This window comes from Colossoma macropomum, unplaced genomic scaffold (genome assembly GCF_904425465.1).
Source record: "Colossoma macropomum unplaced genomic scaffold, Colossoma_macropomum, whole genome shotgun sequence".
Classification (NCBI taxonomy): domain Eukaryota; kingdom Metazoa; phylum Chordata; class Actinopteri; order Characiformes; family Serrasalmidae; genus Colossoma; species Colossoma macropomum.
The window spans coordinates 29,557,684-29,846,041 of NW_023494803.1; the positions used below are offsets into that span (position 1 = coordinate 29,557,684).

The 288,358-nt window shown below is 38.5% G+C and overlaps 7 protein-coding genes across 11 annotated transcripts; 4 read left to right on the top strand and 3 right to left on the bottom strand.

The window, feature by feature from the left end:
* Positions 1–78,765: 78,765 nt before the first annotated feature.
* LOC118823834 (kelch-like protein 29) lies at positions 78,766–204,765 on the bottom strand. 2 transcript variants are annotated; one of them, XM_036593675.1, is made up of 14 exons: positions 203,512–204,765; positions 197,641–197,707; positions 175,275–175,612; positions 161,337–161,484; positions 159,733–160,263; positions 149,007–149,145; positions 139,832–140,028; positions 132,992–133,251; positions 118,545–118,743; positions 113,146–113,328; positions 107,706–107,886; positions 93,177–93,370; positions 82,946–83,090; positions 78,766–81,235 (listed from the first exon to the last, which is right to left on the bottom strand). In XM_036593675.1, the coding sequence occupies exons 3-14, from the start codon at positions 175,554–175,556 to the stop codon at positions 81,052–81,054; spliced, it is 2,643 nt and encodes an 880-aa protein (XP_036449568.1). In that variant the 5' UTR covers positions 175,557–175,612; positions 197,641–197,707; positions 203,512–204,765; the 3' UTR covers positions 78,766–81,051. The 2 variants fall into 2 exon arrangements, with proteins under 2 accessions (XP_036449568.1, XP_036449567.1); XM_036593674.1 differs by having other exon boundaries at positions 197,641–197,710.
* A 1,296-nt stretch (positions 204,766–206,061) lies between these two features.
* On the bottom strand, positions 206,062–207,725 carry LOC118823879 (tribbles homolog 2-like). Its single transcript, XM_036593723.1, has 3 exons — positions 207,588–207,725; positions 206,684–206,979; positions 206,062–206,503 (listed from the first exon to the last, which is right to left on the bottom strand). The coding sequence occupies exons 1-3, from the start codon at positions 207,723–207,725 to the stop codon at positions 206,062–206,064; spliced, it is 876 nt and encodes a 291-aa protein (XP_036449616.1).
* Positions 207,726–208,009: 284 nt separating this feature from the next.
* Positions 208,010–213,857, bottom strand: napba (N-ethylmaleimide-sensitive factor attachment protein, beta a). The gene is made up of 11 exons (XM_036593646.1): positions 213,622–213,857; positions 213,151–213,230; positions 212,943–213,059; positions 212,453–212,499; positions 212,260–212,337; positions 211,093–211,148; positions 210,195–210,279; positions 210,003–210,107; positions 209,723–209,791; positions 209,353–209,403; positions 208,010–209,210 (listed from the first exon to the last, which is right to left on the bottom strand). Exons 1-11 carry the CDS (start codon positions 213,717–213,719, stop codon positions 209,109–209,111), a joined length of 888 nt encoding a protein of 295 aa, XP_036449539.1. The 5' UTR covers positions 213,720–213,857; the 3' UTR covers positions 208,010–209,108.
* mcm8 (minichromosome maintenance 8 homologous recombination repair factor) lies at positions 209,160–224,906 on the top strand. 4 transcript variants are annotated; one of them, XM_036593644.1, is made up of 19 exons: positions 209,160–209,273; positions 217,006–217,228; positions 217,477–217,548; positions 217,721–217,803; positions 217,881–218,030; positions 218,118–218,221; positions 218,736–218,934; positions 219,331–219,416; positions 220,465–220,613; positions 221,109–221,307; positions 221,465–221,495; positions 221,584–221,724; positions 221,867–222,008; positions 222,087–222,282; positions 222,431–222,650; positions 223,324–223,533; positions 223,638–223,714; positions 224,032–224,221; positions 224,307–224,906. In XM_036593644.1, exons 2-19 carry the CDS (start codon positions 217,033–217,035, stop codon positions 224,397–224,399), a joined length of 2,538 nt encoding a protein of 845 aa, XP_036449537.1. In that variant the 5' UTR covers positions 209,160–209,273; positions 217,006–217,032; the 3' UTR covers positions 224,400–224,906. The 4 variants fall into 4 exon arrangements, with proteins under 4 accessions (XP_036449537.1, XP_036449535.1, XP_036449536.1 ...); XM_036593642.1 differs by lacking the exon at positions 209,160–209,273 and adding an exon at positions 215,993–216,152; XM_036593643.1 differs by lacking the exon at positions 209,160–209,273 and adding an exon at positions 215,993–216,143.
* A 1,579-nt stretch (positions 224,907–226,485) lies between these two features.
* On the top strand, positions 226,486–233,166 carry crls1 (cardiolipin synthase 1). The gene is made up of 7 exons (XM_036593906.1): positions 226,486–227,396; positions 227,495–227,632; positions 227,752–227,881; positions 232,088–232,173; positions 232,315–232,383; positions 232,618–232,709; positions 232,819–233,166. Exons 1-7 carry the CDS (start codon positions 226,863–226,865, stop codon positions 232,907–232,909), a joined length of 1,140 nt encoding a protein of 379 aa, XP_036449799.1. The 5' UTR covers positions 226,486–226,862; the 3' UTR covers positions 232,910–233,166.
* A 22,977-nt stretch (positions 233,167–256,143) lies between these two features.
* On the top strand, positions 256,144–258,201 carry gdf3 (growth differentiation factor 3). The gene is made up of 2 exons (XM_036593622.1): positions 256,144–256,413; positions 257,381–258,201. Exons 1-2 carry the CDS (start codon positions 256,146–256,148, stop codon positions 258,199–258,201), a joined length of 1,089 nt encoding a protein of 362 aa, XP_036449515.1. The 5' UTR covers positions 256,144–256,145.
* A 1,413-nt stretch (positions 258,202–259,614) lies between these two features.
* On the top strand, positions 259,615–262,801 carry bmp2a (bone morphogenetic protein 2a). Its single transcript, XM_036593881.1, has 2 exons — positions 259,615–259,963; positions 260,667–262,801. Exons 1-2 carry the CDS (start codon positions 259,615–259,617, stop codon positions 261,521–261,523), a joined length of 1,206 nt encoding a protein of 401 aa, XP_036449774.1. The 3' UTR covers positions 261,524–262,801.
* The last annotated feature ends 25,557 nt before the right edge of the window (positions 262,802–288,358 follow it).

A 288,358-nucleotide genomic window follows, 5' to 3' on the forward strand; every position in this document is an offset into this window, starting at 1 on the left:
GCAATTTCAGCAGAATTGCAAAGAAGGGAAATTGCCTTTCACATTCAGAGGCACCTTCCATCAGCATAACCCTCCAGGTAATGATGTGCACAGTGGAATATTTAATTTCAGATGTGCAGATCAGATTACTATTCTACTATTACAACAGAATGGAGACGCTGTGTGTTAGTACATCTGCAAGCCCATTTGCGGCTATAGCTAACATGGTAATTGGTTTTCAATAAACGCAGTCAGGAAAAAAACAGGATGCAATTTCACAATTATTCTACAGTGCTGTAAACATAACACAAGATTGGCAATAATCATCAGATAGTTATTCAAAGAATGAGTCTGTGTAAATGATTATTTTGCTATTTGGCTTTTAATAGACACAGCAGGCTGAGATATTCGATGATGAGAAAAAGCCTGTTCTACTGTGCAGTAGGAAGCTTCTTCTGCAGGCTCTTTAGGAACTGCAGCAACCAGGGGCTTTACAACTGGGGGAATAGTGGAACTGACTACCCAGGGCTCTTAAGTGAAGGATCCTGGACCGAAGAGTTTGCAGTTGTGTACAATGTAAAGTACTATGTAATAAGTAGCCTAACAAAATGACCACTGCTAATAAACAGGTTGAGACAGGTTGAGAGTTTTCCATGTGTGTGTGAGTGTGAGTGTGTGTGTGTGTGTGTGTGTGTGTGTGAGTGTGTGTGTATGTATGTATGTGCCAGGATGTTTGCAGTGAAAGTCAGCTATTGTAGTGCAGTAATTTGGTAACTATATGAAACTACCACAATTTAGAATGAGGAGCTGGACTGTGAATCTACAGCTGTACGCAAAAATTTTAAAACCCCTGGACAAAGTACATGTGTTGTTGATTTTCTAAGTAAAAAAAAAGTAAAATTTTCAAAGTAATATATATATATATATATATATATATATGTATGTATATATATATATATATATATATATATATATGTATATATATATATATATATATATATATATATATATATGTATATATATATATACAGAGAACAACCTTAAATCTGGCATTTTCCTGCAAATTTTGTTGCACAGTTTCTGTATTTTTGCTGAGTTTAACATATCAGAAAAAAAACATAAAATACAAAATGTGCCATAACTTTTGCACAGGCTACATTTTAAGTTTTATTTTTTTCACAATATGTTAAATTCAGCAAATAATCAGTACTTGTTCATTAAAACGTATAGGAGTGTGTTCTCTGAAGAGGATGTGTTCACTTATTTTCACTTAGAAAATCAACAAAATGGAATTTGACAAGGGTGCATATACTTTTGAATACAACTTAACATAGAGGCCTTTGACAGTGAAAGAGGTTATTGTTTGACAATAACATTATAAAACTTTAAATTCATTCATCACAGTGTTTCCCACACGCTGTGCTTGGGTGGCCCCACCAAGTATATTAATGGCTGTCAAAAAGTATATTTTGTTCCATTTTAACAAATTCAAAACAAAATCTTTTCCGTTTGCTTATTGGATGCCTTAGTCGAATACCTGATTAAGTAATCTAATGCTAGGCTAAGCTATGAGCTTGGTCTCTCCATATTTTAAAAGCTTCCCTGTTTTAGACCTGTGGAAAACAATGCATTGTATCTGTAAAGTAATTGTAAACACCTTTAATTGAATAGTTTGTGTGTGTGTGTGTGTGTGTGTATATGTGTGTGTGTGTGTGTGTGTGTGTGTGTGTGTGTGTGTGTGATTATCGAACGCAGTCTTTCTCACCTGCGCTGCAGTTTTGTTTTTTCCTGCAACGGAATCCCATCATTAGCTAATGATTAAGCCCTTCTGGAGCTAAATCAGATAATCAGATGTGTTAGAGCAGAAAAACCACCAAACTGTGTAGCACAGGTGGACTGAAGGAAGGAGTTTGGGAAACACTGGGCTAGGATATCTAAAAATACTGTATAATGCACTGCTATTTACAAAAGATATGCTTTAACTTAGATCCATTTTGATGTGTGGGACCGAACAGCGTGGGTAGCCGGGATGGGAGATTAAATAGGGAAGATGGGATTTAGAGGTTTAGGACATAATCAGCTTATAGTCATATTGTGACATTGTGTTTCCCTGGCTGAAACAGGTTTAACCCATTAAACCCGATCAGCTTTACAAGCTCAATGAGAAACATAACGACCTAAGAGGACAAATAAATCCACAGCATGGGGCATAATCAAATTTACACGCCAAGAGCAAAGTCATATTAAACATCATTCAATTTATCACCATTTCAAGTCTTCCAGCATCAGAAGGCATTAGATATGAGAAACAAATCAATCTTCATATAGCCACTGTTGGTGAATTTATGCAAGCATGCAGCTTCAACAAGACAGACAAGAAAAGAGCAAAGTTATTTTGATCCCCATTAGCTACTGTAACAAGAAAAGACGTGCTTGTTTTACTTATTGATTGATGTGTCCAAGGTCCTCTGCAGATCACTCTGGGTGAAGATTGTGATGGATTTACAGCTTTAACTTTCAACTATGTGACTCAGCTCACAACTGGAAATGGCAAACTGGAACTAGATCTCACATCTTCAGATGCTTCAGTGATGCCTTTTCCTGTCTGTTAGCAGAAGATACTTTAAGCCCACACTGTAATAATAAATATTAACATTTTAAGGCAGAAGCTTATTTCTTTCTCTAGAGGCTTAATGGTGACTTAATTCAATCTCTAAATGATGTCAGAGCATTTACTTATTTTAACCTTTTTTGGAGGTCCTTCAGTTTTTGCACTATGCATTTTATTTTTCTTCGAAGTATTGATGGAGTATATTTTGATTGAAATTAGATGACTGGATATTTATCATTATTAACATTTACAAAACTGCTGTTTATTTATTGTGGCAGCACATAATTATTTGAAATCAAGAATGTCCCAGTTAATCTGATTACAGAGTTACAGGGAAAATATTTTATTTTGTTAATTGAAAATATCAATTTCCATTTTGCTAGTGGATTGGTCTCTAGGGGGCCTGCAGAGAGAGGCTACATAACAAAGCTGAAAATTAGTTTTTGCCTTGAACTGTAGGCTTTTGGGACTTAAGCTTAAGTTTTAATGCCACATCCAAATGATTTTTAATCTTAGGTTTACTAAAACAATGCGCTGTCGTTTACCAATATTGTCACCAAATTGACACCTCAGCACCTGCAGTGTACATCAGGCCTCTTCACCGAGACCCCCTACCCTAAACATAAAGGCAGTGAAGAGAGATATTACGTAGACATGGACATACATGCTTTTTTTCACGAAAGCAGATTAAAAGGAGGCTGGAGTTGTAGAAGATCCTTTACATATTTCACAGTAGAGAAGGACAAGCCAGAACTGTCACTATAATTTATTGGTGAAATATTCAACTGTTAGCCAGCTAGGTAGCATTTATTTGCTAGTTAAAGTACTTTAATGTTAAGCTTAATCTTAGATATTCCTCCTTATTTCACCCTTAGTGGTACTAACCATTAGCTGCTTACTGATAGCCATAGCTAGTTAGCTGCTTATGCCTACCAATGAACCATTCCTGTCTCCTCATCCCCATACCCCTACTAATTAACCAGCCCTGTCTCCCCATCCTCATAACCCTACCAATGAACCAGTCCTGTCTCCTCATCCCCATACCCCTACTAATGAACCAGCCCTGTCTCCCCATCCTCATAACCCTACCAATGAACCAGTCCTGTCTCCTCATCCCCATACCCCTACCAATGAACCAGCCCTGTCTCCCAGCTGAAGAAGGAAGTGAGCAGCATTATGTTGAATGACAGGTCAGTTGGCATAATTGCAGGGGGTCAGTGGGAACATCTTTTTTAAACTGTAGAAGATGGCCCTTAGTACATTCTTATACAGGGTATCAGTCTTGCATCAAACAATAAATTCCACTGTGTGCAGGATGTTGCATGCTTGTCAGCACAGTGTTATATTTTCAGGGTTGGAGAGACCTGTGGTAGTGGGGTTTTGGGGCCCAATATGATATCTTTTCATGGGGCCCAAAATCCCTGGCCTCTCCCTTGTACTGAGTACTTCAGTCTAGGCCCATCACAATGACAGAGTTTTAATTTATGATTGACAACAATTATCTATTTAATTGTCTGTTTTGTTCATTGTATCCAACTACTAAGGTACAAACCTAGAGTGGCTAAACTGGCTGATTAGCTATGTTGCTCCCTAGCTAGTAGCTCTCAACCTTTTTGTTTTTGAAAGAAACCTGATTTTTCTAAATAAATGCTGTATTTTATTTATAACCATTTGTTGTGATTGAACAACTGTTTACAAAAAAGAAGTTCTTAATGATTTGATTTTCCATCTGAAAGTAGGCCTGTGCTTTTTCAAAGCCTGCCGCATTGCATATAACAGCAGCGGCAGGCTGCATTGTGGATACACTCTCTGACAGTGTTATTATTGCTTTCTTTTGACATATTTGATGCATTACTTTGACCAATGTGAATCCCTGTATGATATGAGTGATAGAGTTTATGGTTAAAATGTTAAAGGCTTTCTGTTCAAACATAGACGCTGGAGTCTATGCCAATAGATGGCCTACATGAAGCAACCTCATAAATAATGTTCTAGATTTGTGCTCTATCAATGCATTTCATTGAGAGGTTGTTTTTTTTCAGCTGATTTTTTTATAGAATAACAACAGCATTCATCTACAACTATTATTCTATATGTGTTTATTTGTGTCTGGGAATGGGAGCATGAAGCATAAAGCCCATGCTCTTGTGTCTCACACTTTTCTTTGCTCTCAGCCTAGTTTTACATTGTTACAGGCTGGTTCAATAGTCTATGCCTGGGTGTTGATTAAAAGCGGAGGATAAAAAAACTCTCTACACAGCATGTAACAAAAGAAATGTAATAGGCATGTGGAGCTATCAGCATGTGACTGCAGACAGGGAGTGGGATCAATAGTTTCTCAGCTCGAGCTGGGTCTTCTCTGCTCGCCTTGAGGTCAATTGGCTGGAGGCAGGCTCATTGATCAGAGAGGAAACAAACCTGAGCGGCCCTGGCAACCTCCAATCCCTCACACGGGTGCCCTCTCATTGGCATACACATAGACGTGGTGTCCAGTGGGACTGATATACTGCTGGATTTGTGTTCTTTGCGATACACAAATGTATTGATTCTGGTCCTGTGTGATGTCTACATCTTACACGTTTCTACATGAAACGCTGTGAATGAAAATGGAACCGTAGGTCAACTGTACAAATCATTCAGACTTGGAATAGATCAGATGGACAAGGCATTCAGATATAGGTGTGACGTTTGGTCTATTTTACCTAAAATCTGTAAGACAGGATCTGGGTGTTGTACTGTGCAAATGTCAGAGAACACCTTTCAATTTATTTAATGTTCAGACAAAATAGCCATTAAGTGCAAGTTGTTCAATTTTCAGTGTCAAGAAAAAAGTAGGAAACATATTTAAAAGCAAATTATTCAGTATTATTGTTGTTTTCTTTTGACATACTTGATGCATTACTTTAACCAATGTGAAGCCCTTTATGTCATAAGAGTGATACAGTGCATCGCAATAGATGGCCTGCATGAAGCAGCTACATAAATAATGTTTGAGATTTGTGCTCTATCTATACATTTCATAGAGAGCTTGTTTTTTTCTGATTTTTTAATAAAATAAGAACAGCATTCATCCACAACTTTATTCTATATGTGTTTGTGTCTGAGAATGGGAGCCAGAAGCATAAAGCCCACGTTCTTGTCAATAACTTAATATAGTATCAGATTTTCCAGTACTTAGTGTGTCCACTCTTTGCCTATATTACATCTTCTATTCTTTTTGGGAGACTCACTCTCAGTTTTTCAAAGAAATCTGCAGGGAAAGTTTTCTACACCTCCAAAGTTCAGTCTTAGAAGTTGGTTACATTTTCCGCTTCTCATAATCCGAGCAATACTAATTACAAATTTAGACTTATTAATCTATAATAATATCATCAAGCTATAAGACTCATAGCTTGATGATATTGAAAGGTGCTCACTGCTCAGTCTCTGATGAAGTGAAACTACAAAGTTGGAGTCAGAATTCTTCATTCTGTTATTCTTCTCAAGTGCACACACTTCCTCATTATTTTCTCTGAGTATGAATACTTACCATAACAGTGCACTTGAGACAGAGAGAGGCAGACAGAGAGAGAGACGAAGTAAGAGAGAGACATACCAGATTGTCACATTCAGCCTAGGTAGTCATGGTAACCCTCGGTCCAGCGTGGACCTCCTACCAGGCTGATTGATTCATTAGGATAGGAAAGACTGCCTCGGCTCTTTCCCAGTCAAGGAGCAGTTTAAGAACAATTCCACAGAAACACTGCGGTGACAGTTAAGATGAGAAATAAATCTATCAAATCGGCCCTTGCATTTAAATTTGTGCTATGTCATTATACAGCCTTGAACACTTTCACAGCTCAGAAGGGCCCACAGGGCCGCAGTTCAATCAACAAGACAGCTGCAATCAAAAGACACTGCCAATTAAAAACAGAATGAAGGCAAATTGAAACTGCTCATTCACTTTCATTTTCTGTTTTTATCAGAAGGAGCAGCATTAAGAATTCAGTTTTAATATGAATCAACATATAATAGCTTGAGATGTACTAAAATGAACTGAAGAGATGGTAATATATATTCAGAGGCATGAAACATTTATATATATATATATATATATACTTTTTTAGGAGACTTGCTTGCAGGGATATATTTTTCACACTCCAACGCTCAGTTCTTAGAAGTTGGTAGTATTTTCTCACAATACAGTAATCCCAAACACATTCAGTAATGTTGAGTTCTGGACTCTGGGGTGTCCAGTCCAATGTTCTAAGAGCAATAGCAGCTTCTCTTTTTGTACATTTCCTTTTCTCAGTCATAGCTTTTCGACAGCTACGCATCTTTTCAGACTCATAGTGTTGAGTTGTCATCTCACAGTGGAAGGATGGACAGAAACACCTGTGGATTTTTTCAGATCTGAAGCAAGAGTGGAGCTCCAGTTTCTCCTTTCTCTCAAAGATGAAAGTTTGAAGTACTGTTTATCTGATGGTGACAGTTTCATGGTCTACCAGGTCTTTCGTGGTTGTCAGGAGCTCCATTTTTTTCTGTGTTTTAATGATTTTTTTGAAGTACAGTTTTGGAAACTCCTGTTTTTTTCACTCACTTTGGAATTTCTCCTTCCTCATGCAAGTAGATTATCGTACATATCAACCTCAGAAATATCTCCAGAAAAATGAATAACTTGTGCTTTTGACTGGAAATACACAAAAATTAACTTTGATCTCTGACTTTTGTACAGTAATGTACATGCTTGAAAAATATTGGATATTGGCATCAGCTCACAATTCCCATTTTGTGCATTCCTAATTTTGGGGTAATTTTCCTAATTAGAGTGACCTTTAAGTAATGTCTAACAAACACAACTACTTCAGAGCGTAACCATAAATTTCTATAAAATTAAAAAGTGAATATTGGATAGTTTACATTCTTGTAGATTTCCTCTCATTTGTACTTCACATTTTCTTTTCAGAGTGTGATTTTATTTACTTTATTTTTCAATATCCAATCAAGGTCAGATTTGAATGCGCCCTTTGAGCATTTACACCCGTCCATCAACATCTGATTATGCCCAAAATCCCATCTGGGATGCATTTTATTAGCAGACTGTCAGGTAGAGAAAAAGCTAGTTTACAGTTTTGGTGCAGTCCATTCCCCAAACTGAAGTTTGCTGTCAGAAGCACTATTTATGAAATTATAATGTCCAAAAAGAAGTCAGTGGAAACGTTTCATTTCAGGGAAAAAAAAAAAAAAGAAAATCCAAGGTGCTCTCTCTCTCACTCTCTCTGTGTCTCTGAAAAGTGATGCCATTATTTCTTCATTCTCAACCAAATGCAATGCATTAGGCAAAGATGTAAAGGCTTTTTACCTTTCTAAGAGAGAGTGCCTTTGGACTTTTTTTTTTCTGAATTTAAATAGCTACATTTATTTTCGCATATTACATTTCAATAGCCCAACCTCTGATAATCTCCACTCTCTGGAAACCAACGAAGCACCACCTTTGTGTCTCAATTTATAAAATTATAATGCAGCACTTTTTACATAATGTCTTTCCACAGGGCAAGTTCATTTGGAAAAAGTTTGGACTTGACAAACACCATGGTCTTCTTTATTCAGAACTCTTTGTTCTGTTCCCAAGAGTGCCACTTATTTGCATGCCTGACGCTCAGAGGTGGATAGAGTGGCTTAAGCCCATCAAATAAAAAGGTAGCATGTTAAAACGCTACTCCAGCACTGAGTTCCCTGTGGAAGTGCAGTGAAACCTCTTAGTACATTCAGCATTTTTCAGCGTATGAACTGAAGTATGTTTTATGATATGAATTAAGTAAGTATGGAGCTATTCTTCTCTCTTTGATGTAGTCCTGGTCTAAAATGATAAAGATCAAAAATCAGAGAAGTAACCAATCACAAATAGTACAGATGCTGTCGCTAATGTGATGAAATTAAATGCAAAAGGGAATTAGTAACTAAATGTTAATGAAATGTAAAATTTAACTAAAAAGTATATTCCTTACCTCACAAAACTTAGGTATGAGATGATTTTTCCTTATAAGAGTACTTTTTTGAATAGAAATAAATCATAGTGAAACTTTTTTATGTAAAGTACATAAGATTTTTTTATTAAAACTGAAAGATGTACCATTACTGATATAGGAGGGAAAAATACACTGCTGCAAGTCTCCTGAAAGCCTGAAATAATTATTTAATAGGCAGAGGTGTCAGGTCAGATTTCGAGGAAGTTTTTCAGAGCACGCAATACGTGTTAATGACAAATGCGTAGACTCAAAAAGAAGGTCCAGCTCAATGTTTTGGTCTCAAATGCAAAATCAACATTACACTGTTGAAGAAATGATGACAATAGTAGATAATTCACTCACATCCTTAGAAGACACAACGAGTTTTCTTTGAATGCTCTTTCAACATGCTTGCAATCATCACATTCACCCGCTTGGGGACCAAAGTATAACTGACTTTACAAAATGTTCTTCAACACGGTGCATTCAATCACACATTTCCATCAGAGGTCCAATTCCCCAAATTTCCAAAATTTACAAAACTTACATTGCTTTAAAGTACTTTTAACTGTTGCTGTACAAATAAATATGCATTTCAGCTTATAAACCAGTTAGAAGAAAACCAGTCAAATTGAAGAAATTCAGTTTTTAAAGCCAATCAAATCAAAGCAGCACCCAGCTCCAAAAACAATACAGTTCAGCCCTGATCTGTTCACGGCCACTTCAGTGGAGACAGAGAGAGGATAATGTTAACATCACACACAACAAACGTACTTTGTTCAATGTATTAAGCAGATTAAAGAAAACGGCTTTTTTTTAGATGGCTCTACACACAGTTATCTAACTGGCTTATTGTCTCTAAACAGGTGCTGTCTTCTTTTGTTTAGAGATAACAAGTATGACAGGTATGACTGTTTATGAAACTAAAAGCTGCGTATATGTTTTATCACAAGCTCCTGTTAGCTGGCTACTTCAGCTAATGGTCTAGGTGAACTAATGATCTGTCACTATTATTAATTGAGTAATCTACCTATTATCAAGTTGTTTGACTTGGTGTTTTAAAGGCCAACACAAAAATATATATGTATATATATACATACACACACACACACACACACACACACATATATATATATATATATACATTTTAACTACATAAAATATCCATATTCCAGTTTGTGTCCTCCTCTTCCTTACTCTTTCCACCTCTAGTTACTGTTTACCTCTGCTGCTGCTTTAGTGCCCCCGACTCTAACTAAGTAATAGGTGTGTATGGAGGGCAGCTTAGCACATGAAAGCCTGTGTGTGATGTGGTCATCCTGTAGAGATGGTGAGGAGAAACCTCTGGGCTTCATGAAGATGTGCCACGCTCGGCAGAGCACTGACAGTTCCCTCCATGGAGACGCAGCCTCAGGCACACATACATACACACACGTACACACACACCCATCAGACTCAGGGGGACAGCTGCCAGTCAGCCTGAATCATTCCAGCGTTTACCACGATCACAGCCCCACAAGTCTCTGCTACCTGGCTCCGGCAGAGAGGACTTACGGGGGATTGGAGCCTCTGTGCTCTGGGGGTAGCACACTCGCAATGTTAAACACACACCGGCAGTCTGCAGGCTGACAGCAGTTTGGCGAAGCTGTTTATTCTTTTTCAGCCTTCAGGCGAACTGTTGTCAGATTGCAGTGGGTGATACGGAGGAGGGGGGAGGTGGGACAACGGGGGGAGGGGGAAGCACAAAGTTTAAACACTGCTGAAAAACTTCCAACAAACTTAAAACCATCTCTGCAGCAGGACTGAACATATATCTGTGGTCCAGTTTCTACAACCTGATACATAGAACGTGGCCCCCACTGACCTGTGTGGGTCAATCCAAAACATACTTTTGTATTTCTATAGGTTATGTACAAATGCTCAAATTGTTATCAAACCGTCTGGTGAAGCTCAGTTGATTATCTGCCATGCCACTGATTGGAATTAGGTTCAGAACCATGATTACGACACTTTTTGGCTCCCTCCATTAACATTGAAGTGATACGTTGTGTTGTTACTGCAGACAGTCTGTAGGAGAGTGGAGGAAATGACGAACTATTCTGCTGTGCAGCCTTTCAAAAGATCTAATCCTCTGAAAGAAATGGCTGAAGTTTGATTTATTCTGACATTGCCCAGGATTTCAGTCTGAACTTAACAGTATGTTCTGGAATGTAGAATGTAGCAGCCTATTTAATAGATACTCTATTGAATATAATTCAAAGACATGCATTTACAGTGAATCATCTCAGTAAGATGTTACTGCTTTTTTCCGATCACACAGACACTTTGCTTCACGACAGAGCTTTGTGTTCTGAACTTGACATCAGACTGACATAACCAGTGGCCGCACTGTTTTCCTGCCCAGCGATCTGTTCATGTGATGAAAATAAATCCGTGATTGCATTCGAGTGTCATGTCGAATCCATGTCAAAGCAGCTGCGCTGTTGCACTAACCAGAACATATCCTGAAGCACATTTAGAATAAAAGTATTTATCAGATGTTTCTATTCAAGGACTTCAGAAAGTTGAAGTTCTTGGCCTTGTGATGCTGTAGAGTAGTTGCTTTGAGCTATTGAGGATCACTGATCTGCTAATCTTGCTGTGTTAGGAACAGGACTTCCCTCAGATCCTGATGAACAGTGGCATGAGTCCAGATATCCGTGATCACTGGGGCACATTGATTCTTTCATTACAGTGTTGTAGGCAAGAGAGTGGGAGACTGTATGATTTAAAACAGGCTGACAAAATCACGTCACGCGGCGCTGAACTGTTTACGGGTCTGGCGAAGGCCCGGGTCAGGGCGTCAGGTAGCGATGGCACTGTCACTCAACGGGACGGACAGGCTGAATGGAAAGCCGGAGGCAGAGCTCAATCATGTGAAAACATCACAGCCTCCTTTACAAAGCTAACACACAATCAGGAGTGGAGGGCACACTGCAGCAAGGCCTTTTGCAATATCTGAAATCTTCGGGCTTCAGAATGTGATTCGCTATGACATCTACATGCACATCAAAGGTTTGATATAACTATGCTACTATTTAGAAAGGGTTAGTTTTACGTGTGGAAGTGGTGTTATGTAATGTTATCACAGGATGTCTGTTTATGACTGATCTGCACAGGACAAGAAATATGTGTATAAAAAGAGAATTGTCAGCCTGCTAAATGTGAGTGGGTGAGTGAGTCACTTCATAAGTGAATTACAAGTTCCATGAGCTTCTTAAGGTCTTAAAAAAATCGATTTACAATTCGTTTGGCTGCTCACAAGTAGAAAACATGTACAAACATTTAATTTTATTATAATTGAATGTACCTTAACCATCTATCTGGGTATCCTTACAGCCAACGGTCCACATAGCTGCATTAAATTGAACTTTGTTGTCATACAGAGCCACAGAGAATGCAAGTAAATGCTTTTATGAGTGCCTCCATTCTTAAGAAAAATGCCAAAACTCCTTTTCCACAGGGTATGATGGAATATTTACTGACATGCTGATTCGCACAGGATTAATATAATCTGGTGTTATTTTTACAGCTCATTTTATAGATAGTAAATCTATAAATTATTTTTACTGGTGTGGGAGTGCTGCTTGTATACAGGCTATGGTGGATTCAGAGGGGAACTGAAATTAATGAGAAATAATGGTAATAATGACATTATTATTAATAGTGATTATGTCTACTAGTCTAACATATCGCTGCTGTCAGAGTAAAACCTTGTATGTCCATTTTTATCATTTTTCAGTTTTTGTCATAATTTGAAAATGCCTGTTGTTCTTTATATTTTGTGTAAATTTCATGATGAATGGACCAATAAAAATGCACCAACACTTTTAATTGATTTACATTAAAAGTAAAAAAGTTTTTGCCCTCTCCTGTAAAGTTACTATTTTAGAGATACATGTTTTTCATTGGACAGCGACGATATGATCATGTAAACGGCATGGTTCAGTTGTCATGATCTAAGGTCATATGTGGTCAAGGTTGAGATTGGCTGGCTTGTGTTGGCTATTCAAGATAGATTTGGACATGTAAATGCTTAGATCAGTGGACTGACTTTCATGAAGAGTTTTTACAAAATTTCCTGTAATACTCAATGTGTGATGACAGCTTTATGACAACAAAACAAACACGAGTGATGAAAGGAGAAAGAATTGCACTTTTGATACGTTCCTTTAAACATTTTGTCAACAATAGAATCACTAGATTTTCTCAAATGTGGAATTCCACTGATTTTTCACAATTTCTGCAGAATTCAATGACTAAGATGTAAACAAAGTCAGAGTGGTTTGATTTGAAAAGGTGCATTGTAGAGAAACTTACCAACTCAAATTTCTTCACAATGGCGGTGATAGGAACCAGGGGTCATGATGACTACAATGGGAATATAGCTATTTTGTGTAATGTGTAAAATAGTGGGGAATTTGAAAAACTAAGTTTTCTTTGGGAACTGTACTGCCTTACAACAACCTGCATGCACCTCTTTGTCATGAATGGCTATTAAAATAAAAAATGTTTTAGGTCAAAATGTTATCAAAAAACAATATGTCAAACATCAATCAATGTACTTGTAACCATTTTGCATAATAGTTTTATATGAGGGAGCTCTTCAAATGTCTGGTTCCTCCCAGCACCACTGTGAACATTTCTGACTCATAAGTTTCTCTAGACCATAAAATGGTTACAGATATATTGACCGATGTCTAACACATTGTTTTTGCAATACCTTTGATATAAGGTTTTAGCCTAAAACATATTTTTAATAGCCACACTTCGCACAGAAGTTCATGCACGGCATTTCATGAAGGGCATGTAAATGGGATTATAAAAGAACTAGTCTTTTATGCAATTCATATAAACATCTTGGTACCATTCCAGCTTCTTAGACTACCTACAAAATCAATTGGGGTATTGTGTGCATGTAAACATTGAGAACGGACACAACATAATATTTTCTGTGACCTCATAGGCTACACCACATCAAAACAACACAAAATTTAGCAATACCTGAAATCTTCAGACTCCAGAATTTGATTCGTTGTTAACAATGGACACGACACAATGCATTTTCTTCAATAGGCCGGAACATTTCACAGAAAGGTTACTAGAATCATTTCACCAATTTCATCATTTCTTGCCAAGCTCAGAATGGAATGGACTCATTCTGTCTCATGCGAAAAGTGTTCTTGAAAGAAAAATCAAGCCCAATAAAAAGTTTATGGACGTCTGTCGGTAAATGAATAATGCACCGTGTGTCATATTTCATGTTTCTACATTGGGTTGCTGACTCATTCCCCACTCTGTCCTCCATGTGAACCCTGCTATCACACCACCGGCTGAGCACAGTCTCACTGGACGCCCATCGATTCGAGGAGAAAAAACCTTATGAAAGATCAAAGCTGAATATGAGACTCTGTCACTTTAGCTCATTGTACCTTAGATTCTTCACTCTCTCTCTCACTATCTCTCTTAATCTCTCACCTCTTCTTATCTAGCTCTGTCTTATTGTAAGTGCGATGTCTTCATTGTTTTAATTCACCACTTTTGTCTTTTGCTCTTTCAGGGTGAAAAGCCTTGCATCTACTTTCCACAGCCATCAGTTTCCATAACACTCCAGCCTTCATTTCCTCCCAGCTGGCCTTTCGGCTGTCAGAGTGGATATCCCAGGACTGCAGTCCCTTTGCTGGTAAGACTGAGCCCTGCGTGATTGATAGGGACACTGGAGCTGATTGGGAGTGGTGGAGAGTTTGCTGTGGCGAGCACATGAACCTACCAGTCTACCAGGCTTGACAAGGCTGAAGTCAAGGCAAAAAAAAAAACAGAACCAACATGATAGAATGGCAGAATTTTTTACTAGGATCCTGGAGAGATAATTAGAAGCTGTGCACTTGCAGGTGAGCAGGAAAAAAATATAGTTTCATGACTTTTTAGGAAAGAGTAAGAACTTGGTGAGATCAGCCAGTTAGCTAGAGCTGTTAGTTTCCACACTCATAATTGCAATCTGCTGTGACCTTGCAATGCTGTTTGGTCTTCCGCAATACATGTTTGGTTCAGAGACTTTGCCCTGGCTTACTCATCTCCTGGAGGGCACTGTCTAATTATGATGTGCTGAACAGCCAGTGGGTGATCATCACTCTTTTCTTTTTCTCGTGTGAAACACGTTGAGCTCTCAGCTGGATCGTTCCCCTCATCCTGCGGACGTGTTCTGTTCTCGGAAACTTTTAAAAGATTATCTCTGGCTAATGTGCTCTTAATGGATTCCGCCTATTACCCAACCGCTGGCCTGCACGACTGCGTTGAAAAATGAAGTGATAAACTGTCACATCCAATAGGATATTAAACTCTTTTTCACATAAATACAGTTACATAGAAACCATTCTGATCACCATTAAATGGCGGTTCGTCGGTCGTTATGGCAGAATAATGACTATGTATTACTGAGATGATGGCTGGATGTCTCACAGGCGGGGTAGGGAAGTCTTCCAAGAAAGATCAGAAATCTGATGCATTTTCTTGAGCTGCTTTAATGAATGCTGGCCACTTATTTAGCTTTCCTCTGTGGAATATACTGGCTCTGTCAATTTTCACTACCTTACATTAGAGCACATTGAAGTACAGAGGTAAATGATCTCCCCTGCCTGGATTTGATCCGCTTCGCACAGTTCTTTGAATCCAGTGACTTCTGAGTGTATTAACTAACTGTGCAGGCTGTAATCATGGTGAACATCATTGCAAAGAGGGGTCCAAGCACTTGTATTAGCCAAAGTGGTTGTTCATACTGGTCAGATTTCATGTCCAGCTGGGGATTTTCGAAGTATGAAGCTGTAAGGATGTTCAGGAGCTTGCTGTATATTATACATTGGGCCAAAGCGTAGAACATCAAAAATGCTGCTGTTTGATTTGTGCTCTGCGGAACCGATGGAATTACCGTTGAGCCGTTGCAGTGAAAACACAAGCATTCCACCCAACTTTTTGCACTTTTTTTCCTGGATAAACATGTTTGCCAGTGCTTGCAGTATTGATGTATGTCTGTGCCCTTGCTAGTGTATCTCTTTGCTCACGCGTGTGTTTGTGTGCCTCTGTGTACACACTCCCGTGGCTTTGCAAACGGAGCAGCTTATCTTCCATGGGCAGGCCAGCAGGCACCTCCTCTCCAAAGCCACAGCATGCTGGCACACAGCTCTAAGCACAGGTGTGTATGTGTGCGTGGAAAGTTATGCTTTCCACACAAACACACACACCTGGGAAGATGGACGATCAATGTAGAAAAACTTTCATATCTGATGTCGTATTTAATGAGAGTCTTACATATGGTAGTTACAGATGGGTGACAAATTAAAAAAATGGAATAAATGAGTGAGAAAACATAACGAGCGCAGATGCTTTCAGACAGGTGTACTGCATGATACATTTAAGCTATTATCCAACCGTGCTGTGTGGCATGTCTAAAAATTTTGAGCAGGCCCAGCTGACCTTGTCTGTGGGTCAAGATGGCAAGAGGAAAAGATCTAAGTGACATTGAAAGTGGATTCGTTATTGAGGCATGAATAGCAGGAGCTTTAGTCATAAAGACAAAGACTTTAGTCACTGTTCCTATTGAACATTCTACTGAAAGTGACATCTGCATTTAGATCTACTGAAAAGACATCAGTAAATAGTTGTAAATTATGGTTCAAAGCTCACATTCAGTGAGTGTAATGCTTGTGTATTACTGCGATATGTAAGGAAAAACAGAACTGACTGTTCCTCAGGTGCCTGAGAATGTTAGAATGTAGGATGTGCAGAGTACACAAAAAGAACAGTACAGCCTGAATGTATGATCCCCACAAAGTGAAGGGCTCTGGTGGCTCCCTTATGCTATGAGGAGCTTTTGCTGGTATGGTTTAAGTCTACTTGTCCCCTTAGAGGGAAGAGACAACACAAATCAATATAAAATTACTCTGTTTATCCTACTCTGTTATTCTATGATTAAACATTTCTATCCTAGTGGGAATGGTCTTTTCCAGAATGCCAGTGCTTCCATTCACAGTGCAAGGCCATTGATCACCACCTTCAAAACACCAAGTAATGGAATATCTTTTGGAAAAATGAAGTTTCCACCCTATCAAGATATTTTTATCCCCAAAATGTACAGAACAAATGCGCGCACACACCACACACACACACACACACTCACTCTCACTATAAGGTATTAGACTGATTATGCTCTTTTTTTCTTTAAAGGTTAGGGGGATCTATTTGTACTAATGGGATATAGTATACAAAACCATGTTTTCATAAGTGTATAATCACCTGTAACTATGAATCAGAGTGTATGAATCTATGAATCTACCAACACAGTCTATGAATCTACCAACAGAGGCCACCATGTTGTGCTGCCATGTTTCTACAGTGGACAAACCAAACAGTGGGTCTAGACAGCGCCTTTCGCATTAATATTTTGAAGGCGTTGCCAGTGCCGGCTAACCATTTTGTGTTCTGAGAAGTTTGAGAACCCCAAATTTGGCAAATGTATAATGTATCATACTTATTATTTAGCACAAGAAAAAGCAAGGAAGGGGAATCTTCATCATCAAAGAAGCAAAACATAAAGATGCAAAATGAACAAAGACAGGTGACGGTAGAAAACCTGACAGCCACTGTAGGTTCCATAACACACTTAGGAGGATTCAGTTGGTTGCAATCTGCCACCTCACTGCTATAATCTGCAACTAAATCTTACACACTCCACTTTTAACAGGAGGAAAGAGCTGAAGTAAAATGAGAGGCCAGAGATGGGCTCCTTCATTTCCTTAACTAAAACTGGCCTAACTAGGAAATGTGTGCAAGCTAAAAATAAAACAATAAAAATGAAACAATGAAAGACGTAAGCTTTCTGCTTAATTTGAACTTTTGGTTAAGTTATATCCTACATCACTTCCTTCCTCCACTCTCATAAAGTATGAGTATTTAGAAGAGTGGAAGTTAATGAACTAATGGGCTCTGCTGCACTGGAGGTTTCCAGAACACTAATGAATCTGTGCCTGGAGGAGCATTAACTCACCTCTCTTTCTCTCTCTCTGTCTCTCTCTCTCTCTTTCCTCTCTCTCTGTCTCTTATCTTCCCTCTCTCTCCCCTGTGCTCTGGCCTCAGTGCTGCGTTACCTGAGGAATCTGTAAATAAAGTCTTAGTTCTGTTTCACTGAGCCCAGCAGTGCCCATTAACCACAGCAAGAGTGCCCTCTGTGTAACTGCAAAAGAGACTCAACTGACCAAACACTGGCTGCACTGGACCAAAGCGCACATGCTCAGGAAGGAAGTAATGTAGGATATAACTGCTCATTCCCCTTCCCCTTCACAGTAATCAAGCCAAAAGTCTAACAGTTTTAGTTAATGGTGATTTCCTGTAATATGGTTGTTTTAGCTGAGTAAAACATGTCCAAGAGGACAACTGGTTGACTGCAAAATTCTGACAAGCCCCACCTCCTTTAGTTCCTGTTGCTATGGTAACACCAGAGCTAAGAAAACTGATTGTAACATTGTACTGTAATGTTATTAATTGTTAGACATGATATTAATATTAGTGCCAATTAGCAAAAGCATTAACCTAAATTAACTTACTTTAAAGCTGTTAATAGATTTGACATTGAACTGTAAATGTCTTCCAAAACATTTTCAACATCTCTTAGTCTAATAATTCATATTAATTTAGTGCAACCGCTGTTCTCACTGCAGGTTTGTTCTGAGGAGATTTGTCAGTTTTTCTTTCACTCGATGGTGGAAGTGACACTTAGAGACTGGCTGAGAGGCGTGTCAGTCATTACTTTGTAAGCAGTCAATTTCATCAAGAACATAACATTTGTGTGCTGCCAGTGTTATTTTGTTAATCATGCTGCAGAGAGTTACCCTTACCATGAAAATACTTAGTGGCTAGTTTTACAATGCTGTATATATTTCAAACATTTTACACTGCCACAAGGTGGCGTCTCATCTTCATGGTGCACATATTCATGGTGTCCCTCTCTTTCTTTCTCTGTCTCCCTCTCTCTCTCTCTCTCTCTCTCTCTCTCTCTCTCTCTCTCTCTCTCTCTCTCTTTCTCTTTCTCTGTGTGTGAGTAAGCGCTCATGCAAATGTATGTGTGTGTGTGTGTGTGTGCTATGTGAGCTAAATGAATAGGCCTGATGAGAGATTGTGTTGCTCATGTTGAAAAGCTTAAGCGGAGCTAGCCGGTGGAGAGATTAAACTTATCCTTTGGGCTCTTAAGGAGAAAGTCAGGTGTACTTAAGCTGTTTAAATCAAACAGGATCAAGCATTGATTCAGATAACGCTTGGCTGGCAGGGATCCTCTGCCTCCCTTTAAAGCTTAAGAACTTTACAGAAACGGAGTTTTTGTGCGGCCATTTGATCACTAACCTGTTAATAATTTGAAATATATGAGAAGGCTGCAGTCAGAGCTAAGGTTTTAAAAATACAGAAACTTTTTTTTAGGTTCATTATCTCCCATTTCCTTACTGTGTCTAGGCTATTTCCTAGGGCAGTAGGCCTCACTCCATCATAATAAGCCACTGCCAGTGTCAGGAAACAAACACCAACATGTGCATATTGTAAGTGTAGCCTACTTCACTCTCATGGAAATTACTACTAGTCTACATACTGCACAACATTGTAATCATCATAATCTACAACAACAGCAATGGGAATGTATGCAAAACATAACCAATCAAATGTATGACTAGTAAATCTTTTAGATTCTACATTTCAGCTGGCTAAATACTTCTTGGTATGCAATTTCAGGGTGCAAAATTCTTGCAAAATCACTGCTGGAAATAATCAATTCAAACAAGGAATAATGGATATAAATAGACTCTGTTTCTTGGATTACAAGAATATTAATTCACTTTACTCATGCATTAAAATGTTAATTCACTAGGTGTGGAGAAAATGGAAGTGCAAAACCTGGTAGACTATCAAAATTTCACTATTAGATAAACAGAACTGAAAGCTTCCACTTAGACTGAACTTTGAAGGTGTGGGAAAATCTCCCTGCAGATTTCTTTGAAAAACTGAAAGCAAGTCTCCTGGAAAGAATGGAATATATAATAAAGGCAAAAGTTAGCCATACTAAATACTGAAATATTTTATATTTATTGTTGAGGCTTCTGTTTAATTGTAAACTGTTAAACTGATTTTCTGCTTCTTATCCAGTTTTGACCGGAAAATAACTGAAAGGTGGACTTTTGCACAGTACTGTATACTTCTACATATTCTAACTGTACTTTTACACAAGCATTCCAAGTGAATCAATTAAACCCAAAAGATCGGCTTATATGAACGGCTCATTGTGATTGGCTTCAAATCAGTACTTCGTGGGCATGAATGAAATGTTGAGCTGCTTGCTGTAATGGCTAGGAGACTGTGGATCAGCGGCCCTCTGACTGAGGACAGATTTAATGTAATAGTTGTGGCCTGCAGTCTGGCTCCAGCACCCTCCATCGGACATAAATCCCATTCCACTCCACTGCTTGTTCTTCTTTCTTCTGCCTCTAATAAAATCCCCTTAAAGCCTGAACAGGAAATGATTGTTTCACCCTCCAGCCAATCAGTTCCCAGACAGATTAGTACATGTTTTCAGACCATAAGTGCCCTCTGGAGTATCGGTCACCAAATGTGGCACAACAACAACAGCAGCAGCAGCAGTGACTGGCAGTGACGCTGTTGAATAAAATGTCTTAAATGATGGCTCCTCTATCTCCCTGTAATGAGAAACAGTAGCATAATCAAGGTTGGTGCCCCCATTGAGTTCTGCACTGTAATTATGATTTATTAATGTTCATTTGAAAGCATGACCTTCCCTGTGATCGGAGCTATTCTTAGACTATTGGGTGTGCTAAAGTTGACCAAGTTCTTCCAGGAAGTGTGTTTAAATCCCAAATGGTGCCTTAATAGATGGTTTGCATTGTTCTTAAAAAGATAACCAAAGCTCTTGCGAATACACGTGTGATTAACATCAGTTCAGATGCACTACTTTAAGGTTGTACTCCATCCTATGGCCAGCATTGAACCTAGAGGTGGACAACACAATGAGATGTTATCATTATTGTGCAAATCGAGTCTGAAGAATCTTTTTAAAATTTAAAGAACTTCTGCATAACATAAAGTTTCTTTACTGATTAAAGAAGAAAAACTTCTCCATAATTACATTGTTAACATGTAAACAAAGTCATTCAGAGTGATTGGTGTGAATGCTCCGTTTAAGAGACAGTCAGAATTGTTCACAGTGGTGATGATAGGAACCAGACGTTCAAAGTGCTTAATGCTTCTCAAAGCTACAACAGAAAGTTAATACATAAAATGAGTACAAATACATTGCCTGATGGCTGAGGCATTGTTTTATGACAGTTCTGAGATAAGCTTTTGGCCTAAATATATTCAAGCTGCAAAAGAAAATGAGGGCACTTTAGAGCAACACAGAACCCATTTTTTTTAGATTTTTCTGTTATCAACATTACATTTAATAACTCAAAAGACATGTGTAGGTTCACTGATCATTTTGGAAAGCAAATAAAATATATTTGTGTTGTAGAAAGTGCACCCCCTGGTTCCTATCACCACCACTGTAAAGAAATCTGAGCTCTCTAGTTTCTCTACAGTGCACCATTTCACATCAAAGCATTTTGAATGAGTTTGTTTATATTTTAATTGAACAATGTAGAAATGTTGAAAAAATCAGTAGATTTTCCCTTTTAGAAAATCAAGGTGGACACATTGATATATTGAAGGCAATTGCTATAATGTGGAGAAAGACAACACAGCTACGGCAACTGCTATTAGTATTAAACAAAGCATGACTACATCAACCACAAGCATGTAGATCAGTAAGTTTCTGTACAATGAAGCATTTCACATCAAAATATTCTGAATTGTTTACATCTCAGCAATTTGATTAGACAGACATTTTGAAAAGCTGGTGGCATTTCCCTTTAAAGGCATCTCATATGTCCACATCAAGTTCTATTTAGGAAACTTTGTTTTTAATGGAATTGTAAAAATACATTTGTTGACTAATATTAGCGATCAGTTGCCCTCTGACTGAGGACAGGCTACATAGTAACAAGTAGCTGATATTAGCCTGTTTTCTCATTACATTATAACCGTATATTATAATTAACTTACTTTTTTCAAATAAATTCTGCAATTTTTTTTCTCATATTTATTCTGAAACTGCATTTTTGTAAAAACCCTCATTGTATCTATAGTTTTTATAGCCTTTTTTAAACATAGCTCTTCTGTTTTGCTGGTGCATTTTGTCTGTTCCAGGTTATTCCTGAACCTCAGAAAAACTAAATATTGTGAGGTATCATGAAAATGTCTTTATGTGTCATGAACGAATATTTTTAGCTCATTGTCCACCCTTAGCTGAGCCAAGAATTTAGCTCTAAATCTGTAGCTGATGTTTCTTTGGGTGATTACATACTGCCTTAAACCAAGAGTGTGACATGCACTAAATGTGTGACATACACTGAGAGCGTGTCCCACGAGCTCGACATTTGTGCCACAGAATGTCCCGGCCCTCAGCGGTCCTGCACGCCAGGAGTCACTTTAACATTGATAATTGGAAATTGGAGCCTGAGATGGGACATAGTTGGTGACAAGCAGTGCAGATTGGAGCCCACAGCAGGAGACGTGGTGATAAAAATAGACAATCCGAAACGCACGATGAACGCACGGGACAGCTATGTTTGGCTGGAGGTGCTGACGGGCAGCACTTGCTCTTCTCCAGCCTGGGATCACTTGCCTCAGTGGATTGCTTTGATTAGCAGCACAGCAGCAGATGAGCTCAAATTTCTCCTCCATATTATGACCACTGTGACCACACTGACCACTCCAGGCCAAGACATTAAAACACAAGAAGACTGTGCATACTAAATAACCTTCAATCAACAGATCTGTCTGACATGAGCTTTACTACTACTGCCAGTGCTACTGCTACTACTGCTACTACTAATAATGAAATGAATAGTACACTTTTATGACATTCATCTCTAATAGCTTCACATGAAAATTAAAAAAATAAATTAATAAAAGAAGCAAACAAAAGTGTAAAACAACAGAAATGAAAGCAAATCTCCAGAGAAAGAAGAAAGAGTAAAGACTCAGAATTTCTTAAATCAATATCTTGATATATATATATATATATATATATATATATATATATATATCAAATATCAATATTTTTTCTCCTGAGATCTGGTTATTATGTTTGTGTGAGTTTATGTACCAAAAAGACTCAAAATGTATTCCTTAATTAAATATCTGAAAACATAATTTTCCTTGCTTCTTTGAAATAAGAGTATAAAGTAGAATATTGAAAAAGTGGTTCTTCAAGGGTTCTTTAGTAAAGAAAATGATTCTATATAGAACCATGAACACTTAAAGAACCCTTTGCATGATTATGGGATTCTTTGCATTATGGAAGGGTTATTCAGATTGATAGAGAATGTGTTTCATATGGTTCTATAGAGAGCCTTTTTGAAAAGGGGTTTTATACAACACCAAAAAGGGTTCCTCTATTGTTACAGACTTGATATCGATACAATAGAAGAACACTTTTTGGTGCTATGTAGAAATTATATATGCTCCTGCTCCCCCCGTGACTCAGAGGGATTAGCGGCTTAGAAGAATAATAAAGGCAATAAAGGACAGCCAGATCATTTACAATATCACTCTGACAGGTGCAGTAACAAAAAACAGCCTATTTCTATGTGAAGAAAGGTCGGAATATAGTAGAAAATCATGTAGAAATTATTCATGATTTTGGTTTATAGACCCATACAAATGTCATTAGTGGGCTCTTTAAAGATGTTGTTTGAGCTGCTCTTTTAAGGCTGATACATGAAAATGACCTCTGTTCTGACTTCAGACTGGCTATCCTGTATTGTATCTTTTTCAAAAATAAGTCCTCATGAAACTGGGCTGAAACTTTAACAGACTAAACTGCTGTAGGCTGAATTGCAGATATATGCAAATATGTTGGTTTTCTATATTGAAACTTTAACAAACATTCTATATTAAATTCTTTTATTTCAAAATTTTCGGGTTACAACACTTGGTTTTCCATGGTGTGGACCCTTTAATCATGTTCACCATAATCGTGGACCCAGAAGACACAGAAAGCACAACCACCCTTAGAACACATAGAATGTCAGAGCCTAATGTGCAGAACTGCCAATAAATGTGATTGCAGACCTAAGTAAAAATGTATCATGTTTGAAGAATTAGGATTTTATGAGATACTGAGATTAGCACTGTGATTTTTTTTCTGTTTTTCCTATTAGAATGAAAAATCTTCAGCCGTCTGAGCTCATTTTTTCTAATCTAAGCTTATAATTAAAGTTTAAATAGTAATTTAAGAGTTCTGACAGATAATAATGAATGAATGCTGCATTCACAGCATTTCAACTGAATCTTTAGATAATTAAAATGAGCTCAAAGAGACAGCTAATGCACTAACAAGCATGATTTGTAATGGAAAGTGAAATTTAAATGCACAGGCAAATAGAAGACTTAGAGATCATCACAATGTAGAGTCATGAGTAAATATTTTAGAGTTGCTGCATGTTATACCTGGATATATCTGCGTGAACTAAAAGAGCTTGTTTCGATTAACTAATTAACATATCTGCTTGATATTTCAAGCAAAAGAGAGGTGATTTTAAACTGACATTCAGGCCACTGTCCAAATTCAGAGATTGAGCAAGAAGTGAAGATGTTGTGTGGTATAATGACAGTCTATCAAACAGATGATAAGTCATTATGGCTAAGAAAATGGCTTTCATGTGCTGTGTAATATTGTTCTCTAGGCAGCAAAAGAAGCACTTAACTGAGAGTAATGACTTCCCTCTTATCGACCATTTTACTCAGCTCTGTCCTTACTCATATCTCCAACAAATGACTGTTTATGTGGCAACGAGCAGATGCTTCATTTCATAACCATTTATAGAGCGCAAGAACATTTTAATATGAGACAGTTTGGCTGTATCATTTCTCTATAAGGCCTGCATATGGATAGTTCAGATGCAGGCCATGTGTTTCCTGTAAATACGACAAATGTTACAGCAAAGCCCACCAGAACTCACGTCTGCCACTGTGTCTGCTGTAAGCGTGCCCGCCATCGCTGGATGTACTGACCCAAGGATTAAACAAATCAAGCCCGCTTCATCTGTTCAACGGACGCCTCTGTAAGTGCATTGCCCATTGATTTCTCTCTGAGCACATCTTGCCTTCATCAATACTATTGGTCTTCTGAAAAAGAGAGCACTTGCGTTTTTGCCTTTCAACTTCCAAAGCAGTGAGGCCATAAGCAGACGCACATGTTTAATCTCAACTCAAACCATGAGCAGACCATAACTACTTATGTTTACTCAGTCACATGTATGTCCAAGGGCCCATATGATGGAAAAACAAAATATCCTTGGTTATTTTTTATGAAGTTGATGTAGTATGTAAATATTGTTAAAGTTTAAAAATGTACCATTCTCATCATTCTCTTAAGTACACCGATCAGGCATAACATTATGACCTCCTTGTTTCTACGCTCATTGTCCTTTTTTTTCAGCTCCACTTACTATATAGGTGCACTTTGTAGTTCTACAATTACAGACTGTAGTCCATCTGTTTCTCTGCATACTTTGTTCGCCCTCTTTTACCCTGTTCTTCTGTGGTCAGGGCCCCCATGGACCCTCACAGAGCAGGTACTATTTGGGTGGTGGATCATTCTCAGCACTACAGTAACACTGACGTGGTGGTGGTGTGTTAGTGTGTGTTGTGCTGGTACGAGTGGATCAGACACAGCAGTGCTGCTGGAGTTTGGGCTCAGCAGTTCTGTTAATGCTACAGCATACAAAGACATTTTAGACAATTATATGCTTCTAACTGGGTGGCAACAGTTTAGAGAAGACCCTTTCCTGTTCCAGCATGGCTGTGCCCCTGTACACAAAGCAAGGTCCAGAAAGACATGGTTTGGTAAGTTTGGTGTAGAGGAACTCCAGTGACCTACACAGAGCCCTGACCTCAACTTCATTGAACAACTTTGGGAGGAATTGGATAATCGATTGTGCTCCAGGCCTTCTCGGTGCCTGACCTTAATGGATACTAATTTTCTCAGACACACTCCAAAATCTTGTCAAAAGCCTCAACCAGACAGGTGGAGGCTGTTCAACTCCATATTAATGCCCATGGTTTTGTGATAGGACATCCAACAAGCTTGTATAGGTGTGTGATGGTCAAGTGTCCACATACTTTTGGCCATATAGTGTGTCTCGGATGTAACAAAATTGTACAGTGTGCTACTGTACCCACCTTCCAAGACCATGACAAACAATCTTATCTGTGTCTTCCAAATTTCCAGCCGACATCTCAGTCTCTCCTGTAGCCATCATTGTCATGCATTTCTCAGTGAGTGGTGGACAAGGAAAAAAGTGCCTGTCTTCCACATGGGCAGGTAATAATGTAGAGTTTCCCCCAAGTCGTTTTCCTCTTGGACTAGACATGCATGGAGCATCTGCTTCTTGCCGAGTGACACATGTTGACACAAAGCTGCGGTCGTCCACTCATGATCAAGGTTCAGCAGAGCGAAATAGACAGCAGTGTGAGGGGATTTTATACAACGACAGACATGTCTGCCCAATTCACTGAGCAAAATTTGACACAGTGAAATCAATCATGTATCTGCTTTATTGGCATGACATTTTTTATTTATCTTTTGACTCTCTTTTTTCCCCCTCAGTCTGACATTAGATGTGATTTTTATCATGTAAATCCACCCAGGACTGTAATCACTACAGCTAAATGTTTGTAGACAAAATCAGAAGAAGTTTATAAATAAGCAATGTAGGCTGTACAAATGTGAAAAAAACGATCCCTCTGGCTTTCCTCCCCAAGCCTTTTCTGAGAAGCTCAAAGCTTTGATTCTGTTTATTCATCCAGTGGGTTTTTAAAGAGGATGGCCTGCAAAGTTTCAGACAGTCTGCTCTTCTGTCTAGTTTGCTTTTTGTGGCTGGCCCATATGCACAACATAATTATATGAGAAGGGACAGAATTAATGTGCTGAATTTCTGCTTTGAACCATAACAGACACTGCGGTCAGCAGGGATTCAGTACATTGTTCATGTTCCTCTTTTTAAAGCTGACCTTCCACATGAGACGACCGAGATTTCAAGAGTGTTCTGTTGCTCACGAAAATGCCTCCAAGCAAAGTTAACTCAGATGTGTTATTTAGCCTCCGACAACAAAAGAGGAAGGTCCTTTGATTTCTTTAATTAATGGACTCTTTCTGCTCCTATAATTAGCCTAAATAGGTAATTAGATAATGGTTCTGTTGCATGTTGCTGCACTGAATGAATGCAAAATGTTTTGTTGTCAGGAAGCTGTACTTTATGGTCATGGTTGGACATTTTTACCAAATTTATTAGAATTATTTAAAGCATCTACCTTGTACTTCAATTTTATGAGGGTGACCTAGCTTGTTGGTCTACTGTGCAGCATTGTACAAAAGTCAGAGACCACTCTACCCATCTATTTAATTTCAATTATTTAAATACACAGGGGCATCAACAACTAAATTAACAACAACAACAACAACAACAGTATTTATTGTGTCCACCTTTTACCTTTATAACAGCTTCCATTCTTTTTGGGAGACTCTCTTTTTCACACCTCCTAACTTAAGTGTTCACACGATCCAAGTAATCCGAAATCCATTCAATGACATTGAGGCAAGAGCTCTGGGGTGACTGGTCTATTGTTCTGAGAACACCAGCAGCCTCTTGACAGCTCCTTTCATTCTCATAGTGTTGAGTTGTCTTCTCACAGTGGAAGGATGGACAGAAACACGTGTAGATTTTTTCAGTTCTGAAGCAAGAGTGGAGCTTTCTCCTATCTCTTAAAGATAAAAGCTTTAAGTACTGTTTGGTGACATTTCAGTGGTCTACCATATCTTGCATGGTTGTCAGTAGTCCCATTTTTATTTTTCAACCCCTTATCAAGCCACAGGCCTGCTGGTGGGCCCAAAGTTTTATTACACACTTTTATAACCTAAGAAAAGGTTAACTGATTTGCACTGAAGTCTCTGTAGTTAATAAATAATAGGCCTTAGTATGTAATATGCCTGCAATGTAAAGGGGTTAAACTCCAGTTTTAGAAAATCTTGTTTTTTTTCTGTTTATTTTCTTCTTATAATCTCAGAAATATCTCCAGAAAAATTGTAATCTCCTGAACTTGTAACTTATATTTAATGTCAAATATGACTTAAATTTAAAATGAAATAAATGAAGGTTGACTGCTGCTGCTGAAGAGATGCTGTTTATGTGATGGACCTTACTTAACACATCAGTGACACTGGTAGTGTGTGTGGTGCTGGCATGAGTGTATCAGGTGCTACTTGGATTTTTTAACGTTGTCACTGCATTGTTGACAGTGGTCCACCACCCAAAAATATCCAACTAAGAGTAGTTCTGTAATCAGTGGATGAGCTACAGCCTCTAAATATAAACCAGCAAGGTGATAGACGTTTCTAATAAAGTGGTGATAGCTGATGATGATCTGATCAACTAAAACTATGAAGTGGCTGCAAACATGTAAGCTGTGGTAGGCTTCTTCAATTGTTTGTTTGTGTACGGCTTCTGAACTCTACATCAGAACATCAGCCACCTCCAGGGATGAAAGCCAAAGTCTCACAATCTTTTATCATAGATTATCAGTGGCTGGGAGCGAAGGCAGCAACTAACCCTTCCATCAAGGACTGCAGATGTTATCCGGTCTGGGCTAAACTAGACCAGCTGGGTGGGACAGAGTACACTCTGAAAAAAGGGCATTTTACACTTTAGGGACAGGGCAGACCAGGCAGGACCACAGGACCACTCTTAAGCCCTATTGGAGTTGGATTCATTGTACCTAGGGAGACACTGTAATTTGAGTGATTGCTGCTGAAATCTGTGATTTTTTACAAATCTGACGGTAATAATGACGGAGTGAAAGGTCTTCTGTAATTGACTGCCCCTGGAGCTTTGTCCATATTAAAGGCATACACTGACCAAAATGAAAAACTTTAACCATCGCTACATCTGCGCACATCCTTCAGTGGTGCCACAGAAATTCCCCTCTAATGATGTGTCTTGACAGTATGAGGAGCTTTAAAAAAAACTACATTATTTTTTTTTTCTTGTTTTTTTTTTTGTTGTTGTTAGCTGGTAAATGCAGAAGGAAGGAACTTTACTCTTAGGAAGGTCAATGTCTAATTCTAACCATATAATTATAGCATCTTTAAATCATCAGGTCCTTAAATCATCATTATAATGGAGAGAATAGATTACCTAAACAGCCAAAAATACTCATTAGATGAGAACGACAACAAGCTAAAGTCTAAAGTTAACTGGCTATCTAGACACCTTGCCTCAGTTTGACTTCTTTTCTGTGGATGAATGGGTAAAAAAATGATGACCTTTATGATTTAGCTGTGCAGCATGACGTTATTGTTATTGAGTGTTCCACCCGTCACTTAACCCCTAGAAATCCCAGGCTAATTACATACAAAGGCTTATTATTCAGTAACTACAGCGTCTTCATTGCAAACAGGTTGAGCTATTCTTAGGTTATAGAAGTGTAAAGTGTAATAAAAGTGTAATAAAATTTTGGGCCCGCCGGCAGGCCTGGCCATGTCAGATGTTAATGCTCACTATGACATTTTAAACTTGGTTGTCTGAATGAATTTGCAGAGTACACAGATACCTCACTATAAAAAATAATATCTTGGCAAATAAATATAAATGTCTATATAATACTTCATATTATGAAAATAAAAAAAAATATACATTTCAAATATTATGTTAAGAAGAAATTATCTGCCAATTTAAGATCATTTTTCCAGATAAAATAACAAATAAACTGTTTAGAAATATGTTGAATAATCTTGTAACATTCTTACAATAATCTCATAATGGGGAAATATTAGATATGTGAGTTATTGCTTACATTTAAGATGTTCTCCTTTACCTAGACTTTTTTCCTTTTTTTCTTTTTTACAGTGATATAAATCAGCCTGTCAAATATCTTACAAATGACATTACAGAAGTTCCTCTGGTAAAAGTAATGCAGCTCCCACCATGCTTTACACTGTGCTGTGATTTGGGCCGTCTGTGCCTTCTGTATTTTCAAGTTCTTTTTTGCGGCCTGCTGAGAGGAGGTGGATGGAGCAGGAGTGTGGAGAGAGGACTTCCGTGGCCGTCAGCTTGCGCTGCCAAGCTCTGTGGGCTTTGAGCTGCAGCGTTCCGTCTGCCTGCTTTGATTAGCGGCTTGGCTCGCTCTCTCCTGTCGGTCTTCCACACTGGGAGCTTGGCAGCGGCGGTCTCTGCGGTTTTCATTCCAAGTGGGCCTGCCTATAACACACACACACACACACACACTCTCTCACTCTGTCTCACACTCTCTCTCACTCTCCCTCTCGTCACGCTGTGCTGCCCCATCACGCTAGCAAACATTCTGTCCTCCATTGCTTGCTTCCTGCTCCAGTGGCCTCCTCCTGGTTCAGGCCACTGGGACGGCCCTGACTGGCTGTGTACACTACTCTGGGCTGCAATCATTTCGAGGACTGTCAGCCTCTCTGAAGCCAGTCCACAGGCTGAACTTGCTTTAAGGAGAATTCAGTGGAAGTGTAATATCTTTTCAGTGAGGGAGGGCGCCTTCAAGCAGCGCTGAGTGATATGACATGGAAGGAGACTTGCTGTTATTGATCTGCAAGATTCATTAAGTGCCACCACGCTCTTCGCCCTTTTTCTTCTTTTAATAGAAAGCAATGTGTCAACCTAGCGCTCCCACCGGGTACTGACCCAGAGGTATACTTCGCAAATAACAAAGTGCTGTTTGGGGGCGAGGCAGCCCAGCATAACTCCCCTCTGAGCATTCCCTGTTCTCTATTCAGCCGTCTTCCTGCCATTACATTTGTTTGGAATGAAATGGCAATGATTTCCAAAGGCAGCATTTTGAATGTGATTTCTCCAAATAGACTTTTAAACCTCACTCTGTCAGAGGAACATCTGTTCAAGGCCATGATGACACAGCCTGCCAAAGCGTGCCATAAAAACGTGAGGTCAAGCTACAGGACAGAATCTAATAAGGGGATTTCTGAGATATTTTCATTGTAATTTAGATTTAAAATGTATTTAAAATTAGAAAGTGTTTCTTTCAAACAGTCTTATACAATGTTAGGCATCCAAGAAAATCTTAACAAAATGCCTGTGTTTGAATGTGTGGCTTATAACACAAATGGCTTATAACACAGGTTTGGTTCTCTACTGCTCCTCCATGCACTGCAGCCATTGCGTGGATTTATTGACCAGCACTTGATTGAGCTTATGAATCACTGATTAGCGTGACAATACTGGGCTTCCGCGAGGAGAGGTTTGGAGAAGTTAACACACAGACATATGTAAAATGAAAATGTATTGCATTAATGTTTATTACCATATATTCTAGAGACACCCAGAAGAAAAATGTTTTTGCTCAAATGTTGCTCTTTCATAGCTCAGGGGGCTTAATGTTGATTCTCCAAAAATTCCCTAGGAGGAACAGCACCATACAAAAGGAGACCGGAGACACAGGAGAGATAAAGGAGAGACGAGAGTTCAGTTGAAGATAAAGATGAGTGTTATCTTGGCAAGTCTCTGCACAATGTGTGACCTATGGGCACTTACTGCCAGACAAATAACTTTAAAGCTGATTTATTAAAGCTTTTTCATACTAGGGTATGTAATTACAATTGTTCGCTAAGGCAAATTACATGTTTTGTTGATTTTCTAAGTGAAAATAAGTTAACACAACCTCTGCAGACAGTTTTTTCTATAAAATATAAAATGTTTCATGACTTTTTTCACAGGCCACACACACACACACACACACACACACACACACATATATATATATATATATATATATATATATATATATATATATATTATTTATTTTATAAATTTAACATTATATATATATATATATATATATATATATATATATATATATATAATGTTAAATTTATAAAATAAATAATGCACTAAAATGTGCTGAAGTGTGTTCTCTGTAGAGGATGTGTTAACTTATTTTCACTCAGAAAATCAACAAAAAGTAATTTGACTGTAATGTAAATCGATGATTTATTCACGATTAAAAGCATTTGGTAACAATGAGAAGTTATGACATGGTAAAAATTCACAGCTTTCTCAATTATTATAAAATCATCCACAGCATCGGTTCTTCATTGAAAATGTCCTAAGTTCCATCAAATTATTTGAAAGATATTAGCATCAAGAGCATCAACCTAGAATCCTCTTATACTTGTATATGCAAAAAAATCAGCTTTATACTATTGAAACCAGTGATTCTAAAGCATAAAATGTGGCCCATGCAAAGTTTACAGCACATTTTATGTTTTATGTTACATTTTTTTCTACTATGTAAAAATCTGCAAAAATAGAAATGACGCAAAAACATGTGCAGAAAAATTTAAGTTTGTTTAAGGATTTGTCAACTTATTTTCTCTTCAAACAAACAACATATCATATCATACTTATCATATCAACATATGATCGTATCATTTGACCAGAGCTGTGCAAACTTTTGCATAAGACATGATGCATGTACATGACCAATGAATAACTTTCCAGTGTACAACAGATGACCAACATATTTCTCCCCTTTCATTGTGAACTGGGCTGTCTTAATTTTAGATAGTGCTGACATAAGCATTACTTTCACCAATCACAAGGTTGATGTGGCTACATCTGACATTATTACACTAGTAAATATTATAGTTATAGCCTCAGTGCATCAACTGATTTTAATGATTAAGATGCCCTAGATTTCGCTCTATTCCTGAGGACATTTGCACTGAAGAAAATGCTGTGAGTATTTATAGTATTTTTCTGCTCATTGAGTACCAATAAAAAGGGTCATGATCACTAAAGGTGGTTTCATTTTCCTAAGACTAGGCCGTATCTGCCTGCTGGCAAAGTGCCTGGACTCCACACACGGCTGGACCCGACCCAGGCAGGTTCTGGCCGGCAGCGGTGATTCTCCGTGAGCAGAGGAAAGCTGTCACTAATGTGGTAGCCTGATCAGCGCATGAGTGAGATTACTGAAGGTGTCAGAAGCGCAAACACTGTTTAGGGATGCCAGAGCTCCACATCTGTCAGAGAGTGCAGACAACAGGCTGCATTTGTCACACTAACAATGACACAGTCTTATCAACAAGATTGCATTATTAAACCCTCGGTACAGGTGCACCGTACTGCTCTGAGACTTCACATCAAAGGCACCGTGGTCAATCAATACATCATTAATGCTCCACACACTCGGAGCATGGAAGCGATCTTGTCAATGCCGATGCATCCTCACTTTTTTGGAGGAGCTACATAGTGCTCTGAAATATTGCCGCTCGACGAGGAGAGTGCTGCCGCGTAAAGATAAAGCAGTTGAGTAATGCATTGCCAAAGGATTGACTTCTCAGTGCATCTGCACAAAGGTGTCGCAGAATGAAAATGGACTGGAACTTGCGATAAATAATTCCACGCACTCAGCCAGGCCGGCCACTGCTCTCTATCAAGCTAATGTGATCTACTGAGGGGGGCAGTTTGTCTTGTGCTGTCATGTGCTCTGAGCATGAACACCTCTCCAGCACTGGTGTAGTGTGTTGATACTGTGACTAGCTATTAGCAAGACTAGCTAGCACCTAGCCAAATGAGTAAAATGATGAATATCCATCACCCATAAGTTACATTCATGTGTAGTTTGTCTTCAAATACAATTCTGAAAGGTTTTCATTTAGTCTCTAGTCTGTAATGCTAAGTACTTTTACTCCATTTCTTATAAAGTTCATTGAAATAATGTTACAACCTACAGGGCAAATTAAAATAGCTACTGGTAACTAAGATTGACGTTGACTCCAAAGGGCCATGCAGATTTACATGTCTCTGCATTGTTTAAAAGAGAGCACTTTTCTGTCAAACCTTTGCATTTCAATTAACATCAAGATTCTGAAGGGTTGTTATCACCTCTTGATGTCCCAAAGAACCAGGCTGACATCAACAAAACTTTATTTTTCTGACTTTCAATAAATGTAGGCTGAATGGTTGAAATATAATGTATAGTAGTATTGTTAGCTACAGTATTGCAACTTGTATTAAGCATCAAAATAATTTTGACAAAAAATGTGGTAACACTTTATTTTGAGGGGTCCTTTTTAAATGAAATAGACTCTCTGTAACATCAGAATTAGGTTAAGATTAGGGAGGGTGAGGGTTAGGATTGGATTCTGGTTTGAGGTGTAAGGTCAGGGTTAGGATTAGGGCCAGGATTAGGGTTAGGTTTTAGGTTGATGTTAAGGTCAGGGTTAGGATATTACTAAGTCCACTTCCTGTAACATATCAATAATACATCTACTTAATGTAAGTAATGTATCAACAGTACATCTTCAAGATTTTTACCTCAATGTATTCAGATGCTTCACTACTGGTACTTCACCTATATGTTGTGGATGTGTTACTACAGAGGACCACCCAAAATGAATTGTTATCAAAAAGTAATTTGAAATTAAATGTAGATGAGAAACAGAAACTAACAAAAGCTCAAGGAATGCTGGAAAGCTCCACCCATTTCAATACAATATTCAGTGACAGGCTGCTCAGCACTGCACAAACTACTGGACATTTTCCCAATAATCTTTGCAAATAACAGCTAATAACTATACAATCCGACATTTTAACTTCTTTAACAAGGAGTTGGACTTGCATCTTCCAGAATGCATCATTCTTTAGAGGAATCTGCTGCATTTAAGGAATACAGCGGATTACTGCAGGATTTCCCATGTAAATTTACAACAGCTTCTTACAGTGTAGCAGTAGTTTATTATAGTGTCTGGTTTCTTGCCACTGTAGGTTTGTCAGTTGTTCTGCCAGCCTGATGAGGAGTGAAGGAGAGCTCTACTGAATGGCTGTTCACAATTGTGCTTCAGTAATTCAGTACTTGTTCTTCTTATGTCAATAGCTCACATACCACGATAGCAGGCATAGCACCTATATATGTATCATTGTGCATTTTTAAGTAGGAATAATAGTTGTTTCAGAATGTGTGTAAGGAGTATATTGGATATCACATAGACTGCACCTTCTCTTTCCAGAAATTCCTCACACGTCTGAAGCAAAACATTTCTGACCTGCTGCTGTCCCTTAATGATGTGGGTGTCTCTCCCAAAGCTCACCGGCTTCTCGCCGTTCGGAGGCCGAGGCTCAGCCGGTGCCCCTGTCCACACCATTAACTGACAGGTGTATGTGTAAGATCCCATGCTGGAAGCGCATGGCCCTGGCTGACATTGCCTGGCCTTGGGAGGGTGTGTGCGCGGATAAAAGTGGGGCCCTTGATTGCCAGCTTGGCGAAGAAATGGGATGTGGCCGGCCGTGTGACATGACTCGCGTGGCCTACTTTAATCCCTGTCTTTATTCTTTCATCTCCCACAAGCCTCGGAGGCATTAGGGGGGATCAATGCGGAGCAAGCAGTCATTTAGGAAGCCTTGGTACACAGGGCCTTTCTCCTTAAAGCTGCTCCTAATTCAACACTTAAGAGCCTCACACAGCAAACCCCAGAGTCATTTACCCAGGTACTGCGAGGGAGTAATAACTCAGACTTGCTCTGAGCGGATCGATGGAGTCATAATTGGCTGTGATGCCCTGTTTTTGTTCTCTCCAATCTCCTTTTTAGAGGATTGTCCTAACGGTTTTGCGTTTTAGTGTGTCTTTTGTCTCATGCCGTCCTTGCTTTTCATAAGGCTAAACTGAAAATTAATTATAAGATCACTGATGTCAATGATAAGGAGGTTAATTTCCAGACCCAGATTAGTTCTGTCCTCCCTGAGCTACAGTAAATCTGCTGTATTATTAATGAGAGGGATATGACAACTCATTTCCCCTGCACTCTATCTCACCTCCCCCCCAAGCCGCCCCTCCTCCGAATAGCAGCACAGTCATGATTAAATTTAATCCTCAGAGTAATTCTTAATGCGCTCGTGCTAACTAGCCACACTTTGACCATGAACCATCCAACCATCAGAGAGAAAAAAAGATAGCCGATATCTAACTGGTTGGTTCCCTGCATGCAAGTGCATTTGTACAGTACTATAGTGGAACTGATACATGAAGTGTACTCAGTTCTGCACTTTTAAAAATAAAGGAGACAAAAAGGGTTCAACCTCTTTTGGTTTCCTAAAGAAATTTTCAATGGTAGAACCCATTTGTAAATGAGATGTTTTTTAAAGTTTAAAGAACCTCTACATAATGTAAAGGTTCAAGGCCAGTGGTTTTAAGAGAGCCATACATCTAAGCCAAGAACCATTTAGGAACCTCTCTTTTGAAGAGTGCAGCAGAGAGCTTATTTTTGTAATAATCATGTGTTGTTGCATGTTATATTAAATGTTCAATGACAAGAGACAATCCATCCAAAAGCCCTCAGTGATAATCAGCACGCATTTTTCCATTTGTTTCCCATCCGTTTGCCACAATAGCAGTTTGTCCTTTTCCCATACCGCATATAAACAGTTCAAAGTAATAATTAATCGCTCTGGTTTCGGCCAATTCCAACAGCGGCCGAGGATAAAAGATTCTTTCACTCAGTCTGAGTGTAATGTAATGTATCTCGAAAGCAGTAGAAAGGTTACTGTAACAATTGGAACACCACTTGCAATGAACAGTAATGAATAATTAGCAGTTTTTTCAAGGTGACATTTAAAAATGAATCTCAAAGGGACACAGTGCATGCAGGCAGTCAATAAAAAGGTAGGCTAAGGGACCGAGGGAAAGTAGGCTAACACTGTAGCTTCAGTTCTGTCCCTCAAAAAACAACACAAAGAAAATAGTAGAGAAACAAGGGCCCCTAAAAGTTGACATACACCCAACCGAGGTACACAATCATTTTTGTGTAATTTTGATAACTCTAGTTTGTGAAATGGATGTGTTTATAAAACACTGACTGTGTACAAACACATATTCTATGTCTTCGTCCATTGTCTAAATACAGTCCCTTAAACATATGTGTGCCATAGGGAGGAAATTAACTTAAATATATGATATCAAAATTGTACTGCATACTTTGGTTATTATTTTGGACTAGACATTGTTTTCTGATCTTAACAACAATTTTTTGGATTACACACTTCACATATACACAGCCCTTAATTCCTTTCAGAACCACCCTGCACTGACCCAGAAAAATACTATAGGAGTCTACTGTTTGAAATGTTTAGATTAATACAAATCCAAACAAATATCATTTAAAGATTTAGAAAAAAACAGTAAAACAATAGTTCTTAATTATGTAATTTATTCTGCAATAAATAAAAATAGTAAAAAATAAAGAACAATAAAATACAAGAATACAGAATATGACAGGCCAACAAGAAAGTCATTTTTCACTTCAGCATCAAACATCGGCAAACAAAGTTGTTTTTGTAGTTCTTATATATCTCTTGATTAACTTTATAAACGTATAAAGATTTTAAACATTATTTCATTTTTGGTCCATTGATGGTTTTGGATGGTTTGGTAGGAGCACCTGATAAATGGCCAAATGTATGTGGACATGCCTTCTAATTAGTGGGATTGGCTATTTAAGCCACACCTGTTACAGAATCAAGCACATATCCATGCAGTCTCCATAGACAAACATTCTAAGTAGAATGAGAGAGACAGGACTGAATTCTATTTCAAAACAGAATACAATAAAACATTTCAGCACTTTTTCAATGATTGATACTGTGTCAGTTATTTCCAAAACAGGAGGGCAAGACAAACAATTTAATTTTTATGGTTGCATTAAAGTGAAAAATTATTAGCAAACTCTCTGTTGAAACTCATTTGATTCTCATCTGTGTTAAGGTTAGAATTTTGAATTAGGGTTAAGTTTAGGACCAGTTTGAGGTTTAGGATTAGGTTTTGGGTTGAGGTTAGTTCTGATTAGTTTTTGGAAAAGTGAAGGGGAATTTATTAGTATAAAATATTGGTCATTGGTATAAAACGTTTACATTATGTGGAGGTTCTTTCAACTTCCAGAGGATTCTTCACCTTGGTTATCTTATTTACAATGTTCTTTACAGTACACTCCAGCCAAAATGAAAAATGTAACCATTGCTTCATCCATTGTAAATATGCTTATTTGCAGTGCTGCAGTCTCTAGAAAGAGATTTTCCAGCTTAAAGACAACCCTCCCTTTGGATGATAGTGGGAGGACCTTTTGAAAAGCTACAACTTCTTTGGGGTGAATTTTCAGGGTAAGGATGTTCTGAACTGTTTTTTGTTATATAATCATTACATTGGCGAGAACATTACTCAAATTACTCATCAAATCAGGAGGACAACAAGCTAAAAACTATAGTTAGCAAGGTAGCTGGTTCTCTAAATACGTTACCTCAAATTGGCTTCTTTTCTCTGCATGAAAGGGTAAACAACTTGTCTCAGGCATCCATTTTGTACTGAATAAAGGTATAATTGCTGCTTTCTTCATGATTTGAGAGAAGAGTTACACTAATCCTAGCTTTATGTTTTCATTTATAAGCATATTAATCGGTGGCTAGACTAGCAGTCAGAATTGGTTGGCACCGCAGGGAGTCTTAAAGATTGTATGGTGTATCTGTGTAATGCATACTGGGTACTGTGGTGAAGGAACGTTGATGAATGAATACATGAAAAGGATATATAATTATAGGATATATAATTCTCAGTAGTCTCAATCTAGTTTTAACCCAAAATGTGCCTTAAAGGACATTTACATGTATGGCATTTGGCAGACACTCTGATCCAGAGTGACTTGCAATTCAAGAAGTAGGTGAATGTAGTGTTAGAACTCTTGCCCAAATATTCTTATTGGCACAGCACAGGGTGTTTGCCCAGTCACAATTGGTGACTTGCCTTTTTCCAAACCTTGAAAATAGGGTTTTATCAATAATAAACCCATATGAGATAAGTTATTGCTGATCAAACACAAATATTGACAGATTTCCTGATGCTGCCAGCATAATAAGAATTAGTTCTGGTTCTGTGTGCACTTTAATTATTTAGAAGCATTTCAGAACAAAAGATTTGATGTTTATGACAAAGTGCATAAGTACAGGGAAGAGTGGCCTCAAAGGAGCGACAGTCATCACATAGAGGTGATGCATCTCAATATAATTACAACCAGAAAATCTTGCTAAAGAAAGTGATGTGCAGACTGAGAAGTAGATGAGAACAGTCTGAACCCTAACATGCTGATCTTCACATGACCTTTCCAACATCGCATGCAGCAGTGAAACAGAATCCTGGGAATCATTTAGTATTTGCAGCGGAGGAGGGCAATCTATTTACACAGCCTGCATGACATTAAACAGCACAGATATTCTGAACTGCAACAGCATGAAAGCGAAGCGCAGTTCATTATTAAAACCCTGCTTTTAAACAAGCTATACATCAATGGGGTCTAGCAAAGTGTGCTGCTACATACAGATGAATTGGCCAAAGAGATAACAGCATCCAGGAAGGTCCAGAGCAATCAGTTTAAAATGTCACACTTGAGTTGTTCTGAACGTAAATCCTTCAGTCAACTGTGGCAAATTCACATTTGCATTCATGAGAACTCCAGGCTGGAGACCAAGGCCAATATTGAAAGTCTACCCCAGGTGAATACACAGATTAAGGTTTAACTTGCTTGGTCTACATTATTAATTAAGTACTTTCGAGTTTCATGGTGTTCAATACAATTTGGTGAAGCACTGTGTAATGTAGCTTAATTCATTCAGTAAATTTCTTTTTCTTTTTTTTGTTTTTTTCCGGTCATGGTCACACTTGTGCAGAAGTTTCTGTGTGCAATACATGACATTCCAGTTTGCACTGCTTTCCGAGGCATCCCCTCTGTTGTTCTAATGCTTATGGTAGTTATAGTCCATCAAGTAGACTGCCTTCTTTGATTCAGATGCTAAGGCACTGCCCACTGTGCTTACTGCCTTTAACTTCAGTCTATATCCCTTTTCAGAATTATCTGATTGAGTTAAAAAGCACATCTGAAATAACACTGAGCCTTACCTTTGTTGTTGGGAATAGGAATTATTGTGGTGAATATTAATTCACAAAGAGAAAATGCTGCTTTTGTCTTTTTATTCACAATTGGGCATCCCTACTTTAGGGGCCAGTGGGGCTTGACCCCAAAAAAATGTCTCTGTGGAGCAGTGCACAACATTAATAATTCAGTATAACAATTAATATATATTTTTTCTTCGTAACTAACATTGTTGTGCCTTTATTACATATGACAATGGTAGGGCTGTCCGATACATTCCAAATATCTTCCTGTATCTGCTGTGTAAATGCCAGTAGGCCTCCTGTTTTTCCTAGCAGTCTTCGTTTGGTGAGTGTGGGGCAAAAACTGCTCCTTCAGTCCAGAGTGGCTCAAGAGAAAAACATGGTTAACTGCGAGTATAGCTACAAACACTCTTCTGCTTTCCTTACCTGCTCTTTTCATGCACTTGCTATGCTATGAATTGAAAAAGAATTCATTCATGGATTGGTGGACTTTGAGAGAAAAGTTTTTTGACAAGTTTGCCCAGATGAAAGATCATTGTGCATGTTTTCGAGCAGTGACTGTCGCTGGTGAGTCATTTTGCATTATTACAAGGCATGTTATTCCTAATGCGTGGAAAGCATGTGTTTCTCTGCTCTGATATGCTGCTTTGGATATGTAGTTGCAGACCACAGTGATAAGTCTGGATTTGTAATGTGATGCTGTGTAACCAGGTTTTGTGAGATCTAATGTCGTTATATCACTTATATTCCTGTCTCCACTTCCACTAACTCCTGCACCATGTTACGTTAATCTGTGAATTTGTGATTTTATTGATGGAGTGGGTTTGTGTTTGGATCAGGTTTGTGTGTAGTTTCACTGAGGAGTTGGCGGCTGCCCTTACAGTTTTGTGCCCTTTGCCAGAGATGCCACTGTTCACAACTAAAGTGACAGTCGCTCCACTAATTGGGATTAATACTTTTTAGAAATATTATTTATTCTGCAGTTTTTCTTTCAGTACTACACTACTTTTCTAGCACCAGTGCTACCTGCTCACACTTTTTACGTCCTGGCCTGCACATTATGTATGTGCATGTGACCCTTTCTCACACGTTCCCCCAGTTAAGGTAAAGATTAAATAAACAGATCAGGAAGTGCCCCTTCTACCCCAAAAAAATGCTCTTTGTGAAAAGGCCAGTGTGCAAGCTCAGCAAAAGTGCTTCACTGAAATGTTATCATTTGACCATTCTACTTTCCTTTGTACTTTTTTTCATATTGCTCTTGTGCCGGTATGCTTTCTCTGCTGAGTTTTCTGCATGTCATGAAAGCACCCTGGGGGACATCTCGCCTGCCTCATCTGCACTGCCTGCCTTTTGATTATGTATGGAGGGCACTCAGTGCAATGCAATCAATTTCTTGGGGGGAGGAAGTGAAAAGATTGAAATGGAGATGTGTTGATTGGTGGGCCACAGTGCAGTGGCTTTAATTGTACACCTGACAATTGAAGGGTCAATGTGGTTGACGTGGTAGCAGAAGTCCATGAACCAACAGGAGGTCTGTAAACACACAAGCAAACAAACAAATGTATATGCGAATAGGAAATGCACGTTACCATGGCTCGTGGTGCATATCTGCCGTGTCCTTTAAATTTCAGTGCAGAACAAATGGTCCATGCTGAAAAACTGCATTGCATTTTTCATCCACAGACTTACCCCAGGATGGCTGCCCATTTATTTTTCTGTTGTCATGAATGAATTTTCCCATTTTTCACTCCTGTTGGAGATACAGTGAGGATTTGAGAGGGGTTGGCGATGGTGAATGTAATTAGATGGTTTAATGTGACAGTGGAAATATTTGCAGAGGGTTGGACTGATGGCTGCTGTGACAGCATCTCAGTAAGAGGCATTAATCTCCGTCTTCTTCTACAGAGGTCTCAAACAGATGGCTACAGCATACACTACGTACAGTATGGAGAGACATGAGTCAAATGTACAAGCAAAAAAAATGGCCAGGATCCACCAGCAGATCAGGCTTCTGTTTTATTTTTTCAAGTTTATTTTTTTTCAATGTGGTGACTGAGTAATAAGCCTTAGAATAACCTCAGGAATGCAATTTGGGAATAATATTTGTGAGATATTTGGTGTAAACTGGATTTTTATTCATGAAATTTACTAAAACATGTCATCTTAATGTGGAAAAAGTATCTGCTTCTAAATAGCATGAAGCCTTTCCCCAAGAAGTTAAAGTGGAGTTTTTATCCACAGCAATGATAGTATGTTCATACTATGTAAAAAAGTTTTAAAAGCTGCATTGGCACATATCACACATACAATCCAGTATTATAAGACTCCTGTCATCCTGGTAGAAAGAGGGGTCACTAAGTACTAAATGCAGGCGCCAATAATTTTGACTAGACACATGCTGGTATTCAGGAATTTGGAATACCATGATAGTAATGTAATCATGAACAGTTTGAAATACATTTTGATCAAACAAGTTGCAGTTTCACTGGAGATTTCCTAAACAACATCTGTTTTCCCAATCTGCTCTCATGCTCTGGTCGTGAGATATTGTCCCTGTTCTGAGTGGAGATTATAAAAAGCTTTAACCAATGCAGTGCCACTGCACAGCAAGAGGAAGAGTGGACAGAAAACTTTTTATCCCTTAAAAAAGTGAACTAATGCCTCACTCAGCTTAAAGAAGGAAAAAATGCTCAGTCTAAGAAAATATGTGTGTTTGCAGTCACACACTGCCTGTGTATGGAATAAAAGTCACAAGGTCAAAAAGACTTACCCTCTTCAAGAAAGAGTTAGGCTTTAAGTTGAAACATTTCCTGGATCATTCACTGTATGTCTGGAACATATTTAATAATATAAAAAAATCCCATATGTCTGTTACAAGCTTTGTTTGTCTGAAGTCCACAGACCATGTGTGGACTCAAGCTGTGTAGTATTGAACCCAGTTTGGGAAAAAAGTCCACTATTGCCAGCTTGAACTCACATATTCCCACTAGTAGAAATTCTCATCCTGGGTATTTTTTGATAAAGAGAGGTTATTAATAAAGTAAAGGTTTGAGTATATGATATTTTTATGGTGGTACAGAATAGGTCACAAGTATCAGGCTATAGTCCTTGTGCCCTCCATAGCAGTAGTTCCCATCCCTGCTCCTGGAAGATCCGCTCCCCTGCACATTCTACCATTTGCCCTGCTCCCTACACACCTGATCCAACTAATCCACTAATTAACAAGCCCTTGCTGAGTTGAAGTGGATGTGCTTTGACAGGAAACCACAAAAATGTGCAGGGCAGAGGATCCTCCAGCTCCATGGTTGGGAACCACTGCTCAGGATTCTCAACTTCAGTACTGACAGCAGATAGTCCTGTATGGCAGTGATACATAGTGATCATTATTATATGGATGCTTTTTTGAATTATTATTTTATTGTAAATACTGCATATGAACACAACTGTTTTTTAATGACATTCACGTCTTTCGGGTACGCCTTTATGAAATTCAAAATATATTTTTTATGATTTTATAATAACTCCAACACATTTTTAAGAAAGATGTCAATTTCTTTTGTCTTATTTTGTTTGTTTGAATAATATTGTCTTACTGCAAGATTAGATATCTCTCATATTTTCAGTGTAAACCCAAACTGATAAACAACAAAGACATTTCTTCATAGTTGTTTTTACTCATCATTACTAAGGGTGCCTCTAACACTGTAATAGTAATGTATTACTATAACATTTTCATCAAAATGTCCTCAAATTTTCTGCACTGAACTACTTTCTGTAGTTTTTCCTTGAGGCCCATTTATGATATTTATGTGGGTTTACGTAACAAAAACACTCCAGTTTTCCAATTTCTCTTCATCCTTCAGGATTAAACAGGCTATTTTTGTTAAAACTGATATATGTAACTGATCTTTGAACTGAATGACTGGCGTGCATTGTTTTTCATTTAAAAAGCAGCACAGGCTTCTTATAGCACACTTCTTATAACTTCAATGTGCTAAAGTGCTGTAGGCTTAATATATATGTAAACATGTTGGAATTTGTGACATCACAAAAACAATTCATTTAAAACAGGCTGGTTTTGCATCATATATGGGCTGAAGATTGAAAAACATGTAAACAAGGTTTTACATGATATGAGGACTTTAAGTAACAAGAACATAATATTAATATTTCATTTGTTACATGCTGCTTTTCTCCATTTTTTTCCATGTTTTTTTTTTTTTTAATTCTAAATAAAATATGAGCTTCTGCGCTTAAAACAGATTTTTGACTGAAATTAAGGCTCAAACATGCTACTCTTTACCTCCAAGCTAGTTCAGCAGTGAGTGTGATATCTGAGTGTCTATTTGTATGTAGAAGGCAAACAGGTTTGTACATTTTTTTTTTTTGCCTCCCTTCTTCATACTTCTTTATTCTCTCATTTCTCTTCTTCTTTCTCAACCGCCTCTTGCTTTGAAACCAGCCCATTAATTTAGCAGTGAGTGCAGTAACATCTGTGACAAGCCCATAGGCATCACTCCGGAGTGATTTATGACTGCGTGGCCCAAATCATAAAGCGGCCAGCTGAACACATGCGCAGCACTGGCTGTTGATTTCCCTCTTCCAATTTACGCTGCATTGGTAAATCATAGGCAGCCATGCACTGTAAACTGACTTTGTCTGCCACCTCTCCACTCACCCCCATGAATCACATTATGGTAACGGAGGCGATGGCGCAGACCTGTTTGTTTTAACCCGAGGTGCTGGAGGATTTCCGCCCATGATTGATGTGCCATTCTGCATAGGGTGATAACAGTTGATTGTGGTGTCAAACAGAAAGGCGCAAGGTAATTCATAAAAATTGGCCACAAGTGCCCGTCTCAGTGCTCCGAGCTTTAGAAGTGGAATAGGGAAACTTGTGTAACGGCCCGACTGGCTTTGATTAACTTTTCCCAAACTACAAGGCACAACAGTGAAGATGCTGCTAAATGGTTTGTGCCTTTGCTTGTTCTTAGAAAAAGAGATCTATACAGTTTATACAACACTAAATACAAACATGATATCACAAAATATACAAACTGAGAAAAGGTCAGGGCATTGCTTAAATAAGTCTAAAGCAATATTTAGTGAGATTATCAAATTATCATAGATTAGATTTACTCAAAAACAGATAAAAACTAGATTTATTCATACTTTATATGCCCTTTCTTCGAATCTCAAGGCTAAGTGGTGGTAAAAAAGGAACTCATAACTGTCTGCTCATCCAGACACAAGCTTATTATTAAATCATCATCAGTATGAAATATCGTTGCAGTATTCTTGAAACATTAATGGTCAGTTTAAGCAATTATCTACTGATACTGATACAGTAAGGCACTACAATTATTGTCCATCATTAATTAAGTACATTTGAGAATAGAAAAAAGGTGCACTGCTTTTATAAGCCATAAATTGTAGATAGAACAACCAAAGTCTGGCAAACATGGACATGAAAGTAAAGAAACATATTAAAAACAATGCTATTCAGCTGCAGGACTGCATTAAAGGAAAGGACCGATAATTTCAAATCAAATCTCTTATTATCACATCAGTAATCTGAGCCTTTTGTCCTACAGTGTGCTAATAATTTGGCCTATATTTAGGCATTTTATTCCAGCAGACTCTACTTTGTTTCCTGGACAACCTTGAACAACAGTTTACTGCACCTTTCGTTGCAGCGTTTAAATGAACACATTTGGGATTTTAAGGGAAAAGGGGGTAAGTTGACCCACAGAGCTCTGCTGTGGCCTTCGGGGAGGGACTCACGATTGCAGTAAATTACTCAATATAGACCCAATCCTGGGAAGAATTCTCTGGGACAAACAACAGCACACCATTGATGTTATTAATCCTAAACTCAGGCTTTAATAAGAACGACCGCTCGCTAAATTGTCCCTCAGGCTTGCTGTGTATTGATGGAGCCTGTTTTATAGATAAATTAGATGTCTAGACGCTTGCAAAGGTCAGTAGAAATGACACCAGGACGCAATCGGGTGGGTTTAGATCTGTGGGCTTTAAGCTTTAAAGCTGCTATATTCATGCTGAACACCAGTGTGAGAGCAAACAATGCAGCACTAACACACTGAAAGGCAAAAATTGCTCTGTTGGCCCCTTTGCAGCTTACTGTGGAATCCTTTGCGGCAATCCCCAGTGTCTTAAAGAAGAGGGATGTAGTAGTGCATCTTACTGCTTCTGCACATTAATATTCAGTGAGGCTGGTTACTGGAACCATGCTGAGAATTGAGTGTGGGAGGCCTGGGAGTGTGTGGGCTTGACACACCCAACGCAATTTGTCAGCCTGTTCCAAACCACTCAGTAGCCCGACGGGAAAAGATCTCATAGACCGTGCAAAGTTTACCAAAACTTTCAAATGTAAAACAGCTCCTTTTGCTGTCTTGGCACGTAGAATCGTCTTATGTCTAGTCAATGTATCTAATGTTTCTCATATGGAGATTGTGGTAATAAGATGCTAAGATTATTTAGCCTATTTGAGGTGTGGCGGTGCTGTGTCCCTTCACTCTGATCTCCTCCTACATGGCCTGCTGTTAGTGTGTGTGTGTGTCTGTGTGTGTCTGTGTGTGTATTTGTTTGTATTTGTGTGTGTGTGTGTGTGTGTGTGTGTGTGTGTGTGAGGGTGGACAACATGGACAGGATGCTGACTGGCTACAGCTGCTAAAGGAGAACCCTACGCTGGCCACTTGTGATATTTTAAACATCTGATATTTTTACATAAATTGTTATGGCTGTATTGATTTAAAACAACAATAATGCAGTGGGTCCACCAGACCACTGAGTAACAAAAACATGAACACCTCACAAGGGCTAAAATAATAGTAGACGTCGGGTTGGATTTTGTGGGAATTTTTTCAGACCACATCGTATGTCTTTACATATTAACATCACACACACAGAGTCAAAAAGGTCTGGCTTGATGTTTAGGTCCCAAATGTAAAATCAACATTATACTGATGAGGATATGATGACAATAGTAGATCATTCACTTACATCCTCAGAAGACACGTCCTTCATCAAGTATTCATTGAGTTCTCTTCAAATACTCTTTCAACACACTCACAATCATTAGATTCATCAGCTTGTAGGGATCTGAAACACAACTTATGTCACAAAATATTCTTCCACTCATTGTATGTAATTACACATTTCCACCAGAGATTCTCCAAATCCCCAAAACTTACACAGTGTAGCTTTAAAATTAGTAAATAAATAATAGGTTTGCACTGATATGGGAATTGTGGGCTGATATTTTCAATAATCTCATGTACATATCCACTAATACACACCAATACATAAACATTTATGTAGAAAATTTAGAAACTGGATTAGCACTAAGACATTAAATTAATAAAATGCTGAAATTTTAGTACAGTAGCCCAGAGTCACCTGAACATTCTGCTCTTCTAGAGTACAGTGAATGCATCATTAAATATCGGTTATTTATATATATATATATATATATATATATATATATATATATATATATATATATATATATACTATCTGTTGGTACAGATATGACTCCGATATCATCATGCATCCCTAAGAAATAGGTAGAGTATTCTAGTACTCTTAGTATATGTCCTGACTAGATTCAATATGACTTCACTTGTCAAGATATATTTTTCTGCTGTACATGCTGAAAGCTGTTTTTCTCCCTCCCTAAACCACATATGTTGTTTATATGACCTTCTTGCCTTTTTCGCCAAACAGCAAAATCAGCTTCCTTATGAAGTAATGGACTTTCCCACAGAGTGGAATGAAAACTGGTTTCATCTGATAATGGTACATTGACCCGGCTCTGCTACCACAGGTCAGGGTGAGTTAGTTTTGCCTCACAGGAATTCATTAACCCATCATGGTCATCTCAGTGGGTCGAAGATTACAGGACCTTTAACAGGTCAGACTAAAGGTTGTCAAGCCTGTAAACACAGTAATTGGTCATAGCCTTCTACCAAACAATTTAAAGGAATGCCCAAAGTGATTTCAGAGAAAAAAGGAAATTACTCATGAAATGTTGGGTTTTGAAAATATCATAAAAGATCCAGAGTGGTCATGCTTTCCTAGCCAAGGCCCTGCGGTCAGAAAGCAACCACACAACTGAATACAACTTATCTATCTCATCAGCTCTTTTTGCTTGGAAGGCTGCAGAGAACTGCAGATGAATTTAAAACACAGTTTTCTAGTTTTTGATGGATTGAAAGTGACTTATATTGCAAGAGAAAACTTTAGAGCCCTGCACTGAAGTAAGATGCTACTTTATTGTTAGTGTTTGATAAATTCGGAAGCGTAATCTGTTAGAACTGTCTTTCTTTGACAATTATTAATATTTCCAGTCAGATTTGCCTGTTTTTGAGTCAGTGAGTAAACCGCTTGCCATATGTGCTCTTTGTTTTTAGTATCCAGTTTTCAGTTGAACATCTTCTGAGTAAACCTGCAGGCTGTAGACTATTCCAAACTCATCAAACACTCCACATCTCCTGATGCTTTCAGATTGCTAATTGAGGCACATCAGCGTGTTATGAAGCAATGCCAGCTCAGTTTTTGTCACTGGCTGTAAGTGTCAGCTGTCAGGATCTTTTTTCTGACTTACGAAGGGATTCATAATTGGAAAATGAGCTGGATGCTGGATCACAGAATTGTGCAATGGGCAGGAAAAAAGAGAAAAAAAAGCATTTTTTTTTTTTATTTGGGTCCTTTGGTGAGAGATCCTGCACAAACGGATGATGTTTGTTAACTGTATTTAATTTCCAATGGTTGAAATGAACATTCAAAAATAGTAATTAAGTACAAGTTATTCATTTTTCAGGAGATACTTTTGAGAAGGTTAGATATAAAACAAACCACTTGCATGATAAAGGGGAAAGTCAATGGAAAATAAGTGAAAAAACAGGAATTTCCAAAACTGGAGTTCTAAAAATGATTAAATGATACAGAGAAAATGGGTCTACTAAGACGTGCAAGAGCTGGTAGACCACCAACACTGTCACCAGAGATAAACAGCACTTAAAGCTTTTATCTTTGAGAGAGAAGAGAAAATCAAGCTCCACTCTTGCTTCAGATCTGAAACAATACACGGGTGTTTCTGTCCATCTTTCCACTGTGAGAAGACAACTCAACACTATGGGTCTGAAAGGATGTGTAGCTGTCAAGAAGCTGTTACTAAGACCAGGAAATAGACAAAAAAGAAGAATGTTTGCAAATCAGTCCGAGAAGTCCAAACCTCAACATCACTGAATTATTCTAAGACTGAACTTTGGAGGAGTGAAAAAATATCCCTAAAGATTTCTTTGCAAAAACTGAAAGCGAGTCTCTTGAAAAGATTGGAAACTGCAATAAAGGTAAAGAGTGGACACATTAAATACTTAAAATGTTGATATAATATTTAGTTGTTGAGGCTTTTGTGTAATTTTCTGTTAAATATGTTTCCTGCTTTTGTCCTGATACTGAAAAATAAATAATTTTCTTTTTGGCTGGACATTAAATGAACAAAGGGTGGTCTCTGACTTGTGCACAGCACTGTACATATACACTGCATATATTAATGCTAAGTTAAAAAACTGAATGTAAAGGCAGCTGAAATTAGTAAAGCTCAAGACAGGCTTCATCTTCAGTATCACATTTGGAAAATCCTCACATGCACATTTGCCATAAATATGCATTTGTATTGCAGGGCTAAATGGTTTGTCAGGGTAAAAGAATCCTTGCATCATCTGCAGTAAATGCTCACTCAAGCTAATAGGAAAAAGGGTGAGTTTGACATCACTGCTGCAATGAGGAGGCAGAGTTGTGCATGCTGCAACTCTGGACACATAAGTAAAAATATTCAATAATCATCAGCAATGAAATAAACATCTGTGTGAAAGAGGTTCAGTTCTATGAGGCAATACAAGCCTTTCAGATGTATTAAGTGTATTTAGTCAACCAAGTTCAAATTGACCTTTTTACCTTGTTAGTTCATGTATCTGGCCATATTAAGCAGGATTTACCATACCATATTATTTAAAGGACAAAAAAATGTTTTCTAATAATGTTTCATTGAAGTGTAGTGACTTTTGTTTGCCTCTAAAATGTCTTCTTTTGATTACATCATCGTGCACAGCGGGTGGAAAATAACATTAACTAGTAACATCATGTTACACCACTTCCACCTATCTCCCAGCGAAATACTTAGCTGGCTCAGAGACCCTCCCTGACACCATTTACACTTGAATATATATGTGACGGTACAGAAGAAAAATGCTTTATTATTACCTGTTCACATTGACTTATTATTGAAGACATTAATATTCACAGAAACATAAGAATACAAGGTGCTGTGCTAAAGTTGTAACCCTAACCCTGTTTATCTGTTCAGGAGGCATTTATCTAAAAATAAACAAGCAAAAACCCTCACAAATATTAGTATGAATAGAAATAAACAAATCCTTGTGTTTTCTGTGTGTGTGTGACCTTAACCATTTCCAGATTTCCAATCAATCCTTCATTAACTAGAGTGCCGCGAGAAGCCAGGAACTCAAACTGTGTTCTTCTAAATGAATTCATCTTGTTAATAACACTGTTTAAAATAATAAAAAATCTTTTTTACATTTTACTGTATTTTTGTTTATTTTATACTATAAACAAAAATACAGTAAAAAGTAAAATATATATATTATGCATGTTATACATAATGCATGATATATATATATATATATATATATATATATATATATATACACACACATATATATATATATATATATATATATAAAAACATGTATTAGTCAAAGATTTTATAATGTGGCACCACTTTAAAATAAGACTCATTAGTTAGTAATGATTTAGTAGCATTAGTAATGCTCATTAGTTAAAGTTAAAAATCATTTATAAGTAGTTATTAATAATAAGTAGTTTTAATAAGTACTTACCTTAATAAAAAGGGCAAAAGTGAGCTGTTATATCTGATGAATATGAATATGTGATGAAACTGATGGGTTTAATGGTGATTGATGAAGAACACAAAGTAAGATCAGTCAACATCAAAATAAATAAATTCACCACTTGGTTCACCATTAGGCAAACGACAGTTTTTATTTAAGCGTTTTAACTGCTTATTAATGATTTTAAGCTTTTTATGGCCTACTTAATAAGCATTAATGAACTCATTTTAAACCATTCACGAATGCTTTATAAGGGTAGTCTTATTTAAAAGTGGTACCCACCTTTCATCCCTGTTTTTTGCACAGACCTGTATAAAACATAAGCATGTAACATAAAAATTAGCAATGTTATTAAACAAGAATGCCAGAGAAGCTCTCTGTGTTTGCATTGAAACAATGCAACAATACAATCAGGTTGCACTGTGCTCTCTCTCTCTCTCTCTCTCTCTCTCTCTCTCTCTCTCTCTCTCTCTCGTTCTCTCTCTCATGTGAAAGAATGGTTTAAACAAACTTTTTGCAAAACAGCTTTGAGGATTTGTTTCTCACTCTAAAATGCAGTAAAATTAGAGATTCAGATATTTTTCTACAGGCTGTTTTTGAAGTAGACACAAGTCTCTGAGAGACAAATTACCAGCCGCCAGTTAAAAACAGGACACTTTGTGAAATGCCCACCAACTGTTCTCTCTCTCTCTCGCTCTCTCTCTCTCTCTCTCTCTCGCTCTCTCTCGCTCTGTCCATTTTCTCTTTTTCACAGGCACAAAAGTGTGCACACACAAGTACATCATACCATGTATTTCTTCACACTCAGTCAGTTTATTCGCACCTGATGAATACACATGCGTCCTTGCAGTTCTATAAAATGTCTGTGTGTAGGCATCTTGACTCATGCCTGAAACGTCTGAACTGAGTCTTGACAATGTTCTGCAGTAATTAAGCCATCTTACAACAAAAGTCTTTATCGCACTTGTGTATTCTGCCCATGTGTATTGGATAAAATGCATGTAGCAGTCTGTCATTGTTCTTTGACCATGACTGGACAATACAATGTTAGGGACAGTATATTGATCCCATTGGCCACAAGCTGCCCAGACAGTACAAGACCTTAGACATAAAATCTGTCAACTAACATTACCTCTGCAGAGCAAGAAGCCCTCGTATGGCTTTAGGCGTCTGTGTCATGAATGAGTATGAATGAGGCTGATTTTAAAGGAGGATTAATCAGCAGGACTGATGTGATCTGATGTGATCGTTTTTCGTAAGTCACTCTGAATAAGAGTGTGTGCCAGATAACTAAATGTAAATGTAAATCTGCAGTGACCTGTGGGTGTGGAGATGGTACTGGTCAGGCCTGAATTATGAAGGCTAGGTCGGAGAGATTCATTCTCATCAGTAATTAAGTGGCTTCAGTTTCAATCTGGCAAGCTATACTCTGATTTAAACACTGCAAAAAATCTTCTTTATTATCTTTAACCTAATCATTGATGTTCAAAGACTATATATACCCAGATTTAGGGGGGTGAAGGGACCATGTCTTTACTGCAACACACTGAGGTAGATACATTTTTCTAATGCTCCAAAATGATAACAAGGATGTGTAAAAGCAAGGTAAATGGAGTCGGTACCAGTCACAATGTAAGACACTGCCAGATTGTTGCCTACTGCAAGCTTCAAGACTGATAGCTACCTTGCTGTTTAGTAGATGTAGCAGATTTCTTATCTAACATATGTTCATTTTCATTCTAAATGTGTACTTCTGTGTATGCATGACACCCATGTATTTCACGCTACATTAACTGTTGCTGTAGAGCGGTGTTAGCTCAGAGACCTGTGTGTGTAAATGGCCTTTTTTTTAGCATCAAAGTCAAAGTGTCAGTGTGAGGAGGTGTTTTAACATGCAGAAAATCAGCCTGATACTTCATTGTTCTTGGTTAACCAACTCAGCGCTTTCATAGATCCCAATTTATTTAATTATATAGATCTGAAGGACCTATGCATATGCTGTGCAAAATAATCTACTGTATGGTCTATATATATATATATATAATCAATTCAACCCCATTTCCAAAAAAAGTTGGGATGCTGTGCAAAATGTAAATAAAAACAAAATGCAATGATATGCAAATGATTTAAACCCTATATTTTACTGAAAATACTACAAAGACAACAAATCAAATTTTGAAACTGAGAACTTTTGACTTTTGCTGTTTTTTTGAAAAATATATGCCTATTTTGAATTTGATGCTAACAACCTTTTCAAAAATGTTCCAATGTGCTTCATCATCTCTTCTTTTAACAACACTCTGTAAGCTCTTGGGAACTGAGGAGACCAACTGCTATAGTTTTGAAAGTGAAATGTTTCCCATTCTGGCTTAACATAGGATTTCAGTTGCTCAAGACTTCAGCATCTCCTTTGTTGTATTTTTCATTTCATAATGCACCAAATGTTATCAGTGGTGACAGGTCTGGACTGCAGGCAGGCCAGTTTAGCACCTGGAATCCTTAATACGGTACAATGCTGTTGTAATACATGCAGAATGTGGTTTTACATTGTCTTGCTGAAATAATCAAGGCCTTCCCTGAAAAAGATGTTGTCTGGATGGCAGCAAATGTTGGCAAAACATCCATATATAGTGTTTCGGAGATTTCCACTACAGAATCATGTCTGTTTTTAATGCAGTGCTGTCTGAGGGCCCATAGGTCACGACCAGCAAATACTGGTTTTCGGCCTTGTCCCTTACATACAGAGATTTCTCCAGATTCTCTGGAGAATATTTTAATGATATTATGTACTGTAGGTGATGAAAAACAAAAAATTCTTTACTATTTTATGTTGAGAAAAATTATTCTTGAATTGTTGCACTATTTGCCCACACAGTCTTTCACAAAGTGGTGATCCCCTCCTCATCTTTACTTCTGAAAGGCTCAGCCTCTCTGGGAAGCTCTTTTAATTCCCAATCATGTTACTGACCTGTTGCCAATTCACCATTTTTTTTAGTATTACACAACTTTACCAGCCTTTTTTTGCCCCCGTCCCAACTTTTTTGGAACGTGTTGTTGGCATCAATTTCAAAATGGGCATATATTTTTCAAAAAGCAATTACATTTCTCAGTTTCACTATTTGATTTGCTGTCTTTATACTATTTTCATTGAAATATAGGGTTTAAATGATTTGCACATCATTGCAAAATTTCAACTTTTATATATATACATATATATTAGGGGTGCGGGAAAAAATCAATTCTTAGATGCATAGCGATGCGGACGTGAACAATTCTGAATCGATTCTCAAATGTCAAAAATCGATTTTCTAAATATTTAATTTATAACGTAATGTTGACGGAACGCAAAAGGCGGAACTTCGAAGTGCGGAAGTGCAGCGCCCGGACAGTCTGTGGCAGCACATAACAAAAACACAACTGGATGAGCGAGAAATCCGACCGGCTCCCTCTGCATTAAAAGCCAGGTTAGGTCAGGCGTCACAACATAAATGATAACATTTTGTCCTTTCAACAAAAATCAAACCACCTTGGGAGCCGCAACATTTAATGTCCAGTATGTCTCAGTATGTGATAATGTCCTAGTATAGGCTAAACAATATAAACGAAAACGCAGATTTATTTTGCTGTGCTTTAAACTTTAGCTTTAGCCGCTTTCCTCCCATCTCTGCCAGAAAACGTTTCCTCAGAAGTAGATCAGTTAAATGTCTCTCAACGTTCGACTGTTTTACGAGGCTGAAGTCGCTTCTTGTTCTCCAGCTTCTTGTTCGAATTTACTCGTTCCACCTTAAATTCTGACTGAGGCGCCGATTGTAAATGCGGCACCATTTAAGGTGGAACAGGAGAATTCAAAAGAGAAGCTGACTTCAGCCTCGCCACTTTTTAGTGTTTGACAGTCTCTCGTTGCAGATTTAACGTACCAGGAAACCAACTGCGCTGCTTATAAATGCGAATAACGCATCGTTGCTATGTGACCTGCAGTCTGCATGCCGGTTCTCAGTCGTTGCGAAACAGGGCTTTCGCGCTATGTTGCACACGTCCCGCCTCAAAGATACTTTACTGACACAGCGATCCCCCCGTCTCTACAACGAGACCAAAACCGAAGTTATAACATCACTAAAGAAAACGGGTAGAATAGCTGTAATGTGCTGTGTGGACATCCATTACCACTGGATCTTATTTCACCGTAGCAGCGCATTTTATCGCAGATGAGTAGCAGCAGCTTCTCGTGCTCCAAACCAGAGCACTGAATGAGAGCCATTTAGTTCACTTGCCTCATCACTTCCATTTGATTTATTAAAAAAGATATTGGTAAGTAAGTTCATTATGGATCATTACAAATACTTTGCTTTAAAAGTACCAAGTCACTTTAAATAACAATAACACCGAGTTACTTAGTCACTTTAAAATGTATATTGTCTCTATATTCTGAGTATATTTAATATATTTCAGTTGGTTTTTCTTGTATTTTTATTTTTACTTATTTACTTTCTGTAGAGTGATTAGCTGAGCCTCACCACAAGCATTTCAATGCATAAATGTCCTGATATGTTGTGCAAATGACAAATAAACTTGAAACTTGAACTCGAAACTTGAGCTCACACAGTGAGAAAATATAAATGCTATATAGAAAAAAAAGGATGCATCGAGATGCATCGATAATCGTTTTATAATCACATCGCAGCCCTCTGAATCATAATCGAATCGATTCGTGAGGTGCCTAGAGATTCCCACCCCTAATATATATAATATATATATAGGGAGAGAGACAGAGAGAGAGAGAGAGAGAAATGTTGATCAGTAATATCTTTCATTCATGAATGGAAAAGGCAAAAAGGGGAAAAAGCTTGTTGGATAAAAGTACATTGTACTAAATGAATACAAGCCTTAATTATCAGTACAAAGCATTATGATAATGAAGTGCCTGTAATGATATGTAAGTTTCCATGCTGAGGTTGGTGAACACTTTTATGTAAAGCTAATGTTATTGAAGTTAATAGTTACAGCACTGTTATGATTCTGCATTATAATTGTAAATATTCCTGGTGAGAAGGATTTAATTCAGCATGTCTGTCTCTTATATTATTATAGTATTTGAATTATACTATTTTGAATTGTAGTATTTGAAATTCATCAGCACATTCCTAATGTAACATGCCTTTAACATGAATAATTAGCATGTGATGGTTTGGGTGGTATGAGCAATAAAAATTAAGTTCTTGAAAAGAATAACAGCTGGTGTATAATAGAAAAAACTGATTTCTCTAACCAAGGTGATATTAATCATAATTCCACTGATGTTTCTTGTCCCAACTATGTATATCATGAAAGTTGGTCTATAAACCCACAACATGTCCTCAAAATGAATGTTTTAAATACATATATTACATTAGTTTGTTACAGGAAAAAGTAATTACATTACTGTGACTTGCTTTGTCCCGCGTGACCCCCAACACTGCCAAACAGTGTGATTAGATTGAGTTATGTTTCTCAGAACCCCTGAGTCCAGGCCACAGTACAGACCGGGCAGCCCAGAAAAAGGCCGAGAACAATAGGGTTTCTGGCAGAGGTTCAGTGTGCTGCATGCTCTAATACACGGTAATTGTTTGCCAGCATCTCTTGGAGGGGACATTCTGTTCTGCCTGTAATTACTGACTGAAGGACATTTACTTTTCTCTCTTCCTTTCAATCAGCAGACAGAAGCATGCATCTTTAGAGAGCAATGAGCTCCTGCCAAGGGCAGCTCTTCAACAGCCAGATTTGTTGCCGTCTTCATTTGTGAAAAAGGCAAGGCCAAATATTAGCTGAGGCTCTGAGCCTCCGGGGAGCTCTGTTAGTAAGTTCATCTCTTGCTAGACGTGGCAGTCACACCGCCTTAGCACGAAACAAGATGAGAAACACAGAGCGAATAAAAAAGGCCAATATTCCAGCTTCATGATTCTGACCCTGTTTATTGTCAGTGCTGCATGGTGTGCTGTGTGGAAAGTGTCCTGGCCTTTCTCTGCGCTAATGGCTGAGTCATACTGATGAGACCACCTGCCAGGAGCTTTTACAAAATGAATATCCAGGAAGCGTGAATAATAAATGACACGCATGCACTGTATAAAGGAGCTGTTTGCTTTAGAAACCAATGGATATACCTATCGAAGAAACAATGGATATGAATGGAGGGACATATGGACAGATGTAAGAAATTTCACTTCATTTGTGCATTTAAATACCTAGCATTCACTTTGTTTCTCACTTTTGAAGCTCTAAAGGTCCCACATCATGGATTTTTTAAAAATATATATATATATTTAAGTAGTGTGTAAACATAGTCCCCACAGTCCATATTGTCCTTAACCACAAAATAGTTTTTTGTTTTTTTTGTACATGATTTGAGCACAGCAGCTGTATTTTACATTAGCTGGTTTTCATTCGAATATTTTGCAAATGTTTTGCACATTTACAAAACACAGCTGTGGTTTGTGAATGCATAAACATTTTTATATAGAAGAATTCATTCATTTCCTGAACATAAAACAACATAAAACATTTTAACACTGTTGTTATTTTACTGAGCTCTTTTGAACTCCAGTTATAGGACTTCATAACGGCGCCTCATGTACGTGTTTGTCAGTGAGTGTGAACCACTTCACTCAGCCAATGAGCTACTCCACTCGCCAACCAATCAGCACTCAGTAGCAGTGATGCCAGTGTCCTACTGCCCAAAACCTGTTTGCTGTAGAATAAAGGAACACAGGTTCACTTTTTAGTGAAATATATCCTTCTACTTTCTAAAATTAAACGAAGGTCCTTGACATATGGTTAGAAATGGGTGGGCTCCATTCACTCCATTCATTAAGGGCTCACTACTCAGGACTTGTGCTCCCCTTAAACCAGCTGTGGTTTGGCTTTGTTTGCATCACATGATAACAGGAAAATCTGGGATTCTGAGTGCGTTTTGTAGCTGAAACTCTTTGGGCCTCATTCACCAACCGTTCCTAAGAAGAAATTTCTTCTTACAATCCACTTATGAAGTTTTACAAAGATTTTGCCATTCACCAATGTTTTCTCACTGGGGACTTGTTCTTAGGTAAGAACAGAATCTACACACACTAATTCTGCAGTTTAAGAACACGTCATGAATCTGACGCAAACCTTTTCTGAAGACCTTTCTCAATAACTAAATTAAGAAAAAGCTTGGGGAGATGTTGGTGAATGAGGCCCAATATTTCTGTAGTATGCAGGTCCTCACAACAAAATAGCAAGAAGTTCTGTTAAAGACAGACGTTGTAGTGTGCAATGCTTTCTGTTTCTGAAATCTGTTAGGATTTAAAAGTTGTGTAGGGCACGCTCAGCTTAATCAAAACACAGCTCATTTCTTATTTGCATATATCAGTCTTAAAGGCACAGTAACAAACAGCCTGTTTAATTCTAAGGCATACATTCAGGTTGCAGAATGGTTTTGAAGAAACAAATTACAACAGTTTTGGGTACATAAAACCACTAACATCATAAGTGGAAAAACTAAAGCAAGATACAAGAAGCAGCACTGAAATTCATTGCCATGTTGTTAATGAACAATAAAAAGGACCTTATTATCTCCCCAATTTAGTCGTCGCCAATTCCACCCTCTAGTTAGGACTCCCCCAGTCAAACGATACCATCAACGCTAGGAGGGTGAAGGCTAACACAGGCTTCCTCCGAGACCTGTGAAACCAGCCACTGCTTCTTTTCGAACTGCCGCTCACGCAACGTCATTGGACAGCTGAACGCGCTCGGAGGAAAGCGCCAACCGCCAGATCCGTTACCTCAGCTAAAAGACGCCTGCGCTGACTAGCATCGCGTTGAGTGATGGGGGAGAAGGAGGGGCCATCCTACCCACCCAGAGAGAGCGAGGCTAGTTGTGCTCTCTTGGACTCCCGGCTACGGACGGCTGTAGCATGGTGATGGTGAGGGATCGAACTCGTGATCTCCTGATGATAGAGCCAACAGTTAGACGGTTGCGCCACTCGGGAGCAATAGAAAAAACCCGTTGTGAAGTTCGACCAAACCTCTGACCAAAATCAAGAACATGAACAAGCATAGTTACATCTACAGTTGCTTTTGTATTGTCACACAGGTTGAACACTATTTAATTCTATTGCTTTATATGTAATCATACTTTCATTAAGGTTTAGAAAGCGTGGTAGTATAGCAGTTACAGCAGCTGAACCAGTTGTGGGTTTAACAATGACACAGACGAACACCTTCCTTTGGCCCTCAGCCTCAGCAACCTGATTAGTCTTCCTGGTTAACTTCACCCCCTTACACCCTTCAGTTTGATCTGAAAGAGTGAGTTTCATGCTCCACAAGTTTCTTCATCTTCATTTCCCACCACTTATTATTTCCCAAACCGGTACTTTCACTGCTCTCCCTCTCGAACTGTATTTTCACTCTCCGACTCTCGTCCTGTCTGGGGATTTCAACATGCATTGTTCAAATGGACAGATGGATAATTCCATGCCTTCCATTTTTTTCTTCGGTCTCGTTCTCTGTTTTTCTGTGAGGCATTTCTCTCTATGTGATCACGTTTTATCAGGTTTTCTGCTTTTTTTCTCTCTTTCACTTCTCTTATCCTCTCTCCAATAAAATCACTCCCCATACCACACCAATCTTCGCTACTGCCGTCATCTCTTGCCAATCATTTTTCATGGTTCTAAGCTTTTGCTTTTACTTTGTGCTCACTCGCTCGCTTTTTTTACAGCTCCAGCACAACTGTGAATGTTCCTGTTAACTCTCCAGCAGACAAGCGATAAGACTTTTTTTTTCCAATTCCCCAAAGGTGGGAAATAATACAAAGATTAAAAAAGAGAACTGTTCCATTTCTCATCTGCTGGATAAATACTGATAATGATCACTACTTTAATTCTCCATTGGAAGCATTTAACTAGGAGAGGTCCATAAGATTATTACAAGTGTGGAAGCTTTTATTGTCTGTTACTGCTTGTACGCCTTCTGTTCATTAGTGAAGTGATCAATATTTGTTACTCTGTCCATTTGTATTTTCAGTTCATGCGAAAACTGAGTTATTTATGAGCGTTCGAGGATCAAAGGTCATTTTGACATAAGGTTTTATTGGACTGTAACATGTGCAGGTTTCTGACTGTTTAATGGTCTGATTCATGTAGCGCTCAAACTCAAATCTGAATAATGCAATATCATTTATAATGCATATTCAAGTTTCAAGTAGTTATCCCATGCTTTTAAAAAGATGTAGAAACACATTTTAAACTTTTTTGCTACTTTTTTCCTGAACTTCTCTAGTTTAGAAAACTTTTAGTTCATGATCTGCAGAAGCGTTCACTTGATTGACTGTAAAGGCTGATCACCAGCTCTTTACAACTGAACTTAGCTCTGAAGCTCTGTCTGGGAGAGCCTGATCACCAACTCCATAGTGGAGCTTACTCTGACACTCTGACTGAAGAGTGTGATCTAACTCTTTATAGTGCAGCTCACTCTGACTGTAAAACATGATCTTCAGCTCGTTACAGCTCACCCTGAACTGGAGAGTCCAATAACAAGCTTCTTATAGTGGAGTTCACTCTGAAGCCCTGATGTTTGAAATATAGGACGTTTCAAAACACGGACTTCCTCCGTTTTTACTAGAGAGCGTTCTGTACTCTGTTCTCGGCTTGGATGTATGACTGTCAGAAGAGCCTTTAACTGGTATAGAACCTTTTACATTATGCAAAAAGCAATTTTCATCATTTGAATATCTATCAAAAATATGCTGCTGGAGAGTTTCATTATATTACGAGAAATTGCTGAAATATGTGTGTTGCCTACAAGCAACATTGTGTGAAATGGATACAGTCACTTAAGAAAAACCTGCAGTTATTGTTTAGTTTGTTATTTGGAATGATTTTGTTTAGAATTGTTTTTGTGTTTTTTTTTCTTAGGAATTCTAACTTTAGTTTCAATATTAGTGGCTAGAAACACTTTCAAGTCAAATCTGCCATACAGTAGTCACCATACTGTATGTTTTATTAGTTTTGTTTTGAAAAATTTGATTACTTGAAAATGACTTCTTTTTATGTTTTAGCATGGTTTTAACTGTTATTTGCAGTTTTCAATGATTTTCTAATGTACATGAAATCAAAATGTGATAATTTTGCACCATGGTAACCTGTTTTCTTTGGTAATGAAAATAAACATAAATTCTGTAAAGCATTTTCAGTATATTAAGATCAACAAATTGCTTGGTTAATCATTTCTTTTTAAATTTCCAATTAAAAATCCCTGTTTTATAAGGCACTGTCATTTCTTTGAATTTTTGCACAGTGTTGCCTCAAAGCAACATACTCAAAAAAGGATGCCTGCATGCATTATTTTTGAAAAATCATTTTTGATAATCAGGTCCACTTTATGCAAGAAAAGTGAGTCAATCATGTTTTAAACATCATGTGTTTAAAATGTATTCAGCAGTCCGCAGTAGAAGGGAATGCATTCATGAAGTAAGTGCTGGCTTTCCAGACTTAATCAGAGGCTTGACTTGACATTTTAACATCTTCTGTCTATAAGTAGAAACTCTGCCCTTTGCCTGCTATAAATTCACTATGCAACTTGCATAGTATCAAACTCTGTTTGGAGCAGCTGTTCCCCCCTGACCGCAGTATGAGTGGCATTTGCAAAACTAATTTCCTGTTTTGAGCCCCTACAAGATGGAGCAAAATGAAAGGGGCTGTTACACTGATGTCTGTAGAAGATATTGGGGGAGTAGAGAAAATTTGTCTGTAGGGAAAGGCCTCAGTGGCAGGAGCAACAACAAAAAACAGGCAGAACAAGAGAGATGTACAGGGACTTGTTAGAGTGGGAAGAAAGAGACAGCTGTTAGGGCTGTTAGGGCTGTTGTGCGACATCCCGGCCTTGCGTGTGTTTGTGCATGTGTGTGTGCGCAGTGAGACAGTGTTGGATTTCTCTGTTCAGCGAGGGGGCTTTGTGCCTGAATAGTGCCAGATCCTTTTGGGCATGGAATTCTGCAAAGAGCCCAATCAGCTGGTGCACGTGTTCCAGCATAGACAAGCCCACAACTCCACCACTCTCTGTCCAGCACTGCGCCACTCTATCTACTGCTCACTGGGCTGGCTGAGACATGCTGGCATGGAACTTTACAAGACATTTCTGCAAGATTGGAATGATAACGAGTCTGGAAAACGTAGTGGTGGTGATGAAATTATAGCAGCTTGTTATTGCTCTAAATGTGCTCATGAATTTAGACTTGATAATATAGACATTGTGATGCAATTTGAGCATCAAGATTGCGATTGCATTAAATGTGTTTATGATTTTTTTCCTCACAGTTTAAACTGGATACAAATACTAATTTAGTGAATCTATTGTAACTTGTTACTGCTTTAAATGCACTTTCTGTCATAATTTAGACCACAGGAAATACAGATGTGGCTACGATGTTATTGTACCCAGTTATTGCTTTGAAAACACAATTTAAATGAAAAATATAGCTATGGTGATGCTGCTGTTGTTAACCTTAAATGTTCTTAACAATTAATACTTTAGACTGGAAAATATAGATGTATAAATGTGATAACAGCCTGTCATTGCTTGAATTAACACTTAACACTTAACTCCTTACAAGTTAGGCTCGGAAATATACATAGATGTGGTGTGGATCCTTAGGCTGGCTTTATATGATGAAACTTTCATGCAATTAGTTGCATGTTGTAAGTTGCATGTAAGAATTTAAGAGAAAATTGACCTGAAGCATACAAAAGTAAAGTTACATACGTCTCTCAACTACTTAGCCGAAATGAGCATTATTGTTTGATTCATCATATCGTTCTTGCTATATAAAGTCATCTGCAATACTTCATATATATTTGCAAATTTGTAGCACTTTGATCGTAGTTATGCCAAGCCTTTGACAACTAATGTTTCATTAGCTTTTGGTGTTCTTAAACACCAGTGTATGCTACATTTTTCATGCTTTTCACTTACAACATTTGTGTGGGTTTATGTATCAAAATCATTTGAAATTCATTTCAACATGACCATTTTCAAACCACTTTTCATCCCTTAGGATTAAACGGGCTCTTTTGGTTACCTTTAAGACAAGTACATGTTCTGTTTCATTCTGATTGGCTGTTATGAATTGTGCCACATTCAAAAAGCAGTCCCAGCTGAAACATCTCTTATAACTTCAGCATAAATGGGCTAATGTGGCTAATCTATTGAATCTATTGTATACTGAATAAGTGGATATTCAAAGCAGGCTGTTTGGCAGCTTAATCTCCACATATGGACTGCATGGACTGGAGAGTGAATGGTATATTTAAGAAACTTTAAAAGTGTTATATGAAGCTCTTTTCACTGAAAAAAAGGGAGCAAAATTCAGTTTTCTATGATATGGGCTATAAAAAGCCTTATTCAGCCTGTCCCAGAAGCACTACAAGTTCATCTCTGCCTACTTTTCTGTAATATCTTTATCCTTTGGATATCAAAGGAATCTGAGGTCAGTGTGAAATTAGGGGGCGTCGAGAGAGGAGAAAATGTATAATTTAACTATGTAGATCATGATAATAGCAGGTTAACAAAGAAGAATAAACAGTGGTACAAGCAGCTGTTCAAACAGCTGTTAGTCTTAGTTTTCTGCTTAAGCCAGTTATTTACAAACTCAAAAACTACCAAGTTTTGTGAAGTTAATCAGGAGAATCTTCTTTTCAAACATTAAAAAATATTGTCTTTTGTTTTATCCTGTCTATTGATCTGGTGAACACGATTGTTTTTTAGTGACATGATCAGGGTTGGGTAGTGACAGAAAACGAGTAACGGCGTTTCGTAATCAGGATACAAAAAACATAACCGTATTCCGTTAAAGTCAATGATATATGTCCACTGAACTGTGTAGATTTGAGGAGTTTTTCAGTTAGGGAAGGAGGGGGTGTGGGAGGTTGGGGACAGGAAGGGTCCTGCTGCCAAGTGATGTCTCTGAAGAATCCCTCTTCCCAACAACAGTTCATAGTCTTTTATTTTAGCCAGTCAACAGAACTTTAAATAAGCATTTTATTTTTATTGTCAGAACTGAGATCTACAGCACTTTTCTGAAGATCTTCAAATCAGTCTTTTAACTCTGCTTTTACACATCGCCTGATACTACATCAGCAAACTAAACTGATCTGGAAGTGAACTATTTTATTCTCTTTTGTTGCTCTGTGAAATTCTACAGTTTGACTGGTTATAAATTCAGCTTTTGTGAATGTTAACCTGCCAGATTTTAATGCTGAAGTGAACTAATATTAACAAACAGCTCTGAACTGTGAAAAGAAAGTGCAGTCGTGTGAGTGGCAAAGTTAGTTTCATTTTTGCATAACGATTTCTTTCTCCAATAGTTTTTGAATGATGAGTGCAAAATGTTAATACGTAAATGACCATTATCTGTAACAAAGACAATCAGCTTCCACTTAGTGTTCATGTGAAATTGGTGCCCTTTTTAAACTCGTAGGTTGCGTTGATCTCTTTGAACTGAACCTCTGACAGCTCCGAGCTCGACACACCTACATGAAACCTCATGAGCCAGTACAGCCTTTAAGCAATTAGAACACAGTAAGCGTTTGAGCTCTATTTATGACCATTGCTGATGAGGGGTCTCAAAAGAAGATTTCTCTTTGGTTAATCTTTTGACTTTATGGTAAGCAACAGATTTTTAACAAATAAGGCAAAATCCCAGGAGAACTATACTGCATTTGCATGTTGAACTCAATGAACAGGATCATTCTTCAGCAATTACGTATTTCCCTGAGTTCCTTGTTTATCTTCCTTCATTTCCCCTTCTTTTTTTTCCTGGGGAGCTCTACCTCAATTTCTGAACTTGAACGAGTGTATGTGTACAAATTTATCATCTTTATGTTTGAAATATTTCCATAGATTTGGCTGTTTCGCTAAATAAGAGATCAGTGACCATTCATGTGAAAGTACAGCTTTTGTGTTTGCATTATGTTAAGTTAAATTCTTGGTGAAAAAGCCTTGTTGAAATTATTATTTGATTTTTCTGCTGCCTTTATTTACCTATACAAGTTTAAAAAGTAATGAAAAGTCTTCAGATTATATTAATTTAATATAGTAATCCTTTAGATTAGCTTACAATTGAATTGATTTCGCTGTTCCATAAAACTTGTTACACAAAGTTAAGATGATTGCAACTGTTGCGACTGAGTTTCAAATGTGTTGCAGGGTGCCTTGAATTATGCAACTCACATGATATTTAGTTTCATGCAAGTTTCAAGCAAATAAAGTTGAATGAAAGTTTTATCATGTAAATCCAGCCTAAGGTTATTGTTGTTGTTATTGCTGTTAATGTGCTCATGAAGGAGTACTTTTCCTCACAGTGTAGCAATAACAACTTTGTAACCCAGTCGATTAACACTACACTCTGCCCTACAGTACTGTGTCCTGTGTAAAGAAGCTAGCACTCTGCTTCATAATGCTGTCATATGCCTCAGTGCCAGAAGTGTACTAAGCCTGACTTTGGCAAGGAATGGAATGGACACTCCTATCACGAATGCACAACTATGAACAGCACATAACACTGCTATGATGTGAACCTGACACTAAGTAGCAAGCCTTCCTCATTACTGGAAGCTGCTGTGCTTTAACCAAACAAACCACTCATTTTTCATTTTTCAGTGGATTAAAAATCATTTGCTGTTGCAGTTCATCAAAAAATGCTTTAGGCTCAATTTATTTTCATTGACAATGTCTTATTAGATGTCCTTAATTCTAATTTCCCTGCACTTACTGAGGAGAAATAAAGACGTATCCCATTAAAACAGTTCTGGAATGCGAAATGTGACATGAATCCTCAGGAGTGACCAAAATGACCAAGAGTCAAGAGAAGTCGGGTGTGAGTGGTGGCATATAATGAATAATTCTGAAGCCTATAAACTGGCCTGTTGACAGCAGGGGTGTGAGGGAGGTACTTACCACACTTGAAATTCAAAAGGGGTACATGCGGAATGGCACTTGGAACGGGAGTAGTGTTATGCATACATCAATACAGATGATCCTCAGAGGAGTGGGCTGAAGAGCTGTCACCATCTGGACTGTGGCCTGCTTCGTTCCAGAAGCTGGTGCCCAAAGAAACACTTGTCCAGAAGAGAATGGGAATGCTTCCGTCAGCACAGCTACACTTGCTAAATCACACCAGGCCCAGGAGAATCTAGGTGTGCTGTCTGATTTATAATGAACTTATTCAAACTCTACCAAAGCGTCTAGAGATTTAGAGTCTTAGATAAAGCAATCTGCATAAAGTCATACAATCTGGAGGACGTCGCTTGCATTGTGGCTGTTGTGTGGCTGTAGGAAGTGTTGTTGAGACGGTTCACATGGAACTTTAGGTACATCTACTTTGTATCCATATTCATTGGCCATTTTATCAGAGATTTATCAGAAATACCCACTATATATGCACACTTTCTAGGTTTAAAGTTACTGACTCTAGTCCATCTGTTGCTGCCCAGTTTATCTGCCCACTTTTACACAGTTTATAATTGGAAAAGGTCCACCATAAGACCACCACTGACCAGACATTATTTGGTTGGGGACGTCATTCTCAGCACAGCAGTGACATAGTACTCTGTGTTGAGCTGGTATAAGTGTACCAGGCACAGCATTATTGCCAGGGGTCTTTAAACACCTCAATGTCACTGCTGGGTTGAGAATAGTTTGCCAAATGAAAATATCCAGCCAACAGTGGTCCTGTGGTCAGAAACTGATCACTGATGAAAGGTGACCAACAAAATGTGATTGTGATCGTCTGTACTACTGTATGGCCATCATGTGCAAGTTTTTTTCCAGGAGATATTTCTAAAGAGATTAGATATAAGATAATCCATGTGCATAAAAAAGGGGAAAGTCAAAGGACACCAGGTGAAAAAACAGGAGTTACCATAAAAGATAAAAACAACTCCTAACAACTGTGAAGGCCTGGTAGACCACCAAAACTGTCACCATCAGATAAACATTACTTAAAAGCTCTTATCCTTAAGAGTGAGGAGAAAATCAAGCTCCATTCTTACTTCAGATCAGAAAAATCCACAGGTGTTTCTGTTCCTCCTTCCACTGTGAGCAGACAACTCAACACTATGAGTCTGAAAGGATATGTAGCTGTCAAGAAGCCGTTACTAAGAAACAGAAATTTGCAGATCAAGCAAGAAAGCTGCTGATGTTCTCAGAACAATGGACTGACCCCCCTCAGAGTCCAGACCTCAGCATCACTGAATGTGTTTTGGATCACTTGAATCGTGAGAAGCAGAAAATGCAACCAACTTCTAAGACTGAACTTTGAAAGCGTGAAAATATCCCTGCAGATTTCTTTGAAAAGAAAGCAAATCTCCTGAAAAGAATGGACACTGTAATAAAGGCAAACAGGGGATACACTAATTACTGTTGTTGATGCATACATGTCATTTTTGTTAAATAGATGTTTTCTGCTTTTTTCTGATGCTGTAAAAATAAATAAATAAATAAAGGACGCTTGCTCAGTGCTGTTTAGTATTTACCTTCACACTTGCAAGGTGTACCAACTATGCAGGTGCATCTAATAAAGTCGGCAGTGAATGTGCACAAAATCTAACGTACCAGCATAAAACACTACCATGCCAGTACCATTCATGCTGAGAAACACCACCGACATAATATCTATTCACTGACAGTGCTATGGTGGTCCCTTCCCCTCGATGTATGGGATAGAGAGGGGCTGATAAATTGCCTAGCAACAGATGGGCTACAGTCAGTACAAAGTGCACCTATATGGCCAAAGCAGCCTTTGCATGTAACTAATAAACTGAGTAATTAACACAATCTGCTGGGCTAAAAGCTGTTCCACTAATGAGCTCATTAAGGAAATGTTGCAACAGTAATTGTTAGTAACATTGTCTGTTTCACAGTATGGAGGATATCTCAGTGGTGCTCAGTGGCTGGACCAGCATGTATCTGTATGTGTGTGATTGGCAGCCAGCAAATGACACAGCCACTCTCATGGTCTTCACCTGCCACTGCTGCCCACTACTGTGTCTTCAGCAGGAGAGGGAGATGTGTATAAGGGACAGCCACTTACTCTCCTGGAGTTGTGTGTTCATAGCCCTGGCAGTTAAGTGAAGAGTAGCTAGGCAAAGGTCACAGAATGACCGCAAACGTTATCTGCCACATTCAGGAGATACTACCTGAAGACACAGGCACACTATCTCAGCTTTCTCAACTTTTACTTTTACCTCTTTGTTTGCGTATTTGTTGTCCCTCCAGTTCTCTCTTACACTCTACTTAACTTCCCAACCTCTCTCTTTCCATCTCACGTCTTCTACCCCTCAAACTGATGCATATTTTATTATGATTCTCTCTCACCAGTGTATAACCTATATGGTCAGACTTAGTGTACAGGGACCACCTGCACCATAAAGTTGCTGTTTTTCCTGCTCTAACACACCTGATTCAGCTCATATTGTTATACTACAACCCAGATATTCACTGTCAAACAGAATTTCCACACATTGCATCTTGCATTGTCTTGTTGAAATATCCAGTCATTTGTTTGATTTTTCTTCTTTAAATCAAAGGGGAATTCCATCGATTATATATACTTCTAAATAATTCAGTTGTTGAGATGTAAGCAAAGTCATTCAGAGTGGTTTGATGTGAAATATGCTGTTATAGAGAAACTTACAGAGTGAGAATTGTTCACAGTGGTGGTGATAGGAACCAGACATCCGAAGCATTTAATGCTCCTTAAAGCTACCTCACAGAAAGCTATGAACATGAACTTATTTCTGCACTGCCTGATGCCTGAGACATTTAGATACAGTCCTAAGATTAGGTTTTGGCCTGAAACATACTTTTTAAAACTCACTCATAGCAGAGAGGTTTAACCACTAATTTACACAGAAGATACATGCATGTTCTGGTCATTTTGCATAGTAAAATGGTAATATTTGCACTGTAGATGTTGCAGCCCTGATCACCACCGCTGGAAAGAAATCTGAATTAATGCATTTTTTAATAATGCTTTACATCAAACCTCTCTGGATGACTTTGTTTACCTCTCAATAATTGAATTTTGCTGAAAGTTTTCAGAAATCTGTTGAATTTCTGTTGAAGTAATAGATCCCATCAAACAGATTGAAAACAGTTGTTAAATATTAGTGTCTAGCATACGTACATCTGAGCAGCTCTTTTGACTACCAATGTATAATGTATTATATTATGTTCTAATATTCACCATGTAAATATAAATAGTAATGAAACCATAAATTGAGAATGACAAAACCATGCTTTCAAACAAGCAAGCCAGAGCTCAGTTACCAAAACAGTTCAGGATCAGTGACTTGCTGTGCTGTCTTATTAATTAGTGGTGGCTTATTCCATAGAATGTCCCTTCACTTTTAATAAGAACCTTATTTAACAACCAAAGTAACTTTTTAATATTTTTATTGTACAAAAATAGTAAAAACAGAACTGAACAATATAGTTAAATCTGTGCCACATATGCCTATGCATGCAGCAGCTGGTTGCTGTTGCTGTTGTTTCACATTCAAATTCCTCAAGTCACTTGTTTCAAACATGTATCCCATACATTCATGTTTCTGTCATCCACCATCAGCCACTGCTGGTAAGTATTACAAGTCATTTCTACTATCAGTAACAGATTGGACCACAGTCCCATCTGATGCAGCTGACGGAGGGAGGCAGTGCAAGACGAAACAGAAGCATTGCAAGCAGTCTGGTGTCTGTGACTAGGCTAAAGGCGAACCCCAAGAGACCAGCTGTTCCTTCCATATATACCTCAGACTGCAAATGACTATACAGCAGGAGAAGAGGGAATGCTCCATTCCTCCATTTATCTGAACAGGATTACCATACTCTATTTGCACTGTTTGTTCATTGCATTAGCTGTGCTTATTTGTGGCATAGTGGTATAAATGTTATAATAAAACTACTTCTGAAGAAGAATTTCAACTGGTATATGGATCATTCATAGACTTTTGACTAAAATCCGTTTGCTTTGAATGACCCAATAACTCAGTCATGCTCATTTTGTTCAAATAAATGATTGAACAGTCCAAAAACAATCATAACACTACTGAAACGTTACCAAATGTTCTGGTAGTGACTGTTTCAGTAGTGCCAATTTTAGCTAATTTTGAGCATAACTCAAAAACTCTTGGCAGTACATGACTAGAAAAACAGGGTAACACTTTCTATGAATGTCACCTTTGTAAGCATCTATAAACACATTTATAACATGTTATAATGTATTCATAAGACATAAACATGGTTATAAATATTTATAAAAAAGAATTACACTGAATTACACTTTATAGCCATGTTTATTATGCATTATGAATTGTTAATATAATGCATTATAAATAGTGTTAATAACATGTTATAATGTCAGTGCCAAAGAAGTCAGTTCCATCTTGGAGAGCGTAAAGACAAATACCAAGCTAATGGTGGTGTACATTACCTTTCCCACATTGTGTAAAACCCTGATGGCAGCACTAGTTTAAACTCTGACATTTGAAGCCTGTAATGTGCTTTACTGTGTATTCAGTAAATCCTTCAGTAAATACTTCAACTTGAAGCCTCACTCTGAACACTGGAGGAGGCTTTAGTACAGTACGCTTCACTTTACTTAGAGCGGACAAATACGACTTATGAGCTCTTATAATTTGTTATGATCAGTACTAATAATGTATTATATTAACAATCCATAATGCATAATAAACATGGCTATAACGTATAATGCATTTTTATAAATATTTATGGCTATGTCTATAATCTTTATTTTTTTAGTTTATAGTCTTATGAATGCATTATAACATGTTATGAATATGTTTATAGATGCTTACAAAGGTGACATTCATAGAAAGTGTTACCAAAAACAGCTTTAAACAGTTGTACACACATAAAATCATAATATTTTTCATTAAAACACAAAAATTGAAATCAAAAAAGTTTACGTCATTGTAGAAAATGTGTTTGCATGCTGATTTTCACACTTGACTTCAAAACAAATGGATCTAACTGCTCCCCATGGGGCCCACTCATGGTCTAAAATGCAGGGGGGTGGCTGAAATAAGTCTCCGCCTATGGACTAAACTTCTGTGTTTCAGTATTTTTTATTGTAAAATTGAATTCATGATAGATCTGAATCTTTGAACATTACTTTAAAAGAAATGAAAAATATCTTTTAAAAACAACATTGAAAAACAGTAAATATTAAGTTGAAATTTAGTGGTCAGGGTTTAGGGCAGCCACCTCCCTATAGAAAAAACCTTGTAAATGATGATTTTATGTATACTGAGCTTATTACTACCTTAATTAATAATAAATTAGTTATAAACATGTAAGAGCTGAGTACTTAACATTTTTTTCCTTTTTTACTGAGGGACCACAGTGCGACCTAAGCCAGTAGAATGGTACATACTGAACGACCTGTATACCACCCACTACTAGGTTGTGCCATCTCATATACAAACTGTGCCATGTCAGACACTTATAAGGCCATTTCAGGTTCTCTTCATGCCTGTTGACACAGCTACTACTTTCATGCCTTCCTCACCAACATCTGTTTACTTTCAGACAGACTGTCTGTTGTAAATGCACTCTCACTGTGACTTGTCAATATCATCATGGCTTTCTATGATTTGTTATATGGATGAAAATGATGTGACATTAGTCCTGAGCAAACAGCACTGATCTTTCAGCATGGCTCAAAGCTAGGGCAAGGTAAATATAATATGAAAGGAGCGGATGTTCGCTGTGCTCATAATGATGCCAGACCATTAAGGCCAGGAGACCCTCTCTCTGTGCTTTGCTGGGCTTATTTACACAAAGGACAAAAGCACAGAGTGGGCATGTACCAGCTTGTGGTCATGAGCTGTTAATAGCCTTTGTTAGGGACAAAACAATGTCAGCTTTTACAAGTCACTGTTTTTTTCTCTCTTTATATAGTACACATTTTATAGATCTAGGTTGAGTTTAATGGAAATATCATAAATTTAAGTGCATCGTAAACAACATTTTAGGATTATTAATGTATGAGCATTTTACAAAACTCTTCATGTCTAATGTCTCTCATTCTCATTGGCATTAACCTACAAAAATAGATTATGGTATGCAAAATAGCTGTATTGAAAAATACGTATTTAGTTGTATGCAAAAGTTTGAACTCCCCTGGTCAAATTGCAGTTTGTTGATATTCTAAGTGATAACAAGTTAAAACATCATTTACAAGGATTAAACTTAAATATGGCATTTTTCCAATTCCAATTTTTCCATACTTATTTATTTGAGGTTAACATATTGGAAAAACATAAAAAATGTAGTGTGACTTGTGCCATAACATTTGCACAGACACACACACAACCACGAGAAATTTTACTTATACTGTGATATACATTTTTGGCCAGCGTCATGACTAGCTTGTTATATCTGTAGATGATCTGTCGGTGGCTTCAAGGCTCTTCACAGTTTGAATTCCAGAAAAATATGTTACATTACTGAGAATACCGAGATACAATATTACAAGGTCTTATGATGCTCACAGATAAATGGGCTGTATAGACAAGCTTATGGCTTGAATTCATTGGGTACTCAAGATACCCAAGCTAACATAGCAGGGCTCTTCACTCAGGAACGGTCTTGTTCATTGACCATGGGTATTACATGTGTTCAGATGTATCCATGCCCGCCCTTCTGTCTCCTTTGATGTTACACTGACTGAGCTCAGCTGGTTGGGTTGCTACCTCACACACAAGCTCAGTTTTATTATTACTTTTATGTTACTTTTATTACCATTTAACATTTATTAACTTTTCTTTTTCGTTCCATTTTAAGTCAGTGATTCACAACATACTGCATGTCTTTGAGCACTGGCAGGCAGGGGGAAATGAATAACTGAAATAAACAGGCTTTGGTGTTGCTCAGGGGAGCCAAAAGATATTAGCTGGCTCGTGTACTTTTAAAATGATGTTTCCATTTTTGAGCAAGCGCAAGTGAATTAATGTATTTTTTGTTTTGTTTTTGTTTGGTTAAAAATGTTATTCTTTTTAGATGAACACTTTCATCCTGTGAGCTGAACCTTTATTCCCAAAGCCATCAATGTTGTCAGAATAATTTTAAAGAGAAGTCATTTTTTTAAAAAGTAAGAGGAGTAGGCTATTCTCCTCACACACTCACCATTGAAAGCCACAGTTCTTCAGCAGAAGTTGGCATCTACCAATCACTTCTGCTCAGCAGTCTCTGAGCTGCGGAAGGCCGAGCAGAGTGAGGTGCTGCCCTTGGAGCGCTCCCAGGAGGACTCAGCTGTCTGTGCCTGCAGTTGAGCCCCCCGGTGAGCTCTGTTTTTATGAGGCAATCCCCAAAGTATAAGACAGGAAGCAATAAACATGAGCACATGGACTTCCATTGTTCTGCACCATGTCTCCTTTTGGAAGGACCAGAAAGAAGAACAAAAAACAAAGCCTCCACTGGCTTGCTGTGTTTGACAGGTGCAAGCTCAGGTTCTATCTCCTTGCAGCCACCATCTGTGTTCAGCCATTGTCACAAAGGCTAATCCAGAAAGCGCTGTGTGGTATTTTGAGGAGACAGCTACTTTTGGGGGGGCTACTTGGGTCCATTCAGCCAATCAAGGATGCCTAAAGGCTTAATTAAAGTAGCTTAAGCAAATTACATGGAGACACTGATGTACCATGTCTTATCAAAACTGATTTCACTGTCTTATCAAAATCTCATTCCATTTTTTGTTTTTTATTACACCATCTGAAAATACCTGCCCTTTACATTGTGTGAATGGATCCATGCAATGGCCCAAAACTTGTAATATTAACTTAAATATCTAAATATGTGTCTTTGTTGCAGTAGATAGAAGACTTTACACTAGATTTTGTGACATTCTGGTGAGCATTTGATTGCGTTCAGGCGTAAAAGCATACGTGAGGTCAGGTACTGATGTTGAATGATTACTCCAACTCAAAGGTAACAGATGGAGCTCCATCACTTCAGAGAACACAGTTCCTCTGCTCCACAGCCCAATGCTGGAGGCCTTTATACGCTTACAGTTGACACTTGAAATGAGGGCCTACAATCAACATTTTTTCATGTATCTCTTTATTTTTTCCCCGGAGGACGACTTACAATGTTTGTCTCATTTTATGTACCAAAAACAGTCCTGATTACTTTTTATATGACCGTTTTCCAACCTCTCCTTTTCCTTTAGCATTGAAGACTGTTTTTATTACTGTGGCTTTAAGACTGATACATGTAAATCACCTGTTGTGATTGGCTGCCCTGTATTGTGTCTCATTCAAGATTCAGTCCAGGCTGAAACACTCCTTACAACTTCAGTTTGGGTGGGTGGGGCTAACCTGCTGTAGGTTGAATAAGCAGATACATGTAAATGTCTTGGTTTCTGTGACATCAGTAAAACAGTGAATTTAAAGCAAGCTGATTTTGCTGCTTAGTTTCTGTAGCTGTGTCCCAAATCAAGGACATGGTCTATGAAGGCGTGTCATTTGAAGGCTGTGTAGACCCGCGAAGACTGAATTGAAATGAGATGGTCTGCTCTACAGTGGACTTCCTGTTTGCGTCACAGCCCCACTGTTCTCACCCCTACAGCTGCATCACAAAACGCTGCTCCTGTCAAGTTCTTTAAAGTTCTTTAAAGATGGAGTCAGAAACTTAGAGCTGGAGATGCTAACTAAAACAAAACAAAACCTCAGCATAAGTTCTGCTTCAGACCACATTGGCTTTTTTAACATTTGTATTTAGCTATTTGACTCAGTTTAAACCCAATACTTATATTTAAAAGTGTCTTCTCAGCCACCCTTTACTCCTCTGTTGACACCGTGTTCTTGCATCTTGCGGCATGCAATGACGGGTGGATTCTTCATTGTCATGGAAAAGAAGGACACATTTCTCGGCCGCATATGAAGGAGCCTTCGAAATGGGACAGAGTAGTCATGCCGCTGTGACACAATCGGCCTCTGAATTGGGATGCAGCTTATCTGTTGACTGTATGGACTGGGGAGTGAATGGCATGTTTTAAACAATGTTAACATACTAAATCAGACTCGTCTTATAAATTCAAGGAAAACTTGATTTTTTTTAAGATATAGACCCCATAAATAAGCCTTGGAAAACATGTATGAGAAGGCTGCCAAATGCCCAGCAAAGCTTGCAAAAACCTAGACTAAACCTAGCTAAAGAAAAAAAAAAAAAGAATACAAGCAAATTGAATAGGGAAATAATTACCCAGCTTCTCTGCCATCACATTTCCATTATCGAACAACTCTGCTTTTCAGCTGAAGGTCATAGACCCACTCCTCAAGTGTCCTTGTCTTACAGTACACTAAAGAGCCAATGACACATCAAACAGTAGCATTCTTATTTACCCCTTAATTACTGCTAAGCTGCTCGCCCAAATGGAGATCAAATGAAAGGATGTCGTCCAGATGGAAAAAACACAAAAGAAAAACATAATTTTCAAGCATGAAAAGGCTGACACCGAAGTGCCTTCTTTTCAAAAACCCATTGACAACCAAATCCAGTGAGGGGTAATTTGCTCCACCTAAAGGGCCGAGCTGGACCACTTTTGCCTCAGCCCGATTGTCTAGATGAGGAGCAGCAATTCGGCCTTTTTCCGAGGCATCATTGCGTATGTGGAGAGCAGGGTATGAAGAGAGATGCTTATTTAGAGAATGACATTAGAGGATTAGCAGTCAGTTTGAGCACCACTGCTGTTTGGAGAAACACACATTCCGTTTATCAGAAGGCGAAAGCTGCATCCGCGTGACGCTTGCTGTCTTTCATCTTAAACAAACATCCACGGTGTGCCGTTTCAGCACGAGGCAGATGTTTTCTCATTCAGGCAGGAAAGGGGTTTTAATGAGGAACGTTAATGTGAGAATATCGCAAATGAGATAATGTGTGTTTGCTTTATCACCAGCCTGGATCAGTGGCAAAGATACATCTAAATGTTTTTACAGAGCAAATATGACATTCAGCAGTGTAATTCTTTTGAGCAGGTAAACAAGCCTGAGACATTATTCAAATTAGCGCAGGGTGGAAGTGATGAAATTCAATATCACAATGTTTTCAAAATATACAGTACTGGTCAAAAGTCAGAGACCATGTTTCCAGTCTAAACAGCCATTAAGCACAAGTTAGTCATTTTTCAGTGTCAGAATAAAAAGCAGAAAACACATCTGACAGAAAATTTGAGGAAGCCTCAACAACTAAATATAATATTCTGCACCGACACTACAGCATTTAGTGTGTCCACTCTTTGCCTTTACAGATCACAGCTTCTAACCTTTTCAGGAGGCCTACTTTTTTTTTTTTTGCTTTGATTGGACTGTTCCTATTTCTACAATTACACCAAAGAGAATCTCCCACAGTACATTTCCAGAATGAAAACGTACTTTTTATTTAGCTTATATGCATTTTAAACAATCTGAAGCATCCAGAAAATGACAGACAACTAACAAAGTTTTTGTTGTCAATATCATTCAAACTAAAAACTTGTGTGCACCACTGATACCAATATACCGCTATAGACAATATCTTGCCCAGCTCTAATTAAACTAAAACAACATTGAATTAGAATCAATGCATGTAAGCAGAACTTGCTGTAGATTTGGTTTGAGAGATTCATAATGTCAGTAATTCAGCATTGCAAGGGCTGGAGCTGTAAGAGAACTCTGTAACTGTGTGTAATGACAGTGCTGAGGCCTGAGACAACACAGCCAAACCTCAAAGCTCACACTAAGGTATTGTTTAATAAATGACAAACATTTGGCACAGATTCACTAAGTGAATAATGCTATCTTCAAAGCACCTGTTACCAAAAACAATTTCACAATCATCTCACTTTTGGTAGAATAAAGATCAGTTGCCAGGCAGCCACACTGAAAATACAATGAATTGACTTGATTCAAATCACTTCCACATGAACAAACTGTACATCAACATAATTATACCATAAGTGAGTAAACTGAAAACCAAAAGTTAATGTAATGTACTTTATTTATGTACATATTTGAATCAGGTCAATTCAATGCATCACATTTTCAGCCCAGACCCCTTGACATTCAAGCATAATGATGGAATTTCACATGACGTATCCCCGACTTCAACTGCAACTTTGACATTTAAGGCCACAATGAAAAAAGAGAAGGTTATTCATGTTGTCGTTGCTTTTCCATTTGTCCATGTGACAGTGCTATTATATGTAGCCGTGCTAGGAAAACATTTTCACTTTGCCACATTGAGCATAAACTGCAAAAAAATGAAAAAATGCAGCAAGACCAATCTCAAAAAATGCAGCTATTGACGTACACTAGAGAATTGTCAGCTGTTTTAAAGGAGATGTGACTAAAGCCATGGTACACCAGCTTCCTTTAGTAGGGAACACAAAAAGAAAGCTAAGAGAAAAAAGAAAGCGCCAAACAATTACTTGACAACACAAGTGTCCCTCCACAGTCTGACATCATCTGCGGAAAACACAATGAGCCATAACGAGCAGCCAGCGTTGTTGGCAGAGGAGAGAAGACGAGAAAACAGAAGCAAATCTTCTAGATAAAGAGCCACACAAATGGGGTTTGCCATCAAAGCAGCCCAGCGAGCACACCCATAAGACACCAGATCCAGGAGCGCTGGCCTAGTTTATTTAAATGCCAGCGGGGGTTTGATAGCTGATCCCTTTTTGATTGATGGTGGGGTGATACTGTAGCTGAGGGAGAAGCTGCCGGCAGAAGGTTGGAGATGGAGGCTGACAGGTGCAGGAGCTGCTCTCGGGCCCTGCCAGGCTTGTGTCACATGGCTCAGGCCTTTTAAATGGCACTTTACACACCCAGGCTGTGGCGTCGGCCAGGACCAGCAGGTTATAAACAGGGAGAGGCTGATAAAACAGCAGAGAGGAAATGAACTGTTCCACATCACAAAATATTGCTGGGGGCTTGATGTGGGGGTGTTTGGAGAATGCAGCAAAGCTGGACTGTGCAACCTGGCGGAAGGCCAACAGTAGATCTCTGCGTGATCCTTCATTCAGCTCGAAGCAGAAAGGGGATAAGGCAGCATGAAATATCGGCAGTGACTGCAAGATGAAACTGCGTTATGGTACCAAGCAAAATCTCCAACATCGCTTCATAAATATGATCTTAACTACAGCGCAGTTCTATGGAGAAATTTGGCTTTCTTAAAAACGCATCGGTGACTTGTACCTTTGTACTTATTGTGCATCCACTTATACAGGTCTATTCTTTGTTTACTTACCTTAACTCCTTAAACTCTATGGCCCATAGGTGAGCCCAGTCCTCACCCTCACCCTCATAACTGCATAACATGCAGATTGTGGCTGTCATAATGCAAACACTTGTATCTCCAAAACAATAACTTTACAGGAGAGGCGGAAGAAACACTGTTAATTTGTTAACTTAGCTTAAACAAAAGGCCATGTACTCCATTTGTTCTTGTAATTTTTACAACTCATGATGTTTGTGTGAATTTATGTATCAAAAACAGTCATAATTCATTTTACTTTACCATTTTCCAGCCACTGTTTATTCAGCATGTTTTTGTCACTGTGCCTTTAAGCCTGTAAATGACCTCCGTTTCAATTAGCTGTATGACATCACAAAAAAATAATTAAAAATATGGCATTTGGCAGCTCGGATTCCCTGTAACGACTGGGTGGACTGCGGAGTAAATGGTATATTTTATTATGTTTTATATAACGTTAAGAATGTTTATATATTGCATCGAACTCCTTCATTCAGAAAAGGCTAGGAAAATTTGGTTTTGATATTTCGATGATACAGGCCCTTTAAAGGTGGACCATTTCTATAAGTCCAATCGTCATGAAGTGTTCCTATAACAAAGTGTCAAAGCTTGTCTTTTCAAAAGATGAAAAGAAATAATATATTTTCATGTTATTTGCTGAATTAGTCACCGTAGTTACTGAGTAATAAGACCTAACGGCTGCATAATAAGCCTCAAAAAATGACAACAGATTCAAAACATTAAAGAGAAAACACTGAAACTGTTCATAGGAATCAACATTGTATTTTGCATACTCATTATTGTTCTAATTAATGATGAGTTACTCTCATTAATTTAAACAATAACAGCTATATGGCAATGATCAATTGCTCATTTTTGGTACATAACATTTCTTTAACATACTATACATTTTCTCTAGAAACAACTGTCGTCACTTTGAGTTCCTAAAATAAACAATATTTGTTTTGCCTTAAATTACAGATAATCCTGTCTTATTCCAATATTGTCCAGCCCGCCGTCAGTGAGTGGGCTTGGCGAACAAGAAACAAAGGCAAAACTACCATATTCTCACTCTGAGCCTCAAATCATTTGTGCTTTGGCAGAGTGCAAGAGAAATGTGCAATAGTCCAGTGTGAAACTCCAACGTCCAGACCAGCCCAGTTTGGAGTTCAGTTCAGTAATCTGAGGCCCTGCTCCTTCCAGTCCAGCTACTGGCATCTGAAGTCATTAAGATGGATAGAGTCAGTGAGATCAGCGCATATCTCCAGCAGTAGTAGTATTGTTCCAGGTTCAACTCCTGGAAAAGGAATGCTTTTTCACATTTGACACAAATACACTCCTTTTGTTATATCTAACTGTCACTATGGTAAAAGTAAAAGCTATCAAAAAACGCTCCTGCAATCCAAGTTTCAGAGCTGAGCAAATCAACTCTTTGCTCCTCATTATCAAAATGCATGTTTGTGTTAAATTCATGTTGGAGCTGAGCTGATTCCATCTTCACAAACAACAAAAAGTAAACTGTTACACTGATGATTAACCTGACTGCGTTTCTACAAGAAAGCATTTATGAACAGTAGAAAAATGAGTTGTCAATGAAAAGTGAAGTGCAATAATATATATCTTACATATGTCTTATATATCATATATCTTGACATATATAAGACATAATAGTTATCTTAGCAAGTGAAAGCTTCATAAACAAAGCTAATATATCTTTTATTTCTCATTATCAGATTGTAGCGAGAATATTACAAGACTAGGCCCCAGTATGAGGCCACTAACTGCTAAATAACTGGCTGTTCAGTACTACTTTATTAAGCATTTTCCAGAACACTTTTACTGGTGTATTATACATCATAATCTTCTAGCTGTCTTTAATTATGCCTTTAATAGACCGTATCCAGCTTAATAAAGGCATAATATAAAGCTTAAATTGGTTACTATCTTATTAAGCCAGCAGTAATTACCTGGCTACTCATTATTATGTTATTAACAATAACTAGGGTGAACTGAACATTTCCCAAAGCTTTTATTCATGTATTATACATCACATTATTGGTTTGCTTAAAATGCTTAATTCACCCTAATCGTTGCACAATAAAGTAGTAATGAACAGCCAGATAATTAGAAGCTACTGGCTTGATAAGGCTTAAAAAGAACAATACAAAGGCATTAACATGTTCCCCTGTACTGAAGTGTTACAGATTATCCAACCTATTCCTTGACTTACTTAAGTAATTTTATTAAGTGAAATGATCTTACTGCACCAGCAGATCATCTTGGGTGTTTCAAGAAATAACGTGTGACCAATTATAAATAAGTAATATAAGTAAAAATGTCTAGAAATAGGTGGAATATTATCATAATTCTACATAATCTAGAATTTTGATGTACAAACTGCAGTTTCATAATGATTTTTTTTCACTGCACCCGCAGATTTGTATTTCTCAAGCACATTTACTACCAGTGCAGTAATATCACTCCAACTGAAACAACTAAAAATAAAGACAGAAATAATTGAATATTGAATAATCAGTATGTATTAGCTACATTCAAGATGCTTTCACTTGATAAGATCGAATTTTTTTACAGCATGACCCACACAAAGTACTGAAATGCAACCAGATTGAAAAAAGAGAGAGAGAGAGAGAGAGAGAGAGAGAGCAGATGTGTGTTAGAATTGAAGCGATGATGGAGCGTTAAGGCTAGTGCCACTCCAAACCTCCAGTGGCAGCAGCGTTGGGGGGATATGTTACACAAAGGCGCCTTGCTAAGGCACTGAGCCCGTTTGCGCCAAACGGCAAAGATTAGCTTCTACATTCCATATGGGTGAGGGCAAGAGGGAAAGAAGGAGGTGATGGAATAACAGAATGAGAGAGAGAGAGAGAGAGAGAGAGAGAGACAGATGAGAGATTTCACAAAAGGCTTCAGTGTCAGCACTGGTAATCTAGGGGCAGCGAGGGCCAGTGAGTGAGCATGTGTGTGCAGATGGGTGGAGTGTGTGAAGGAGGCAGCAGTGTCCTTTTGGCCGTGTGTGTGTTCTCCAGTGTCAGCCGCTTTGAATATACTTCTTGATGACCACGCAGCCGTGTCTGAAAAGTGGGCAGGGCATGCTCTGCTGCAGCGTCCAAGCATTGGCGCAAGGGTCAAAGGCCTCCATGTTCCCCAGTGCTGGACCCTCACTGCTGACGATACCTCCAGTAGCATAGATCTTCCCATCTAACACCACCGCACTGCATGGAGCACGTACAAAAAAAGGACATCAAGTTAGATAGATATATAGATAGATTCTTCGTTTAATCTGCAATAGATCAGATGCACATTTTAGAAAAATACTTGATAATATAATAGTGATGGGTAAAAAGAAAGGACAATAAATGAATATAATGGCATAAGTGAATTAATGATTATAGTACAGTAGTAGATAAATATTGCAAACAATTTAATGTATAAAGACAGGAAAGTGGGTAATTACAGAATTAAATTCATTCCAAAGTTTTAATACACACTTCTGTAATCTAGGAATAGCTTAGCAAGTTTGCACTTAAGTCCCTGTAGTTACTGAATAATAAGCCTTAGTATGAAATATGCCTGTCAAACAATTGTGATCAGCCTAAATAATTGTGATTAGGCTATTATGTAATAATTATGACAGGGCTATGCAAGACGTTAGCATTATGATAAGTTAATTGTACATCTTGTACCTGACAAATAAAATTCTGGCTCTGAAATCACCAAACTTTGCTGAGCCCTCCAGGTCAAAAACAGAATCCTGCTGTAGAATGATCCTATAAGATCAGCAGCACTTCAAATCCTATTTCTCTTTATATTAGCTTTCCCTTGAAAAGGTGCTTCATAGATCCACCGCTGCAGGAAGAATAAAACATTTCATTTCTTAATCTCCTGCTTTTGCAGTGTTAATTTCACACCCTCAGCATGTTTCAAAATGCTAATGCAGAAACTCTTAGCGGTGTGACTGGAACTGACGTACCGTTTCTGGGAAACATACAGTAGTTGTATCGCAAAGACACAGCAGTAGAGCTGTGGCTTTCTTACAAATGCACACAGGCTTACACACACATACACACAGAGACACACGCGCACAGACAGCAATGTTTTGAAGACGTGGTGCACAAGCAATTGTTCTGAGGCTCATCCACGCTTCATCTGCCACTGAGCTAATTACTCTCTCTGCTGTGAATACCAATCAGCAGAGGAGACAGATGCAGCCCAAAGCTTAACCCAGGGGACTAGAAATGAATTCTTATGAGTGCAAAGCTTTTCCCTTCTCCTTTTTTCATTTAACTAAAGCAACTTATCGCATTATCGCTGAGTTTCTCCCAGCTTTTTCTGGTCTTTCTCTATTTCTGGATGTCATTCCTTACATTTCGAGCACAAAAATATAGTTAAAGCAAAACAAAGACAGGAGAAAACAGCAATTTTTGTTGTGCAGGAGAACAAACTTGGAGCTGAAATGTTTTAAAGCTCTCTTGCCTTCCCAATGGTCTTCCACACAATCGACAGAGAAAGCCTTTGTTTGAAACTATCCACCAAAGTTGTCAGACGGAGTGAAAGAAAGTCACGGGCAAAGAAAAGGCTGTGCAGCTTTTAGCTCTATTTTTGATACAGTATGCTGCTTTCCAGTTTTAGAGACCATTGGCACTGATGGATCTGCTCGAGTCCTTAGCTTTCCACAGTAAAACACAATGACCCAGAGATGTAGACAGCCGTCAAACTAAATGTATTACACTTATGAGATGTATTACATTTTCAGCAGCAGTGGTTTAATATGGGCTGAGAGAACAAATGGACGCTGAGGCCCGGCTCTGGCTGTGTCCACTCTTTCTCTGGAGCGGTGCGGACATTACAGACATTAATGCGTAAAAATAGAAGCGAATCGCAGGCTGGTGATATTGGCTCTCGGTCAGCCTGAATCCTCTTACCTGCAGAACTGCCTGGAGTGGTTCATGTTGGGTCCGGCTTTGATGTTGCCTTTCTCCGGGTCATAGATGGTGGTGGCTCTAGCGTACGCTCCCCCCAGGATGAAGATAAAGCCATTAAGTGTCACGGCAGGAGCATACTTGTTGTCTGTATAGAGCACACACACACAGAGTAATAGAATTACATAGAATTCTTCCTTACAGAAGACGTCTTACAAGCCCTTGGGTCCAAATCAATGAGTTCTACATTAAAAAAAAGCCATTACGGAAAGCACTACTCAGTCAGTTTATTCCCAGGATTAGCACTGTCACAATGAAAGCTCAATTTAATGAGCGCAGACTGAAATGGCAGGGCCTCCAAGTTTCGCCGGCACATTCATCATAAGTAAGTCGTCTCCTGTTTTGTCCACCTCCTCATTATGTTCATTACATGAATGGAAAAGCAAGTAACTGTGTCACAGGAAAAAAGCTGGAGGTCAACAAGCTGCCCCTTGTATTGATCATCGATATCATGGCTCCCTCCAAATTATGCAGGTTTGAGTGCAATTCACTTCTTCTTTTGGTTTGAGTAAATAAGCAGGAGAGAACACATGAATAATTGATGAGGCTGGGAAAAAAATAATTGAATTCAATCACGCTCTCCACAACAGCTGCGATTTCAACCTCATCCGCTGAAGTAAAACTTGCGTATAGTTAATTAAATTTCGTGCCCTCTCACGTTCTGGAGTGGGGGGCTCCTGGGGAGAAGTGATATTATGGATAATGTAAAAAAAAAGTCTGCAAACAGAAAAGCAGGATTCCACTGTTCACTTTCAAAAGAGTGGCAACACAAAGACAAAGCATTTCCCCTGGAATGAACTCACACAATGCTTAATTGATATGAGACATAAAAGATATGTTTTGTTATTTATATGTCTCTAATGTAAGTTATATAAGATATAAAGTAATCTCACTTTGATTTGATTCTTTCATTGAATCAATTATTGTTTTGCGGCACTTGACTCTTTTATTTCTTAGCAGTCACTCAGTCTACATTGCTATGAAGATGACACACACACAGCATGCTTAATCTGCCCCCAAATCCTATGGCAGTCCTCCACTGCTTGCAGAGAGGGGCCTGGTTGGTCAAATTCAAATGGACGTATAACAAAACCAGTGGGGGACCAGAGAAAGCGGAATGATTTCTTTGAAATAGAAAAAAAAAATCTGTCTAAAATTTTTAGGAATCAGTTACATTCATTAAATGAACATTCAATAAACTGTAATTTTTTACAGGACTTTTTTCTCTTTGGTATCTGAGTACCAGAGCCAAGCTGTGTATAGTAATCGTGGTGTGTCCAAAAGTGTGGACACCCTACTATGGTCAGTAAAACCCACTTTGGCAGATGTCACAGCTTGCAACTATGATTTGTAACCAAGAGTCTTTTTATTCTAGACATGTTCACCCTCTCTTCCTTGCAGTATACCTTCAGTTCTGCAATATTCTTTGGACTGTCTTGCATGCACAGCATGGTTAAGATCTACCCTCAGATTTTCAATGATGTTCGAGTCAGCTGTGAGGGCCACTTTGATAGCTTCAGCTTGCGTTTCTTAATGTAGTTTATGGAGGATTTTGAAGTATGTTTTGGGTCATTATCCTGTAGAATCAAGTCTCTTTTCAGCATTAGTTTCTCAAGTGTCTGTGTCAGATTTCCCTTCCACAATTTGCTGCCTGCATAATAACGCTTAACAACTGGCAAGGTGTTCTTTTCATCAAATGCTACTTCTTTTCTCTTCAAACATACCTTTGGTGACTGAGGCCAAAAAGTTCCATTGTTACTTCCACAGCACTTGTGTCCAAAATGCTTCTGGCGTATGTAGATATTGTTTTGCATACTTCAGATGTTGACTTTTGTGATGAGGTCACAGGTCAACTTTCCTTCTGATGACTCTTCTATGTAGATCATATTTGTGGAGACAAATCTGCACATCAGAATGGCAGATCACCCCTCCTGTGTTAGCTAAACGTTCCTGTAGGTCCTTTGCTGTTTTTGCTCTATCTTTCTGGCCAGCATACAAGCATTTCTGAGAGTTTTCTTGGTCTTCCAGATCTTGCTTTGACTTTCACAGTTCTACGTAACTACCATTAATGACATTTAATGACATTTTGGACAGTGCAAATTGCAATCTCAAAGTGCTCTGATGTCTTTTCAAAACCTTCCCCTGCTTTGTAGGGATTGATTAGCTTCATTTTCAGATAGTCAGGCAGCTGTTTAGTGGATGTTGGGTGTTGAGTGTTTGAAGAGAAGTTATGATGCTCTGGAATTGTCATCATCTAAACTTTTGCACACGCAATTTGATTAATGTTGTCTAAACTTTTGCATACAAATGTCTGAGCGGTATATGTGAATAAAGTGGGGCCATGGCCTGGGTGGCCCACTCTCCTGCGGCCCATGCAACAACAAAGTGGTGAGCTCTAAACAGCGTAAATACAGGCTCTGGCTCTGTTTCTGAAATGTGTGCAGTGTTCCAGCCCACCACAATTCAACATTAGGAGCATGTTTGGCATGGGGCCCAGGAGTAGTTGTGCCTAAGCCTCTTGATTTAATCTCCCTTTGACACATAGCTCTCTGCTTGACCACACATATTTGGGGAGTCTGTCATCAAGAAATGGTTTCAAAGAACTACATGACTGTGTGTGTATGAGTGTGCGAAGCATGCTCTGCACCCCCTGCTGTGCACTGAAGTGTCAATCTGCCATCCTCAGCAGGGGAGTGCAACTGGTAAAAGGGGCTCCTATAGGAGTTTCCATCTCTCTCTCTCTCTTCATCTGTCTCTCTCTCTCTCTCCCCAACACACCCAGCCTATAAACTGATAAAGCTCATCCTCTCATCTGCACACTGTGACTCTGTCTTTTACGGTTAAACAAAGTTTTTTCGACACCCACAAAGCCCGCTGTGAGCTGGTGTCATTTCTCCGCTCTCTGATGCACAAGCTATCCCGGAGGCCACTCGCTCCACAGCGGGTTTATTTACATGTTAAACACATAACATTAGGCCACGCTGCGTGATCGTCTCCCACAGCGACTTCCTGCCTGTCCGACACAATGAGCTGACTGGTGGGGGTGCAGCTGGTCATTCTGTGGTGGTGGCTGTGGCAGAGCCATTCCCCAGTGACAGGAGCGACAGAGAAGACTGAGAGCACACTCAACATTAAACACATCACTAACTCCCCGGCCTTCAGTGAGATCCGCCAGCCATGAGACAAGCTGCTGCAGAGCCAAAGGAGAGTTCAGAGCACGAGCTGTCTTTATCATTTATAACTGCTTTTGAATTTGGTATCACTTTACTCTAGGGCTTAAGGCTACATGACATTGGCATAAACCTACATAAGCATTTATTAAGGCTTATACCAAAGGCTGCTTTAATGTTGATGACACAATACTTATATCAGGTGACATCAATTTTTTCTAACATTGGGCTGTGTCATGACTTTTTTGGGTAAAATGACATAGGATGTTGTAACAGCTGACTCTGTAGCTTAGGTTATATCACAGTGACATAATACTGACGATGTGACTTAGCTTGAATCCTATAAATAGTAAAATAAGAGGCAGGTTGCTTACACAGGGACTTCACAAACAAATGCAAAAGCACTGAATATGTATTTGTAAAGCAACATTTGAATATTTATGCATAGCTTATGCCAGTAATCGCATTACGACATAAGATATTTTATGAAGTAAATGACATTGCTCTGACATAAGGGGCCTAAAACTATAGTAACAGACATTTGTTCCATTTATAAAACTGTTATGAAGCATCATTTCCAAGTAATACAACTTATAAGGCTGGTAAGAAGCAATGGAATTGATAAGCCTGGTTAAGAACACTGTGTATCAATTCTATATATTTCTTCTTGAGTTAAAGTACAAAACTACATTTTCTATTAAGGAGACCTGTGTGGCTGCAATAATGAACAGCAAATAAGTGTTTCATCTCTGTATTACAGTGCACTTTCGAGTACATTTAACAACAAATATGTTTGTACTTTGGTACTCAAGTAGAAATATAAAGGGGACATTAACTTTCACTCAAGTATTTACCTTTACCCAATACAGGATATTTGTACAGGGATACGTAATATGTATATTCATACATATGGCAAAATATGTATGAAAAATCATGAATTTAACCCTCGTACCAAGCCAAATTTTATTACACACTTCTATAACCCAATAAAAGCTCCATTAGTTTGCATTTAAGTCCCTTTAGTTACTGAATAATAACTCATATGTAATAAACCTGGAATATTAAGGGGTTAAGTTTGAGGGCATCTTCCATAGAACTGATATATGGGACTCTTAAATAAGCTTCTGCCTTTAAGTTCAAATACTTTAATAATATTTCCTAACAGTCTTACAAATGGAACAAATATCAGTCACTTTAGTTTGAGGCTCATTATGTCGATGTAATAATATTTACTTCATAAAACATCTTACGTCAATTTTCAATTACTGGCATAAGCTGCTTATAAATATAAGTACTGCTTCACAAATATATTATTCAATGCTTATGCATTTGTCATTAAGTCCCTATGTGAGAAGCTTTCTAATAAGGTGTTACCAGTGAAACTTGCTACACAAAATGCTCACTTTTGTTCAACCAGCTTTAGCCATATTCTCAGTATTGTCACTATTGTCACTGTGACATACGCTGAGCTACACTGCCGCTCTACTGGAACCTGTCATCTGCCAGGTGTAACACCAGAACACACACTGTGAGCTTAGTCACCTGTCGTTTAGTGACCTTCTTGTTTAGGAAAACGTACAAGAAGGTGATGGTTACTGTGGCGAAAATTTGAAGATAATTTGATTATACTGACCACACAATGTGATTACTTTTTTTTGTATCATGCTAAGTAACAATACCTTCACTTGTGCCTGTGATCAAATCACAGCCATGATATTTTTGTGATAACATGACTTTCTCCTCAGAAACTGTCACAACTAACTTCAGACAATGTCAGCTGACACAGACCTTCCATCAGCTTGAGCTCAAAGTATGACAAATGACACTTACCGGAGAAAATTGTTTAGAAATGTTTCATGTAGGTGTATTTTATTATGGTGGTTATCATGAAAGGTTTATGTAGGTGTCATGTAGTCTTAAGAACACTGGCCTACAGTAGTGTTACCATAAATACTACCTGCAATGTCACTTCTTTTGAGATATGATAGACTCAGCTCACTGAAACAGGTAGAGAAAATCATACCATGCTTATGTTTTTAATAAGACAAGATGTTTAGACATTGTATTTAATTATAATTTAAATTTGATGAAATGTGTTAAGCACACATTCTTTACATTTTTGCCATGTGTTTCTCATTTCTTCATCTAAATAAATGGAAAAAAAAACTTGTAAGAGCAGATGCAAAACTGTCAATACAGAATGCAAATCAAATGTAAATGTAATTCAGTGCATAACTCACTACATAATTGAATATGACTCTTGACTCTCAATTCTAGGGTTAATCAGTGCTGGTGATGATATCTCTTCAAATTCACTGGAGAAGCAGATCTGCACTCCATAATGTAAAAGGCCCACATCCTATTTTGTTGCTTTCCTTTAGGTCCGCTTATGAAGTTTGTGTGGGTTTTATATGCCAAAACAGCTGTAATTCATTTTTACATGAGTAAATTTCCAAATTCTCGTTATCCCTTAGAATTAAACAGGCTGTTTTAGTCACTGTGCCTTTAAGACTTCATACATGTAAAAGACCTCTGTGCTGTTGGGTATTATGCCTCAGAAAGCAGTCAATGCTAAAACACTCCTTGTAACTTTAGTGTCAAAGGGTGGGTCTAAACTGCTGTAGACTGAATAGGTGGATGTATATACATTTTTTTTTTTAAGTTTAAGACATCAAAAGTGAAGTCAAAACTGGTTAGTTTCCACATGTGGAATTGGGAGTCAACAGTACGTTTTGAGACTTTAGCAGTGTTTACATACTATATCGAAAGGAAATCCAGTTTTCCATGACATGGATCCTTTATTGACTGTGTCAAACCTCTTTAATTGCAGGCTGATCTTTCAATAAATAATCTTAAGACTTATTACTCAGTAACTACTATAATTGATTTGGTAACAACTAAAAGACTGTGGAACTGATGTGTTGGCCCATATACAGGCCCTTACAACTTAGGAGGCTAAATATGTTAAAATGACTAAGCATTAACAGCTAACTAGATCTGCTATACAGCCTTTATTTTTGACAACAATAAAGTTTTCTTAACAGTGCTTGGCTGCTTCTGTGCCGGGCTCAATTCAACAGAAAAGAACGCAGAGAAAGGTTTTATGAAAGGTTTGTATCAGTTCTTTGTGACTCACTGCTATATTTCTGGATCAAAGCCCCAGGCTGCTTTTAAGCAAGGAAATGCCATGGATGACATGGCTGAAACTCCACACTGAACCTTCAGGCCAAAACTGCCTGTAGCCCCAAAAATATGTCTAAATAAATGCACTCAGGTCCAAAAGCAGGCATGCATAAGAGTAAATGGGATGATGTAGAGGCATTTCTAACACACACACACCCTGCCACGGGGCCTCAGACACTTCATTATTTGTCTGCTCAAGCATACCTGCACCACTTGACATTACTAGAGCCCTTTGCGGATGAACGAGCGCTTTAGCAGTAATCAGCAGAGCATGTCTGCTCTTCCACATCGCCGCTCTATTGGAACCTGTCACCCGCCAGGTGTAACACCAGAGCACACGCTCTGAACTCAAAGTCACCTGTCCTTTAGTGACCTTTTAGTGTTCCTGTTTAGGAAAAACGTACAAGAAGGTCTTGGTTACTGTGGCAAAAATTTGATTATAATTTGATTATACTGACCATGCTGTGTGATTACTTTTTACCATTCCTGTATCACACCAAGTAACAACACCTCACTTGTGCCTGTGACCAAATCACAGCAATAATATTATTTACAGTAACACACTTTCTATCATATTCTATTGATTACTTATACAGTCTCCACTTTAGAGTGATCTGATCTCCCCTTTCACTGAAACAGACAAAATGAATTAAATAAATGAAAATACCTTCATTCTGTGCATATAATACCCTTTATAAGACCACCCTTTATTTATTTAATTTCCAGTCAAAACGTCCATTAAAGGGGAATTCCACCAATTTCTCAAATTTTCGGCATTAAATAATCATTGAGATGTAAACAAAGTCATTGAGATTGGTTTTAATGTGAAATGGTTCATTGTAGAAAAACTTACCAACTCGGATATCTTTACAGTGGTGGTGAGGTGATGGGAACCAGGGGTTGCAACTGCTTCAACACAAATATATCCATTTTATTTACTATTCAAAATGATCAGCGATCAAGTTTTATGACAAAAGTCTTACTGTAAAATTATTGTAAAACGTCTCGTGTTATAACTTTCTGTGTGGTAGTTTTAAGAGGTTTTCCCATCTTGTTCCCATCACCACCACTGTGAACAATTCTGACTTACTATGTTTTACAAAAAAAGAGCTTTTAATATTAAAGCACTCTGAATGACTTCATTTACATCTCAACAACTGAACTGTACAGAGAATTAGAAAAATCTAATTATTCAACTATACAAGACCTGGTAGACCACCAACACTGTCCCCAGATAAACAGTACTTAAAGCTTTCATCTTTGAGAAAGAGGAGAAAATCAAGCTCCACTCTTGTTTCACATCTGAAAAAATCCACAGATGTTTCAGCCCCTCCTTCCACTGTGAGAAGACAACTCAACACTATGAGTCTGAGAGGATGTGTAGCTGCCAAGAAGCCCTTACTGAGAAAAGGAAAGAAAATTTGCAAATCAAATGAAGAAGCACTCCAGAGTCCAGACCTCAACATCACTGAATGTGTTTGTGATTACTCGGATTGTGAGAAACAGAAAATGCAACCAACTTCTAAGACTGAACTGAGGTGCGAAAAAACATGAGATTACCTTGAATAACTGAACAAGCTTCCTGAAAAGAACGTAAGCTGTAATAAAGAGAAGGAGTGGTCCCACTGAATACTGAACAAACTGGTATTATATTCAGTAACTGAGGCTTCTCTGTAATTAAATATATTATTTAATACATTTTCAGCTTTTTTCCTGACACTGAAAAATTAATAACTTGTTCTTAATGTTCATTTTGACTGGAAATAAATGAGAGTACTCCCTGACTTTTGCACAGTACTATGAAAAATGTGTTTGGTCAGTGGTTTCTGTTTTCTATTCCTAACCAAAAGCTGTAGTTTAGCTTTGTAGCTACATATAGTTACATAGTGTGAGTGTGTGTGAGCTCTTTGCATTTACTCTGTATGTCGAGCTACTATCATGTATCTGTGTCTCTGGCTGTGAGCTGTGCTGCTGTGCGCGTGCTTCTTAAAAGGATGTAACCTGATTCCGCCAAGTGTCAACACTCCGTGTGTTCTAACCTTTTACAGAGACCTCACTTGACCTGCCAGAATGTGCCGTGTTATTTACAAACCATTAGTCACACAAACCTTTTTAATCAGCTCATTACTTGGTTCCAGTGCGCAAATGCTGGCATGGCGAAACTCTCCTTTTGAAATCCAATCCAGGTGTATGAAGCAATATTACATTAGTATTAGTTACCTACTTCTGCTTCATCAGTCAGACTCCACGTCTTAGGTATATATAGGGCTGCCCTGTAAACTTTGTTGGATGGCTCGCTGCATGAGTTATTAAATTCTGTGTTAATTTACTGGATTCGTTCATCTTAAGCAGTTGAATCCTTTTGATGTTATATAAGCCTAACATATTCTCTCCTACAAGAAATAAAGGATTTAAAGTAGAAGAACTGCATGGTGTTAATGCATCTGATACAGTTCAGAGTAGAAACAACATTTTCACATCTATAAATGGAAACAGCTTCTTTTCCATAAGCTGAATTATGTAATTCCACGGTGTGAATCAGTGCGAAGGGGGCAGAAAATGTGCTACAAAGTGCAAAAATCTGTATGTTCTTCTAGCCTGAATTATTTACTCACTCCCACAGTGTATCAGAGGAGCCCCTTAACTGCAAACTCATGCAATAAGAGGACAAAAGAAAGAAGCTGAGAGCTAAACTACTGTATCCATTCACTGAAAACTTGTAAAGAAGTTCGGTGCCAAACATTAGTTAGCCTCGATTTGGCCTCCATCAACTAGTTTTGTAGCAGTGTGCTCGCTCGCGGGTATATTCATGATTTTATGAGAGTTGGTGTCGAGTCTGCCTGTGTTCGCGTCACGGTTATTCTTGCGAACACTTCAGACCAAGTGTTCTTTGTGAAACACACTTTATCTCTATAAAACAGCCAGACAGAAAAAAGGAAAGATTAAATATTTCACTTCTATATAAGCTTATAAGGATGGTTTAAGGGTGTCTTGAGTTTTGCTGGCTGTTCTGTTTTTTTTTCCTCCACAGTTATTTTTCTCCCTAATCGGCAAATGGTAACCTTTCTTTTTTCACCTCCTAAGGGCTGCACCTGGTAACCTGTCTCTAAAGGCTGAATTTGCCACGAGTTACAGACTGAAGACAGCACTTTTCCCAGAGCTTTACTCCAGTCTAGATCAGCGCACACCCACCTCTTGCACTCACACAGCGCTTTTAACACTTGACTGTCTATTTATTATTGAGTATAGAGAGAATTGACAGAAATTTCTGAAAGAATTGCAACCCAACAGACTACAGAGCTTGAACTCAACCTACCTAAGTAATACACAATTCATATATTCACCCAGTTGCATTGTCATTTAATCTCGTTTTCACCTTTTATTTCAAGTGCCATTAAATCTTTCCATCTGCTTTACTAAGGTTTATGATTAATCTGTGCTTAAATGACATGGAACACACTATTAAATAGTTTTTATTAAAGGAAGTGTTTTTCAACCACATTATCTGCCACATCTGTAGCATGTGGTCAAAAACATATTAACAATCATAACATGTTTCCCTGCACTTTGAAAACCCATTGACTTGAAAGGCATAATAGAACACAGTGGGCAGTTACTTTCGCACTCGGGCCAACAGGTTTTCTGTTATTTTCTAAGTACAAGGAGACACATTGAAATGATTGTCCTTAGTGACAGATGTGACACACAGCGACTGGACTAAAAAATGCTGGTGTGCTCCTTTAAGCACAACGTTAACAGAGCACGTCATTTAGAAGTTCAGATCCAGACAGAAGACAAAGTGGTAAAATGGTCAGACTTACCAATCATTGGGGATTCTATGAAGCTCCAGGCGTTGGTCTGAGGCACATATGACTGCAGTACTCCAGCCGAACGGCCAGCCTCATTCACCCCTCCAAACACATAGATCTTCCCTCCACAGACCGTGGCTGCTGCCGAGTGCACAGGCTTGGGCAAGGGGGATACCGTCTCCCACTGATTAGTTATAGTGTCATACCTAGAACAACCAGGAATATTTCATTAATAATGTCCCTGCTTATTTTAGGTTTAGGCAAAGCATATTTATGAAAAACAAATTTATCATATTTAACACAGTATAAAAAGAATGAGATTATAAAGAAAGTAAGTACATTCAGTACACAGTACTGTGCAAAAGTCAGACACCAGCATACATTTATTTAATTTCATTTCAACAGCCATTAAGTACAAACCCAGTTCCAAAAAAGTTGGGGCAATATGTGGAATGCAAATAAAAACAGAAATCAGTGATTTATAAATCTACTTTGATCTGTATTTGAATAAAAACAGGGCAAAGACAAGATATGTAATGATTTAGCTTATCAACTTGATTGTTTTTTGTAAATATATGCTTTTTCTGAAGTTGGGACAGGGAATTTAAGACAAGGAACATTGTGAAATGTTCACAAAACAACTTAAACATATGATGTAATTATGGTTGGTTATAAAAGGAGCATCCAGGAAAGACCTACTCCTTTATGAGCAAGGTCGAGTTGAGGCTCGCCACTTCGCCAAAAATGCATCAAATCTATGTGCATAAAGGAAAAGGCCAAAACCCATAGCTGAACGCTTGTGGCCTTTGATCCCTCAGACAGCACTGCATTAAAAACCAACATGCTTCTGTGATGGATATCACCATATGGGCTTGGGAATACTTTGAACGCCGTTGTCAATAAACACTGTTCCACAAATGCAAGTTAAGACTGTACACTGCACAGTGGAAGTCATATGTCAACAACATCCAGAAACGCTGCCAGTTTCTCTGGGCTGGAGCTCATCTGACATAGACAGATGCACAGTGGAAATGACAATTGTGGTCTGACAACTCAACCTTTCAGATTGTTATGGAAATAATGGATGTTGTGTTCTCCGGTGGAGAATAGGACCATCCAGATTGTTTCTAGGGTGAAGTTGAAAGGCCAGCGTCTGTCATGGTATGGGGTGTATAAATGGGTAACTTGCACATCTGTGAATGCATCATTAACGCCAAACACATTTTGGAGCAACATATGCTGCCTTTTGGGCATCATCTTTTTCAGATGCCACATTCTTCACCTGTTACATGGCTGTGTAATCAATCAGAGAGTGCGGGTGCTAGATTGACTTGCCTGCAGTCTAGATCTGTCTCCCCTTGAAAATGTGTGTCTTATTAAGCTCATATGATAACAAAGCCCCCATATGATTGCACAGCTGAAGACCTGTATAACAAAAGAATGGAAAAAATACTGCTCATCTCAAAGCTGGATCAGTTTGTATCTTCTTCTTGTGCATTTTCTGCTTCTCATCATCCAAGTTCTTCCAAAGTGGAACGATGGACAGAAGTGCTGGTGGATTTTCCAGATCTGAAGCAAGAGCGGAGCTTGATTTTATCCTATTTCTCAAAAATGAAAGCTTCAAGTTCTGTTTATATGATGGTGACAGTATGTGTACAAATTCAGGACTTGATGTTCCACAAGATGTACATTACACAACCTCAGAAGTGGTGCTGTACATGTAAATTTCAGTATTTTTTATTTGTATTTCCTTGTCAGAACTGCCATCATATCATGCATGGATATTTTCCTCCACCAGCTTCATGGGTCAGTGCACTTACACTGTGCAGTGTTGCCATTATTTGCATGTAAACAGCAAGGAAATGCTTTAAATGCAAGCAAATTTCTGACAATCAAATGACTCGTATTTAACGCAATACGAAAGAGAATTTGATAATCAAGAAGGCAAATGCATTTAATATGCATCTACTGCCAGCTGAAGACTCGATGTTTCACCCTTGCACAACCGTAGGAGTGGTAATGTATATGTATTTTTCCTTTTTTTTAACCATTATTTTTTCCCTGTCAGATCGAACTAGCTTCATACCATGCGCGGATATTTTCCTCCACCAGCTTCACGGGTCAATACGCACATGCTATGCAATGCTTCCATCATTTGCTTTCATTATTTGCATGTAAACAGCTAAGGAAATGCATTAAGGATGATGTCTGAGCCTGGCAATCAGACTCGAATCAATTCTCTGTCCCCATGGGATTTAGATACACCCTTGCTGGCTGTAGGCGAAAGTGAATGCACCTGCAACCATTTTTAAGGTCATTTAAATGCCAAAAATACATGGATAGACACTGCTGGTGTCTGAGACTGCAAGGTAACATCATTAAATTTCACTCTGGATCCCTCCTTATCTAATCAAATGGCACAAACCCACAGGTCAGAGCGGATGTTATGTGTGGACCGTGCAATCCGATACATGGCATGGCTCTGATTGAAGGGCTGTGCAACCCAGATTCCAAACCAAGATCCTGCACTCAATCCTGGAGGAGGGCCTATGGGGAGTATCAGGAGGAGATTGCCTGTTAGAAGGGTGAAAATTGAGCAGGGAGCGCGACTGAGCCGGGCTCACTCACTCAGACCATTATCGGTCTTAATAGGTGCGCAGAAAGCCCAGTTTTGAGCTGGAAAAGTCTGCAGATGAGCCCACCATATCTATGGCACATTTAGAAAGATATATAAGGGTTCTGCAGGTTAGAGAAGTGCTGATCTCTGCCGTCCTGGAGAAATAGAGCGCTTGTGAACCCGCAGATTAAACCCCAGCTGTACGGCGACTCGAATTAATTAAGTGATCCAAAATGACAAAAAGTCATGCATTGGAACAGAAAACGCTGGCTGCAAACAGTGAATCCCCTACATATGACAAACAGAGCGAACACTGAAATGGAAGCAGATGGCTCACAGACGCAATGTTTCAGCCTCCCCCTTGGTGCTCATTCTGAACGGCGCGGCTTCATTGTCAGCTCAGCGGCTCATGGCTGAGGCCATTAATTACACAGAGGGAGTGTGTTATCAGTTGACTTCTGCTGCCTTTTTTTTTTTTAAATGAGACTTTTACAGTGCCATGCAGGAAGGAACTAATTATGTGAAGTAAGGGCCAGGAGGTGTTTTTTTTGGACATAATAAGCAATTACAAATCAAGACAGTTTCTACAGAACAGTAGATAACTGATTGTGGTTCTAATTTCTTGTCTGTACTTTCAAACGAATTACAAAAATCAATCATGTTCTCTTATTGAGCTTCTGAGGTATACATTCCTGACCCAGCAATATGGCTGATACTGCTGAAGCCAAATTTTAATTGCTGAGAGGACTTTTTATCCCCAAGCATAATCAGATCGTGGATGAGACGTTAGAGAAAAAAACGATTTTTGACCGACGAGCATTTTTGCTTCTTTTATCAAGTGCATGATATAAAACCATAGCCAATCATGCTTTAGGAGGGACGTGGTTAGAGGGGGTACTGAGACGGTCATAGCATTCCCAGATTTTAGGATTTTTTTTGCACTGCAACTGCTAAAAATACTAAATAAAAAATAGAACTTTAATTTGAACGTAGTGGAGACCTGTGTGAGCTTGGTTTTAAGGTGGAGTTTTATTTTTATTTATTTGTTTTATAGTTATATACTGTTTAAGATAGCATAGCCTTTTTATTACAACAAGCCAAATCCCTTCCTTTAAAAACTGTTGGCTATTTTCCCCGAGAAGATGAATCTGATGATTGCAAGGGTAGTGAAAGAATATTCAAAGAGGACTTGGTACAGGATGTGTCCTCTGAGGATATAAGTGAACTGTTCACTACTGACATCATATCTTTATCACTATAATGTTGATTCTGCATTTGGTACATAAACATAAACAACAAACTGGACCTTCTTTTTGAGCCTGTGAGTGTGAGGTAAATACGTAAAGACGTATGACATGGTCTGATAATCTCCAGTGAAATTTGACCCAACACCTCTGACTTTTAAAATATTATTTCAGGCTTTACAAGGTGACTCGTAGCAGCACACACACCATATTTTAGCAATCTTCACTCTACTTACTCAGTAATGCTACTTATTTCAATTAAAAAAAAAAATGTACATAGTGCTGCTTTAACTTTCAGTGGAAGTGAACAGAACTAGATGTTTTTCCATGTAATTTTAGAGATACAAGGTTTTATGCCAAAGGCGAATGATATGCTGCTTAAAATTTCAGCACCCACAACTTAAAACACCTTCACGAATCCCTGTGCTTGTATACTGTAGACAGCAGTATTAAGTGAAGCATGTGTGCAACGCACTGGAAGGCTTTATGAGGAGTGTGTGACATGGCACAGTGTTCGCAACGCTGCAAAGCTTAGTGTGAATATTCGGGAGTGACACCTGTCCTGACTCTGCCTACTGTTTCCTCGTCCCGGGGGAAACACGCGCTCCTGCATCTCCTTTACAGGCCAGCATGAGACATCAAACAAGCAGTTAAAGAAGCTTACAAATGCCTGCCAGCCAAAGACAGCTGGGAAGGTTGGGGGGAGGTGGGGCAGCAGAGGGGCTAGGGCAACTTTGGAAGGGTCAGATACTGCATAAAATATCTGGTGAGCTGGCAACTCTGCAGCGGGCTGACTGGCACGTCGGCCTGTCATCTCATCAACACTCCTCGCGGTTCAGGTTGGCCAAACCCGTGACACCCACCACGGCATATCTTTATCTAAGGTTTCTTGACCCTCTATTTCGTGCCAGAGGTTTTAATAATATCTCAGTGTCCATAAAAGCCTCTTAAGCCATCCATCCATGCCGGCCCCCCTGGAGAAATTACCCAGAGAGGAGAAGAAGTCGGAGACACAGAGAGTATCTCTTCTAATTTACATGGAGTTTTAATTACAAAATGGGACAGTCTAATAGTACTCTGAATGAATTCAATCTCTTCCCATTCCCTGAGACAAAAGCAAACATTCTTACACACTCAATATACACAAATGGCAAACAAACAGCTTTTGCTTTAGTCAACAGGAGTAAATTGCTTGTGCGCTGCCAGAAGCTCCCGCCCCGAACAGCATGGATGAGTGTAGAGTGCAGCGCTACAGGACGAGCTTCTCACAGTGAGTGACCACACTGCAGCTAAACAAACAAAGGTCAAGTGCGCTGCAGCTGTCAACTATCAAAAGGACAATCTGAAACACAAGTACATTAAAGCATGACCTGTGTAATGAGTAATGTTCGGTTTTCACTGTTACTTTTCAATAAAACAAGAAAAAATATCTGCCAAGTAGGCCTGCCACAATGTAACATGGTAAAAAATAGTGAACTATCTGTTTATTGCAAATTCTTGACATAAAATAATTATGAACAGCGAGATTTGATTACCACTTTTGGAATATGAGGCATTCTGGATATTAATTGTACTGTAAGTTTCCTAATGTTATACAGCTTTCTCAGTGAAATGGAATAATTTACAGCTCCATTCATCTTTGAAATTGTACTCATTTTCACAGCTTTTCACAAATTATTTGAAACCTATAAAACATTAACCTAGAATAATTTTATATTTGTGTCTGCAACTGCAAATTTGGTTGTGTTATTCAAAACAGATTCTAAACTTTTGAACAGTAATACTAAACAACAGTGTAAATAACTGCTATTAACTATTAAATTCCAGTTTTTTTCTTTTTAACTGTATGGAACTATTAAAGGACAAGACTAAAGTGGCCACACCAGCTGATTAGCTATTTGCTTCCTTACTGTCCACATTCCCAACTGAAGACAGACACAACTTGGGCTCAAATAAATAAACAATAACTGTGACAGGCCTACTACCAAAGTTGAGTCAACATAAAACAGATATTTTTAATGCTCTGTGTATATTTTGCGAGACTCAGCTTCATGTTTAACAAAGTTTCTTCTTGGGTATGAAGAGAAGGTTCTATCCAAACAATGAGCTGACAGTTTTCTTTTCCAACTATTGTTTAAAACTCATATTGAAACTCTTTTTCACTGGAGCCATAAAATGCAATTTTCAATTTAGTCATTTTTCACATCAGCCATAAAATGCAATTTCCAACTGTGTTAAAGGTCCCTCAGTTGAACTCTGCATTTTTTTCATCAGTAATGGTGATGGCATATACTTTGATGGAAATGTGCATGATTTACAAATCAGAAGTGAACTGGTGAGCAAGGAAGGCAACGTTTATAAGTGTTTTTATAGTGTTTTTATACTGCTTACATGGTATTTTTTAATTGTAGCATTTATATTACATCATTATATGAATAAAGCTGCAGTTGTGCTGTCTTTTCTTCCCAGCTATCTTTGTGGAACGATGTCAAGTGTTTCCCAGCATGAGGTTCTCATCACTCATTTTTGACCCCTCGTTGCTCACTAGCAGCTCAACACAGAATCACAACATTTCACACACATAGAGAGCCAACAGCGTCCTAGTAATCTGATAGCTATCTGATAACAGAGTTACGAGGAAAATATTTCATTTAATTAATTTAATGGCAGAATGGGCACTGGAGGGCCCGCAGTAAGAGGTTGAACACCTGGTAGATTTTAGTGGACTTTTACAACAGTTGGTCACGCTGTCACAAATATGTACACTTGTAATACTGTTTTCCTCAAAATCAATGAACAGAACATTTGTATTAAAATCAATTTAGATGTCTCCATACTTTTTACATGCTCTACATATGCAGCCTTTAGCATATCTACTTTGCAACATGGCCATCGGCAATGTCAGAAAGGATAGGTTAAAAAAATAATAATTCCAGCAGGAAGAGACAGGTGGAGAGAAGGCAGCGATACAGCTCATTGAGTAATCATGTCCAAGCGTAGCACTGGCACTCATGTTATTAGTCATCTACTCAAACTGACCACTTTCACATTAACAGCAGCGCATGCTGTAGTGCAAACTAGGCCAAGGTTGCTACACAAAATCTCCAATAAACAAACTCACTTCACGAACAGCAATGCTCGTGTGGAGAGAGAGAGAAAGGGAGGAAGAGAAAGAAAGAGAGAGAGAGAGAGAGAGAAAGAGAGACTGTCTAGGAGAAAGGAGGGCACCTTGAGAACCAGACAGGCATGGGAGAACAGGAGGAAGAAGAGGAAGAGGAAGATGGCTGACCTGCACAAATCATCGTAAATAACATCCCGGGATTAATTAGATTTGCATATTATCTTATAATGTGGTGATATTTGTGGTTTCCTGTGCAGTGGGTTAGTGGACAGTGTGGCCTGCTGACCCATGGTGCCTTTGGCATCAGCACTGGGGCACAGGTCTGCCCATCCATCAGGAGGAGAACGGATTATGGGGTCACGCAGGCCCTGCATGCAGAGCAATACCACATACACACACATGCACACACACACACACACACACACACACACACACACACACAAAGACACACACATGCACACGTATACAGCCAGACACCCTTAACCCAGTCTATAAATATGGCAGCCCTGACTGCACACTGGCACACTACTTCCTGCCTCAAGGTTACGTCCATTCTCTCAGCGATCGGCCATCTCCTCTCCGCTACAGCCCATCCATCTGCCCGTGGGAACGGCTGATCAATAGCTTCCCATCCGAATCCATTATATTTTTCCTCCAAATACATTCAAGACAGTCATTTAATCAGTCTCCTTCATCTGATACACGCTCTAGCTGTGAGTTTGGACACCTCCCAAAGCACCTGAGAACCATTGATCCGCTTTCGTCTAGTGAGATTGCTATGATACACATTTCTCTCTCCAAAGATCACCTCAGGCTAATAATGAAGGCTGCATGCTATATTTAAACTGCATGCAACTGACACAGCATATTATCTGAAAATGTGCAATACTGTGCAAAAGACAGAAACCACCCTTCATTTATTTCATACCCAGCCTAATATAAATGATCCATCTGTAGCATCCGGAAAATAAGAAGCAACATATATTCAGAAGAAAACGACACAAAAGCCTCAACAACTAAAAATCAAGTATGTCAGTATTTAGTGTCCACTCTGAACCTTTATTACAGCTTCTATTTATTTCAGGAGACTCACTTTCAGTTTTACAAAGAAATCTGGAGGGATAATTTTTCACGCCACCAAAGTTCAGTCTTAGAAGTTGGTTGTATTTCCTGCTTCTCATGATCAAAGTAATCCCTAACATATTCAGTGGTGAGGTTTGGACTGGGGTGGTCAGTCAATTTTTCTAAGAACATCAGCAGATTCATTGTTTGATTTGTAATTTTTCTTCTTTTTTTTGTCTGTTTTCTTTTCTCAGTAAGGGTTTCTTGACAGCCGCGCATCCTTTCAGACTCATAGTGTTAAGTTGTCTTCTTACAGTGGAAGGATGGAGAGCAGCACCTGCAGATTTTCCCAGAGTGGATCTTGATTTTCTCTCAAAGATGAAAGCTTTAAGCACTGTTTATCTGACAGTTTTGGTGGTGTTCCAGGTCTTGCAGGTAGGGTTTCCAGATTGCAGGTGTTGCAAAACTGAACTGTGTGTGTGTGTGTGTGTGTGTGTGTGTGTAGGTGGGGTGGTGTTTACTGAGTGTCAGGCAAGCATGCAATATGTCCTTTACTATGTTTCTACTCCCATTCAGTTTTTTTCTAACAGTTCACTGATTGTCTTTGATTTGTTTGTTTTGGTTTAATAGTATGTTCAATATAGCAATGGCACCATTTGTGGTTGTACTCATTTGATATGATATTTAGTATAGTATATGTGGTTTGAGCTGCAGAATGCGCTCACCCTGCAACTGAAAACCCATGCGCATGCACCTCCATGTGTGTGCAAGAGAAAAGAGAGAGAGAGAGAGAGAGAGAGAGAGAGAGAATGAGAGAAAAGAGAGAGGGGCAGAATAACCTGGCACTTTGTCTACTTCATCAAATGGAATGCTTTTAGAGTGAGACTTGACCGGACATAAAAATGTTAAAAATGTTAAAATAGAAAATTAGTCAAAGCGTTAAACTGCTGCAGGGCAGTATTAAAACAGCCAGGTTCAAACAGTCTTTTGTTCCTGCTGCTATAAATCCTTTTACCAGTCAAACAGAACATGTTTTGGAATATTAGATACTTGGCTACACTTTTGTGGTCAAAGATGTTTTGTAATTTTTTTTGGTATACTTTGTGTGCTGGGGGTTAGTTTGTGTAGTGGTATTGTTTTAATTCAGTATAGTTGTGTGAATATGAGTATACATTTTTGCACCACTGATATACAGAATTTCCTACATGGACAATAAAGTTGACTTGACCTGAAAATGTACCGACCGGACACAGGACAATGGAGCTGAAAACTGACTCAAAACCGGACACCTGACATAGCTGTCCCATTTTCTCTGTATCATTAATAATGTTGTTGAACTCAAGTTTAAGAAACCTCTGTTTTGTCCTTATTTTCCTTTGACTTTCCTCTTCTATATGACATTCTCCTTTTTTTAGCTAATCTTCTCAGAAATCTCTCCTGAAAATGATTAACTTTTACTTAATGTAAATTAAATAAACAAAGGGTGGTATCTGACTTCTGCACAGTACTCTATGTAACTAGACAGGACTTTTATTTTGAATTCTGCTAATTTGATATGATATATTTAATGCTTATAGATCACTTTTTAAAGAAAACAACCCAAAACACTTCTGATTTCGATTCAGCTCAAGCACAGATGGGCAGTTCCCTAAAAGGTCAAGAGTATCATCCACTGACATTTAGCTGAAGGTATTGAGGAAAGGCAGTCAAGAACATTTGCATTATGGAAAATCAACAGGGCATTATAATAAATTTGAAGGGGACAGACTTAATCCACAGTGCCCTCCATGGAGGACACAAAGGCAACCACATCCTCTGACAAAGTCTAAGCAGATAAAAGCAGAGAAGAAATTCAACGGCCCAGTTCTCTATGCTTATGGTCAATCATTTTCATGACTAAATTATTCCAAGAGATTGCAATGTATAAGTTCTACAGATATATGCTATACCTTTTAAATCTATTCAGGCCAGACAGAAAATTGCGAAGCAGTCTGTGTTTTTCCTTTATGGTATTCACTTCACTTCTGTATTTGAGTGTTCTTGTGCTTTTAATGGAGAGCTGTTACACACTGTGCACTCTGGCTCTTTGTGTGCTGATTCCAAAGGCTTTACAGCTATCAGAGTATCCATATAACTCTCTCACCTGAGATTTCTGTTGGAGCACAATCATCAAAGCCAGAGAATTTTCTTAAATAGGTACAATGTTTTCAGAGGTCCTTTTTTTTCGGACCTAGCGGCAGCAGCTTATTGAAGCTGGGTGAAGCAGATGCCCTGCAGAGCTGAAGGCAGTGTGAGCCACTATTAAACGCCAGCTGTGCTCTGACCAACACACCAGAGTCCACTGAGAGGAGAGATACTGGTGGAAACCAGAGAAGCTCATTTGAACAGCGAGTGCGGAAAGAGACTTTCAATTAAGAAAACTGTCAAAAAATGTTTGGGGCTGCCTTTGCCGCTTGGGTTCGACGTAGCGGCCCAAAAGCAAAAGCTCCAGCAAACGTCTGAAAGGCGCTGCTGGGAGCCGGGTGGAGAGCTGTGAGAGAGAAAGAGAGAGAGAGAGAGAGAGAGAGAGAGAGAAAGAGAGAGAGAGAGAGAGATGAAGGCGCAGGAGGAAGGAAAATTATCAGCGCCTTTAATCCCATGGTGTGTCGAGCTAGCGCGGTCGGGTGCTCTATCTCAGTGTGCCACAATGAGCGCTGGCTTTGGCTACCTCCAGGAGCCGAAATCCAAGAGCCGTGCTTAATGATTCATTTGTGGGGCAGCTTGGGAACAACCAGCACTCCCTCTTCGCTTTACTTCTTCAGGAAACGAACACAAGGGAGTTTCTGGATTCAAAAACAACCTCAAAGCCTTGAACTGAGTATTATGGAGAACTCAATAAGCCTCAAAGTAAAAAATTCAGCGTGAAACAGTGTAAAGATGTGACATTTTCTCACATTCATATATTACATTAATATCATCTTATGGGGAGAATTTAAGTAGATAGTTACAAAGAAAGCTTATCTTATATTGGAGAATTGATAAAATCAAAATAAGCAATTCTCTGATGTTTCTTCGATCACCTTCCTATTTAGTTGACATTTCTATGCTCCACTCACAAACAGGCTCTTCTATAGCAACTGTTACCAGGTTGCACAAGCTTTACAGAATGTTTGACAAAAATCCTCACTGCCCTGCAAAGCCAATACACTCGCAGCTCTTAAAAAGAATGAAAGGGGTTGTTCTGACTGGCTTGTCTAACCTCTTAACAGTTGCCACGAAAGAACGCATTTGTGAAAGGTCAACTGCACTGTGACCTTACGGAGTGGTACAGAATGCTGAGATGAATGTGTTCATGTAATGGAATAAATTCGGAGAGAATTAACTCTCTCAGCCAGAGATGGCTTCCTTTCTGAGCTTGCGAGGCTGCATGGCGCTGGGTACGGGGAGAGAGTGTGGCTTTGTGACCAGAATCCATCATCAAAGACCAATTAAATTGTAAGTGCTGGTAATAACACTTGAGTAGGGAACATCCTTGGCATAATCACAATGCTCCCCCCTCCCACTGCAAGGCCTGCCTCTAGGGGTGTGGTATTTCAAAATGGTAAAAGGTTAGAAGCCTTGCAGCTGACACATGCTCAGCCACTGTGATGAGCGCAACACTGGAGGGATGCAAACTATGCCTTCTGATGAGGTTTTTCTTCCTCTGGAGCACATTTCACGTTACTCTGGAGTGTTTTTACCTTACATGCGTCTATCGGAAATAGAAAACCATGTGTGCCATGTACAGATGTATTAATATGGGCAATTTGCTGTAGTGGAAAAACAGAATCATTATGCAATTAGAGTGGGGCAGAGGGAGAGAGAGTGAGTGAGAGAGAGAGAGAGAGAGATACAGAGAGTGCTGAGAGCACATGGCCCTGTGATTGATTAGAAATAGAGCCCCTCCTATGAGTGGCCCAATAGCGGCCTTGAGAAAGAGACTGATTGAGGACATAATTCTGAACGGAGGAGATTTCATGGTTAGAAGCATGAAACTGAAGGCAAGATGGATGGCAAGCCACAAATTAGGAGTCAGTCAGAGAGGCCAGGCTTTTTTTTTCCTAGCAGCTTCGAATAGCAAGCCAACCACTGCTCTGTAAACAATGATTCCCCCAATGCTCCGTCAATTAAGTAGTGACTCATGCAAATCCACAGGAGGCAAGACACTCACTGGAGTGGGCAATATACGAGCCTGGGTAGTACTATAGACAAGGCTAGTCAATTTTAGCTACTTTTTTATGGCAAGAGTAAAGAATAAGTGCGAGATGCAAATAGAATGCCAAGGCCTGAAGCATCAACACAGCGTTTTTCATTAAATGAAATGAGTGATGCTGCTTTTAGGGAAATACAGTTATTTTTATCTTGTCTATCCCTTCAACAGGAAAATAAGCAAGAATGGAAAGAAGTGCAAAACACTTTTTGGACAAGTATACCCACAAGCATGAAAGCAAATGTGAAAACATATCAGTTTTCCCTCTATTATTTCAAAAGACCACTATCATATACATGGAGCTTTCATGTACACATACTGTCTGTGTGGTAACACTTTACATAACCTACATAAGCCCTAAAAATGGACACAGACTTACATAAAATTTGTAAAGATCTGTTTTTTCTGACATTGAGTTGTGTCATAGATGAAGTGACATTACTTGTTATAACAACTGACTCTGTAGCTTAGTGTATAGAGACCATTCTACTGAATTAATTCAAACTGTGATTCCACAGTAAAAAATCTATTAAAAAAGGTCTGTTATATCTCTCTATATATAGAGTTTATATATATAAACTCTATATATATCATATATATATATATATATATATATATATATATATATATATATATATATAACAGACCTTAGAGGATTATGTTACAATCTATTTAAACCCACTGAATTAATAGACTTTTTCAGTTTTTGTCATAATTTTAAAATACCTGTTGTCCTTTACTTTGTGTGTAAATTTCATGATGAATGGACCAACAGAAATGACCCAAAATTACTTGGAAAAAACTGGTTTCATTGACTTACATTAAAAGTAGAGTATGTTTTTTCCTTCTCCTGTAAAGTTCTTATTTTGGAGACACAAGGTTTTGTTCCGACAACAGTGATATATGTATATTCAAAATAATCATTTGATAGGTACTTTTTAGGAGGTGGCTTAGTGAAAATACTATTTTTTTGGCTATTTTTTCAATGATGTTTTTGAAAGATCTTTTTGATAAAGTGAAGCTGAAAGATTTAGATTTACTATGAGTTTCATTAAACAAAAAAAAATTCAAAAACTGCTGTCTCATGTTTTCATGTCATTACCGAAAAACAAAGAGTTTTAGTCTACAGCTGGAGCTTTATTTAAGCCTCAGCCCTGCATTTTAGAGCAGGAAGTAAGACTGCATCCCTGTCCCTCATGGTCAAAGGGTGAGCAGTTAGATAGCATTGTTTTGAAGTAAAGGTGTCCCAAAGCCTGAAAATCAGCATGTAACATTAATAATTTTCATTACCAAAACACACATTTTCTATAACTTTTTTTAAGTTTTTTAAGTTTAAAAAGTAAACTTTTTTGTGTTTTAATGAATAATATTGGGTTTTTATGTATGTACAACTGTTTTAAGTGTTTGCTAGTCATTTTCTGGCTAGCCTTTTTTTAAGTTCTGATCATAATTAGCTAAAATTGTCACTACTGAAACACCAAACATGATAAAGGTTTAGGGTCACTCAAAGCAAAATAATTTTAGTCTAATGTTCAAGCCTGTTAAAGGTCTGAAATGTGTTTTCAACTCTGAATTTGAATCAAATTGGTTGAATGATCCATCTACCGATCACAGCAACATAATGTTGATGATGTGACATAAATATAAACGGTAATGCAATTCATTTTACGCAAGTACCTGACTTGGCAAGCCATGTTGTATCACCGTTATGTTACTGTTACACTGAGCTACAAAGTCTAAAAGTAAAGTGTCACAACACAATGTAACATCAGAAAAAATCTTGTTAACTGACAGCAAAGTTGGCAAATGCAACCTTTATGACAACTGCTGCCTGTTAGAATAATCGTTTATGAATGTTTATGTACGTCTATGTCAGTTGTCATGAAGGGCTTATATAGGTGTTGTGTCATGTAGCCTTATGAACACTAATACTGCTCTACAGTAAAGTATCACCATCTGTTTTACCTTCAAAACCGCAGTCTTAATTAAAGCAACTGGCCAGATTGTGAAAAGCTACTACAGTTCATTATAGCCACAGTCTGAGCAGCAGTATTCATAATGAAACCTGATCTGATCTCTGCAATGCATTTGCACCATAGTCACCTGCCACAGAAATACTCCCACAATGCCCCAGCAGAGATCTAATTATCAGATTGGCTTCCAGCACAGAAAGAGCTGACCACACTCTTATCTTGAATGCATAATGGCTCCTGATGAAATGTTTAATTTAGATTCAAGCACGGTGTGCATGTGTATGTGTATGTCGTACCTTTCGACATTATCCAGGTTCCCTGCCACCCCAAGTCCTCCAATGGTGTACAGCTTGCCGTCATACACCACGCTGTTGTGCCGGCAGCGGGGGACTGTCATTCGAGACACCAGGTTCCAATTATCCAGCAGGGACATGTAGCACCACACGTCTGCCAGCATGACTCCTGACTCCATTCCACCTGAAGAAGGTGCAAAGCCCAAACACAAATGACTGCTCAAGTCTCCATTTACACCCTCCTCCCAGGCCCACCGCTCTGAAAACAGCCTGTCTGCCCCCCACACACCTGCTCCAATACAACTCTACTGAAGGGACAGAGGCACCAAAATAGCACCCTTCAGAAATCGCTCAGACTTCAACAAGAACATTTTACAGGTAAAGTACGCATATTTATGGTGTTTTTTTAATTATTTTTTTTTATTTTACAGTGTTTTTCAATAGTTTCAACACTCAAATTCATATATAGATAAATTTATATATACATAGTATTTTCTACTATTCAGACTATAACTATCACGATATCAAAAAAAGTGAAACATTATAATATTTGCTATTATTATTATTATAATTATTATTATTATTATTATTATTATTATAGCAGCAACTAAAAAGTATTCTTCATTGTGTAAGTACTACAACACACTCTAGCTTTTTCATTGTGGAACCAGTTTTTAGTGGTTCTCTCCTGCAGCCTCTCCTCATGTTTGTTTTTATCTCTTCACTCATTCTCAATTTCATTTTGCTCTATATGTGGCATCTAAAATTATATTTCACTCTTTGCTATATCTAACAGAGATAGCTCACTATTCCAGACTTATTGTGTTTATCACAGTAAGTTTACTCTGCGCCCATTCGATGGGTTTTACCAGCTGATTCATTCTTCTTCGCCGCGCTTAACAGTTTCCTGGTCCACCAGGCTTGAAACAATTGCCCAATCACGTGTCAGAATGCTGTTTAGGGTAAACAAATGTACAGTGCTCTTTTTAAAATTATATTTTTAATGAGCAAAGTGACAGACTTTTGTTTATTTGTTTGGTAGAATTATATCTGTAAAAGCTTTACCGCTGTGCTCAGCAGTAATTTTTGCCTGCACTGCACTACAGAACTAGCCGGATTTGCCGGGAAACCACAAATCTGGCAACCCTGAGTGATGCGAAAAAACTTTTTTGTCCAACAGAGTGAAACAAAAGAGTTAAAATGGAAAGCCTTGCAAAGTAAAGATACGCACAGCGTGACTGAATGTGAACCGAACCGAATGTGTTCATGTTCTTCAAGAACATGGCATGTGGCGAACATTACACTTGGGCTTATCAGGTTATCCACAGTATGGCAAAATTCACATTATGAGACAACATCATACTGGTATTCACTTTCATACCAGCATACCAACCACCCCTATGCTGGAGCTGATTTTTGTGAATACTAAGTAAAGGTGTCTTCTATTGGGTCAGAGATGCCCAGTAAGCCTTGGAGATCAAAATGGATGACAAAATGTTCATTGCATACTTACATGCAGAACTGACCAGCCAACAGTCATAAACTGTCAAACTTACATATTACATAAGCCGCAGCGATCTATTATTGGCATAATGTACAAATAAAAAGATTGTTAGCAGAGAATCTTGAGAAATTAGGTACTATATATAAATTATTTTGTAAATTCTTTTTGCATCTCCAATAGAGAATGATGGAGGCAAATGACTCCACACTGTGTATGCTGATAAGGCAGCAGATGTGGCTGAAACACCGTAGATGACTGTGGATGAGTCAAGCAAGCATCGGAAAACATGACAATATGTGCTGCCATGCCTGAGAATGGTGTTATTACCTACAGCCCATCAATATGCTCATTGTGTAAATCCTTACATACAAAATAGACCAGCCAAGAGTCCTAAACATACATACAGTACTGTGAAAAAGTATTTGCCCCCAACCGATTTCGTCTATTTTTGCCTATTTGTCACATTTAAATGTTTCAGATCATCCATCTAATTTAATATAAGATAAAGACTACACAAGTAAACACAAAATGCAGCTTTTAAATGGTCAAAGATAAAGATTTATTCAAAACCTGCATCATCCATGTGAAAAAGTAATTGCCCCCTAAACCTAATAACTGGTTGTGCCACCCTTAACCTGGTAACAACTGCAATCAAACGTTTGCGATAACTTGCAATGAGGCTTTGACTCGGCCACTCCAAAACCTTAATTTTGTTTCCTTTGAGCCATTCAGATGTGGACTTGTGTGCTTCAAACCACTGTCCTGGTGCCTAACCCTACTGCGCTTGAGCTTTAGCTCACAAACTGTTGTGCAGACATTTTCTGATTTTCTGACAGAGAGCAGGATTCATGGTTCCATTAATTATGACAAGTCATCCAGGTCCTGTAAAGGCAAAGCAGCTCCCGACTATCACACTACCACCACCATGTTTGACCCTTGGTATGATGTTCTTATGGTGGAATGTGGTGTTAGCTTTACGCCAAATGTAATGGGACCCCTGTCTTCCAAAAAAGGTGCACGTTTGACTAATAACTCCACAGATTATTATCCCAAAGGTCTTCAAGTTCATCTAGATGTTTCTGGCTAATGCGAGACGAGCTTTTGTGTTTGTTTTTGGTCAGCAACTCTCCCATGGATGCTGTTTTTGCCCAGTGTCTTTCTTGTTGTGGAATTGTACACATTGACCTTAAATGAGGCAAGTGAGGCCTGCAGTTCTTTAGATGTTCATCTGGGTTCTTCCTGGAAGAGTCAATGATGCGCTTTGGGTGAAATTTTGGTAGGATGGCCATTCCTGGGAAGGTTCACCACTGTTCCAAGTTTTCTCCATTTGTGGATAATGCCTCTCACTGTGGTTCCGTGGAGTCCCAGAGCCTTAGCAATGGCTTTGCAACTCTTTCCAGCCTAGCAGATTTCAACAACTTTGTTATGCATCTGTATTTCAGTCTCTTTAGAACATGGCATCATGTGCTTCTTTTTGAGACCTTCTAGTCTGTTTCACATTGCCAGACAGGTTCTATTTAAGTGATGTTTGGATTCAACAGGTCTGACAGTATTCATGCCTGGGTGTGGCTGGCGAAACTGAACCCAATAGTCAATTGAATTTGGTTAACTGGTTGATTTAGTAGCTAAAGGGGTCAATTTCTTTTTCACATAGGGCCAGGTATGGCTGTACAGCATTTTTCCTTCAATAAATGAAATCATCATTTAAAAACAGCATTTTGTGTTTACTTAGGGTTATCTTTGTCCAATATAAACAGTAGTCTGATGATCTGAAACAATCAAGCATGAAAAATATGTAAAACTGGAAGAATTTGGGAAGGGGGCAAATACTTTTTCACACCACTGTATCTCTTAGAGTTTTCTAAATGATGTACTAGTTTGGGAAAATCTTTGCTTCCACAGTACAGGCCTACTCAGAGATCGATTTTTTGATAGAGTTCCACACATTCTACTTATCATTCCTTAGTCCAGTTAAGGAGTTTTTAGAACATGGAGATGGAATTCAACCTGACTGTACAGGGGGCCACTGTCTCAATGAGAAATGAGGTAAAGAAACACTTTTAAGGGTAGCCTATCATATTAACACTTTTCTTTAGCATTTTAACACTTTTTTTTAAGCAATAATAAAGGGTCGTTTTATTATGGTAGCGTTGATTGTACTCATTGTTGGATTTATTAAATATGAGCTAATTAAAATACAGTAGTATTTTACTTTAGTATAATACATCTCCCTAATATGACTCCAGTAAGAAATGCACAAAGCTACTTTCTCCTGTGTGCTTTTGATGCACCAGCTTTGCGGTACTGCAGAGCTGCTCAATGTATTCAGGAAACCCCAAGCACCAAACTCTAAGCACCTGTCTGATGGCTGGCACACCTCTGAAGAACAGAAGAGAGAGAGAACCCTGCTGTCCTTCCTTTCCAATGAAACTGTGGCCAGCGTGTTCCAGCTACAGACACATGGCACAGCTCAAATTCCAGCTGGACTCTGAATGGCAGGAAACTGGAAGTGATGTTTGTTCCCGGAAAGCCACTCGGGGGTTAGGTTTAGCATTATGATACTGATTCTGCTGAAAGAACTGATAATCATGACCAAGTATTACGATGTCTGTCAATGTCCAGTTCAAATTTCAGATTTTGTCAACAGAAGGGCAACTGGAAAATGTCCTTAACCTCTAGAGGTCTAGACCCTGGAGTTATTATTGTCATTTTACTGTAAACTGCCTAATTATTTATATACTTGCATAACAAATTACATTTACGTTCAATTCACTTTCTGTACAGACAGGTTTATATTCATGTCTGTAACTGTGGCTTTTTCTGTTTGTTTTAATGGCTGTGTATATATGCAAAGATTGTTGCTAATCTGATTGAATACATTCTGATTATAGATCATGACTGAGGTGTTTATATGCTCACTCTACTCAACACTCTGATAGAAATCTCTGTTTACATGCACACTACAAGTAATCTGATTCACAATTACACGCATACGTAGAGCACCATTTATTGTAGATGTTACCATGACAGTGACCATCACATAAGTCCAGGCAGTGTGAGACAAGCAGCAGAGAATTACCTGAGTTTTCAGCTGGTGCATTTGTGTTTTTAATTGTTTTAAAATGATGTCAGACTCAGGAAATCGTACTTCACATGAACTTATTAAAGAAGGGCAAGAGGAAGTGTTCTGAGACACTTAAGCTGCCCGTTGCCACCTTTTAAAGTTCAAAGCATCAACTTCGTCTCCTCTGCAGACCAGTTTCTGCTCCCGCCATGTTGAACGTTATAAACTTTCGCTATAACATGCGCAGAATGTACTTTAAACTTTCCGATTGGGAATGTAATCAGATACAGGCGTTTACATGGTTATTATTCTTCTATTTAACAAATTTTTTACAGGACTTCCCACCTCGTTTAATCAGATAGAAACTGTATTCCGAACGGCCTTAATGGGACTAGTCTACTCCGGTTGAGGTGTATACATGGACATATTGAGCTATTAGTTGGTTCATTAGTAGATTATCAGGCTGCATGTAAATGTGGCTACTGTCAACAAATAAGAAAAGCATACAGTGAAAAACAGGATATCTTGAAAAGTGAATTAATCTTGTCTTAATTAATGTAGCCCATATATCCAACACTTCTTATTATAATATTGTTGTAAGAATATTCTAAAATTATTTAATTTAATTTCTAGATATTTTTTTAATTGATTGATTGTTGAAGATTGAATGACAACAGCTGCTTTCATCAGAAAACTCATTAAGTAAAATGAAGGTACAGATGTCTCCCAGTGACACATAACTCTGCCAGGAAAATCGAAAAAGCAGAAGTGGAAACACTGCCTCTACGACATCTTGCCAACCTGTGCTAAATATAAAAGCCCACACCTGTGGGAGGCTTCCAAACCTGCAAGTGACACACAGACGGTTTGATTACCTGACAGGTAGATATTATCTCCCGCTGAAATGACAGAGAAGAACTCGCGGTCGTAAAAAGGCAGGCTGGCCAGGGGGTACCACTTGTTGTTCTGGGGGTTGAAGCACGTGACGGCTGTCAGCGAGCGCTGGTTCATCCCAATGACCTGCCGCCCCCCCACCAGCACTATCACCTCGGCAACCCCTGCAGGGACAGGCACAGCAAAAAAATACAAAAATAAATAAATAATTTTAAAAAACACAGCTTGACATTTTGAGTGGACGGAGAGGCGTAGATCCAGCTTAGAAAAAAAAAATATATATTTTACAGCATTTAAAAGGACAATCTAAATGACATTTCTAGAAATGCTGTCCTTTTTTGATGAATTATTAATACATTATAACATTTTTCGAGAGAGGGCATGGACCCTCCATGCCAGTTGGTTCTTTTGCTTTCACAACAGCTTGAGCCTTTTATCTCTCATTTGTTGGCGGTCGGGAGAACAAACAACAAAAAGGAAAGCAAACAACAAGCACAATCAAAGAAATGTCTCATAAAACTCATGAGGGAAAAGGTTGTATAATCGCAGAAATTAATAAAGAAATGGAAGTCACAGAGTCTAGAAAAGCAGAAAGTTCCCAAGCCTGAGATTCAGAACTAAGTTTAGAGAAAATGCAGCACTGTCTGACATGAAGATGTGCTGAACTATTCCCCTGGCTTGTGCAGACAAAGCTTTCCCAACAAATATATTTATTTAGGGAATGATAAAGTAGGAGATTCACTTTTGTAGGGGGGAAAAGAGATTCTTGTCTGTGGGCTTCAGGCTCAGTCAGTTTGTTTGACTGGCCAACAAGATTTTTATCTCCAAGCGTTTGGATTAAAATTCATGACATACATTCCTCCTCCAAAAGCAGAAGGCTGGGGCAGAGAAGATCAGCCGTGTGCAGTGGGAGAAAATGAAACGTCAATGTTCACTACTTACAGTTCAAAAAAAAAATCGAGGAATATGAGAATATAGCCCAGTTTTGCAAAATCATTTTCCCTTGGAGGACCCTAAGTACTGTTGCATTTCTCTTGCCATCATTAATTTTTCAATAAAAAAGTACATTTGAGTCATTCTATTTCTAAAGGTTTATGTATTACAAGATGTTGGATTTCTGCATAGGTGGAGAACAGCAGGCCCTTACAGTGATGCAAACAACTTGCGTGACCGGCATGGCCATCTGCTCACACAGTGCCTCTGTCTCCAAATGCTTGGCATAGATCGGCTCAGCTATTGTGTGTACTGTTTGACCCGGCTGCTTATGGACCCCCTCCGGCCTAGAGAGGCACGCTGCCTCGGGGGCAGAGAAACTCTGGCCCCACATCTACAAGTGCAGTCCATTCCTGACACCTCAGTACCACAGGGAAACCGCCACCCCATCAATCACACTCTGTGAGACAGCTTTGCCAGCGAGCTAAGCTTGTTCAGCTACACTGGAAAAAAGTAATGCATTGATTTTACCCATTTTAAACGCATACATCATTTCCACATAAACAAAGTTTATTAATTGCCAAAAGTAACTAAACAGAAAGACAAACATGTGTGAAGGTAATATATTTCATGTGGACAGGATGTAAACATTTTAACCAAATTGCATTTCAACTATTTACTGTTTTTCTGTTTTCTCAGTTACATAGTATTGTGCAAAGGTCAGAGACCACCTTTCAGTTATTTCATTTCCAATGTCAACAGCCATTGGGCGCAAGTTATTAATTTCTTGCTGTTGGGTAAATATTCAGATTTATTCAGATCGGAAGCAAGAGTGGAGGTAAATTTTTTCCTGTTTTTAAAGATGAAAGCTTTAAGTATTGTTTATCTGATGGTGACAGTTTTGGTGGTCATTCAGGTCTTCCTTAAGTTGATAGAGCCCCATTTCTCTCCATGTTTATCTCTCTCTATCTTTGAATCATTTCTTGAACACCCATTTTTTTGTTTTTTCACTCATTCTCCTTTGATTTTCTCCATCCTTGTGCAAGTGGATTACTTTATATCTTTATATTACTTTATATCTCCCCTGAAAAAGAAATATAGTGTAGTAAATACCTGTTTTTTGTTTTTTTTTTGATTTTTCCCCAGTTTTCTCCCCAATTTAGTCGTATCCAAGTCCACCCACTAGTTAGAACTCCCCCGATCACACAACACCGCCAGCGCTAGGATGGTGAAGGCCAGCACAGGTTTCCTCTGAGACCTGTAAAGCACGACCACATCTTTTCGAACTGTCGCTCACGCAACATCACTGGATAGCTGAACGTGCTCGGAGGAAAGCGCCAACCGGCAGATGTTATGTCAGCTAACAGACGCCTGCGTTGACTTGCATCGCGCTGAGTGATGGGGGGAGGGGGGCCATCCTACCCAAACAGAGAGCAAGGCCAATTGTGCTCTCTTGGACTCCCGGCCATGGATGGCTGTAGTATCTTAATGGCTGTTTTGACTAGAAATTAAATAAACAAAGGTGGTCTCTGACTTTTACACAATACTGTACTTGAAGAAAAAATCTGATTTCTTTTTTACTCAGTTCCATTTTAAACCATTCACATTAAGTTACTAACTCGCATTTTGTGTTTAATTTCATTCTGTTCTGCTTTGCTCTCACTTCCTCACTTTTAGCATACAAAATATAGATAAAAGCATATAAATGTATTAAAATTAATTCCTTAATAAAAGTATATTTTAGCATTTAAAAGTTACGCCAGATGAACCCAAAAAAGAGGAGAATATCACACGACAAAATAACACTTCTGTTTCTATGCTGAGAGATGGCGAACGTAATAAGAAGTTCCACTGCAGTTTTATTGGGAAGCTGTTTTTAGCCAGGCTACTTTTACTTCACTCATTATTTAATTGAAATAAGCATGTCTACCCTCCTCTGCTTGCAGCAGCTCACTGTAGCAGCTATAAACCCAGATCCTCTGAGCTTACAGCGTATGGAGAAGAACGTAGTGCTAATCTGGACCAACACTCATTCGAAGCTTGCTAATCCAGTAATGCTGGGATAACGGGGCTGGGATTCATGCCCTTCCTTCAGGTTCCTGAGCCCCTGCTGTGTGAAGAATCATGCTGTGTCTGGGTCTCTCCTGCTGACAGACGCAACGAGACAGGTATTAGAGGCAGGCAGCAGGGGGCTCGGCCCAGCCGCCGCTCCTTTGCTGATTGGAGTGGATTAAGCAGTTATGAAAAGAGTGTGTGGAGTCAGCACTGAGCCTATATGTATGTTCTGATAACTGCACGTTGGAAGGGAACGTTCCTCTTCAGTCACCGCTAGACCGCACATAAAGCGATAGTAAAAAATAAACCAAAATTTTACCCCCTTACTGCCAATGTACTCCACCAGCCAATGTTTTGTGTCTAATGTTTGCCTCTTTAGTTTTGAACAGGAGATATGGGGCTAATGTAGTTAATGTCAATTAGACTTACAGTCAAATAAACGTGGTCATCATAGAGAGAGACAGAGGAAGGCCTAATATGCTGTCTTGGACTCTCGGCCATGGATGGCTGTGGCATTCCAATGCCTAACTTGCAATCTCTTGATGATAGGGGCAATGTTTAATTAGGTTGTGACACTCGGGGGCCCTATTTGTCTGTACTTCCATCTACTCTTATGTATGTCACACAGTGCTGTCGCCTCGCAGCAAGAAGGGCCTGGATTTGATTCCCCAGCCGGGTGACCAGAGTCCTTTCTGTGTGGAGTTTACGTGTTCTCTCCGTGTCTGTGTTGGTTTCCTTCAGGTACTTCAGTTTCCTCCCACAGTCCAAAGACATGCAGCCAGGCTAAGTGAAGACATTATATTGTCCCTAGGTGTGAATGTGTATGTCTGTGTGACTGCCCTATGATGGACTGGTTACCTGTCCAGGGTGTTGTCTGCCTTCTGCCCAATGAGTGCTGGGATAGGCTCCACCAACCCCATGACCCAGGAGGATAAGTGGCTTAAAAAGTGTGTGTGTGTGTAAAATTCTGACGTGTGATTTCAATGATGTGAATTGGTGGGGTATAAGCTACAGTGCTAAACTCCACTGATCTTTGTTTTATTCTAAATTTTCAATCACTGAGATATAAACAAGTCACTGAGAGTGTTTTGGTGTGAAAACACTAGCGTTTAAGACTGAGAGTGGTTTGGTGTTTTGTTTTTTTCACAGTGGTGTTGGTGAGAAAAAGGGATCACAAAGTCTAAAATGTCATATATAGCCCTTTTATTTACTATCCAAAATGACCAGTGAACCTACATGCATCTTCTGTGTTTTGTAATGTTAATAGTAGTAGTAAATTAGAAAAAACATGTTTTCTTTGGATACTATTTTGCCTTACAACACCCTGCATGTACCCCTCCATCGGGACTGGATTTTAAAAAATATTATTATTATTATGCCAAAACCTTGTCACATTACGATCGCTAATCAGTTTTTCAGGCACCAGGCAGTGTTTATATAATAATTTTCTGTTAGGGAGCTTTTAAAGTCATTTATCTCTTCCAGTGTCTGGTTTCTATCACCACCACTATGGACAATTCAGTTTGCGGACAAGAGTGTATCACATCAATCGATTCTGAATTACTTTGTTAACATCTTAACCACTTAATTTAGCAGAAATTGAGAAAAATCGGTAGAACTCCCCTTTAAGGCAGAGTCTCTGATTAGGGAAGTGGAAATGCTTAGGAGGAGTAATAGGTACCAGTACCAGCGGGTGAACAGGTTTAGCGTTCTTGCACTTAGAACCACATGTGTTATACATCCATCACCAAACACATTCAGATTCCACAAGTTTTGACTGGGTTAAGGTAAACACTCGGCATTCTACTGCAGAAACAATGAAAGGTGGTCTAAAAGGAATAACAGTAAATTTACCTTTAAATAATGGAAAGATTATAGCTCCACTCGCAGCTGTGGACTGGGACATTCAAAATGGAAATCCTTGAACGGTTTCACAGAGCAGAGCTTTTCTTAGGTACACATCAGTGAAATTTGCAGAGTGGCTAAAGCTCAGTAATAAGCGGCGCAGGTGCTGTGACACCCACTGTTGACACTCTCTTTGGCAAAAATGTGACACTGCTGTGGCTGGACTCCAGGCAGCATGTTTAACTGCATTAGCATGGAGGTGCTGTTAGAGGAGATGAAGGGGACCCTTCTGCTTTGCAGATCTACATGGCTATTGGGATATCAGCAGAAGCAGACTGAAGCAACCAGGTTGAGGTTTTAAAAAAGCCATAATGTCTATACACCATGAATAGATCATCCAAGAGGGAATCACATTATATTCTATGTAAACCAAACAGGGATAACTAGAAGAGTGACAAAAGATCATGACAGATGGTGTCTAGTGTAATTACACACTTCACACATTGATGGCGCGTGATGTTATTGTTAGATGAGCTGAAGCGTCTACCTGCAGAGAGTCGCGGGCGAGTTCGGGGCGTCTGCATCTCTTGTCGGGCATGGGGCAACATGTGGTATCGCTTGGCCTCATTAACCAGGTCTCTGCAAGGCTCTGAGGACTTGATGAGCTCCTCGTTGTCCACCACATTCAGCAGATAGCTGGGGTGGATGAAGGGAAGGCGAACCACAGCCAGCAGCTCTGACACATGCTGCAAAAGAAAGAGCAAATCAGCCAGGAACTTGATGACAATCACAGTCAGACAGACAGACAGACAGACTCATAGATAGACAGATAGATGTACTTAAAAAAGTCCTGAGGGACATTTTGGTGCTAAAGCAAATAACACTAAGCATTAGGTACACATAATAAACAGACACAATTACACACACACACAATAATGGTTAATGGGTGTTGTTAAGAATGAAACAAAACTTATTTACATATAAATACAAATAACTATAATATAGAATGTAAATATTTTTGAACATGTTTTGTCATATATACATTTATATTTATTATTAATAATATCCCTACTATTTCTTCTGCCAAGCAATGTAGTTTGTTAACAGTAGGCTATTGTTGCCAGGCAACATAGCATAATGCCAAGCAAAGATTATTTTATTAAGAACACTATAATTTTTAATAACTTAGTTAAGTCTGACCCAAATAATTAGAATGCTCAAGCATTTGTTTGTTTCCTTATTTAGTATTCGGAAGCTTTGTCTTCTGTTAACCCTTTAGACCCTACAAGGTTCTGCAACTTCTGGATTCCAGTTGATTTTCAGAGTTAGACCCTTATTAACACTGTGTTAAACAAACCATCTTATCATAACATCTTACTTCTGTATCATCACTGCTACACAAAATAAGCAAAAATCTAGCCAGACTCATCTTTCTCCTTATCTGACAAAATAATAAGCACATCTGTCTCCTGCATCTTTGGGAGTCCATCGCAAAGAGGGAGCTATAAATATGTAACTGTTTATTACAAAAACTGAAACAAACAGACTTTTATTAATTATGGTTAATTATAAAATGTAAACATTAATGCTTTTAAGGGTAGTATTGAGAACGACTATTTGAGTATTTGTTCAGAAACGCCAATCAGTATTCAAAGCCTGTAAAATGCTGTCTGGGACAGCTGTAAACGGCACAAGAAAACAGAATTCAGTTGATGTGTGCTATCATATAGTATATGTGATGGACACTACTAATCAAAATCTAGCTGATAAGATGTAAATTCTTGTATTTATTTTAATGCTATATGGTGTTTTACTTTCATAAAAAAATGAAAATTCCTGAATGTGGTCTATAAGATGTTTTGCAAAGAAACCCTTTATATTAAGTATTTTATAGATAGATAGATAGATAGATAGATAGACAGACAGACACATAATTGCACACATTACATACATTTACATAAACACCCAATACAATGACTGATCATCTGTTACACAGCATTTTATAATAGGAAACAACAAAAACCAAAAAACATGTACTAACAAGAGCCAAAGAAGTTTGGTTCGCACCTGACTATGCATCTAAATCTCTGTAAATAGATTACATCTTCAAAACCAATCTCTCACAGTGACAGGACAATGGATAAAGAGTCCACAGTGGGTCTGGGCTTGCCGTTAAACTCACATAATAAACTTCAGCACCAATTACCCAGTAATCAAAAATGCCATTGCGGCCTGGCAGCCTTTTATGGCAGCAGCCGGGTGATAATAAGCAGGCAGAACAGCTTGGCGTACAGGTGAGCGTTTCTAAAAGCCCCTTTTACTGCTCTGTGGGATGGGAGGGGGGAAGTTGCCATGGTGAACAATCCTGTCTCTGAATGGCTCCTTGTTCCACTATATTTCCATTGAGGCCTTTGTCCACATCAGGGGAAACTTGTAAACACAATGCGACATGACCAACAGCTGGTGTGGCTTTTTAATGTTTTTTTTCTCTTCTTTTTTTCTTTCTTCCTCCCACTCTCACCGGTGACAGATTTCAAAAGCAAATGCAGCGAGCACATTATAAGACACAATATAGGCCCACAAGAGGCGTAGCACAGAAATAACTCTGACATAGAAATTGCTCTTCAACACATATTCTCATTCAGATGTGCCTGAGTCTGGTCTAATTCAGGAACTATAAAGGTCAGAGTCGTGGGTGTGCTGGTGGCATTTCCGTGTAGTCTCAGGTGAGAGACTATCTGGGAAGATTTGCACCATCATATTCAGATAGTTTATCTATCTGGCATTTCAAGAAGGGAGGTCTAACACCAGTATTCACTGGCCTTAGTGTGAGTGTGGGATCTTACAGCTGGGAAAAAAATGTATTAAAAAATGTATTTTTAACAAAATCTGCAGGCGGCTGCACCTGCAGAGAAATCCCTCTGGATTACAACCATTCTTGCCTCGGCTGAAGCAATCAAGGCTTATCGACTGTATGATCTACGAATCAGAATTCAGCTCCGCTTCTGCTTTGGTCGAACTTATCTGCAATAATGTCATGGCAGGAGGGAGCTGGACTACAGTGTTGTATATGCGATAGAGATACGGAGGTTCCATGCTGCAAATAAAAGCCCCCAGCTTTATTCACTGTCAAGAGCTGAATGTGGGCTGCGATTCCCCCTAACTGCTTTCACTGTCTGAAGACTGTCTGAACTGAGCTTAATGAAGTTCAAGCATAAGTAACAAGGTCGATCGCATTGATACTCTAAGTCGAAGAGCGATTTCTCGCTTATGTGAAAAATAAGAAGAAGTCTGTAGGAGACGTTCTGTAATTACCAGAAGGCAATGCAAATAGCTTGGAGATGTGCTGAACACTGAAAGCCCTTTTAAAGCTGTTTAGAATAAGATTTCAACAGCAAACTCTCAGTCATTCAACACGCAGTATATCTCTGTAATAAAACGCACTGGTAACACACTTCACAGGCATTCTGCACTTCAGAATGGCAATGGAAATGGCAATATGTCTCCTTAAAGAGCGGAGTCAATTTTAGCCATTTGTTTTAGTGCTCAACAACCTACAACCTCTAATATCTAATTCTGTGTACGGTTCTACAGCATGATTTTAAGCCACACTGTAAGTTATATTTTGTGAGTTTACTTGCCAGATTCTCTTTTATTCATTGAATGAACTTCATTTCTATCTCTGCGGTTGAATAAGTGGGACAAATTGGATCCAATCTGCCAGCAAAGCAGCTTTGCCAGCTATTCTGCAAAGGTGTAATCATATTGTTTTTTGTTTCTGTATATTTGTGGACTTATAAAAAGGGCACTTTTTCTCTAGTAAATTCAAGGCATGCCAGCAGAGATTTTGAAAATACTATGCCATAAAGCAAATTCACTGAGGGAGAATGAATAGATTTATTAAGAACAGTTTAATCCAGGGCTGTTCAAAAGTCGGCCTGTGAGTATGACTGACTTGGTGAAAACAGTGAAAATAATAACAAACCCTCTTCAAGCAAACTTAAATATGACCTTTTCTTAACTTCTATTTATTTTTTAACATTTTGGGAAAAAAATTAAACCTAAAAGTTTTGCATAAATCACATTGTATGTTTTATTTTTTTTCACCCAATACGTTAAATTCAGAAAATAAACAGTAAATGTGCATTAAAATATGCAGAAGAGTGTTTTTTGTAGAAGATGTGTTAACTTATTTTCATTAAGAAAATCAGCTGAACAATTTGACCACACCGCAACCCAGAAGGATAAGTGGTTTAGATGATGGATGGATGGATGTAATTTGACCAGGGGCGCATAAACATTTGCTTATGACTGTACATATTACTTATGAAATTCTGTATTTTTAGCGCTTCATTAATAAAATATAGGTTAAGAACATAACATTCAAATGTATCATGTAACTCCATTGAAACCTCCCAGCTTTATTTGTATACTGTTTCACATTTTTAGCTCTCAGCCCACATCAAACATTGCACTTTAGCCCCCCCCCGGATAAAATGTTTGAGCAACCCAGGTGTGAATGACCAAACAAATAATGCATTTACATTAAGCAATAAAATACTGTCTAACTGATTTAATATTTTACTGCTCACTTGACATTAAAAGAGAAATTTAAAGGGAAGGTTGCCTCGGACTGACTCACTGTGTGCCTCAAGAATATCAGTGAAAGGCCAATTATTTCAGTTAGCTGAAGAACCATGAACCAGCTCTTTAATGAGAAGCTCATGTGTTTTCTTTTAGAGACGCTCTCCTGACAGTCCAATAATCTGCTCTAATATTTTATTTCATGGCCAGACATGCTCACTGTGTACCCATTATTATCTTCAAGTCAAATAACAAATTTTAATCCCCAGGGCAAGACACAACAAGCCAGAATCAAATTTGTGATGTTTATTCCACAGCTTGTAGATATAAAATTTATCTACCTAAGCCATAAATCATGAGGCCGGCGTTGCTTGCTAAACAAATCTGTGTGAAGTGAAAGTAATGGAAAGTGAAAAATCACTGAGCTCTCCTTATATGTGCTTTCTTCTGCCTCAGGGCAGGGTTACGAGAACGGAAGAAGAAAAAAAGACTGTAGTGCACACACACACACACACACACGCACACACACACACACACACACACACACACACACGCACACACACACACACACAACATACACACAACATACAGCACTGTGCAAAAGTCAGAGACACCACTCATTTATTTAATTTCCAATCTAAACCGTCATTAAGTCAATTATTTTCAGATGTTTCTGAGGAGATTAGATATGTGATAATGCCCTTGCATAAGGAAGAGGAAAGTGAGTTTCCAAAACTGGAGATACAGAGAAAATGGGACTTCTAACAACCTTGCAAAACCTGGTAGACCACCAAAACTGTCACCATCAGATAAACAGAACACTGTAAAAAATGAGAAGTCAGCTCAACGTAAAATGATGTAGTAACTGATTACATGGCTTTTCTTGAGTTGATTCAACTTGAGGACACCAGAGTTCACACAACTCAAACGTCTTAGCTGAGTCAAAAATTCTCCCAGCTGTTTCTAGGTCTGCATCTCAGTTAGATAAACAAAACTGAATTTGTGTGGCACTCCTTCTATCACACAGTCCCATCTGGCATATTTTCCACTTGGGCTTCCAAATATGGACAGTTATTGTATTGCTGGGATTCAAACTCACAATCTCCTGATGTTGGGATGAATTGTTAGACATTTACATGACGTGAGACTATGCCATGCCAAAATTTGAGTCACTTCATGTGTTCCTAAACGGTGCAGTGGACTAAGCCATCACAGGTTGTGAGTCTGAACCCCAGCAATGCTGCAGCTGTCCATAAGTACGTACCCAAGAGGAAAAGATGTTTAGCAGGATTGTGTGATGGAAAGAGTTCTGGCTAGTGGGGAAGCTGAGTATAAAAAACAAGTTTATTTACAAGCACTTACCTAACGGAGATGCAGAACTAAAAAATTCAGAGAACTTTTGACTCAACTAAGAAGTTTGAGTTGGGTGAACTCTTGTGTCCTCAAGTTGAATCAACTCAAGAAAAGCCATGTAATCAGTTACTATACCATTTTGGGTTGAGCTCAGGAGAAAATGAAGCTGGTACTTCTGTCCATCTATTCACTGTGAGCAGACAATTCAACACTATCAGTCTGAAAAGATGTGCAGCTCTCAAGTAGCCGTTATTAAGAAAAGGAAATAGAAAATAGACAACATTCGGCAATCAAACAAAAAAAGTTGCTGATGTTCTCAAAATGATGGTCTGATCACTCCTGAGTCCAGATCTCAACATTACTGAATGTGTTTGGGATTATTTTGATCGTGAGAAGCAGCAAAAGCAGCAACCATCTTCTAAGACTGAAGTTTGGAGGTGTGGAAAAATACCACAGCAGATTTCTTTGAAAAACTGAAAGCAAGACTCCTGAAAAGGTGTTGCAATAAAGGCGGAGAATGGACTCGATAAATACTGAAAAACTACATTGAGTTTTTGGGGCTTTTATGTAATTTTCTGGTGCTGAAAAATGACTTGTACTTCATGGCTACTTTGACTGGGAATTAAATAAACATAGAGTAGTCTCTGACTTTATACATTATATACACACAAATAAATATATATATATATATATATATATATATATATATATATATATATATATACATATATATATATTTGTGTGTGTATATATTTATACAACAGTTAGTACTGGCCACGCAAGCTGATTGGTTGAGAAGCATTCTAACCGTGCTGTTATTTCGCCATAACATCACCAGATGCCATTGCAACAACTTTGATAGAAGACACTCAAGCTATTTGAACGTTTTTACTTCTTACTTTGCACACAAACAGAAAATGGATACTTTGAAGATCACATTTGACCCAGAGCCGAGTTGGTCAGATTCTGAAGATGAGGCTACACTAAATTCCCAAACTGTCAGTTGGTCTGTGTAAGGAGCTGGAGAACGAACTGCCGGCTGTGCAGCGAGTGAGCGGAGCTCATTACTGTGACGTAGCAACAAGCAGCTTTTGAAGGAATTTTTTGGCAGAAGGAATTGCTCACATTAAAACATATTAAATGCCACGTTCATTGCCCAATTTATTAATTTCTTACTTTATTTATAAAAATTTTGTACAAAAACAATAGAACACTCAAGGTTGTGTGTTATCATGAATAACATCACGGCTGTGATGATCTACGACCAAATCACAGCCGTGATGTTATTTTGCGATAACATACTCCCTCTTGTGTTCTATTGCTTAAATATATATATATATATATACTCACACACACACACACACACACACACACATTTTTGTCCTGAAACTGTATGAAAACTACCACCCACATGCAAGGGCTCACACACACAGTGATAGGCATGGGTGGGTGGGCATTAGAAGTGTACAGGATGTGAGGAGTTAGACACTGGAGCTCATCGAGTTTGATTGATGGGGTGCACAGGTGTGCTGAAAAGAAGACAGATTAAACATGTCCCCGGAACACTTTCCTCTCTATGGAATAAATGGAGATGTGTATTCAAGCACAGCGGAGAAGACAGTGCCATCACACTGGGCAATGTCAGCGCTCTAATAACGCCTGCAAGCTCAGATATGGGGAATTCATATTAAACAGCAGCAGCAGCTTGAGCTTCACTGTGAAAAATGACCCTCTAAAACAAGCTCGATTGCTGCGCTCCTTGATTGCATCTCGTTGTAAACCAGAGTGAGCTTGGGGTTAGCGTGGAGTGTCTCTGGAGAGGGGGATGGTGGCTACACAGAGAGGAGGGGGTAGAGCTGAATCAATAGTGTGGCAGCAGACAGAGAGCAGGATGTTCACCATAACTCTTAAACATGACTCTGAAAAAGTGTGCACTATGACAAAGCTGCTAAGTGACTGCCATTGCTCTACAATTGGAGACCACTGGGTTTGGAAGAGTGGCCCTTTCTACATTTTAACGGAGCTGGAAGCTCATTTCCTGCCACTGGCTGCTATCAGTCAGAGAGTAAAACAGACAATTATTAAGATATACGTCTGGCCGGCAGCATGTTAGAGCAGAATCGGCTTCGGCCTGTCACCTACAATTCACCATCAAGCTGCAATCGAACCAAAGATATATAAAACATGTTGGGATCTCACAAAATTTATTCACAAATTCATACAAGTTGCACTATGATTCAGCATATACTTATGCTATGTATCCAAGCAAGAGCATTATTTCATCACTCAATCATAGCTACAGCATCAGCATTAAACTAATGAAATGGATAAATATGTCTGCAGACGCTGCAAATCAAATTCTCAAGGTTGGAAGACTTAATAATCCATTTATGACATTGATTTTTATGTCCCAAAACAGCCACCATTTGTTTTTAAATGACAATTTCCAACCTTCCTTAATCTTTTAGGTTACTTTTGTCACTTTTTAAGACTGATATATGTAAATGACCTCTGTTCTGATTGGTCCTATGTTGCGCCTTGAAGAAACCGTCCAGGCTAGAACACTGCTTTCAACTTCTAAATGAAAGGGTGGAGCTAAACTGCTGTAGGCTGTATGTAAATGTGTTGTTTTTTTGTGACATCCTAAATACAATGAATTTTTAAATACAGCAGGAAGTCAGGCTGCATCCCTGTCCCTCATAGCCACATGGTGAGCAGTTACATCCCATTGTTTTGAAGTAAATGCATCCCAAAGCCTGAAAATCTGTTTGGAACACTGAGAATTGTCACTACTGTAACACACATTTTTCTACAATAAGTAAATCTTTCATGTTTTAATGAAATTTTTTTATGATTTTGTGTGTAGAACCGTTCAGACCTGTTTTGCTAGTCATGTATTGGCTAGCGTTATTGAGTTCTGCTCAAAATGACCTAAAATTGTCACTTTTGAAACATTAGGCAAAGTTTGGTAGTGTTACGGTTGTTTTGATAGTGACAAAATCTAATGTTCAATCATTTATTTTAATAAAACAAACATAATTATGACATTTTATTCTAAAGTCCAAGTCAGTTAAAAGTCTGAAATGAGTTTCTGACTCTGACTTTGAACCAATTTAGTAGAATCATCCATATATACACCATATAGACTTGGGAGTGAACAGCATATTTAGAAGCTTTAACACTATTACATCAATGGCAACCATAAGAATTAACAGTCCTCCAGTTGAGGTTATAAATGCCAAAACTTGCTCAAAAATGAAGAAAAAATATCTCTACAATAATGTTATTTCTGCTGGTGTTCCTGTGGGGTTCTAGTAGCATGTTAGGACTAAGCTAATGGTGATTCACATTAACATTTTTGGGCGATTTTAGGTCAAACCTGGACATTTGAAGCTTATAAGTGTTAAAATTATACAAAATAACATTATGTCAGTAGTTAATCTGATATGTTAGGCCTTCAGTTCAACTCCTGAAGTTCTAACCAATGAGAGAGCTTGCCTGGCTATATCAAAATGTACCACAGAAAAACTAAATCCTGACTGTACAATTTTCAAGACTTTCAAGACTGTAACCAAAAACCTCAACTTAACAATGAAATTAAATTAATAATACAAGTATGATGATTTTACTAGCTAAAATTAAATAAATAATCATAGAAATGTATTTTTTAATACACACAAAAATCATTAAGGCTTCCAAATAGATTAAATGTAATATTATTTTTTGTTTTTTTAAAACATGCAAGGGATATTTTTTATTTGATATGGCTCTTTAAATTAAAACAGACAATCATCAAACGTGTGTCAACAACAGACAAAACAGAGCTCCCTCACTGAGGTTTTTGTTTTGTAAAGGGGCACCGGAAACCAAAATACACCCCAAGTACACCTTGAGTTCTGTCTGAACAAGGCTGTCTGAGACGACAATAAACAGCAGAAAGTCAACAAGAACTAAAGTTCTCCTAAGTCACAGCTCAAAGACGTCTGAGTGAGAAGTCACACAGGTAATAAATCTAAACAGACAATAACCTAGTGCACCTGGAGCCTGGGCATTATGGGAGTGTGTATTCAGCAAACTCATCCTGCCATACATTCGCACACATATCTACACACACATAAGCTACACAAAAGTAAAGAACAGCTTACAAGGGACAAATCAAAAGAACTACAATCAACACAAGGCAATACAATAAACAACCAACCATTACACTGTCAGCGTAATGAAACAAATTCAGTACCTAAATAACGGCACTGATGGTACTGAGATTTAACTAATTACATAATTTAAAAAGAAGAATATATCCCCATATGAGTGTTTCTCTTTAGGGAGTATGCAGAATAAATGCAGAAACTGCATGTAAACTCTTTAGTCATTTACAATGTGTATTGATCGTGTACTGACGTTTTGCCAGTAACCTATTATTATATATATATATATATATATATAAATATATATATATAAATCTGAGTAAAAAGCCCTTACTTGGCACCTTCTTGTTGTAATGCATACGGAGCATTCTAGAATCCACACAACGTAAATATAAGTATTTGGTAAAATCAAACAAAGCACCCAAGAGACACCATAGAATAAATTCTGAGAATTTTACGAGTCTGCCAAATCACAGGGAAACTGTTTGATATTGGGAGTAAAAGCAAGAGAAGTAAGAAAAATCCGAAAACAAACTTTAGAGAGGTAGAGATGGAGAGACTGTGAGAACGCGTGAATAAACAGGAGTCTTTTCTTTGAGTTCTGTCTCAGTGTTATGCTGGATTTGCGATTTCATAGACTAAGTCTCATGGGAGGAGGGTGAAGTAGCGGAGCTCATTTTCACCTGGATTCAGATTGATTTCTTCTCCAGACTGTTGCTCAGCAGAGGCCATCTTAGGCCAAATAAACATCAGGTCACTGCATCAATCTCTATTGCATCCTTTTCAAGCCATCTGATCTAGTTTCGCAGCAATGCTCAGTGCACTCCAAACAGTGTACTCGATCGGCTGTCATGTGTTTTCCATTCAGGAGCAAACACAAGTGATATAAACACTTACAGTTTCCAGTACTATCTAAAAAACATTCAGTCATACTTTAATTCAACCTAAAATGTACTGTGTGGATGACAAGTTAAAACAAAGAACCAAAACTGACCCTTTTCGCACTACAGAATGCTTGGAATTTGTCCTGTCCGGTAAATTATAAAATAAAGTTGTGAGAAAAAAGGTCTGTGAACCCTTTATAATCATCTGCATTCCTGTATGAATGGCTCTTAAACTGTAATCTTCACCCCAGTCATATTGAAAAATCTATCTACCTACCTACCCACCTATCTATCTATCTATCTATCTATCTATCTATCTATCTATCTATCTATCTATCTAAATGGTTTAAGATAAATGATAAAGAATCAAAAGTATTATGTAATTTTTCAAGCATTCTTCTAAAAATCATACTAGACCACAGTCAGCAAAGCAGCACTACACCATTATACTCCCTCCACCATGCTTCACAGTTGGGCTGAAGTTCTGATGTCAGCATGCATGGTTTTGTTTCTTCCAAACATAATGCTGTGCACATCTACCAATAGGCCAAGTTCAACTTTTGTTGGACGGTGGTGATTTCCTCTGTGGTAATACCCCATGAACACCACTCTTTATCAGTGTTTTTTTTAATCAAGTGCAGGAGATCCTTAGCTGTCACCTTAGGGTTCTTTGTCAGTTATTTGAGGATTCTAAAGTGTGCTGTTGTACTGATCTTTGTAGGGTACCCACTCTCAGGGAGTGTAGAAAAGGTCCTGAATTTTCATTTGTAATCTTATATGGCCCAAAAATAAAGCTTTTTAAAATCCAGGAGCAACCAATTCCAGCCTTAAGACTTTCATTGGAATGTTTTTCTGAACCCTGAAAGCCTTATTGATTGGACCATACTGTTCTTGAAACAAAATTCTTGTGATGAACAAAAAATAAAAATTGTGGATTTCTTTGATTTTTCAGGAATTACCCTGCAAGGTTATACAATTTTTCCAACAGCCTTTATTTTTAACCATTTGTTGAATAATGTAAAGTGTGTTGTACGTTAAATAAGAATGTGCTTATATATTATGATTAATTTATGCAGAAATCAGATAATTCCAAAGAGTTCACAAACTTTCTAGCAACCAGTGAAAAAAAAACAGAAATCACTGCATTTTTTTTAAAGGGTACCAGTGAGACTGTGCCTGCAGTTAAGGCTGATAGCTTTCTGTGCCTTTAACCGGAATCTGTGATTTCGTGGATCTTTTTTGCTGAAGCGGCTCCATCAGCCTATCTGGAGCATGACTTGCTGATTGCTGGGACGTAAAGCTGTGATGGCCAGCTGGGCCTTGATCGGCCCTCGCTGTTTAATGCCCAGATTTACTCTGATTCACGCCGTTTCCTCAGTCACTCCTCCTTCTCGCTCACAGATTATACCATGTAATCAACGAGCTATTCCCAGACTTAACACTGCAGAAATAGAGCATGTAAAGCACACTAAATGCATTGCTATTGCAGTAATCTATTCAAATCCCACAAGCATGGCACCCTGAATCTTTCATCACCAACATTACGAGAGGTTTTGGGAAATGTTCTCAGATTTTAACAGCTTTTTTTCTTAGGAAGAAAAAAAGCTGTAATTTTGAACAGTCTATGTGACATTACCTCAAAGTGATCACTCGCTCAGCAGAACAGTGATTTAATCTCGCACTTCTGATAATCACTGGTTGGAGAACACATGAATGACAGGAACTACTTTTATTCTAATTTTACACCAATATTTTATATTTTCAGTGATCTGAGGTGAAGTGGGGTGCCTGGTTAGATACATATACAGTATTATGCAAAATTAGAGACCACCCTCTTTATTTTATTTCCATTCAAAACAGGTACAAGTATTTCATGGATCAATGTCAACAAATAAAGCCGAAAACATATTTAACAGGAAATTACACAGAAGCCTCAACAACTAAATATATTATCATGTTTTTAGTACTTGATGTGTTCATTCTTTGCCTTTACTACATCTCCCATTCTTTTCAGGAGACTTGGTTTCAGTTTTTCAAAGAAATCCAGGGATATTTTTCCACATCTTCAAAGTTCGGTCTTAGAAGTTGTGTGCATTTTCTACTTCTCTCTCAAAGATGAAGGCTTTAACTACTGTTTGTCTGATGGTGACAGTTTTGGTTGTTTACCAAGTCATGCACAGGTTTTAGGAGTCACATTTTCTCTGTATCTTTTAATTAATTTTGGAGCTCCAGTTTTGGAAAATCCTACTTTTTTCTTGTTTTCCTATGACTTTCTCCTTCCTAACGCAAATGGATTATCTTACACCCAATCTCCACAGAAATATCTCCTGAAAAATGCACTTAATGCCTGTTTTGACTTCAAATTAAATAAATGAAGGGTGCTCTTTGATTTTTATACTAATATAAATGTATAAAATAAATAAATATATAAATATATAAATGTCTAAAATAAATGAAGAATTAAAACTGTGTAGGATTCAAAACACCACAATCACCCACGAGGTATTTAGGTCAATCTTTTTCACCTGCTCGTTAAGAAATTCTGGACTCATATCATATCACCACCCCCACCACACTTTCAGCACCGCCATCACAACCAGCCAATCACAATACACAGTCCTGCTCTTACAATGCAGCATTCAACAATGTTTACCAGCAATGATAGAGAAGTTTGGTGTTTTTTTGTTCTGTGATTTCATCACTTCCCCAAAATCGCAATATGATGAAAAATCCATAAACTATGTCTAGACAGGTAATTGGCTTGCATTTGGAGTTTGGAGTGAAAAGGAGAACATGCTGAGGTGGAAGAGAAAAGGGATCTGGAAACTGGAGCTGAGCAAAGTGAAGTGGGAGAGACGGGTGGGAGGACAGTAGAGGTTTCTGGAAAGAGTCATAAAAAGCGAAGCGACCCACGTCAGCATGTCTTTTTTTGACAAGTCACGCTGTGTATATATTATATATCCATACTGTGGGTATTTTATAAACATTCTTAAAAATAGTTTCCTCAGTGGTCCCTGAGTTGAATGTACAATTCTAGGAGAAAAATAGAATTGTACATTCAAGTTGGTAAAGTTGGCAAAGACTTTGACATTATGTGGAGATTCTTTAAAGAGGCACTTCACACTCTCACATCTCTTTTACAAAAATAAAATATTCTATTAATCTATTAAAAAGTTTTTGTAGGGAACCAAAACATTTTCTATATGGCAGCATTCCCAAAAACCTTTTTTGGCACCTCTCTGGTGGCCACTTGCCTTGTGATTTTATTTATATTTTTTTTTCCCTTTTAAAAAAACACCAGTCAAATTTTCACACATTCACAAATATCTATCATTAATAACAAAACACCTTCTTTCCACTAGATCTGGGAGATATCTAAAAAATAATAAACGTATTATATTATCTTATAAACGTATTATATTTATTTTATTATATTACAAAAAAACATGGCCTGCTGCAGCTTAGACCTAATTTCTATGATATCATTAGTTTATATGGTCTTGTGAGATCCTTCTGGTGTGGGTTCATGGCTGTTTCTTCTCTTTACATCACAAACACAAGGGCAACTTTAGTGCTAATAGGTCCTCCATGTGGACAAACTTCATAATACTAAACGGGTGACATGCTTGTGCATGAGTCACCCATTTATTTTTGGTAAGTGGCAGATTTTTACATCTGTCTACCTCGATTCCACCTGGTCTATGTTGTTTATTCATTGTTTAGTCTCAATTTAACTGGATAGTCCACTATAATCCCCTATAGATTACCTACAGATGTTCAAATTGTTAACAAACTATCTGTTGATTTTAAACAGTGGTGGGGTTGGGGTTAGGATTTGGAGCAGGGTTAAGGCTAGGACGAGGGGGAGAATACTGTCCATTTATGAATGCTCCAATTCCACCAAAACCACCAATCCTTAGTATATGCATCTGACTCTTAAAATGATTCTGAATTTAATTTGAGATTTCCAGTAAATTTGAGATATATATTGTTCAACACTGAAAATATAAGGCTGGATCTCTTACCTGTACCCGTTTACAGGGGTCCTTCTTGATCCACTTGATGACCGTCTCATAGACCAGCTCTTCGGCTTTAGTGTTGAGGCTGTCGTTGGACAGGTAGCTGATGAAGTCCTCTTTGGAGATGTTAAGGATTTCTTCCTGACTGGCCACCTCTGGGAAGTTTTGCAGGGCGAAGGCTTTGGCCATGTTGTGGAGCTCCGTGCACTGCATAGCCTCGGCCATGGCCAGCACCCCCAGGCAGTTACTGGCCGTCAACTGTTTCTCTGCGTGAGATCAACACACAGATGTTCATGCATTCAGGCGAGCGTGCACACACACAAATACAAACACACAAACGAGCGTTTGAACCTTCTAAGGTTGAGGGGAAAAAAATCTGGAAAAGCATTTATGATACACGGCTTTGGGGATGGTGTTTGCCGGATTAAATTTCTGCGGGTGTGTTGCTGTGGAACAGGCGAGTGTAATATCTCAAGCAGCTGGCAGGAAAAAGAACTGAGAGCAGGAATCGATTGGACACGGACGCAGGCGGCTCACCCGGGCCTTTGATTAGCGCAGACAGGCACGGACCTTTTCCACAGCACAAAAGGTCAACACAATGACTCTTTAGCCTGTTCTGCCTACAGCAAAGCCGTGACATACACGGCCTCCAGGACTGCTCACTGCAAGCAGTGCATATGCAAAGATCTGAGGAGCAAAGCAAACAGAAGCAGCCCACTGATCACACTTCTCAGGTGTAAACTGAAATCTCTTTGTGCTCACACAAGAGTGGCTGTCAAACTATTACTGAGATGACTGATAGGCAAACCAAATGAACATATGAACTAGACTGAACCAGAAAAAAACCTCTGTAAAGTCTCCTTTTGTTGCTGTTAGTACAAAACTTTGTACCTTCAAAATGATACAAGGTTTCAATGATGAGTTCAGTTATGACACACACACACACACACATATTGTATGTATATATATATATATATATATATATTATAGTATATATATGTATATATATATATATATAGCTGTGCATGTGACAAATAATATGTTGATAATTTAAAGTCACTAATTATGATAATTTTATGATAATTAATTGTATATATATATGCCTTCTGCCCAATAACTGCTGGGATAGGCTCCCTCTCCCCCAGCGACCCAGTAGGATAAGCGGCCTAGAAGATAGTAATATCACATGAATAGTCCATGTGCTTCATAAACATCAACAACAAAAGACTGAATTAAGAGCACAAGCCTTCATCACAAAGATCATTAGCTCTAAACAGCTTTCAGCATAAAAACAACAAAAAATAAATAAACCACAGCAGCATTGAGAAATCGCATTATTAAGGAAGAACAGCAGACCAAGAGGCAGAAATAGCTTACTTGCCTGAGCATTAAAGGGTTAATAATGTTATGAAGCTCAAGCAGTGCAAGAAGTAATCCAACAAAGAACCCCAACACCAACAACTTTCAAAGTTACCATGAGACCCTGCAAATAAAGTTTCATACAAAAAATGAAAGTAAGTGTACTTTCTGAAAGTACACTTTCCATGCGCGTTAGACGTGTTATCGTCTATTCTATGTAGCACGCTGGCAAATGCGGTTATTTTTACACTTGGCTTTTCCATATTGAACTGGAATATATACTGAAGGCATATTGCTGCACTTCTGCAGTGAATTCCTACAGGAGTGAATGTCATTTCATACCAATTGAGGTATTCATGGATTATTAAGTGCCATATCCCAGCGGGAGACAATGACAGAGGCACTGGAGGAAGAAAAAAACAAACCTGAGCTGTCAAAGCGCCTATCACCATCCAGATTTTTGAGTGTTCAAACGTGGCAAGCCAGGCTAACGATTCAAATACGGTGTCCCACTCTCTCATCACCCCCTAAATCAAAAAGGGCATTATTTAAAACAAGGACAAAAGAGCCACTAAATAACTGCTAAGATGGAATTTATGTGCGGCGAGGAAAAACCCACATGGCAAGACAGTGAGACATTATGCATTCAAAGGGAACAACACTTTCAATATTTCAGTATAGCAGTCATGCATAAAAAGCGCCACAGACAGAATCCAGTCGAGTGATATGCTTGCCACGGCTGCCAATGCTGTTTGACAGGAACCCACGGTAAAATATGTATGGTTCCGATCCGTACTGTTTGTCTCGGAGAGCGACGTCTGCCTAGCATATTCCATATCAACAAGCGGTCATGTTACTAGCAATTACTTCTTCAGGATTTAATACGAGCAGCCCCGGTGGGACTTTATTAGGAATGCCTAGAGATCCATTTCCAACCAGTGTGAAAGCAGTTATGATAACCATACTGATGAACCAGTGTACTAATAACTCGCTTCAGTCCACAGCAGACAGTGCTGTGCACACCTGTCAATCAGCAGTCAAGAGAGTGTGGCACAGAGAGAGAAAGGCGGTCTCAGAGGAGAGCGGGGCGGCAGCAGCGGCTGATGAAGATTCAATTCACTGATTTACTCGGAAGGTCCATTACAATTCCTCAAAGCGCTTAAAAACGTCAGATATACAAGGACATTTATGAGTCCATATCTTCATTTTTAAAGCTGTCGACCACACTGGATATTACAGTGAGTCTTATATCAGGAAATTATATATGAATGTGCCCTGATAGTTTTGCTGCTTGCTTCCTGATCCCTGACAGACCATTCCTCACTGGGCAGCAGAAATCAATAGGTTAGAAATCACTGTGTTCATTAACACTACATCACAAGTACTCTATACGAAGAATGAGACCTTTTTTGCCACTGTAAGCAGAACAGCAAGAATTCTACGGTGCATAACCAATGAGTGCAGTACAACAACTCTGAATTTCCACATGTTTTTAACCTCTTAAACTCTAAAGACCTGCATGTAAGGGCACATTTCAATGCCTTACTTTCATAACACATGCAAAACTTACATATTAGTTTCATAAAAGTTATCAAACGATTCATGATAGCCAATGAATAATTAGTCTTAAAAGGGAATTTCAATTTCTCAAAATGTCTGCATAATTAAATGGTTAAGATGTAGCCATTCATGGAGTTTGATGTAAAATTCTCAGTTCTTGAGAAACGTGAGTCACATGCAGGGCACTGTAAGGTAAAATAGTCCCCAAAGAAAACTTATTTTTTGAGATTTAACACCATTTCATCATTATCAACATATAAAATACACTATAAAAAACTCAGAAGACATATGTAGATTCACTGATCTTTTTGGATAGTAAATAAAACGGCTATATTTGCATCATAAACATGTGGTTCCTACCAGCACCACTGTAAAGAAATCCAAGATGGTAGGTTTCTCTATGATCAACCATTTGCTTACATCTCAACCACTGACTAATGCAGAAATTTAGAAAAATCGATGGATTAAGCTTAACCCTTAGAACACACAGTTATTGCTGTGCCTCGTGTAATTCAATATTAATTTAATTCTAATAACTTATGGCTTATTGAAAGAAGCAGAGAATTTATGTTTAAATTGGGGATTTTATACTTTCTGTTGGTCCTACATTTGTGTTTGAAAAGAAAAAGGGAACTATTTTATCATGATTTGAATGTGAACAGTTATTGTTGTATGTACAGTCTTGTTTTGTAGAAAGAAAAAAAACTGTTTAGATGTTTGTAATGCACATATTTAAACATGTTTTTGCTACATCTTGACATACAGGAAGACTACAGGAAAACCGTGCAGACTCAGAGCAGTCAATATAGAATGTAAATTCAATGTGCAACTAACTACTCATTTACAGTCATATGCATATATAAGTTTGATAGCTCTGGTCAAATGACGTTTCATTGATTTTCTAAGTGAAAATAACATGTCCACTATAGAAAACCCACTTCTGCACATTTTAATGCATGATTCCTGCCTATTTGCTGATTTTAATACTGGGAAACAAAACATAAAATGTGGCCTGTGCAAAAGTTATGGCACACTTGATATTTTAGTTTTATTCAGCAAATAAATAGACATTGTGCAGACAAAATGTCATGTGAGTTTTTTACCTGTAGAAGATGTGTTAATTGTTTCATTTAAAAGAAATCACGTAACAAAAGATGTCATTTGACTGTAGGTATTCAAACTTCTGAATGTGACTGTACATTTGAATAACATAGTAAGACAACAGTAGACTTCTAGACTTCTAAAGGTTTCTAACAGCTTAAGGGTTTAATGTGATTTGAAAAACTGGTGGAATGACTCAAATATATGATCTGCCCTTAAAGGGACACTCTGGGAAAAATGAAAAATGTAATCATCGCTACATCTGCTGTGTATAGGCCTACTCACATCCTACAGTGGTGCTGCAGTAGTCCCTAGAGTGAGATTTTTTTGGTTTAAAGAATGTGGAAGGAAGGCAGATCACTAACATTATTGCTAGGAAGCCAAATATCTTACTGCAGCCATACAACTGTAGTAACTGTCTTTAAATCATCATTACAACAGAGAAAATGGATTCTTTAAAGGAGACTAATTTAGTCTTTTTTAAGTTTAATATACTTACTTGTGCTCTTTAAAAGACATCTGTGATGAGTCGGGGCTTTTGTATAGTGTGTTTTGACCTAGAATTGTTTCATCAGTGAAGAAACATTTTCTATTTTTAAATTAGAAGACTCTCTGGCTGTCATTGTGCTGCTGTGTATAGTTCAAAAATGGCTGCAGCAGACCACAGCATTGTCAGATTGTATAGCATCGTGTAGCAGAGTGATGCTATGGAACGCACAACAAGTTCAAGTTTATTTTTACACTTGTTAAAATTTAATGAAATTAACTTTAAACACCATGTATCATGCTTGGGATCAGTTTACTACCTCTTCACCACCTTGCTGTTTTCGAAATGAAAGATACGATAAGACTAGGCTAGTAACATTAGCAGAGGCAAGACTGACCCCTTCTCTGTCTAAATTTCAAGTCACATGCTATCTACTGTGGCCTTCTGTGGTCTTGATATGGCTTTAAATTACTGTAGTAATGGCAAAAAATGCTGAGAAGCTGAACAGTGCTTGGAATTAGTCGCAGAGTACTGCGAGTCGACGGGGAGTGTCTGCTTTTTTGGTCACGCTCTGTGCATTTTTGGATGCTGCGTGATGCTGTAGGGTGGTCTTATGTTTAAACTGGAGTTGGAGAAAATGAAGAGACTGCTGTGGAGGGCCAGTCACCGACCAGGATGCAGCCGGATTTTTCCAGATGGTAAGGGTTTACATTCATGTTCTTAGCCCAGTTTCACTTTGTGAGTGTATGATGGTTTATTGATGATGCCATCTTGCTGACTTAGCAAACACACAGGAATTCAGTGTTAACTGTCCGATATAGACCCATCAGAGACATGAAATAAACATGTGCTTATCTTAGGCATTGCATTATTTGTCAGGAGTTTAGCCAAGAACTGATGTTTTATATCCCAAATGGGATGCAAACATTTATCCAGAGGGCACAACATATTATCAGTTAAAGCAACACCATATAGGATTTGGGGTATCTGGAGACATCTCTGGTGAAACTATGCAATTGCACGCAAGGTGCAAAATAACATTTTGTAACATAAGCTGTGCTTCAGACCCCCACATGTGAATAAATCTAACCTTTCCAAGTGTGTTGAAAGAGTATTTGAAAATAACAGTCAAAACTAGGTGAAGGATGTGACTTCTGAGGATTTGAAAGAATTATCTATCACTGTCATCATATCTTCCGCAGTCTAATGTTGATTTTGCATTTGAGACCTAAACATTAAGTTGTACTTTCTTTTTCAGCCTGTGCATGTGACATTCATATGTAAGGACGTGTGATGTGGTCCAAAAACACCCGCCAAATCCATTCTGGTACTTCAGACCTTAAAATGATTACTTCATGCTTTACAGGGCGACTTGCAGTGGCGCATGCGCACCATATTTTGGTGTGTTTCCTTTTTTTTCTTTCTCAGTAATGCTACTTCTTTCAGGTTAAACAAAACCAGCTTTAAACTGAAACCAGGTGTGTACTTGCCTGTACAATTTAGGGGTTAAAAACATGAATCACTGTGAACCTGGCATCCAATGACAGCACTTTTATTCTTGTTTATGTCTGAAACAGTGTTTGCTATGGAATCCCGTTGGAAAACGCAGAGGCAGGGATAAAGGGGAGGTTGGTGGGTGTGGTTATTCTAGTTGAAGACGAGGCTCTACTTTGCTGTGAGGTAGAAATGAAAAGAAAATCCCAACAGCCTGTTGAGTCGCACACCATTTTTTGAAAGGAAAATATGGCAAAACAGCAGAAACTCCACGTTGGAGGATTTCTCAAACGGAATATACAGTGACAAGCAATGCATATGTGGATTGGTAGGAAAAGTGCAGGTTTGTTTACTTGGTCTTGGTTTTGTTTGAATGACATATGTGACATGTCAGATGAGGCGAACGACAAGATAAAAGCTAAAGCTAGCAAGGTAGCTATTTGGATAACGTACCTCAATTTGGCTTCCTTTTTAGTAAAAGTAAAAAGGTGTCCATTTATTGCTGAACAAAGACACAATCACTGTTTTCTGTACAGTTTTGTTTGATAAGAAAGGACTACATTAATGATAGCTTGTTTGTATTTATAAGCTTACAGATTAGTGGCTTGGCTAGCAGCCATGATTAGTTGACACTATAGAGCTTGAGAGACACAATGATGAGCTACAGAACACTGCATAACACAAAAATTACATATTAAACTGTGGTTTTAGGCTGAAACGGCCCTTTGACACTTAAGTTCTTATGTGTTCATGTGTGAAGAAGAGCATTTACTGAGCATGTCCCACACAATGCCCATGAAGATGACATTAAACCTCATGATACACTGGCCCCGGTGGCTGCTTACCCAGGAAAGACACGCAGACTTTGCAGAAGGTGTTGAACTGGAACTTGTTGGCTGCCTCCAGCAGAGTTTTGGCGTTGGCTGAGTCTATGATGAGGGAGCCGGTGTAGACAAACTCCAGCAGCAGCTCCAGAACCTCAGCGCTGATGTTGTTCATAGTCATCTTCATCTTTTCACCATTCCTGTTCTCTCCGGCCAACCTGGAGACAGCAGATGGGACAGTGTTAGAGAGGATGAGTTAGGGGAGCAATGATTAAAAGCTGCCATGCAGTCAGATTCTAAATGACCTATTTTTTGGAAATATAAACTCTTGAGAGTTTTCAGTGAAAAGTGTGAGCTTGTCTCTGAGAAGTGTGGCAGAGCTTGAGGGGAAAACCTGAATTGGTCATTATGCATCTTCATGCATAATACATATATATGTACAGGCATATGGGAAGTGCAGGCTGGATGGCCAGGCTAATCGAGCAGCAGCTCGTTTAGGAAAAGCCCATAGGTATAAGTACATCTCGTTAGAGCTGAGTGGCAGGCGAAGGCTCTGCAAGCCTGAGATCCACTGTTTGGGGGAGAAGTGTTCATGGATTCCAGGTGAAGGTCTAAAACTATAACCTTCCATTATCTGGGTGCGTGCTGTGAGACAGAGCTCCTCCAAAACAGCCTCTTGAAACAAAAAAGCTCACAATGGTGACACGCTAATGAAAGGCCATGTGGCTAACAAAAACCATAATGCCAGCTACATATCTGGTGCAGACACACTTGGCAATGACATGAAAATCGCTGTAATGCCTTTTCGTTTGCACTTACTTCCCATATTCTTTCTTTGCAAACACATACATTCTTAAAAATAAAAGTGACAAATGGGTTCTTTGGAGCAATGTGATAGAAGAACCACCTTTCGTTCCCTAAAGAAGCTTTCGATGGAAGGTTTAAAGGAATGCTCCGGCATTTTTTCACTTCATCTTTATCTGCTCTTTCATTAATGCTACAGGCACCTGTCAACTCAAAAAACACTTATAAATGAAGCTAACGGGAAGTGAGTTTGGAGTTAATAGGTTCTTTTACTACACTGTAAAAATGTCAGTTCCACTCAAAATTTGAAGTCGACCTTCTTCACAAGTCAAAAGTTCTCCTAACTTAGAATTTTTGGTACAACATCTAAGTTTACAGTTTAAGTTGAGCTTACTCAGAAAATAATGAGTGTTGGGAGGGCTGAGGCATTACTGGGATTGGAACTCATAATCTATAAACATTCATGCCACTCTGAGGGCATGAAAGTAAAGAAAGACTCAATTAAAAGATGCATGAAGAACTATTTGAAACACAGTTAATTCACCTTTTCATTATTTTTGGACACAGGAATTTCAACAACTTTGTGGTTCCTCGCTGGCGCAACTATCTACCTTCCTAATCATCAAGAGGTCATGACTTCAAGTCCCAGCGATGCCACCCAGACCTGCCATGGGCAGGAGTCGAAGTGAAGGTAGACCCCAACTTTTAACCTATTAGCAATGACTAAATTGGGGGAGGAGCTGAGTAAAATCTCACAAACGAAATGTAAGCAGTTTCAGCTTATAAGGGGTAATGTTTTGTTAACCTAACTTAAGAAGTACTTAAAAAAGTCTAAACCAAGTTGAAAAAATAAAAGCTGTGCAGAAGCTTGACTGGAACTTTCAAGCTGGCCTGACTTTTCACAGTCTAAATACATGTAATTGTGTCTAAATTATTGCCCATTGTAATCAACTATACGCTAGACATGTGGCAGATAGAGACAAGTTGCAAATGCTGGAGCATTCATTTAAAGAAGCATCAGTTGAACTCATTTGGTGGAAAGCAAATGGGAACCAAAGGTGGTTTTTCTAATGCATCGCTCTAAAGAATCTTATTGGCACCTTTATTTTTCTAGTGAGTACAAAACATAAATCACTGTGGATGTTTGCATTGGCCTGAAAATCAGTGTAGATGCTTGCAAGTCGAACACAACTGATGTGCCACTGCCTGTGGTCTGAGGTCTAGCATTTCCATGCATGGTTAACAAATGCATTTATTTTCATTGCATATATATGAAGACGGATGGACAGACAGTTAGACAGACAAATCTTGCATGAGGGTAGACAGACAGTCAGACAGATGGAGAGTGATGAGAGCAGGGAAGGAGAGGGGTGGAGAGTCAGTCCTGCCACAGGGAGCCAGCAGCCATCCTTCATGTGTGGAGGGACCATTCCATGACTGGGACCTGGGCTTAAGTCTCAAAAGCTTTCAGCTGCTGCCAAAACAAAGTCGAGCACGGCCTGCGTACGAACTGATGTATTAGTTGTCATATAAGCCTGACTTGGGGGAAAAAGCCAAAGGTACAGTATGAGGTGAGGGTAAATCACTGGAAGTGGCTGGAAAATCAAGAATGTTACTCCTGAAAAGAAAAAAAGAAAAAAAGAAGAAAAAAAAAACAAATGCAGTTTATAGCTGTCAGCTGTAAGTGCAGGAGTAGAAACAGTACAAAAGAAACTGCAGAAGCAACCGACAAGTCGAGTGAGGTGTGAGGATGTGCGTGAGAGAAAGAAAGAACGGAAAAAGAAATCAAATTAGTAAAAGTCAGCAGACTCCTTTGTACGATCAGTCAATCGCTTAGCGGAATATGAATTGATGGCTTAATGAACGCAGCCGCTCTATAAACACTGCATGTTTGGAAAACAGTTTTGTTCTTTTTAGCAGCGCAAACAATAATTTGGCTCTCAAATATATGGATCTGGAAATGTACCATTCTTCTCCTGCACTGACTATAAGCATAATCATTATCGGACTGTCAAAGCAGAGGAATCACAGTCAGGTTACTGGGGAGACTGAATGGTAATTGCAAAACAATTCCCATTTTTCACAAGTGAAAGAAGCAGAAACAGTGTGTAGTAGCTGGTTAACCATTCCACTGTTCCCTTAATTGAAAAAGGGGTCATTTAATCTGGTGTGAAACCCGAAAATATGCATGCTTTGCTTATTTATACTTGATGTTTCTGCAACGTGAGGGAACATCCTACTATAGCTGCATGAATAAAGCATGTGTGCTTATGTATTTTCATGAAAGGAGAGACAGGCAACATGCATAAAGACCTATTATGCTAGAGTGGAGTGTAGAAGTAACTATATTCACTCTGTGTTGTAACCTCCGACTTCTCCTCATATACTCTGATTATTTCCTTATAGTGAGAATCAAGCCAGAGCTCATGATGGATGGACTGCCAGAGGCACAGAGTAAATATTCATTAAAAAAGCACAACAACGAAAAAAAAAAATAAATGATACGGGATCTCTGGAGGAATGTGATTTTTTTTATGCAGGGCTACCTCTCATATCTTTATCGCTTTATCACAAAACAGACTCTAAATAGATTGTATCTGCATATTGTACGGCTGATTTGCTAAAGAGGTGATTTGCTTTTTAATACAGCTTTTCTCTGAGCAGGACAAACGCAGCAGGTGCTCTTTACAGATGATTAGATAAACATGCTCCATTTACGCGCAATAAATGATGGACGAGCAGACAATGAATGACCAGCTCTCTTTTCAAAGCAAGGCCTGATACGCCTCTCTTAGGCCTGCAGGTCCTCTGATACCAAATGGTGATTGCAGCCCGTTGCATGCATCGTTCACAAAAAGATCAATATTTTGTTCAAATTTGATATGCTTGAAATGGAACATCTTCAAAAAGATCAAAATAGTTAAGACAATCTTTGGAGATACATGACTTGAGTGGGAACAAGCACATAATCAAGCAGAAACTGTGTCTAGTGTCTGACTTTTTGCTCAGTCGAAGACTCCGTCAGATGCAAAATGGCATGTCAACGTTTTCTTGTGAATACATGATGAGATGTCCTCAATGGATTCGCTTAGCTTTGCGGATTATACATTTGCTGCCAGCATCGCAAAAGCCTCATTTGAAAACAGAGAACAATAGCCAATCATGAGTTAATGACAGTATAGAAATCAACCTCTGAACATCATCTAGTGACAGAATAGAAAGAGCTTAGGCCAGATTTCAGACTTCATGGAATATATATGCAGTCGCATGCAAAAGTCTGAAATAACATCGCTGATTTTCTAAGTAAACATAAGTTAACACACCTGCTACAGAGAACAAACTTAAATATGCCATATTCTGCAACATTTTAGTTCACAATTTCAATTCATTTGCAGAGTTTAACATTTTTTTGGGAAAAATAAAAGAATTAGTAAATTGGTTGAAGGGCTTAGTAAAGATCCAACAAGAAATGCAAGCAATTTCAACTTTCACTGTTCTTTTTTTTTTAAAAATACGTTGAACTTTTTTTTAAATAAGTTGTTTTGTAATGTTTACTTCACCTAAGATGTATTACTAAAATTGTGCTTTCTTTTTTTAAGTAAACTTTTGACTAAACTAAGTTACGCAGAATTTTTTTGACTATAAAAGCTATTAACCTTGTTAAGTAATTAACATTTGTTCTCTTCTTGTTACTTCTTTTCTTGAGTGCCTTGCTATCCCTTTGCTGCTGTAGCACTGTGAAATTTCCCACTGTGGGACTAATAAAGGATTATCTTATCTATGCAGAAGGTTGATATAAAACTTGAAGCTGATCTGACTTTTGACTTTTTTACAGCTTAAATACAGAGAAAAGTGTATAAATAATCAACCATATCGCTGTTGTCGGACAAAAACCTTGTATCTCCAAAATGGTAACTTTACAGGAGAAGGAAAACACATACTTTACTTTTAATGTAAGTCAATGGGACCAGAATTTTTTCCAAGTCATTTTGGGCTGTTTCTTTTGGTCCGTTCATCATGAAATGTACACACAATCTAAAGGGCGACAGGTATTTTCAAATTATGCCAAAAACCAAAAAACAACAAAAATGGAGATACAGCAGCGATATGCTACATATGCAGTGGATAGAAATTAGTTGTAAAATGCTGGTTTATTCCTCTAAAGAACTATCCACTGCAACATTACTTAGAGAACCAAAGGTGTTTTTTAGAGTGTATAAAACACAAATCAGTGTAAATGTTTGCATTGGCCCATAAACCAGTGCAGATAATTTAATTGGCCCAGAAATCAGTGCAGATAATTGCAAGTCTAACACAACTGATGTGCCATTGCCTGCAGTCTGAGGTGCTGAATTATCATGCAGTGTTAACAAAGCATTTAATTTGACTGCTTTTATGGGATTTTTTGCATAAAATATAAAAGGTGCCATAACAGTTGCACAGGCCACATTTTATGTTCTGTTTTCATGTATCAATATGTTACATTTCTCAGTATGTTTACTTAATTTCACACAGAAACTCAACAAAACATAATTTGATCAGAGCCGCTAAAACTTCTGCATACGACTGCAATACAGTCTCAAAACTCCCGCTAACTTAAATGAACACAGACAATCTATGGTTAAAGTCAGTCATCGGTTTGCGATCTCCGGTACAAAGTAAGAGCATGACACTGATGTATTTTCATCGTCTGCCAGGGGAATATACAGCAACCTTAGCTTTCAACAATCATTGTCATTTGAGTGCTCAGTATATTCTGGGTGAAAACTATGTTCTAAGGCTAAACCTATTCCTCCTCCACCTTCCAGCGGCAGTGGAACTCAAATAGCTTTGAGAAGTGTATCAGCACATTTTGTGCTCCACTGAGAACAGAGTCAAATCTACACTCACTTTTATTGCTCCTAATGCAATTTTCAAAGCTGCTGCTCGCAAGATAGTATAGCAAGGCCCAGACCAAATTCACAATCTAAAGGGCCAAAGTTCCACTTTAAATTTGTCCTTGAGGCTTCACTGCATCTTGTATGATGCGTAATAAGGGCATTATAGAAATTGGGCTTGCACGGATGAATGTAAATGTAGCAGTATTAACATTCTCTACCCTAGTGTTACATTGCACAAGTTAATGGCGTGATATAATGGGCTTGCTTTTTTAACCTTGGAATCAATAGCTAACTGCAACTTCAGAATGACTGGGATGTATGCATTAGATGAAGCATACAAATCGGCATTTAGATTACTAATTCAATGTGCATTCACTACTGAAAAAAAAGAAAAAAAGCATAAATATTCATTTAGATAACAGAAAAGTGGATTAGAAAGTGCTACCTCACAGGTTTTTCTGCTTCTTTTCTAAGGCTGTCATTCATTCCCAGGGCACATCCAGCGTTTACTTAATCTTTTCATTCCCTCTCCTTTCTCACATGTCTTTGAGTACATGTTTTAGGAGCCACACATGGCATTTATCACATATCCCAAAGATCACAAAATGACATTTTTACAATCAATATCTCTTTCACCTCTAAAAGCTTTTCTTCTTAAGAAACTAATATCAGTGGAGGCATCTCTGCATCGCGGAGTTCAAAAAAGGCTCTCAGTCTTTGCAGACTAGTTGCCGTGCTTCTTTTATTGTGCATGTCTGTTTGGCACTGCTGTTGGATACAAAGCGGCATCCTTCATCTAATCACTTCATCGGCTTACAATGCCACTGCAGAGATGGCTTTTTAAGGAGAAAGAGGTGCTGATGAATAATAAAGTAACATGCCTCAACATGCACTATGTGTCTTAAAGTATGCAGACACGTTTCTTCTGGAATTAAGGGTATTATGAGGGAGTTTCGTCACTTTTCTGCTGTACTAACAGCCTCTACTCTTCTGTGAAGGCTTTACACTAATGTTGGAACATTGCTGTGAGGATTTGATTGCATTCAGCCACAAGAGCATTAGTTAGATCAGGTATGATGAGGGATGATTAGTTCTGGATCACAAACAGAACTCTAACTCATAATAAAGATGGTGCTCCATCACTCCAGAGAACATAGCTCAACTGGTTTCACTCCACTGGGAGGCTTTATACCGAGAGCATCCCATACTATTGGCAATGCTGTTCTATGGAGATTGGCAGCAATCAGTGCACCTTAAAGGGCCCATATCCTACCTTTTTCTTTTATATATTTATAATATTAATATATTTGTGTGGGTTAATGTACGAAACCAGTTAACAATATAATAATTTATTTTTAAATTACCATTTTCCAACCTCTCTTTATCTCAAAGTATTAAACAGGGTGTTTTTCTTACTGTGCCTTTAAGATTAATACATGTAAACGAGCTCTGTTCTGATTTGCTGTCCTGTATTGTGACTTATTCAAAAAGCAGCCCAGGCTGAAACACTCCTTATAACTTCAGCGAGAATGAGCAGAGCTAAACTGCTGTAGGCTGAATGTGTGGGTGTATGGAAGTGTTGGTTTTTATGACATTCCAGAAACAATAAATTAAAACTGGGCCCTTTTTGCAGCTTAGTTTCCATATAGACTGTATGGACAAGGGAGTGAATGGCATATCTTTAAACTTTAGCAGTGTTTATATGCTACATCAAACTCTTTCATTTAAACAAGGGAGGAAAATTTGTTTTTCCATGATATGGACCCTTAAAGGTGAGACACTACATGTGAACAGGGTACAGACACTATAAGGTATCACAATGAATATTTAAAGTTACTTTATTAATATTCCTACATTTTTCTCTATTTCTATTTTTCTATTAGCCATGCAAAAAAAATATTTAAATATGTACATTAGTTCTAGATGAATAGATTTATCTATTAAAAAAAAACATTTGCATGTTAAAAAATCTAGCTTTTAAATAATGTTAAAATTAAAATTTTATCTTTAACACTGTAGACAAAGGATTTTACAGAACAGACTGTTGAGATCACAGTGTTTTATCATTTAATCAAGAAAACACTATGCACTGTTTTTCAGGTCATATTTTAAACAAAATCAAGCATAACTCCAATTATGCGCAATATATTAGAAAATCTGTCTGTAATATCCTTCACACAGAGTTAGGATTGAACATGTAAAAGTTAATAAGTGTGAATGTAGCTATTCTAGAAGCTGAGACTGTTTGGTCTTGATTGTTGAGAAAAGTGATTAAAAGAATGGGCCTCAAACTGCATTACATGGAAGTGAGATCTCAGAAAACATGCACCATTTGTCTGAATGTTGTCATCAGTGCAGTAGAAATAGACATGATATCATCACTGTCCAAAGAAAAACATGTATCTCCATTTTTGCCAATTTTTATTTTTCTACACCATTTGAGCATGGAAGATGTCATTTAAATTGAGTGAAATGATGAATGGACCAACAGAACACATGGAATAAAACTTTTTTACAATAACTCCCATTGAAAGTAAAGAACGTTTTTTGTCCTCTTCTGTAAACTTACCATTTTGGAGACACTTGTTTTTCTTTTGGTGATATTCTAGTTAAATACTATAAAGTGTTAATTTTGGACACTTTTATAATTACAGTTTAGAAAAAGACAAGTGTTAAATGCAATTTAATCAATTTAATCTGAAAAATGTCTGATAGGACCCAAGTCATAATTTCTGCCTCTTATGTGTGGCCTAAAAGTAACTGAATTCACTGATTGGATGGGACGTCTGGATACTTTTTGATATACTTGACAGTGTATGAAGTTATTGCTTGCATGCAACATCTAATGTACTTTCCACAGAAGAAAAATCCAGATTTACTAAGATTCACAGACGAGGCAAAGATGCCAAGTTTCAAACCAAAAGCTGTGAGATGGTCAAAAAAGGACATTCCCAGTTTTCTCCTAAAGCTCGAACAAAAGAATATTTCACAAAACATGAGGAGAAAATGTTGCGTATTAAAGTTGTGTTTATTCTTACCACATGCTCTGTGTGGATCTATGAATTATTGGCATGCAGGCTCCCAGAGAGATATGCACTGAAGCACAGCAGGTAACCAATGATTCAGGATAGCTAGCACTACACCTCCAAACACTTGAACGGGAGAGGCAGAGTGAAGTGCTGATCTGATATGCCTGACGCGTTGCTCAAAATCTCCTCCATTTTGTTCTGACATTTACAATACATTTAAAAAGAAAATCCCCAGTCATGGAACTTTTTTGCCCATTAAAATGTAAATTTGCTCGTTTAGTCCGTGGAGATGAAAGGGCAGGATAAGTGTTGACCTTTTTCAACAATGAAATACATTCATTTGAGGGACAGAAGGAATGGCTACTGGCCCTGTGACAGGAACCTCTGTCTTCACACCTGCAAGAGAAGGGGAAGGTAAAGAAAGCCACACAAATGCGCCCTACGAAAAGAACAGAGTGGATCAACAACAGGAGAGAGGCAAACCTTTTAACCATGTCCTTGAAATACAAGCTGCAGGAAGCTAGAACATTTTGATGGACTTCAAATTCTTTGCCTTCAACAATTATTTTCAGGTCTGTAAATTCTTTCGCTCGCCGCTGCTGGTTCAATTCTTTCAACATTTCTGTAGGAGAAGAAAAAGAAGACAAACAGCAGTTTTCTTACTTTAAGATTTCAAAGATTTCAAATACAGCGTGTCAAAAGTGCGCGGTCAATTACCATTTGTTTGTGTGTCTACAGAGCTGAAAAAGATGAAGAACTGGGGAATAAAATCATCAAGTATATGGAAAAAATGCACAGGTTGAAGGGTCAACAATCTCATTAGAAAGCTACGTATCTACAAAAGAGAAACACTGGACTGCTTCAAGCAGATAATCCCAAAGACAAAAGCTGTGATTTAGCACAAAGTAAAAGGTGTTCGCTTGCCTAAAATGCTTTCTGCAGTAATTTTCTACGCTATGTTTATATAAAGACAGGAAGAGAGGTAAAGGCATGTGGAGATGTAACTTGTTCTGCAAAAGTAACAGAGCCAGTGAGAAAGAAAGAGAGAAAAAGATAACTAATCAATCCCAATCTTTCAATTTTAGAATATTATGAGACATTTTTTAAGGCTGAAGTTAATCTACATCTGTGTCAGTAGGCCTGGTCATAAACAATGTGGAACATGTACATTTATCCAGCTTAAAATTATATTATGAATTTCAACTTATATACAGTACTGTGCAAAAGTCAGAGACCACCGATTTATGCAGGCAACTAAATGTCTGGTCAAAGTTATTAATTTTCAGCATTTTCCACACTTCCAAAGTTCAGTCTTAGAACTTGGTTGCATTTTCTGCTTCTAATGATTTTACTTAACCAATAACAAACTTAGACTCAGTTCATAAAACTTCACCCCCAGAGCTGGTCCTGATCTCCCTGGGGCCTTAAGTAAAATTCTACAAAGGGGCCCTCCTAGCTGACCCGTGAGCCATATAAACCATTTGCATTTGCCACACAGTCACACCTGACACTCCCACTACAATCCTCTCTCCATTAAAACACTTTGCTTCATCTGTCAGTCTAAAAATAAGATGTATGCAATGAGGTATAAACAAAGAATATTTATCAAACCCTCAATATTTACCCCTCTACTGACACACCTAAGCACAGCACCTGAAAAAGTATAGATAATACTATTATTAATATTACCAGCTGCATCAGTCCCATTTAAACTGGCTCCTTTTATACATTTTTAAATATAAAATACTGTTTATACTATGGCTTGGCTGAATAATTGATAGTTATGATTTGCTGAGTGATGTGCATCCAAATAGCCCAGTATACCCGCTAATCAACATTTAAATTCAATATTTAATCAACAGTCAATGTCCAGAGTTGTAACAAAGCCTTGACTGATAGACTAGATAATCATTGCCTTGTTTTATTATTATGTGTGGCTATGAAGAGTGTGCCTCATGCCCACATATTATCTGGACTGGTCTGGCCTCCACAGAGGCTACTGCTGCAAAGCATGGGTTTCATTTTGTGTATGCACACATGAATAACATGTTTATGCGAGATGTGGTTATCTCTTCTGAGCTGCAGTTTGTAAACACTGTCGCTGGCATTCATCAAACGTAATAAATTGTTGTATTTCACTTTCACTTTTTTGTTAATCGCCAACATCAAAATTGCTGTTCCTGCAGTTCACTCTCATGGTGTTGTTTTTCTCTTTTTTTGTGACCAGATGGATAGTTACGCTACATCCTCTCATCTTTGACATGAGGGGGAGACGAGGCCCTTGCGTAAATTGAGCCCATTGGCTCTGTTTATTAAACATCTCATCTGTCCATTTTCAGTGTTCTCTTGCAAATTATCTTCTATTTTGTGTATTTCGTTTCTCAGTAAGGGCTTCTTGACAGCTGCACATCCGTTCAGACCATTAAGTAGCATTAAGTTGTCTTGGACAGTGGAAGGATGGACAAACACCTGTGGATCTTTTCAGATCTGAAGCAAGAGTGGAGCTTGATTTTCTCCTCTCTCTCAAAGATGAAAGCTTTAAGTACTGTTTATCTGAGGTTGACAGTTTTGGTGGTCTACCAGGTCTTGCACAGTTGTTAGGAATCCTATTTCCTCTGTATTTTTAATGGCTTATCAAACTTTAGTTCTGTAAACTTACTCACTTATTTTCAATTGACTTTCCCCTTCCATATTCAAGCGGATCATTTCCTTAGAAACATCTCCTACTTTAGCCTTTTTAGAATTAAATTTGATGGCGGCTAAGGTGTGTTTGGGTAGTTGTGTGAATGTTAGAATCTCTTTGAAGGGGAACATACTCTTTTGGGAGGGAAGACAGCTGTGACTCTTTGATTTTAAGATTGGAACGATGGAAATGACCTCACTATATTTAGTGACCTCAGCATCACTGAATGTATTTGGGATTATTTGGAATGTGAGAAGGAAGGGTGAAAAATATCCCTGCAGATTTCTTCGAAGAGCTGAAAGCTCTCCTGAAAAGAACAGAAGCTGTAATAAAGGGAAAGTGTGGACACACTAAATGCTGAAAAATTGTATCATTAGTTGTTGAGGCATTTTTTTGTAATTTTCTGTATTTTTCCTGCTGTTTGTTCTGACTTTGTAAAACGAATATCATGAACTTAATGACTGGTCTGCATGTTCTTTATCTTTAATGCTCTTTGGAGATAACCAGGTCTTATTAGTTGGTTTGCTTGTAGATGTCTGCCCATCTCTGATAGAAGATTTTCGTCTTATGGTTTTGACTCTTTACCTCATCACTCTGGATTATAAATGATGCACAGATGATGATGCTGAAGTGCAGAATGTCAGCTTTAATTTTGAAAGTATTTACAGTGTCATTTACATCTCATTAAGTAATTTGATAAATTAACATAATCTTAAATGACACTGGAACATTTAGTACTTCAGAGAAATTGGCTTGTAACTGATGACTGCCTGAAGTCTGTGACCCAGAGATACCACCAGACTTTCCTAGTCATGCTCTATCAGTCCTTTAATGCAGGTTTTGTCATTTCTGCTTGTTTCTGATATGATTTGTTTTACAACTTGTCTGCAGTAAATGAAATTCATGCACAGTGGGGTTTGAGTCAGGTGATTGACTTAGCCAGTGAGGAACATTCCACTGTTTGGCCCTTGAAAAACTCCTTAATTGCTTTAACAGCGTGATTCTGGTCATTTTCTTGCTACAAGGTGAAGCACAACCTGCTGAGTTTTGAGGAATAAGATTGGGTCTGAATAGTTAAGATGCTTCTGTACACATCAGAATTCAAACCGCTTCTGATGTTACTGTCAGTCACATCATCAATCAACAGTCAAGTGTTCTGGTTCCACTGGCAGCCATGTGCTCACGCCACCATGTTTCACAGATAAGATGATCTGCTTTGGATCTTGAGCAGCTCCTGATTCAGGTTCATCTTTGCCTCTTCAGTCTATTATATCTTGCTAGAACTATAGAGTTTTATGTACTTTTTCACAAAATAGAAACTTTCTGTTTCTGAAACTTGGTTTGTCTATTACAGGTTCAACCGATTTTAATATCCTCAAATTAAAGCTGATTTTCTGCACTTTAACGCATTTATTGTTTCATTTCTAATACAATGTGCTGGATTACAGAACTCAAGCAACACAAACATGCCAGTTTTAGACTATCTACAATTTCGGTTTCTAAAGTATCATCTTGTCTGAGTTTCAAAGCCTGATACATATTTCCGCCCCTTCCTTAGCTCTATATGTTGGAATGCTAATGCTTATGCACACTTTGTTCTGGCTAAAAAAACTCACAAAGCTCTGAAACAACTGTATGTGAATGCACTAACAATAACTAACATTTCTGGAGTTGTTTACTATTTGTCAGTGCAATACTTTGCATAGTCCGAAGGCCTCTGAAACAACACGACGGCAAGAATCATGCAAGAATTCATACGTAATAAGAATGGTGCAATAACAGTTTGTTCTCAAGCTGCATACCAATATAGAATGAAGAGAATGGAAGTTTCTATGGTGAGTCACCTCCAGATTTTCTTGCAGTTTCATTCTTCAACAAAATGTACTGACTTGAGGTAAAACTAAGGTGTTAGCTAAGGTGTTAGCTGTCCCTTATTTTAAATTCAGCTGAATAATTAGCACAAACTGTATGCTGTCTGTATTATTAGGCTCACAGATGACGTGTCTCGAGCTGTTTCTCTGGCGTCTAACTGAGCTAACAAGGAAAAGGACATGTGTGATTATCTGCAGAAAATGTTCTGTGTTAATTTGACTGGGGTGTGTGAATAGCATGGCAGCTAATTATTTTCCATTTAAGTGGGTCAGTGTTCTCTGGAGGTTGACCAATCATTAAATAGCACAGGCTATTCTTCCTACAATGCAAAGAAAGAACATTATGGCTGATGCAAAATTATGTAAAAATGTAACTCTCCATACAGAACAAATGATGTGCATATTACTGCAAATTAAAAAATGGTTTAGAGGATCTTTATGCTTGAACTGGCCTGTCGTCTTCTGTCAAGGTGTGCAATGGTGTGTCCAAGCAGTTCACACTCTAAAATAAATTCTTGAATACAGTACTTTGCAAAAGTGAGACATCACCTTTCATTTATTTAATTTCCAGTCACAACTGCCATTTAGTTATTTGTTTTTCAGCATAAGAAAAAAAAAAAATCTAAATTAGTTGTTGAGGCTTCTGTGTGATATTCTGCTAAATAAATATTTAACAGAAAATCACACAGAAGCCTCAACAACCAATTTTCCCAGTATTTGAAGTGCTCCCTCTTGCCTTCATTATATCTTCCATTCTATTCTTCAGTTTTTCAGAAATCTGCAGAGATATGGTTCTAAGACTCTTTCATTGCTTTGGTGGAATATATACTTAGTTCTATTATTATAAAGATCTCAAATTTGCACTCATTAGTCCACAAATCCAGTTTTGGTGTTCTAGTACATGTGGTCTTCTTTTTTGTCTGTTACGCATCTTTTCAGACCCATAGCATTGAGTTGTCCTCTCACAGTGGAAGGATGGAAACAAACACCTGTGGATTTTTCAGATTGAAGCAGGTATGGAGCTTAATTTGCTCTTCCCTCCCAAAATACTGTCTGTCTGATAGTGACAGTTTTGCTGGTCTACCAGGACTTTTACAGTTGTGTCGCATTTTCTCTGTATCTTTCATTAATTTTAAAAGTCCAGTTTTGGAACTTCCTGTTTCCCTCTGACTTTCCCCTTCCTTATACAAGCAGATCATTTCATATCAAATCTTCTCCGAAGAATTTTCTTTAGTTATTTCAGACACAAATGGGAAAGAAATTTGAAGGCTGCTAATATGTGTTTGGGTAGTTGCTTGTTTGAGTGTCAGTGTCTCTTTGATGGGGAACATAATGTCAGTGTTTGGGAGCAGCTTTTGTTTTGAGGACACAGCTGTAACTGGTTGGTTTTAAGATTGGAAGGATAGAAGAGTTAAAGTGGCAGTAGAGTGGACAAAAGTAAAGAGTGGACAAATTAACCCCTTAAAATCCCAGGCTTATTACATAGCAAGGCTTCTTATTCGGTAACTACATGGACTTCAGTGCAAACTGGCTGAACTATTCCTAGGGTATAGAAGTGTGTGATAAAGGTTTGGGCCTGCCGGTGGGCCCTGGCCATTTAAGGGGTTAAATACTGATAAAATTGATCTTGTATTTAGTGTTAGAGTATTTTTGTGTAATTTTTTGTTAAATATACATTTCCTGCATTTTTTTGGACACTGAAAAAAATGTACATAATGACCATTTTGAGTGGAAATTAAATAAACCAAGGGGGTCTCTGACTGTAGATCTTGGCTTGGACATACCGTTCTCAAAAAACAATTTTAATTTGTATAGAATGTTTACATTATGTGGAGATTCTTTAAACTCCCACAACCATTGAAAGGTTCCCCAGGAAACCAAAACTGCTTCTCCCATGGCATCACTCCAAATAACTCCTCTGGCACCTTTATTTAAAGAAAGTACTGGATGAAAAAATGCTAGTTGCTCCAGACTAGAAAGCAATCTAAAGCGAGCTGTCTCTGCTCTTAGCATAACTAAAGTGAATGCTGAAGCTTGTGAAATGTCTCCTTCCAGCACAAAAGCCTTCTGAATTGATAACAATGGAAGTACAGATATGAGATGAAACGTCCTCAAGAGCACTCTCACTGGTAGGACGCATGCGAGGATAAAGTCAGAATAAATGCATGCAAACTCTGCTCACAAAGAGCCTCAGAGCCCACTGAATGAGCCTATTCTTTTCTCTCCTCTCACCCCAATTAACCACAAAGTAGTGTCTGCAGATATGAAGGGCAATGACAACAAGCTCAGAAAAAAAGATGGACTTGATGCTTACTGGCCCTGCATTTCTTTTTTTCCACCATCTTTCATTTTGTGCACCTTTGAATCTTCCTCAGTTATGCAGTTGCAGCACTTTCTTGGCGAATACAAATATTTTCTTGGCAAACGCAGAACTTTAATCGGTCAAATGCAAGGCCACTTGACTGTCCATGTTCATACAGGGCTCCAAGAATTCTAAAACAAATATGTCGTTAAGGTTTTAAAAGCTTCTCCAGAGTGCAGGCACTTGATCTGTTAAATTAATGAGAGCACGGAGTCACTTAAGAGTGCACACATAATGTATGCTGCACCTCAAAGTAAATTCAATGTCAAATCATGGTCATTCGTGCAGCTACAGACTCCTTGGAATTGACTTTGACCCAAAAGAAAATGGCAGGACGAAGAAGGGAAGGTAATTCAAATTGGTTCACTGAATTACAAGCTGACTTTTGGTTTGAAATGAGGCAGAAGAAATGACATTAAGCTGTTCCTTCTTTTCTTGCGAAAAGCTAAATCAAACCCAGTGAGCTTCCAGTAAGTGCTGATAGCATCTGCAATGGGATGCCAACCAGTGCCTTGAGTAGCCTTCCTTGTGCCTCATTAGAATAAGCTGTGTGACACATCTGCTTTATTCTATCTACTGTATGCCTCACATCAAAGGGCCCATTCTAAAAGCCCCAGATCCTACATTTTTGGTATTTTTCTTCTCTCTCAGGTCCACTTATGACATTTGTGTGGGTGTATATACCAAAAGCATACAGAATTTATTTTTGCACTAACATTTCCAACTTCTATTTTTCTCTTACAATTAAACAGGGTGTTCAGATTACTGCCTTTAACACTGACATATGTAAATAACTTCAGCTCTGATTGTCTGTATTGTGCCAGTCTAGGCTAAAACATGAATTCAGTGTGAGTGAGTGGAACTTAACTGTTGTAGGAAGAATGGATAGGCATGTGTACAAACTCAATTCCAAAAAAAGTTGGGTCGGTATGTGAAATGTAAATAACAGAAAGCAGTGATCTGTGAAGCCACTTTGACCTGTATTAAAACAAAAATAGTGAACTTCACTGTTTTTGCAAATTGTAAATTATTTGTAAATTATATTTGTATCATATTTTGTGAATATATGCTTATTCTAAAATTGATGCCCGCAACACATTCCAAAACACTTATGATGGGCAGTTTCAGAGCAATGTGTAAATGCTCAGAAGCATTTGTAGAGAATGTATCCTATCAAAGGGAATCACGAAAAGCTCAGTCCTTTATGTGCGATGAGGCTCACCACTTTGCCAAAAAATGCATCAGCAAACAGTCCAACTGTTTAAAGACAATGTCTCCCAATGAGTGACAGCGAAAAATTTGCCCCTTAACAATGCATAATATTATCAAAAGATTTAAGGAATTCTGAAAAAAGCAAAGCCAAAAACCACAAATGAATGCCTGTGAGGTTCAATTGCTCAGGCAACACTGCATTAAGAATCAGCATGTTTTTAATATTCCACCTTCTACAGTTAAATATACTTGCACACCTGCTAAAGCATGATTAAAACTGAAAGATATATATATATATATATATATATATCTTTCATATAAGATATATATATAGGTTGTGTAGCTAAACACTTAAATAAGTAAAGAATGACAAAAAAATCTGTCTTCAAAACCGAATTAATTAGTGTCTTCAATCCCTAAGTGTTTATTAAGTGCTGAAAGGAAAGGTGATGTAATAAAACTGGCAAACATGCTCCTGTCCAAACTTTTTTGGAACATGTTGCAGGCATCATATTTCGCAATTGGTTTCTATTTACAAAAAAACAGTTCATAAAGTAAAACATTGAATATCATGTTTTTGTACTGTTTTTAATTTAATAAAGGTCAAACTGAATCTTCTTATCACCGCTTTCTGTTTTTATTGGCATTTCACACAGTGTCCCAGCTTTTTTGGAACCGGGTTTGTATGATGGTTTGAAATGTGCAGGAAAACACAATATTTGAGTGTGTTTTCTGTAGAGGATGTGTCACCTATTTTCACCTAGAAAATCAACAAAACACATCATTGATCTGGGGGTTCAAAGTTTTCAGTATGACTGTATATTTCACACCTTTAAAAATAAATGTGTCAAAAAGGTTTTTTGAGTGATGCCATAGAAGAACCACATTTGGTTTCCTAAAGAACCTTTAAAAGAACGATTTTTGTAAATGAGATGTGTAGAGGTTTGATGTCCACTCCTAAAAGAACCTGACTCTTCAAGGGTTCTTCAGTAAAGACAATGGTTCTATATATAAAACCATGAACACTCAAAGAACTATTTGCATGCATGCTTAAATGCTTCTTCGCACAGTGAAATGGTTCTTCAGACTGATGGAGAATGTGTTATATATGGTTCTATATAGAATCTTTCTGAAAATGGTTCTATGCAGCACCAAAAAGGGTTACATATACATATTACATATACAACACGTTCTCCATCAGTCTGAAGCACCATTTCAGCATGCATAGAACCACTTAAGCATACAAATCGTTCCTTGAGTGTTCATGGTTCTATATAGGACCACTGTCTTTACTAAAGACCCCTTGAGTGTACCACATAATGGGCACCACTAGAAGCACTGCAGTTTTAGAACCTAAGAGCACAGTATAACAATTTAATCTCATATGTCACAAGCTTGCTGATTGCCTCTCTGAGAAAAAAAGGACAGCATTTATTAAAAAATGTGAATGAATCAAGCTTTTTAGATGCTAATCTCCTGAGATGCGAATGATTCGCGGCTGGCAGGAGCACTAATCACTGCTCGTGCGGCAAGGAGCGGGTCAGGGGCTGACTGATGTCTCTCTTGTTCTCTGAAGAGCGCAGGGGCGGAGAGATGAATCCTAATGGCTGCCGCTGCCGCTGCCTCTGCCAGCCCCAAGCAGGCAGCTCCTGTTTGGAGAGTGCCGCTATAAATACATGGCTATGATAATTCACTTCAGACTGGAACTGTCAGAGGTAGGACTCGCCTGCACTAACGCACGGGCTATTATGAACAGGGATTGAATGTTATTAATGAAGGCCGCACTCTACACTGAGGGGGAGTATGGACAATCGGCCAAATTAATGAGCTATCCGCTTGCTTCATTTAATCACAGCAAGCAGGGCTGACTAAAGCAAATTGCCAAATGGGTTTACCACTTTACGTTACTGTTGATGAAGTTAACATCTGAATTGTATCGCTGTTAACACACAAATCATCTCCAAATTCTCCAGGCACTGATTTTAAAATACAACCAAATACATGGTTGATGTCCAAGTGCTGGGTTTATTATGAATAATCATTTAAATTCAGTTGGTCCAAAACAGTCACTTTCCTATACTCAAGAGACTCGTCACCCCGGAGATCTCATGAACGGACTTAATGATGATCTATTGACTGGACTTTACATTCTCAATTACAAGCAGATAAGTGGACAGCGACGCTGCTCCTGCTGTCTTCACAACCTTCATTTTTATAGAAGACTAATATTTCTAGTGATGCAACATGACATGCAATTTAAAGGAGAGGCAGCAGAACAGATTTTTTGCCTGTAGCTCAGCAGAATATCTAAAAGATTTCACCGTGAGCCAAAAGCACATACAAGTGCTGCCACACATTCTCCCATACTGATTTCAGGACCAACTGCTTTCCATTTGTATAAAAGCAGCTAGGACTGAATACATTTGAAGTTTCTGAAAGATGATAGATGAGAGAAAAAAAAATCTTGCATTCCTTCTTTATTGTGCATCACAAGCTTCACCACAAACAGTATGCATAAAGTACTTTAGTATAAAGTGAATTAGCTATGGTAGACTGAGGACATATACCTATTGTTGATTGTTACGAAAGGGTCTCCTTCATTGCATCATCAATCAAAACGTTCACTGAACGGGAGAAGGTATTACTGATCGCCCACTAGCGAAAGTGAAAACTATGTTAAACTCATTAATCAAGAAGGCTCTTGTTTGTTGAGCATGCTGCAGAACATCAGAGAATCCAAGCCTTCATGAAGTTAACATAATTGTATTAGTTGGGTTTAAAAAAAAAGAAAAGAAAACAAGTAGAAAAAAAGAAAAACACCCCTATCCACTTGGAGAAAGAGATGAATGAGAGCATTTATTGGGGGTGATAGTCAGGAAAGTAATAAATGTGTTCAAGACGATCAGCTGTACCAGCTCAGATTGTGAGCTTTCTCTGCGTTATTATTTTAATACTGTCATCAGAAAGAATATATATATATATATATATATATATATATATATATATATATATATATATATATAGTTCAGTCAAACTTCTACAATTAAATTAGCGTTAGATAAAACTTCAGGGGTACTTTACCTTTTGGATGATATGGGTCTGTGAATTCATACTTCCCCATGCCAACAGTCCGGAGCATTTGCAGTCCGTTGGCAGTCTCCTGAGTGATGGGAGCAGTAGCTGGAGGGTGCTGTGTGGCTGCTTGTCCATTAGTCAGAGGGAGGTTGTTGCTGGCTAGTGTGGTGGATGGCTGGACCATTGGATGGGCCAGGTGACCATTGCCCAGTACTGTGTGAACAGGGTGGGTGACCTGGCATACTCCAGGCATGGGGGACATGGCAATAGGGGGCAGACTGCTGACGCCCAGCGGCTGGCTCTGCACATTGAGCACCATGCTGGCCAGTGGCTGTGAGGGGGGCTGAGGGAGCTGGTAGTGAGTGGGCAGGAGCGGATGAGGAGGGGGCACAGGGGTCTGAAGAGCAGGAGTCGCCCCGATGATGGGTGCCTGGACAGTCACTCCCTGGCTATAGGCTGGAGGTTGGGGCATGCCGTAAGTGTGGGTCAGCAGACTTGCCTGGCTGACCGTGGCTACTGCAGGAGGCCATAGTGGACCTGAGGAGAGGAGGTTGATATGGACGTTTTTCAGTTTTTCACTGATAAGAGACCAGCTTAGAAATAAAACCCTTCAGTCAGAGGTCACTAGTGTGGTTGAAGGTTTTCATTCCAACCAAATAGAAGCACAATTTATAAAACTAATCTGTTGTTTAAAGACTGAAACAAGTGGTATCAGGTATGCTTGATTGGAAAGAAATCCTGCAGCCATACTGGCCCTTTGTGGATAAGACCGGTGACCCCTGCCTTAAGCATTAGAGTCACAGTTATTACAGTTTGATTCAATATTAATTATTTCCCACTTCAGGTCAGTGAAACAAACAATCCTTTGGAACAGATTCTATGCTTTCAATTGATGCAACACTTGTGTTCATAAGTAGATAAGAAAGAAAATAAGATGTTTTATTATTATGTTACTGTACATACATCCTTACAAAAGGGTTTTTCCAATGCTTTTTAGGCTAAAGTCACATATAAACCTGTCCTGTTTTTTGAAAAGAAAAACGAAATATTTACATTTTTGTCATAATTTTGTCATTTCTTCGCTTCAAAACAAATGGGATGTAAGAAATGCAGAATGGGTAAATACAGAATGAAAATCAAATATAACTGTAATTCACTGCATAAGTAAATGTTATAAAATATATATATATATATATAGTCTGAAAAACCTACACACATTTGTTTTTTCTATGCCTGTATATCTAAGCTCAGATCTATTTAGGAACCTTTATTTTTAACAGTGCACATAGTTAACAAAGCAAACTGACTTATTATGATGAATTATTATTAAGGTATAGAAGTTAGGAATGCAAGTCTGGAAGCACCAGCGTGCCTGGAAACTTTAAGAAGTTGAATACTAAATAAAAGTAGTAGTTCTTGCATATTCTCAAACATTTTTATTAGTATCTGCAATAATGGCCAGTACTTTAACAAGGGCTAATAAAGCAAGCAATGTTGTGTGCAAACTATCAGTTAATAATAAGAAGTTCATGTCCAGTATGAATTACTGAATCGTGTGAGATGTTAAGGGCACTTCTACCCTGAACCCAAAGCACTCTGCTATTCTTTACCTGTATTATCTTTCTCCCTCATTTGTTTGCTTGGGGGTTCATCTGTGTCCCAGGGCGTGGACTGGTTAATAGGCGTCTGTCCCCATCTGACACTGGGAGCCAGAGCAGGGCCAGCCGTTTGGTTCTCTCCCACTGCATTCGCCGAGACCTGGTTAAAATAAAACAAAGCAAACCTGCTAAACAAAACACGGCAAGCTTTAATGATCAGCTACCTCTTCAATTACACCCCACATGTCAGACACCAGTACACCATTTTGCTTTGTTAATATTCCATTCCACTCTGCTCTTTTAATTATGCTGCTGTTCTAGATTAGTGCCATCAATAATGTAGGAAAAACCCAAGGTCGGCCCCCAGCAATTTAACTTGGTGAAAGCAAGTGAGATAGAGAACGTTTTTACTAATTAATTCTTATCTGCTTCGCATTGACTGTAAATCCGAGCGCAGACGAAATATGAAGAAAGTTGTTTCACAGTTGTGTAAAGGGATTTTTTATCACTTTACCGTGAAACCAGTAGCATGTTAAACAGAAAAATGGGATACACATTAAAACAACTGTAATGTCTTTCTATAAATTCTATTTCTGACTTATTGTCATAGTGTTACCAGTGCTTTGCAACTTAATACGACAGAACTGCTAGGAGATATTTGTTGTGTATCAGAGAGTCATAAACTGTCAGCTGTAGTCAACATGAATTCATCTCTTGAAGCTGTTCACAATTCATTTTGTTTTCAGGATTCACATGGCAGCCAACCGTAAAGTGCAATAACACAGAGCTTAAGAACAAAAACAATGACATCAATATCAATATGCAATAAGCTTTCCTAAGCAGATTTAAATTTAAAATGTCTATCAGAATATTTCCTGTATGTCACAGACTAATTCGATCAATACCACAAACAAATATCCCCATGTTTGAATTAATACAATTCATTATCGACTATAATTGCTCCATCAAGGAAAGCATTCTCTTCCATTCTCGATGAGAGTGAGACACAGGCTGAATACTGAACACTCTACATGCAAAGTCTAAAATACTGAACTGATCAACAGTGTAATAGAAAATGAAATCAATATGATCAAACTGCTGGAGAAATTTCTTTCCATAGACACAAAAGAATAAAAGCTTTTTCTGCTGCTCTCAAAACAGCAAGTAATTGGATTATTATTAATGTAGCATGCTGGAGAACTCACTGAATCCTAGCTATGGCACTTTAAAAGTAAATGCCTCAGTAGACACTAATTTGGGAAACTTCCTTCCGAACGAGAGATAAGAGTGTTTTATTAGCAGCGGTTTTGGTTACGGCTATACAAAGTCATTTTAAAACACTTCCCTTTATGCCACCTATTTGTTATGCAAGTAACTAAATCTTTCATTAAACTTAACAGCACACTAACAAAATGCACAGGTGATAGCCTATTCTACCACTGTGTGTAAATCAGCTGTTTATCTGATTTTCATGAACTATGCCCCGATTTGCATATCTATTTGAATTTGAATTAGGAACTGATATAAGGTCTAAAGTTGATTGTTATTCACCGTGAACCCTTGTGCCGCTAGGAAGCATAAGCAGGGACCAGAAGCTGCAGATCACTCTCAATAACAAAACTGCTAGCTGGAATAATGAGCAGATGAATATGCACCACATTGTTTGAGCCTCTATCCCGTCTAGCAGCATTGCATTCTAATGAACTGTGATTGGAAAATAGTACAAAAACAAAATATATTAATAGAAAAAAAAATTATTCAGTACATACACAATATATCTGCTCTCAGTGTCTGAGTACAAGCTTGCAGAATCTATATAAAAAATGTAATAATATGAGAAAGCATGGTGATGAACAAAACAACCTTGGGATATGAAAGTTATAAAGTTGAAGTTTCATTTATTTTCATTGTTCTGCTTGAGGTATAATAATTGAATACATTGAAAATAATGGTACATAAAAAGCTAGAAGAAGTGCATGTTTTCATTAACAAAAGAAGTGTTTGGAAAAAAAGCAATTAAGGTGGTGGAACACTTTTGAAAGCCTGAATGGTTTGATGAAAAAAACAAATGTACACAATTGTCCATTTATCTCAAGTAGGTCAACAAGCCAAGACAGATATTGTGTCCAAATTCTGCTAATACAGTTTTCCTTAAAAACTGCACATTTTTTTAATTATTTAAAAACGGCATTATGATTAGTCACTGCAGATGAATTAACTGACAGTTTCCAAGCTGAAACAGTAAGTGCAGGCCCTGATGCACTGAAACCTTTTGTTCTTCAAAGGACTCATGAAAAAAATATTTTTGGATGAAAACCAGTTTATGACTTGAAACATCTTTCTTGTGGAGTACCTCAAGGCTCAACACTTGGACCTTTACTTTTTTGGTGTGTAAAACTTACGAAAATGCTCATTTAAAATTTTCTTTACTGTTGATACTAATGTCAAAGAAAAATGGACAAAACAATGGATTTCTGACAAAAATCTCCAGCTGGCACTGCTGATGAACAATGTACAATAAAATAAAATTACATCCAAAGAAAGACTATTAGTCATTCCCGTTTTTAGCTGTCCTCCAGCCTTCTGAATTTGTGAGTGCCTAGAACCATCTGCTTGATAAGACAAGCAGCAAAAGGAATCAGATTAATAGTCAAGGCATATAAGGCTTCAACAGCCAGAAAAAGTAGTGAAAGGTCACTAATAAACACAGCAGAAAGCCCTCAATAATAATGAAAATAACTCTAATGAACACAACATTGTGGTTAAGCGCCCCACTGGTGCCCCCTTAATAATGCTATGCAAGCTACGCACAACCAAACCATGCTACTGGAGCCAACATCTAAATGTAAACTGTGACAGAAGGGCACAAATATAGGATTAACTTTCTGCAACTATAATAGCACATATGAGCGTGATGTCACAAGTTTTTTTAAACATTGCCTGAAGCCTAATAAAGACTTCATATCGCAACAGGCTTCTGTGGTTGACTTGTATTTCAAAAGCTGCTCCTGAGGAATGCAATCCACACCACAGTGATATTCTTTTTACAGATGACACAAATGTTAAAAGCCATGGTTATTCATAATAGCTAATTGAGTCATCTACATTGTCATATGTTAAGTGGAGTATGTTTGTCATTCATTATTAAACCGAAATAGTACTGACATTTAGAGCAATCATTTCCCTCATGTGCTTGTTTCATAATTAAATAATTCAGTGCAAAATAGCCCTACTATAAACACACATTGCTATTTGCAATTTAAATGTGTACATTCAAACACTCGTGTAGCAATTATGTAAGAATATTAGGTGGAGCATTCTGGACAGCTTTTCAATTCTAACCCCAGGCAAAAGCAAGTCATTCCCACTTGTGAGGACGTAGGTGGTTGGATTAGTGAAAGTGACCTCCTATAGTTTTTAAAAGAGAACACTGGGAGACATGAAATGGAATAATAACAGAAATGGACATGAAATTCACTGACTGATTTGCTTGCTTTGCAGTCTCCCGGTATCCGTAGGAAAAAAAAACAAATGAAAATATTGCTTTTTGTCAGATGGTTCTGAAAGAATGCTACTGCTAACTCTGTATTTAGTTGTTCAGCTTGAACACTAAGAAATCTATACATGTATATATGCTGTATCTCACATCAGCACATAAAAGGTAAATAGACTATATGGACAAAGGCATTGGGACACCTACAGGAGCTTTTATGACATCCCGTTCTAAATCCATAGGCATTAATATGGAGTTGGTCCCCCCTTTGCAGCCACAACAGCTCCCACTCTTCTGGGAAGCTTACTACAAGATTTTACAGTGTGTCTGTAGGAATTTCTGCCCATTCATCCAGAATGGCATTTGTGAGGTCAGACACTGATGTTGGACGAGAAGGCCTGGCTCACAATCTCCATTCTAGGTCATCCCAGAGGTGTTCCATGGGGTTGAGGTCAGGGCTCTGTGTGGGCCAGTCAAGTTCTTCCACATTAAACTCACCCAGCCATGCCTTTATGGAGCTTGCTTTGAGCACTGAGGCTCAGTCATGCTGGAACAGAAAAGGGCCTTCCCCAAACTGTTCCCATAAAGTTGGAAGCATAGAATTGTCCAAAATGTCTTGGTTTGCTAAAGCATTAAGATTTCCCTTCACTGGAACTAAGGGGCCTAGGCCAACCCCTGAAAAACAACCTCATAGCATTATCCCTCCTCCACCAGACTTTACAGTTGACACAATGCAGTCAGGAAGTTAACGTTTTCCTGGCGGTCACCAAACCCAGACTCGTCCATCAGACTGCCAGACAGAGAAGTGTGATTAGTCACTCTACAGAATATGTTTTCATTGCTCCAGAGTCCAGTGGCAGCGTACATTAAACCACTTCCCGCCAACACTTAGCATTATGCATTTTGATCTTAGGCTTGTGTGTAGCTGCTCGGCCATGGAAACCCATTTCGTGAAGCTTCTAATGTGCAGTTCTTTTGCTGATGTTGCTTCCAGAGGCAATTCAGAACTCTTCAGTGAGTGATTCAACAGAGGATAGACACTGTGCGCTTCAGCAGCCCCACTCTGTGAGTTTGCATGATCTACCGTGGCTAAGCTGTTGTTGCTCCTATACGCTTCCATTTCACAATAATAGCATTTACAGTTGACTGGGGCAGATCTAGCAGGACAGAAATTTTGAACTGACTTGTGGAAGAGGTGGGATCCTATGACAGTTCCAAAGTCACTGAGCTCATCAGTACGACCCATTCTACTGCCAGTGTTTGCCTATCGAGACTGCAAGGCTATATGCTTAATTTTATCCACTTGGTAGTGATGGGTATGACTGAAACACCTGAACTCACTTCAGTAAACAAACAGTAATTGTGCATTAAAATGTGCAGAAGTGCATTCTCTGCAGAGGATGTAGAGGATATTCACTTCGAAAACCAGGAATGCCCAAACTTTTGCATGCAATTATAAATACGCATAATTGATTTTATGGGAGAATCACCCATGCATCAGGGTAAGCTGTAATTCTGCTAATGTTTCAAATGGAACAGTATTAGGCCAGACATATAGGCAGGCTAACGCATCATGGTTTTAAAATGATGACAAACAGATTTGCAGTGAAGCCTTATGGACGTCAGACTTAAGTATTACAATCAAGTAGGTTAATGAGCTATACCAAGGATTAAGGGAATTGTAACCCAGCCATGCTTTCCTCTGACAAAAAGCTATGCATCTAGTCTTAATTGGTTATCTCAAGAGGCCACTGAGGGAATTTTGCCTTGTGTTACATTTAACACAACAAATAACTAAACCCATTTACTTACATTTAAGAAATACCCCAAGACTACTTTTTAATTTTCAACTATGCCACAAGGCATGTAGCTGCATTCATTTTCACAGTGTTATTAGCTGCTGCCCTCAAACACAATTAGAACAACGAGCAGGAGCCAAGTATAGCAGATAGTGCACCACTGGTCTTTCACGACATTGCAACACTTACTAACAAGTCATTACCCTATCGGTCACTGCTGAGCTGAGAACGGTCCACCACTCAAATGAAGTCTCATCAGTGGTGGTTATCCCTTTCCAGTGAAGGACCTGATGGTAGAATTCAGACACACAGTACTGTAAAAAGGCAGAGACCACCTTCTCGTTTATTTCATTTCCATCAAAAGGAAATAAGGTACAAGTTATTCATTTTTCAGGAGATATTTATAATGAGATAATGAGAAGAAAGTCAAGCTCCATTTATGCTTCACATATGAAAAAGGTGTTTCTGTCCATCCTTCCACTGACTGTGAGGAGGCTTACAGGTAGCTGTCAAGAAGCTATTAAGCTAAGCTAAGAAAAGGAATTAGACAAACAAGAAGTATTATCTAAATCAAAGAGATGCTGGTGCTATCAGAAAAATGGACTGACCACCCCAGAGTCCAGACCCCAACATCACTGAATGTGTTTGGATCACTTGGATCATGAGAAGCAGAAAATGCAACCAACTTCTAAGACTGAACTTTGGAGGTATAAAATATAATCCTGCAGATTTTTCTGAAAAATTGTAAGTAAGTCTCCTGAAAAGAATGTAAACTGAAATAAAGGCAAAGAGAGGGCACAATGAAGAGTCAACAAAAAATATTAAATTTGTATTCTGTATAATCTTCTGTTAAATATATGTTTTTTTTCTGTTTTTTTCCTCATGCTGCAAAATGAGGATCATGTAGTTAATGCCCATTTTGACTGGAAACCAAATAAATGAAGGATTTTTGCACAGCACTGTATTGTGCAGTACCTGTAAACCTACGAAATGCACCAATACGGTAGATGTTCCAGATAAATAGGTCTGTATATGATTATTCATTCATACTAAACTGACACCAACGTGTCATATTTACAAGAATTTACTGAAGAGTTTTTATCCAATTCTGGGCTGGTTTACCATTTCTTGTAAGTATGCTGGACTTCGTTGAAGCATCAGCATCTTGTTTGCAAAAAGTACTAATAGTGACACCGCCACAGCATTGTTAGAGCTTTCCTCTCCTCCGTGCCCTGAGCTCATTAACCACGTTTCTCAGAGGTACTCGCCGCATGCACTTCATTTAAATGTCCTTCCATTCTTCAGCGCTTTCAGAAAGACAATGTGTATGCTACTGTTTTCACACTAAACAAACAATCACAGCTTGCGCCTCCTAAAACCTCCTCCCAGTATGTGTGTACATGGATCTCCCTCCTTCAGTCGAATAGCTGTCTTCATTTGAGGAGATGGCTGTCCTCCACTCTTCTAATCTGCCTGGCGCTGGCCTGGATCACCTTCCCCTTCTCAGACAGCCTCGCTACAGCATACATGCTGTCATGCCTCTTATTTGCTATTCCTATCTCTGTTGTCAGCGCTGAAGCCTCCTCCTTAGCCCTGCCATGGGCCTGTGCCTACACTGACAAACTGGGAAGGAATGTTGATCCATCATTTGTCAAGGCGGGCGAGGTCCACGCAAAGTGGCTTCTTTTCTTCGTGGCATCTCTGCTGGTTCCTTAAGAACAACCTGTGTGAGCTGAAAGAGGGTGGAGCTGCTTCTCACAGTGGCTCCGGGGGTAGCATTCCTTTCTTCAAATAATGGCTGCTTGGCTTCTTCATGCCAGCCCATCTTCAGATCTCAGCTGTCCAAGGTTTAAAGGAGAAACTCTTGGCCCTTAGTGTCTCCTCATCCTTGCCTGGCAAGGGCCACTGTGAAAGGCTTCTGACAGAACAGCTTTGTTCTTGGATGAATTTCATGTTCATGCCACATCAAATGAACCAATTTCTATTCTTTCCTGTTTCAGGGCACACTGGCTTTCTAGGGGGTAAGAGCTTTTTAGACCACTGTGAGAGCTTGGTCTTTTTTTATCTGACAGACTGACAGACTTGGCTTCAGCGTAGGACCCGACTGATATATCAGTTGGCCGAATATACCAGCTGATATCGAAGGCCGTCAGTTTTACAGGTATCTGCAAAAATCACCAATATTTACCAATATTTAATGGCTTACAGAGATGGCACCAATCTGATAACAGGTATCAGTATTGAGCCAACATCAGCAGAAAATGCTGGAACAGATGTTGAAAGGAAAATAATTAATCTGATTAAATCCCTTAACATATTTAGCACTTACACTGTGGTATGTGACGAAGTTAGCTGTGTATTTCTTCCTTTGGGGTAGAAGAGTGTTGAGTAGTTTTGGAGCATGATAGTCTACTTTTAGATGCTCATCTTAAGTGAAGTGCTTCCAGTACAAATAGCTCAATTAAATGTAGTTTTTTAAAAAAAATCATTATATGATAACATGATATTTCTAAACAGAAATTAAGAAATATCAGATCAATATCGGTCGATACTCAATGCTTAATATAGGTATCGATATTGGAAAAGAATAACTGACATTATTTTATATTCTAAGAAACACTCACATTATAAGGACATTAGGGACTAAGCTGATAGTCATCATTACTTCTTGGAACCGGAAAATCTGAAATCTAATTTAAACACATGGTGCATATGGTGCTACAATGTTTAGATTATTTAAGGCTTGGTGAGTTTCTTCTAAAACTCCTTATACGAAACAGCATTAGACAAATCGAGACAAGAGATACAGGAGAGATAAAGGAGAGATAAGATTTCATTTGGAGATAAAGATGACTGTTACTATCTTGGCAAATCTGAGGACAATATGTGACTTAATTGAGGTCTCTACTAAAACTCAAGAGGAGACAGATGTGAGATTATTGGGCTCTTTTTTCAGGAGGAATATCTGAGCAGCAGGAGACATAAGCTAAAGACTTCTTTGTCTTTCCCTCTGATCTCACTACAGAGAATGATCTCTTTTTTATTTTTCTTTCTTAGGGATGCCCTGTTTAACTAAAACTATCCAATCATATTTGCCAGTATTGTCGGTTATCAGACTTTTTAGCTCCTTAAAATTGGTATTGGTCATAAAATGATTCTATCAGTCAGGCCTTACTTCACTTGTCATTGTTTTATTCATTATTAGATCTCTACTAAATCTCGGTTGTTTATGTAATCTTATTTTCTCACAATTCTGGAAATCTTTGATATTGATATTTTGTAAGAACTCTTAAGAGCTACTAGGACACAAGAGCGAGATAACAAGCAATTCAAATTATTTGCAGGGCGATGTGAAAATATTTTCTCCACTGCCTCTTCATTCTTCTTTTCTCTCCATGTAGTAAACGATTGCCAAGTTCAAGTAGCTCTCTGTGTTTTGGCATACTCTGACTGCTTGTTTTGCATAATGCCATTTTACCAAATCTAAACGGGAGTGCACTCTGCTGACAAAATGAAATGTTCTGCAGAGTGGAGCTGCTGAAAGAGGGCAGCCTGCAGATACAGGCTGAAAGACTTGATAGGCTTTCAGGCATCTTGAGACTGGTCCAAAAAAACAAGACAAGTGATGATTAAAGGTGAAAATCAAATGGAAGCTTGTGTGTGTGTGTGTGTGTGAGTGTGTGTGTGTGTGTGTGTGTGTGTGTGTGTGTGTTTATGTGTGTGCGTTTGTGAAAGAGAGAGAGAGATAAAGTGAGCATGTTTGTGGGGGGGAAAGAGAGTGAGATTATGTACACTCTTAAAAAACATGGTTCTTTAAGCGTTCTTTAGTAAAAAGAATGGTTATATATGGAACCGTGAACACTCAAGGATCCATCTGCACGCTTACATGGTTCGCATGGTGAAATGGTTCTTCAGATTGATGGAGAATGTGTTGTATATGGTTCTATATAGAAAAGCGCTCTGTACAGTACAAAAAGCGTTCTGCTTGACATTGTAACAGAGACCACCCCTCATTTATTTAATTTCCAGTTATTCATTTTTCAGGAGATACTGCTGAAGAGATTAGATGTAATCCATTTGCATAAATAAGGAGAAAGCCAAAGGAAAGTAAGTGAAAAACAGCCCGTTTCCAAAACTGGCTTGCAAAAGGTGATTAAAAGATACAGAGAAATGTGACTCCTAACAACCATGCAAGACTTGGCAGACCATTAAAACTGTCACTATCAGATAAACAGCACTTCAAGCTTTTTAGCTTTAAGAGAGAGGAGAAAATCAAGCTCCACTCTTGCATCAGATCTGAAAAAATCCACAGGTGATTCTGTGAGTCTGAAAGGATGTGTAGCTGTCAAGACGCCACCACTGAGCAAACAAAATAGACAATAAAAGATCTACAAAGAGGCTGCTAGTGTACTCGGAACGATGGGCTTGAAACCCCAGAATCCTTACCCCTACCACTTAGCCCTTAGCCTTCCGTTTTGCATGTTCATGCCTAGGGGTAGGGTGTCCCGATATTTGTTGAGATGAAGGGGTAGGGTGAAGTGTTAGGGCAACACGGCCCTCCATATGAAGGTTTTTCAGAGGCACACTCCAAATGGAGTGTTATCAGAAAAAAAGAAAAAAAGGAAAGATGGCTGCACATGCGACCAAAGAAACCCTCAAATGTGAGTATTTTCTCCGTTAAAAATGACAATAACCAGTGTAGCGTCTTAGTTTAATGTCGATTCAATTTGTTGTGGTCGTTTTCTTCATAACAAGCATAAAAAATCGCTAATAGTATGCTAACGTCTTAGTAGCTAGTTAAATCGTCAAGGATTACTGATGCCTAAAGCGCCAGAATGTAAATGCTGCTCCATTTAAGGTGGATTGGGAAAATTCAAACAAGAAGCTGGCGAATAGCTGACTTCAGCTTCATATCACCGAATAATTAGGGGTGGGTGATAATAAATGTCACACCCCATTCCTTTAAAGCCCTAAATTTAACTAGCCCAGCAGCGAGGTTACCAAACTTTACCCTCCTCTGTTATCACTGCAGACTGGCAGTGTTGCCTATAGAGCAGCGCTAGTAGCCTGTTAATGAAGTAATGTTCTTCTTTATTTGAGGGTCCCATTTCACAGGGGAGGATTTCAACCACTACCCCTTGCAACTCAGTTCTAGGGGACAAGGTGACACTCGAAAACAAGGGGTAGGGGTAGAAATAAGAAATGGGATTGGGCCCCAGTCTCCTGCAAAGAAAGGAATCTGTAATAAAGACAGGAAATCTAATAAATGAAGGGTGGTCTCTGACTTTTGCACAGTATGTACTGTGAACTCGGCTGGGGGAGGGGCCCAGTCACGCTGGCTGGGAAGTATGAGAGTATGTGTATGTGCGTGATAGAGACAGAGGGAGAGCGATAGACTGAGACTATGTTAATGTTCTCTCACACACGCTTTTGCAGTATCTCTTTTCTAAATCTGTAGCAAATGTGACATGACTGCAGATGCTACTGAGACTCAGCAGCCAGTGTGAAAGTGAGGCAGGGCTACCCACCACTTACACAACCTGTGTCACAGTACTGCTGCCTGTATTAGCATAAATGCTAATAGGGGCACTTATTTTGGGCTTGGTAATGGTAGCTATTGTGTCCAGATGGTCCATTCTGCACAAATAATACAAGAGGGCAACAGCCTTGAGGAGCTGGAACAGCCATTAATGTAACTCATCACATCAACCAAAGGCTGCCAGGCTAACTAGAAATAAACTGAAATGTTTTAATCTTGACCTTACAAGCTAACAGTGGTAACAAAGTAACAGCATCACAGCATTAACAGGCTTTTCAGACTTCTTCTTTGGAAAAGCATAATCCTTCACACTAACATAATGAAATCATACAACTCCTACCATCTGAACATATTACTGCGCTGTAGAATTTCACAAACTGATAAACGAACAGCATCTCTGTGTTTGCGTGGTTGGTTTTATCTACAGTAGAGGGGTGAAACTGGCAAATGTCATATGGAAATCAAGTCTTGCAGTGAATCAACACTGATCATGTGACACCTGCATATACACGAATTGAAATTCAAACATATTACATTACACAAGCCTCCACATCAAAGAGGCTTCAGAGGCACAGGTCAAAAAAGCAGAGCCCTCAAAACGAAGACTGTCTTATAAAGCCACGCACATCTTTGTTGAAACTGCCAACATGGATTACTTAGCTAATGCCTCTTTTTTTACTTGGCTTCAAGTATTTAAAAATATGCTAAAACTTCATCCCTCAGGACAATACATAATATGCATAATATGCAGGAATATTGCATTAGAGCCCACACCCTTCTTAATCTAGAGGGCTGGAATATGTGATTGCTGCATCTCCCTCAGTGTTTGAAAAGGACGCGGAGGAGTTTCTTCTTGATGCAGATCAATAATCACCCTTGCCATCCGTTATCAAAGATGGCTTGTGGAGATATGAGGAGGGAAATATCATATGTGGGGATATGCTGGGGAAAGGTGGTGGCTCCAGGCCTTTCATGATGGATGACAGAGAAATTGACCCTAAGATCTGCTACTGCTTTAATCTTTTTTGCCTCCCTTGAAAGTACAGAAAAAAACATAGACAGCATGTGGGTGTTTCAGCTCAACATCAACAACTCTTCTAAGGTAGATATACTGTACATAAAGGCTTAATACTAAATATAGAGAAATGGCTGAAACAAGATAAAGAATGTGGGCTAAAAACAGGAATGCATCCTGCTACAAGCATTTACATCTGTTGCTTTTGAAATTGCTACAAAGATGCTACATCAGTGGTGACCAGCCCTCCTCACAGAGATACAACCTTTAGGCAGAGTTTACTTTGAAACCTAATCTGCTTCACTTGATCTAACCAACCAGTCTCTTCAGAAGACCTTGATGATCTAGATCAGGGGTGTTAGATCAGAGCTGGGTCTGAACTCTGCAGGAAGGCAGATGTCCAGATGAAGGGTTGTTGACTGTTGTGCTGCATTGCCCAACTATCAATAACACTTATTCAGTATCAGAGGGATAAAAATGCATCAGTGCATTATGATCCATTGATCTGAATGTGGTGACTAAACTGCATTGATTTTGGAACGCTGGAATAATATCTACAAAAGTATACACTGATACTTAGGTCAAAATTAAATTCACAGGCTTTTACAAACATGGAAAAAGGATTAAAAGCTTGGTGCATTGTTTTACCGTCTGTTTTTTGTTAGCTGGTGACTACAGAAAGGCAGATAGTTAGCTAGATAACTATTGCTAGGAAGTCATACATACATACATCATTTAAACCGCTTATCCTTCTGGGTCGCGGTGGGGTGCTGGAGCCTATCCCAGCTGTCATTGGGCGGAAGGCAGGATACACCCTGGACAGGTCGCCAGTCCATCGCAGGGCAGACAGACATACATACATATACAATCACACACACATTCACACCTAGGGGCAATTTCAGCATTTCCAATTGGCCTGACTGCATGTTTTTGGACCGTGGGAGGAAACCCACGCAGACACGGGGAGAACATGCAAACTCCACACAGAGAGGACCCCGGTCGCCCGGCCGGGAATCGAACCCAGGCCCTTCTTGCTGTGAGGCGACAGCGCTACCCACTGCACCACCGTGCCGCTGCTAGGAAGTCGAATATCTGAATATCTGAATATTATTACAATGGATTACTCAAATGACATAAGTGACTCACCACGTGAGGAGGACAACATGCAGAAAGCTGACTTTAGCAAGGTACGTGGCTATCTAGATATGTTACCTCCATTGGCTTCTTTTCTCTGGCTAAAGCGTTAAACAAATGTCACTAGTGTCCATTTTGTGCTGAATAAAATGTTTTCTTTATGATTTTGTTTGGCGGCCAAGGTAAGAGTGACATGATGGTAAATTAGTTGCATTTATTAGCATATAGTTAATACATAGGTTTACACATCCATAAATATTCCATATTGCACTGCCACTCGCATATGCATACACCCATGCATATACAACTATTAACATATGTTACTGTTTATAGTGTATAGTCACTCAGTTCATTCACTGGACGTGACATGCACCACTGCACTAACCCCTGCATATTGTTTATGTGATTTTTACTTACTTATTTTTGTACTGCACATTATATTTTATGGTTGTTTTAGTATATTTATTATATATCTTTACTTCTTCTGTTTATGCATCTGTATAATAGCATACAACAATACTTTTGCTCTTGTTTTGCTCTTTACTGGACTGGTGTAATAGATGACTTTCCCTCTGGGATTACTAAGTGGCCTATCTGTCTGTCTGTCTGTCTATCTATCTATCTATCATAGTGAGAAAATAATGATGAATGAAAACATAAAAACGACATAAAATTGTGAATTCCATCAAACCGTTGAGGTTGAGGGACACAACGCTGCACTACAGGATACTGCAAACAATATAACATAATAACTCTTAAACTCTAGCCTTGTTGAGTTTGAGAATTGTACCAAAATAATCAAACTAGACCATTACAGTCAGAGATCTATACCCCTCTTCAGTACTGAAGTTTTGCTCCATGTCTCTGCTGGGTGGCCGACTGCCATCTGCTTCATGCAGGCCATCCAGGAGAGACATGGAATAAAACCCAGGTGCCAAGTAATCGAATGAGTGGGTGGAAGCAGCCGTACCTTAGCAGTGGAAGTGGTGCAGGTAGGAGCTAGGCGCTTGCAGGCTAGCTCTGTGCTGGAGGTGGTGGTTGCCCCGGTGACGGGGGTGGGCAGCAGTGAGGGGATGACAGGCAGGGGCAGCAAGCCAGGCCGGTTGTTGCCGCTGCTGGGGACGGAGGTGGCAGAGACAGCGGTGGAGCCGCAGCCGTTTGCCACCACACAGCTGCTGCTGATGCCACAGCGCTCTCTCCGATCCCACACCGGCCGGAAATCCCGCTCGAAACGGTGGTTATGCCGCGACATCACACACCCACTGTGTCAAAAAGAGCCTCTTCTGCTCAGGGGGAGCTGGGGAGGGCCTGGAGAAAAACAACAACCACACAGAGACAGAGGCTGCCGTATCAGAACACGAGATTGGGAAAAAGGTGATAATCACATTACTACTGTGTGGAGTTATATCAAAAAGGTTATTTTGGTAATTTTATATACAGGAATTACAACTTGTACAATGTAAATTTAAATATTATAAACTAGAAATTAGAAGTAGAGAACTAGACAGGCATGAAATTAAAACCTGAACCCAACATGTAGCTGCAAATTTGAGACCTAACTCGACTAGGCCCAACTAACACTGCTAATATTTAAACCTCGGCTCGAACCTGCTCACACTGCTGCAGAACAACTGCATCCACAGTCAGCATGTCAATGAAGAGACAATGTGCCAGAACTCTTGCTATTATAGTCTAGAAGCCAGTCTGCTTTTTATCACAAATGACTGTATTTAAATATACAACCTCAATGCAGATGTCCTGACACATTTGGAATTTTAAACAGTTCCCCTTTAGCAAGCTCTTTTTATTTAATCCATTACAAACAGTTTGCAAGACCATTAGCTAGGCTTTGTCATACACATACATGACAGAGAGCACAGCATGCAAGAAAGAAAATGCATGAGAGTGTGAAATTTACATCGATATGTTCCAAAAAAAAATTCTAATACATGAAAAATCACTATTTAGAAAACAAACCCGAGCCAGATGTTTCATGTTAAAAAATCGTTTAATATTTTTTCGAGCCCTACTGGGCTCAGGCTGATCTAGTAGCACAACTCTAATTAGAAGCCATTAAATGTTGTGGAAAAGCAAGAAGTTATTAAATAATGCATACAGCCATGTGCAAAAGTTTGGGCACCACTGGTCAAATTAAATGTTTTGTGAAGAGCAAAGTTATTATAGTGTTGAAATGTTCATTAGTTTTTATTTTTTTATTTAGTTTTTCATTTTGGTTTTTGATTTCAGTTTAGTTACAATTATTCATTAATAGTTTTAGTTTTTATTTTCTCAAAAGTAATAATGTTTTAAGCATTATGATGAACGCTGTGATAGTAGATATTTGATAAGGGTAGAACTAAAGTAACTCTAGACTGAGCTTAGCTTGTTAGTTACAGCACAATTTATATTTTATATTTGTCCAATATGTTAAACTAAATGAAACAAAATGTTTAAAAAAAAAACCTGAAATTGTGCACTAAAATTAGCAGACAAAAACTATATTCATGTTTGTTCCCTGTAGAAGACGTGTTAACTTATTTTAACTTAGAAAGTTGACAAAACAAATAATTTGAACTGGGTGTTCAAACTTGCATACAATTATAATAGCTATACTGTAATCTTACAATACAAAAAATTTATAGTAATTTCATATGGAGGTATCTGCTTCAAAACTGATCACCACTTTTTAAATGCAAGACATTTAATTCAACTTCATTCTCAATTTCTCAATTATTATGAATTCATGACAGCTCTGTTCATCATTTTAACCCTTTTAAAAGGTCTTCATTTTTTACAGCTTCCAAACAATAATAGTACTGCAACTTTGTAATTGTATACATGTATCTATCAAACAAAATAGATTTTATATGACCGAATGCACTGGTTACAAACTTTTGAACAGTGATTCCAGTCTATTGAACTGTAGCGTATAAAGACGTTTCCTGGTATGCTGGTCTATTTTTAGTTGTGAACAAGACAAATTGGAGAAAAAGGCTAAATCTATTCAGCAGGTCTTTTGTGAATGGACAGATATTCTATTGTGCTCAGCCTTTAAAGACAGAATAAAGGACTGCAGAGGTCAGATATATTCATGTCTGTCCAATAGCAGTGCTGTCAGAGGGACATCGATAAGCAGCTCCCTGATGGCACAGCCCAGGATTGGTTTGAGACAGAGGTAGAAAAGAACAATGGTGGATTTGTGATAAGGAGTGAGTGAAAGAGGGTGACAAGCTGAGAAGTTATACATTTATTTAACGTTATCATGCAGTATTTTTTTTTTCCTTTTCCCCATCTGATCATAAATGGAACAGATAAAATGCATTCTTTTTAAAGTGGTATTGCACACAAGCGTTTATTTTTAAAACGTCCCACTGGGAATAGCTTCAGTGATTTGGCCTGCGAATGCTGCTCTGGGGCTGTTTTTGTGTACATTTTCATTCCACTGAATTGTTGCCTTGCAATTTTCTGCTCCTCTGCAGGACACTGAGTCAATCATACATCCGTTTTTTAATTTTCTGTTTGGCTATGCGCTCTCTTTGACAGTGAGGACGGCTCACATAAGCCAAACCAGCGCTGAGAATACAGAACAAGTCATTAAGCTGCAAAAGCGCATTTATATTGAAATTTATACCAGAGTGCAGAGTGTTCACTTCTTATTTTACCATTTTTTTGAAAAAAATTGATTGATCTGATGCAACCACTAGCAATTTAGGCATGCTAATGCCAAATCTCTAATCCAGTATGGACAAAAAACAAATATGAATAACACAAAACATTTTGAAATATGAACATATTTCGAAACATTTGGTGGAACAGGCCACGGTTGGAAACTGAAGGCAGAAAGAAATGCAGTTTATCAGTACGCAGGCAGTGAAGACAGTTTGTTGGAATGAAGCTTGTAGCGTGAGAACTGAGCAGAGTTGAGATGATGGACAATCAGCCGCAGCAGCAGCAGCAGTGTAGTGCAATCAACAGCACACAGATAACAAGCCTCTCCTCCCTACAGGAACACCCCGGTCCAGGCCTAATTGCCCAAGCCCTCTAAATCCTTCCAAGGGCATGTCAAACGCGTTGCTTCTTCTCATTTGAGGGTGAAGAAACAAAAAAAAACGTAGAGTTCTAGGGTTTAATACATATAACCTTCGTTACAAGAAAAAGACCCACCAGAAAGACGTGTCCGAAAAAAGTAGCAGTGCCATTCTTAAATTAACGAATCTAGCAGAATACTTGCAGTACTGGCCATCGGCTAGTCTACACCCTTTAAAATGGTGTTCTTCAGGGGTTCTTTAATAAAGGCAACAGTTATCCAGAACCATGATAACTCAAAGAACCATATAAATGCTTAGTTCTTTGAATGGTTAAATTGTTCTACTTATTGATGAAGAAGATGTTGTACGCAACTTTTTAAAAAGTTTGGAATGACCTTTTATTAATAATTGTTGTAATTTTAGTCACTAATAACTTACACAGTGTAACACCTTAAGCAAGACACCAGAATGTATTAGATGTCTAAGATTTTTTTGTTTATTATAACTTCAACTTCTCACTGTTCCACAGTGGACACATCCAACATTTCTCCATTTTTTACAGCTTCCTTGAAATAATCATTTAAAAGTCAGAGGTATATGGACGGATTTGGCAAGAGTTTTATGGACCACATTATACGTCTTTACATATTAACATCACACACACAGCCTCAAAAAGAAGGTCCAGTTTGATGTTTAGGTCTCAAATGCAAAATCACATTATACTGATGAAGATATGATGACAATAGTATATAATTCACTCACATCCTCAGAAGACGCATCCTTCACCAGGTTTTGACTGCATTCTCTCCGAATACTCTTTCAACGCATTCGCAAAAGTCAGATTTATTTGTTTGTGGGGGTGTGGAGCACAATCAACGTTCCAATATTTCTGCCACACATTGCATGCAATTACACACTTCCATCAGAGAGGTCCAAATCCCCAAATCCTACATAGTGTTGCTTTAAATACAGTTTTTAAATCTCAAGAATTTCCACTGACAGCTCTCTTGAAGTTATTTCCAGCTACTGCAATGCCATGTATTTATCCACAAAGTACATAGAGTTTGAAGCATGGTTAACAAGCAAAACACACCACTAATGCTGGCATGTCATTAACTCAGTGCACTGGACAGTGCTCACAGGAGATCTATGGATAAATCAATGAGCAGCAAACTAACAAAAGCGACAGCGAAAGTGGAAACCTCCAGCTATATCCTCGAAACAAGACATAAGTCTGAACATGAACCCACTGTTGCTCTCACTGGATATGTGTGATGAAAACTGGGAGCTGCATTCACACTATGGAAATCACATGATTTTCATGCTCATGCTCATGTGAACTCTGTATTCATACATTGAATGAAATGTGAGTAAACAAGACAAATATGATTGATCATGATTAACTACACTGAACAATGCAATAAAATGTGATTCAATACACTAACTGTGATTAATTACAATTAACTATTAATTCACAATTAAATACTTTAATCATTTGACAGCCCTAAATAGAATCATTTAATGCACATATCTTCCACAAACTGGGATTTTATCATTAAAAACAGTGATTCCAAGATGGTAGTGTTTACTGAACCTTTTACAAAATGGTATAGTACAGCTGCGAAAAGGGTTGCACCATTGATGGAGTCATTGCTTCTGAATACCCTTTTAGCTGAGAGTGCACGCACTGATGTATATTTTGAAGTATAGTTTCCACTGTCATCAGGAATAGGATGACTCAGACCACTCAGCTGTCTCTGCTACTATGTTTAAAAGGACATAAAAGAGTTCATATCTACAGCGTAATGAGGTCTGATTTACGCATCCAAAACAGATCTGGTGACAACGCATTTACAAAGTAAAGTCCTTCTAAAATTAGCCTACTGGATAAATTCAAACAGCTCAGTATAGTCTTCCAAACAGTCTTTTCCTCTCGCACTCGTTCTCTCTCTTTCACCAGATGAACACACAGAACACACCACTCACGAGCTCCCACATCATAGGCAGTACGAAACAGGAGATAGAGGCTATTTTTAACTCAATTTCACTGTTGCAAAAATGTAATCAATGTACCAAGAGATGCTCCACAGGTTCCCACTGCTTTATTCTTCAAAGTGAAAAACACTAGGAGAAGACTCTGCTTGAGCTCATGATTAGTTTCGATACAAAAAACAAACTTTTCAAGGCTGAAATAATGGAGAAACTTCAGAATACACTGTTTTCATATCTCTCAGAAAGCCATAACTGTTGAATTGTGCAGATATGCTGATTTTATGGAGATACTGTACTATACAGTTGAAATAAGGTGGTTGACTATACATAAAGCCAGATATAAAAATGGAAGCCAAAAGTCGCTGGTGGTAAATCAACCCCGCAGGGATTCCTCACTGTATGGAATGAAGTTTCTGAGATTTTTTCCACTCGTTTTAAACTGAAGCTCTGCATGATTTATCCTACATTTCAAATGACTTGCTATAATAAAAGCACGCCTGGCTGATCATATCATGCCTGACACACAGCTCAGAAAAGCAGAGAGGATTGAGGAACCGGAGGTGATATTCCACTTGTAGTCGTGTTCAGCAAGTCTCTAATAAGGTGAGATATGTAAATGGAGATAAAAACTGTCTTGCATATGACTGTTATTAAATGATCTCCTGTTTCCATTTAAAGTTTGGCTGTGGGTTCACGATTCCTTGAACTGCAATTAGACTGATTACATAAACCCAGGCCTAGAGAGCAGTGAGTGTTTCCAATCACTCATATGTCAACTGTTGAAAAGGACATTCTGACATGCAGGTCCTCAACCTTCAGCCAAAAGGTCAAAGCTCAAGCTCTACAAGACCCCTCTCAACTAATCTGAAATTATCCTAGCCAACTTTGGAACAATCTGCACATTTTCTTCTAAATGCCACGGCTTTCAACACTCCTTAACTGACCAGCTTCGAGGAGGGACACCACTCTTGCAGCAAGGATGTAAATCATATTTGCAATTATGCAAAATGTCATTTGCACATTGTGTTTTTCCTGCAAAATATTTTTCATATTGTTCATTGGCATTTTGATTTTGAACTTGGGTCCAGGATATCCATTTCTTGATACAAACATCTGAAACCACAATTGCTTTGCTTGGCTATTAAAAACGGTCATGTTCCATGTGCTGAATGATCTTCTATGATCTGAGATGTTGACACACGTTCTCTATTCAGGTGTCCTCACAGTGAGATGTATATATGCACTAATAATAGCAAGATGCTAACAGAGGCAGCTACAGTGCTATAGTTCATGAACAAAACTGAAAGCCGCTGTGCTGACTTCCATTTCCCAACTCCACTTTGCACGCATGCATGTTACACAGGCATACAGACCCAAAAACACATTCACAACTTCTGTAGTTTCTAAGTAATAAACATACATCTTCCATTCAGAAATTCAGGATGAACACTTACTTAATCTGTGGTGTGTGACACGCATACAGGAGCAGAGTCTATGGAATTTGGCACTCCTGTAGCCTAAAAAGGTGGCTTAGCTACACAGTGAAGTTTATTTTTATAGTTCACTTACACAGTAATTCTGTGTAAGTCACTGCGACTGTGCTCCAAGCCACACTGACAAGTCTGTCAGAACTTACTGAAGATCTAGACGTGGGTTGAGAGAAGTTTTGTGGATGTATTTACAGAAAAGATTTCGGAGACTATTGACGTGTAGTGTTTGTTAGCGTTGTCCCTGATAGCCACTGTTGGCCTGCTGATGGCAAAGTTGGCATACCACTGGCATTTTGCTTGAGTTTTCTGGGTGGTCCACCAGTGCTTAAGCAGAGTATTAGACAAAATTCCACTTCCCATCGCCCATTTTCCACTCACAGTCACATTTACTCATTTTTCCTTCCTTCCTTTCTTTGGTTATACTATAAATTAGTTTAGTAAGCAACAAAAATTACTATAAAATAATCTTTATTAGGCCTAGTCATTATTTGTTTCTCTCAATTATTTGTAATATTTGTCTTAGTTTCTTTTCCAAAATAAAAGTCTCTGTGCATTTAAAATCTGATAGAGGAGATTAAAAATTAGTTAGACCTTGTATGCAGGAAAGTAATCTGGGTGGTCCAAGGGTTGACCAGCAGTGGCATACAGTCAGCGGGGTGCCGACCTTGTCAAGCCAGCGGACTGATATATGCTCGCTATCTGGGGTAGCTCCAGTGCTAAGCTAAAGAAGCAAAATTTGGACACCAAACATGTCTTGGCTGATCTAACACATCTGTGGCGGAAAGAAAATGTGTAAATTGGATTTTTTACTGAATCATTCCTTCAAAGAACACTGACAAACTGCATGCTTCATTACAAAGACAGCATAATTGGCCCTGATTAACTGGATTTACTACAGCATGTGTTTACTACAGTATGTGAAATGCTGACCAAAAATCACTGGACTCATAGATTTTAACAGTATTACTGCCTCAGAAAAACTATCATTACACAGATTGTGTCTTCTGTATTGTGACAATTTTTTACCATATCACTCACCCTTACTACTTACAGCGTCTTTTCCAAGATGAGGAAATGTCTTTTTTCCTGAAGCTGCGCACAAGCACGCACTGCTAAACACTTATTACCAAGGTTTGCTTCCAGTGCTCCTCATGGACCAATTAAACAATTCAGCAACTCATACTTTAGTCAAATTTAAATAATAGCTCATCACTCAACATGCATTCATACATCCCCCAAACTATACTGTTCCATAATAACCTGAGCAAAAACTTACCTCAGATTTCACTAAAAAACAATAATCAATCAGTCCTGATTTTAACACCTCATTGCCAAGAAAAGAAATTCTCAAATATCTCATATGAACATCTGGAATCGGTTTTAACCACTAAATCTGAGCCACAAAACAACTTTAACAGTGCAGTACTGAGTCAGAAGCTGCTCTTTATTTAGTTAATTTCCCATTAAAATGGTCATTAAGGACAAGTTTTACAATTTTCAGGGGATATTTCTGAGGAGATTGAATGTAAGTTAATGTAACTGCATGAGGAAAGGAAAAGCAAAAAATATGTGAAAAAAGGAGCTTCCAAAATTGGAGTTTAAAAAATTATTAAAAGATCCAGAGAAAATTAGACTCCTAACAACCATTCAAGGCCTGGTGGACCACCGAAACTGTCACTATCAGATAAACAGTATTTTAAGCTTTTGTCTTTCAGAAAGAGGATAAATCAAGCTCCACTCTTGCTTTAGATCTAAAAAACCCAGTGAAGCAGAAAATGCAACATACTTTACGACTAAACTCTGGAGGTGTGGAAAAACATCCCTGCAGATTTTCTCTGAGAAATTGGAAGCGAGTCCCCTGAAAAGAATGGAAGCTGTAATAAAAGAAAAGGATGGACATACAAAATACTGAAAATTAGATTTTACATTAGGTTCTTGAAGCTTCTGTGTAATTTTCTGTTAAATATGTTTTCTGCTCTTTTCCTGATGCTGAAAAATGAATAAGCTGTATTTAATGGCCATTTTGACTGGAAACGAAATAAATGGAGGGTGGTCTCTGACTTTCGCACTGTGCTGTAAATTAAATCAATCTGTAAAGCACTTCTTATCAGACACTGACTCATTTCACATCTTTAAATTCTAATGCAGAATACTGAAATATTAATATAGGGGAAATGAAATGCTATTAATATAGATACTATCTTGCTATATTTAAGGGAGTTGGATACAATGCCTAGCAAGTCCAAGAAAAGTCTGGTGGGAGTTACTAGGCCAGTCACAAGTTACTGTACATAGCACATTTCATTTTGCTTATCTAAAGCTATAGAGTGACTCCAAACTGACTTTCTACACCTCACTTTTTCTGTCCACAGGAGTGAGTTTATCGGCCCGTCCTCATCTGACTGCAGCAGCAGAAACCATTTTTCGCTCGCTGGAGGAACCAAACGAGCGAGGTCTGCTCCAGTCCACCAGGAAATGAAAATGCAAAGCTAGCCATCTGTGTGAAGCCAGCGCGGGCATTTCACAAAGCAAAAAATTAATCAAAGAGGCCGGTTTTGTCAGTCAGCGTGCAGGACCCAAAGGCATAGAGAAAATCTGTATGAGGAACAAACACACAGATCGTATGGTTGGTCGTTTGAACCCCAGACTAAAATTAAATCAAGAATGTGTGAACACAGATGATGGAGCATCTCAGCCTCCAGGAGAAGGAAAACAAGCAGAAAATATATTCATCAGTGCTAAGCCTCTTTTCTAGAATGCAGGCCTTGTTTCTCAGTACAGTATGAAGCAGTTCAGGTTAACCCTGCTCTAAAGCCAAGCTATGTCCTGTAAGCAGCACAGTCAGCTTTTTCTGCTCTGAGCCTCCCTTTTAGCTGTGCTCCACTACTAATGCAAGGGCGCCACAAGACTGTAAGCAGAAAGCACAAGAAGCCTCCCTGAAGACCTGAGAAAGATTCCTACTGCACTTAGATTGACCTTGGCTATCACAGTCTACAGAGCAGTCCCTCTGAGCACTATAGAGAGGAAGGCTTGCATGAGCTGCATCAATTAAATTAACTCCCTCTTGTTTTCTGCTGTTGCTGAAAGTACATGATGGGCTTCATTTCAAATCGCATGGTGGTCTCCAAACTCAAATTTGGCTATTATACCATAGATCAGTGGGTCTAGTGCAGTGCAAACCAGTGCACTTTATTCTAATACACCCGAGACAGTCAATCACCACTCAGCAGCCCTTGATCACTTGAATATGACGTGTCTGCATCTGAAATAGAAGAAAAACATGGACTTGCTGGAGATCTTGTGAAGCAGCTCTTGGATGAAATCTGCCCAAAAGTCCCCCGAAAACCATTATCTTCCTGACTATTATTATAGTTGATGCCTTGACATTTCAATAAACTAGAAGTGAAGATGGTCTACAGTAGAGTAATCCTGCCAATAAAGTCAGGGTGGACAATGTAATGACATGCAGGGTTAGGATGTAACATGATACACGTATTCAGAAAATAGAAATAAATGATCTGTATTCAGTGCAGGCGGTATTCATAACACAGATACATAATTAGGTGAATGCCTTCAGAATACTCACCCACTACATAAAAACAGCATACAGACTTTTATAAAAAAACATTTTAATCCATGTCTGTTTACAACTATTTTAAAATCAGTGCATGATGAGCAAATCTTTTGTGAAACACACAGTTGTACGTTAAAGTTTGGGCACCCCGGTCAAATTCCATGTTTTGTTGATTTCCTAAGTGAAAATACATTAACATTAATTTTTTGTATGACTGTATTAACAGGAGAATTACATGAAGAAAAGTGTCAATAAGTAACAGCGAGGAACAGTGTGAATGAAGTAAAAATGACAACAGCAGTTTTTCCCAAGTTTTTGCCTCGTCAAGATGTATTCTAAATATGTTCTTATTGTAATGGACTATGTTATTAAATACATTTAGGGCACTGTATTTCGTTTTTTTAGCCCTCACTACTTTTTCAGTCCAACTCTGATAATATATTATGGTTATCATGATAAATTATGTCACAGCATGCAGTATGAAGCTTTCCAGCTTCATATATCATAAAAAATACACTTAGACCAACCAAGAATGCATGTAAATAACAACAAGAGTGTAGAGTAAATGTATAAACTACACAGTAAAAAGTAGATGATTGGATGTCAGCCTATTATGTCACTGATGCCATTAAGAAGTATACATTTTTTTTAGCCTTTTTTTGTACCAATTGTTTGATTTTACCTGTCCTTCTCTTCAAATTGTTCATTTTACATTTTTTTTTCTTTCATAGACTTCTTTTTTAAATGTGGCACTACTGTTCTGCTTGTGCTTGTTCTGTTCCAACTTCTTTGCAAATCTTAGAATAACAAAGTATCATAATACACATCACATGCCATTTTGCCGTATCACCCACCCTTACAACAGAGCCATTAAACCTTAATTTACTGCTGCTTTTCTAGCACAATACTAATGATTAAGAACACTGGGCCTTCTGAATGCCAAAATCTTTGAAAAACCTCCAGGGTTTAGCCGATGGCTTAGTGTTTGTTTCTTTTCACCAGAAAATTAGGTCCCCGAGATTATTAGGAAAGATAAACAAGCAGCTAATATGCGGCCATGAAGACTTTATATCAGGACATGTTTTATTGTTTCATCCACCTCTGCTCCACTTGGCAGGGCGCCACACACAGACAGGCCAAATGAGGTCACGTACAAACACACGCACACTAATGGGGGCATTCAATGGCTCCAGACAAACTGAATGATGAATGAATGAAAATTAGAAATACTTATAACAAACCACTCCAGTGTTTGAGAACTGGGGGATTAGGGGTGGTGGTGGGGCTGCTTGGCTTAAATGAATGCACACTACTAAATATTTCAGAGGAAGTTTTTCATCTGCCGAGCAATTTAAGTGGCATGCTGTTCAGAGCAGGAGTGTGCAAAGAATTTAAATATGCATCCGCACGCATGAGCTCATCTAAAGGATTCTACACAATCAACGTTTAACTGGCAATTTAAAGAAAGTAGGTTCCGCCAATTGTCACTGAAACTACATAAACTGCATTTTTATCGTTTCACTGAATGTAGAATGTAGAGACTGGACTGCTCAGCAAAGCATATCTTTTATATGTGTGTGTGTGTATATATATATATACATATATATATATATATATATATATATATATATGTATGTATAAAAATGCATCAACTCATGCATATCAAAGACGAATATGATAGCAGAGAATTAGAAACCACTTGAAGTAGAGATCCAATCGACTGCACTTTTTCAAACTGCCACACTGTATCACAGTAACAATTCAGTGGGCACTGGTTTCACACAGACCACAGCACAGAGCACAGTTGGAAGTCTCTTAATTCTCTGAGCTGGCAGAAACTCAAGCCACAAAGGAGCTCTCATTAAACAAGTTAAGGCTCCTCATTTGACATATAATTCATAATTCACATGCAGGCAGCAGAACATAGACTTACAGAAAAAACAAATGCAAAGTCTGGACCGATTAATTAAAGTAATAAAATTGTAGACTACAAAACACCAAACAAAGTGTAAACTCAAAAGGAACAGAAAAACAGAAAAGATCCTAAAATGTTCATTCCCTCCTCTTGGCTGTCCTCAAATATACACAACTTTCCACTTATCCCAAATGTAGTCAATGCCAAGAAATGTTTGGTGTACAAATTTTGCTTCTTTAGTTTAGTGCTGGAGCTATGGAGCTATGAGACATCCTTAATGCTAAGTTCTAAACCTGGATGCCACCCACATCTCAACGTGGTTCCAGAGGGGTTGCAATAGTGGCATTTTAAATATATATATATTATTTATTTAAATATATATATATATATATATATATACATATATATACATATATATATATAACACAGTGAAAATAATTTTGGTGAGTAGCTGACAAAAAAGCCATGTTACTTAAATGAGAAAGAATGCAGGAACGCAAAACTAAATTTTGTAGCATTCTGCTTCTCGCTGAGGTGACCTTTAACCCCTTTCGGCTACACGGTAAAGTATGTCGCACTATGTCATACTGTCCTATTGACAAATCTTTGCGATATTAACGAAGGAACATATTTACAGAAACGTTTGGGTGACTGTTGACTTCTAGTGTTTGTTAGCAGCATTAGCACTGTTAGCCTTATAGGTCCAGTGCTAAGCTAAAGAAGCACTAATTATGTCTTGGCTGATCAATTACATCAAGCGTAAGAGGAAAACAGTGTAAATTTGAACTATTCCTTCAACACTTACTATATACCATTTCTCCAAGGACTATTTAGGCATTTTAACCGTTTAATAATTGGTAAACTTTAATGAAGTTCTTCAGGTTACTTTATAAAATGTTTAACAAAATGATATTTGTTTCAGAGACAAACACTTTTAGCACAATATCAAATTGACAGTAGACTGAAGAGAGCCTGGAGAAGAATTCCAACCAGAATGCACTAAGAGTACTGCAAAGCACAGTGACGGAAATATTAAAGTCTGAGGCTGTTTTTCTTACAATGGTGAGCTTGTGTTCATTGACGAGTTTGTGAGCTCAGAAGTGTTCAGACACATTTTGGATGCAAACCTGCAGAATTCTGGAAAGAAACTACTCAAATGAGAGTGATCTGAAATGCATCAGCTGCCTTTTGAAGAATTATTTGCCCAAAAGAAAATATCTGTTTTGGAATGGTCTATTTAAAATAAATGTCACTTAGTTTGACAATTTTAAAGTATCCAGATACTTTTTGAGGCCACTGTCCAAATACTATTGGGTGCCACTGTATATTCTAAGTGTATACTCCGTAATACACAGTTCAACACAGTAAATACAAAATGCCCTGCTTCTCTGGAAGATGCAGACCAGTCCATGAGAATTAGAACATTAGAAAGTAAATACAGAGGTGGCTGTGGTAAACACAGGGGAAAAAAACAAGGGGAAAAAAGACAAACCTGGTTCCCTGGCAGACAGTATACCGTCAGCAACACCTGTCCAGCTGGCTGGCCAGAAAAGCATTATTATCACAATGTCAGCTTTAATCAACATCCTAGTCAGCAAAGAGGTTCTGCTGTGCGACTGCAGCAATGAGATCCTACGTGTAGGAACATAATGCACTTATCAGGCTATTGACCACCTACAATATCAGTAGATTGAGCAATAAAAAATAAACAAACAGGGCCAATATTTCTTGCTTCTAGCATTCTTTTCTAGAAGCAGGTAAAATAGAATTATTATGAGGGCTCAGTTTACATTATAGATTTCACAATACAATACTGCAGGCTGCTTAACAACAGTGAACTCATTTAAGCTGATTATTTCTATTGTGCAATATAGAAAACAGAAAAGAGGGCCAAATGATTAGCCACTCTTCAGCAGGCAAGTGTTGAACTACATCTTTCTGAGCACATAAATGGTTGAAGGGCCCATAGCCTATATTTTTGTATATTATTATTATCCCTGAGGTCCACTTGTGATGTTTTTGTGCTTTTATGTATCAGAAAAAGGTCATAATTTCCAACACTACGCCTGTTTTTTGTTACTGTGCCTTTAAGAGATATGTAATGATCTGAAATGTTCTGATTGGCTGCGCTGTATTGTGCCTCATTCAAAAATCAGTCCACGCTGAAAAAACGTATCACTTCATCGTGAATGAGTAGACTAGCCTGAATAAGTGGATATATGTAAATTGTTGTTTCTGAGTATGTCACAAAAATGACATACTCAGAAACAGCTGTTCTTTCAGCTTAGTCTCCATTCATTGAGAATACGGACAGGAGAGTGAATGGTATGTCAGGAAATGTTAAAATATTAAAGTGTTGTAAAACTTTAAAACATGATATGTGCTCTTTAATATTTTCCTTTCAGTAATCCTACAATGCCAGGATTCCTAAATGTACACTACATATAAAAGGAGAATTAAAGTAACAGGTCTCAGTCAGTAAGTGCTGTAGTCACTGTTTCTCAGCGCAGCGGCCAGTGGTTCATGCAAGCGTAATAAAATACTAGCCAGGGTCATTGCTGATGATTTACATAGAACACTTTCTGATTAATGCGTGCCAGGGCCGTCCTCTTCAGCCGTAATCCGATCTGAGTGCTCATAAAGCCACCTTTTACACGCTACCGTGAGCTCAGGTCAGGGAGAGTGTGCAGGGGCTGCAGATGCATCCACAGCTCACCCTGGCCCAGATCAACCTCGGCACTGTCTCGGAGGCTTAGGTCTGCGTGCTGTCTCTGTGCCATGGAACAGAAAAACACAACTTTGCAAATATATTTAAAGCTAAAGGTTCTGTGTGATAAATCATTCTCGATTTATATGCTGGCCCTTGACTTGGTTTTACCAGAGCAAGGAAAGTGACCTTATACCATGGCCACTACTCTGTGAATAATGCTGCGAGCAGAACTGAGCAAGGAAGGAAGTGAGAGGAAGATAAAGCTGCAGCTGTTAGGACACACAAACAGGTTAAACAGTGAATAACATCAAAAGACAGCACTCCAAAGACTAACTTGAGTACCTTTAGGCAAAGAGTTGCAGATTTCTACAAGAATGCCAAATTCAAGCAGCGCCAGTGTTGCAGGCTTTTGTGACTACACATATCTAACTGGTGAACTTACACCTGGCAACCCTGATCACCGGGAAACTTTTGAAACAACGCCAATCCTCCAGCTGCCCTGCCACAGCCACTTAAGCACACAGCGAGTAATCGGGAAAGACAAGACAGCAGACCCGGCTCAGTAGCACTGCCAAAGCGGCTACGACAATCTTCTACATTACCCTCAATCGCTGGCATTCACGCTTCCTTCTTTTTGATGGTTAGAGGGGCTATCTTATGATAAAGCAGATTTGCAAGTTATATGTCATCTGCATTTCCAAGATACCGAAAGCAAAAGCAAAGCAAAGCATTCTGATGAAGTTTATTCACCCACTCGCTAATTCCAGCGCAAATAGTATTACACATAATCAGATAATCTAAATAACAATACCTTAAGAAAATCCTTATGACCTGATTACCTTTATATTATCCTTGGGAAATTAAAAACCAAAATAATCTATTACTTTTTCATCTATCTTTATCTTCGAGTAGCTTTTGAAATGGCTCATTCAAGAGTGTCAAAGTGAAAAGAGAAAGAGCCTTACTCCACTAAAATAGGGGAAAAGGGATCCCAAACCACCTTAAATATTTCATTAAGAAATCATGTTGCTTCACGCATGGTTACCAGTCTTGACTGGTGGCGGGGTCAGACAGAGTGCAGGGCACAGAGAGGTTATTAGACCAGTTCAAAGAAAGTGCACTTCACTCTCACGGGTTTAACCCTTTCAGTGCCACTGCAGGGCTTTTAGAGCTGGGCCAGGAAACTTAATGGCCCGCATGTCATTCCATAATAAACAACTGCCTACTGGACTTACAATGCAAATTCGAACCTTGTCCAAAAAGTTGCAGAAATATATGACTGAGCGAAATCTCTCCACAAGTCGAGTTATGCTCGTTGACATCGAAATGTCAAACATACATATGTATGACTTGCACACTTGGAGTTTGAGTTCAGGAAGCAGTGATCCAGATGGAAGAGCTGAACCAGCCTGAAAAACAAGACGTGGTTGGAGCATGTAAATGCATCAGCGCATTCAAAAATGATCTGGGAGGTGCTGAGCTGTCAGTTTTTATAACCAACAATGAATGGCTTCCTGTGTAAACTGGTCATCACGTTGTTCAAGCCTGGGATTAGCTGTTGAAAATGAAAATAATTCACAAACTTGACAGAACTGGGTCAAATTTCTGTAAACTGCAACTGATTGTAACAGAAGTGATGTTTTTAATTTGGTGTGAAGTATCCTCTCAAAACGGACAATACTGGACACCTACGTGTATTTGATTAAGGGTAACAGCACATTTCAAGGGAAATTCTAACAATTGTTCAAAACTTCTGCAAAGTCTAATCATTAAGATGCAAACAAAGTTTTTCAGATTGGTTTGATGTGGTTTGATGGACTGAGTCAGAATTGTTGACAATGGTGCTGTTAGTTAACAGACGTCTAAACTATTTAATGCCTCTAAAAGCTACCTCACAAAAAGCTATTAACATAAAATGGTTCTGAATATGATGAATGAGACATAATTTTACAATAGATAAAAAGATTTTACGATAGTTAGATTTGAGAAGGTTTTGGACTAGAATGAATTTTTTACGATCCATTCATGGCAGACACATGCTGGACACTGTAGTCCCCAGAGCTTATTTTATCATTCTCAACATTACAAATAAAAACTCAATAAACACATGTAGGTTCACTGGTTGTTTTGAGCAGAAAATAAAATGGCTGTAGTACACATTGCAACCCACTTCCTATCACCAGCACTGCAAAGAAAATCAGAGTCAGTAAATTTCTCTATAATGTACCATTTCACATCAAAACTGAATGTCTTGGTTTACACCTCAAACACTGGATTAGGCAGAAATTTTGAAAAACATGGTTCTGAACTCCATTTTAACACAATTACACATTATGTGTTAATATAGATCATACAAAACAGGGTCCTGTTAATTAACACAATTTTTGAGAGTGTAGTGTGATCTGCAACCAAACAGATTCCACAACACTGACTAATTTGTTGCTTCATTCCATTTAAAGGCCTTATGCTGAAATCTGAAAGCTCTTGGTTGTGTTTTCATTTAGAGGAAGCTTCCCAAACCTCTACATACTGTCAGTGTGCTAGATTTCATTTCTGAATAATGGAAACACATCACAGCACTCTGAAGTTTGCAGAAGCGAATACTGTACTCCGGGCGTGGAGCAGGTGGGGGCGGACTGCCTAAGCTAAGGCAGAAGTATTTGATTTCTGGAGAAACCTTAGAAAATTCAATGTGATATATGTGAACTGAAAATGAAGAGAGAATTTGATTAGCTCTTGATTTTTGAGGGATCTAAACCCTAATCTTAATGTAAATAAAAATAATAAATGTTTAAATTTAAAATGTATTTGTTGGCTCTGGCTCTGCTATGACTGCTGCAATGTATAAAACACAGCTGACCAATTTAATGTGCTACTGCAGCCAAGCATACACTGCCCACACTGTTAATGCTATAAGCATGAACATCATGCTATTGCCTGAAACAGTTTAATATCATCATCTTAAAGGGAGCCGGCCATCAGTGAAGACCGAGACAGACATTAACAAGGGAGATGTGGGGGATATGTGGGAAACAGCACCATCAGCAAAAAAATCTGACTACAAATACATGCATTATGGAATTTGCATTGCATTTGCATATTTTGCTGCAAAAAACTCTGTGGGTGATCTTGTTTTAGCACTCTGAAGCTTTGTATACAGCATAAAATCTAATGTTCCTGATAATATTTCTGGCCTGCTTTGACACTCATCAATATCAATTTTAGCTGTACTGCACTGGCCATTCGATAAGGCTAAATCAAACATGCCTTTTTGCAGAGCATTTAAGAAGTCTATCATCTAAACATGAACAGACAGGAAGGTCTATTTTACGTTTGCAAAGGATGGACAAGTTCTATTCCCTTTTTATGTTTCTACTGGCCAGCAGTCCTTCGGCCCAAGTAGGTACACATTCAAAAGTTGGTCAAATTACATGTTTTGTAATTGGTCACTGGTCAAATTATACATTTTGTTGATTTTCTAAAAGTGAATAAAGTGGTAAGTGGAAATGTTTTCTACAGAGAACATACTTCTGCATATTTTAATGCACAATTACTGTTTATTTGCTAAACATATTGGGAACATGTCTGGGGAAAAAAACAAAAATATAGTTTGTGCAAAAGTTATGGCACCTTTTATACTTTATGTTATATTTATTTTTGTTTTTCAATATGTTAAACTCAGTAAGTGAATAAAAATTGTGCCTCAAAATGTACAGAATTATGCCAATATAATTTCCTATAGAGTCCACCAAATGACTGTTGGGATAGGCTTCAGCTCCCACCGAAGTATATGCGGCTTAGGAAATGTGTGTGTGTGTGTATATTCCCTATAGAGGATGTATTAACCTATTTTCAAAAATCAGTAAAACATCTTTTGACTAGGGGTGTTCAAACTTTTGCAAACAACTGTAAATTTCACATTTCTGTATTTTCAACACCAGTTACTGCACTTAAAAGGCTACTGGAAAAGCCACTTATCCACTATTTTCTCATTACCACAGTGAGTTACAAAATCTTGCCAGTTTATTAACTTCTTAAACAAAACAAAACCCCCTTGGCTTCTATTCCTTACTTCTGAAGATTAAGAACATCTCAGACAGTTTGCATTGTTTTCAATTTAAATAACTGAATAAAACTCCATCAAATGTAATAAAAGTGTCTCAGTTTAATCCATTAAGAAACTAACCGAAACCTGGTTGTAAGAAAAGTCTGAATTCCTATCTGTACATAACATATTTCATGAAATAATGAAATGTACACAAATGTATGTATGAATTGTAGTAAACTGGAACTGATGCAGCTGACCTGAGCGATACTCAGCCATTCAGCAATAAGGATGTGATATGAAATTCTGCGCAGAAGTGAAGGCAAAGCAGCGCCTCAGTCTCATCATGAATTGAGTTAGAAACAGCTTCCTTCACAAAGGCCATTTTCTCAAGCAGTGCACATGACCCACTTTTACAGGGGCCTCAATAACATTAGCAAAAGCAATTAACCTTTAGCCAGCAGCCTTACAGTGAGAGGGGTGCAAAAATTCCCTCTATTCATATTGATTTTATACTCTACTATGGCAGCAACCAGCCAAGCAAAGCAAACCAACTCAACTCAGAATAGATATTTTGGCCCTCAGACAAAAAGCGTCTGATTAGATGCATATTTTGATTAACAATTTATTTGCTTGCCCAAAAAATTATTTAAATTTCTTATCGAGAGAAAACTACTAATGCAGGACTTTCAACTCCATTCAAAAAAGTTGCATATTTAACAATAACTCACTCAGGTATGATTCCACATGCATGCACCTATGCACATTTAAATAAATAAATAAACAAATAAACACACATAGGAATAGCCTATATATAATCAAGATTGCCTATCGCAGCAATTGCGCAAGGTTAACAGAGGTTATTCTGGAAATTTACTTTGTAATTTGCCAGTCTTCAGTCAAGTGACAAGTTCACTTTGAGAACTGAACCAACATGAAATGACCTATGAATACTGATGAAGACATTACAGCTTACATGGGTCGTATCCCTATACAATCACACACAATTTACAAGGTGGAGGAAAAGTGTTTGCAAGAAAAAGCACTGGCAAGGTTACAGTAAGTCTACCTTAAAAGGTTTTTCAGAATATATTATAACTATACAAATGTTGCTTGACCACCATCGTTCACCACAATGAGCACAATGAGCAGCAATAAAATAAAAATGGCTGGAATTATGAAAGTAGTTAATTATCCGTTAATTAACTACTACTGAAGTCCACTGGGCCATTTGTTTACACTCATAAAGACTTCTGTAAATAATTCATTATTATGTTTCATTAACTAACATGAATGCATATTAAAGCTTTTCTGATATGACAGTGTTTCAAAATGACCAATATCGTTATAGCTTATCTATTTAGTTCTTTAAGTCTCAGTATTTCAAGCCCTTACTGAATATACAGTACTTTAAAGGGTCCTTATATTTTTCTTTTTTTCCACTTATGATGTGTGTGTTATTATGTACCAAAATAGTCATATTTTTTTCATATGACCCTTTACAACCTCTCTTTATCCCTTAGAATAAAACAGGCTGTTTTGTTACTGTTTCGTTAAGACTGCAAACAAGCTCTGTTCTGATTAGCTTGCCTGTGTTGTGCAGCATTCAACAACCAATATGGCCTCAAACACTGTGTGAATGGACATATCTAAACTGCTGTAGGCTGAATAGGCGGATATCTGTAAATGCTTTGGTTTTTCATGACATCACAAAAAACAATGAATTCAAAATGAGATGTTTCTGCAGCTTTTCCATATCTGGACTGAAAGGACTAAGAAGTGAATGGTATGTTTTGAAACTTAATGTTTAAAATGTTTACATACTACATTAAACTCCTTTATTCCTAAAAAAAAACAAGATAAGGTTATGTTTTCATTACATGTACCTTTTAATATCTAATCTTCACAGCACAACAAAGCACTGACCCAGCCACTTAATCTGCAATTAAGCAGGGTTTGGTGGTTAACTGCTAATGTTCCTTGACACAGTTCTAGGATAAATGGTCATTAACCTGAAGAAACTGTTTGGAGGCTCTACTCGTCTTGAGCACACATTGTTAATGAACAACAAATCCATATACAAGCATTCACAGCTCTTGTATAATGAAATGGCAGGGTGAGAATTAGGCATGCACTGATATAGTAAATGTGGGCTGATGCCAATATACTATATTTAATGTACACTATGCGCACAATACATAAACATTTGAATTTTTTTTTCATTTTGAAAATGAAATTGACATTTACCTGGATTAGTATTGTAGAGAATAGTACCATTTACAACTGCAGGTAAAACAAAAAGGAAGATTCTATATGACTCCGATATCATCGTGCATCCCTAGTAAGAAATACGAAAGCCGCTCTTGACATATCTAAATGGATCTGTCTACCAGACAAAAAATGCATGCATAAAGTTGATGTGAGCAAAGTGGCCATAACAATCACAACTACCTCCACACACTATGCAGAGTAGGTGCTGTTGCACCCACCTTTCCCAAAAACAGATATTTATTGCAACATACTTCTCCCTTGACTTGAATTTTCCCTGTAATCTGTGTCCATACATCTTGACACATGGCAATTAAGCTGTCTGAAGCTAAGAGGCAAAGGAGCAGCAACCCCTCTCTGAGACAGCATCGCAGCAGGGCTCCCAGCATGATATCTCACCGGCTCTACTCAGCAATAACGCTGTCAAACAACACAGCTCACAGGAGCCTGGCCAGCCACAGCATCAAGCTTTCAAACTATAAAATCTGACCTGTGACCCTAGCTTCAAAATCCTTAGTGACGGTCAGAAAAAGCTCAAATGTAAGCATTTTCAAGCATTTTTGACTTGTTTTAGTGAAATATGAGCACAGTGAATATGATTCAAACTATATGCAGATACTACATATGATGTATCATGCCTCCCTTTTACCCTGTTCGTCAATGGTCAGGACCCCCACAGGACCACCACAGAGCAGGTATTATTTGGGTGGTGGATCATTCTCAGCACTGCAGTCACACTGACATGGTGGTGTTAGTGTGTACTGCACTGGTAAGCGTGGATCAAACACAGCAGTGCTGCTGGAGTTTTTAAACACTGTGTCCACTCACTGTCCACTCTGTTAGACACACCTACCTTGTTGGTCCACCTTGTAGATGTCTGTTGCTGCACAGTTTGTGCTGGTCATCCCCTAGTTCATCAGTGGTCATAGGATATTTTTGGTTGGTGGACTATTCTCAGTCCAGCAGCACTGCTGTGTCTGATTCACTCGTACCAGCGCGATACACACTAAGACACCACCACCACGTAAGTGTCACTGCAGTGCTGAGAATGATCCACCACCCAAATAACACCTGCTCTGTGGTGGTCCTGGCCACTGAAGAACTGGGTAAAAGGGGGCTTACAAATCATGCAGAGAGACAGATGGACTACAGTCTGTAACTGTAGAACTACAAAGTGCACATATATAGTAAGTGGAGCTGATAAAATGAACAATGAGTGCAGATACAAGGAGGTGGTTTTAATATCATAACTAATCTACTGTGTAGAAAATTCCTCAATGACACAAAATGGCAAAATATTCCAAAATGACTCACTACACAGTGTCTTTGATAGATGCACATCACAGTAGAAAGAGGTATTCTTCACTCAGCCAAACAGCTCCTGCTAAAAGAGAAACAGATTAGAAAGAAGAAAGAAAATATCTGACTTTATAAACTATTTGTTGAATTCCTGTGGTTAACAAAACATTGAATGGCAAAGTAAAGGAAGAAAAATCAGCCACAGGGACTACAAAACTAAAACAAATATTACAAAAAGAGATTTCTAAATATTAAATCAAAAACAGCTTTCAATGGAATTCCACTGGACATGTTTTACTATGTTTAATCTAAAAAGAAACCTCAGTGATTCACCTGTGAGTAAATGAGCTGAGAAAACCAAAAATCTCTAAATCAGACGACTGCAAAAATCACAGCGTCAGACCTGCTCGACTATATTACAGCATGAGATTTCAAACATTTTCAAATGTATTCCAGTTCAGAGAGAGACAGCTATCAGCACAGCAGTGAATGCAGTCTCCTGTCTTTGTGTCGTTTCCAGACATGCAGCAGTCTATTCTGTGCTGGGAGATCCATTAGATAGAGCAGGATCTGCAGATCCGCAACACTTACCCAACCCTTAAGGCTTTTCTGTCCGTATCAGCAAAGTCATTACCCAATTAAGGCCTTTTTTCTGAGCTGCAGGACTTTCAACAAGCTTTTAATCATTTCCTTTTTTCTGTGAGGCCACCAAAGAGGTGATGGGGCACTCGAGTATTTTAACCCCAGGCATTCATTTACAAAATCACTGGAGCTGCTTATAAGAAAGTGCTCTGCCTTTGAATCCTAGCTGTAAAAAATAATGACTCAGACACTACATTAACATTTAGCATTTTTGAAAACACATCAGAAAGTGCTTCATTACTGCAAATTTCATCACATGGTCAACATAAAGAAAACAATGGGAGAGAATGTCTTTAAACTCTCTTTTCTATCGAAAATACAGCACATAACAAACAGGACGGTGTGGTGTGGTGGAGCAACTCTTGTTATTGTATATCATAAGTTGTCTATAAAAGCCCATAGTTGAATGAGCTGGACGTGAATAGTCTGTCTCATCCAGTACATGCCAGGGCTGGATGGTAATGGAACATTAACAATAGAATATTCATTTATTTATTATTTAAATACAAATAAATACATAAATAAATAATAATAAAGCTAGATGGGAAACAACATGCACAACCAACATGCCATATTTTGCTTTAAAATAACGAAAATGATCTTACAGTTCAGAAGCAGGAGTGAGTCTAACTGAACAAGATGATGGACCCGTGTGTAATCAAACTGTGGCATGATGGTGACAGACCTCAGTACCAACCATTACACAATGATTAGCCTATTATACTGACATATTATTACACACATGTTCCAGAAATGGATAATTAAAGACATGGTTAAAGGTTCCATAGTTTCCATATCACTGCTGTCATGTCAAGTCTTTCATTTTTTCTATTTTTCTTCCTTTTTTCTTTCTATTTTTAAACATATTTGACACCGGCTGCTCTTTGCTTGATGTGAGCATTTCATGAAGAATAGACCGATAGAAATTGTCCACAATTACATGGAATAAAATCACATTACATCAACATACATTAAAGTAGACATGTGCTGTTAATTAACTATAAGGTATACCGTGATTTTCAACACACTATACTGTTATCAAGGATACTTAAAAAATAACGATGTTTCATTTCGGTCAAACAAGTTGCAGTTTCTCCAGAATTTCTTTTTCAGTTATGCAGAGTAGCTCTGGTTACGCAAGATCCTACTACATATCTCTATTGTGATCCCATGCTTTATTTGATGTTTGTACAGCTGTTTTAATGTGTTATTGGTCTGAGCACCTTCACAGCTCACAGTAAAAGTTGCTATGCTATGCTTTCCACAGGATTCCAGAAATGAATGAAGACTGCTGTGCTATTATACAGAGAGTCAAAATCCCCAAATCCCCAAAATACATAATTACCAATTACACATGATTGTAGATTACATCTATTAAAAATGACATTCAGGCCATGTATGTACAGTTGTATGCAAAAGTTTGGGTGCCCAAGTCAAATTACATGTTTTGTTCAATTTTCAATAATTGAATTTAACATGTAGAAAAAATAAAACATAAAATACAGCTTCTGCAACAGTTATGGCAAATTTTATACTTTATGTTGTATTCTATTCCAGTATGTTCTACTCAGTAAATAAATAGAAATTGAGCACTAAAATTTGTAGAAAAATGTCATGTTTAAGTTTATTCCCTGTAGAAAATGTGTTAACTTATTTACACTTAGAAAATCAAAAAAACCTTTGCATAAGATTGTACATATGTTATTTTGCATTAGAGTTGGGCTACATGGCAAAAATATAATATCACGATACTTCAAGAAATTTTCACAATACATGATATGTATTTTTTCAGACGTGATCAATGAACTGAAAAAAAGAACATCTAGTGTTACATTTTAAAAACTGTGGACAATTCAATATCTGGCATACTGCACTGCACCACATCAAGTTAAACAAGACTAATTTTGTTCTCTTTATAATGAAACATGCAGTTGGTCAGTGTCTACAAGCACTGATGATATCCACAATATGTTCAGAAAAGTGTATTGCATTGTGGCATAATTTATCACAATAATGGTTTAAATTGTCATATTGCCCAGCCCTATTTTGAATATGTAGTGTTTGCTTAAATAGAATATTGTGATAATCTCATAAACCATGATAAAAGGTAAACATTATAGGGAACAGTGATCATTCATTTTTATGGACATATTTTTTCTGATTTCTTATCCGCTAAATTGACCAATGACCGATTTTTATGAGCTTTTTTCGTTTTTCACTCTAACTGGCTTTTTAAATTCAGTTGCCTATTTAAATAACATGATATCACATACAGTGGTTCACTGAAACTAACAGGCATCTGGCTCAATAAGTCATGCATAATTATGCTACAACCTTTTGTTACAGGTGTAGCAGGAGCATACAAATACAGCGTGAGTGCACTTACCTGGCTCATGTTATTTACATCAGAAAATTGCAACATAGATCAGCCAAAATGAAAATGATTAATTGGCTGACCGATCATGTTTGGAGCAAAAATGCCTTAGAAATATCATATTTTTTATATCAGCACATGCCTACACTAAAGTTCCTTTCTCCTATTAAGTTACCATTTCAGAGACAGAATGTTTTGTTATGACAGTGATGACATGTTTCCACAGTTTGCAGTAATAATGCATGCTACATTTTCATGTCAGTGACTGAGCTGACTTAATCTTCATGCCATTTGTAACAACAGTCAGCTTGAACTTTTGAAAAGCTGCTGTAAAAGCAACAGAAGTTGAGGTGACTATTGTCTTCTATGGCTTCTCATTTAACATGAGCAAACAACCTATTTTGTTAGGCTTTTTCCACAATTTCTGATGCTGATCAAATGTAGAATTCCCTCATGTAGTACTAATACAACAGATGGCTAGACTTTCAACAACTGAGAAAACATTTCACATAATTTCAACTGTGAGGGAAGCGTGAAAACAATCCCAAAACTCTGTCACATTGAGAAGAGTGCTGTAATCGGCTATAAAATGCCAACTGAAGCATCTATGTTGTGGCTGTCATGTACTAGTGTATGTGAATGTCAGTGTAGTTTATAATGAACATGCAATGCAAATCTACTCCAAGGACTGTGAAAGGTTCCACACTAGACCCTAAACAGCACCTTCTTACTGCAGACTAATAAATAAAAATGGATCTTAAAAACTCATGTATGCTACTGACCCCTATAAAGGCAATTGATTGTGCAGCAGAGAGGCAATATTCTTCACTTTAGAGTTGACTTCACTAGAACCCCAATGTAGATCCCTTATCAATAATTAATCACTGCATTACATCACATTGATTTCCAGGTAAAGAAAAATCTAACACTAAAGAGAAATCAATGCGGGACATGAGCAATCAATATGACGCTCAGGTAGACGGCTACTATTAGCCTGTGCATGGCAGCTACACTCTTTAAAAAACAAGTGACATTAAAGATTCTTTGAGCTGTGCCATGGAACCACCATGTCTGAAAAAGAGATCTAGGGGTGAAACACCTTTAGGTTTAAGTAGCCTTCAAACAATGTAAAGGTTCTATTCCAATTTAACCCCTTAAAATCTCAGGCTTTTTACATACTGAGGCTTATTATTCAGTAACTACTGGGACTTCAATGCACACTGGCTGAGCTGTTCTTATGTTATAGAAGTAGAAGAAATGAAAATCTGGGCCTGCCGTTGAGCCCAGGCTTTTTAAGGGGTTAAGGGGTTCTTTCTAGGAGATTTATATTATCTGAAGGGTTTTTAAACTTTAAAAAGGGTGTTCACACTAATACACATCATTTTACAAAATAGTTACCCAGGTTCTTTAGGGAATCAAATGTGGTTTTTCTACAGCATCTTACATTTATTTTCAAGAGTGCAAAGCTCACAGCAAATTAATGTACCAGTAAAAGTTCAGAGATCCCATCAGCCCCTAATCAGTGCGGAGCTCAGCTTCTGACCGAGTGCACGGGTGAACACTTATAATGCTAATCGTGGATCTAACCGCTCAGAAAACCACACTCATCTCGAACCCCTCACATGCAGTCGTATGCAAAAGTCAAATGTTTTGTTGACTTTCTAAGTGAAAATAAGTTGACGCATCCTCTACAGAGAACAGTATGTAAAGTCCAGCAAATAAACAGTAACTGTGCATTAAAATGTGCAGAAACAATGCATTCTGTAATTATTTAGAAAGTAAACAAAATGTGTGATTTGATCAGGGAAACACAAACTTGTGCATTCAACTGTTTGTAATGACATAATGTACAATATTACTATATGCATCAGTAACTGTAAAGATATTGTAATGTGCACTGAACACATGCTAATACATTATCTATATCAAACCAAAATAACACATTACTTTAATTAACCTTGAGATCATTCAGATCATCACTCAGTGAAGTGCTATTTTCCCAGACTGGCAAATCTCTAATAAAAACGAACCATGGCAAAACAATAAGAAACTATATGATTTATATAGTGCTGTATAATATTTCAATAACAACTAAAATAATACAATAATAAAATCTATAATATTTTCACTTAGGCCTGTATGTAAAATTCCGCTTGTGATACATGTATAGTATCCTGTAGTAAATTATAACAATTGTCCAGATTTACTATAAGACTCATGTTGTAATCCTATAGAAGTTCCTAGTGTTACTGTAGTACCTTCACAAGAGATGGGTTTAGGTTTTAGTCTTCGTCGTTTAAAGAGACTGTGACTACCAATCTTGTTTTATGTTACAAAATAAAAGTATTTTCATTTTTTTTTTTTATAACCTGCCCAGGAGATGAAGACAGTAGACAGGCTGTGAAAAGTTTCCACCTGCAAGTTCAATGATAGCAACAAAAGTTGATGCCAAATTTCGAACCACAAAGGCAGGGGTGTCACTTCAGCACTACAGTGAGACTACAGTAGACTTCAACACATCCCACATCCATAAAAAGTAAAAATAAAGAGATTATGGACTAAACTGAACGCAAAAAAATGCACCCTAGACTATAAGTTATTTATTTAGCATGAGGTTTCAACTAAACTGTCCGAAGCTGATGAAGTGGAGGAGAGCGAGCGATTTCAGCTCCAGCTCTCTCTCTCTCTCTCTCCCTCTCTCTCTCTCTCTCTCTCTCTCTCTCTCTCTCACACACACACACACACACACACAGCGCTCAGGGCGATGATAACAAACACGCTGCTGTAGAGCTCCTCTCCTCTCAGCATCAGCGCTGTCGTGAGACAGTGAGCTACAGAGGAAGCCATGCATCAAACTCCTCTCCTCTTACCTCTGTGATTAACTGCAGCTCCAGCCTCCTCGTCCGCTCGCACGGCTCTTTATTCGCAGCGCTCTCTCTGACACACGGACCGCGTTTGTTTCATTGTGGATACAGCTCGGCCTCAGCTCCGCTTCCAGCACGGCTACCGGCACGAAGAGTCACGAGCTAATCTCGCTCACTGTCTGAAAAACGCCCGAGCGCTGAGCGGAGCACGCCGCTGCTCCAGCGCTCCCTCCGCCCACAGCGCTCAGTGCAAGACTACAGGACCCTCCCACTGACAGCCTACAGGACACGCCCACTAAGATACTTCTACTGCAAGACCACAGGAGCCTCACACTGATAAGACACTCCCACTGCTAAACTACATGACCCTCCCACTAAATAGACACTCCCACTGCAAGACTACAGGACTCCACCACTAAAAGACACTCCCACTGCAAGACTACAGGACTCTACAGGACCCTCAGACTAAAAAGACACTCCCACTAAATAAACACTTCACTGCAAGACTACAGGACCCTCCCACTGCAAGACTACAGGACTCTACAGGACTCTCGCACTAAATAGACACTCCTACTGCCTGACCACAGAACCCTCACACTAAAAGACACTCCCACTGCAGGACTACAGGACTCTTGAGGACCCTCACACTAAAAAGACATGCCCACTGCAAGACTACAGGACTCTACCACTAAAAAGACATTCCCACTACATGACTCTCCCACTAAATAAACACTCCACTGCCAGACTACAGGACCCTCCCACTAAAAGACACTTCCACTGCAAGACTACAGGACTCTACAGGACCCTCAGACTAAAAAGACACTCCCACTACAAGACTACAGGACTCCACAGGACCCTCAGACTAAAAAGACACTCACACTGCAGGACTACAAGACTCTTAAGGACCCTCACACTAAAAAGACATTCCCACTACACAACTCTCCCACTAAATAAACACTCCACTGCCAGACTACAGGACCCTCCCACTAAAAGACACTCCCACTGCAGGGCTCTCCCACTAAATAGATACGCCCACTGCCAGACTACAGCACCCTCCCACTAAATAGACACTCCTACTGCAAGATTAGTACAGGAGATGCCCACTAAGACAATTCTACAGCAAGACCCTCCCACTAAAAAGATACTTCTACTGATAGACTACAGGAGATGTCCACTAAGACAGTCCTACTGTAAGACACTTCCATTAATAATACTACAGAACAGAAGATTCTCCTACTGCAGGACACATATTTTATGACCTTCCCACTAAAAGATGGCAAGACACACTCACTACAAGACTATAGTACACTTCTATGCTATGCCAACTAAAAGACTACTGCAACTAAAAGACACTCCCACTAGTTAGACTACAAAACACTCCCACTACAAGACATTCCAAAATGGAAGACACACCCACTCCAAGTACACAACCACTATAAGACACTTCTACTGCAAAGCACTCCCACTAAAAAGACTACAGGAAACGCCGACTGTATGATACTCGTACTGTAAGACAATACAGGACCCTCTCACTATAAGATATTTCTAAGGCAAGACACGCTGGACACTCCACAGCCCCACTACAAGGCACTCCCACTCAAGATCTCTGCAACTTCTTCTGCAGTCTTTAAATTTTGTTGAACTGGCACTCAAAAACAATTAACATTGCTTAAGCTGAATGCTTGTGAACACTGTAGCATTTATTACCTTTACAACCATTTTTGTCCCTGTATGGTGACATAAACTTTGTACACTAAATATATATTTTATATTTAAATATCTAAATGCTAACCTGGGCTAGCTGAGTTTACGTTTAAAAAGTTAAGTGAGTGAATAAATAAATAAATGCAAGGGCCTACAAACCACATTCTCCAAACAAACAAACAAAAAACGAACAAAAACAGGAAGTTCCAAATGATTTTTTGGGACTTCCTGTATCAATTCCTGTTCAATTTCTTTTCTTTTTTTTAGGTCCTTACAAACAACAAACAGAAACCTATATTCTAGTGCGTAGATGGGCGGGTCAAACATTGGGCGTATCTTGTCGTGGGCGTGTCTTATAATCTCTCAGAGGGACGGAGGTATCCTGTATTCATTCTCACAGCGCCCTCTAGCGGAGTCAAATAGACCCAGAAGGAAATGACACAGAATGAGAGCATAGTTCTAACACACAGACATTGGAATACCAAAACATTTAGAATAAGACAGCTGACAGTAATTTTACAATTTCTATACATGTATTCAGTTAACATAACACAAATATGTTTCCAGTTTTTGATAAGCCAAAATTCCCTTTAACAGGAGCTCTAGATTAGTTTATTCTTGGAGCATGATTGCCATCTAGTGGCCATGACACCTTGGCCAAAAAATGCAAGTTAAAAATAGTACTCTTACATTTTCAACTATCTCAAATAGGGACTAAGTGTAGAAAATGGTGAGGATTTGCCAAAGGGCCTTTTTTATTTTCATAGAGCGAAGGAGATAATCTCAGATTTCCTTGCAACAGCTACTGCAGTATATCAGGTTTCACAGATTGAGATCAGTTGGCTGTGCCACTTAGCTACAAAATTCTGGAACCATTTGATCATCATCTTGATAGAACATACTCCTCCACACTTTCTGAGAGTTAGGAGAGGAAAACCAAGGATGGTCCAAGATTTCCTGTGCCGTTAGACGTTCTGTAGGGTCCAATCGAAGGATGCTCCGTATCAGACACATGGCTTTAGGCGAGAGGGTGTCTGGAAGACTGAACTTACACCTCTGGATTTTACTGAAGAGGATGTTGGAGTTTGAGTCACTGAAAGGGTAACGCCCAACAAGAATGGTGTATAACATAACTCCAAGACTCCATACATCTGCTGCTTTCCCTGAGTACTTGCCCTCTGCCCGTAGGCCCTCTGGACTGACATAGACAGGGCAGCCGTGCTTGCCATATACAGAATCATCACCTTTTTCCATCATATGTGCATCTTCAAGGTTGGACAGAGTCAACATAGTCCTAAGTTTAAAAAATAATAATAAACCATATGAGCACACATATAGATACAGTTTGTGTTGAACTAACAATATAAACTATAATACAAATCCAAAAGGCTTTATTTTAATTCTACATTTGAACATTAGTTATTTCTTTCAGCAGCTGATATTCTTCTGTATTATAATGAAAAAATAATCTCACCTCTCTTGATTTTTAAAGACAAATTTTCTTAATTTCAGGTCTCGCAGAACAACATCATTGTTGTGACAATGTGCCACAACAGACACCATCTGATGAAAGAGTCGTGAAGCTTCATCTTCATCTAAGCTTCTGGAGGTCTGAACATACGTGCGCATGTTTCCATAACTCACAAGATCAAAGAACACATAAGCCATTGTTTCCCCAACAACAGTTTCTGTGAGCTGGCTGAGGTTGGGGTGGACAGGAAGGTGATGGTAGACGGCCACTGACCGCAAATATCTAGAGATGGGAAAAATCTCAAAAGGAGAAAACAAATGATGCTGAAAGAGGATATGGGGAAAGAAAGAACATAAAAATGAAATGAAAGACAGAAATAAATAAAGAAAAAAAGAGAGAAAATCAAGGGAAAAGAAAGAAAATCAAGAGAAAGGAAAAAGAAAACATGTTGAAAAGATATAAACAACAAGACAGACAGAGAAAGAAAGAATGCATATAAATGAAAGAAACAAAGAAAGAAAAAACATAAAAATGAATGAAAGGAATAACAAAAAGAATGAAAAAAACAAAAGAAAAACAAAAATGAAAGACAGAAAGCAAAAAGAACACAATGAAAAAAGAACACAATGAAAAAAGAAAGAAAAAAGAAAAAAGAAAGAAAGAAAGAAAAGATAAACAGAAAGAAAGAAAGAAAGAAAGAAAGAATATTAACATTAAAGACGAGAATAAGATGGGGAAAAATAAGAACGACTGTGAAAATGAAAAGAAAGAAATAGAAAAATGAAAAAAGAAAGAATTCTGAAAAGATAAACAGAAAGAAAAAAGAAAGAAAAAGAAAGAAAGAAAGAAAGAAATGTATCCTATTCTAACTGGTCTGTGTCTCGCATGTCTCACAGACTGAACTCACCTTACACACGAGCTGCTGGCCGCTGTGCAGATTAGCTGCTCTGAACTCGTTTTCTCCCACAGTCTCAAATAACACATTTTTACCAACTTGGAGACCATTCGGACAACTGAGAGGTTCTGTACGAAGAGGAGAGGGCATATCTGGGGTCCAGACAAGAGGTAAATCACTCTGAACATGAACAGACTGTGCTTGTTCAGGTAGTTTAGCAGGCCGAATCGAGGGAGTATTAACCTAGCTGTAGCCGTTAGCAGCTAATCCACACGACTAAATACAGTCAGTCAGTCGAACGTTAACAGTTAACATTAAAAAATGCATTTTCTAAAAACAAAAAGCACAGAATCCCATATGCTGTATCCCTGTAAAGGGACAAGGTATACTATCCTCTTAATGGAAGCTAAATCAAGTGTCTAGACACAATGAAGTCAACATTTCATTAATATTTATTGGGTAGCACACAATATAACACATTTATTTTAAGTTCCAGTCTCTCAGTAAGAAACCACCACATTTTTTCCCCCATTTTGTGTTCCCTGACGTCCTTTAAAGGTTTGAAACACTCTGGATACAACATGCTTCAGGTGTGACATTCCATTATGAGATTTAAGGTACTGTCAGTAGAACCCAAACTCAACACTGTGTCCAAGATATAGCTATAACTTAGAACTTAAAATGAAAATAATAAGTGTGACCAGGATAACAGGCCAAACTGGCAGTATAATTCTTATTAAAAAAAGAAGTGAAGTACAGTATAGCTAGACATGGGCATTTATAAAATAACACACAAGTTAACAAACAAATCAACAAAATAGATCAATATATCCATCTGAATAGTAGATTCATTTAATCAAGGAACTCTGTGCAGCAATACCAATACACTTAAGTAAATCACTTAACTATGTATTGTTCATTCATGAGCCAGAGATGTAACATGTAATCATTTACTGAAGTCAATACTTCTGACAGACCAAGTGAAGAGGCAACAGATGACACAAAATGGCACAATAATGGTGAAACAAAAGTGAAGGCAATATAAATTTTCAACTGAAGTTGAAAATTTATGAAATCTTTTCGATTTCAAAATAAATCGCACCATCATGAGGCCACATTTTGAAACACGAACAATTATCATGCAAGACAATGCCAGTGACAACATTAAGGTGAACATCAGGCAGATTTAAGCTCTGCTGGGTTTTTTCATGCCACACACCAAGTGAAAGAAATAAGAATGTGGTTAAGATGTGTCATGTGTTGGGTTAAAGGGATAGAAGACAACACCAGCCATTAAATAGATCTCTTTAAGGATAACCTCTGTAATATTGACAATATTGACACAGTATGTAACTCTGGTATCCTGAATGCCAGTCTTATTACAGAACTATCTACCGCTGAACTGGCAGATGTGTAAAAGACTGGCATTGGGGCACATATTAGAGCTAGCATTACTAAAGAAGTGTTCAACCAGATTGTCACACAAGAACAATAAGAATGAGCGGGGATGTGTGCCACAGTGTTACTGGCATCTCATTTCAGGTCTCCACCATCTCCCTGGATTGTTTTCTTGATACGTAGCAGCATAGTGGTCTGCCACTGGTCCAGACGAGAGATTGAGTCGAACTCCTTTACCTGAGATAGCAGCAAAGGAAAAGTCACTCAACCCGAGCAGATCGGCACTGTTCAAATCTCCAAGTAAGTAAACTGCTTTGAATGTTTTCCTCACTATAAATAATCACAGTTACAGACATCTAGGCTTAAAGGGAAAACTTACAGCCTCAGTGAATGCCTCACTGTTTTGCTCCTCATGCGCTTCCAGTAGTTTCTATACAAAGAGAAACTTGAGGTTCAGACACTGTTCACAGCACAACACTACTAGCTAAGCAGTTGGAGAAGCCAAGATTTAAATTTAAACTGTACTGCAACTTTAGCAATCAGAAAGAACTGGAATTGCGCTAGTTTGTTTCATGTGTTCATTTAGCCTGAACAGTGTGAAAAGAAAAAAGAAAAATAAATGTAATAATAAAACTTTATCCAGAACAACAGCCGTCATCTAATTTGGCTGTAAAGAAATGGGAATCTGAAATGGTGCATTCCTATTGCTTATTAGTAAAAATAATTTTTGAACATTTCCATCACTTTACCTTCAGAAGCTTACATTCTCTAGAGTCTGAGAATGCTGGAAACATACTCTCGTACTTCTCTATGGCCAGCTATAAAAAATGGAGTACATTCATGATGATAAAAGTAATCCAACATATAAATCTCAAGAACAAAAGCAATTGATCACACATAAACAGTCATATATGAGTTAACATGTTTGCTTCCCATCAAGTAAGGAATATAACTTCAGAATTCCAGAGCCTTAAAAATATTATGCGCGTGTTAAAATGGTAGGCCATGCTGAGCTGAAAAGGCACAAACCTTTGCATTTAATTCATCCACAATGAAGTGGCACAGTGAAGCCTTCCAGAAGTACTCTTTTGCATTGTATTTCAGTAGTGGGTTATCCATTGTACTAGTTGCAACCTGGTGAGAGGAGAAATGTGTGATTATACTGGATTACATTTCATTTAAGCTTAAAGGTTATTATTTATTTAAAACTGGCACACAAACCTGTTCAAAGATTTCAATGGCTTTAGGATACTGTTCCAGCTGTGCGCAATAAAACCCAACTTTCAGAAGACATTTATTGGCAGAGCTGAAAGAAAACAACAAAACTCAAACTGTCAAAAATCTGTCAAATTCAGGAAGTTTAATCAGAAATATCAGAAAATATCTTAGACACAACAACTCAGGCAGCTGGACTTCAGCAATTACATCTGGAGTCACTAAAATTACACATTGGAATTAAGCAGACAAAGTGTGACTACAAGCACATAACAATGTGTGAAAGAAAACAGTAAATCCAGTTTCATTATGTCTGATTTTTTAATTTATGAAGAGAAAATGTGTTTGAGAAACACTTCCTCTTCCCTGCATTCTACTGTTGTATCCGCAATCCATTCAGGCAATGGAGAGTTTCATTCCAAAGTGCTGTATATCCATTTGTAAGACTTTTTTGGATATAACAAGTCATTGGAAAGAGTAACAGCCAATGTATAATAGAAAACACATTTTATTTCTCTAACAGAGGTGATATTAATCATAATAAAGCATTGATCTATCTTGTATGTGTAAAGCCTACTCCCAACAATGTACATCATAAAAGAAAAGAAAATTCTTGAAAGTGGTGAATAATACATCTTGGAATGAAACCTTTTATGTTCACTTGGAAATTGAGATAAGAAATTATATAATTTTGTAATTCATAAAAAGAGCCTTTATCCTGTACTGAAGCAATATAAGAGATTTTTATCACCAGTTCTGAAATCCTAGCAAACTGTTCATCCTGCCATGCAACCAGTATGGAGCTAATAATATGGAAAAAAATGTGAAAACCAAAACATAGGAAAAAAAACTTGTTACAAATATCACATACAAAGTGTCCTATAAGATAAAAAAAAAGAAATACCTGTTTGATTCCTCTCCTTTGTAATAATCAGCTGCCTGCTCATAATGGGCAATTGCCTGAAACCAAAGACAATGGAAAGTTAGTATGCCAACGTGTTTTAATTTGCCAACTTTAGCACAAATCTGGTTCTAGTTTAATAATGGCAAATTAGCATGTATGAGTGGCCAAATGCTGGGGCATTTTCAAAGCTCATCTTAAAGGATTTGCTTTCAAATTGATAAATCCTGTCAAAATTATATGAATTTATCAACTATGACTACCATGTTGGTCAAGTTAATAGAGACTTAGAGACTTAATTATTTTCAAGCTGTTACAGCTTTTGTCTTTTAACTTCTCACCTGTTTTTCAACAACAAAAAAGTCAATTAAACAAATTTTCAGCTTTGTATTGCTAAAGGGGCAGTACATCTCTGCCAGTGCAGGCATGTGCCAGTCATCATCAACATCTCTGCTGGGCTGTTATTGACCCTAGACAATGACATGTGTACTCAGATACCCCAATGGTTTTGACTCACTAGACCGTATCCTATTACAGTACTGCATTATGAACATGTACGTTTTTACAGTATGCAGATCTTGCATATTTTAAAATCTAATCTTAATAGATTTAGGTTTCCCTACATTTATGTTATGAATGTCAGTGAAGAAATATATGTTATGGAGAACAATAATATCAAAGAACACATATGAATATGAACATTTGATTTATAACACGTACATGACTGTTAAATCACCAATTTGTTGACAGGCATCTCACATGAAATTTATGTGCACACAGTACAATACAGCCTTGGACTGTATCATTTACTGGAAACTGTTAATGGATTTTTTCCTCTGAAAAGCTGTTTAATCTAAGATTGTGGTTCATTTATGCCCATTAAAAACAAAGACAGTGAAAAATGGAAATGACGCTCATTTCAAAATCACTACATCTTCACACAGAAATGGAAATGACATCCAATTAAATATCTTTAAATATTTATATCTGCCATTATAGTTTACTAGGATGCTTATGGGTCCTCACTCAGGAGGAAGTCAGTGTGTGTAAGGATCTTATCAGATCATTTAAACTGCCACAGTTATATTACCCTGTAATATTTTAGGTTGTCAAAGTAGAGCTGCCTGTCTAAACAATAGCAGTAAACAAATATTTGCGTGCAGATCCCACCTTTTCAATATCCACCAGTTCGGACTCGTACACTTCCGCAATAGTCATGTGATGTTTGGCTGCAATTGTGAATCGTCCCTGTGAAAGAAGAGTGACACTTAAATAAGCACAGACACGGCAATTAGGATGAAGTTCTGAGTGATATCTGGACAAGACAGAGTGACCTAACCACTTAAACCTGCTTTTGTCTTACCATGTCTGTATATATGTCGATGGCTGCATTTAAGCAGTTGATAGCCTCTATTTGATGCATTAAGAAAGAATAGATTAAATTGTTAGTGATAAGTAACCTGAGGTAAAGCATTTAATAACAGGGAGACATAATACAGTAACAGTTTGACTTTTTTTCTGATTTCCATTTAAGTGATGTTATTGTGTGATATTAGCACTAAAACAGCAATACACAACAAAATAGAGTATTAGACTGTAGTAAAATAGAGTAAAATAGAATATTTTCTATTGTGGGCCCTGGTTTCATGTCAATGGTGCTGCACTATGATATTACTGATTAGCACAGAGATAGGGGTTGAACACACTTAATAACAGATGTTCCTGCCTGGAGCTACACCATTTGGAAGCGGTGCAGATCCCAGAACATGCACACCCAATCAGGAGTGTTAATGGGAAGAATTATTCTGATTTTTCAGCTGTCATTTACATAACGTAGTGTAGATTATTTTCACCTTGGGGATCGGCCTTCTTGTAAGCATTGCCAGCATCAACAAAGCTGGTGGCAGCATCCAGCTTATTCTGCATTTGCATATGAAGTCTTGCAGCCTGGCAGAAAGCATTGCCTGCAGCTAGACGATAAAAAGACTAAAACCATTAGGATAACAGATCATGACAACTGTGAATTTATATATGCATTTGAGGATTCCGTGTAACACATACCACTCCAGTTCTTGGCCATTTTGAACATGTTGGCAGCTCTTGCATACATCTCACATGCATCCTCTACCTTGTGGTTTCCCCTGCAAGAAAAAGCATTTAAAAATTCACGACCTGAGTGACATTAAAGATATAATCTGTATATCATGCTGTAACAGTTAAATCGTGTTGTCCACGGATAGGCCAAACAGTAGACACATACTGCTGCAGTGCTTATACGTGCCAAATATGGCCATATGACATTGAGAGATGTGTGTGCAAGGCTGCACAGCAACGATATGCCGTTTTTAAGGCAGCACAGATGATTACATTTCCCCACAGACACGGTGCTGTATCTGGAATGGGACTATAGGCAGGTCATGCGACGTCCATGGCCAAATTACCAGCCTGAATGTCGAATCATGGGCACCATCATCATCGCAGTATCAATTCTAGCATCGCGGCTTGCTAGCTAGCTCACGACATCAAGCTCACCCGAACATCCCTCCGAGAAACGACCCTGATGACTTGACTTTTTTGTCTGCTTCAGCCATCAACTGCATGGCCTCCTTCTCCTTGCCGGAATTATCCATGTCTGTTTTATTTCTATATGCGTTCCTGTGTAGCGAGAGTTATTGTACAAAGCGGCGGGCTGGACGGAGCTGACCTACAGCGATAGCTGGATGATGATGTCCGTTCTCTCTGCTGTGGTGCTGAAGAAAGCCCAACGCGTTGTTTTCCCGCCGGTATTCCGACAAATCCCGCCTCCTCCGCGCTGGGATTGGCTAATCCTTTCGGTATCCTGCGCTATGATTGGCTAGTATGTCGTACGGTTCTGGTATCCTGTCGCTGTAGTTGTGGATACTCCTAAACCAAGAGGGGCGGGATTTGTCGGAATACGGGTATGGAAAAAAATGCGAGCTCGTCGTCGTTTATGCCGGCTGACGTGCGCCGCCCTTCGATAAAACCTGCACGGTGTAGCTGGGATGGGCGATAACATTGTTTTTTTCAATCCCGTACCAAGTAAATACTTAAATAGTAAGAATAATACTGGGAATATTGATACTGGTGCGTTTAAAAGTCTTCTGTGCATGTAAAAGGAGACATTCTTTTGTGATTTCTGTGGTGAAATGTCGACATCAAACATCATATTTGAAAAGCTCAGACTAAATAAACTGCCACATAAACAGACTGTTTAGTGGAGTGAAATAACTTATAATGATAGAGCATTTGCTCCATGTGGCTGTCTGTACCTGAGTGTTTATCAGGGAAAAGTAGTTCCTGTTCTACACATTTATTTGCATTATTATTTATTATTTTATTTTATGTCTGCATCAAATGCACATCCAGGTTTCATAACAGGATAAACATTAAGTTCGCTGATTAAAGAAAACTCATTTTAAATATGTTTCTTTTTTCCTTTTACTGAGAGTCTGAAAAAGAATCCCCAGGATTGAAGTACTTTTGTGTCAGTCCACCCACCTCTACAGTGTAGTGTTCTCATGGGCGCCATATGGGGGGAGAAGTTAGGATGATTCTAGGGCCTGTGACTCACAGGGACCCTAAAGAACTGTTAGAACATTAGATTTTTTTTTCAATATTAAACTCTTAACCTGTCATTAATAGAATATTTTATTTACAATGTACTGTTGGTTTCTTTTACTTTTCTTGTTTTTGGCAAAAAAAGTGAACATCCAGAGCACCTTGACTGCTAATTGGATGACATGTCAGTTGGCACCTCGCTAAAAGTGTCAACAGTGACAACAGTAGTGTAAAAACGTAGCATGAGCTTGGCTACTTAATTGGTAGCCAGCTGGCTAATTTAAACAATTTCTGAAGCTTCAGAATTAGCTAATATTAGCATGCTAATCCAAAAAAAAAAACAGAGACAGCAACAATTTGTAAAAGAATTTGTAAAACATTTAGCTATATTTGAAAAATGAATCTTGGAAAAATAATTGTAGTATGTGTATACTTATCATTGAAAAATCATTTTTCTTTTTTTCATAATAATAAGAAAGAGAAATTCCCACGGGCACTGTGTTATATTTTCTGGCATGATGGGGTCCAACGTGATATCTTTTCATGGGGCCCAAAATCCCTGGCGGCGCCCCAGAGTGTTGTAAATGATTCTGTACATTCGTTAGTCTGTATGAGGACCGTAGCCAATTATTTAAAAAGTTCAGCTTCAGACTGGAAAATAAAGACACACAGGGTAAATTATGAGCAAGCACATGGTAGATTTAACAGCGTTGCCAGAGTGTTTACACCCTGCATAGGTGTAAAGAAAATAGTAGATTTTGCCAGAGGAGAGATTCTCACATCATCACCCTTTGATCTTGTCATAGATATATTACAACCATGTATACTGTTGTAAAACTATCAGCATTGAAAATTGAAGCTGCACAAACCTGGCTAGTTCCGTCCCAGAGACTTACAAAACATATCCAGCTAAAAGATTAATTAAATTAATTAAACAGTTGAACTAAAGGTTATGAAGCTATGGCCTCAGTGACTGTGGAGAAAAACTGATTGAAAACACTGGATAATAAAGTGGGATAATGTGGGTTTCAGACAGTTCTGTGCAAATTCAGTAACCTTAAAATTACCTTTCACCCTCAATATGCTGAACGTATTAAGGACTAGAGTAGGATATTTGCACAGTGGGGAGGATTAAAATGCAGACATTTAGACAATTTTCAAGAGTATTCCTTTTTTAAAGTCTTCTTTTCCAATAAATGAGTTAAATAGGATCTTTATGAGTGTTCCGCTGCGCAGGGAATATCGCGAGAGTGTCTACTTTTTATGCGAGAATCGCCTACTTCACACTGCGCATGCCTGTTTAAGCGCAAGGCGGCAACTTTTGACCGTCTCAGGTTTTGGCGCTACACTGCTGTCCAATTCAGAGCTGTGGCGCTTCGTGGAAACGAGACTCGGAGAAGTCTGAGTGACACATAAAAGACCCGAGACGAGCAACATACCACTAATGTTTGTGTTTGTTTTATTTGAAGACATTGGTTAGTGTGGTATGTAGACATTCAAACTTTAGACAACTCGTCGTCCTGTATTCGCTGTTGGCTCCTATTAGCTCGCTAACTGTGTAGGTCGCTAGTTAACGTTAGCTCGCTTTCTATGTCCAGTGATGAATTAACAGCCCTAAACTGGAATTTAGCTTGCTAACGACGTATTTTATCAACCTCGAAGAGCTGCTTGTCGTTTTGTCTATCATCTTTAGTTAGCCAGAGTTTTCTCTGACTTTTTGTGACAGGGTGGTCACTATAAGCTGTTATTGTTATGATATTTAGCGTTACTGTGGAGATTAAATGGTAGGATACATGACTACGAACATAAGGGTGTAACGTTACAAACTGTTCTGTGTTCCGCTTCCCTCTCTGGATAAACTCGGGAATATATCCTCATACAAAGAACATAAACAGCGTTTTGTGACGAGTCCATTTTAAGAGCACAAAATGCTTTTTAGGGAACAGATCGGATTTCAATAAAATATTTATAGTTAACTTTTCAGTTATTCAGTTACTTAGTAGTGTCAATATATACCTCACGTTAGGGGAACATGTGACTGAATGTCTTTATTGATCAGCACCTCACTGAAAAGAAAAATATGTTAAAAAAAGAAACCGTACCAGGTGCCATGTCATTAAAGGAAAATCTGAAAATCAGTTAGTTGCCATTTAAATGTCCCAAGAACTTTTGAAATGCCACCTTGCCAGTTTACATGTGAACAGTGCTTCAGTGCTATGAAAACCAAACTACGCTTGCCTGAACCATTAATCAAAAGCAGATTTATATTGAGCACTGTCCATATATTAATCAGTAGACTGTGTTTTTCTTTTTACTGTCATTTTCCTTGGCCTGTAGTTGGAAGAAGAAAGCAGCAGGCTGAAGATGAACGGACAGGGAGCTGTAAGAAGCTCTTGGAGGGGCAGAGGCGGCTCTGGTTCATGGAGGGGAGGAAGAGGCTCTGAACGTGGTGGAAGGGGTGGTTGGCGAGGAGGTTGGAATAGAGGAGGAGGTAGAGGCTGGAGGGGTCGTCCTTGGGAAAGAGGAGGGAGCAAACGTTCACCCAGCAACACACAGCGTGGTGAGGCTTTGGAATTAAAGTAGCTATGTTTACTAATATAATACCTAAGTTTATTAGCATTTGACCAGAAAGTAGGTTAGACAAACAAAGCGCATTGTAAGAGACATAAACTGATCCCAGGTCAGTATTCTTACTCTGTGAACTTTGATAAACATGCACCATTGTTCCCCATTTTACTGTAAAAAGGTTTTGTTATAGTCATCACTCATTGTATTCCATGTACACATGTGCTGAATTGGCTTCACCAGTTCCCCGTGTAACCCAAGCAACACTTGATATCGGATGTCCCTACAAGGGATGGAGGCTCTACTTTTCTGAAGGTCTGTATTTTTTCTCCACCTACATCAAACATAAGCAGGTTTCACAATGAGCATATAAATTGAATCCAAGACCACCCTCTTAGTTGTTTGAAATGTGTTTATTTCGTGAATGTTGCTTGCGTTTCAGTTTATTTATACTAAAGTTTAGTTTGCTTTATTGGTCTTTTTAAAGGTTTTGTCGAATCTGCAATTTATGTTGAGAAGATAAAGGCATTTGAACAGTACTTTACATCACAGATTGATCTTTATGACAAGGTACGTGTCAAATATAGTTTCTTGATTCCTCTTACATGTGTGAAGAGGTCATAAAGAAACTGTTTTGTTCTCATCAGGATGAAATTGAAAGAAAAGGAAGCATCTTGGTGGACTACAAAGACTTGCTCTCGAACAAACGGATTTCTGCAGCGCTACGTGATCTTGCTCGTGAGCTCAGAGACATGCCTGAAAAGATACTTGACTGCCTAGGCTTAGCCATTCATCAGGTACATGCCCCTTACTAAAGATTTGCAAAGATGCACAAGACCCTTTTTTAGTAATGGATAAACCTAATCTCATGTCCATTATTAAAGGTGCTTACAAAGGATCTAGAAAAGCATGCTGATGAGCTGCAAGTCCAGGAGGGGCTGCCTACGGATGCTACTCCTATTATCAATATACCACACATAAGCGCTAGGTGGGACTCAAATTCTTATGGTCTGCCTGATATAGCTGCATGAAATGTCTCTGTTTTATTATAGTTCTGTTATTGCTAGGGGTCTCTGGTTTACACAGTGTATACCTGAATGGAATTACATGTTATAGAGACCAGTATTGAAATAATAGTAGAGGGTAGGGATACACAATAATATTGTAATAATATTGGTATCTGATGACATATCTATTGTACCCCAGAAGAGAAGAATGTTTAAGTGGTTATTGGTTACTGTACTACATTTTATTAATTTTACCGCTTTTGTAACACTGTACAAATAAGTGTTACGTTTTTCTCTAATTTTAATCCATGTGCATCTGTTCCAAATTTCTAGATATGTTTACATGTTTATGTATCAGTATTAGCAGATATGTACAAAAAAAATATTGAATATCAGATAGCTCTCAGTTTGTATCCTTAGTCCAAACAGTATCTGAGTTTTATAAGAATTAATATGATAGCTTTATAGCAATAACCAATTATTTTGTTCCTCTAGGATTTACAACTATGAGCCGTTGACCCCACTGAAGATGCTGAGAGCCAATTTATATGGCAAATTTGTGGCTATTAGAGGGACTGTGGTTAGAGTGAGCAACATCAAACCTCTCTGCAGCAAGATGGCTTTTATCTGTAACAGCTGTGGAGACACACAGAGTCTGGCTCTGTCTGATGGGAGATACACTACACCCACTAAGGTAAAATAAGTACATGCAATTCTGTCCTTGCTTCAACCTGTAGACATGGTTTTATGCTGTAAGTAAAGAACCTGTCTCTTCATTTTAATTAGCCACTTAGCTACTGATCATGAAGGTAGTGACTGGAAGCCTGAGTCTGGTTCAAGTACATCAATTTTGGGCTGACCTGTGGTCATAAATATAAAAGTGACGTGAATCATTATAACAAAAAATAAACCTTTATTTATGACCTGAAAAGGTGAAAAAAAAAATAGAAACAGGAATATTGTAATATAAAGAAGATATACAGTGTGCTGTATGAATTTTTTTCATTAGCGATTAGATGCCTTGCCACATTTTAATACATTACTTGTTATTTTGTTGTTTCTAGAGTGTCAAAGTAATTTTTTTCTGCAGTGTCTTCAAAAAGAATGCCGTGGTCAAACCTTCACCCCTAACAGAAGTTCACCCCTAACACTTACAGTTGACTGGCAGACTATAAAGTAAGATATTGAAATTTGTGTAAATGAGCTATTTTCTGTTTTTGCTTGTTTTCAATTGCTATTGAAAATGTACTTTTTTTAGGAAACAAAACAATATTGCTGGCCAAGCAGCATTTCACAATCTTTGAATACTTGCTGGTATTTCTGAAAAAGTACCCCAATGTTTCCCACTTGGCCCAAGTATATTTTGTCCCATTTTAGTAATATCCAAATTCCATTTTGTCCAAGTTCCAACAAAAAATAATTCATATTCTTATAAATAAACATAACACACAGTACTGTTCCATTGCTTATTTGATGCCTTATTTGAATATCTGGTTAAGTAAACAAATGATTTGTGTTCTGACAGCCATATATTCAAATGACCTCCCCCACTGCCCCACAGGGTTTCTCCCAGATTCATTTCAGACCTGTGGAAAACACTGTGCCCCTGTATCCAAATACTCATTCTCAAAACCTCCCTTAAAACCAAAAATGTTTACATTTCATAACAACTATAATTTTAAGGACGTTCATTACTGCAGTTTAAGATATACCCATTAGGTGACGATGAGTAGTATTAATAATGTATATCAGTAAAAGTGCAAATGAACTGAAATCAGCCTTGATTTCAGTTACATATTTTAGATAATTCATCAAACTTGTCATGAGTGCATGGCATACCAACCTCTTATTGCACATTATGCACTGAGCATTTTTGTCTGATATTATCAGAAAAGTCTGATTATTTAAAATGCTTACACATATATAAGTTCTTAGGCATCTCTGTCTGTAATCTATATATTTAACATTTTTCTTATGTTAACAGTGACTGTTTTATCAACCTTGGCTGATGAAATGTATGTAAAAATAGGAAGCCTCTGAACACTAAACAGAGAAATGAATGCCAACATGACGAACACTTTAGATCAGCTCCACAAAACAGTGCTCTGTGTACTACAGGATGCTGCTTCTAGGGCATTTCTGTTATTTCCTGTTATGATTCTCAAATAAACCTATCAGTGATAGCTGTGAGTCACACAGTGTTACTTCTGTATGTATTTCTCAGAGTTCAGGAGCTGATATCAGATGACCAACGTGAATCAGGACGTATTCCCCGTACTATTGAGTGTGAACTCGCTCAGGATCTGGTGGACAGCTGTGTGCCAGGAGACATGGTCACCATCACAGGAGTGATTAAAGTATCCAGTGAGGAAGGTGCTGTAGCCCCATATGACTTATTATCTCTGTTTACTTTAATTGTAAATAAGAGGGCTCCCCAACAAATATATTTAGATCAGTGAGTCTTGTTAGAATATAAAAAGATATAACTCTTTTATTTAAGATGTAATTGAAGGTCAGGTAGTGTTATTCTAAAGGGGGTATTAACTGACTTTACTGGCCAGCAGCTAGAAGACAGCCTCAACTCATTGCTGATTTAAGTTGCAATACTGGAGGGGTGGTGCTCTCCCGAGTGGTATATAGGTCACTCTGAAGTAAGATAGTTGAGTTTCTATTATATTCAATTCTCATTCAGTTTATTAACAATTTACTGTTCTTAACAATATATAATTTGTTAATTCTAGCATGCTTGTCTAGTAACACTGTTTCCACAAGCGTCTTGCTGCAAAGTAAGTGTACTGGTGAATAGTTATTAAACAGTCAAATTCTATTTTGGACTAAAATCTATTCATTGTTTTTGGCTTTTCATAGGGAGTGGAAGAAATAAGAAAGACAAGTGCATGTTCCTGCTGTACATTGATGCAAATTCGGTCAGTAATTCAAAAGGCCAAAAAAACAAGTCTGCTTCTGAACCAGAAGACCAGGGGGCATCAGTCGAGTTTTCACTCAAAGATCTGTATGGCATCCAGGAGATTCAAGCACAAGAGGACCTTTTCAAGTTAATTGTGAAGTGAGGAACAATTTGAGACTATGTGAGGAACTGGCTTTCTGAAGTGACTAACAATGTAGCCATATTGGACAAAACAGAATCACTGAAAATAATATCTATTTTTTTTTTTTAATCCATACTTGGACACTTTAATGATATGTTAAAACCTTTCTTGCAGTTCTCTTTGTCCAGCCATCTATGGGCATTTGGTAAGTTATCACACATATGAATATTTGCTTCCATTTGTATGTGCAAATACCCTTCTATGCTTATTTATTATTGTTTTGCTGTATGCAGCTTGTTAAGGCTGGATTAGTTTTGGCATTATTTGGAGGCTGTCTGAAGTACGTGGATGATAAGAACCGAATCCCTATAAGAGGGGATGCACATGTGCTTGTGGTAGGAGATCCTGGCCTTGGAAAAAGTCAGATGCTACAGGTATATATTTTTGTGCTTCTATGCCTGCTTTTTATGTTATGTCTTTCATGTAAAAGGGAAGGTTTTGTAAGGATTCATTGTAGTTTACTGAGATGATACTCTACTATTCTTTAGTACTCTTTTTTCCTGCATGTATCTACAGGCGGCATGTAATGTTTCCCCACGTGGCATCTATGTGTGTGGAAACACCACCACCTCCTCAGGACTGACAGTCTCTCTGTCCAGGGACAGTGGCTCTGGAGACTATGCACTTGAAGCTGGAGCCTTAGTGTTAGGAGATCAAGGTATTTTATATTGCATTAAACATCTCTGAGATATTTTTGTATTGAAGTGTGGAGCTGAGTTTTGTTTTATCTTTCTAGGTATCTGTTGCATTGATGAATTTGATAAGATGGGAAATCAGCACCAGGCTTTGCTGGAGGCTATGGAACAGCAGAGCATAAGCTTGGCCAAAGCTGGCATTGTCTGCACTCTTCCAGCTCGCACTTCCATCATTGCAGCAGCCAACCCAGTGGGAGGCCATTACAATAAGGCTAAGACGGTATCGGAGAACCTAAAGTAAGAATTGATAAATTATAAGATCTTTAGCGGATTTGTTTTACCTGACATCAGTCATGCGAACACCTTAAGTTGCTATAAGTATAAATCACATTACACAAAAAAAGGTTTGCAAGTACACACTGAAGGTGTTCATCTCCCTCTGTAGAATGGGCAGTGCCTTACTATCCAGATTTGATCTTGTCTTCATTCTTCTGGACACTCCGAATGAGGACCACGACCACATCCTGTCAGAGCATGTCATGGCTATGCGTGCAGGTAAAAAGGGAATGATTAGCAGTGCCACAGTTGCCAGGAACTACACCCAGGAGTCCAATATATCCATCCTGGAGATTCCATCAGACAGGCCTCTTTCAGAGAGGCTAAAGGTAATATAGAAGTTATACTATCATGTAAATAGTATTCATTTTGGGAGCATTAAAGCAGCACTAGATAAGATTTTTTGTCAAAACTGGAAGAGACTTAAAAAAAAAAGGAAATCTAAAATCTGGTGTCTGTGTGCTGCTGCAAGTCTGTGTGTTAAGCCTGAAATAAAAGTTTTTATATATAGCGCTTTTTAGAACAGGCATTGGCCCAAAGCAGCTTTAGGTCTTTAATGCAAAATTTTCTATTGTACTGACAAAGATATGATGACAACAGAAGATGAATCACTTACATTCTCGGAAGACGGGCCCCTCTCCAAGTTTTGACTGAGTTTTCTTTCAGAACTCTTTCAATCCGCTCGCAAACAATTAATTTGCTTATGTGGGGGGCCGAAGCACAACTGACATTACAAAATGTTCTTCTGCAATTTCTTGCAAATAACACATTTCCACCAGAGAGGTCCCCAGATCCCCAAATGCTGCACACTGCAGCTATAAGAGCAGTGTGTGGGTATTTTTGTATATTTTTCTTGAGTGAGTGTGTGTGAGTGTGTGTGTGTGTGTGTGTAATGTATAAACTGTTTCAGCTCATTTGTTTAATATTCTTATTTACTAAATTTTGCTTAGAATAAATAATTAAAATAAATAAATAAATAAACTAAAATAAACTTATTCTTAGGTGCTTCCTGGGGAGAATTTTGACCCAATTCCCCACCAGCTTCTGCGTAAATATGTGGGTTATGCCCGGCATTATGTGCATCCCAGTCTTTCAGCCGAAGCTGCGCAGGTTCTTCAGGATTTCTACCTGGAACTTCGCAAACAGAACCAATCAGCTGACAGCACCCCTATCACAACACGCCAACTGGAGTCCCTCATCCGCCTCACTGAGGTAACAGGCTGTTGAATACATTCTTCCATAATGTTGGCTGCTTTTCTGTCTAGCCTTATAATCTCAGAGACCTCAATCCCGTTTTGCTTTTTTCTGTTTTCAAGGCAAGGGCACGTCTTGAACTTCGAGAGAAAGCCACTCAAAGTGATGCAGAGGATGTGGTGGATATTATGAAACACAGGTAAGACAACTACTCCCCACTTAATGCAAACAACTCATAGAATTTAACATCTCGGGAAGGTGCGTTAGTCTGTTTTACTAGATAATGTAGTTGTTCGTTTGGGAAAACTGGAACACTCCCAGTCAGTCAGATCTTAGTCCATATTAATGCACATTTACCAATAACTGTGACATCTGTCTTGAAAATTTTATTTGGAAGCTTAAGCTTACCTTGTTTGTATAAAGGAACTAACATTTGTTCTACACCTTAATGACTGGTCAAAACTCTCCTGATGAAAGCTCTTGTGTTCAGTGCTAATGTTGTGATATTTTGCGAAGTTTGACAGATACTTACTCTGATGAATTTGGCCGACTGGATTTTGACCGATCTCAGCTTGGGTCTGGAATGAGCAACAGATCAAAAGTCAAGAAGTTTGTTGTGGCATTGAACCAAATCGCTGAGCGCACCCACGAAACATTGTTTGACTACACGGAGCTGAGGCAACTGGCTAAAGAGCTCCAGATTCAGGTGATGAGACTTTTACATTGTACAGTATTCAACAGTTTTAGCAAGTAATTTCACCTTTATTCTTTGTTCACACAATGTCTTACAGGTGGTTGATTTTGAGGGCTTCATCAGCGCACTCAATGAACAAGGTTACCTGCTAAAAAAAGGACACAAAACATATCAGCTACAAACTATTTGAATGAAACTTTCAGTGCTGTTTTAAGCCCCTTGTTGTTCTGTGTGGGTGCATTTTCTTTTTGTGATTTTTATATGCCAGCTATAAATTCTCTTTAAGAAGCTTATGATATTGGGAATATGTAAATTATTTATTATACAGTCTTGCCAAACAAAGCTTGTCTTAGACTTTGTATGTAAATATGTATGAATTGTATATGTATTATTTCCAAACTTTAATTAATGCTAATTAAAGTAAAAATGAACACAATCTTAACCAGCATTTTTCCCCCATGAGGTCCATCTATGACACTTAGTGCGTTGATGTACCAAAACCAATTCTGATTGGCTGCCCTTTTTTGCACCAGAAAGCAGTCCAGGCTGAAACCATTGACTGTATATAAAAACTGTAAAGTCTTGCTGCTGTTTTTAATGGGGACCAGCTGAAGTCAGTTGTGTCAGTTCCTGACTGGATTTTCGTGTCGTGGTTAGCGGGAACACCTGAGACCATGCAGGTGCCTTAATGATGGAAACCCCCAGGGTGCAAATAATCATACTGTATGTAGAAGCTGCCCAGCATAAATATGTGAATGTGTTGAAGAGAACATAAATCTTTATAACTGTTCAGCTCAACAGTACACCATCACCACATAATGGATATAAGTAACTACTTCCTCCATCATTAGTTGTGCAAAATTTATTGTAGAATTAGAGACCTGAACAACATACCAAGAGAGAGACAAAACAGTGAAATCATACAGCCTCAACTAAAAATGTAATTCTGCATTCACATGTTTGCAGTAGATGGACGATGGCAAACTGGATGTTCCATTGTTTTCAATAGAGCTGCAATTCTGCCACTGCCAGCAGCAACAGTCTGCGGACTGCAGCAAGAGCTCAGTTTTCCTAACTTTTCCTGTCCACCACAGCGGTGGAATAAACCCGACGTTAATTTTTTGGGAGCTGTGGATGCCAAACGTCTGGTTTGAATTCCAGATGAATTCAGTATTGTGCAACAAAAAATAAAATAGTACAGAGTAATAGCAGTAGTTGTAAATAATGTACTATTATTATTATTCAGTAAACCCACTCTGTGCTTTGTATTATTGAGGTGCTTCTACTAAAACATCAGTGCAGTGTTTTGAGTCACAGCTTTATCACGTAATTTTCTGTAGTGTTAGAGAAAAGTGTTAGTTTTGAAACTGTAAAGTGATTGTCAAGCTTGTGGATCAAATGACAGAAACTTCATTCTCTGTAAAAGAGGACAGGGTCATATGGTATTCTAAAACGGCCCACAGGTGCATTTATTTTTGGACTGACGACAGCCCTAAGTGAATGGAAGTGAAGGGAGAGCCTCTCGCAAGTGGCCCTCTTGTGCCCGAGCAGCTTGCTTCCGATGACGCTTGGTGGAGGGCAAAAGCCGGAGGCCTCACTGAAACACTGCTCATAATTTTATCATGCAATTAATAGACCTAATGAACAGGTCTGAATATGTGCTATAAGATGTATGCAAATGCAATGGTTTTTCATGACATCACAAAAACAGTGAATTCAAAACCGACTGTTTTTTGCACTTTACATGTAGTTTACGTATAGGCTGTACAGAAGGAGTGGAGTGGATGTTTTGAAGCACTGACGGTGTTTGCATAATACATCTATATCTTTGTATGGAAGCCCATTACTGCCTGGTACTTCCTTCTCTATCTGGCAACAGCATGTCAAACTTTTGATTTACTATGTTAAAATAATGGGTTTTTTTTTTTTCAAATTCTGGCTTGGTACCGTAAAGATATGACTTACTATGTCAAAACAATGACTTATTAAAGTTCTTATGAAGAAAGTAAGTAATTATTTTGCGATAAGTCGTTATTTTCACATAGCATTTTGAGAAAACGGGTATTTTGGCAGGGTAAGTCGGCATACTGCTGTCAGAAAAAAATTGTGTCCTCCTCTGCATTGGCGGGAATGGGCTTCTATCCTTTGCTTTTAAGAACGTGATGAAATTTGTTTTCCGTGATATGTCCCTTTAAGGCCAGTAGAGGTGTACGGTGTCTTTAAATGCGTCATTCGCTGACCTAAAGCATGTAACAGGTGTGCGCATGCGCGTGTTTTTTATTCATTTTAAGCGAATAAAGCACGTTACAGTCCTGCTGAAGCGGTACAGCTGTGACTGTATGACCGTATGTATTTAAGAGCACTTTTTCTTTGTTTTAAAGCGGTAACTGCGCTGTAAAGTACTCTGCTTGTTCCTCGGTGCCCGCGGTGCTGACGGCTGTCGCAAAGCGGTTCCTGGAGCAGCAGCAGTAGAGGGAAGGTGAAGGAACACGTTGGACGGGACGGCGCTCTGAGTGAAATGTGCGCTGTGTTACGGGCGAAATGCGAACACAGAAAGACTAAATGTGCGTCTGCGAGATGAGGAATGAAGCCAAGTAGGGCCGAGTGGGACTAATTGGTGAGATAAGCTGGTTAAAGTGCGGTAGTAGAGACGATGTTAGCAGTTTGCAGTCATAACTTGCTAAGTTGTGCGAGAGGGCACGTAGCTCGGCTTAGCGTCTCTAATGTTATGACCAGCAGACACCAGCATGGCTGGGAATGGACACGAACGGTTGGAGTTTGGAGCCACAGATTGCGTCCTAAAACGGAGACAAAGTCTCTTCGGAGACCAAAAACCAAGTTTTGCTCTGCTGGACCTCGGCCCATGTGTGTGCACCTCACTTCAGCACTTAATGTACACGAGCAGGCCAGTTTAAATCAAGCTGTGGAGGTCAGCTCAGAATGTGTTAAAATATCTGTGAGAGCAAATCACCCTGTAAAGCTTCGTAACTGTACCTACAGCTCGCAGCTGTACCCCTTGACTCGGGTTTTAAGTGAAAGGGTCGATACAGGAGCTCTCTCGGGATCTAAAGCATATTGTACTACACCTGGAAACCAAGTCCAGAAACCTTCAGATCAAGAAACAAGGGAAAAGGAAGCCGCCCAACGTGCCTCTGCTTCATCAAACGAGGGCAAGTTTAAAGAACTGGTATGTGTAAGTTTCCTGTGTTTGTTTCCTGCAGGCGCTTCATTGACTTGGGTATTCATTCAGCAGTGTGTTCTTGTTGTTTTCATTGTTTTTTGCAGTATGAAAATCCATGGACAATCCCCAACTTCCTCTGCATGGCCAGAATTGTGCTATCACCTGTCCTGGGTTACTTGATTATGGAACAGTGGTTCCATATATCTCTTGGACTTTTTATTTTGGCAGGAGCAACTGACTTGGTGAGTTTAAATGGCTTTGAGATCACTTTTGAGCACTTTTTTAGTTCAAACTCCGCTATTTAAGTAAGGAGGTCCTATTTTATGATGTTCCTAACATCCTAATCCCTCACAACACACAGCTGGATGGATACATCGCTCGAAACTGGCCTAACCAGAAGTCGGCTCTGGGCAGTGCTCTGGATCCACTCGCCGACAAGATCCTTATTAGTGTGCTGTACATCAGTCTGACGTGTGCACAGCTCATCCCAGGTTAGAATGCAGTCATAATGCCATCTTTTATTTATTCAGAGGAACAGCAACAATAAAAAAAGTCATGCATCACCTTAACTGGTTACGATCAAACATATTATGCATAAATGTTCACTTACAGTCTTAACTTACAGTCATATGCAGAAGTTTGCTGTCAGACTTTTCTCATTTGGCGTGGACCTGTCCGTCACACTGTCTTTAGTGCGGTCTGTTTTGACAGGTGTGAACGCTCCACCCAGATTCTGGTCCCCCCTAAACAGATGAACTGTGGTCTGCTAAAAACGCAGGCCTCTGTTTGCTGCCAAATGAACACTGATTTGGTTTTCTGCTGGTGAGAGCGCATTTTTGTGATGGTCCACACCAAACAAGGGAATTTAACATACGAACATGCTTTCATTTTCTAGCAGCAAGTCAGCGCTGTACTGTCTGCATTGGGAATGGACCGATACCTGATCCTTAAGTAACTTCTGATACAGAGTACTGATACTGTTACTGATACTAACTCTATCTGACTAACTAAATTAGAAGTCCTGATGTTTATACACTTATACTTTTTGAATATTTTATTTTGGGAAAAGCTGTGTGCGCGTGCTTGTCAGAAATTGCTTTGTGGAATTGGTCATATCATTATCCCCATCACTGATACCAATATTGCTTTTAAGAAATGCCTTTAATTATGGCACATGGATCACAGAAAGTATCGTGTCAGCAGCCTGATTGGTTACAACCAAATGTACAAACTAATCATAAAGAAGCAGATATCAAGTAGGTTTATTAGCATTGCTTTGACTGCAATACATGTCTCATCTCTAACCACACATCTCACATATATGGTAAACACTAAACCCAACCAACCAGCCCCACAGCCCAGCACTTTAACACACAAGCAACACATATGAGGGTGACAGAGCACTTGTATCGCTGCAAAATTTCTGGACACAACACACTTGGACACATATTGGTGTATTTTAGCCATTGCAATGTGAAACCATCAAACCAAATGAAAAAGGTACAGTGTCACTAAAGCTCTGGTTCTGACATTAGCAAACAAACTGGGTATGAAAAATTTCATTTTTCAGTTTTTATGTACATTTTAATATACAATCACTGTTAATTGCTGAATTTAACATATTGGTGAAAAAATAAAATATTAATATGAAATATGACCTCTGCAAAAATTATGGCACACGTAGATATTATGTTCTACTTTTTCCCAATATGATAAACTCAGAATAAACAGAGCAGACCAAATTTTTGTTCCCAGTAGAGGATGTGTTAAGTGATGTTGGTCCAAAATTGTGCTGCTGCTTTCACAGACCTACTCTTAGTTAAAACACAAAATGGTATTTTCCTGAGTGCAGGCGCAAAGATGTGTCCCGTTTCTTACAACTCAGTTCTTTGGATTTATGCCACTTAATTCAATATTCATAGGCAGTCACCCGGTTATTAACTAAACACAATGCAGTGGTATTTTGTGGTTTGTCACAAATAAGAACAAACAACTTGGTTGGGGTTAACAAATATAAATTAGAAAGTCAGATGGTGTTACTGTGCAGAAAACATGTATTTAATAGAATCGATAGAATGTCTAACAGAACTAAAATCTGATTGGCTGAGCCATGATAAAATGCTTCATATACAGACATCACTGCACACATTGTAATATTAAAAACTCCGAGCATGTGCAAAGCTCATTTGTAGTGCCATTGTCACTGTGAAAGCTACAAGATGATGCATTTTGTTACCCAGTCTGCTGACGAAAATGAAAATAAAGGAAATGAGAGGTGATGTGTTTGGCTGTTGCTGCAGCACAATCTCGCGTTTTTAGCATTGTACTGCTTTGCAGCATCTTGGTGCTTGTGCCGTCAAAACGTATAGTCATGTTCCCTGGTTAAATCAGTGGGCCTCATTCACCAATATCTTTCTAAGTTATTTCTTAAATTTGTTCTTGAGAAAGGTCCTAAGAAAAAAAAGTCTACCTCAGAGCCATAATGTGTTCTTAAACCACACAGTTGTTCACACCTTTTGTGCGCTTGAGTGTGCACAGATTCTGTTCTTACCTTATACCAAATTCTAAATAACCAATAACATTAAATAACATTGGTGAATTTCAGTCTTCATAAAAACTGCATAAGTGGGTTTTAAGAAGAAATTTCTTGTTAAGAACTTTCGGTGAAGGCGGTTGCCATGGAATGCAAGCTCTGGATGCTGAGCAGAGAGCTGCAGTTGCTGGATTGGTAGATCAGGGCTCTCCTGCAGTTTTGGGTCCACCAAGGCCGATACTGACATCCACTCCTCTGGACCCTTGAAAATATTCACAGTCCTACGTCTTTAGCATAATTTTTAAACACAAAGATAATACCAAAGTCCTTTTTTCCACCATAGATTGAATATATACCCTTAACTTGTCAGTTAATCTGGTGGATGGTGCTTTATCTTCTAAAATCTGTGAAGAGTTTGCAATTCATTTTCAAAATGAAATAGACTTGATAAGACAGAGCATAGGTCAGCCGACTGAAACAAGTTCCTGACAAGCCTCCTTCATCAGTGATGACTTCTTTCTCTGTTATCAAACATCAGGAGTTATCAAACATTATAAGCAAATTAAGTTTATCCACATATGATCCCTACCTGCTCCTACTTTATTCCTCAAGATGGTTCTTGATTGTGTTCAAAATGATGTCTTAACTGGTGTAAACTGTTCTCTGTTAAAGGTGCTTTTCCAGATGCTTTTAAAACTGCCCTGGTGAAGCCCCTACTGAAAAAGAATAGCATGGATCCTTCCATACTAAATCATTTTAGATCAATTTTTAATATTCTTTTTTTAAGTAAAGTCTTTGAAAAAAGTTAGCTTGAAACAATGAAATGCATATGTAATATCAAAGTTATATTTATTTCAGTCTGGTTTTCCTTATAACCATAGTACTGAGGCAGCATTGGTTTGTGTTGTGAATGACTTTAGGCTCAGCGCTGATGCAAAAATCCTTATATTTTGGTCTTATTGGATCTTTTGTGCAGCTTTTGATACCATTGATCACAAGAGTCTAATACACTGTCTTGAACATTGGGTCGGCCTCTCAGGTACAGTTTTAGAATGGTGTAAATCATATTTAATGCATGGACAATTCTTGCTTTCACTGGGAAATCATTAACTGAAGAGTGTACATTTATTGTGGAGTCCCAGGGTTCAGTTTTAGGGCACTTGCTCTTTGTACATGTTCCCTCTAGGTGATGTCATTAGGAAACGTAATATAAATTTTCATAGCTATACTGATGACACACAATTATACATTTCGATTCTGTCTGATGATCAAGACTTACCAGCTGTGTGTCATATTTCTCACAAAATGTCGTACCGCTTAATAACGAAAAAGCTGAAATACCGATACTTGGTACTGAAACTTTGAGAAAAATGCTTTATGAGAAGCTCTGTTCTCTAGCTTTGTATACCAAACCTGAAGTATGAAACCTGGGTGTGATCTTAGATTCTGAGCTCTGATTTATCCCACATGTAAATGCAATCACTAAAGTAGCTTTTTAATCGTTTGAGAAATATTGCTAAAGTTTGGCCTTTTCTATCTCAAAGCAATGCAGAAAAACTTGTTTATGCATTTGCTACAAGCCAAATTGTTTGCTGTAACACGTCTTACTGGACTTCCTAAGAAAACAACACTTCCTCTACAACTTGTACAAAATGCGGCAGTGCACACACTAACACAAATAAAACAGAGAGATCATATCACTCCCATTTTAAAAGAGCTGCACTGGCCACCTGTATCATTCAGAATAGATTTTAAAGCCAAAAGTCTAGCTATGTGAAAGTTATGGCACATTTTATATTTTATTTATGCCCAGTATGACAATTCAAAATAAATTGAAACTGTGCACTGAAATTAGCAGACAAATGCCATATTTAAGTTTGTTGCCAGAAGAGCATTTTTCACTTATAAATAAAAATTGCCTGGAGGAGTTCAAACGTCTGTGACTGCATACGACTGTAAATCTGCCACACCCACATCAGGCCAGTGCTGGCATTTTATACCTTTTTTTTATACTTACACTGTGACCATTAAAATAGCATGCACTCTTTGGTCTCTCATTGTAGTTTGCTTGAAAGGGTATTAGCAGACCAAAAACATAAAAAGGCATTAAAAAGTCCCATCTAACTTTTATTTACTCAGAACCTCCCAACTATTTCTTCTGTAGTTCCTCTCACGGCACTGGTGATATCCAGGGATGTAGCTCTGATTGCTGCAGTGTTCTATGTCCGCTACAAGACTGTTCCTCCCCCAGTAAGTAATGAGGATTATTATTTTGTAGGAAGTGATTTTATTGCATAACACCACGACTTGGTTATTCGAAACAAAATATTTCAACATAATAGTGCAGTTATTTCAGAATTTAATTGACAACAAAAGTGTTTCTCTCAACAGGTAACTCTAAGCAAGTTTTTCAACCCGTGCTACACTACAGCCCAGCTTAAACCAACTCTTATTAGCAAGGTGCAGTATTCAACTTATTTTTTTCCATTATATTTCTTGTTTATTTCTAATACTCTTTGGTGCATCTCTTCAGGAGTTCTTACCAATGCATTTGAGTGCAGTATTTATTTGACGTTACTCAAACAAAGCCAGCAATTAACACTTACAAATTTAGGCCACATAGACTCCAGAATGTATGTATTATATCATTACAATTTGACAGAAGAATAAACAAATCTCTGTTTGTGTTTTTAGGTCAACACTGCTATCCAGTTGTTACTGGTAGCTGCATCACTTGCATCCCCAATATTTCACTACACTGACAGTGTTCTGCTGCAGTCACTGTGGTAAGGAAGCTATATAAATAATTTATTAAAGCATAGTACAATATTAGTCTTTGCATAGACTAAATCTGTGTGAGTTTATTATATGTAAAATGCCTTTTGTTGTTTATAGGTATGTCACTGCACTGACAACTGCAGCATCTGGTTACAGCTACTATCATTATGGTAGGAAAACTGTTGAAGTACTGAACAACACAAAATAGTTTTACCATCAGTGTAACCGGATGGCTGGTAATCATTTGACGAAACAGTCTGTGTACATACTGGAGATCCTATTTCCTTTGTAACAAATATTTTAGTGTACAGCAACCTACTGAATGAAACTATTTTGATACCACCGCGCACAGCAACTGTCTAATAGAGACAGCCAGAACGTGGTCTGTAACTGTGTGGAATGTTTTTTTTTAAATGTCTTTCAATCACCACCACAATTTTTTGATTAAAACTAAATTTGAACCAACCTCATCTGTAGCATTCACTGTGATTTCTAAGATACTAAGATGTACTGTGGCATGGAAATCACCATTGTCTGATCAAAACTTTGTATTTCTAAAATGGCAACTTTTTAGAAGGAAAAAAAGGGAAAAAATGGAAATACAGGACTTTTTCCTGCGAGCAATGAAATTGAAGTTTTTGTTGTTGCTGAAAATGTGGAAGACAAGTCAAAGTACACATTTCATGGTGCTTTAAGCAGTTCTGTGTAGGTAGGATGTAACCCATTAGAACTGTGCACAACACCTGCTTCATTTCCACTGGCCTGAATTATACCCAGTTTTGGCCACCATTATTGGCACCCCCGTATTTTAAGTGCATAAAGTACAATATCTCCAAGAATAAAAATGTGTTGTGAAACATCTGTGGACAACATACACTCACGTTCAATATACAACAGCTAAGGGTAAAAAATAAAAAAAAATTATAATAAAATATAAATAAAAACAATAGGAGGAACAAAAGCATCAAAATGGAAATATGGATGTGACACAATTATTGCCACCCTTTTGATGAGTTCCATTCAAATTAGTCTAGATTAGACTTGCCTCTGATAAATGAGGGCTCACGACTTAAATTAACCAAAATGATGGCTTTAATGCTTAGAAAGGCCACTTTACTTTCCCTGATCCCTTTTTCACACTACTGAAGCCAAGAGAGCTGTCAGAGAGCATCAAAAGTGCTATTGTCTCCAAGCCCAAGAATGGTAAAGGGTACAAAGTCATCTCCAAAGTGCTTGCCATCCCTGTTTCAACAGTGCTTAATGTAATTAGGAAGTTTGTTGCTCATGGAACTGTAAAGATCTTCCTAGGATGTGGGTCAGAGAAGAAAATCAGTGAGAAAAGTCTTCAAAAGTTGGAGCGAACTGTGGAAAAAACACCATGTAAAATATCCAGAGAGCTAAAGGCAGACCTGGAGCAACCTGGAGTGATGGTTTCAACCTGTACCTTCCACCACACGCTAAACCAAGAAGGACTTCATGGACAAAAGCCAAAGAAGACAACTTTGCTGAAAGATAGACATAAAAAGGCATGACTGATCATTGCCAAAACGTACCTATACAAACCATGATCCTTATGGGCAAATGTTTTGTGGACTGCTGAAACCGAAACAGAGCTCTTTGTCAAAGCAGACCAGTGATTTGTTTATGTGAGATGAAATGCGTCTTATAAGCAAAAGGACACCCGACCTTTAGTCAAACATGGTCGTGGATCCATAATGTTGTGGGGTTGCTTTGCTGCCTCAGGTACTGGAAGCCTCAACTGAATTTGAAGGAATAATGAAATCAGGTTACCGAGGCATTTTAGAGGGAAATGTGCTACTTAGTGTAAGAAAGCTAGGTTTGGATTGAGGATCATGGGTCCCCCAGCATGATAAAGATCCAAAGCACACATCAAAAAGCACAACAGAATGGTTGCAAAAGAAGTGGAGTTTTAAACTGGCCAGCAATAAGTCCTGGTCTTAACCCCAGTGAAAATCTTTGGAGACAGCTGAAATTTGCCATAGGGAAGAAACACCCTGCAAACATTCAAGAGCTTGAAAAGAGTTTGCAATGGAGGAGTGGGGAAAAACTACCAGCAGACAGGTGCAAAAAGCTTGTACATGGCTGTCAAAAATGTTTGGAGGCTTTCATTGCTGTTAAAAGGCATGCAGCATTATATTAGGAAACGGTGCCATTAATACTGTCCATGCCATATTTTGTTTCTTTTCTTTAAAATCACTTCCTACAAGTTGAAAAGACATGATTTTTTATATAATAATTTTAGATATCCTTTAAAATATTCTAATGATAAAGTGTCTATATTTATTATTGATTAAGTTATTGTACCAATAATATATACACACACACACATATTTATTTTCTTCATTGGTTAGAAACATGTTTGGTTCACTTTCAACTGCACTAGGATTGAAAGAGCCCAATAATACATTTGTTTTGGTGTAAATGCAGTGTTCCCACGTGCCCCAATGAACTGCGCATAAGCGCACACTGCACCAAGGAGGAAAGCACAACAGAGTTTGATTCAACTACATTAAATATTATTTAACATACAAATACTGTTCAACATGTGAGAACATGCATGTGACAGTCTGTTAGTGGTGTTTGTACATGTTTTCAGTAGCAAGATTTACCAAGATTTACTGTACATTTTTTTTTAGCTGTTGAAGGCACTCAGTAAAAAACTGAGTAGGTTCATATTCTACTGTGATCCTAAAAGCTGTGGAGTTGGGAACACACCACTGAACTGTGTGTGTGATGTCATAGGCATTAACTGAGTGGAAGACTAGTAGCATTTTTGCAAATGGGCAAGGGTCATGGTCACAGTGAACATCTGTGTCTACTGAGGCCTTGCTTTTTCCTTTATGGCAGTAGTGGTTTATGGCATTGGTGGAGAATTAACTGTAGTAGTGACATTGTGCTTTGGAGTTGGAGGGATGAAGAGGTGTGAGGTGGGTGGCTTTTGGAATGATGGGTGGTGTGACCTTCAAACTACCTTATAGCCATTGTGAAGTCTGGGATGTGAATGCAAATGTTGGCATCACAGTGAAGGGCATTGCACTTGGTGGAGTTTTCTTGGGTTCCATCTTTGGAGTTGCTTTGAAAGCTTGGATGGTTGCACCGTTGCTGTTAGTATAGATATAGTGTAGATTCACTGACTGGGGTTTGTCATATTGCTGGCTGTGGTAACTCTGTTTTCTGTCCATGAGGGGGCACTGTGTCCATTTGTAGAGCCAGTCAGCACTGTTCTCAGAATTTCTGGCCTGCCATGCAATGATAAAATAATAATGATTTCTGATTAATACATGATCAGCATTTTAAGTTTGTCAGAATATCATGGAAGCTTTCTTGGCAGTGATTATGTGCAAGGTCAATTTATTTTAGCAATAAATTGAAGCTATGTTAATGTTTGATGACATTTTCACAGTTCTGTGAAATGCAGTTTCCTTTAGCATATGAAAATAATGATATTCATAAATGAATGAAAAGAATACATGGTGGCTATTCATAATTACCGTAATAAAACTTATGAAATAACCCATCTTTGTCAGGGACTGATAACAGCTGTCCAGTCAGAATGGTTGAGTAAATGGCAAACAGACCTTACTGATGTGATGCTGAGAGCAAATTGAGGATCCGCTGTGGCAGCGTAGTTAGCACTCAGGACAAAAATGAAAAGGTAGGCTGGCAGTACAGGCATGCCCTTAGCTTTTCTGCTGAAGTGTTGAAATAACATATTGTCAGCTCCAGCAGCAGCTGTCAGTTATCTCAGGTGCAGTTTTAAGGCAGCCCAGTCAAAAATGTTTTGCAAGTGCCCTTTCCTTTAGTGGCTATTACACAAAGACATTGAACAAGTTACTTTCTGTGACATAATTCTGTCATCTGACACTTCATAATACACAACAGAGAGGTTGGACCTCAGGTAAGCTGATTTACATTTAATGGATTTTCAGTGATCCTGTTAATGTTATGGTCATGTAATCACTTAAACGCACATTTCATGCACGCAGGTGTCGTAACAGTACTTCAAATGTGTGACAGTGGTAAGGCTGCACACTTATTGGTTGCAAGGCTGGTTTGAAGCTGGTGTGCGAAGAAAAAGCTGCTGGAACCTCAGGTTCCTGTTTTATACTGAGAGGAGAAAGAAAGTTTCTGGAATTTGCATGCCGAGGGGGAAGTGGGCCAGTGGGTTTTGGTAATGTAATTGTCGAGTCACAGAAAAGAAGGAACTCTCTAATAACACACTGAAACTGATGGCACTGTGTGATGAAAAAAAGGAAATATATATATATATATATATATATATATATATATATATATATATATATATATATATATATATATATATGTATATACACACACATGTATATGTGTGTGTATGTGTATATATATATATATATATAAACATCAGGCTTTCAATTTCTAACCTATTATAAAACATTTCCATGCCCTCTGGTGGAGTGATGGTCATTTTGGGTCAGTGCTCAGTCTCATATGGCAGGTGCATTCCATTATGAACTATGACTGGTTTCGCTTTTAGAACTTGCTGTTGTTTTGTTTTAAGATGCACACGGTGAATACAGGACAGGGTGTGTGGATGACAGAACTGTTCATTAGACTGGGTGAGTGTATGAGTCATGCTGTAAGTGTTCTCACTTGTGCAGGAGGGGAAACTGTACCACGCTCACCCAGCTCAGTATCTGTTTTCAGGCTACTCCTGCATTTCTCACTGACAGCCTGCTTCGATAAGAGATTTCTACAATGCAGCCAGCTCGTATCTCTTCAAGAATGGTAATATTTCAGTATGAGAACACACCAATCATAAAAAAAGATTTATGGACAGGCAACATGTTTTTTTCATTATGTTTCAATTGGATCATTCCAGTTCAAAAATCTGATTGGCTAAGCCATGTTTGAAGCCAATACACACATCAACTGAATTCTGTTGTAATGCACCAAATTACTAAAAAAAACATTGCATTATTTATGGAATACACTTTGCAAGTATAGTCTACTGTTATTGAACTGTATTGCTTTAATAGTCTGTAAAATCATTATAACACATTGCTTCTCGTGGATTATTGCTTTAATCGACTGTGTTCTCATACAAGTTTTTGCATGTTTTGTTCATCTTCTAAATAATAAATAAATAAGTTAACACATCCTCTACAGAGAACACACTTCTGCACATCTTAATGCACTATTACTGTTTATTTGCTGAATTTAACCTAAAATGTGGCCTATATAAAAGGCACATTTTATGTTATGTTTAATATTTTCCCAATATGTAAACTCCACAAATAAGTAGAAAGTGTGCACTACAATTAAGTTATATCCCCTGTAGAGGATGTCTTCATTTATTTTCGCTTAGAAAATCAACAAAACATGATTTGACCAGGGGTGCTTAAACTTTTGCATGCAACTGCAACTGTACAACTGAAAAAACGAACTTAAATTGAAAGGTCTATTCACATCCATAAGGACATAATGGCTGGGTCTTTGGAGACAACATGCTGTGAATGTGCATAAAGCATACATGTAAGAGATTAGATTAGATTTCTTCAGTTTTATTATGGTTACTCATAGGACTGGGCAGTGTAACGAAATGTATCGTTATTATGATAAATTATCACTATTATTATCACATTATTATCACAATATGCCTTTTTGAGGATGTAGTTGGTATTAAAGAACACTGACAAACTGCATATTACGTTGCAAAGAAAGCATAATTAGGCCTGTTTAACTGGATTCAGTGCAGCACAGTTTGTGAAGCGTTGAACACAAAACGTTGTACTTGATGTTTCTCAGAGTATTTTTTTTTAAATCAGGCACTACTAGTTTATTTTTGTCTGTTCCAACTTAGCAGATGTCAGATGTCAGTAAATTGAGACATTTTAACTTTATGTATTATGATATATTTTTGCCATACTGCCCACCCATATTTACATTTATGCTAGTCTTTTTGCCATGGTTTGTATTGATGAAGCTATGATGATACTATGGACTTCTGCTGACCATCGTTACTTTCTAATCAACAAAACTTTAAAACTTTGATTGCAAAATTGTCTAAACAGATTTCAAACTGATCAAACTTGTGTTAGTAAACAAACAATGTTCAACACTATTTTATATACTGAAAGGTTCAGCTTTTGCCTTGTCAAAACCAGCTTGTAGTAGTTTCTCACTATGTTGATGGTATCTATGTAAGTCATCAGTAATGCGTGACCTCTCTTGTACCTGAGTAATCTAATGATAGAGTGCTTAATGGAGGTAACGGCAGAATTGATGTGTGACTCACTAAGGCACTTAGTTTCTCTGATGTCTCAATGAGCAAAAGGCACGACATTGAGATTCTTCCTGTCTTTCATAGTCATCACACAGATGCACGGCTAAAAGATAACTGCCAAAAGGACAACAGGAGGGGCTGCACTCAATTAAACCAACCATAATAAGCAGTGTCTGAACTGGTGTAGCTCTTCCACTTAAATGCAACTATTATGTTGACAGCTTTAATTTTGCATGCATTTTAAGACATAAATGTGCAGTACTGTGCACAATGTCAGAAACTACCTTTAATTTATTTGATTTGCAGTCAAAACGGCCATTAAGTACAAGATTCATTTTTTTAGCATAGGAAAAAAGTGGAAATGTATGTTTAACAGAAGCCTCAGCAACTAAATATAATATATATTTTTGTCAGTAGAGTGTGTCCACCCTTGGTCTTTATTACAGCTTCCATTCTTTTTTTAGGAGACTTGCTTTCAGTTTTCCAAATAAATCTCTAGGGATATTTTCCACACCTCCAAAGTTCAAGCTTAGAAGATGGTTGCACTTTCTGCTTATCACAAGCTAAGTATTCTCAAACACATTCAAAGATGCTGAGGTCTGTGCTCTGGAGTGGAGTGGATGGATAGACAGAACCACTTGTGACTTTTTTCAGATCTTAAGCGAGAGTGGAGCCTGATTTTCTCCTCTCTCTCTCAAGTATGCAAGATTTAAGAGCTCTTTATCTGATGGGGAAATCCATTTTTGTCACTTGTTTGACTTTCCCCTTCCTAATGCAAGTAGTTCATCTTATATCTAATCTCTAAATCTGTAGTCTCAAAAATATATCCCGAATATTAATTAGTTGACTTTGTGGCCATTTAGACTAGAAATGAAATAAATGAGGGTGGTCTCTGACTTTTGTTCCGCACTATATTTTTAAGGTTTTTTACATTTAATGGTCATTGTACAATCTTGTAAATGCAAGAGTCCTCACGCTTTCTGGAAATGCACATACAGTGGTACTTAAAAGTGTGTGGACCCTTTAGAATTTTCTTTCTGCATAAATTTGACCTTAAACTTCATCAGATTTTCACACAAGTCCTAATAGTAGATAAAGAGAACTAAATTTAACAAATGATACAAAAATATTAGACTTGGTCATTTATTTATTGAGGAAAATGATCCAATATTGAATATCTGTAAGTGGCAAAAGTATGTGAACCTTTAGGATTAGCAGATAATTTGAAGGTGAAATGAGAGTCAGGCATTTTCAATCAATGGGATGGCAATCAGGTGTGAGTGACCACCCTGTTTTATTTAAAGAACAGGGATCTATCACAGTCTGATCTTCACAATACATGTTTGTGGAAGTGTATCATGGCATGAACAAAGGAGATTTCTGAGGACCTCAGAAGAAGAGTTGAAGTTGAAGCTCATCAAGCTGGAAAAGGTTACAAAACCGTCTCTAAAGAGTTTGGACTCCACCAAACCACAGTCAGACAGATTGTGTACAAATTGAGGAAATTCAAGACCACTGTTACGCTCCCCAGGAGTGGTTGACCAACAAAGATCTTACCAAGAGCAAGATGTGTAATAGTCCGCGAGGTCACAAAGGAACCCAGGGTAACTTCTAAGCAAATAAAGGCCGGTCATCACAGTGGCTAATGTTAATGTTCATGAGTCCACCATCAGGAGAACACTGAACGACAATGGTGTGCCATTTCTCTCCAAAAAGAACATTGCTGCCCATCTGCAGTTTGCTAAAGATCACATGGACAACCCAGAAGCTATTGGAACAATATTATGTGGACAGATGAGACCAAAATAGATCTTTTGGGTTTAAATGATAAGCATTATATTTGGAGAAAAGAAAACACTGCATTCCAGCATAAAAACCATATCCCATCTGTGAAACATGGTGGTGGTAGTATCATGGTTTGGGTTGCATATTTCAGCCAGAACGGCTTGCCATCATTGATGGAACAATGAACTCTGAATTATACCAGCAAAGGAAAATGTCAGGACAGCTGTCCTTGTGCTAAAACTGGGTCATGCAGCAAGACAATGACCCTAAGTACAAAAGTCGGTCCACCAAAGAATGGTTAAAGAAGAATAAAGTTACTGTTTTGGAACGGCCAAGTCAAAGTCCTGACCTTAATCCTATAGAAACATGTAGTTGCAGTTATTGCTACACAAGCGGGTCACACCAGATACTGAAAGCAAAGGTTCACATACTTTTGCCACTCACAGATATGTAATATTGGATTATTTTCCTCAATAAATAAATGACTAAGTGTAATATTTTTGTCTCATTTGTTTAATTTAGTTCTCTTTATCTACTATTAGGAGTTTTAGGTCAAATGTATGTATGAACTGTATGAACATCATGAACTGTATAAATGTAAAAAAATGACGTCAAATAAGCCCTCTTACCTCAAGCTTCTTTTTTCATCATTTTCCCCCCATGAAATGCTGAATAACTCAACAGAGGGCAGCATTGCTCAATGTTTTAAAATCTAGCTGTGCGTTGACTCTCAACTGAGTAATCCAAGTGTAAAAACATGATGAACCCAACAGTGTGAAGCCTTTATATATATTGGAACAATGTTTTATGGAAATATAAATATATATAATTCATTCATTATTATTATTTTTCAGTTTTTAACGTAACTTGAAAATGCATGTTGCTCTTTACATTGTCTATGAATTTCAAGATAAATGGACCAAAAGAAACTGCCTACAATTGCTGGGAAAAAAGTCTGGTTACATTGACTTACATTGACAGTGAAGTATTTGTTTACTTCTCCTGTAAAGTTACCATTTTGGAGACATGATTTTATTTTTTCCGCCAGCAGCAATATATATATATATATGAATGTATATATGAATGTGTATATATATATATATATATATATATATATATGATTGAATAAGCATATATATATTCCTTTTGTCCTGCTCAGTTCTGGAATGTGTCATTACGCAATTCAGTTACATGCTCAAATGAATCCTGTATTTTTCTTAACTGGCACCAATAATAGTGTCTGATGTTACCTTCGTTGTGCTTACTGTAATACATACACCAAGGAAAACGGAAAAAGGGCTACCAGTCTTTATAATTAGCACCAATTGAACATGCTTATTCATGGCCACAGCATAAAGCATGCTTTATCAAGCCAACCTATTTTATCTTGGGTATTGCAGAACATCCTTTAAAGGTTTTCCAAAAGCCTCCGTAGAGTCAGTGACTCAGAGTAAAGTGGCTTATTTGTATTGTCATAACTTGCAACAGTTATCTAATTCCTGTTCCGCCACCCCAAAAAATAACTGTTTTCACTGAAAGTTTCCTTTAATGTGTGGCTGTTTGCAAGAACATGTTTTGAAGTGAAAGGGGTGAAAAACGGAAAGCTTTAATTAAACAAATGAGCTTTATCTGGTAAATAAGGTTAATCCTCTTACACCTTTAATTCCAATCACAGGTTCGTCAATGCATTGACTCAATTCTGGATTCTCATAATCTCAGTCCTAATGTGACATTCAAGGAAGGTTTCCAAACCAACACTGTACGAATCTGTGAGAGTGTTACGAAGAGAAGGATAGAGGAGGGTATGAACTTTGGTGGAAACACTGTGGGTTTGTCTCTTTCCTTAGCGGAGGGCAGACGGACATGCATCAACAGAGTATGAAGTTTTATTCATGTAACCACCTGTGACCAGCGTGCTAGGAACATACACACCTTTCATAATAACAGTATTGTTTGACTAACAGTTTTTCTTTATGGATACGCTGGGAAGAAGTCCCAGCCTCCGCTGCACAGAGTGCTTGGTGTTTTATTTTGCATCCTCAGTAATCTGAAACCTCACCAGTCCTATTGTCTTTCTAAACAAAATCATCTGGCAGCCATCCCAAAGCCCTAAGGCCACAGGCACCTGCCTCTCATACAGTAGAAATCGGAGAGAAAAGAAGAAGGCAGTGGAGAGGAAGGAGGGGGATGGATGCTGCAGATGGGCTGTCACAGTGTGTACAGTGGTTTTGCATGGATCAAGCTGCTGCATGTTCAGAACCCACTGAAGAAGCTATACTTTCCGTTGTTCCATTTTAATACTGTACTCATTACAGGCACTCTGTAATAGTGCAGACTGGTGAAGGGACAGTGTACATACACTGTTCCATCAGAGAAATCCAGGTCGGTGCGGCCTTGGACATCAACAGAACGTTTTGGATTCCTTTAAATGTCAAGAAGCTGGGTGTTGGACATGGTTGTCTTAACTGAGTGAAAAATTCAGAAGATCAGAGATCCTTCAGCATCCAGTGGACATCTTAAAGGAAAATTACACAGATTTTTAAAAATGTCTTCAGTTGTTGAGATGTAAGCAAAGTTGTTCAGAGTGGTTTGATGTGAAATGCTGTACTGTAGAGAAACTGACTGACTGACTTTCTTTACAGTGAAGACAATAGGAACCAATTGCGATGTCTTCAGCATGACCATTGAACCTGAGTTTTTACATGTAATGTTGACAATGGTATGATGAATCGGGGGAAAATGTTTTCTTTGGGTACTATTTTGCCTCACAACAAAAGGATGTAACTCTGTGAGTTAAATAAAAAAATATGTTTTAGGCCAAAACTATCTCAAAACTATCATAAAATAATGTCTCAGGCATCAAGTAACATATCTGTGGACATTTTGAGTAATAGTTTTCTGTGAGGTAGCTTTCAGAGCCCATGTGTCAAACCCAAGGTCCATAAGCCAGATCAGGCCCATGACGCAATCCTGTCCGGCCAGCAAAAGTATTTTCTGTTCATATTAGCCCATTTCACGATGCACTGCACTACAGTCCCCAGCATGCACTGCAACATAATGTGCGCTCCAACTCTCCTATCCCAACAGCAGTTGTGGGACAGTGGTTACACCTCAATTCTACATAATTCCATACCAGTCATATCACCAAACACACTAGCTGCATTTCAGCTTCAGTTCAACCAATATAAACACTTCACGTTAGCTCAGCAGCTCCGAAATTGAGCCCAAGAATTAATGAACTTGCAGCAAAGAAAAGATGCCAGGTGTCTAGTTCAAGCAAATAAGTAAGTTTAAAAGACAGAGCTCCTTGGGACATTTCAATTTTGAATATTTCAAGTATTCATGTAATATTTTAAGGTCTACTACAAGGCATATTTTGAATAAATAATGGCCAGTGCAGGTTACAGCAAAATGTTAATTAAAAATGAAAACATAGGCATTCTCTGGCCCACGGATTTGTTGAGATTTTATATATTGCCCTTTCAGTGGTTGAGTTTGACACCCCTGTTTTAGAGGCATTAAACACTTTGGATGAATGGAGCAGTGTGCAGAAATTCAGGATCAGTAGAAATCCCCTTTGAACCATTCAGAAATTCAGATTTGTTAAAGTTATTTTATGTTTGTTTTATGTTTTTCATGTGTAAATTGTGGACATGAGTCTCTTTTACCATATACTATATTGCAATGAATGGCACATCATACTGGATACTAGAGGCCAGATACAGGCCCACGTCTTCAGTATGCTCTCACACGTAATTGCCAGTAAAACATATAGTTCTGTTCTCCTATGCTTATTTCTTGACTTTAGCATAGAACGAGTCTCCACATGCCAGCCTGTGAATCCTCCAAATGGGTTGCATCACTTGCTGCTTTGCCAGCAGTGATTATATCCTTGCCTCCCATTCAATTCTTCCCTTTCATCCCCTTTTCTACAGAAACATACGGGGCTAAATATGAAAACTGTGCTGCGGAATGTGCTGGTCTATAGCCAGCCTGCTACCTGTTGAAAAACTTTGGCTCTTTTTTTATCTGTTTTTTGGGAAGTGAGGCAATGAAAAGGTGAAAGAATTAAGGGTCAAGTCTAATGAAGTTCATGAGGATTATTTCAGCATTTTTCACTAAGTTGCTGAGCAAGTCACCAGAAATGCCCCCTGCACATTTTTTCTTCAAAGCTTCAAATTAAATTTGAGTTAACCTATGCATAAGCAAATTGTCTGCTGCCCTCTAATTTGCGACTGCTGTTTGCTGGCCAAAACATGTTGCCATGGACCTTTTAGATCCTTGTGTTTGAATGGCTATAAACTTGTCAAAACATCAAGTTGGAGGTCTTTTAATGGAGAGCAGATGCAGTAATTACTTGAGTTACAGAGGCGGGCTGAACAGTAGTCCCACAACACAGCTGAGCACATCAAACACACTGCAAATGTGGGGCCACAGAAAGGGAAATAATTTATCTTTCACTGTCATCTTAAATGGGAGGAAAAAAATTAGAGCTAACATAGGGTTGTACAGCAGTTTCCATTTGAGTCAATTATCAATTCCTGCTCCAGGTTGTCAGGTCATGACCCCTTATCCTACGCTTGAAACTATGAGTGCTGAGAGCAAGATGTTTCGATTTGTGCTTCATGTCTATATGTACATTGAAACTGTAGTGAAGAAAAACAAATTGACCACTCAAGGTGGAATTCCACCGATTTTCCAAAATTTCTCAATAATCTAATGGTTAAATGAAAAGTCCAATGTTTTTTTTTTTTCATAATTTCTGCATAATGAAGTTGTAAATGAAGATGTAAACAAGATTCAGAGTCATTCAGAGTTTTGATGTGCAATGCTCAGTTCTAGAGAAACTTAAGAGTCAGAATTGGACAGTTGGTGGTAATCAGAACCAGACATCTAAAGAATTTAGTGCCTCTAAAAGCTCCCACATGGAAAGTTATTGCATGAAATGGTTACAAATACGCTGATTTCTGAGACATTGTTTTACAGTAGTTTTACAAAAAAATTTTGGCCTGAATTACATTTTTTTTTGTTAACATTTTGTTTTCAGTTAGGTAAGATTCTGGCCAAACGCATTGAGACTGTCCTCCCATCTATTATATCAGAGGACCAAACAGGATTTATCAAAGGGAGGCATTTATTTTCTAACATTCATGGACTTTTAAATATATTATATATGTCTGATAACTTGCAGATTCCATAAGCTGTTGTTTTGCTAGACGCAGAGAAGGCCTTTGACCGTATAGAATGGGACTATTTATTTTTTGTTCTTGATAAATTTGGGTTTGGAAATACACTGATTTCCTGGATTAAGTTGTTCTATACTGCACCATTAGCTCGTGTCCACACAAACTCTGTATATTCTGATTATTTTTCTTTACATAGAGGTACACGCCAGTGATGCCCCTTATCACCTTTACTTTTTGCTATGGCCATAGAACCTCTTTCAATTGCTCTTAAAACTGCTCCTGGTATACAAGGAGTCACTCGGTATGGAATTGAAAATAGGGTCTCCCTCTATGCGGACGATCTCTTGATTTATGTAATTCACCCCCCTCCCGAATTTTACCCAATTAATGCTGCTGCTTCTGTAATTATACAAACGGAAATCCCCTTCAGGCTTGTGCCTGATGGATTTAAATATCTAGGTGTTAATATTACCTGCAAAATATCACTCATTCAGGATGCTAATTTCTCCCCTCTATTTACTAAAATGTGCAGCAATTTCCAGAGATGGAGTAGCCTTCCCCTCTCTCCAGCAGGTAGGGTGCAGTGCATTAAGATGAATGTCCTTCCTAAATTTTTATTTTTATTTCAATGTCTTCCTATTTTTCTCTCCAAATCCTTCTTTGTTTCTATAGATATGGCTGTCACTGGGTTTATTTGGGGTGGTTGTGTCCCCCGTATCAGGAAAGGAATTCTTCAGTGTCCCCGTTCTTTTGGTGGCTTGGCCCTCCCTAATTTTATGTATTACTATTTCGCAGCCAACATACAAAAAATGGCCTTTTGGTTTAAATACCCAGAGGCTGTATGGTGTATCATGGAATCCCTCTCCTGTCACTCATCCTCTATTCGTGCCTTGGTCTATTCCTCTCTTCCCATATTCCCTTCTCATTTCTCCTCCAATCCGTTAGTAACGTCTACTCTAAAGATCTGGACCCAGTTTTGTAGAACGTTTCACTTTACTGAGGCGTCTGTCTTGAGTCCAATATGTAAACATCATTTATTTAAGCCTGCAACCCTGGACTCCAGATTTACAAGTTGGGAGGGGAGAGGTATTACCACCTTTAAGGATTTCTTTGATGACACATTTAGCTGTTTCTCCTCAATAGTTTCCAAATTTAATCTCCCTAGAACAGACCTTTTCTGATTCTTCCAAGTTCAACACTTTGCAGAATCCCTTTTTCCCACATTTCCGGAATGTCCCCCGAGCTCTTCCCTGGGAGGACTTTTTTACTGTGCAAACCGAGGGAAAGCTTACTTCAATTTTTTAAGATTTTGTCTTTAAATAAGGCAAAGATTTCTGAGGCCAGGACTAAATGGGAGGCGGAGCTGGGTCTTAGGTTGGAGGAGAGATGGTGGACTGAAGCTTTAGCTAGAGTTAACTCTTCGTCCTCTTGAGCAAGGCTAAACATAATGCAACTGAAAGTTATCCATAGAGCTCATCTGTGCAATGCTAAATTAGCACAAATCTATCCCGAGGTTAAGCCAGCCTGTCCTCGCTGTGACGAGGATCTGGCGACCCTCTTTCATATGTTTTGGTCTTGTCGCAAATTGTGGAGATTTTGGGACTTTGTGATTTTGAGATTTTGTATACTCTACTCTTTCTACAGTCTTTAATAAACATTTGAGTCTCTGCCCTCTACTAGCTATTTTTAGTATTTACATTGGCACTACCCAGTTGAATTCCCGAGAATTGGACTCTATTGCTTTTGCTCTGGTACTAGCAAGGTGTAGAGTTCTTATCAGCTGGAAGTCTTGCTCTCCTCCCTCTCATCCCCTTTGGCTGTGAGATGTTGTTTTCTTTTTGCACCTCGAGAAGATCAAGTTTAGTTTGAGGGGTTCTGTGGATAACTTTTATAGGTGCTGGTTACCTTTCATCACCTTTTTCAGGTCCCTCCCGCACCTTCCCGCACCTTCCCGCAGAGGACCTGGGTAATTCTCCCTCTTGAATGCACCATAACCCCAATCCGCCCTCCCCCCTCCGGGTATTATGTTATTTATTTATTTATGTTAATCATTTATCTAGTCATGTTATTTTATTTGTGTATTGATTCATGCTTATATGGCTTGATGTTGTAATTGTTGTTTTAGTATTTTGGTATATAAATGTTATTCTTTGAATTTGTGTTGTAAGACATTTAAAAAGCGATAAAAAAAGAGGAAAAAAAAAAAACAATTGTCCGCACAGAAAACCTTTTTTCAGATTTAATACTGGTTAAAAATTATAACAACTCAGAAGACACATGTGAGCTCACTGCTGGTTTTGTATAGTAAATATGATGTTTCTATTTGCGTAGACATTGCAGTCCCTGATTCCTATCACCATCACTGTAAAGAAATTTAGAGTCAGTAAGTTTCTCTAGAAGCATTCTGCATCAAACCACTCTGAATTAATTACTTTACATCTTAACCACTGAATTAGGCAGATTTTTTGAAAAACTTACCTTTAAGATGTAAACAAGGTCATTCAGAATGATTTAATGTGAAATGCTCCATCCTAGAAAAACGTACCAAGTCAAGTGGTGATGGGAATCAGACGTCAAAACGTGTTTAACGCCTCTAAAAGCTCCCTCACAGAGAGTAATTCGATTAAATGGTTACAAATATGTTGCGTAATGCCTGGGAAACTGGTTTGTGATAGTTCTGATATCATTTTTAAAAGCTATTCATGTACCAGAGGTACAACCTTACAAACTTAATTTTTCAGCTTTATTTTTCTGAATGACTTAGTTTACATCTCAACCATTGAATTATACAGGAATAAAACATTTGAAATTCTCCTTTTCTGCTTTACTGTAGGCAATAGCATCTCTAGATGTGATTTCAATAGGTTTTAAAAGTCAACACAGTTCCTTCAACGATTTACCTTCACATATAGCTTCACATAAAATGTCAGTATCACAGTCAGTGATTGGAGCCTGCATTTCACCACAACCAATCACTGATTCTCATGTTGGTTTTTGCATATGCTTCATGCGTTTGTAAATCAGCCAGTTGGTTCACACAAAAAGGAAAAGAAAACCAGAGTCCTCAGAATTTAGCTGAGCATCACAACCAGCAGCATCTGTTTCCAATATGTAGCGTAGCGGAAGGGTGGGTGCTTCATTTAGTGGCAAAAAAGTACAGCCTACTGTATCTTTAAATAGCCTGCGGGTTTGGGCTGGACGGATGTGTGGCTTATTGTTGTATCCCAGATTCCTTGAATCTAGACTACAGCTTCTTTCCTTTGAAGGCAACAAGTGTACAATTAGAGTGGAATGTGTGCAATGCTCTCTGTAGCTTCTGTGCATTGCGGTGAAGCCAGCTGAAGGAAAGACTGTCCTTATAACGCAGCGTGTGTTTAGCCTGTCGCAGGATGATCCTGATGAACCACATGAGAGCATCCTCACACTCATTCACTTCCCTGGCTTTGAAGCTGCTGCGCATGATGATCATTATAATTTAGCAGAAAAACCAGGTAGAATCTTTGTTGCGAATGCTGTGCCACAGAAAGTCATTAGCAGGCCTGGGGTGCTGGGATCAGGAGGAAAACTGGAAATATACCACACATCAGCTTACAAAGCACATTCCACTTAGCCATTCACACATTTTCTTTCACTATAAACTAGAGGATAGTTTACTCAGATTTTTAGCAGAAGAAATTCCCTGAAAGAAACCAGCAGATGCAAATATAAGACAAATAAAGCATGGTGTAATGTGCTTAGCTCGAGCCGTAATGGAATGAGAGCACATCCTTTCCAAGCGTGACCGCAAGAGAACTTCTGGCCACAATTTAACAGGAACAAAATGTCAAGCTCGTATCTATGCACAAACAGTTTAGAAAGAGAAAAAAACAACCTTGTCGAAAACAGTTTTAGTCTGTTCATTTCTGTCAACTTTCCACCATTTCGACCAACATCAGGCTGCAAGACACCCCGTTCCACCACCACATCTTCTTGAACCACTAAATATTCATCATTCTTGAGCAGCTTGCTCAGAGCCATAAGTGCCTAAGTAACGGACCAAGTAGATGCCAACTTGAAAGACACAATGTTAATGAGGGAGATGTCTTCACTAAAGAAGAACAAAGCCAAATGCTTCCTCTGTGGCTTTCAAAGACACCTACATTGTCCAACATGAGGCACGTAGCAAGCTAGATTTCAAAAATGAATCTTTGCTACAAGGTTCATCTCGTCGCTGTCCAAAGAAACACACACACACACACACACACACACATTCTAAACCACTTATTCCTCTGGGTCGCTGAAGCCTATCCCAGCAGTCATTGGGCGGAAGGCAGGATACACCCTGGACAGGTCGTTGGTCCATCGCAGAGTAGACACATAGACACATAGTACACTCACACACACACTCACACCTAGGGGCAATTTAGCGTGTCCAATTGGCCTGACTGCATGTCTTTCGAGTGTGGGAGGAAACCCATGCAGACACAGGGAGAACATGCAAACTCCAGAGAACATGCAAGCATCCTAGTCGCGCGGCCGGGGAACCGAACCCAGGCCCTTCTTGCTTTGAGGGCACCACCATGCCACCCCCAATGAAAAACATGTATCTTCAAAAAGGTAAGTTTACAGGAGAGGGCTTAACTTTGTCTTAACTTTCAATGCAAAGGTAGTTGATGTAAAGAGATTTTATTCCAAGTGATTTTGGAGCATTTCTTTTGTTCCATTCATCATAAAACCTTTACACAATGTAAAGAACAGCTGTCATAGTCAAATGATGTAGAAAAATAAAAATGAACAAAAATGGAGATACATGTTTTTCTTTGAACAGTGACAATCAGAGAACTGGAAGTTCTCTGATGAAGCATATGGAACTCTTTACTAAAATACCAGCATTATCTACAGTTATGAGGTGCCAACATTTTTGCACATGACTGTATTCTTTTTTTATGCTGAGTTAATTAACTTTTTACAATCCACATTAAGCAGAAAATATTTCAACAAATAAAAAATACGGAGAATGAACAGACTGTAGCATTAATAACTACACTTTCTTGTAAAGTGTGTTTGCTAAACCCTAGAAGAGTGTCTGGGAACAATTGCTGAAATCCACAAAATTCCACTGGTAAGTCAGAGCACAAGCCGCAGAGATCGATGACACATGCATTGACAGTTGCGGCTTAGGTCCAGTGGCTAAGCCAACGTGGTGAAATATAGATTGCTTGTCCAGCCTTCTCTTTCAGCTTTGGGCATGCCATTCCTCTCTTACTACAGAGCTACAGGCAGAAGAGTTATTCCCCAGTCCTGAAGAACAGGGTTGCTTAAGTTTGAAAAGGCAGCAGGTTTCAAGTTCATATTGTTTTTCTCACTCTTGCTTTCCTTTGCATCTTGCATCAGTCTCTGGTGACCTAAACACAAGGGGCACCATTTCAGACTGAAACAAAGACTAAGAAGAGGATAAGAGCTATCATGGTTTAGCTTTCCTTGCATCGATTTCCTAAACTGACTTAAATGTGTGCATTCATATATTTAATAGATATTCAAATATTTATCTTATAAAATTATCCAAGTCCTTTTGGTATCACACCTGTTAGTGTAAGGCCATTCTCTTTAGAAGAGCAGGTCCTAGTGTATATAAGACCAAAGACTTTATTCATTGGAGCGTGCCATTTGTTAAACATGTCTTTCTGAGGTTCCCAAGCTTCTGAAAACAGAATAATGAATAATGAATTCTAATGAAAAGCCATGTTCCAGTCATAAAGTATGATTGATGAGGTTCAGCCGTAACATTGTTAACGAAGTACAGCGCTCCAGGACTACAAAAAGCTCAAAGACATGTTTCATTAAGTCTTTTGGCTTCAGATACTGCTGACTTTCAGTAGATTGTTGGACAGCATGTAGATCTAAGTGATAATTGTTTCCTTTCATAAACAATGTGGATTTCGGAGTTTTCCATGGGCAAACAGAGCATAGCAGGAAACATTTAAAAATCTGAGGCAAAGATAGCCCTATTAGGAAAAACACAGCCATATATTCCATGCATAGACCAACAACAGAAAGGATATAGTGCTACCTAATATAACATTAGGAAACATTTTTTCCTGAGCTGAGGTACTGAATGACTGTACACTGTTAGAAAAAAAGGTTCTATGCAGGTACATTTTTCATTTTATAAGGTACAAACAATGTAAATGCACCCTCAAAAGTACAATAGTGGTTTGAAGGTCCAGTTGTATACCTTAAATAAGTTTTTCTAGTGGAAAAGTACATATTTGTACCTTTTCATAACCTAATGTTTTAAAACAGACCAATAAAATAACAGGCCTGAAGACGGGGCGGGGTGTGTGGAGTCAATACAACTTAGAAAATGTAAGAAAATGGATTATGGTACAATTATGTTCCCTGACTAAAGGTACTGAGATGTACCCTTGAGGGTGTCTGTCCATGTTACATAGTCACTGAGTCAACATATCAGGTGACAAAGGACTTTACATAATGTAACAATATTAACATATAAATTATCTGTCTATCTGGATATTCATGAATCCTGTTGAAAAATCCCCTTTAAACACTTATCATGTCATTGCTGGCACAGAAATACGACCCCTGAACCCATGAATGGCATCTTAGGGGCTCTCCGAATGAGAGTTTCAATTACTCCTTTTGCACTCCTCACTCCTTTTGCACTCCTCACTCTCTTTGTTATAAGATGATGCTCGATGTCCATCACTGAGTAGACCATGTTAGTGAACTCTTGTCCCAGTGTTGGACACCTAGAAAGCTTTAGGAGTCGTCTGTAAAGAGCTGTTTATAACAGCACTGCCACATTCATACCGTTATGTTTCACAGCAATGCTAAATCTGGTTAAGCTGAATTCCACATTATTCTGCTCTGCCGGTGTGTCTCAGTGGTGATCAAGATTGCTATCTTCCTAATCCACCTCCACGGCTGACCCTGCTTTGAGGGAGCAGACACTAGATGATTGTTTGTGCCATTGATGTAATGTCTAGCATGCCTCCACTCTGTAATTGAGTGAAGTACTGGCGAGGGCGACAGACGCTGAGAGCACAGGATGCGTATTCCATTATCACGTGATATCAAGCTTCATTTGAGCTTGATTTTTGCACCCAGCTAAAAGTTTTGTAGTGTATTTTGACTGTGCAGCTAGAACTTGTATTATAGCTTACATATGGATGCATTCAAAATATTAAAAAATACATGCACTTATTTCTAAAGGTAAAATTTAATTAAATGATATTTAGTCATTGTATGGACGCAGGTGGAGTGCATGCATTCAACCAGAATCCACAATACTTATCTCATATAGTTTTGAATTGACAGTGAATCTGTCACCAATTAGAAGATTCTTTTCCAGCATATGCTACTAGTACATGACCATGACCAATTTGCCAAATATCTTAAGGAATCAAATATACGCCATTTCCCTAATGCCTTCTAAGTCAGTAGCCGAGGCCTGATGGTGCTATAATATCTTTAGACCAGTGATTTAAAGTCTAGAAATGAGTTTGCTCTTTAAGCAAACAATGAAGAGCCATTTTTTTATTAGTAAATGAAGACAAAATGGGTAGATCTCATCAAAATATAGCTAAAAATCACAGGGCACCCCCTCATGGACCTCTTTCTGTTCTGATAAATTGTGCTACTTTGTTGAAATGTCCTAACATAGTGCCTATTTGTAGGTAGCTCCCTGCATAAAACTATAGAATATTTTGATACCCAAAATGATCTTACCATCATGATGAAAATATTACCAGCATTAAAACTATAGGTAGAGTCTAAATTACCTCAACTGGATAAGTAATAACATTAGGCTGAATATACATAATACACTTAAGGTAGAGCTGAATTAACATAAAAACACAATAAAATGTTAGCAAAACCAGTTATACTTGTAACTTGACATACGCGTGCACAATAGGGCTGCTTGATGGGTAGGGCAAATTGTTAGAACAGACCGACTGCCTATGTTGTGATCGAGTAAAACTACTTATCAATACTTATCAAGACTTATTTAACTTTTAAAATAACAAATACAATGCAGTTTATTATTTTTAGTTAATTACCCACATAGCAAAATCACTAGTATAATATAAAAGTATAGCAAAAGCAAAAGTATTCAGTATTCAAAGGTTTTATTGAAAATTATAAATAATATTGCTAATTTGACTATCTTTGGAAACAAAAAAAATATCAGTGCTACTAAATGAAGAGCCATTTGGAAGCTGAAAGCACTGACTCTTATTGATGAGCTGAGCCAATTGATCTAACTTGCTGGAAAGAACAGGAATGTCCATCACTACTAGAGGACAGCAGTGAGTAACATTTGTTTACTTGAGTTTTACTTGAGTTGGTTGATACTAAATATCGGTAGTGAAGAAAGACTGAAGTATTTTGCTACTTTAGGCTTGTACTTCAGTGGTTGCAATCAATGAACAAAAACAAATTGCTAATCGGATATATGGCAATTAATCAGCTAAAATTTCATGACCAGGGAGAAATCTATTCTATACCACTTACAAGTTTTTCCTTGAACTGTACATATAAGCCACAAAGTAATTTTTTTCTTTTTTCTTTGCATTCCAAAAGATTCGAGTTGAATAAAACCAGTTTGTTTCCACATAAACTTTATATTTATTTAGGTAGAAGTGACAAACCCTTTTTACAGTACAAGAACTATTTAGAAACCTTTATATTTAAGAGTATAATGTATACATCCATACATATAAAATATGTAGGGTGACAGTTCTTCAGTATCACACTAGATCACACAAATGACCTGACATGATAGTCTGAATGTATAAATGACAAAGGTTTCCGTAGTTCAGTAGTGTCTAACACTGCACTGTGCTCCAGGATAATTTCACAGTGTTTTCAGAACACAGTCATTACGTAAACATTAAAAAGAGGGGGCTTTTTGTAGCATGATATAGACAAATCCACCATAGCACTGAATAAATTATCCTATGAAGTGAAACACGAGGCTTGGAAAACATCATGACTGTGACTCGGCCATGACTAAGGCCCACTCATTTTTTACAAGCATTATTCATTGTGTCCCTGGACGTGGACCACAACTTGTTTTTTGTGGCCTCTGTGTTTGAAACTCTATCTAATATGAGCTGATGAGTAAACTTGGAGCACAAAGTGTGATTGTGACAAATAATGAGATGAGTATGGTATCTTGTTTAAAATTGTCCATATTTCACTCCTGTCTTGTCTGCAGAGACTATTGTGCTCCTTGTCATAATGATATCAGTGCAAAACCACACACAACAGCAGTATATTAGCATCTTGCAAGTCACTTCTTTGTCATATTGCAACAGCTTTGGACATCCTTTTGGTAACTTTTCAGGTTTGTAAACTGATAAGGATAGTACGGATGTGTGAAAAGGTCAGGTGGAAATTGCATGTTAATGCATATTAGAGGCTAGGGGCACCCAAAACTTTCACATGCACGAATCTTTTCATTCACATTACATGGTTTCTAAATATCAAGTCAAACAACTGAACCCAAACTTTTAAGCTTTGGCCACTTTTCAGGGCCTGTTCACAACTCACTGGTCTCTATTTTTCACTCAGTGCTGTTCAAGAAGTGGAATGTAGGCACAGAGTTCAGCCAAGAAACTGTTATCAGGAGCACACTAATGGATCAATCTGTTGTGTCTTGTCAGTGCTTTTAGCATTGGCTCTTGGAATGTGTTTGATGAAAAACTTTGTTTCTCTATGCCCCAGAAGGATGCTTTATGTAGACACGAGGAAAAGGATAAGAGGTTTGTGGTAAACAGCAGTTTTCTTCTCAATACCAAATGCATCATAGCACCAGACATAAGGTTTCAAAAACTGTAGCCTTAAGCTAGCATAAACTGCACTTAGCCATGATGCTATCTCTCTTATTTGCCTCAGTGGAACAGAGTTTAAACTGAGAAGCTAATGGACGTGCAGGCCTGTGTATATTCCCTGTATAGCAAACTTGAGGCGAAAGAGTAATTAGAATTTTTTATCTCTGTTCACACGTATCGAAACCCTACGCGAACTTCAAAGACACCTACTTTGCATATCAATTCGATTTCGCACTCATCTATTTGTTCGCCTTCTTGCTCTCGACCAATCAAATGTCGCTTCTCACGCAGGGGCACTTTTTAAACAGTCTACTGAGAAACGAACGTTCAGACTCGTTAGCGTCCGCCATTATGGCGATTTTTAGGTTTTTATTTCTGTCGTCTGTTTGTACCTTTGGGCTTGTCTGCACTGAGGACGTGCAAGTTCAGGAGCGACTGTTTTTAAGTTCACTGGGGCTTTCGAGTCGACCTAGGCCGTCAAGACGTGGTTCTGTGCCCTCACTGTTGTGGAGGATCTTTAAAAAGACTGATCAAACACGAGCGGAGACTGATCCGGATCCGTGCACGGTGCCGGAGTACGGAGTGAGGGGGAACATCGTGAGATATGTCCTGGACCAAGGTGAGTTTCAACAGGTCATTGTTCTGGCTTAGGCCTCAGGAGCTTCTCTCCGTCGCATTAACCTCTTTATGTTCATAGTTGAAATACGTAATTTCTTTTGGCCACGTTGTTAACTTTGCTAAGCAAAAATCTGAAGAAACGTGGCTTAAAAATAAAGTTAGCATCATAGCTAAGTGGAGATTATGCCAGCTTAATGCTACAGGTTTTGAAACCTTATGTCTGCTTTTCTTTTTGTTTATGTCCTTGCTGTCAATTCCAGAGCTGCTAAATGGTTTTTTGTTGTTTTTAAAACAATGACTCTCTCTCTCTCTCTCTCTCTCTCTATCTGTCTATCTGTCTATCTACTTTCTATCTTAGAGTGTACAAAGTAACTTAAACTAGCATTACATTAAGTTATTACGTTTGGTCCTAGGACTACGAATTTGTAATAAAAATGAAAGTACTGAACTTTGAAACAGTGTTTGATGTTCATGCAGGGTATCCTTTGAACACTTTAGTTCCTATAGTTGCTGTATATCCATTTGTAAGAATATATACACACACACACATGCACACCGTATAGCTTTTGAAGACAATAACAGCTGACGTGTAATGGAAATTATTTTTTCTCTAAGTAAAGGTGGTACTGATAAAAATGCTATACCCTGATTTCTTGTTTGTGTAAAGCCCACTGCCAACAATGTATATTTTGGAACTGAACGATTATTGAAGAGTTTCACTTCAAACCAATCAGACCAATTTGACTTTTCCTTACCACACTATACTAAGTTGTGGGACCCGATATGTAAGATGTGAGACACATTTAAAATACATTATTTCATTTTTAAACATTTTGCAGTACTTTAAAACACACACATTTAGGCCATTTTCAAATGTATTTCATTAAATACACTTTACATCTATTTTCTGCATGAGGATGGGTTCAGAGCTGTCTCTTAAACACAATCTTTATGATCTTTCTCAACAGGTAGACTCATTTCTGACTCCAGCAGCCATGGTGTGGAGAAACATCTGTTTTTTAACATGTCTGTGCTGGAGGACGTTGAGCAGCTTACATTTGCCCAACTGGAGTTGAAGTTCAAACCAGACCTTTCCCGCTTGTCCCACCATGTTGGTCAGCACACCTTCAGCATGCACCTCTACAAGGTCTTGAGGACCCAGTTAAAAGGCATGAACCATGAATCCAGTCGCAGATTGCTGCTCTCCCAGTCCGTTCAGTACACCCACAGCACCACTGTCCACTTCAACCTGACTGACCTCGCTGAGTGGTGGAGGAAGCCTGGCAAGAACTACGGGCTGGTCCTTGTACTCCAGTCCCCACAGATAAGCAACAAGCTAGACCCGCTGGACTATGACCCTGGTCTCGCAGACATCCCTGAACTAGTCACCTCGCTGGTGGTCGTGTCTTTGAACCCTTACCAGTGTACATCCAGAAAGAAGCGAAGCGCCTACTATGTTCCAGTGAGCCCCAGCAACGTGTGCAAGCCGAGGCGTCTCTACATTGACTTCAGAGATGTCGGCTGGCAGGACTGGATCATCGCGCCCCAGGGCTATGTGGCCAACTACTGCCATGGAGAGTGCCCTTTCCCTCTAAGCGAGAGCCTGAACGGGACCAACCATGCCATTCTGCAGACCCTGGTGCACTCCTTTGATCCCAAAGGGACCCCTCAGCCCTGCTGTGTCCCAGTCAAACTGTCTCCCATTTCTATGCTGTACTATGACAATAATGACAATGTGGTTCTCAGGCATTATGAGGACATGGTGGTGGATGAATGTGGGTGCAGATAGTGATTAAAAAAATCTATATTTGTTTTAGATGTGGATACAATAAACTTTACTTTAAAAAATGGTGTCAGATTATTCAGCAGTTTAATAAGCCACACTTTACATTACTATTTATTCAGCATGCAATACTCAATTCCCTCCACTGGTTGGCGCTCTGTGTCCAAATTTGGCTTATCACAGTTGAACACTACCAGTTGAGTTATTTAGCAAAAAATGACCATTCCTGGTTAAAGTTAATGCAGTTTAAAATGGCAAATTCTTGTCAATGTTTCTAATTTAACACATTTTTTTATTACTCAATCTCATTGACTTTTGATGGAGGAATATAAGAGGAAAGAGGACAAACATGCTCTCTTGTTTTGGAAGTACCTGTACGGTGTCAACCCCTCTCAAACACGTACACCATTAATGCTCCTCATTTGACAGCATGAATAGTTTTCCCCCCCTCCATTGCTCGTTGATGTATTCACTCGTGACATCACTGAGCCACTAAAAGCCACTTTGAGCAGAGAGAGAGGGTGTCAGTCAAAACAGAGCACAGCACACTCCGCTGAGCTCCCGACAGGAGCAAAAACCAAATCTGACTTAGCTTTACTGCGGCAAAGAAACTATTACTACATTAACCCGGCTCACTTTGCTTTTCCTGAAACGTTTCATGTTTTGGCGCGTGAAAGGGAGTGAAGTATGTGTGAGAATGGGCAGCTTCGGGAAGCTTCTGGGTTTGTGCGGAGCGGCTGATGCTCTGAAGTGAGAAGGAACTGCGTTCTGAAACGGTATAAACGAGCGCTGGAACGGGGGGGGGAGTTTCCTGCAGGACCCCAGAGCTGTGTCTGAGAGCAGAGGGATGCGTGTGGAGCAGTAGCCGCTAGTGCTGCTGAACTTTCTCCTCAGAGCCGGCAGTGCGCGCGCGCGCACACGCGCACACACTACACCCAGCAGGAAAGCAGACTAAACTCTAAACACAGCGAGGAGCTCGACTTCTTCTAGTTTGAGACTGTTTCTCGCGGAAGCCCAGCTCGCCCTCCTCCTTCATGTGGATGGATGTTTCAGTGGAGACCCTGTTTTCCTTTCACTGATGGACAGAAAGGTGCTCAGCTAGTTCTTTGACGTCTTTGAGGCGTTTAGTCGCGCTTCTCCCTTTACTCCCTTTAAGTGAAGAGACTATGACAGGCTCGCGCTTCTCCTCGTTCGCCTTCTTCACGTTTGCTTTAGAACTTCCAGCAGAAGCGGAGCTCAGGCATGACTGATCGGCGGACGCTTCATCTTTAGACGCCTTTTGGGGGGGGAAAAAAGGGGGGACAGACAGTGACAAACATGGCAGAGTGGAACCGGGGACGTGGAAGCGCGCGTTGGCCAGTGGCCGTGTGATAGAGGATCGGCCAGGGTCTCGTCCAGGCGGGCGGCCGGTGGGTGACCATGCGCTCCGCCGCGCTGCGCGCGCTGCCCCTGCTGCTGCTGCTGCTCGCTCACGCGCGCCTCGGAGGCTCCGCGGGGCTCGTCCCCGAGCAGGGCCGCAGAAAGTACGCGACGCCGCTGTCCCAGGACACCCTCAGCACCTTCGAAGCACGACTCCTGAGCCTGTTCGGGCTCAAGCAGAGGCCCAGCCCGAGCAGGTCCGCCGTGGTGCCGCGCTACATGCTGGACCTGTTCGCGGCGTACTCGGCCAACGCGGAGCCCAAGCACGGCGCAGGCAAGCGCTCTCTCGGGAGGGAGTCTGAGAAGTCTGCCAGCCGCGCTAATACCATAAGGAGCTTCCACCATGATGGTAAGCCTTCTGCTGCAACTAATAGACGTTTAGAACTAACAGAAGTTCTCTCTTTGGAATTGGGTACTGGGAAATTTATCACGCGGGCTCTTATTGAGACGTTTATGGAGATGTTTGTGCAATGGCAGTGTCCTCATGAAAATAAGTAACAGGTGTAGCCACCAACGCCAACAGTGCAGTTACATGGACAGCAAATTCCTACATGCAGCCACAAACAGAACCGTTCTGCTTCTAATCATTTATCAAATAGGCACGCTTGTTGTTCTAGCTAACCTTTATTAGCTAGCAGCTCATCAGTATAGTTGCTTTAGGCTTTTGAATTAAAGAAAACATCTTTTGAATAAAAGTTTTGAGATGGTAATTTGGAAAAGTGAGTATGGACAACATTAACATTTATCAGCCTGAAAACTTTTCGAATTTAGGCTCATCTGGGTCCTAATGAACACAGTGTCACCAGCAAGAGGTCACACTTTCTCAGTAACTGTAAACACGGTTTGGAATGTATTGCAGCTGGCAAGGGTTCAAAGACCCTGTGATTCAGTGCATTACATGAACCACTCAGTTTACATAAAGCTAACTTCAGAATAGCCTTGTTTTATTTCAGTCAGACCACCAATACAGGCAAAACTCAACCGCAAACAAGTAGGTATCATGCTTCTCTGGGTATAGGGGTGTAATCTAAGTGTATTTTCATCTCTTTCAGAATCTACAGAGGAGCTGTCAAGTCACAGCGCCAAGACGACTCAAAGGTTCTTCTTTAATCTGAGCTCCATCCCCAGAGAGGAGTTTGTCACATCAGCCGAGCTGAGGATTTACAGGGAGCAGGTCATGACGCCCGCCAGCAACAGCAGCAACAACAGCAGCTTGGGGTACCACCGCATTAACATCCATGAGATCATGAAGCCTGGGCTTCCTTTTAAAGAGCCCATCACGAGACTCCTAGACACCAGGCTGGTTCAGCACAGCCTGAGCAAGTGGGAGAGCTTTGACGTAAGTCCGGCCCTCTTGCGGTGGACCGCGGAGGGCCACGCCAACCACGGCTTTGTGGTGGAGGTGGTTCACCCAAGCAGTGTGGACGGGGACTACAAGAAACATGTCCGAGTCAGCAGATCGCTGCATAACAGCGAGGACTCGTGGCCGCAGATGAGGCCGCTGCTGGTGACATATAGCCACGACGGCAAAGGACACGTGCTCCACACTCGGCAGAAACGGCAAGCGCGGATCAGCAAGCCCAAGAAGAAGCACAAAGCGAACTGCAGGAGGCACTCCCTCTACGTGGACTTCAGTGATGTGGGCTGGAACGACTGGATAGTGGCCCCTCCAGGTTACCATGCCTTTTACTGCCAAGGAGAGTGCCCTTTTCCTCTGGCGGACCACCTCAACTCCACCAACCACGCTATAGTACAGACGCTGGTCAACTCGGTGAACAGCAATATTCCCAAGGCCTGCTGCGTGCCCACAGACCTGAGCCCCGTGTCCCTGCTCTACTTGGACGAGTATGAGCGAGTGATCCTGAAAAACTATCAGGACATGGTGGTGGAAGGCTGTGGGTGCCGCTGATGGACCTTAGCATTGACTCTTGCAAAGACACTTTATGTTCCAGTACTACACTTTTATTTATGCTAAAACACATATTTTGGAAAAAAAAAGTATATAAAGCTATATTTATGTCCACTAATGGGAAAATAAATATTTTAATTGGAGTTCAACTAATGTATTTTTCTGATGTACATTTCAATTTTCTACATTTCTATTCCGCACATGAAGTATACTGCTCAGATTTTGTATTTATTTCTATCATAACCACTTTTAGTGAATAGTTTATCTCTATTTATGTGTAATCAAAGAAAACAATATATAGATTTGTAAAAACATCAGAGCGCATCATAGATGGGTTTATGTGTATCCTTTAATTGCTAGAGCAGAAAGTCTCCTAAAGAAGCCCTAAAGTTTAGATATTGGAGGTATGATGCAATTTCAGTCCTGTCTGCACCAACTGTCGTGTCATATGGAGCACTGAATGCATTTAGTACAGCAATCCATGTACATCATTTGGGCCTTGCTTGCAGTAAGAAGCAGTGGTGAATGTGAATGCACTTATCTAGAAGCAATGTGACAGGTAGTTGACACTGAATGCTCAGGAACTTTTGTTGGTGTGCGTGAAATCCACAGTATGAGCCTATAAAATCTACCTATAGCCTTACAGACAGTTGCTGTGTTCTCTTCATCCTGATGTTTTGGTTTATACTTCATTACCCTTTACAGTGAAGTGTGCCTCATCCAGTCTCTTTACCCATATCTGTGTTGTTCACAAGTTGGCGTAAGCGCCATTGTAATGCCTTGACACTGTCAAGACACTGTTGAAGAAATGAGGTTCCTTGTCACTTACTTGTCGAAAAGCGTACAGAATGCAATTCCCATGCTGCTAGACATAAATACAATAGCATTTAACCGTTTGGAAAATCTGTTTTGTTTTGTTTTTTCCTCACTTGGAGGTCAAGAAGACCGGGTACACCTCCCAGTGATCATTTACTTGAACTCAAATGTCAAAAGATGTAAAAGAAAGTAATAAACAGCTCTTCTCTAGGAGTCTTTAACAAGATTTATTGGTGCTCGACAGCAGAAAGGGTTGGCAAAAAATATGTACTGGAATGTTTTTATTTCTGCAGATAGTACACTAAAGATAGATGGGTTTAGTTATGCTATTTACTCCACTGACTCCAGTTTTCCTCATGGTTAACCAGGCACCGTAAATGGCCGAGCCGGTGTATGGAAAAACTCTTCCCTTTGACACTAAAATAATAATGTGAAAGGTAACAGAACAAAACCTTTATAAGGTTTCAGCTAGCTTCAACATCAGAAGAGTTACAGCTCCACTTCTTCATGCATCATAAAACCAAGTCTGTGGGAAGTCCTCTTTTTATCTCATTTACAGCTTTCGTTAAAATGGAACATGCTCTTCTCGGCTGGTAAAACGTCCTGACATACGAGTGTTTGAGGAAAGATGTTCAAAGTTCATTAGGAGGTCAGTAACAGTTTGGTTTCTGATAGCCGTGGTATGGCGCGCAGCACATGGACACTCCTTCTGCTTTCAAATCAGCATGTATGGTTTACAGATGTTGAGGAACTGACACACGCTGCCTATCAAGGTGCTTGCTGGAGAACCCCCAGTGTACACATAGCTTCTGCTAAGAAGTGCTGGGCTCACCAGCCCAGTCTGAAACTTCTAGAATGTGATGTGGTGGTAGTGACGTAATTGAAGGATCAGTATGTGCTGTAAAGAGTTTGATTCTGCCCTTACTGTTATAATAATGCTTTGAATGCCTGTGACATTCCAGAGATAGGGTGGTGAAGATGGCCATCTTTATGGTTCATAATTTGTGTTGAGACTATGTTAATGGTTGAGATAAGAACACAGGAACTTCCCAACTGCTGCTCAAAGAGCACTCCTCCGGTCTGATGGCACAACAGATAATCATCTGCTTCTATTTGGGCCCAAGCCAAGTTCAGTGGGAACTGTCTGCTTCTCATGCAATGTTATTGCCTTGACCTGAATTTGGAAAACAAAAATATTTCAATGTAACTTTACATTGATTTGTGTCATTCATTGTTCACCAAATCTAAAAAGTAATTTCCTATAGCTTTACTGTAGCTATATTGTAGCAAGCTTCTGTCCATCATTAGGTGCTTTAGGCTACTCACTATGAGCTTCCTACCTTTGTGGATATGTACTGACACCTTCTGTAGAACTATAAAATGTTTGACTCAGTGTATGCAGTGCTTATTGAACTTCTATAATTGCCCTCCTGCTACACTTCAAAGGGGATTTTCCAAAATGTCTGCATAATTAACTCGTTCAATTGGAAACAGAGTGGTCTGATGTGAAATGCTCCATTCGAGAGAAACTTACCAAGTCATAATTCTTCAAGAAGTTATAGGAACCAGACGCCTGAAGTGTTCAGTGCCTCTGAAAGTTATCTCACAGGAAGTTGGTTGCATTAAATGGTTCCGAATATGTTGCCTGATGCCTGAGACATTATTTAGTGATAAGGTTTTTTGGCCTTTAATGGATTATTTAAAAACACATTCATGGCAGAGTGGTGCATGCAGAGTACCAAAAGACAAAATAGTCCAAGCTAAGACTTTTTTTTCTGCTTTACTGCTATTTTACCATAAGTAGCATTACATTTAAGACTTAGAAGATACTTGTAGGTCTACTGGTCGCTTTGGATAGTAAATTAAATGGCTATACTTGCACTGTTGATGCTGTGACCCCCAGTTCCTATCAGCACCAATGGAAAGAATTCTTGGGAGCTGGTCAGTTTTTTCTAAAATGAAATTGTTCACATAAAAAAACTCTTACACAATTGAAATATTTAAAAATCAGGAAAAATCAGTGGATTTTACCTTGTGTGGAGGTCAGTTCATTTTTAAAAAAGATCTTCAGTCTCACTCAAAAGCAGTTTTTCAAAGTAGCATCCACTGAAAGGTTCTTGAGGTTCATCTATGGCATCTCTCCAAAGAACCTTTCTTGCATCTTTAAGAATGTATAACATTGTCTCCTCTCCCTTCCTTTTCTCCTCCTCCACCTTTTCCTCTCCGTCCATCTGCCATGTGACCCAAGGTTGCACATATGCAGAGACCACTGGCCTTGCTGGAGCTCCAGCAGGGCTTGATTTTGGGCGCAGGAGTTTGATGGAGGGAATTTGTCCTGAAGCCTCTCATTTAGCTCATAACCATGAACCAGGATCTCATCTGGACTGCATTTGCACCATAGGGGCCTGACCACAGTGCAAGGAAATCATAGGCCCAAAATTGCTGCGCTGCAGAGGCAGTGGCCAAATGTTGGTATTTTTATTTACTTCAGGAGGCAACAAGTTAATTTATACGCATGCAAACGTTCGACTTGGAGTGCAGCACACAAAGCCAGCAGCAGAAAATGGCTTCTTGCCTGTGAGGGTATTAGACCCTTGCTAGTTTAATTGTTTGTTTTCATTGCTTAAGTGTATAAACTTCGCATGAGCCAGTGAGTGTGGAAACTCCTCTCTCATTCTACATTACAGGGCACTGTTGCAAAAGCTCCTGCCTTACTTCACTCGGGCGAAGCACAGGCTCGTGCACAGCTGTGCTTTGAGTAGTGGAGATTGCTTCAGGTCCATTGACCTTGTAGAACTTGTAGTTCCATTACATTATGTGATAATTGGTCCCGTCATTCACAAATGCATAACTGCTTTTTGCTGTATGTGTAATTACAGAGGGTGCTGAGAATAAACCTGTTTTGCAGTGCGGCCTACTGGCGGACCCCAGAAATGTCGTAGGATTTGACGTGCAAAGCCAGCTGTTGATTGCACCTCAACACTAGAATGAGTCGGATGAGCTTTGGTCAGGTTATTCAACCATTTTGTACTATTGCAACTCCTTTTTAGAGGAAGCTTTCAATGGTCCCCTGTTTACATTCCAGTGGTTGGAGTAAGGTAGCCGGTTTGCTAAGCGTCGTCTCCAGGTGCAGAGAGATTGCAGAGGTAATTACAGAGGAAATTCCCTAACCACAGTGACAGTACCTCTATGATGAGCTCTTACTGTGTCATTTACCTATTCTCCCACATAAGCCCTCAAATACCATCCTTCACATGACTCAAACCCTCTTGTGAAGATGCGTGTTTGCTCGCTGAACACACCCTTGAACTTGGGCTACCCTGAGCAACATTTCTGCAGAAGCAGTTGAGTAATGATAGCATTTCATAATAGAATAGAGCAAAAATGAAAATTGTACATGTAAAAGCAAATCATCTCTGTCCAAAAAACAGTAACTTTACAGGAGAAGACAAACACATTCTTTATTTTAGTGCAAGTTAATATAAAGAAATTTTATTCTAAGCAATTTTTCTATTGGTCTGTCCATCATCATGCTCAAAAAAAATACAGAAAAATAAAAATTGAACAAAAGAAAAGATCCCTTATTCTTTACTGCGACGCAGTGAAGAATGCCACTAAGATTTTGGAGCCTCTGCTTCCTTTAAGTGGCCATCTGTCAGAGGTTTAAAGATGTTTTTTATGACTGCTTGTCATTATTGTTTTATGCACTGACTGTTGAAGCTGCTGCAGGGCCTTGCTGGAAATGAGGCCTTGGTGTTAATTTAGAGCTTCCCTTCTTAAAAAAAAGAAAAGAAAAGGAAAAATGCTTAACTGTCAGTGAATGTAGGTGTATTTTTGCTTGTCTATACCAGCTGGTAGATCTGAAGCTGCATTAATAAGCGCACCCATATGCAGTCATTGTTTTGTTGTAGACTTTTATCAGATAGAATCATACATTTTTCAAAATGTTGGATAAACTGTAAATATTCTTCTGGGAAGGCTTCACACTAGATGTAACATTGCGGTTAGGATTTGATTGCATTCAGCCACAAGCGCATTAGTGAGGTCAGGTTCTGATGTTGGATAATTAGTTCTGGATCACAAATGTCGCTCCAGCTCATCCCAAAGGTATTCAATGGTGCTCCATCACCAGAGAACACAGTTTCACTGCTCCACAGCCCAATGCTGGAGCGATTTTATATCCCACTAGTCGACGCTTGACACTGGGCCTTAGGCTCATGTGTGGCTACTCCAGAGCATCCCATTCTATTGGCAATGCTTTTCCAAAAAGATTATACACAGTTTATTGCCTGTGTCAGCAGTGGGTGCACCTTAGAATAGCTACTTTTGTATATATGTATTTGGGTATATTTGCCAAGGCCAGTGTTGTAGCATCCAGATAAGTTGTAACAGGGTTACCCTTTTGGTTTAGCTGCAGGGCTGAGGAAGCCGGCATTAACACTCATGATTCATTGCTGCATGCACGCATCCTTTGATGTGTCCTGTCTTCTTCCGTCATGTTCTGTCATTGCTTTGAGGTACAGCATCCAGCTTCATCTAATGGATCACATTTGAATACAGGGTTGTTTCTAGCTATAAGCTACATGCAGTCACTTCTCAAGTCATCAAGGGCCCCAAGTATGTATTTTTTAAATCTATTATGTGTCAATAAGCAGGTAGGATGTCTCTTAGGGGGCGGCACGGTGGCGCAGTGGGTAGTGTTGTCGCCTCACAGCAAGAATAGCCTGGGTTCGATTCCCGGCCGGGCGGCCAGGGTTGTTTCTGTGTGGAGTTTGCATGTTGTCTGCGTGGGTTTCCTCCCACAGTCCAAAGACATGCAGTCAGGCTGATTGGACATGCTAAAATTGCCCCTAGGTGTGAATGTGTCTGTCTGCCCTGCGATGGACTGGCAACCTGTCCAGGGTGTGTCCTGCCTTCTGCCCAATGACAGCTGGGATAGGCTCCAGCACCCCACCGCGACCCAGAAGGATAAGCGGTTTAGACGATGGATGGATGGATGGATGTCTCTTAGGGTCCTGTTTGAATACACTAATCTGTAATATACCTAATCTTTCAGTTTATCATTCTTAAAATGAGTAGATCATTTTACTCATATTTCCCAAGAGGTACAATCTACTCCAGCATCGAATTGGCCTAATCCTACTGTGCAGAAATCCACACATACTATGCATTGTCAAGGGAAAGACCACAGTTTGTGAAATAGAAATGTGCAGAATTCATTGCTGTAATTGCCTATTGAAAGAACAGTAATGTGTGCTCTAACACACGCTAGGAAAATGTGCCTGGAAGGGTTGCCTTGCTCGATTTGTATACTTTGACTACTACATCTCTCTCATAAGTAGTCACGTTCCTCATGTCTTTTTCCAGCATAAACAACTGATGTCACAGAGCAGTCATGGGAACCTACATAAATTATATAGCACAAGAACATTTTTGTCACAGTTAAACTTGGAGACACCGACTTTGTAAGGATAACAAAAAGAAAGCTTTAAGTTCAAACAAAGCCACCACTCGCCCCCATGAAAGTTCCTGCCCCCAGAGTTCCAGTGACGCTGGCCTAGCCATACAGCTAGCAACAGGAGAACTCCACCAAAACAAGCACACCCAGCTCCCCTCCAGCTCCTGATACTCAGCTGCCTCTGCTTTAGATGCTGCAGAGCTGTAATTTCATGTGCCGCTGGCTGTATCCGTGGAGATTTATTTTGTGTAAATACATGCTTTACTTCCTCTAGATCCCACCAGCAGATGGCAACCATTAGTCCATCTCACTTTAAACAAAATACGGGCCGATATAAATACTTTGCTGACCACTTCAACGTGTGCGATCGGACTTCTGTCTGCAGATTGCTGCTCCATTTGAATGCAAAGGGAGCTCTGTGTGTAGGGAGTGGCTGAAAATAGCTTAAAGTGCAGGCTAGCAGAGCCCGTTGCGTCCTGCTGGTGATGTGCTGCAGGGATTTCCTTGAGTCAAAAGGGCATCCAGCAAGTGAGTGTGGAGGTTTCCTTTTCAACATGCTTTCCTATCTTTCCTTTGCTCTCAGCGTGAGTAGACATTATTCAAACTGTGGAGCACCTGTTCATCTTCCAGTTTTTGCCTCACCATACAGTTCTTAAGCTTTTAAGACAGACTAAAAAACCCAAAGCTTAAGGCACAGATGTAATAGTGTAATGATTTGGCACTGCAACAGAAACAAATCAAAGAAAACATGTGGGGAGGGCTGAGCATATTTGAAAGTGCTTTGGACAGCTGCGAGTTTGACTTATTATTGAAGCTAATGGCATGACATAATCCCCAATATGCTTCTCAGTAATGTGTCATGACTAGCCAGGTATCCAGCAGAATTTACATGCCACAATGTCTAAGCAATGCTGCTCAGTGTATTGTATTATCTGACAATCATCCTTTTCAGAGAACGTTGTGGTACTTCAAACATAAATTAAAAGGCCCATATCCTACTTTTATGTCTTCCCTTAAGTTCACTTATAACTATTTGGTTGAGTTTATGTACCAAAAACAGTCACCGTTCAGTTTTACATGACCATTTTCCAACCTCTCTTTATCCCTTAGAATTAAACTCATTGTGCCTTTAAGACTGATGTAAGTAAATGGCCTCTGTTCTGTTTGGTTGCCTTGAATTGTGCCTCATTCAAAAAGTTCAACATGAATGGGCGGAGCTAAACTGCTGTAGGCTGAATAGGCAGATATGTGTATGATGTCACAAAAGCACTGAATTCAAAACAGGCTGTGTTTGCAGCTTGGCTTCCAAATATGGAATGTATGGGCAGATAGTGAATGGTAAGATTTGAAACTTTACTCATACTACATCACAGTTTTTTAATGATAAAGGCCTTTTAAACTGTCATTTTACTATAGCGAAATAAGGTATGTGTAAGAACGACCCAAGTCACTATGATGCTATTATTCTGGCTGTGCTAAGTTTCTCTGGTGGAGGACTGCCCTTCAACCAGGTTTCCATACCATTAAAGGGAAATGTCATTAATTTTTCAAAATTTATGCAGAATTTAATCGTTGAGAAGTAAACAAACTCATTCAGAGTGGTTTGATTTGAAACAGTGCATTAAAGAGAAACTTACAGACTCGATGTCTGTACAATGGTGGTAATAGGAAACAGGGGTCGCCATGTCTACAACACAAACATATCCATTTTATTTACTATTCCAAACGACCAGTGATCCTACACGTGTCTTTTTAGTTTTTACGTTACACTGACTACAGTAAAATAGTGATAATTCTTTTTTCTGTACTATTTTGCCTTACAATGTCCTGCACGTATTTCTTTACCGTTAATGGATTTAAAACAGGGAATGTTAGGCCAAAAGCTTTTTCCCAAACTATTGAAAAACAATGTCTCAGACATCAGGCAGAGTATTTATAACAATTTCATATCATAATTTTCTGTGATATAGCATTAAATGCTTCAGACATCTGGTTCCTATCACCACCAGTATGAAGAATTTTCAAGTGAAAGAAATGAGCACGTTTCTCATGAATTGAGCACTTCACAGCAAACCACTCTGACTTAGTTTGTGTACATCTTAACCATTGAACTATAGAGAAATTTTGACAAATCAGTGAAGTTCCCATTTAAGATGCTGGGAAATCAATCCCTATCATGTGTTGATGTCTAAATTTTATTACAGCACATTGCAAAACCAATCAGTTGCTTCACTAACCCCCCATTTTTACATTTTTAATTATAAACCACTTTAACCTTTCACATACTGTAACCCTCCACTTTGAGGTTGCAACTGTCCTGGTTGAATTTGGTCTCAATTTGTCCAAATTGTTGACAAATCTGTGTGTCAAGTTTAAGGTTAGAATTAGGACCAAGGGTAAGACTGGGGTTAATGATAGAGTTAGTTTTTGTATTGACTTGAATGTTAAGGTTTGCGTGAGTGTTAGTATTACAGTTTGAGAAAGTTTAGCTAAATTTAATAGATACATAATTCAATGTAAATTAAAGGCAGGGGCAGCATCCAAAAAGGCATACTACCATACTACATAGTATGTCAAAATACTACAGCCCCATTAGCACATTCATTAGCATAGTGTGTATAGTATTGTAGTATGTGATTTTGGATGCAGCCAAGGTAAACATTTACAATACATCTACCGTGGGCTAGCCACATAAAGTGTTATCATGAAAATTGCCAGTGAGTTTATTGGAACTATCAAACGCCTTCATTTCTATGCATCTTACGTTTATCAAGCATTCTATAGGACTTTATGAAGGTGCTTTGGTGCACTTGTGATCTACAGCCTCTCTCTCGCTTATAGTCTAGTCTATTAAACCAGGGCCTGGCTTTAATATTAGATAGGGGTGGCAGGGATGTCAGTCTCTCAGCTGTTGCTTCTACATTAGTGTCAGGCTCCCAGCTGGAGGTGGCCCTGGGAAGAATGCGAGCATCGTCCCTCTCTTTGTGCCTCATTACGACAGGTCCGGAGGCACACTGAGGGAGTGCACAGGATCAGTTTCCCTCTGTGGTGCTACAGACTTTTCAACAGCCACACACCCCTTCCTCTGCTGGAAACTATACTGAAGAAGTGGTAAAAGTTGAACTAATCATCCCATTCATTGCTTAGGACACTGTTAAGGCCTTTATTTGGGTATAAGAGTAGTGTCCAAGAGGAGACGTTTTAGGTTTCATCCACAGGAGTACATGATATAACCAGAGATGGAATGTCAATTATTGTTCATATATTGAGTGATTGGTAGTTTCTAATTAGTTTAGCTAAATCATTTGATAGTTTCAACCAATCCACCAATAATCCACTTATAAAAATGTATGAAGAAGCAATAGTGTGTGCCTGTAGCCTACTTGTAGATGTGCACCAGGAAGGTTGTGTGCTCAAATCCCAGGACTGACTAACTGGGTACTCCTGGTCATGGCCTTGGGCAAGACACTTAACCCTATAACATTTCCATAAACTTTGTAGGTCCATTTAGGTTCATTCTGTTGAATTGGTGCAAAGTCAGAGCTCAAAACACGTTTTAGACTTTTAACCAACTTGGGCTTTGAACTAAAATCCTTTTGCTTTGAGTGACCTTATACCTTCATGTTTATTTTATTAAAGTAGATGATAGAACATTCAAACCTCCAAAACACTGATCTTTAGACTTTGGGACATCTTTCCTTCAAAACAATGCAAAATGCAAGAGTGTGGCTAAAATTAGGCTCCGCCCACAGATTAAAACTCTTTGTATTTCTGCAGTGACATAAAAACCTGGGACAGCAGTTTTTGAATATATTTTTTTTGTTGTTGTTTAAAAATTGAACTCTAAAAGATAAATGTAAATCTTTCAACTTCATTGTAAAAGAAATGAGAAATCACTTAAAAACCAGCGAGTATTATTAAAGTATTATTTAAGTTGAACTTTATGGGTTAAGGTTTAAGAATCACAGATCATTTAAATAACCTTTCATGTAATAATGGACATAAATTATGTAAGTCATGAAATGCACAGTGTCTTGTTCATGTGTTCAAGACATCCATCCATCCATCCATCCATCATATAAACTGCTTATCCTTCTGGGTCGCGGTGGGGTGCTGGAGCCTATCCCAGCTGTCATTGGGCGGAGGGCAGGATACACCCTGGACAGGTTGCCAGTCTATGGCAGGGCAGACAGACAGACATACACATTCACACCTAGGGGCAATTTAGCATGTCCAATCAGCCTGACTGCATGTTTTTGGACTGTGGGAGGTACCCGGAGGAAACCCACGCAGACACGGGGAGAACAGGCAAACTCCACACAGAAATGACCCTGGTCACCCTGGCCAGGAATCGAACCCAGACCCTTCTTGCTGTGAGGCGACAGCGCTACCCACTGCACCACCGTGCCGCCCTGTGTTCAAAACATAAAATAAATATCATAAGAAGGAATCAGATGGATCAGACATTTCTCCAGTGTGTGAATAAGGAGCGAGTTAGGAGCGTGAAATAGAAAGCCTGGACCGGAGTGGTTACAGAAGGCTTTGAGAGAGGAGTGGAAATGTCAGCTGCTCCACTACACTCTTGAATGAAGCACAATACAGAAAAGCCAATCAGAACAGAGGTCATTTACATGTATCATTTACACATGTGTCCTAAAGGCACAGTAACAAAAACAGCCTGTTTAAACCCTAGGGATAAATAGAGGTTAGAAAATTTTCATTTAAAAAAGAATAATGACTCATTTTGGTAAACCATACTAACAGCACAAGTGAAAAAAATGCAGGTAAAATCCAAAGCAGAGCTTCTCTATAGCGGCTCAAACTTGGTACTTGTTGGTGTTGTTGTTTGATAATTCCGGAAAGCAAAATATCTGTTTATTTGATTTGCTTGACGTAAGTGGCCACATAGAAAAATAACATTACATAAGCATTTCAAATAGATATTTTAAAAGATTTTGTATGAAGTCAGTGCAATCCATGTTAAATCGAGAGTAACAGAATGCATCATTTGGTTTTCCACAACTGCGTGCTTATTTTCTTTAACATTGGTCTTGTTTTCACTACAGTGAGAACTCAGAGCTTGTGAGTCTGTTAATCATCATTTCCTTTGCTAAGGAAGTTGTAATAATTCTAAATGCTTTAAGTTTCTTGTTTCTGAGACACTTTAATAGCACACTTGAGTGAGTTATGGAGAGTCCATCTGGGCCTACTGTTTTATTAGCTCTTACTTGGCTCACTTAATTACATCTACCCTATGAGACAACCCTGGCTGCAGCAATTAGAGAGGCCTGTTAAGTATTTAGTATTTGAATTTAGTATTTGTTATACCCAGTATTGGGTAATGCATGGCAGATTTTAACATGCAAATTATCCATGATACTTGTGTGTTCCTAAACTGCTATGTTCAGTGACTGGACTGAAAGACCTGGAGAACTTTGGTTCCTCAGTGAAATTATGAATTATGCATTTAATATGACATTAAGAACTCAGGAAAAGAACGCTTGTAATTGCACAGCTGGACACCTCACATTCACAGCTGGATATCATAGTGATATACTTTACATGAAATTGTTTAACTGTGTTTACAAAGTTTTAACTTGAGCCTGAACGGTAAAAGAGCTTTAATTAAAGCACCTAATCTTCAGATTTCACTCTTATAAAAGCCATAGAAGTAGAGCTGCCCCTCGGTTCAAACACAAACTCTGCCAAGAACATTAGTCTTGCTTCTTTACAGTGGCTGAAAAAGAATGGCTGATCCTCTTACTTGAATTGTCCTTTCAAAGTATCTGCTTATGCAATTATTCAAATTGAACGAAAGGGGTATGCAGGATGTACTACAGTTTTTAATATTTGTATTTTTATATGTGTTTAAAACAGAAGTTACTTTATCACTACATTGAAGAAATACTGGAAAGCAGAAAAATGACCTGCTGTCTTGGCTGTTTTTCAGAACTAGTCCACAAGAAAATGCACGGTTTAGAGATTTGAGCATAAGCTGATTTATTCCACTGAAAGGATTTTTATCACAGCTGAACAAATCCAATCACTAAGCATCGTTTCAGACTGCTGAGAACCTTGCGCTCGATTGAAAACCGTTGGGTTTGACATGCACAATGCTTTCGTCATGCTTGTCTCAATATCTAAACTGATTCTGCCTGGGGCAGAGGTAAAGGCTAAATTAGCTTAGGATTCTTAAAGGCACAGATACGCTACACATTCCTACTCAAAATGAATCATTTCATTAGGAGGGCATTTTTAGAAAAAACTTAAAGGGCTCATGGAAAATCAGTGCTTCCTCATGATTTTATTAAAAGAGTTTCATGTAGTATGTAAATATTGTTTAAGTTGCAAAATGTACAATTCCCTATACAGACCACTACAGAGACCATCATATGAAACTGCCTGGCTCACACTGCAGGATATTTAGGTCAATTTTCAGGCCGATTTGCTCCTCATGACAATTGCAAAAGGTCTCTCGATCGATATCAGGGTGATTTTAAATGAAGATCTTCCCAGATTATCCTGTGCTGTGGGGTGTCTATAATCCAATCTTTACTCCTTTGGTTTACACCAAGTGCAGTCGGGACCTCCCTGATTGTGAATCGTAAATATTACACATGTTCGATATTGACGACTCAGTATCCTGTAGTGTGAGGTGGATTCTCTAGTGTGAAATGTCGTGTTAACGTCATGCCTGAAAGACTGTCAACCAATGAGCGCCACTAGCATAGCAATAACCTCGCTGTCATCCGCCCTGTCTGTTTAGATTTAAAGGCACGCTAGTTTGCAAGAAACCCCTGCAAGGTTTTGAGAATTGGAAAAATTAGGTCAGGACTCTTGTTTGCATGCATAATCTGAAAGTGTGTGGTGTTTTTTCAGGACAGATTGTGTAGTGTGGGGACTTTTATTACATTGTTTTTGTGATGTCACAAAGAGCAAAGTGTTTGCAAAAGTACATCAATTCCACCTATAGCAGTTTTGCCCCACCCATTCATGTTGAGTTAAGACGTGTTTCAGCCTGATCCACTTTTTGAATAAAGCACAATGCAGGGCAGGTAATGAGAACAAGAGTCATTCACATATCGCTGTTGTAGGAACAAAACCTTATATCACCAAAATGATAACTTTGCAGGAGAAGGAAAAACATACTTTACTTTTAATGTAAGTCAATGTAACTAGATGAGTTACATTGACTTACATTAACTAAAACAAAATTTTGTGCCATTTCTTTTGGTCCATTCCTCAAGAAATTTTCACACAATGTAAAGTGCAATAGGCATTTTCAAATTATGTCAAAAACTAGAAAATGACAAAAATGGAGATATAGGCTTTTGTTCTGACAGCAGTGATATGTTTCAGGCACGTTCACTTCTAAGGGATAAAGAGAGGGTGGAAAAAGGTCACGCAAAAATGAATTATTGACTTGTGAACATAAAACTACAAAACATCATAAGTGGACCTCAGGGGGGAAAAACTGAATTAATAAATACGAGACTAAAAAATGATATAAGCCCCTTATATAAAATCTTTTGAAAACCTATTTGAAGTGCTTATATGAGCCAATCCAAAAATCAAATAAACAATTTTAACTAACTAGTTTGATGCAGGATTAACATGCAAAGAGAGAGATTTAAAACGAACATCGATAATTTGGTGACGAGTGGACCTCTTTGCATTTATATCACTCCAGGTGGTTTTCTGATATGTTTAATCTGCAACGGGAAACTGTCAAACACTAAAAAGATGTAAGGCTGAAGTCAGCTTCTCATTCGCCAGCATCTTGTTCTAATTGTCCCGTTTCACCTTCAATGGTGCTGCAGTTGAATTCTGGCACCTCTGCCTCTTTTTAAGGTGGAACGCGTTAGAACGAGAAGCTGGTGAATGAGTTATATGAGACTTAAGCCTCATATAAATCGACATTTTACAAGACCCCACTTTTGCGGAAATGTTTCCTGCCGGAGATGTGAGAAAAGCAGCTATAGCTGAGCTAAAGCTTAAAGCAGAGCAAAGTAAGTATGGTTTTTTGTTTATATTGTATTTTTAGTCTATACTAGGACATTAGCTAGCACATATTAAAACATACTGTATTTTCAGCCAAGATGGTAAAACATTACTTCATTAAAATGGACATAAAATGTTGTGATTCCCAAGGTGGTTTGATTTTTGTTAAAAGGACAAATGTTTTGGTTACCGACCCCTGGTTTATGATGACGCTTTTCACGACAGTATTTTTCCCGAATGTTTTCCCACTTGCTGCAGCTTAGTTGTTATACTGTTGTTAATTCTTCCTTCAGAGAATCAGAAAGAGAGAAAAAGAAAAAAAGGAGGGAGAGATAGAGAGAGAGAGGGAGAGAGAGAGAGAGAGAGAGAGGGAGAGAGAGAGAGAGAGAAGATTATATGTCTTTGTAGTCAATGCATGACATAACCTTTTTAATTTAGAATATACCAAGGTCATAGTGTTCCTATAATAACTTAGAAGTAACCAAAGACAAACAGAAACCTTTAATCTGACTTTCAAAAATAGGGCACTGGCTGATCGGCCCCCTTGCCAAGTGGGCACAGTTTTTGGGTCCGCACGGTCATATGCTAAACACGCTCGGCCACATGAAAGCGGGCCCAATGTGGGCTGCTGCAGCACAACGAGGACTCTGCAGCGTACACAGCTCAAACGCCTTTAATAGAGGCAGCATGTGTGAGCAGAGCCTGTCCCCACATGTCCCCGCACCGTACAAACACATATACCATCACACCGAGCCTGCAGAGGCTGCAGCACTGCACAAGAACCTGCTGAATGCTGACCACTCAAGAGGAGGCTGAGAAAAGACAAAGCAAGCGACCTCCTGCGAGTAACCAATGCCTCCTCAGTCCGGTCTAAATATGAGGGTTAAAACTCACATAAGGGACAAGGAAAAGAAAGAGAGGAACATTTTACATGAAAGGGAATGACAAGCATTTAAAACAGTCTGCATAAAGGCATCTTATCTGTTTGGTAAAATATCAAAGATAAGCAGTTATCTAGGGATACACAATGATATTGGAATCATATCACTATCTGCACTTAAGTACTTAAAAAATGGTGACTCTTTATTTTGAGTGGTCCTTTTCAAATGAAATAAACACTCAACAGACTCTCAGTAATATGTCAAAAATATGACATGAGAGTTAGGGTTAGGTTTGGGTTGAGGTTAAGGTTAGAGTTAGGATTAGGGCCAGGGTCAGGTTTAGTTTTGGGTAAGGTTGAGGTTAAGGTCAGAGTTAGGATTAGGGCCAGGGTTAGGTTTAGTTTTGGGGTTGGGGAAGGTTAAGTTTTGCATAATGGAAGCAACATATTAACAATATGTCTACTTAATGTAAATAATGTATCAACAGAACATCCACAAGATACTTACCTCAATGTATTCAGATGCTTCACTGCTGCTACTTCACTGATTTGTTGTTGATGCATTAGACAGATATTTAGATTTGACCAGTGTATTTTAAAGCGGTATTTAATGCTGTGTTCATTGTACTCTGTACAGCGGAACATTTTGGCCATGATGGGCTACTACAATAAAATGTCTGTATTTTATTCATTTTACTGCATTTGTGACCCTCTGGAAGCAAATGTTATATGTCTTCATAATACTACACTAGTACATTAAGATCTAATTTCCATGTTCTATAAATATTCATGTTGCAGCATATACACATCCAGTACTGTTAAAAGTTCAGAGATGACCATTCATGTATTTAATATCCACTCGAAACCAGCCATTTAGTAATTATTCATTTTTCAGCATTTAAAGAAATAAATAAACAAAAATCAGAAAATTACACAGAAGCCTCAACACCTAAATATTATATCACATTTTTCAGTATTTAATGTCTCCAATCTTTGCCTTTATTACAGATTCCATTCTTTTCAAGAGGCTTGCTTTTAGTTTATGAAGAAATCTGCAGGGATATTTTTCAACACCTCCAAAGTTCAGTCTTAGAAGTTGGTTGCATTTTCTGCTTGTCACAATCCCACATACATTCAGTGATGTTGAGGTCTCTGGGGTGGTCAGTCCATTGTCCTGAGAACACCAGCAGAGTCTTTGTTTAATTTGCAAATTTTCTTCTATTTTGATTTTCTTTTCCCAGTAGCAGCTTCTTGACAGCTGCACATCCTTACAGACCCATAATGTTGAGTTGTCTTCTCACAGTGGAAGAATGGACAGAAACACCTGTGGATTATTCAGTTTAGAAGTGGGAGTGGAGCTGATCCCTCAAAGACGAAAGTTTTAAGTACTGTTTATCTGATGATAACAGGTGGTCTACCAAACATTTTTGAAGTTGTGTTCTTTACATATCATTTAATAATTTATTTCAATCCAGTTTTATTTTCCTTTGACTTAAACGTCCTTATGCTTGTGGATTATTTTATATCTAATCTCCTCAGAAATGGCTGTGTGGAAATTATGACCAAACGGTGGACATATCAGACAGCGGCCTGAAATTCGCATATTGGCAAATTTTGCTAGCTGTTTCGTAATTTCGTAACGTTATTTGTGATGTTACTGTTCATCACAAGAGTTGTGTTTTGGAGCAAGAGAAAACATTTTTGTAATATTAAAATAATAGTTAATTATGACTTTTTACTAAGATTTTAGCTCTCATTAATCAGACTTACAGTTCAACATTAACAAGAATTTCACTTTAGAATGACATTCTTTAATAGACTACTGGAAGAAAAAGAAATAAATAGTTCAAATGTAAGCAGTTCTATTCTTTTATGTAGGTGAAGAGCACACTTAAGTCAAAACTCAAAAAGAGACTTTTACTGTCAAAACATTTTTTAAACACACCAGTATCTTCAGAGTTGTAATGCATTTACCCTTTTTTGAGATGTGCCGTGTCTGTTTGGCTCATAGCAAATTTACTGAAACAGTGATAACAAAAAGCAGTGGTGGACAGTAACTAAGTAAATGTAATTCGTTACTGTACTTAGTAGTTTTTGTGTTTCTTTACTGAAGTATTTCCATTTTGGGCGACTTTTTACATTTGACACTACATTTCAAAGTCACATATCTTACTTTTTACTCCACTACATTATGCGAAATCTGTCGTTCCTTTTGGCTTATGTGTGTTTAAAATGTAACACGTCAAAACGAAAGAAGCATAACGCAAACACACCAATCAGGATACAGCGCACACTTTGTTTTGAGCTTGTTTTGACCTGTTGGACATACCGACCCAGTGCAAGCATACGGTTCAATGGCAGTGCAGCAGCGTAAGAGTTTGGGAGCGCCTATGCCGACATAAATGATGGAACTAACCTAACTTTGTGTAAATAGACCACAATATAGAAATATGTACACATATGCAGTTGTGACTGGCTTTTTTCTGAATTTATACAAACACTATTTCATTTTATAGTGAATTTGTTTTTGCTAGTTTATGTTTATGAACAGAGACCTACAGATGCAATATAGCAAAGGAAACTCATTTGTGAACCTGTTTAAAGCAAGTTTTTATTAAACTTAAACTTGTAACTAAGTTGCAAATAAATCTTAAACTGAAACTTTGCTTGTTCGCAAAAAGTTATTTCATGGCCACTTGATGCTACCTAATGGAAATTGTTTTCCTTCAGTGTTTTGTTCTTATGATAATTTTAATAGATGTCAGCGTCAGACTAATTAATGACATTCTATTAAAAGACTGGTTTACCAAGAGTGACACTCGAGTATTCACCTAAAATGAGTTAATGAAGCAGAGTCTTGTTACAAAAATGGTAATAGGACATTAGAGTCATAATTAATCTTTTAGTACTTTCACTTTTGATACTTAAGTACATTTGAAGGCAAATACATTTGTACTTTTGCTCAAGTGGAGGTCTAAAGGGAGGAACTTCTACTTTTACTGAGTAATATTTTACCTTGAGTATCTCTACTTTAACTCAAGTACATGATTTGCGTACTTCGTCCACCACTGACAAAAAGAGTGTTGTGAATGAAAATGTCATTTTTTGTGAGTGTACTTTGTGTTGATGTGAGAATAATGTATGTAATAGGACTGTCGGAGTAGATATTAAACCCAAATATATGAAAAAAAAATCAAATACTGAATTAATACTTTTGTGTTATTGTTTTTGCCTATCCAGAGTGGACCTTCAGAGTGGAGTCTTGGTTCTTCTCATGGTTTCTTTGCTCTCTAGGAGCGTTTCCTTCTCTCCCTTACTCTTGACTTGCTGCACCTGGACTTCTGTAAAGCGACAAAGCCAGTTGTAAAAAACTCAAAGCCAGTTGTAAAAAACTCAGTACAAATAAAACTGCATAGAAATGAAGTGAATTGAAATGTTTATGCAGCACATGTGGTTCATCTTTGACCCTTAAAAAATATCCAAGGGACAAAGTCTTCAGTCAGCACTCTCTGCATATGTAAAACTCTTCCATAAAAGATTTTCTCCTGCCAAGAAGCAGTTTGTTAAATTTGTTTTCTGAAACAACATCATTGTGAGTGACTTATGATGTCATTCTGTGTTTCTTTTACTTAGTTTTAAGAGTATGTCATTTCCTATTCGCCTCACATTTTGTTGTAAGTTTTTCCAAAACTCTCATTTTGCCTAACTGCATCCAGCCATTCAGAATCTCTGCTCTTCACTGGGCCTCCCTCTCTCTCTCTCTCTCTCACTCACTCTCTCTCTCTCTCACTCACTCTCTCTCTCTCTCATGCAGCAGGAGATGTGATATAGCTCTTTGTCATAGACTTCACTGCGACATGAGAGCGTTTAGCTTAACTGCTGGAAAAACACGCATCAGGATCCGAAAGGTGTTTAAGCCTGTGTGTATCCACTATATCAACAGCTCCTCCGGTGGGTTTTGCGGCAGGTCAGCCACACAGCTAGCTGTAAGTCAATGGAAAGGAAGTGAGGTGATTATGTAACTCACACCAGAGGATGTGTTGTTCTAAAGCAGTGGTGGATCCTCTGAGGGAGACTTGGGGAGAAATATGCTTGACAAGCGGAAAGAAAGAGACCATGAAATGGACATTCGTTTAATTTCTATAGAAAGTTAATCGACACAATTCAACAAAGGGGTTTGTTCAGCTTACAGACTGAAAATATGCAACTGCACTTGCATTCTATGCTGAAGTCTATATGATGACTCTTGATTTCATTACTGAAAATGTGTTATAATATATACATATATATACATTATCAAATTAAGTTAATCTAATGATTTTTTGAACATACCACACTACATGTCCAAAAGTATCCAGACGCCCCTGCTTATGAGTGAATGCTGCTTCTTTAAAGTGCATCTATTCCTCAAACATTGCCAATAGAATGGGACGCTATGGAGCAGCCACACATGAGCCACACCGGTCACCATGTCCAATGCTAAGTGTCAGCTAGAGGGGTATAAACCCCCCAGTACTGGGCTGTGGAGCAGTGGAACTGTGTTCTCTGGAGTGATGGAGCTCCATCCAACACTTTGGAGTGATCCAGAACTAATCATCCAACATCAGTACCTGATTCTGTTGTGGCTGAAAGCAATCAAATCCACACAGCAAAGTTCCAATATCTAATGTAAAGCCTCTCTAAAAGAGTAGAGACTGTTACTGCAGTAAAAGGGGAACAAACATTCTTGATTTCAGAAGAAACGTTGGGTGAACGTTTGGATGTATAAGGCCAGTTTCACAGACCCAGATTACACCTAAGCCTAAGACTAAAGGGCATTTCCAATGGTGACTCACTTAAGACTAGGCTTAATCCATGTCCAGGAAACAGAGGAAAAGAAGTGGATGTGCTGTATGTGTCCATGATTTAACATCTTATTCAGAAAATCTACTGTCCACCACTACTGTGCATCTATACACACGGTTCAAGCTGAAATATGTTTCTAAAAAGAGAACATTTTCTGTAGTTCCTCATTTTCAAATCTGTCGGAAAGTGTTCCTCAAGTGCTCTGTGTTTCACACAAACCACGATGACTGAAATCTCTCCTAAGAGTGGAGCAGTGTTCTAGACACTTGTGAAACCCTGCTGGCTCACAGACAAATCTTTGTCTGTCCTCTGTGCTTTCATAAGAGCAGTTAATTTGGTCAAAAGCCTTTCTAAAATGTTTATGTTCACACTGGGGGGGGACAACGTGTCAGCACGGCCCTCTGACCCCCACTTCCTAACACACACTACGCTGTGAGAACAACCATGCCGGACCCTCAATTAGGTCAGCCCTGCGAGAGGGCTTCAGTTTCTCTTTGCAAATGTAAGATTTATAAACATCCTGTTAACAAACTGATCAGGGAGATAGAGCAGACGAGACAGCAAACATGCACACGTCCCTCTGAGGAGCGTCTGCACGAAGAGAAGAGAAGAGAAGAGAAGAGAAGAGAAGAGAAGAGAAGAGAAGAGACCATTTAATGAGAACAGCTAAGAAAAAAGAGCAGAGGACATCTGATCAGAAAAGAAAAGAAAAGAAAAGATAAGAGAAAAATAAGAAAAAAGAAAAATAGAGAAAGAGAAGAGAGAAAGGATCAAGATAAAAAGAAGAAAAGAACAGATAAGAGAAGACAAGTGAAAAAGAAGAGGACAGCAGACAAAAGAGAGAAAAAAGAATAAAGAGATTAGTTTGGAAGAGAAGAGAAGAGAAGACTAGTGAAAAAGAAAAGAAGAGCAGATAAGAAAGAGAAAGAATAATAAAGAGAATACTGTAGAACAGAAGAGAAGAAAGAGAAAGGAGAAGAGAAGAAAGGGTGAAAAGATAAAGAGAAGAGAAGAAAAGAGAAGAGAAGAATGGATAGGAGAAGAGCAGATAAGAAAACAGAAGAAATAATAAAGAGAATAATGGAGAAGAGAAGAGAAGAGAAGAGAAGAACAGATAAAAGAAGAGAAGAGAAGAACAGATAAGAGAAGAGAAGTGAAAAAGAAAAGATAAGAAGATCAGATAAGAAAAGAGAAGAAATAATAAAGAGAAGAGGAGAAGAACAGATAAGAGAAGAACAGATAAGAAAAGAGAAGATAAGTGAAAAAGAAAAGATAAGAAGAGCAGATAAGAAAAGAGAAGAAATAATAAAGAGAAGAACGGAGAAGAGAAGAGAAGAGAAGAGAAGCTCAGTCGTGAAACATTACTTTAATGTCAGTAAAGCAGCGTTTTATGGGTGCACTTTAATGCATTTCTCAAGCTGTTTACAAACAGGATTATGGTGTGAGCAGTGTTTACTTTCAATTTTAGCTCATAACATCAAAATATCTCACTGTTTCCTAAACTATGACTATGATTGAACTATGATTTCCTAAACAGTCACTCTGACGTCTTCCTGATGCACAACGCCCCTCACAACACACTTCAACTTGGAGAGCAAAAAGCAAACACCACACCACAACACACAGCAGGGCGAGACAGTGAAATTACAGATTAGTCATTTTAAAGGTGATATGGAACACTCTGGGCAAAACACTGTAACGCCTCTCTTCACTGTTCCGTTAAAATTGCCAGCTGAAAAAAACTGTTCATTGTGCCATGTGTGCCACAGGAGTGACCCAGGCCCTCAGACCTCTCTGTCCTATCAGTAGTGTTGAGGTTCGAAGTAAGAAATAACATGGAACACATGTGAAAACATATCATAGCTGATCATAAATAGGACATTCCAAATGAACAGAATATAAAGCCCTTTTTCATGTTTTCACAACCTGTAACACATTTGAGATATTGGGCTAGAAGTTACTATTTTCAGATACAAATTGTGCTCAGGTCTGGAAACTATTTGAGCTTAATAAAGCATGGCAGGCACCTGCATTGTGGGTTTCTTCGCAGCAGAAAACGTTCAATTTAATCAAGGATGTGAGGCACGAGAGAAGTTCTATATATTGCTTTCCTTTTCAGCCAATGTATGTTCCTTGATTTTGACTTAAGCAGTGGGAGGATGGATGATGTTATTTTTAACACATGGAGCTTGTGAGCATATAGATAGTAACCAAAGTCGTGTGTTTAAAGGCGCATGTTGAGATTAGTACACACTCAGAGCTAAACTTATTTCAAAAGATGAAAGAACAGATATATAAGGAAAAATTAATGAGGTGCAGTTGTTCAGTGTTGTATATCTACACGTCTCAGATATGAAACTTTCAGAAAACAGAAACATACACATGACACCAGGATATCATACCATACAGGATCTAATATCCTTCTAATATCTCATATTCCATATGCCATTTAAACTGCATCATTTGCTTCATAAGCTCCTTCTATGTAGTAGCAAGAACAGTTCTAGGATTTCAGGCTCTAGAGTCATAGTTTCTGATAATATTAAAGGATCTTATCATGAAATACAGTAACAACACTAACAACGCTTATTTATAAAATTTTCAGTCAAAATGGCCAGGATGTATATCTTTAGCATCATAAAAAGCAGGAATATATGTAAAGGAAAAAAAGACACTTACATTAAGTAAAAAAAACACATTTTCCAGTATTTAGTGCTTTTTCTTTTCATTTTGTCCACTCTTTTCCTTTATAACAGCTTCTGGCAGGGACACAGGAAGTGGGGGTGCTGAGGGGGCTGCAGCACCCCTGATTTCAGAACTGCATCTGTTAAAAATAATGAAAATAATAAAACGTTCTGAACTTTCTAATAATTTGAGCGTAGTAAAGACCCATATGTGCTTATTTAAAAGTGGAGTTTTTGATGTTCAAAAACTGTGGGCGTGACACAATCGTTCACCACACCACATATCAACAACCTGGTTGGTCACCATTCAGCTCATTCGCATAAAGTTAATCTAGAATGAGACCAGAGAGGATGTGAGCCGGGGGTCTGACGCACTAGTTATATGTGTATATTATTGTCTCTAGCCTCATTAAAGCACTGTGTGACACGCTGTGTTTGACGTAAATTGGAAAAAATAAAAATAAAATAAACAAATAAATAAATAAAAAAGGAAATCATTTTGCACGAGCCCCAACTTAAAACACCTCCCCACATCCCTGGCTTCCAGTTTCTGTAACTTGCTTTCAGTTTTTGAAGAAATCTGCATATTTTTCCAGACTTCCAAAGTTCAGTTAGTTGTATTTGCTGCTTCTCATGATCCAAGTAATCCCAAACACATTCAGTGATGTTGGGTGGTCAGTCTACTGTTTTGAGAACACCAGCAAAAGTCTTTGTTTGATTTGTGAATTTTCTTCTATTTTGTCTACTTCTTTTCTTAATAAGGGCTTCTTGACAGCTACACATCCTTTCAGACTCATAGTGCTGAGTTGTCTTCTCACAGTGGAAGGATGGACAGAAACACCTGATCTGAAGTAAAAGTGGAGCTTGATTTCCTCTCTCTCCAAGATGATAGCTTTGCGTATCTGATGGTGACAGTTTTGGTGGTCTTCAGGTCTTGCACAGTTGTTAGGAGCTCCACTCTTTTCTATTTCCTTTAAGAATTCATTAATTCATAATTCAAGTCCAGTTTTGGAAGCTACTGTTTTTTTCACATATTTTCTGTTGATTTTTCATGTGCAAATGGATTTTCATTAATCGAATGTCCTCAGAACCATCTTCTGAAAATTAAAAATGAATAACTTGTACTTAAAGGCTTTTTGACTGGAAATGAAATAAATGAAGGGTGGGCTATAAATCTAAAACTGAACCAGAATGAGGTAAAGGGTTAGAGCTACTGATTAACAAATGCTCTTAATAATAATGTTACCAAGAGAACGGTTCCATAGAAGAACATTTTTAAGAACTGAGTGGTTTCAACTGACAGCTTTTTTTCAAGAACTGTCTATTGGACCAAAAGTGGTTCTTCTATGGCCCTGCTCCAAAGAACCTTTTGGCACTACGGTATGTACACTGGTACAAGCATGCAGTGTTTGACTGGAAGCTCCCTGACCTAAAGAACCTTCTGTGCTAGATTTGATCCAAAACATATTCACTTCAAATTGAATCATCCACCCTTTACTACTCCTTTGAAATGGTTTCAAATGAAAGAATAATATCTGCAGTCTTACCTACTATGTTCAGTATAATAGAAGCACCAGGCAATATATCAGGAATAAGGAGTTGGGCTGCCTTTGGTCTTCAGAGCAGCTTCAGCCAAGCTTTGAACACTGTTCTACACATTTTAAACAACTCCTTGTAGAAAGTGGAGAATTTTTCAACACAAACAGACCCCGTATCATGTTGAGCAGATGAAGGCAGGCAGTATGGGTGGGGAGATGTTTTTGGCCTTATGAGAAGAAAAAACATCATCCATATTTATACAAAAAATGAGCAACAACAACTTGCTAGACTGTTGTTCATTCCTCCAGTGTTTTAAAGGATACGTCCATAACACCAGGTTGCACTGGTTTTAGTTACCAGCTATAATGATCCCCTTTTGAAGTAACTGCTCTGTTTAAGTTGGTGAGCTTCAAACTCAACCGCTGTTCCTCTTACCCTGAGGCGCTTTTCCTTGTGCAACGTCCTTTATTGTTTTGGACACTATCTCCCTTTTGACACATAAAGTTCTTTTGATGTTTTGCTTGCTGACGCATCTGCAAATTGAGCACCTAACTGATCTTCTACCTTCACAACTTTTGTTGTCTGAATTGATTTATAAACTTGAACAGTAAAGCAAAAGTGACAACTTCCCCACCCTAGTACTATTTGAATGAATCATCAGTGCACTCCTCAGTTTGCAGAGTCTGTCTGTGGCAGCATTTACTCATAAATGTTGAAGGGTTTGTATCTATGAAAAGTATTCAAATATATTTGTTAGGAAAGTAATCTGCTTTTTATGCAGCGCTGCTGTAGCCTTTCACATTGAAGAACTAATTCTTTTTTGGATTTAGTTTTGTTCTGTTGACAGCAGCTTAATTCTGCTTTAATCTTTTATTGTCAAGCTTCATCAGCCCATTTCAGAACACATGGGCCCCAGAAGGAGAAGAATAGTGCCTAATAAACATTGGTTCCTATACTTATAGATGCTGGATGTACTGAGAAGTAGTGTTGGTGTAGTAGTCCTGAGTCAGAATGCAAATTTATGCTTGCAAGGCTTGTTCTTGAGACCAGCTGAGTGCAAGGCCTTCTTATGTTCTCTTCTTTCAGTATCCAGTCAATTAACATGTTTAATTTTAGAATTTTTCATTTATATGCAAAGTTAAATAAGTATGAGTTTTAGCTACTTTTGTTGATTTACTCTTTAAACCCACTAATAACAAAGGTGGATAAAGGGTTCTTTGGTGTGATGTCATAGAGCAGGGATGCCTAAACGTTTTGTATTAGGGGGCCAAAATGCAATGTTTGTGGTGGTCTGAGGGCCAAAAATTTTTATTGAAGTTTATTTAGGTTTGTTTGTTTTTTTATTTTTTTTAATAACATTACATTATATTGTACATTACATTATGCAGTATTTTGTTACTAAAGTACTTCAAAACTTTAACCATTGTTAAAAGAAAATAAGAAACTGCAAAAAGTTGTATAGAAGTTATATATTGTCACTGTCCAATGAAAAAAGTGTATCTCCACATTTTTTCTATTTTTACTTTTCTACATCATTTCAGCATGGACGTCCTTTGAATTATGTGAAAATTTCATGCTGAATGGATCACAAGAAATGCTCCAAAATCACTTGAATAAAATGTCTTTAAATTAACCTACATTGAAGGTTAATGACATTTTTCTCCTCTCCTGTAAATTTACCATTTTGTAGATACTTGTTTTTCTTTGAACAGTGATGATATAGTATAAAAATGTTATTGTTCTCTCTTTGGGTGAGAGGGTGGCAAGGATGGACTGTCCATCAGGAGGACCAATATGATTTCTGGTGGGCCACAATGTGTGCAGGCCACTAAGAGAGAAGGAACAAGAAACTGCATTAAAGTATTCACCTACTGTTGTTTTTTTATGTAGTCCCATGAATGAAGACCACCCAGGACAAACAGCAAATACCAGAGTGAACACACATTAGTGTCCCACTGAATTCCCAGTACATGGAAGGCTAGCTAGAGAGAGAGAGAGTTGGAGAAAATCTTTTAAAGAAGCATGATAAAAAACCACACGATTTGTTTGGATAGCAGAGCGAGGAACCCCAGGGCTGGAGGGCAGAGGTTGTCAGATTATGGTTTAGTTAGTTAGTTAGCTGAGTTAGTCAGTTCAGTCAGTCTACTTGTAAACTAAGGCTACACATGATTAGCTTTAAATGTCATGTCCTATCATTAAGGCTAGCTAACTAGTTCACTCCAGTTCAGCCAAGATACAGCATCTTTAATGTATTTATGTTCACATATTTCAAAGGCTTTAACCCTTTAAAATCCCAGGCTTATTATATACTAAGGCTTATTATTCAGTACCTAAAGGGACTTAATTGCACACTGCTCAAGCTATTCTTAGGTCATAGAAAACTTTGGGCCCACCGGTGTGCCCTGGCCATGTAAGGGGTTAAACAGTGCTGTTCTAAAATATGTCCACTCAAAGAATTTGGGGAGCCCTGCCATAGAGGAACCACTTTTGGTTCCCTAAAGAACCTTTCAGTTGAGTGATTTGAACTCAGCTGAAGAACCACTGAAAGGTTCTTTGCCAACCCATGTTTACAACAAAGCAAAAACACCACATAGATGTTGGAGTTAATTATA

Coding starts and splice junctions, on each gene's coding strand:
- LOC118823879 (XM_036593723.1), bottom strand. CDS start 207,725: ATGCCCTCTCCTCTTCGTACAGAACCTCTCAGTTGTCCGAATGGTCTC. Junction 206,980..207,587: donor GCCAGCAGCTCGTGTGTAAG/GTGAGTTCAGTC, acceptor TCTCCTTTTGAG/ATTTTTCCCATCTCTAGATA. Junction 206,504..206,683: donor GTCTTTAAAAATCAAGAGAG/GTGAGATTATTT, acceptor TTTTAAACTTAG/GACTATGTTGACTCTGTCCA.
- bmp2a (XM_036593881.1), top strand. CDS start 259,615: ATGCGCTCCGCCGCGCTGCGCGCGCTGCCCCTGCTGCTGCTGCTGCTC. Junction 259,964..260,666: donor AAGGAGCTTCCACCATGATG/GTAAGCCTTCTG, acceptor CATCTCTTTCAG/AATCTACAGAGGAGCTGTCA.
- LOC118823834 (XM_036593675.1), bottom strand. CDS start 175,556: ATGTCGCGGCATAACCACCGTTTCGAGCGGGATTTCCGGCCGGTGTGG. Junction 160,264..161,336: donor GAGGGAGAAAGATAATACAG/GTAAAGAATAGC, acceptor TCCTCTCCTCAG/GTCCACTATGGCCTCCTGCA. Junction 83,091..93,176: donor CATAGAATCCCCAATGATTG/GTAAGTCTGACC, acceptor TGCTCTATACAG/ACAACAAGTATGCTCCTGCC.
- gdf3 (XM_036593622.1), top strand. CDS start 256,146: ATGGCGATTTTTAGGTTTTTATTTCTGTCGTCTGTTTGTACCTTTGGG. Junction 256,414..257,380: donor GAGATATGTCCTGGACCAAG/GTGAGTTTCAAC, acceptor CTTTCTCAACAG/GTAGACTCATTTCTGACTCC.
- crls1 (XM_036593906.1), top strand. CDS start 226,863: ATGTTAGCAGTTTGCAGTCATAACTTGCTAAGTTGTGCGAGAGGGCAC. Junction 227,397..227,494: donor AGGGCAAGTTTAAAGAACTG/GTATGTGTAAGT, acceptor TGTTTTTTGCAG/TATGAAAATCCATGGACAAT. Junction 232,174..232,314: donor ACAAGACTGTTCCTCCCCCA/GTAAGTAATGAG, acceptor TTCTCTCAACAG/GTAACTCTAAGCAAGTTTTT.
- mcm8 (XM_036593644.1), top strand. CDS start 217,033: ATGAACGGACAGGGAGCTGTAAGAAGCTCTTGGAGGGGCAGAGGCGGC. Junction 219,417..220,464: donor GTTGACTGGCAGACTATAAA/GTAAGATATTGA, acceptor TGTATTTCTCAG/AGTTCAGGAGCTGATATCAG. Junction 222,651..223,323: donor CTCTTTCAGAGAGGCTAAAG/GTAATATAGAAG, acceptor ACTTATTCTTAG/GTGCTTCCTGGGGAGAATTT.
- napba (XM_036593646.1), bottom strand. CDS start 213,719: ATGGATAATTCCGGCAAGGAGAAGGAGGCCATGCAGTTGATGGCTGAA. Junction 213,060..213,150: donor AATGGCCAAGAACTGGAGTG/GTATGTGTTACA, acceptor TTTATCGTCTAG/CTGCAGGCAATGCTTTCTGC. Junction 212,338..212,452: donor TCGACATATATACAGACATG/GTAAGACAAAAG, acceptor CTTCTTTCACAG/GGACGATTCACAATTGCAGC.